The 288,358-nt window shown below is 42.0% G+C and overlaps 1 protein-coding gene and 1 long non-coding RNA gene across 4 annotated transcripts; one reads left to right on the plus strand and one right to left on the minus strand.

Moving 5' to 3' along the window:
- Positions 1 to 2,139: 2,139 nt before the first annotated feature.
- Positions 2,140 to 216,683, minus strand: fstl4 (follistatin-like 4). Of its 3 annotated transcripts, none has more exons than XM_037119954.1 (16): positions 216,341 to 216,683; positions 198,125 to 198,284; positions 186,665 to 186,698; positions 125,933 to 126,175; positions 74,378 to 74,568; positions 70,658 to 70,778; positions 42,826 to 42,992; positions 38,322 to 38,442; positions 33,501 to 33,662; positions 27,539 to 27,673; positions 26,699 to 26,725; positions 25,305 to 25,423; positions 21,910 to 22,059; positions 14,994 to 15,101; positions 7,228 to 7,337; positions 2,140 to 7,042 (listed from the first exon to the last, which is right to left on the minus strand). In XM_037119954.1, exons 2-16 carry the CDS (start codon positions 198,272 to 198,274, stop codon positions 6,340 to 6,342), a joined length of 2,541 nt encoding a protein of 846 aa, XP_036975849.1. In that variant the 5' UTR covers positions 198,275 to 198,284; positions 216,341 to 216,683; the 3' UTR covers positions 2,140 to 6,339. The 3 variants fall into 3 exon arrangements, with proteins under 3 accessions (XP_036975849.1, XP_036975851.1, XP_036975850.1); XM_037119956.1 differs by lacking the exon at positions 216,341 to 216,683 and adding an exon at positions 200,568 to 201,311 and having other exon boundaries at positions 198,125 to 198,280; XM_037119955.1 differs by lacking the exon at positions 216,341 to 216,683 and adding an exon at positions 200,568 to 201,311.
- On the plus strand, positions 26,770 to 33,614 carry LOC119031459. The gene is made up of 3 exons (XR_005078611.1): positions 26,770 to 26,819; positions 27,507 to 27,687; positions 33,483 to 33,614. It is a non-coding gene; the product is annotated as an uncharacterized LOC119031459 (long non-coding RNA).
- Positions 216,684 to 288,358: the final 71,675 nt, after the last annotated feature.

The following is a 288,358-nucleotide window of genomic DNA, read 5'->3' on the forward strand; positions in this document are numbered from 1 at the left end:
AGGTATTTCAGACAGGATGAAGTCTTCCTCTGTTGTGACTCACAGGAAACTGCGGCAGGCGTGAACAGGATGTTAATTGTCTGTCTGATCGGATTCTCCTGCCTCACCGATGTTCGGCTTCAGGAAGTCTTTTATTCTCTTGTTCTGCCGCTCTGACACTGAGGGAGGGAGTATTGACAGCGTCCCCTCGGCGGAGCGCTGTTGTAAGTGATGGTCATGGATTGTTGGGAGCGTGTTGAGCACACATAGACAATAGATTACATTAACTTTTACAGGAGTGAAGGCCAGCTCGATGCCAGCTCATCAGAGGACCGAGCCCATAAATGACAGCGGCTTGCGAGGAGGGCAGCGACGGGAGGGGGGGATGAATGTCACATCGCAGACGGGGATATCTAGTAATTTTCCAGGAGCTGAAATTGTCGCTCTGTCTAACCTTGTCAGCTGTAACACCTCCAAGGTGCTGAAAGGTAGCTTGTGTGTATTCGGAGGCCTTGTTTGAAGAATGTGATTAAATACCATGAACCCTGGCTTATTGAACGTTTCAGCAGGGCTGCAGATGACAGTTATTTCCTCGATTAATCTACAAGTATTTTCAGTCTTGAAAATGTCAGAAAATTATGAGAAACTCACGTTCTCTCAAAGGTCAAGGTGACATCTTGAAATGTCTTATTTTGTCCCAAGTCTGTCAATGTGGGATTCGTCCTCTAATGGTACTTTTCATGTACAATTATAACAGAAGAGGAATATTGTGGTGTACTGTACTGTACTGTACTGTACTGTATGTGGCGATGATTAATCACCTCCACCCAAACAGGTTTTGTTGTCGCCCCCGCCCCAGTTTGTTGGTTGGTTTGTTTGAGAGCAGGATTACACAAAAATTGCCAAATGAATTTTCAGGAAACGTTGGCAGAGCCTCAGCCCAGATCAGACCTCACCAACAGGTTTTTTTAACCTTGTTTTGACCAACCAAGAGTCCAAAACCCAAAGCTTGTCCATGTTCCATCATTTCAGGTATAGAATAGCAGCAATCTCACAATTTAGCAGCTTGATCTAGTGAATGTCTGGAAAAAAATTGTTGTTAACAGGATTACACAAAACCTACTGGATGAATTTTCACGAAACTTGAATTACGGGTGAGTCTCGGCCCAGAGCAGAACTTGTTAACTTTTGGCGCAAATCTGGATAAAACGGACGGGTGCAAGACTTCTTGCCAGAACAAGAATCCAAAGCTTGTTCATTTTCTGTCATTTTTGGTATAAAACAGCAGCAAGCTCACAACCTGGCAGCTTGATCAAGTAAATGTTTGGGGGAAAAAAAATCACTTCATTGATTATCAGAATTGTTGCCGATGAATTTTCTGGTGAGCAGTAAATCATTTCATCAAGTGAAGATGATCAAGGTAAAAATGCTTCTGACAGTATTTTTAGTAAGAAGGTTTACACGTCTTTAATCTCTTCATTTTCTTTGTGTGTGTGTGTAATTATAGCAAAAGCAGAAACGGTCTTCAATCGGCGCTTTTTTCATTTAACGTTTTGCGAAGAATAAAGTTTCCAATTATGAATAAATGAGTCACGAATGAACGATTACTTTGGGGGGTTTAAACGGAGCATTTCTTTCACCGTTATTGGCACCGAATTACACAGTTCTTTTGAGGAAATTATTAGGAGATTACAGAGCTGTGAAATTAAGTGTTTACAACTGCAGCTAGCGATTGTTATTAGTAAATATCCGTGTCAGTGCAAGGACAGAGACGTGGGGACAAAACTGGAATTTCCTTGTTTTGTCTCACAAACAATCAAAACCAGAAAAAAGGGCCAAATCATTTTGACTCCAACGCGTCGGCTTCACACCAGAGAATTATTTGACATACTGTTTCATGATATATTTTCATGCCATGACACTTTAAATTCTCTATATGAATAATTTTCCAGTTTTCACTCCCAGCTTCTCCGATGTGAGGACCTGCTGCTTTTCTTTGAGCTTTATGAAGCAGAGAGAGTAATTTGCCTTTTTCTCTGTGTTTTGACATTTAATTCCAAACTATTAGTCCGAGTGCTTCTCGGACTAATTGCTATCGAGAAGCAGTCTTGACTCCCGATCAATAACGCTCGAAGACACAGCGAAAAAAAAAAACACAACTTGATTTTTACAATATATTTAATTCGATTTTTTCTTACAAAACAATTCCCTCATAAACCAGAACACACAAAATGCATAAAGAAAACTGTACAGTCAGTTTTTGTCATGTCCGAACGTGTTCTAAACATGAACAATGTTATCTACAACAGTGGTTTGCTATCAATGTCTATCACACCAAAGCAGTTCAGCTTCTGCAGCCCACCCCCCCTCCCCCGTTACTCTGAGGGTTAAAGGAGAGGTACGGGAAATAAGTCATGTGACACTGAGGGCGACCCGAAACGGAACGACGTGAGCTAGCCAATAATGTAGTTATATCAGCAGGCGCAGGTGCAGTCTCTTTGTTCTTGCTCTCCTTGGCTCTAGTAGCGATGTCATAACTGCTGAATCGACCTCAAGAGATAAGCTGACAGACGTGACGATGAGAGGGCAGAAAAAGTGACTTCTTCACAAGCAACTGTAAACCGTGTGTGACCGTGAGAGACCGCCGAGAGAGGCCTATGATAATCATGTCGAGGATCTATTTCATTACATGCATGTCTTGGGTTGGAATACTCGTTTGGAGCCATCGGGGTGGGGGTGGGGGGGAAGGAGTGACTTTGGATGGGGTAGTGACTTTGAAGAAGCATCAGAGCCGGAATACTTTAACAGGGTATTTTTCTTTTCATCCATTGACACGGTGAGAAAAAACTGGGCTACCAATCAGACAAACGTCCATCCAATCAACATAAATATATGTCAGGGATTATATTTCTCTCCTCAGTGCAACAGTGGTCTAAGAAATCGGTATCCTGTAAGTCAAACAGCCTGCGATCGGTTTCATCCAACAGGCTCTCACGCCAGAATGGAGTTTCATGGCAGATTAGCAGCAAATACCTAAAAATCACAAACGAGAACGACGAGTCTGCTTCACTCTTGTGTTTACTTTTTTCTTTTCTTACACAGCTTGTTTTTTTTTTCCTACCCTACACATGGCAATCGCATTGGGGAGTTACAGGCACAACTACGTATTAGGAGAAGATGGTTAATATTTAATTCTGGGCTGCTGTTTGTTTCTGGGGGAAGAAACAAAACAGAGAAAAAAACGAAAAAACCCAACACATGAGCAGATAGATTTCCAGTCACGACACATGTTGTACATCCAAGGCTGGACTTTGACATCTTAGTTTTGTGGGTGGGCCGGGCTTTGTTCGGTCAGCAACTACAAGATCCTGAAGGCTGTGAGTATTTGTGCCGTGATTACATACAGTTTTTGAGCGAGGGAGCTGCCAATCACATTTCAACATGAGGAAAATGTTGCTCTGTCCCCGCAGGGTCTGAGCCTGAGAGCCACTGTTCTGTAGCCCACTAGCTGATTTAACAGAAAGTTGACATAGTTTTTGTTCTTGATAATGTCTTCTATGTACGTTTTGTTTGTATTTTTATGTTTTTATATGATGAGCATACTTAAAAATGAAAATTCAGTCATGATCTACTGGACTTCATGCTGGAAAGTTGGATGATTATTCATAGTCAACCAAACATTTCTGGTGCTTTGCTGAAGTAGATGGGGACTCCTTGCAGCTCATCTCTGGAAATGAAATTGATTTGAAAAGATGTTATTTGCACCCTCGACATGCAGCCCAGCAAACACTTCCACTTCAGGATGCTAACGGTTTTAGTTAACAGCTATACTAGCCCTGTCTACATGGATAATATTTCTTCATTGCCACTGAAGATCTCAGAGCAACTGTTTTCTCCTGTCATGCGTTCCTCTTCCTCGTTGGATATTTCATCTCTTTTGGTGATTTTCATCAGTTCTGTCTGAAAAAAAGATGGATATCTATCATCTACTATGTTAAGATCTCTACCAGTTTGTATTAAAAGCAAACTTTCAACAGTAGACCACTGAAGCCGCCATTTTTGGTAAGTGGACACATGTACTTCACTGAGCATTTACATCAAGTGGGCATGTGCGGAATGAATGGAGCCAGAAGATAATCAGGTTAAATTGTTGGAAAAGTGTTCAAACTGTCCCTCTGCAGCCGATCAAAACTCATTTCTGTGTATTCTCATTGAGGGTTTATATGGAGCACTGCTTTTCAAGCTTTTAGGAAGATTATAATTGAAATATAAGGCTCCGTGTTAATGCAGCTTGTGAAATGTTTGGCATGGAATTGGGTGAAATAGTGTCTTTTCAAATCATTTTGGGATCTGTGGACTTGCAGCGACTTGGATCAGCTGTATGGAGCCATTTTGTGTCTCTCTTCAAAACTTCACCTAACTTTCTCTTGGCATGGGGGTGAAAAGATAAGGACTGAAATGTAATACTTTATTTGTAAAACTTTGTCTTTTCTTTGGAGAACCCATTTTTCAAATTTAGTAATTATTAGTTATTCTAAGTATCAAATTCATTAGGTCTCATCCATGTAATGTCAAGCAGCTTCGACAAATACAAAGGATTTAAATGCTCACTGAGGGAGAACTTATATTTTTGGCTGCTTGTCAAAAAATACCATCTGATTTACTTTATAATGTGTAGGGAGAGAATATTTATGATAACTGAATTACAGGGGTTATCCATTTTATTAGCCGTAGTTTTGAGGCTGGGAGGCACAGAGAAAAGACTACGCAGTGTAAGGAGAAAATAGGAAGCAAGAACACTCTGTTTTCAGACACGCAGTGTGTCGTCAGAGAAAGAACATCCCAGCGCCACTGTCAAGAGGCAGGGATGCTTCAGAGACACTATGGTTACTGTGATTTCTGGTGCCGAGAAGCTTTCTTGATGCTGACAGATCATTGTTGCGATGATTAGCACGGATGGCAAAAAGTAAATCATGCAGAAGGTGATGCAGCTCGACCACAGAGAGGAAACGTCGGCTGGTTTTGGATTGATGGATTGTGAGTTGCTGGTGTTCGTTCGGTTGCTGCCTCCAGACAGATAATACCGGGGTCTTTTTCAAAAGTAGGTACACATTGTTATCAATAAGAGTTATGATAAAGAAACCTGTACAAACGTTGTTCAATCAATAAGTGGATGTTGCTTAAAATCGTGTATTGCTAATGTTTGTTCAAATGTGTCCCTACTTTTGAAACGGGCTGCTAGGTGTTGATATGCAGCCTTGTTTTTTTCTCCCGGTGTGTATGTTACAGTTTTAAAGTGAAAGCTAAATAGTTGCCACCTCTACCTGCCTTTGGAGTTTGATCTTGATGCACGGCTCTCTGGGAGGAAGAACAAATGCTCACAGCCGGTCGGATAGCGGAGTTGACGCCACTTTCGGCGCAGCCTTGGCATGTGGGTCAGCGTAAAGCGGAGTCATTACCCTGAGGGAATCTGCTAAGTGGCATTTTCAGGCTCCACAGCACCGAGTTGTGCTGCAGGTACAGAATAAATGTGAGAGACAGCTGGGGACAGATTATACCACTGCAAGAGACCACTGGATGTACCGCTCATTTCTGGTCGGGGCTCCCTCCACGAGCGAAAACATCCATTGTCGACGGCTAATGGACCAATCGGGCTCTTTGGATAGACAATGTAAATAGAGGGTATTACACGAGTGCATAAAGCCAACCTCTGCCGGCATGAGGAGAATGAAAGCTCTCAGAGGGAGGATACAGTACAATACCATGACGAAGGCGAGTAAACAGATGGGTTGGTAGCTTTTTAAAAGGACTCAGAACACACATACACTAAAGGCAGACGGGACAGACGGACAGTTTGTGGTGATTATATGCAGCACTGGTGAAAACGACAAACATCGTTGAGATAAACAAAAATCGGAAAGCTTTTTACTCTAAAAAAAGTGAGCATTGTGCATAGTTCATAGTTTGTTAATAACCCCTCGTCAGGTACCTATTTGCTGTGATAACATGGAAGGAAGTGCAATAATGTACAATTCTGTATAGTTAAGTGCACATAGATCACTGTTGCACTGAACGGCATTGACACTTTCTCCCAATAGAAATATCACAACAGGGTTTCTTAATGTTTTTTTTTTTTCTCAATTACTCTATTTTTTTTTAAGTGTACTTTTGTTACAATAAACCCAGGCGTGTATCCTTCTTGCTCAGTCCCAGGGTTGAGTCCACAACTTACGTTCACATAAATCTTTATTATAGGTAATTTGGCCTGATCTTTCCTTTTTTTCCCCTTTTACGTCTCTCCTCATCCTACATCCCCTGCTTTCTTTTTCTTCCCTTTTTTTTTGATCTTTTTTTTTTTACTCATACCTCACCAACCCACACAATTGTGTTCCCTCTCTTGATGTCTGACACCTCGCAGTGCGGCGTTCTCTGTTTGCCGTTCAGGACAAAGAGGGACTCGGCTGCCGGCGTCACCAGGTACTGTCCGAACAACCCGCTGGAGACCACCACTCTGTTGGGGCCTCCCCAGGGCCAGGCTTGTGGGGCTAGAGGCTCCTTGAGGCTCCGGAGAACCTCGGTGTGGCCCGAGGACAGATCGGCAAATAGCAGGTCCGTGCCTGAGCCTGAGGTGGCTACGACCAAGTGCTGGTTGGACTCAGTGAAGGATGGCTGGAAAGCCAGATCAGAGACAGCGACGGACTCGTCCAGTTCTTGGTTCAGACCCAGCTCCCCCTGGAATGAAACTGTCTGTACGATCAGCTTTGAGCTCTGCGGGTCGGGCGTCACGATGTATCGACCGTCAGGCGACACGAAAGGCTGCCCGGTGAGGTTCAGGTTTGGACCGATCACCGCGTCAGTCACGCTGTCGATGAGTAGCTGGGGCGGGGCCTGCAGGCGGCTCTTGCTCTGGCACTGGACGAAATAGAAGCCGCTCAGATGTGTGTAGGCCATGCTGACAGGTATACAGCTGTAGTTCTTCAAGCTGATGGTCTTGACTCGGTGGAAGGTCTCCAGGTCGATCTTGTGCACCGCAGGTTCATTTTTGAGGAAGACGAAGGCGAACCTGAATCGACAAAGTTCAAAGAAAAGGTTAATAGCCTCTCTAGATTAACACACATCGAGATTCTCATTAGAATTCTCATTTGCTCTTTTCCCCTTTACTTCAGAAGGTCGGCTGTGATGAGCGAGCAATGAGGTCGCCTGTGTTTGAAGTCAGAGATGGTCGAATGTTTGTGCGTGCCATTTTACCTCACGTGAGTGATGATGAGGTTGGTCGGGGGGATGAAGAAGTCGTTGACTCTCTGGAAATTTGTGCGGATGGCGTGATGCACCTCTCCCACGCTGGCTTGAGGAATTACCTGTAGACAAACGACACAGGACAGCATGGATATTAAACCCCGACACAGAGATATAAAACGATTAGAGCCATGATATAGAAAATCAAGTTTTGTTGGCAGACGTTCAAAAACTCAATCCTCCAGGTGTGTCCAATTTTTGCCCTATACATACCTGATGTGTGTTTGTGTCCCTGATGTTTACCCTTGTAACCCTTACATTTGTGTTTTCAGCTACCTGCTCTAATTTGCACAGCACTTTGGTGAACACGACCTGAATTTAAATCTACTTCATGAATACATTTGTCCCAACTTTTGCACATGAATATGGAAAAATGTACTAAAATTTGGGCCTATTTGGATATTATGCAGCTTTCAATGAATGCTCAACGTCATAACCTGTGATATAAATTAGTGTCGTCAAGAGTTGCAGCTAACAATTATTTTCGTGAACAATTGATCAGACAATTATTTGCGTGGTAGATCTGTTTGTTTAGTTGATAAAATGTCAGAAACGTTGCTTTTGCTTTTAAAACTCAAAAACTCTTCATCAGCTGTCATAAAGGACAAAGGAAAGCAGCAAATCCTTATATTTAAATAAGATGGAAAGAGACATTTTTGCTTGAAAAAAATTGTTTAAATGATTAATCGATTATCAAAACACAAATCAACCAACCATTGCAGCTGTAATTTGCACAGAAACTGCAGCCGGACTGATACAAAAAAGATAAATAATCATTCTTTGATAATGACACACAAAACTCAACAAACAACAAATTCAACAACAGATACAATGGAGTAGTATGTAGCATGTTCGACCCATGACCATTTAGGACCACTGTAGATAACACTGTAATGAGAAATATTCATGTTTCTCTGACAAACAATTTCACAATGATTATAGAATCATATAGAAGTTATAACTCAACACAACTGTGACCAAGTTATGCACAGAACCAGACATTTTCCATTCAGAAAATCAGCTTGTCAGTACTTTCCGGTTGAAAAACCTCTTTTGAATCTTAAGTCGTCGGCGTCTGCTTACTATTCAACCGCCACACGGGCTGATCGGATATTTCTGGGATATAATGCATAAGCACATAACCGCATATCTGTGTGTTCAATAGGAAAATACGAAGGGAGGATATGTGCTTTAGCTGCACTGCCTCCAGACATAACACGCTGGATGAATGAGACCTCAGCTCTGTACATTGTGAGAACCACTTCAAAGACTGAGGTTTAGCGTAGAACTCGACCAATTAGTCAGACAGGCTGACATTTATCTCAGATGAGTCGGTATCGGTGAATATGCCAATACGTTGCAAGACATCGCAGCGCACAAATGTTAATTACATGTTTTTCGAACGGCGGCTGAATTACATGGCATGTCCAACAGACACTGACAAGTTTCAAGTGTAACAAATAATAAGGTTCTTATGCAACATTGTTGTGTTAATGTAAAAAAAGTCTTTAAATATCCAGCCTCAGTCGAGTGTCGCTCAGAGATGCTCATGAAGAATGAAATACGAGTGTTTTTGATCGAACCCGTGACCTTTCAGCTTCATCACCACGCTGCTGGTTTCTGTAAATGAACTAAAGGCTCATATATCTCCGGTCTTAACAGCCTGAGCTTGTCCAGGTGACATGCCCATATATCCGGGAGCAGATAAACATCTACGCTTTATGACTCGAGCTGATGAAACGTGGGGGGCCCACCTCAGTTGTCTGATAAAGCGTCTTATTCAGCGATGGTTGCTTTTGAAGCACGCGCCACAATAACGGCCCCCATCGCTCACGTCCCACTCCTTGGCACTGAATCAGCATGTTTGCAAAGTGCGTACGCCTCTGATGGGCTCCCGATGCACCGCCTTGTCTGTGACACGCGCTTCATCATGCATGCCTCCTTCATCACCGGGTCACAGTCAAGGACGACTGAAGTGGTTTATGGGATCTACACACGTGTGAGACTGTGCATTTATTAAAAGCAAGCAGTCAACTTCTGCTCTGTGAGCCCTCTGCCAGAGCAAAGTAAGTTTACACTGTCAGAGAAACTTGGCTCGCTGATGCGGCTCTAGGTTTAGACGCCAAGGCAAACGTTGCTAGAGAGCAGGTAGGAGATTGTTTTAGAAAAAGGAAAGAACTGAGTGTGAAATCTATTTTGATGTCTACGCTTACGCTGCTGCAGCTGAACATCTACCTGATGCCCAGTGGGGGGCCAGACGCCACACTCCCCCCCCCCTCAGAACTATCAAATGCCAGGAAGTAAAAATAGCAGTTTAAGTTGCCAAGTTGTTATTTTTCCTGCAACACTCCTCAAAAGCACTCTCTACTCCTCCATCCTTCCCGCCGTCTCATCCATTTTTAACAAAATAGATCTGCCGCTTTCCTCGCTGCTTGTGAGACATGAGAAGAATCCCTCATTAAAAAGAAGTCATTACAACAGTTGCCGAATACAATAACGGGAGTTAATGAGGTTCAAGGTAGTATCGCTCATGTATTATTAGGCAGCCGCTGTGGTCTCCGGGGCTGCAGGTGCTCTCAACTTAATGCCACTAGCTTCCCTTTGTCATCACTCATCCTTGGGATTTCATATCCACACACTCAGCAACAAGGCCCAGTGGACTTTTACTCCGGCCCCGCCTCACTGGCTGCCCTAACACCGGGGGGGGATAGCTTTTGCTTTTGCTTTTCAACAACATTCACTCTCCAGAAGCCTTGAGTAGCTTGCATTTCTTAAATGTCTTATCTAACTCCTGTACATCCGAATGAGTTGGATTTCCTGCAACTCTCCAGTGTATTTGTGTCATTCATTGAATTCAATGAATCTCACAAGGCACTTTCATGTATCCCTCCAGCCATGTGACATGGTTACAGAAAATGTCCCTTTTATATATACTGTCAGAATTACTCATCTTGTTGCTCGGGGGGGTTGACACCTGAAAGGTGTGAGAGGTCTGACAAAGACAGGGCGTCGGCGCCGCTTAGTAGTTGTATGTGAGTGGAAACACGTTGAGCAGATACAAGCGAGGCAAAAATACCTGCCTAAAAATATGAAAGTCTTATTGTCTGTCTTGGTATTTTTTGTTGCTTATTTCCAATTCACTGAACGTGTACTGAACCATGACCTCTATGTACCGTGACACTCCAAGATGTCTGGCTGCTTTTGTCTGTGTAAAACATGGTGAATTACCTCAAAGTATAGGAATTTAAAAAAATAACTGCTTCAGTTAAAGTCCTGATATTCAGATATTGTAGCACCAACTCATTTCAAATGACCCAGCCCGACCTGCAACAAGTATTTTCTGGGTTGATTAACGAAAAATTGATGGTAATCATACGATGCTCATCCAGGGTGTGGCATTAGTCGTAGTTCTGTTATTTAAGGCCATCATATGTTGCGAAATTACAATAGGGCATTTGTTCAGGCAGAAAAACCTTCTCACTGTCCTTGTTACCTTTAATAATAGTGATAATTGCGATGTGAATACTGAGGAGGGACGAGACAGATGAGCAAAAAAAAAAAAAAAGATAGAGCAGGCAGAACAAAACGTGACAAAACTGGGCCATGCCGAGTAAATAAAACCCTAACTTAAAAAGAGATTTTATGAGGTTTACAAGATTAAAGATCATTGTTGCCAGCCCGAATCATCGTATTAATGATTAAATTTATAATGATAATCAGTCCAAAACATATATTTGGCAAACTTCGTAGAAGATAAATGGGGAGAGAACAGATGGGGAATCCTGTGTGTGCGTGTGTGTGTGCAGAGAGAAAAACAAAGTGCCTATGAGTTAAATGTCTTCTTGGCACGTAGGCTCAGGCCGGACTGACAGTCTGAAAGGCCACATCTCTCTCTGCCCGGCAGAGATTCCTCCATTTGTCTTCTCTAATGAATAGACAATCACACTCCCTCTGATGTTTACACAGAGATATTGAGCCATCCTGAAACTTGGCCGCTTGAAAAGTACCACACGCGCCGAGCTGAACGCGCGGCTACACACACACACACCGCGAGCGGCACGCATTAACATGCACAGACACAGGCACACACTCATGCACATGTATGATCCTCTGAAGCGAGGCGGCTCTGTGACAGGCTGCTGCCCAACAGGTCAATTACTTTCCGTCCAAATGATAACGACATTATCAGACCATTTATTTGTGGTGTGATCCACGTGGACTCAAATCCATTATGCGGTTTCCCTGCAATTGCATTTTTGAGTGATTCATGCCCTGCTCTCTAATTATTCATTACTCCTCAACGACTGCAAAGAGAGAGGAAATGAATAAATGTGGAGGAAAAAAACAAAACAAAACAAAGCCAGAAACGTGTTTTCTGCTGTTTACGCAGCAACCACAGAAAAAAAAAAGAAAATGTTATGCAGAGCTGCTGTCTGCGCTGTGATTGTTTCAAATTATGTGAGGGGAAAATTGTCTTTGCCTGTGATGAAAAACATCTTTTCAAAGAATTTTCTGCTTCATTTGAGAGTATGAACTCTGATGTGTGAAAACGACTCCGTCGTAAAAAAAAAAAACACCACAAGAGCACACCTTGACTGAGACGGAAACAAATCTCCAGCCAGTGCACAGAGGCCGGATTTATACGTGTACAGGTTTCCAACCTGGAGAATGTGCTCTGAGAATCCGATACCTCATGCTACCTTCAGACAATGAGCACACACATGTTTCTAGAGACAGCTGTGGGTGAATTGATGAGGTGGGCATCACACATTGTTTAGGTTGTTTGCCAGTTTCATTCTGTGTTATTATCTTATATCTTGCGTTATCATTTTTGGCACGACTTGACAGCTGATTCGAAATGCAGCAGCTAGGCTCTTAATGAGGACTGGTAAAAAAATAAAATAAAATAAAAAATCCCACATTACACAGATTTTAGCCTCTCTGCAGTGGTTCGCCGGCCAAGTTCAGATGTGATGTTAAGATTATTTTAGTCGTGTACAGGGCGCTACATGATTAAGCCCCTGCTTACATTTCTGAGCTAGCCACCCTCTGCATCACTAACAAGCCTCAGCGGTCATCCAACCAGAACATCTCGGTTATTCCTTCAAACCAAAAGCATGCAGTCTCTGGAACAACCTCCCCCCTCCCGTCAGATCAGCTGAGCACACACTTTCTTGGCTGCCTTGGATCACAGATCTCTGCATGCTTTATTGTGTTTGTATGTACTTTTGACAATTGTTTGCATTGTGTACACTATGTGCTTGGCGTTTCTCTCATACATTATTTTTAATCTATATTGTTCTTGTTGTGAAGCACCCTGTAACTCGGTGTTGGAGAAGCGCTATAGAATTAAAGCTTTATTTACAAAAGTCTGTGTCAGTATCAGCTCTGTAGGTTAATCATTATTCATCCGTCTAACCTTTAATAATGATGATTGATGTTTTGCAGGTACATAGGCGGGCACAGTGTTATTAATAGCAGCAGCTGTGTGGAATGACTGCTGTTTTGATGCTGTGGGTGAACCTCGCTGGCGAAACACAGCCCACTTCTTGTTTCCTGTTCTTCTAGATGTAAACATAAAGTACATCTAAACAGGCACATATGTCTAAGGGGGTCTCTAAAGCCACTTACTGTTAATTGTAGGAATGGAAATGGAGCTGGTGCACATGCAAATGTTTCAGGTCTGCACTATTCTGGATTAGTGGGGTAGATACCGATCACATAGAGTAAAACAATTATATACGGATTCATCAGGTGATTATCTTTCTCATATACAGAATATATAGAATACATTCTATTGTTTTGCATTGATCCTTCAAGTGTCGCTAGAAAACACATCTGACAAAGACACGTATCTAATAGAGGCAGGATCATTTTATAGTTTAACAGTAAACTTTACTGGCCCAAATAACTTCAGTTCAATTAAATAATAAGCTTCAGAAAGAATTTAATATTTACAAATTACACACCTGTATCCTTCTCTGTGTCACATCGATACGGAACCAATATCGAACAATGGACAGGGCGATACCAATATACAGTATCCACGATGGGCTAATAATATCAGCCACCTGATATTGGTCAGGCTCTAATTTTCACAATACCTGAGATTTAAAATAAATAAATCAGACATACATACTGTTCTATAAATCTGACAAAAATAATGCTGCATGCATATTTCTGTCTTCCATCTGGGCTCTGAAAGTCTACGAAGAAAGGTACAATACTACACACACGCCGTCCAACTTGGCCACACAGATTGTGAATCAGTAACAAACTGTAAAAAACCCACACACAGGTGGTCGTCTTGTCACTACTCTTTGTTGCCAGACCGTAGTGGCACTTTCAGCTCCAAAACAATCCACCCTCACAGTTAGTTCCTCCTCTAGAAAACACAGCTACAACTTTGTGAAGATGCATTGTTTATTAGGACCTTTTGACAAACGACTGTGGTACCATTAACAGCTCCACAACCACCGATTAACTATTAATAACTTATTTGAAACCACCGGTGTTTAAAGCCAACACTGCGAGTGATTTCCTGAATATTAAATGAGTCATTTCACTCGAAAGATCCTCGGAAGAATCGTAAATTTGAGTGTATCATCCCTCTGCAATCTCCGTAATGAATAGACACAGCCCAGCCCCCCCCCAGCAGTAAAGACCGAGCACAACACCTCACATGATTATAATGGGATCCTTTCGTCCAATGGGACGGAGCAGACCAATAAACATGTTTGTGTCTATTACAGAGATTACAGAGGGATCCCTCGGTGGCTTTACTCATGGCAGCATCCTCCAGTGTTACACTGGAAAACACACACACACACACACACACACACACACACACACACACACACACACACACACACACACGCTAGCCCCATGAAAAAAACAGCATCCCACCTCTCCCACGGGCACCAGCTCTGTTCCCTTTTCTCCTTCCCTCCACCTCCTCGACCCTGCATCCTCCTTTCCCTTCCCTCGCCTCACCCAATCCCCCGAGGTGGATTAAATACAACCGCACCTGTGATCATTTCTCATTTGTGAAGGCTCCAACACCAGCGGTCCAAAGGGACGCCGGGCACGAGGCACACCGCAGCTGCGAAACGCTGTTTTGCTGGCTTGGTAAATGCTCTAAAACATACATAGATTAGATGTTGTCGCGCAAATACTTATCTCGTAAACAGGGACACGGGTACACAACGGAGCTCAATTAGTTACGAGGCGGTGCTTTCCTCTCTTTGTGAAGTTTCTACAGCTTATATAGATTATATTCTCCAAGGAAGATAATCGCTCTTCAAAGTTCACAAGTGCACACAGCAAAAGTAGGTGTTTGTGTGTGTGTGTGTGTGTGTGTGTGTGTGTGTGTGTGTAGGGGGAATAGTTGTAGAAATAATATGGTAATAAAGAGAATATTTTGTTCTTTTAGAGGCTGGATTTTATGTAAATAATCACTGGGCTGATTTCAAAATGAGGCTGATATAAAGATGAACTTCCTGTGCACTTAACCACAGAATAATTATACTGGGATTGTAGCATTGGCACAAACCAACATGGCATCAGCGTGCAGGTGGCGATGAAACCAACACAATCCCTGTTGTCATTCAGCTGTCTAGTGTAGATTCAAGCTAATGGCGCTGGCTGCAAACAGCAAAATGTAACTCTTATGACTGAAAACACTTTTAAGCACAACAAGGACACACACACACCCTTACCTGAAGTGTCGGATGTGATCTGTCCATGTCCCCCCATGTGAGGACCCACACCTGGTCATGTGACTTGTCATAGAGCATCTTCACTGGAAAAGGATCTGTTGCTACTGCCTGGAAGAGACGGAGAGAAGAGAGAGAGATATAGAAGGGGGGGGAGAAGAGTTAAAGCTCTGTCCATGGTGCTGAAAAGTCACCAATGCTAACATTTCTTGCACCAGCCACACTCAAGGGTCGTTCAGATTACAAATTTGAAAGAACAAAACAAACTACATAGTAAAAAAGCATCTAATCTGAAAAAGAATAACTATAAACACAATGATATACAGTGTGTAAGATGCATTTACTCTGCTGATAAACTAAAGGGAAACTCTCCTAATTACAGCAGACCGATCCACCTGCATGTTATCAATCATTAAGTTATCTCAGATGCTGCATGCCGTATTGTTAGTTACCTGCAAATATTTCTACCTGTGACACGAGAAAACGGCAGCACAGAAATGCCAACAGTGAAAGTAGCTTCATCGCACAGTTGTCCACCAGAGGGCAGTTTGTGAATCAACGTTAAAATGTTTAACCCTGAGCAGATCTTGGGTCACAATCAAAGGGATTGTTGTCAGCAGCGCTTTATGTATCAGCTGATTACATTTTCATCTTTCTAAACTGTCTGTGCCAGCCTCAAAAAACCACTGTTACATATATCGTCCTTGTCAGTGTTATGACAGTATGAGATTTTCACATGATATTTCCTGGTTCCCCACATCATGGTATAGGGCCTTATTTTTATGGTCATGATTATCTTAATGATTAGAAATTACAATTTTCCTCAATTGAATGAAAACAGAAGGTTTTTTAATGTTTACCAAATGCTCAAAATATGTCAAAATTCAAAACAATATTGAACGCAGTATAATAACGCCAGGTTTCATACCGCAGTAAACACCACTGAAAACCCAACACACCAAGGCCTGGGAGACCACAGTTGGAGTCCAGATTGGACTACCCCCACCATGAAGAGATCTTTAATTAAATAAATAAGTAATTATGATTTGACTACAGGAAGAACTATTCTACTCTCAGTACACACCTATTCCCTGAAACCAATACGTCCCAATAAAAAGGAAATAAGAGCGAGAACTTAACATGAATTCTGTCTCAATAATATACCAATACACTATACTGAGTAATGCAAATATGCAATAGTCAACATCGGATGTGTCGAAAACAGGATGATCTGAAGCAAACAAGCCGTACCGTGCTGAATTCAGTTAACTAAATAAGAGGCCAGACTGTAATCAGGCTTTATGTAATCGATTTGTGAGCGCTGCTTGTATCCCAAAAGGAGCCAGTGTCCCCAGTTTATTACACGACTCATTTTGCCTGCTCATGCTCGTGTTGCAGGTTTGCTGTTTGTTTTAATCAGTTTAAACGTGTCTCAGCTAATGTGAGAGGAAATAATCTCATGTTGCAAGTGGCACCTTGCAAATTTGTTAAAATGGACCCCCGCGCACTACCCAGCAGCAAATCATTCCCAAGCGTGAGCTGTTATCACGTCTTGTACTGAGCAGGTGTGAACGCCAGAAAGAGCCAGAAAGTGTACAGCGTGTGCACTTTTGCACCGTCACTGCTGGGGAGGTTTTGGGGAGGACATTTGACACACATCAGGGGAAAGTATAGAAAGAATGGAAAATAACTTGCAGAGAGGGAAAGGGAGGAGGGAGAGGAGGGAACAGGCAGCAAGCAGAGGGAGGGGTGTGTGTGTGTGTGTGTGTGTGTGTGTGTGGTAGAGAAGGGGGGCGTGTACTCAACCTCAGGTCTGCTGCAATGTCAACAACAAAGAATAACACAATCCATTACCCTGCTTCTGGCTGGGTGGACAGGGAGCTGCTGACACCCTCACCAGCGGAGCGAGACCACAAGCCCTGTGTTCAGTAATGGGAGGTCCAGCCCTCTGCTCCGCACTGGTCAGCCGAGTGCCAACTCAGCATGTATGATTGTACATGTGAATTTGCCTTTGCGTGCGTTTAGCTTCCTCCATAAATGGTAGCAGAGGTAAAACTGAGGTCAGGCCACAGTGCAGCAGGCTGGCAGGAAATGGACCGGATGTGTCCATCTCTTAAAACACCAACATGCGGGAACTGTTGGGCGTGAATTGAGGACGTTATTATACAAATAAATGTTGGTGTTATAAATACATATGAGCATCGTTTAAGTGCAGAAAAGTTTGGACTGCTGTTTCAGGAATGTTTGTCCAACGGAGGGGTCACATTTTCATTTCAGCTGCAGATTATAATCAGCTGTGGCTGACTGATGCTGTAAAGGCTTAAAGGGACAGCGTGCACCTGCTCAAGGACAAGAGGTCTGTGACAGCGCAGGATGTGGGGCCACCCAAACGTGCCAATTCATTCATTGTCTTCTGATCCTCATGGCGATGGAAAGTGATGTGAATTTATGTCATCAAAAAAAAAAAAAAAAAAATTTCTGGAGCTTCACAGCAAAACAACTGAAGTAGATGTGGACTAAACATTCCTAGTCTCCGGAAGACCTGATATCCCCAACTTATTTAGCATGAGCCTCATCTGAAGAAGTTGCATGAGCTTGACAGCCCATCAAGGGTGAAAATAATGTCTTTTCAAGCCCAATTTTGGATCTCAGAGCTTCCCCTGGGCCTTTGACAAGCTGTATAGAGCCATTTCATGTTGTTTCTCTGTTGTTTTTATACACTACTCAAAATGAGTTAGGGTTATTGGGAAATGGGTGCATATATGTGTGTGCATGGATATGCAATAAGAGTCATATGAAATGCGTTGCATTAATTTGGGGAAACCAGAAACATTCACCACACACAAAATAAAACATCAGAAATGTCACAATGTATAACAACATACAAAAAAAGTCAGTTGTTTAGGAGACTGCTGCAATACTACTTTGCAGTGAAACTTTCGATCAGCATAGAGGTGAGTAAATAATGATTTATTGTAATCTTTGGCTAAACTCATCCTTGAATAAATAGTCCTTGGCTGAGGTGCAGCACTAGCTCCCATCAAGTTGCATTGTATATAATAAACTGGTGGTGTCTACTCAACCAAAGACCATTTGTACAGGAACAAGACCATATTTCTGTAACACCACTCTGAACACCACAGGTGCACTGTGTGTTTTTTTGTCCCTCTGAGGCAGAATGACTCAATCCTTTGCAAATAAATTCTGAAAGGAAAAAGACTTTCCTTATAACTACGGAAGTGCGAGTAACTGCCTCGGCTTCTGATTTGCTAAAAACGTGAACAAAGCTAAGATAAAAAAAAAAAAAAAAATACATAAAAAAACAGCAGTAAGCCACTGCATCTATGCTGATGTTATAACTCGCACGCCCCTAAAGCATAATGGGAAATGTAGGAACATAAGTAAAAAGTAAGACAAATAAGGGCATTAATAAAAGGTATTTCAGAAACGTAAGTCATTTTTTACTTTAAAGAACACATTTAGAAAGCAAGATGCTCAATGGGGCACAGAGAAAAGAATAAAAAACACAAAAGAAACCTGGGTGAGCTGTGTGCCACCTCTCTGATTGACTGCGCCCCAAAAGAAGCCGGGATAGTCTGACTATCGTGACTTCGTAACCAGAGGTCTTTGCCATCTGGCTTCCTTTTTAATTAGCGGATGTACCGTGTTTTTTTTTGTTTTTTCTCCATGCCCATTGGGAGGTTCGCTGGCTCAGGTCTGACACATCAGTGTGAAGGTTAGAGCCCTTTGTGTTGAAAAAAGAAAAATGACAGAGGTGAAATTTCCCTGCATGCAACAGCAAGAAAAACCACGCAAGCCTTTATTAGTGCACATGTTTCCAGCCTTCATCTAGCATCTGCTGGAAATTACGGCTGAAAAATATGAAGCATTGAAAAAAAAAAAAAAAGAAGACAGAAATCTGTGCTTCTCTAGGATCTACTTTTCTGATTTAACCTTTCGACATTTTAGCATTTCTCGAGATGGAGCTACTATTTAGGAGATTTGTTACTGTATGATGTACTCTAAAAGTATTACATGATGGAAGCATTGCCAACAGCAACTAAATACTGGATCGCACTTTAGTCTTTGTCCAAGCTTTTGCCCAACGACCAGAAGTTGGGTGTGTTTTATAAAAATCTTTTTGCTTTAATTTATATTTATTATTTGAATCTTTGCCTGCCGTCTTAAAATATGATAATGCAGAGTTCGGACCCGGTCACCTCTGTGAGGATAATAAATGCAGCATTCTGACTTTACCGATAAAACAATTAAAAGCTATTGTTTTGTTCATGCATTCTTTCTGTCGGCGGATAAAGTGCATCCATTGTTGTCTGTCGTATTCTCTCTTCTTCCAAAGGCCATTGTTGAGAGAGAACGCTACAGACATGCTTTGTGGGGGAAAAAAAAAACAGAGCTTTGAGACAAGAGTAAAAAGCAGAAAAGAAGAAAAAAAAGGAGGGATGCATTAACCTGCTGCACCCAGAGGGCAGGAGAGGTCTTGCAGAAAGAGAGAAGGGGAGAGGTGAGAGAGGAGTGGTGTGATCAAGGGAAGGGAAGCAAGCTTTTTTTTTACAGGGTTGGATGGAGAGAGAGAAAAAAAGAGGAGGATGGTTGGACGCAGTACACCAAAGGTCATGACCTTCACTGTAAATGTTGTACTAGGAGACGCCTCGCTTTCTCCCCCCAAGAAAATAATCCTCATTCTCTTCTTTTCTTTTGACAAATCATTATTTCTACTGCACATGAGAACAATTAACACTTTTCTCAGAACAAAGACATATTCAGAGCTAAATAAGGGATACATGGAGTGGAAAAAGAATTCACACACCAGTGTGTATAAATACCTAACCTTTAGTTTCCTGTTACTTATAACTAATAACATGGTCAGGTTTCGGGTTTCTGAAAACATCTCTCCTCTGTTATCTCTCATTCTTTCTACTCAGACTTTCACTTATCTCCCTTCTCCTCTCCCGCCTCCTTCTCCTTGAGTCGGGCCCATTTCCTCTCAGCCTCTACCTCGGTATAAATGATGTTGACCCTGGGAAGAACCCCCGAGGGATTCAGTCTCTAAACAGCCATTACAGGCAAGACGAATGGCGAGGCAGCCAGCACCCACCTGGGCACCATATTGTTTCAAGCGCTTGAGGTGCATTTGATTTATTTTACCTTGCATGTGGTCTTCCTACATTGGTGGCAGTTCGATAGTGTGGCAGGTTGAATCGAATGCTCCTCGCGTCGGTCGTGCTGTTTGACGTGTAGCTGAACATCGGCTGCACTGATACGTATGGTTTAAACTTGAAGTTTAAAAGATATCTCTTTTATCATCTTCAATCAGTGAGTGGAACTGCGGCGGATAAAAGCATTTCGCCCAGACTCCTGGCTGTGCCTGTCAAGCTTTCCATTTCTATCTGGCGACCGTGAAATGACAACTGTCAGTAGCAGATTTTTACCAGCAAAGTTCACTCGGCAATGTAATCTCTGACTACACTCATGTTATCATGGTATACTATAGCTTCATGTTTCATCCTAAACAGCTGAAGACATAAGAATCAAGGACGTTGTATGCTCTTATATTGCAGTGTAGCGCTTGTTAGCCTTAGTATTACAAGATGACAGTGGAACATCAGGCTGTTGTGGAGCCTGTTTGGATGCCTGCTATAGGAAAACAAACTCGCAGCAGTAACACAGAAGTTAGATTCATGCTTCACTGTTAAACAATATGTTTCACCTTTACCAGAAAAAGCCTTTAAGACTGAGGACGGACAAATGTGCGAACATTATGCTATCTTGGATAAAGAGCGTAGCCGGGGTAGCAAAACGGAAACTTCTCAAAATCCATTAAAGAGCAGAACAGAGCGATTTACACCAGCCTTAACTCTGACATAGCAGCATCCAGGACCTGCCTCCACACAGTGAGGTTATAATACACACTGGATGCACCAGTTGTTAGTAGTGCGCTGTTTAATGTAGCCTGTAATCTCAGTTACAGTGTTAACATGTTGATTCACTTTGTATCTGAAACAGCGGTAGACTACATGAACTTATTTTCATTAATCTGCTTGATCCAAATACTGTTTTCAGTTCAACTTCAGTTCAAGTTCAAGGTCTCAGCATGCCGCTCTGTGAGTGGTGGTTCTTCACTCACAAATGAGTGTGTCGATGAAATCAATCAGTTAACTCAAAAGCTGATCTGTTATCATGTTTATTGATGGATATTTAGCATGGATTACCGGCAGCTGATATGTCCTGCCTCTGGCGATGCTTATAATTTTTAATACTTGTGCTGTGGAGCTCAAACGTTGTAAAAACAGCGCAGTCTACCTCATCACTGTCCCGAATGTTCACATTATCATTATTGTTGTTGCTTTTTCTTTTTTCTTCTTTTTCACATGTGCCTTGTAAAATTCCTTTACTTTGTGTGTCGTTGTTGTATACATATTTAATTTTACATTGTTGGCATTCTGTGGACGGCAAAGGAAGAATTTCATTGTACAGAGAAACATGTAACTTACTGTGCATATGACAATAGACACTTTGAATCTTGAACTGAATCTTGAAACAAACCACAGCACAGAGAAGCACTGATCGGATTTAGCAGGCTTTTTTTTAACTGATCTGGATCCATGATAATCTGCCTGGATTTGCCCTGATACTGATCTGATTGAACAGATTTGGAGATTGATTCATCTAAAAAGACTGTATGGTCAACAGAGGTATCTGTGCACTTTATCCAGAGAAACTTAACCTCAAATTCTTTTTTTGAGTTTACTTTTCTTCGACACTCAACTTTGCCAACATGCAAAGTTTTCCACGGAGGCCTTACAACGTTAGTCTCTTCCTCGTAGATAAATAATTCCTGAGATGTTTCTGAGACTTCGCTTCTGTGTGCTGCGACAGGCCTGATACCTGCTCCACCCACCTGCACCACCTTCTGTGCTTGAATATCGACAACCAGCAGTCGGCTCAGGAGGGGCTGCGTCACGTAGATGTACTTATCCCTGATGTTGACTGCCGAGGACCACACGCAGTGCTGAGGTGACACCCCCTCACCTTTAGGGCACATCTCCTCCTGGGAAGAAACCAACAGAGAACAAAGAGGATGATGGGAGGAGGAAGAGAAGGAGGAGGAGGAGGTCGGCAGGATTTCCTGATGTATCAGAGATCAGCAGGATGGTGAGTTTTATAAATCATCTCTCACATGAGGTTTGGGCGATAATTCAAAATTTTGGGTTATTTAATTTCATTGGAGTCGACGTGATCACCACATGGTATCAGTTTACATGACCCTTGTTAAACATGTGTACAGAATTGCGTCCGGTTTAATCATTTCCTTTTTTGCTGCATTTCTGTTTAACTCCGTACAAAGTCGAGAGGCACAAATACAAAAAACATGGAGAGAGCGAGAGAGCGAGAGAGCGAGAGTGATGGCATGCAGCAAAGGTCCCTGAGTGATTTTGAATTGAGGGGGGTTGCAGTTTACACTGCGCTCGTCTCAGCTCCGAGACCATCTTGACGCTCTGTTTGATGTATTAATAACCAGTGGAACACAGATCATTCTATGGAACAGCTACTTCATAATTTACCTTTTTATTTATTTATTTTTATTTTTTTTTTTGCCATTTTGAGGTTAGAGCTGCAACTATCATTTCTTTTCAGAATTGGTTTGAGTCACTTCATTATTTTGTTAGATAATGATGATGAGTTAAATCTCAGAAAACAGTGAAAAATGGCAGAGTGACACATGACAGCATCTACTTTTTTTACTCAAAGCAGCAAAGTGTTAAGTTCTCTTTAAAATAAGTGACTAACTATAACTATATATATATATATCAAACAGTGATCATTGTTATGGTGAGTGACCTATGTCTCTCCTCCCGTCCTTCATGCAGTAGATAGAAAATACATTTTCTGGTATCCCTGCCTCCTTTACCCAATCAGGACGGAGTACCCCATGAAAGAGGCGGTCCTGTCTGTTTGGGGGAACAGGCAGAGAGCCAGATCCTCCAGGGGAAAGCTACTAATTCAAGTGCTCCTGGTGACAGATTACAAGACCGAAACAGGCCAAGCGAAGAAAAATTCTTGAAGAAAAGAATCAGGCAAAGAGAGTCACCTCAAAAAAAAGAAGAAGAAAAAAAAAGAAAGGAGTCGTGTAAGAGCGGTGATGTGGAGAGGAGAGAGAGGATCACTAACTGCAGGATGGACAGGGAGTTAGCTAAAATGATGACAATGCTCACGGCATTAGAGCAATTCTTCATTATCTGTCGACTGACTTGCTTTTTTTAAAAACAGCACTTACTGTGATATATTCACACATGTTTTTTGTATAGCACCTTCCAACAACAAGGCAATTTGGAGGGATGTAGAGAAGACATTAAAGGCACAAGACACGTATGAAGGATTTAAAAAAGAGCAAAGTTGAATCAATAGACATAAACTCAAATAGAAAAAGACTAAACAGGAGATTAAAAGATTAAACGGGGGAATAAAAATGACAAAACAGAAAGGTGTAAAGAATTGATTGAAACAGACTGAATTAGATTTCCAGCAGACAGCTCTGCCCCAACAAAGGTACGTACTGATGTCTCTACGCCTGCGTGCTTCGTTCCAATAATTGATTTATTATTAGAGCTACTAATAATAGTCATCATGAGTTTCTCCCTCATATAACTTGTCACTCTTAATGTTAGAAATACAATTTGAAAACAACACATTTATACGGAATACCTGAACTGACTCCAGTTACATACCACTTTCACACAGCCTGCAGCCTGCTGTTTTTGCTGACAAGACATTTACACACACACTACCTTACACATACACTCACACACACACACACACACACGCACACACACACACACACACACACACACACACACACACACAGACTATGTTTACTGGTATGTTAGCACTAATATACACACACAGACGCACACACACACACACAAAGGCTGTGTTTCAAGATTTTCCACCTCGTCTCCACCTCGCCAAAGTGGAGAAACTGCTGTTTACAGCAGGAACTGAGTAACACATGGCTTATTGAGTTTGTATTGATCTCTAATACAATTACAGGCTCCTGTAAAACCCAAATCCCTCAGAGGAACAAGCAACTTCTACCATCTAAAGCCCATTGCTCTGGGAGAGGGATGTTCTCCAGTGGATTAAAGGCCTTGGGGTCTGCACTATAGACTCTATAGTCGAGTGGTGCGAGCTGTTGACTAATGGACACAAGTAATCCCATTACATTTAGTGAGGTGAGGTGCCCAGGCTAACAACAGGAACAAGGAGAAGAGGAAGGGTGGCCTTCATTTTGGTGGCAAGCTACCCCACACTGAACAACAAACAGATATGACTCAGATTTACACTGTGTTGTTTAAGAACAAAACTATTAGTACCTTGCAGTGATCCTACGGCACAACGACTAAATTAAGCTTCATTACTGACGGTAAGTAAGATGCTCTCAGCTGTTCACCTGATGTGTCATAATTGTATGAGTGCAGGCCTTTTCTAATGTAAAAAACACACTGACATCCTTCTGCCCGGCACGTAATTTGATTCAGCACTTACAGACACTGCCGTCCTGAAATCTATTTAATGTAACAGGGCAAAAACCTGACATTGCCATTTTTTTTAATGCACTTGCATGTTATTTCATATAGTAATCTTGATGACAAAAAATGACTGCTAAGCACCAATGCTGTCAAAAATATAGACTTTTTTTCAATACAGATCGCTCCTGAATTTTTCAAACTGTTTCAGCTCTGCACATTATTTTAAAGGCCCTGTTAACATGACAGCAGCTAATAAAAAAATAATCCTGGTGCATATCCACTAAATTGATTCTAAACGCCATAGTGTGTATGCTAGCAGGTTTGCAGTAGCACTTGCAATTTAGCACCACGTGCCATCGCTTCATAATAATGGTGCAACAAATCTACACTTTGCTGGAGGAGCTTTAATTTACTCAGGAGAGTCAACAGCTCAAAATAATGACAACAAAGTTGAGAATGTAATACACGTATGCCCAAAAGTGGTGCTGTGCTGTTGACAGTTTTCACAGGAACATAGCATAGTGCCAGCTAATGCGATGATGAGTGATGATGCACTGTGATTAATGGGCAAAATGCAAGAAAAGTATAGCGTTTTATGCAAAAATAAAACCTTGTCGTGTGAACGACCCCTAATGTTTTAAAAGTTGGGATATTTAATGTTTGCTACAGTCATTCTGCCCTTTATATTTTTCTCATGGTATCTAATACTGGTATTTTTCAAGGCACTGCATCAAAGTTAGAGGTTCCAGTCCTAATATACACTCACATATGTAGCAACGATCCTCTCTGTCCGCTTCATGTGTCGACGTATCTCACATTCGCTCGGCTGCAGAACAGTGATGCCCTCATCTGAAAACACGTAGAACATATTCCCCACACTCAGCCCTGGAAGAGAAGACAGAAAACTGTTGACAAATGTGCTTCTGCAAAAAAAAAAAAAAAAGAAAAGAAAAAAAGCAACAAATACAAATTAAGCACAGCAGAAATATCCTGCCCCTGTCATCTTCGACATTTGTGATGGGCATTTCAATTTCCCTGCTGGAGGAGACGCAGCCAGACTCCAGTTAGCATGGCTCTGTGTGAGCGGGGATGGGCAGTGTGTGGCTGCCAGCTTTTCCTGACAATGCCTACAAAAGGGCCTTGTCAGCAACATGACCACAGCACGCAGCGAGAGGCGTGGAATTAAAGGCAGTGCCTCTTAGAGGAAACATTTCACATCTCGTCTGCTCTGAGTAAAACAGCTGCTGATGAGCTGGCGAGGCTCGGGCTGATGTTGAGGTGTTCAGATGAGCAACAAGCTACAACGGCTGACAGGGGTACGTACATCATATGAGCAGAGATGAGAACCATCAGCACATGTAAACACTTGCAGCATGCATAAACATGAAGATGCAAAAAAAAACAAAACTGATGATCATCCATCAGGCTGTTAAGAGATTATTTTGCACGCTAACGCTGTGAGATAAAACACAAGAGAATGGGCACGCCTCAACAGTCTGAAACATACTGTCGGAAAAATGCAAAAATACACAGCGACACATGACAAATTACATAATAACAAGCAGTTTGTTCACAGATGAGTCACGCGCCGTGTTAATGAGGCAAAATCAGCTGTGAGTGCTAATACAGTCTCACATATATTCCAAATGCTTACACTGCACTCTAAACCACACCGGCTTCTGTAGTAAACTTGACGTGGCGCTGATGTATAGGAGGCAGATTTTATTTGTGTTGTACTCTAAACCGCAGTGGGTTTTCCATTGGAAGAGTAACACTGTACTTATGCATTCAATGTTATAAAGACAGGGTGGATTTGTCTACTGAAAACCACAAAGTTGTTTTTCTCATAGCCGCCGCACCGGCTCTGTGGCATTATTTGCAAAATGCAGAAAATCCCCCACTTGTGTGTAAATGTTTCCTCCGCGGGTGATCTGAAAAACAGATAGGAAAGCACCCCAACAAAGGAATGGAAAAACCTCGGACGAGCGAGAAGAAAAATCAACATTTAGAGAAAAGTTTTGGGGAGGAAAACAACTTTGTGATTCTCTTGGCAAACATCATGAAAAGAGCAGATATCCAGCTGCAGGCCCCGAAGAGCCGTCCGCTGGATGTTCTTGTTCACATGAATACAAAAGCATGTTGAGAGGCTGTAAGTGTTACCTTCTTCTCTCCACAGAATGTTTGCAACTGCAGAGTCAGCCGCCAAGCAACAGAGGGGGGAGAAAAGCAGAAAAAAACTTTAAATCACTTTTAGGAAAAAAAAGAGACATCAGAGTTGCAGGTGATTTTTCTCTTGACATGCCAAGACAAAACATATTTGACAGCTACAAAATGTTCCTCACTGGTGTTGACAGTATCATATTTCCTCCTAAATCAAGAGATCGCTCCTGCCTTGAGAGGAGACAGGTCATTGATTATTCGGTGTAATTCCAACTAGCCTGAAAAGCTCTCTCTAGGCAGGGGATGGTGAGCTCATCAAAATGACGCAAGCTGGAGAAATACCGAATATCAAAGTTAACATAATATATGTGAATTGATTGTTTGAAATGTCGAGTTTCGATGACGCCACTACAGAAGCCCCCTCAGCCGTTAGGTCGAGGCATCACCGAGCTGATACTGTGCAGTCTGATCTCAGCGTTTTTATAAAAGATGCCAAGCTGATATTAGCAGCTGCAGCAGAGGTTCAGCTGCCTACTACACATCTGCAGCAGCTGCCTGCAGTTTCTTCACCTCATCTAAGGGCACAAGGAATCATCAGACGTTCAGACATAAAGCAGTTTTTGTGCTTATTAGCTGATGTGTTGACTCCAATAATAACGCGGATAAGAGATTAATGGGGCATTTGTAAAGCAGCAACAGCTGCCAACTGAACACCACAAACAACATTTACAGCAGAATACTAAACTAGAGGTGCCTTTTCTTTGTACATGAATTTACTGTAACTTTTTTTTTTCTCATCTTTCAACAGTGAAACATAAAATGCGACACCGTGTGACTTACGGGTCTTCTTGGCCGAGTCTTCAACAAACAGCGAGGAGATGTCCTCGTCCACCCCCACCTCGTTCTTGGCGATGCAGGTATAGGCTCCGGTGTCCTCGTACCGGACGCTGCCGATGAAGAGCTCACTACCATTTGCTGCAAGAAAGGAGGTAAGAACGAAAAAGGAAAATAAACAGCTGTTACTGCAACAGTTCAGTCTTTCTCGAGCTCCTCACATATAGATTTGAGTGTTAAAAAGTTGCTGAACCCTGAATGTGTGGGAGTCATCCGACAGAAACCAGAGAAATAAAGCTATAAAGCTATAATGTGATTAAAAAATAATCTATGGACGCTGTGACCCGATATCCAGCAGTCATTCAGTGTAATGTTTTATGTAAAAGTATAAAAAGCAACATGAACAAAGGGCAAGTAACGATGGATCAGACACGCTCCCCAAATGTCTGAAGACTAAATTAGCCATATTCGTCTGAGAGCATGAATAACTGGAAGGGCTCATAAGTATATTAGACTTAAATTCATGCACAGACCTCATTTGTTTTGGGCCAACAAAAACACAAAGATATCGTTAATCTCGTGTCATTTAAGTAACATCATGTAACTTTTTTTTAACCTTAAAATCACAGCTTCAGAATCATTGTGATTGTGCTGTGTCTTGTAACAAAGTGCATGATGTCTCAGCATCTCTGCGCCTCCATCACTTGTTTCTATTTGTTTCCAGAAGGTGGGATCACAGCGTTACATACATGTTTACTTCAGCATGCAAGTTTTGAACACATAACACAATGTTAGCATATACAGTACTGCTGACTAACTGTTATGGACCTGGGATTTGCATTTATGACAGTGGTGGTGCACTCAGAAACTGCGGGCGGTGCAAAATCCTTCAAAATGCCGACCCAGCACCATAACAAGCCCTCAGATCATTTGGGGGAGAGCTGTCATTAACGGGCACGGCTGGTGGTCGTATCTGACTCAAGGGCTATTCAAGTCAGATCTATATAACGGAGAGCTAGTCCAGTAACTCCTGGCCATGGGTATAGTTGTGATTTAAAGCCTGAAACACACCAGGCCAACCGTTGGCCATCTGAAGAGTTTGGGGAGACTCGGACGAGTTCGGGAACAAATCTGTTCGGTGTGTTCAGCTGCGTTGGAAGCTTTTGGGACCACGTGGACAGTGTCTGCTCCGATTCAACCTGGCTGTTGGCCGTCTGAGCCATTGGATACTCTGACTGGTTGTGTGCTAGCTGTATGACCATTCTGATTGCTGGTGTGCTAGTGAATCAATGAACTCAATGGTGTGCACTTTAATTTTCTAATCACTCCGTTCCGTCATTTCCTGTTTTCATGTAGTCTCAGTAGCGAAAGTACACGCTACTGTGTAATTGGCAGCCGTCGAGGCGGTATGTTTCAATGCAACTTTTCTGCCATATGGGTCAGACCAGAGGCAACGGAGTGGTCAGATAACGGCAGCTGGCCATTGGTTTAAGTCTGGGCGGTGTGTGGGGGCTTAACACTATATAATATTGTAAGTATCAACATCTCCTTTACAACAGAAAAAAACTTGGAAAAAGTAGTCACCGTGAGCACTATAGTGTCTCAGACTCTGTGAATGTGTCATCATCAGATTATGAGCAGTTAATAGTAGTTGTTGTTTGTTGAATATATTCTGAGTGTCGCAGAAAAAGTCTGAGGCACTCCAACAGGTAACAAATAAAAGCCTTTAATTAATCATGGCTGTTGGATCACAGCAACAGTGAAAACATGCCCATATGCTTCAGCTGTCAAGAACTTCGTCAGGCCGTTTGAGGACTTGGAATAATAAACTACCCCAGATACTTTTTCAACCTTCGGATGCTGCTGAACACTTTGCTCTGCGGTAAAGCATTGACAGCATAGAATAAAATTGAATAGTCCTTTTACTGTCACTATACACATGTACACATATGAATGGCTATCTCCTCAGGTCAAGTAGAAATAAACAGTGCAAAGTAAGAAAGGGAAAATATACCCGATAAAATCTATAGTAAAAATTATAAGCATATATACATATGTACAAAAAAGAGAAACGGTATAAAATATATATGAGGTTGCAATTTTTACTCTGTGAATGTGCAGAACAGTGAATACTTTATATTCTACTCTGACACCAGTTAAGACTAGAGCAGTTTCACATGTATCCCCCCTCCAACACACTGTACAGCTCTGCATTGTTCACTTCAAGATGTAGCGGTGATGTCAGACGGAGATGACAGGCGATGACCGCCGTGTCAAGACACAGAGGTCATCATCAGAGGCGGATCCTCTGATGTTTGCCGCAGCATCAGTCTCTGAGATGCACAGCTGAACTCTGAGCATTTCTGTACTGTACGTAGCACCACGGTTGAACACATCACCACATACTTCACAGCACAGAGGGGGTGAGTGATGTGCATGTGTCACACTGATGCTCTTACAGGCCACGTTGTGTGCACACATGAAAGAAAGTTTCAGTTCTCATCCCTGTCTGTGCATCTCTCAAAGTATCCTCTCTCCGTCTCTCTCACCAGTTCTTTTATTCATTTTTTTTATTTTGTTCTCACATCTACTTTCTACCTGCCAAAACTTTTAGCATATGTCTCCCAGCAGAGCCAAACATACGGCGGACAGCGATAAAACACATCCTTGCAACAAACAAGATGTTCCCGTTTTCTTTTTTCGAAACTTGTCTCTATCTTCTACTTCGTGTCTGCTGGGTTGTAAAATAACGAGACATTACAGAAGTTGACGCAAAGCTTTTCACATTAGTGAAATGTCTCTGGGATTCTGATAGTAATTCCCTTTTATCGGGGGAAAAGTGTTTCAGGCTTTGAAGTTAAAACTGCCTTGAAGCAGGCCTCCACTGAACGAGACACCGCTAATTACTCCTAAATCATTATTATGTTCTGATCAATTGTTATTGAAAACCATTTAATCAGCCGCTCATTAAATTAGCCTTGATATCCTTATTTGCAAGCTCGTAGCAGTTCGTGATGACAGAGATTTTGAGTGGCTGTCTTTTAAATTATTACTTTAAAGCAACGTAATATTTTTTTGGTCTTGTAATAGGGTGAGGGGAGCTACAAATTGCACAAAATGCCAAATGCTACATAATAATAAACGTTAATATTTTACTTTAAGTTCTTCCCAAGGGGTATGTTAATGCAGGGGTGAATGGGGCATGTGAGTCAATGATAGATGCTGGCCTTAAAGCAGCAGTAAATCGATATTCTAACATGATAACATGACTAACATGGCCGCTATCCAAGTATCATATTAGGGTCTTAGGTTGGCTGGCATCGAACTGTTTCGTCATGTCTTACTTCAAACAGAGACGACTTTTTCTTTTTTGTGATAAACACTGTTTGTTGATCCAAAAGTGGACTTTGATTTTATTACTGTAACCCAAATCATGATGTTTTTCTCAACCTAACCAGGTGGTTTTGTTGCCTCAACCTCACCTAATTGCAACTGCAAACTCTAAATATGTTGTACACCAAGTCTGAAAATTAAAAAAAAAAAAAGGTAATGGAAAAGTATGAACACATACAGCCATGAGCTCACAACATTTGTGAGTACTTAGCCTTTGTCCATCTTTATACAACACTAGACCAGACATCCTCAAAGCCTCCTGACTCATTTGTGGGCTCTTTGAAGTCTCAACTTTTGCAACTTGGCCCTTGTCATCTTGGTTTTCGGTCTTGACTGTATTTGAACAACAGCTGGAGAGGACACTGTTTCAATCTCAGCGAGACCCCTAGGACACTTCCTAGAAGCAACTTGTCAATTACAAGGTAGCTACACCCCAAAGCAAACCCTGATTTATCGCCTAATTTAATCTAATTGGACCATCATTTACAAACGAACATCACATTGATTGGAGAAGCCTTGAAACTAGCGATTAAGACCATAAACTCTTTGGCAGAACGTTTACTGAGCATACAGATCCATTCGCTCATAAGCTTGCACTTCGTTTTGAAACCGATGGAGTAACCCCTGCTGGCCATTAGAAAGAAAGTTTTAAGATTCCATATTGGCTTTTGCTTTTCTGACTCAGCGTCCATATGTTATACTTTAAATGGTATTTAGCAGCAAAATGGTGATACGTTTCCCTGAGGAGTCGGGTGGTAAGAAAACAACTCAACAACAAATCAATGCAAATGTTCCTGCTCAGTGTGTATTAATAGGCTACTTACTGCTAGGAGGGCTGCCACATAAACCTATGTCAGCGTTATGTTTACAGCTTACCTGAGGCCCCCCCCCCCCCGCCGACATGACAAACAATCTGTTCAACTAGTCGTTTCAAGTCTGTGGAAACTTTCACCAGTTAAATCCATTGGACATAAAGTAACAGTCAAGTGTCGACCACCACTTCACGAAATCCGACATCCTTCCAGCAGGTCAGCAAAGTGTTAAATAGAATAGAAAAAACGGGTTTCATGCAAACAGACAGGGTCATAAATTGATGTGACATTTTTTCCTCTGCCAGCTCTACATAAAGATCAAATTCCCAACATTAAACATGGTGTGTGATGGCTGGCTATATGATCCTTTCCTGGGAGAGACTCTGCGTGGTCATTATAATCCGTCCATGCTGCTACATGATGTGTGATTTCCTCTGTGGCCTTATAATTACTACTAAGAGATTCAACGGCATTTAGCTTACAGTAATCCATTACCCTTGATTAACAACGGGTGGGATTATAGGGGAAAATGATCTTATTTATTTGAAACTGGTGCACGGTGGAACATGAAGTAGCCTTAGTCAGAAAATGATCTGTAATGTCACGCGTCAGCGTTGTCTGTGTAGCTGTTTTAAGAGGTTTGCTCGACATCAAACTGAACAACAGGCCGACAAGCGGCTCGAGCGGTTGCAGCGCTGCGGACGGCGTCGAGCTCAGTTTCATTCAGTCAGCAAACACAAAGCAGTTTCTCGCTTTACTGTTCAACTGTGGCTTATAATCGATACTCCTTACTGCCAACTGTCAGTGTGTGGTTCAGGTTTTTCACAGAAGCCAAATATGAGGATAGAGGCAACACTTTTATAGCGTCTTTATTACACTCCTGACATTATGTGTGATGTGTGGAAAATGAAAAAAACAAATGGCACCTCCTCTGCATGTCCTCTGATCTCTCTTTTTAAGCACAGCAGGATGAAAAAAATGTTAATCTGCACCACTTAATCTACTTTTCCCACTCTATTCTCTTCACTTTCCTAAATGTTTTTAACGAGGAAAAGCACAAATTATCTCTGTAAGTAGGCCTCCTACCCCCTCTGCCACTGCCAACATAAGTTAAATCTGAAGCCGTAACCTCTGCAGTGTTTATGTGTCGGTGAACCTTGCAGAACCTCCCATGTTTGAGTGTCTGAGGGTTGATAACAGGCTATTACCACAGGTAATGACCCACACGCAGCCAATAAACTCTCCCTTAATGAGAACTAGGCCATAAAAAGAAGGAGTCGTTCCCCATTCTGCTCTCCTTCCCTCCAATATCGAGAGTGTGTCTTTAAAAAGCTGGCTGGATAAGTAGCTGCCATCTCCTGACACACAGTATATTTCATTTTATCTGCCCTCTCTCCCTTTTCATTCACTTGAGAAGACTACGTGTGTTTATTTTGTCTGAGGTGCAAAAGAATGAAGGTAGCTGAGGAGGGTGACCGCAATCTCAGTTTCATCATCTTCATATGGAATACAAATAAATGGAAAGCATGACAAAATAATACTGCCGGCAAGCGTTTTTCAATAAAAAGAAGAAAAAAAAAGGAGCTAACACGAGTTTGAATTTCAAGCTTTTGTTGTTCCTGCATTGTCTAGGTTTTAAAAAAAAAACCCTGCAGTGTTGGCGTGCTGCAGTGCTGTTGGTTTGTAACACTGCACCAATGAGATGTGACAAACAGTACCTGCTAAAGCGCTTTCTCTGCTGACAGCACTTAAACACTCCTCACCTATGAGAGAGAGCTGTTTGGAGGATCTGGGCTGCAGGTCCATGCCGTTCTTCAGCCAGAGGAGTTTGGGATTCGGGATGCCGTCGGCGTGGCAGTGGAGGCTGGCAGACACCCCGGGCTCCTGGGCCTGCGTCTCTGGATAGACCAGGATCACTGGAGGGACTGATCGCGCGAACACAAACAAAAACCAAAAGAGACAAACAGGGAGAGCGGTGAGGGGCGAGTGAAAACATAATTACACACTGTTTCATGGTAGAGCGTAACTCCTGGGGGAATATAGCACAAACACCCACACACGCAGTGGGCAGAGAGGAATTTGTTTCACCCCAGCATGGAATATATTCACACATAACAAGAATCCAAGAGCTCTGGGGCCGCTTTATTACAGCTCGAGTCCTCCATGAAATAGATGTTGGACGTATCTAGCGCTTACCTCCTCCTCCGGGGGAGAAGACTGCAAATGAATGTGGAGGGATCGAGGAGGGGGAAATGAAATATGAGGTAATAGTTTACATGAACAGGTAAGATGTCGTTTTTCTGGTTGGGATGCTGGGTGCCGTCTCACCTCGCTGTCAGATCCTCACCTCTCCCGTTCAGCTCACAACCTTCCCCCTTAACCCCTGATGCAATATTAATGTCGCATCTGTTGCTTACTTGCGTTTTATCTTGTCTTTCCGAAAGCCCCTTCACCCTATTGGTATGATTTTAATTATTCATTATTTTTAGTAGTGCAGTTTAACTATGTATATATTCTCGCTTGAATACAATTTTGAGGTAGTTCGCCAGTGTAATTCCGTTACATCTGCTCCACTTTTAAACAGGGACAAAAAACTTTTTCACTCCACTGCATTTATCTCACAGCTATAATTATGTGTCGCCTTTCAGATTTTACATAAAAAAATATGAGAGGCATTTGGAATATAATGCATAATTGGAGCCAACAGCTTCCAACCTGCCTATAGCCCCGTTCACGCTGCACCCTTACATTTGATTTTTGCCTTCAGTGGGAGAGGGAACAATCAGCATTCATACCTAGGTGAACTAACTCTGCAGTAGTCACGGATGTTTACCGGCTCCAGCACGAATCAGCATTGATGGAAACATGACACCCAGGTGGACGCGCTCATTTTTGCCCCCTTTTCCAGCATGATGCTATGATGCATGTCAAGGTTTCAGACGCCAGCACAGAAATAGTTTTCAAGCTGCACTCAACCATCAGGCAGTCGTCACTGAGTTTGAAAGAGAGACTGAAGTAAAAGATATATCAAAAAGGAACCTAGGCAACATTGTCACTTGCCTCCATGCTGCTTTCTACTGTCTGCTATTTATCCGGCGTTCTTGTGATGGCAAATGTGATGCACCAGATGTAAATTACAGAGGAGCTAACTTCCCTGCTAGGAATGAGAAAGAGTCAGTCGCCTTATTTTTAGTGGGTTTTAAAAAACCTGCATATATGGGCAGTAAATCTTGGTGTAAAAATGGTCTGTGTGTATCTAGCCATTCCACCAGACACATTTTCCAGATGGCTGCATGACTGTTTGAGGCTGAGGGAGGTAAAAATTATGCATTATTTTCTCACAAAAAAGTCCACAATATGAAAACAAATGTGTGTATCACAGCTGCTCTTCTCATTTCTTGACCCATTAATCATCTCACGAGCCCAGATTTGTCAGATTTGTCTTGGAAGGAGCCTGACCGCTAGTTTGGAAAACCACGAGACTGAACTCCCCAACGGCAATGTGCTGCTTCCAAATCAATTTATCAGTATTAACTTTATAATTAATTATTACTTTAAAATGCAGGACTTTAACTTATAGTGGAGTATTACTACATTGTGATCTTGGTACTTTGTCCTCCCTCTGTTATCATTTTGTCTTATTTTCTTCCAGATTTACGGATGCTTACTAGATCTATGCCCACGCAAGCACTCCCACATACACCTCAACTGAAAACTGAAAGTCTCGTTTTTGGCGCATTTCTTCCTTTCTTTGTTTTTTTAATAACACATATGAACTTGACTTTGCAGAAACCTTCTTCAGCAGCACTGACACCAAATTCTGTGTCGCTGTAATACAACAGAAAGAGTACCAGACTTCCACTATGTGTACTTCATTGATGCTAAAGAAGCAGCACTGTCATTCCTCTCATCACAGTAAAAAAAAAAAAAAAAATAGAGAAAAAGGAAGCATTGCTGTTATTGCTTTAAAAAAAAAAAAACAACAACAAGATGCAAACTGTCCACTTAGTTTAATGTGGCGCTTGGCTCTTTTCCATTCCACCTCATCTCACCTCCTCCTGTCTGGTTTGAAATACCTCCAGTCCCTAATGCAAACATTTGGTAATTGCCGCCGCCTGATAACTCGCCCTTCAGGACCCCAGTCTGTCTCCATGACTCCCCCCCGTCTCCCTCTTCCCTAGTTCAAGGTCTGAAACTCCCTGCCTTTCTTTTCAATTAGCAGCTCAGAAAAAAAAAACAAAAACAAAATGATCACACCTATTGTCTCCTGTAATCGAAAGAGACTTAATAAATTTCCCCTGTCTTCTGCCACCCTGAGACAAAAGAAAAAAGAAGAAAGGGACTGTAATCTTTGATTTGTTATGGTACAGGTAGGGGGCCTTTTAAAATTCTTCCTCCCTGGATTTTCTTTGGAGAGATGCCTGGTAATAACTCTCTAGTCTAAAGGTAGCGGGGGAGGGAGACCTTTATGGAGATGATTAATATGAGCAAGACAGTGTTCCTCTTGCCAGAATCAGTGTGAGCGTGGTGCATCTGCTGGATTTTCGTATCATTTCTAGCTTAAGTAGCTTTTATCCACTGCTTTGGATCAAGCGATTATGCTGCACACAATTAGTGTTCGGCAGCACAAATGCAATGATGTCGTTTCTCATGGCAAGAGAGTCACTTTGATGCGAAGCTTTGATAATCCTGTGAGCAGCGCCTATGAACAACACAGCTTTATGGACACGTTTTATCTGGAGGGGAAACTAATCGTTCAGATTAGCACTTCAGCTGCTGAAATGATTAATTGATTAGTTAATTTAACTGCAACATTTTGATGATCTGATGTCGTTTCAGTGATTGTGCGGGCAAAAACAACACTAAACTTTCACAGTTCCAGCTTAGAATTGGCTGCTTTTACTTATCGTGTAAGATGGCAGACTTAATGTCTTTGAGTTTTTTGAGAGCTGGTCAAACAAAACGAGACTTAGAGGGAAATATAAAGGCAGCTCTTAACACTCATTCCAGGCTTTCTGCAGGCAATTATTCGGGAATGATATCAGGAGGATTAATCAAAATAGTAATTGTTTGTAGCAGACCTTAATAATGGACATCATATAAGCACAAGCCATCTTTGCAACTGTAACTTATTGTAAAAAAGCATTTTGTTTATTCAGTCACTGCATTTAAGGCTGCAAATAGTCAAATCTGTCCAAATCCATTACTCAGTCTCCCAGTATTCTCAGAGAAGCAAAGTTTCAACTATGTTTCTAGATGTTATGACCCTATATTTTGTAGTTCGTCTTGTTTTTCTCCCTTCTGTGAGCCACTTTGTAACTGTGTTTAACATAGCTCCATAAAACAAATTCAGGTGCTCGGTTTTCTATTTACTTACTCTTCTCATGTGACTGGTGGTTCCCAAACAAGGCTCAGTGTACCAGTTTACTTACATATTCTCCAATTTGTGTGCATGCATGTCAGTTAACAGTTAGCGGTCTCAGAGTAGCTTGGAATCGTTAATAAGTCGCACATTGTTTTCTGTCTGCCTCTGAGTCACCTGACAAAATGTGGAGCTGGAGTTTCAGGAAGCCTTTTGTGCTGAAAAGCAGGAAGTGGAAGGAGCCAGCTCCCATTGCTTAGCAGGGGAACTCTAAACTAACCAACTTGGCAGCATGTGGACATTTTGTTGGGTTTGTTTGTGGTATTAATATTTTCAATATATCTATTTTCTTTTGTTTATCACTTTAATGTTGTTGGTTGGTGGGTTTATTCAGGGTTAGGGTTAAATATATGACCCTGATATATGACCCCCCTTTCTGAGTTCAGGTTTGTAAAGTTCTGTAACATTATTGTTTTGTTTAAGTCAAAGTGTGTTTTAGACATTTTCCAATTCTGTTTTGAATGTTTGTCTGGCTTAATGAAGCCGTAACATTACAAGATTAACCTTTTCGTCCCAGCCTTTGCTGCGCGGGCCCCAAAAGTGCCCCTAAAGGATACTTGTGCAGTTACACTATTGGGGGATATGTGGAGAGACTGAGGACTAGATTTGCAATCTTTATTTTTTAAATCCACAGGGGGAAAACAAAGACACAAATAGGATTGCAAACTTGTGCGAGGCTGATCCTTAGTTTACTTTCTTAATAACCAGTAGCATGAAAGGTAGTCAGCACACTCAACACAATAATGTGGTGGTACTATATATGCAAAATTATCTACTGAAAAGACACAGAGCTATATAAACATTGCCAGTTGCAGGGTCATTATGGCTTGTATGTGTCAGGAAGCCACACAGGCAGTGTGTTTTCACTGCAAAAAGCCACTTGAATCCATCTATAGATAGAGCACTATGAGGAGTACTTGAGGCTCTGGGACAACGCTGCCCTTAATGTAAATATGGTATCTGTTGTTTCCAGACATTTCAGTCAGCTGCGTGTTGGCTTAATTGCCTTCCAGACTGTTCTTTAACTGTCCCCCACCATACAGACGGAAGGCAATAAGAAAATCTTCCACACTGGGGAACCACAGAGTAGCACAAACTAAACAAAAAGCACTTTTGCCCAGACTTCTCCAACACTGTAAGTAAGAAATGAGCCACTACTGACCATTCACCTGCAGCACATGTGTCTGATAGAGGTCTTCATAGCCGTAGGCATGGCAACTGTAGTTCCCCATGTGGATGGTAGTCACCTTGGTGATGTACAGGGAGCCATCGTCCCCAAAGTCCTGTAACACAGGGAAAAGATGGAGGGGGAAAATTAAGTAAAGCAAGAGGAGGCGGGGCTGGCAGAGCGCAATATGGGGGGAAGAAGAGGAAATAAGGGAGAGGAAGACCAGGAGGTGTGAGAGAGGGAATAGTGGTGAGGAATGGGGGGCAGGAAAGAGCCACAGGGAGAGAGGAAGAAATGAAGGTAGCTTGATAGAATACATAAGGGTGCTTGGAGAGAGCAGGGAGAGGAGGCACGCAGCAGCAGGGAGTGATGGGAAAAGACAAGAGAGAAAGAGAGTGATGTGAAAAGGAAGAGAGACCATGAATCAAAGGTTTCCCTGTTGAGCCGAAGCAGGCGCTGGGGAATTTGATCCTCCTCTCTCCCCTCATCACGCTGCCTCAGCCTGATAAATGGCAAGGGTTAAAAATATAAAGCCCATTAGGTTGATGAATGGAGCTGGTTGTTGTTGGTGCAGCACTCGGCAGTCACCAGGGGGTTCCAGCCACAGCTTAGGGCGGATTAAGGCATTAAATAGTTTGCTGTCCCACCAAGTGGCAGAGCAGATGCCCTGATGCGGCTCTTGTCGTGACATGGAAACCACAAACGGCTGCTTTTCATTCTCGGGGCCCAAGAAACAAATGTGACCTGAAAGAGGGGTCTCTCTGTGACATGAAAAAGTGAAATGGGGAAGTACAGACAACTTTTAAAGTTCTGAATTCACAATTGAGGTTAGAGAGACAACTACTCCAGCGAGGGCAATTAAAATTAAATAGACCATTTGGGCTAAAAAGACTGACTGTCTGGCAGGTCATGCCAAATATGTTTAGTTCAAATCTTTGTGGGTAATGTGGGGAAAAAAAAAAGTTATCTGTCTCGGCTGGTCAGCCTGTCTCCTGAATGCTGGTTTTTCAACTCATCAATCAGGGTGTCCTCAATTCTGACCTCAATTGTCACTTTCTGGTAGGCTATAAACTTTCAACTAAACTTTGTGGTATCACTGCATATAAGCCATGAATAATATAGTATAGCTCATAATTCTAAGTATGGCCTGTCCTAATCAGAAAAATTAAATCATATACTATATGGTTGACTGTGAAAGCATGCATTACAACCCATATTTCAGGGTGGGGGGGTGTCTTCATCTCCCTGCATGTCCATAACTTAGCTTGAAATGAAGAACTGAGGAATCTAAGAAATAATGACATTACTGACCAAACACACCAATGCCAGTAATATAACCAAGTGTCCTGGGTTAACCAAGGACACTTGGTTAAATAGGAGAATAGTAATGAGGACATGGAGACTTCACTTTAAAAATCACACATTTTTTTCACTAGGTGATGACTGTCAACCCTCGGTGATGGACGATGGCATCGCCTTTGGGTCCAGCCCTAGTCAGTATTAATCAAGGAACATAAGTAATAATGATCTGTATTTTTCTTAAACTGACACTCTTGAGAAAACTCTGATTCGGCTACGCACAAAAACAACATAATCTTTCCCACCGATCACGGAGCCTCGTATATGTGTCTTACTGGCCACTGGTGACTCAGAAGACATGAATGTAAATGGACCTGCACTGCTCTGTATAACACAGGGAAAATGGAACTTCATGAAATGTCCTGATGGTACACACAAAAACAGACTCAGAGGAACTGTTAGGAGAAAATTACAGGCTTTTATTTCTCTTCAAGTTTAAATTATATGCTTTGTAATGGAAGGAGCAGCAGAGAAATTATACATGAAGACTAAATGGCTAGTGGCTCAAATTGTTAGAATTTTAGTCCCTCGCCAAAAAAAATCCTGCTTTTCAGATGCAAAACCGAATCAGTGACTGTTTTTGTCCTATTTTCCAATAGTAATCATCATTACATATCACACAGAACAGCACTGATGCCAAACTATCAGCCTGCATATATTTAAGACACAACATTCATTTTCTGTTTACCAAGTTGCAGCAGCAGTGTATGTGCACAGTAGTAGTTTAGTAAGTGTTTTAAATAGTATAAATATAAATTATTAGTTAAATTACTGAGGAAAAAGGGTTCCAGTCTTACTGTTAAAGTTTATAAAAACTATAATCTCAGTCTATCAAAACTTGTTGGATGATGGACAGCAGTAGCTACAGTAGAAGAGCGTGGAACAGATTACATTGCTGCTTGTGTCTGTGTGTCTGTGCCTCTTCAACGGAAATCAAACCTGGTGAAACCGGTCCGAACCATCCAATCACACAGCGCAGAACACAGCCTTCAGTATGTTAATACCCAGTTTTGACTGAGCGTAAAAAAAAACAAAGACACTGAACAAAAACAGTGAAGTGGAGTAGAAGGTTGGCAGGAGGGGAACAAAAGAGAAGTTTCTGAGAGAGCAGACGAATGAGAGTGATTGTAATAATGAAGATTCGGCTCTCAGGTTGAGGCAGAAAGATTTAAATCGCTGGTGGAGTGAAACTTCTGAAAGCAGGCCCGTTTTCCATTCAACACAGCTGGACCAAGGAAAAACAAGCGGCTGGGAGCAAAGTGATGTGACTGAGTAGTGACCGATGGATGGATGGAGGAGAGTGAGTTTCTCTCCTCCCTCTCACTAGTTAAAAGTTTCTAAACTGGACTGTGGATAATTTGCTCAAGCTCATTACTTAATGGAATATTTATCTTTTATTTAGCTAGCTAGTCTTTTGAAACTCAAAATGTTTTTTTTACTGTAGAAAGTGGTCCAGACTGAGTTAATTGAGCGACTGGCCACAAAAACTTCACATACACTTTTACAAATGGTCTCCCTCGTCGCCTTCCCAGCACAGAGATCCAGCGTACACAGACTTTAATCAAATTATAAAGCGATTCCACACATAACAAAGAACTGAGGTCATATCTCCCTGATTAATTTAGGGAGAGGCTGGGGGACCTCTGTTGCCACCACCTCTCCTCCAGTCTCCACCTCAACACTTGACATTGTTTATCGGCTCATCATCGCAGCGGACCAACAAGGCCGCTCATTAACATGCAATTAGCAGATCGGTGTGATCCGGTGGCGGGGAAAGCGAGGCCAGCGCTGCGCTGTCACCGGAGCAGATGTGTCTAAACAGGAGCAGGGCCACATAGTTCATTAAGCACTGAGCAAGCTTTTAATTCTGCTGCTTTTTTTTGTAATTCTGCTGAGGGCAGGGGAGTACAACTGGGGGCGCAAAACTTTTCCTTTAGTTGGATATTTGTTTTTTGCTTTGCTCCTGTCACCCCTTATCCTCCCTTGCCGATTCAAAGTTTTGGCATCCGCGCAGCCACGAGGGTCCACGATACGTACATTTTGTCATCTTCTGAAGTCAACATGGACCCCTGTGCATGGTTGATTATGAGGCTGTGAATATACGAGGTTTTTCTTTTAAATTAGGGAGGCAGGGTTCTCTGCACACCTCCACCCTCCCTTCCAGTGGCATTTTATGATCAAAGTGAAGAGCCCCTCAATTGTGCCCCCATCCTGCTGAAGTTAATAACTATTGATGATAAATATTAATCAGCAGTCCGATTTTTTTTTTTTTTTTTAATAAATAAACAAACACACCCTCGTACACACCACTTGAAGCCGTGGGCTTGCACATTTTAGGGGAGGGAAGGGTTCAACTCAGGATCAGAGCATAAATCTACATTAATAAATATAGATTTTGTATTGTAATACTAACTAAATGTTTTTGTTGTAATGTTTAAGGGGTCACTTGGGATGCCAATCTGAGAACTTTCGCCAGCTACATGTAGCTCACTGTAATCCTCTTTTTAGCAGCAAACAAACCCAAACACTTCCTGCCAAGCAGCAAACAGCAGACAGGAAGTTAGCAGGAAGCAGGTGAAGGGCGCTGAACATCTTGATTCATGCAATATTTTAAAAAAACTCTATGCTCACATGCAAGCAACAACACACCAGTATGAGTTATTCATTTGGCATGCCACACACGTTTTGTGCGATATGGAACAAACAATCAACAATTCAGTTTTAAATGTTACGTTGAGGCAACACTGTGCCTATGCTCTGGTTAGCTCCAGGCACAAAATCACTTGGTCAGGGTTCAGAAAATATCATGTTCTGGCTTAAAATAACCAATAAGGTTGCCACAAATATGGCTGGAAATAACACTGGCGCCACACTTAAAATTGTTGAAACAGTTTTGAACTAAGGCTCCACTTCCTGTTATGGAAGTCAGATCTTAAATATTCAATGTGAATGAGATATCTCAGGTTTTGGAGGAATGTCAATATGCTACGCAGCTTTGACACACAGACATTTGAACGAATCAGTGGTTTGCAGGAACATTATCTGCAAACATGTTGTCCTCGTGACTGGGCTGCCTCACTAACAGCACCAGACTACAGCACCAACAAGAAAGGGAAGAAAAACAGCAACATGCACTCACATTGATATCCTCCAGGTCCAAAAAGTTTAGTACGATGCCGTTTCTCTTCCAGATGATCGGCGGGCGCAGCGTCCCCTGGATAGCACAGGTAAGGACAGCACTGAGGCCCACGGTCACAGTGGAGACGCTGATCTGCTGGTCCTCCGCCAGGCTCAGCTGCACAACCTCTGTTGGAATAAGAGTAAGAAGGGAGATGACTGGTGTTGTAGAGACAGAACAGATGCCAGAGAGGCAAATACAAGACGGGAATGAGAAAAAAAAAGTTTTAGAAAAAATTAGTAGACAGAGGAAGAAGGACAGAAAAACCATGGCAGAGAAAATCACAAATCAGAATGAGTGTGCTGATGTAGTGGAACAGTAGCCAAGCTTAATACATTCCTTAGCGTCCATCTCATTACTAGTGGACCAGGGGAGGATAAACAGCTGTCCAGAAGTGAAGGATATCCAGAATGAAAAAGGAGCACGTGTCAGAGGACACATGGCTAGCCAAATATCATTCCTCTCATTAAGGCAAATTTATGTTCATTGAAATGGCCATCCAATTCAATTCACCTTTACGGCAAATTAAGAATTATTCTTCCCCGGTTCCCCTTGGCGCCATAAATAGTATCTGTCGCCGAAGCTGCGAGGCCAGGCATGAAAATCTACAGTCACAGTTACAGTCCGGAAACTTTGTCATCTGCTGAAGCTTTTTTTCTTCTTTAAACCTGCAGCGAGCCCAGTGTTTTAACTAGACATAAAAACAGTGTGTGAGCTTTAAAAGACATGCGGTATGTGCCATGTATTCTCACTATTAAATATCATTACTGCACTGCAGTACGACGCCACCTTAATCATTCATTTACCTTTACACACTAAAAAAACCTATGAGAAAGTGTGCTTACAGATAAGGGCTGGTTTTTTTTTGTTTTAATCACAAATGGGTATAAAAACTGTAAAAGGAGCACCAGGATGCTGCTGATGGTGAGATACTGGAGTGTCAATATGGAGTTCAGGCACGCAGGCACTGACACGATATATGTCGGTGTGTGACCCCGGGTCAGTATCGACTGGGGACCGGATATACTTGGTTCACTAAATAAAGAGACACAGACACCTGATATAAATCTAAACGGAGCCACCCTGGCGAAACACTGAGCCAATCACGTACACACACACTGGGGGCATTTACTGGAATGATACTTATAAACTGCCCTTGCTGCGTGACTTTTCAGCACTAAAATATTTAAAGAGATGATACACCATTAGGATTAAGGATCTCATTAGAGCAGAAAAGATGAGAGGGAAAACGAGCAGTGAAAATTAAATCTGTCGATAAGTTTGGAAATTGAACATCCGGCGATAATTAAGAAAAAGCTGTGATTAACAAAGTGAGTGCCAACACATTCAGCACAGCGACAGAATCACCAGCCCTGCCAAAGAGTGAAGCAAACGTATGTGTTCAAGACGGCGAGCCTCTCACTGAGAAAAACCTAAGGAACGCCTAAACACACAGTACAATGGAGGAATTATATAAATCATACCTAATCAATAATATACCCCTTTTTGTTTAAGCATCACTACAATAAACACTCTGATGTATGTATCGCTACTTCTTGTTAGTAATTTCAGTCAGAAGATAATTTGCTTTGTCTTAGAATATAAAATCTGCTTGTATTATTTTTTATTATCATTTTACTTAGGTTTTATTTAGATGTTGTAAGGAAAAAGAGCTGAATACAAATGAGTTAAATATGAGTGTGCTGTTAAATCAAGCAGCTCATTTTCAAAAGACATTTGTGGTTTGCCACAAACTGCGGCATGTTAACGAATCATCTCGTTACTGTCAGACATGAAAAGGTCCCCTCCACCGCGGGTGTTGTTTATTTCTTTTCTATAATTAGCAAAGCGGTGTAAACTTGAAAGCATGTGCCAAGCATGACATCTCGTCAAACACGGAGCTGCTCTAAGATCACAGACGAAGTTGCAGAGCTGTTTCTGCAATAAATACACTGATATATATTTTTTAATGTAGCTTATATGAATCCATTATTACCTGCAGCATCACCGGCATGTTCGTGCAGAGAAACTTTTGAGTTTTCCTGACTTCAGCTTCCACTCTAGGCACTACAACTATATTAAATTGAACACAAGCTGTAATGGTGCGAACAATAACACGCAGTTGATGAGCGAATTAAAGTCATAATGCCAGCCTCGCTGCAAACTTTCCTTTCAACACCCACATGGGACAATATCTCATTGTCAAAACAGACCTCAAGTAGACGGCGAACAGACTTTGAAATGTTTGTGGGTAACTTCCTGTGACAAACGCTGTTGTAAAAGACCCCTGGATATTAGCTGTCTGTTTCACACAGCTCTCCAGGTGATAGATGGATCTGGGCTGACAGCTCGGTCTGTCAGTGATATTTCAGAATGCCTTGGGTACAGTACACTGCCAGATTCCACAAAGTTATAATTCAGCTGAGCAGTAATTTGGGTGGCAGAACAGGCTTTGAGTGCCATGTGGACAGATGAAGGATGAAGTGCATTGATCTGACATGGCTTGGAGGGGTTGGTTTCAGGGTGGCACTGTGAATTTCAACCAGACCACTGTTCATGTTAAAATTTAATGCAGTGCACGCCAGTAAAAAAAAAAGAAAAAAGAAAAAAAAAGGAACCTGTGTGGAGTCTTCCTGCAGCAGTCGACTGTTCAGATAGACATCCATTGTGACTTAACACGGACTCCCCAGAGGCAGATAAGTTGGGATACGGCTTTAAAAGTCCTCTGGCGAGGACTAACTCTTTAAAATTCAGTCAGTGCAGGAGTTCAAACTGTTATTAATAGACTATGGCAGATAAAACACTGGCTACTGTGAAGGACAGGTTGCTTTCAGCAGCTACACTGAGTACAAACAACCAAGCGCCGGTGCAAATTAGGTTTGGATGTTTGATTTTGACATCATTGATTTGACACCTGCAACAAAAGGCACCTGGAGGTTTTGTTATTTTGTTTCCAGGGTCCATTAACTGCACAAAAAGAGAAAACAGGTCACTGTTGAAGTTATGATTCAACTTGAGATTTTTCTGGCCTCAACAGTTGTGTTTTTGAGGACAGACTCACGAATGATTTTGAAAAACTGACTGTGAGTTTCTGATTGCAGCTGTGAAAAGATAACCTTCGGCTAGAAGTCCCAAAAATGCTGGGCTGTAACACTGCAGTGTACAAACCAAATCAGGGGAGAAATGGGGACAGATAAATGTCCGGTGTGTTTGGGTGTTGTATTTTAGGTTGTGGGTGGATATCGTCAGAAAAAATGTGATTTTGCCATTATGCTTAAAAAATAGCTCCAAAATGTGAAATTAAAGTTGTGCCGAAGTCTGGGACGTTACCTGGCCGTCATTCCTGGCCGTCCTAGCAACATTGAAATACGAAGCTACCAGTAGTGAAGTTATCCAACTTTTCTGCTAAACTTTATGTAACCTTAGCAGCTCTGCACAGCCTAAATAACAAAAACAACAAATCAACATTGACTCACATGGGACACCAGCCCCAGTCTCCTAGGTGACAGCACTGTACATGAACAATTCATACACCACGACCTCCTCATTACAGGAATTTGTAGCTCTTTATACAACATCACCTGCTTGCGTAAAGGCTTTTGGATCTTGCAACCACCACAATGATGAGCCAACATATAATTGACATGTACGTAATAAGCATATATTTAAATCATATATTAAAAAATGTATGATATCTTTGTAAGAGAGTGATTTCAGTGTGGACTTCCAATCTGAACCATGTCACAACTCGATTGACTAATAGTCAATCTAATGTTGTTGCATTAGCCTGATTTTTTCAGGATCTATGAGAAATTAACAAAACATCGAACTATGCCACCATCAACATCTTTCACTGTTGAAGAAAGTAGAAACACTCCTTGATCAAAGGTTACTGAGGTCTTTTCTATGCTGATACTGATCCTCGATCACCTCCCTGCCGTGATGACAAGCTGTCCGCTACAAAACCGCAGAGTAATTATTACCATCCATCCAGAACCAATATTTGGCCACTAGGGAAAAACATGTCACCCTCTGACCAATGTTTACTGGGAAATCTCTGAAAAAATCATTTAATGCCAGCTCTTGGTACCATTTGGGATGATTCTCAAAACGTATTGACGTTGATCCCAGCCTTAAGAGCCACAGCTGAGTTTATCCCCACCACAGTTTGAGAGCATCTTTGTAAAAATCTGTTAAAACAATCCTCCCACGTTCTGTCCCATTCTCAGGTGATACAGACAAATTGCATATCCACAAGCAGCGCCTGCTCTGCCCCGGCTTGCTGGGGAAACCTGTCACGACATTATCTAACTAATGATTCCTACAGCTTCCCCCCTTTCCCCCAAAATAGCTCCAATGTGTAAGTTAGTAATTGACTTCCAGGGGAATTCAGGGGCTCCTCTGATCGATCAGCCCTGCTAGCTGAGCTATGGACGGGCTGACAGGGCCAGCGGGGGTGGGGGGGGGTTGGGGTTCTGTATCCAGCTCTGGACTGGATGTACAGTACAGCACAGTATTAGTAGAGAAAGGTATAAAAGAATTAAAGACAAGGACAAGGCTTAACAAAAGCAAAATAGGGTGGATTAAAAATGGTTTAAGGAGAAAGAAAAGGAATGCAGGAGAAAAGAAGCGGATGAGTAAGGCAATCGGAAAAGATGGACGGAGACAACAAAGGCTCGTAAGAGAAGGAGTAAAAATGTGTGTGCGTGCGAGGCAGGAGGAGAGACAAATCTGATGCCGAGCACGTAGAAAATCTCCCAGGGAATAACTAATGTGGCGAGCTCAAGACTGCAGCTCAGAGAGTTGTCCCTTTCCACACTTATGAGTCCAGCCTCTCGTGAGGTGGAGTAAGACATCAAACCACAAAGGCGGAGGAGCAGAGCACTGTGACTTTTTTTTTTTTTTTTTAAAGAGTGTATAGATAACATCCTGACTGTAGACTGGGAGAGCAAAGGGAGAGAGGTGGTGAGGTGCAGAGAGCAGGAGAATGACAGATGGAGAGAGCGTTACAGGTGAAGTAGTGGGAAGTGTGGAGTCGTGTGAGCGGGGGCCGGGAAAAAAAGCCAACAGGCACCCAGGAGGCGCAGATCTGCTGATCTGTGGGTAAAACATCCGAGTATCTAGTTTAAAAAACTGAGCTGAATTGGGGTGTTGTACATGCCTACGTTAAACAGAAAGACTTGAATGTAGAAATGTTGAATGCAGGAATGAGTAAACTGGCTGCTTCTCAATTGGCAGCAGGCTCTTTTTTTCCTCAATTAAATGTCTTTTCATCAGTAAATGACCAAACCCGTGCAGTTGGACTGACCCAAATGGTGCCAAATCTTCCCAAAAATTAGCAAAAAGCTACATTTAATTTTAAATTATGATATTAAAGTGAATAATATAATAGCTCGCCAAACCTACTGCGGGTTGAAAGGAGGTCATACAATCTATTACAGCCCTGATATGAGACATGATAATGGGATACTGGTGTTCGAGCTGTCCAAAGCAACCTTCTACCGCTGTGCAAAGAAACTGGTCAGACTTATTTCTTTATGAATCAAATAGCGTTTCCTTCACTGAGAGAAAAGATGTCTTCAGACAGAAAATCTCTTAATTTGAGCAGAAAGACATTTGAATATTAAATCTGATGGAACGTTTTATTTTCAAACTTCTCTGTTTCATAATTCACAAAAAGTAGTTTGTAGAAGAGGTATTCAACTGAATATTTCAGCGCTCTTCTTAGATGAATGTCTCTGTCATAAACTTTTCAGTCAGCCACGTTATGAAATACGACAAATGTGCCCGGAGCGATAGACCCCGCAGCAACAGGAATCTCCTTATGAACCAGTCCCAGAGGGCAAAACAGCACTTTGCATGTCAGGAATTATCAAGCCTGATTTCTCCTCATTTAACCCCCTCTCTGTAGACTCCACCAGCTGATTTGGGACATAAGCCATGGGAGAAAAGTACTAACGTGTAATGTAGCGACTCATTAGATTTTAGGCCTAACATAAATTACGGTGAATCAACAAGCAGACACAGAATAACACGTACAATATAGAAAGCCTGCATTGTGCCTCAGAAACCTGTGCAGGTAATGGATTTAGACCATACGTGAGAATTCTGATTTTGCATCCCTGATTTTGATTTTGCCAATAGTTGGAGCAGATATTTTCAAAATGACCCCTGGAAGCATTTTGGTGATTTTCAGGTAAAAAAAAAAAAAAAAAGAAGAAAAGAAAGAAAATGTCTTACATGTTTGGGTCTTTTTGGGATGTTACTCGTACTTACAGCTGTTTCAACAATGTTTCAGCAGCATTTTTGGTGACTTGACGTCATCATTCAACAGGTTCTATAGGAACGCCTGGTCATGATTTTCAAAATGTGTACTAAAGTACTGAGAAAGCAAAATGCACACGTTTCCAAGTGTCCACCTCCTTCTCTTGGTAACTCACAGTAGTTTGGTCAGTACAGTAGGTGGCTGTTTGATTCTGTATGAAGCCTCTGAGAGGACAAACAACCAGCATACATACCTTGCCGAGTGCTCTTCAACCCCCCCCTTTCTATCTGAACATGAGTCTCAGCGGGGGGTAGTGTGTTACACATTCGACAAGTAGGCTTACATCCTCCTCTCTTCATGTGTCATGTATGCAAATATATGCACAGCACACTCGATTATTCATATTTGACCCTCGTGGAAAAAAAAAATCTCATTTGGTAAATTAAGACTCAGGCATTAATCATTAATCTCATCACTAAGTGAAAAGCAGCTGCTACAGTATGTGGGCTTGATTCGCCAGCCCTCACACTTCCTACATGTTCCTGCAAAGCTGCCAAACTACGCAGCAATGGAGACGTGCAGGATTTTCAAAGGAACCTCACACTGGTCTCTGATGTACTTGGGTTAGCCCTCAACTAAAGTCCCGTTTTTCTTAACAAGCATGAAAAATGGATTTTCCCATTGATCGTTGCTATGCAACCACCCCAAAATCATGACAACCAGCAATCTTGGACCACCTGTCAATGCTGCACAATAGCACTGTGTGTCAAGCTGTGGTTAAGTTCCTCACAGTGCTCCTCCAATCACAGGGGCACATGCTGGCACCTGTCATCTTTCACTGTGCTGAGACATCAGGTAAAATTCTTGTGAAGCAGTGAACGCAACAAAGTAGCGTGCAGTGATTCACGGTTTAAGATGCATCATGATGTGCTAATATATACGATCAAGTACACAAACATTCCACGCTTGCAGTATATAGAGACAGACGAGGTATAGAGATGTATGTGTTACACTTTTCAACACAAATGTGTTATATGTGTTTTAGTAGCTTCAGGGAAATCTTTACGTCCAATATGGCCTATATAGTATGTTCCTGAGTTAATTTATTATAAATCCTTATAAATAGTATTCACTGGTAAATGCTTGTGTGTTTAAACAAACAAGATATATAGTAAGCAGATTGCAACATCAATGTAAAATATAATGAGATATATGCAATGGTAATCTTTTACTCATTTGAACAGCTGTATAGGTGAAATGAGTCGAGGTATGTCAGCTTCTTACTAATCCAATGGATTAAATATATGTCCATCAAATTGGGCAATAATCAGTAAATGGTAGAACACACACACAGAAGGTGTAGTTTGAAGAATATGGCCAGAATTTAAAGGTAACTCCAAAATATCAGCGAGCAGCATATCAACCAGGTCAACGACAACTGTGTCTCTTTGCAAGCTGTCCACACCTGTAGCAGGTTATGGCTAGCTTGGATCACAGGGGGAGTCACTGTGGGTGGCGGGGCTAAGCTAAACTGGATTTGGCATACATTATGCTCACTTTTTTTTCATCTTCCTGGTGCAGCTGTAGTTCGGTTTAGGCAACAAGAATACTTGGTTAGGTTTAGCACGAGAAGGTTCAACTGAAAATTGCATCCTTTCAGAACATCACCCATACGTTAGAGGATGAAAGATGGCTTCTCCCATGCAAGTATGGGACCGACAGAGTAATATGAATTCCTGCATCTCATGTCTGTATCTTCATGCCATCAATCTCAGGTTGTGACTAATGCGATCTGTGGGTGCTCACATGACACATTGTTTTAATTTTGATGCACCTGATTAATGCTGAGAAAATAATCTCTCTGAAACCATAGAAACATAAGAGCAGGTACCACGACATGACTGCATGTGATCATGATCCCTGTGGACGCGTTAACACTGGAGGGTGTTGTACCGTACATGTAGGGAGACAGGACTCCCACTGGGAGCCCACAGTGAGTGCAAATGATCTCGGCGTGTCACTGTGCATCCAGTGTGAGGGCTGCTCTCTGCAGGTGGGCTGCAGCCATTAGCAAACATATCAGCCATGTTTCAAGCACAGTGACACACTGAATTAATGCCGTGTTGTATCTCACTTTGCATTTCACACCCATTCTCTCAATCAATCAATAACTATGCACACGCAGACAGTTAATACCGTGCATTCACTGTATATCACACCACTCTCATGTACTGTACATGTATACTGTTCATTTTCTATCTCTCATACACACTCTTATCTCGTATGGACACACAAGTAGTAATTCAGTGCAGACACACACACACACACACACACACACACACACACACACACACACACACACACACACACACACACACACACACACACCTCTCTCTCTTCCAGAGTGCTGGGCTGGTGATTATTCATGGGCGGGAGATGGGGATGAGCAATCAGTGGCTAGCTCATTAATCATACTGGATGCAGACCCTTAATCTCCTCTACAGGTACAGAGAAATCCTCTGCTGCCGCTTCTCATTGCTCGTATAATGTCCCCCCCCCCCCCTCTCCCACCCACATTTTCTCCCGGATGCTTTGTTTTGCAGCCCTGCTTATTTCTCTCAGTCTTGATATCTCTGTCACTCTCCGAATGCCTGTCAGTCTTCCTCTCTGTCTTGCTCTTTCCTTTTCTTTCTCTCCGGTCTCAACCTGCCTCTCTTTCTTCCCTGTCGATCTATGTGAAGTGCCTCCTTGCGTGGCAAAGTCTTGCAAAGTCATCGTGGTGCCTCTTATCCAGCAGGTCTCCTGAACTGGGCAAGCCAAGAAGCCATGTTAGGACCACAGGGTAAAGACTGAGCCGGTGGAGGAAATATATAGTAGGGGTATTTTAAAAACAACCCCCTCCGTGCTGTATTAATAGGTCAGTGTCAGCAATTTGGCATGCAGTCTGGACCTCCATGATCTTCTTCAGCAGCTGCATGAGCATTTGAGAAACAAGGCTGAGGAACTACACCTCACAGCACCCTGACCCTCACTTCATGAACCGATAGCTGTTTTGTTCTGGTCAGGAAATCGAGAGGGATGAGCAACACCCGTTCTTCTGCCGCTAAATTAAGATGAAATAATGAGAGGTTAGTTTTATGGTGAGTGCATGAAAATTTGACAAAATTGCTACCTCCTGCTTCATGAAAAAAACAACCTCTGGCATTTCAGCAGATAAATAACACTCTGTCCTTTGTGCAATCTCGGTTTAAAAAGCTGACAAAAATTAAAAGAGCTTTCCTGGAACATAATAAGACACTTCTCCAGTACGGTAACTGATGCGAGAGTCACTGGGGGAGTTTGTGCTTACAAAAGCACTAAAAATAACCTCATGTTGTCAACTATATATATTACCCAAGATGTCTACTACAGTCCTCCTGGAACTGCACACATCCCAGGCCATTTAAAGGGAACAATTGTCTCCCCCGCATTACTTAATGACCAATTTTGCAGGAACGGGCTGCTAACAATGGAGCCTCTTTCTGAGGTGGGTGTTGCTGCTAAGCATGAATGGAAGGCGGCAGTGGATTTACAGAGGATGAGGCTTAATAATGAACCGGCATCAGTCGGGTAATGACGGGGCAGAACTCTCTTTACTGTGTCATTCAATCCCTAAGGGCGAGAGTAACCTGTCGTGTAAGTGGACAGATTAATTGCCTGCGTGGAGGGCAGACCCCTGAACTCCACATACGTTCGCTGTATTACTATACATTCCTGAGTTATTTTGCTCCTTAAAGCTGGGTCCATCATTTGAAACAGAATCCCTGCTGCTGCAAAGCTGCCTGTAAACTGCTAATACAGTAAAAAGGAAAGCTACATCAATATCAGCTTTACGCTGCGAGTCATGTCTCCACAGCTTTTTCAATATTTCTTGTGTTAAGACTCCTGAAGGTCAAAGATACTGTGACCCTCTGGCATTATCAAATTGCATTGACTGAAATGAAAGGGAGCTCGTAGGTCATCATGTTTTCTATGACATTTTTCATTTAATAGAGTTGCAGAATGAGTCTGTGCATTCCTTTCAGTCTCTTTCAGAGAAGAAAACCTTTATATTTCCAAATTCTTTCCCATGGCCTCGTATATTAAACTGACTTATTTTTTGCCTTATTCCTGTGCAGAAATGATCTTCCTGCTGCTTTTGTCCAAGTATTGAAATTTGTGATGGATATGTGTCCAAGCCTGTGGTGAACTTTTGCATGAGCTTCATGAACAACTTGCAGTGGTGACATTTTTATTTCTAATCCTCATCTGTGCTGGCATTATTAATGAGGAAATTGCGAGGCAGTTTCAGTTAATTTGACATTTATAATTCACAGGTGCTGAAGTTACTGCTGGGATTCTTAGAAATCTGGCTTAACATTTTTTTAAAAATTTTTTTTTATGCTCAGCAGCTTTTTAAATTGAATGTACGAATAACTTGAAAATGACCTCAAGCAGAGGAAGACGGGGTGGAAGAAGGAGAAGAAGGAGGAGGAGAAAAAGCAGACGAAGAAGAAGAAGAAGTAGAAGAAGAAGAAGAAGAAGGGGAAAAAGAAGAATAAGAGGAAGGAGAAGAAGAAGAAGAAGACATACAGCATTTTGTATAAAGTGTAAAGTTGAGGATGCAGCCTGGGTGAAATGTTATCTTCACACCCTTTGGTTTGATGAAACTGACATTTTAAGTCTCAAAAGGCCAAAAAAAGTCACCATGCTCTGAGAGGCTTAATGGAAACAAGCTGACAGTCTGGAGCTAATCTCCCATACTTCATTTGGCCGGATGAGACCAAATTCATTAAAGCGATACTCTCATCTGATAGTGGCATAAGATCTCTGACAATCTGGATAATCTTTCATCTGTATGGAAACAAAGACCCCTCGCCCTCTCCCCTCTCCCTCCCCACAGCTTTGCCTCCTGTGGTAAACTGTGAAGGCATTTCCTGACAGGGTGGGCTAAGTGGTCCTCCTCATTTTAAAGCCCTTTCAGCCTTGGGGAGGAGGAGGGTGAGAGAGATTAGTGGCCTGCAGCAGAACTCTGCACTGCAGGAGCCGCAGCTTGACCTGACCCGAGAGTTTGCCTCGAAGGAGACAGAATGCACAGTGAGATGTACTGAGAACGTATGGCTGGGTCTGGGAGGATGCATCTGGAGAAGATGCTGAGATTTTAAATGTGCAGCCATGAATCTCCACTGTCCACTAGACTGGGAATCATCAGATTTATGCACATTTTCAACAATAGCCTGATTACTGTTACAGGAAAAAAAACAGGGAGTAGAAATAGCTTCTTTCATGTAGCTCTCATGAGGGCTTTTTATCACAGAGAAACCACTCACAAGGTTAAAGAGGTCAATGGACTCTTGAGTTTAAATTGGTAAAGTGGTGAGAGCACAACACTAGGTATTGTATTCTGGATTTGATTTGTTACAGTAAGTTTAAGAGGGGCTGTGTTTTATTCTTAAGAGAAGAAGAGAGAGGTCAACGTTTGACAGGGCTAAACGAGAGGAGAAACAAGGGAAAAGGAAAGACAACCATTTCTCTTTGATTTTGCCTCAAATGGAGTGCTGGAATGAAGTTCTGCGCTCTGTTTTTGCATCGATATAACTCCATAGTATTCTGTCAGAGCCAAGAAGTACTGTTTTCAGTTTAAATTGATACACATGCCTAGCATCACGCCCGTGAGCAGAGATTGTCAGCGTGAAGTAGAGATCAACCGAGCCTTGCCGTTTCTGGGGCTCTGCCTTTACCGACATGGATACATGGATACATGTTAAAAAGATATGTGGTGGAGCCGCAATTTTTCAGTTTAACAAGAAACTTTACCATCTCAAATGACATCAGTGGACTAGTGGAATGGAAGGCGAGTCTAGATAACAAAGTCAATGTAAAGTTTGTGTCCATTCGCGGGGGGCGGGGCTTCGCTGTGTAAGTGTAAGTCGGCGGGAGTGGCAGCCGCCATTAAGCCATGAAGATCTGTAGGGATTCAGGTGACAGGCCGAGTGTTCAGGGGAAACATCGGATTCTGCTCTGATCTGGAGCCATTTACCGATGAGAAGCGAGATCACTTTTTGAAAAACTTTTGGGATTAAAGGTGGATTTATCTTCACTTGTGTCCTGCGCTCTGCGGAGGTGACCTTCATTTAAGGGTGCTTGTGTACTGTGGCGAATGCAGCAGACTGGAGCTGGAGGGGAAATGTACTGTAGTTTATGAAAAAGGAGAGGGACACGAGAAGATAGACAAGCAGAGTTGATGGTGAACATTGTATTCAGCAGGGAGGGTAAACTGAATTTAAAAAAAACATACACACTCTTGATAAGGCTGGGAAAGGCCAGTGTCACCCTACTAATATATCCACAGGCTGATATCATCGGGCTCTAATGTTGAGCTAATATATATTCAAACAATGAGCTTCACACACAAAGCCGAGGCCAGTGCCCTAAAAACGCTGCTCATCGATCTTGCTTTGGTACTGCAACAAGATCAGTGCTGAAACGTACGAGAGGACTTTAGATATTAGATTGATAAATAGCATCTGTACTATCAGTTAACTATGTTTTAAGAAGAGTTACGCATATGAATTATAAGTGGGTAGTTGTGTGTATGAGGCTATCATGCGTAATATTGGAATATTAAGATTTATTATGATTATTTTTATTTAGACCCTCCTGGCCTGGTAAACACACTGGTGTCTTTCCAGCTCCTCACTCCAAGATTTAAACAGGCTCTCCGTCTCATTTTATTTTCCAAGCCCAAGTAATTAACTCAGAGTTCACCAATCTGCTCTACTGATTTGAGAGGCTTCATGTAGAATCAATGATGTGCTCCTTCATAAGCAGGGATTTAATTCAAAGCTGTAATGTATACAAGTTGATACAAACCAAACCTTTGACTAATAATACAGAATAAGAGCCCTTGGGGGAAAAAGAAAAAAAAAAAACTCCAAGGGGAGCAGTTTTTTTTTGCCCTTCAGAGCGTGTCTCTGATATAATAACTAATGGGAGAAAGAAACTCATCTGCTTGGCTCGGCTTTCCAGATTCTTTATCATCTAATGCCAAGGGCTCGACTTTGTAGAATAATGAATGGACATTTGGTAGATTAATATACTTGAGTGTTGGCTGATTTATCTGATTTACCATCAAGACGATATTCCTGCATATTTTCTGTGAGTTCCGGGAAGTCCGGCGCTCATGTTGTTTTACGGGAAAGACGATTATGAAATCAGTAACTTTTTAATCACCTTTGATTAAATGAGTACATCTGACTCGTGGAAATCTTGGCCTTCCATACAGTACTCTCATTTAACCCGGTGACCAATGTAAAATACATTATCTTCCCTCTTTCACACCTTGCTAAAATGTGAGCTGATTAATTAGCAGAGAAGTGAACTAAACAGGCTTGGTAACATGGCATCATTATAAGCACTAACGGGGTTTTTAAAAAGCTGCTGATGAGCTGATGAAGTTGATTAATTGCTCCATATTTTCCCCTGGAGTACTCTCCCTCTGCTGTGCAATGAATTATGGGAGAATAAAGTTTGTCTGCGCCACACTACTAAATTATTATGGATCCTCCAAGCATGACAGGAGTTTTGAAAATAATTATGAAAAGTTTGGGGGTAAATTCCTGCACGCCTAATGATTAAACTGTAAGTGAGCAGCACAGAGGCTGGAGGGGAGAACTGTTGGCTCGAAGTGAGGAGGAAGCCGGCTTCATACCAGGCTGGACTCTTTCCATGTGAGTCTGACCTCGAGTAACAAGTGACCTGTGTGTTTATGGGAGATAGAATATGCTAACGTGTGTCAAACACTGGATGTCACATGGATGACGCAGGTGGGAGGGAATCGGACCGAAGGCATATTCTCTGTCCGACAGCTCTGCAGCAACAGAGAACCTCAGCAATGGCCGATTCAAACCCCCTTAAACTCGCAGTCCATTATGAGAAGTAAAGAGGTATTTGAGAGTTAATGGCACCTCTGAATTTCTCACAGGTTTACTTCTCAGTTACATCACAGATCTGGACAATCATCTCAGGGGATTCCACCGTTAATACATTTCATTATCCTACAGAATGAGAGGTCTGGCTCCTGCCCGTATCTACGATTTGCTAACTCCTCATGAGCCCGATTGCTGTTTGAGATCCTCTGGCGGCACTGAATTCTCGACTCGTGACCAAAGGTGACCAGGCTTTCACTGCCATGTGGCAAAACCCAGTAAAACCCTTTAAATCTCTTTTTCTAAACTCGCTTTTTATGTATGGCTTTTTCTTAACTGATGCTGTCTATTGTTCTTCTGTTGCATTTACAACAACGTCATTAGTCAGTTGCATTGTTTGATCCGACACACTCGGTCCAATTATCACAGAGTGGCAGGAAAAACATCAACATGGCAATATCAGGGAGACGTTAGCTGTCAAACAGCGATGCAATCGCAATCAGACATGCTGTTTTCGGTTCAGTGATGGACCGGCAGCTGGTCCGGGACATCTCTCCCTCTGCCTCCTAATCAGTGCAGTCCACCAGTCAACAAGCCACCGCCGTCCTGACTGTCGGAAGCCGGTTTCACGACATTAGAGCGTCAAACTTGAGTTGTTTTCCGGATTTTCTGTTGCGTTAGCACACCCATCACTTCAAGGCTTCACATGTGCGCTGCTTGTAACTGGGATTACGCCTGGCAAGGAAAAAAAAAAAGCGCTGCGTCACCCTGGTACAGAAAAAAGCCTCTGAGCTTTTACCCCTCGAGCCAGCTCAGCGCATGTTGTTTTAGGAGACGTGGTTGAACGGGAGCTTGTTGCCACAGGAGATGTGTGTGCTAACAATCTGCTGGGAGCGTGCAGCGCTGAGCTGAGCTGAGCTGAGCTGCAGAAGCCGACCACACTCCTGAGAATAAAGACTTTGGAGATTTGGGATTACCTGCGCCTCAATCATCACCTTCCCTCTCTCTCGCACACACTGGTGCTTCAAAATGTTTGACTATTTCAGGACTTTTTCCGAAGCTGGCAAAGCTCCATTGTCAGGGTCTACGGAGTAAAAAAAACCCAAAAAAAAACCAAAAAACAAACTTGTACTGTGGAGATCTTTTTGAAATCCACTAAATGATATTGGTGAGTGTTTATACAGGAGTAATATAATTCTGACAGAGCAGGATGACTCAGGCTCACAGTATGAAAAAACAAATTGAAACTTAGCTCTTCACTCAGATACAGAGGCTCGAGCACACAATGTCTTGTCAACTGATCTCATCAGTGACAAAGACGGCGAGTGTAATTACGGTGAGAAATACTATCTGTACAACTTTTTCTTCCTGCGTTTTTTGTCATGTCTGGTGGTATTTGTCCCGCTCTGTTATGTCTGTGTAATTACAAATGAAGCAGTTGTGCCGATAAAGTTACAACCGGCTGCTGTTGTGCACACCCTGACGTACACATCTACTAATAGACCGAGAGTTTTACACGGATGGCAATCAGGATAGAGTCAGCACTTCAGGACGATGCAGCGATTCGACATCAGTATCTGTGCTTCAGGCTTTTTTCTTGTTTTTATGAATGCTCACGATTTGTTGCCTGCAGTTGTGGGATATAACTATGTATCACAGTCTCGTCTCGGTTTCGGTGCCCTCCGGTGCACCGGGAGAACAACAACCTCACACTGAACTCTTTCATGTTTGACCTGCAAGAATTCGAATGCCTTTGTTTATCATCCCTGACATGAATATGTCTTATTTCCAAACACACAAGAATACAAAAAAAAAGTGTGCATCCTGGTCGTGGTTCAGTAATAAAATCGCAGCACTCTCTAACCTGGCTGAGGAGTAAATCACACAGGAGGCTGTACTTTGCTCTGTGTCGCCCTCCCATTAGGTTTGTAGTCGGGTCATTTTGAGACTTGATTTGTAAAAGTTTATGGCCTTAAAAAAAATTGGATTGACAAAATCCAGGGGACTTCTGACGTGATTATTCTAAAAATCAATATTGAAGTCCTACCTCTAAATATGCTTTATTATAGAGCAGGGCTGTCCAAAGTGGCCGATGTCAATCTGTAGGTTCAATTTTGGCCTGCCAGACGTTTTTATTGTAATATAAATGACTATTCATGCTGTTATATTTAATTTAGTTGAATTTCAAACTATTAATTCTTTTTCATATTCTGAGCACAGAACGTCAGTCAACTAAGGGAACAATTGATCCTAATACAGTTTGGCATTTAACAAAACAAAACAATACAGTACAACACTTTGCAACTGGTGTTTTCTTTTGGCCGCCGGTAAAATCACGGATACAAATATCAATCATTGTGTTGCTGTGAAACTCTTCTGCTATTCAAGGAAGTTGAGAGGGAATACAACTCCCTCCCTTTCATCTCCATTGCCCAGTGTGAGTGGAAGAAAAGGTGTGTGTGTGTGATCTTCTCTGTCTATCCCATCTGCCCGTCATCCCCCCCTCGTCCCTCCCGGTGCCAGCTCTGTGTCTGCCTCACCCTCCTACTCTCTTCATCCTCACCTGCCTTCCTCTGTTCTCCTCCTCCTGTCCTCAGCTTGTCATCTTTAATCCCCCCGCACCCTCCACATCCTCCCTCTCACTCTTCACCACTGCCTCTTGTAAACATGTAATTGTGCGTTAACAACTCTTGTTCGCTCCTCTGTCTTTGCGCCATCCTCCTTCTCCACACAGTCCCTGATTACTCCTCATCCTGCCGCTTCAACCCACCTCTGTACTCCTCGAGACCTTGATAAACACGGGGAACCTGTAATTAAGCATCACCTGCTCTTCTTAATCCTCTCTTTCTCTCTCTTTCTGTCCTTCTCCTCTCCCGATACTTTTGGCCTCCTCCCAAATCCCAATCTCTCCTTCCCCACCTGTTAAACAAGGCAGCATTACCAGGTTAACGCTGGCATCTTTCTCTCGGCTCCTCCGCATCCGCAGCTCTTACGCTGATCAAGACAGAGTTTCATCCTTTTGAATATGGAGGAATTCAAATGAATGGCTCCCATCGGGGTTGTTTGAGCGAGTGGTTTAGCTGTTTTGAAAGAAAATAAGCACCGGAACTGAAAGCCGCCACATCCCCTCCCTCGTCGCTCGGCTTGTTCGGCAGAGTGACGTCAGCGCCGGTCTCTGTTCAGTGCCACCGTACGCACACAGGAGGAGAGAACGGCTTTTGCTAAAACATAACCTTATCACCATAACCAAGCCATCTGGACCAACTCGCTGATGATTTACACAGAACAGATGTTTGCCTGAAGAAAACAGCGCTCCCTTTGAGTGCGTCCATGGGAAACATTTCTTACTTTCTCACACGGAAATATTGTAACAGCGGAGCACCCAAAAGGGTTTCCAGCCATGACGGATTATGTGGTTGTACTTTAACCCTGTCGAGTTGTTTTGTGTTCTGTGAATCCGCTTCTTTATTCTTTTTTTTTTCTGTTTTGTTTTTTCTCCCAGCATAAAGCACTCTTACTTTATTTCTCTCTCTCTCTCCTCGCTGCTGTGTTTATCTCCTTTTGTTCTGAGAGAACATTTTCAAAGCTGATGAAGGTGGACGCTTGAGGGGATTTTCGTTGAGGAGATGAGAGGAGAAAGAGGGGGGAAGAGTTCCACTCCCATGCAGGCGCGCACAAACGGGGAGGCAAACACACATCCACACGGAGACACTTGTTTGAAATTGCAGAGGGGTGTTAAAAGGAGAAAAAAAAAAGAGAGAGAGCGAGGGAGAAAGGGGGGGATTGTTCCTGCAAAGAGGCAAGAGAAAGAGCAAATCAGTGGAGGCATGATAATGAATTATTTCCTCGCCAGAGAGGGAGTTAGAGGAGAAAGATAAAAGCAGACCACATGCTGTGCCACTAACAGCCCGGGGGCTGCTGCCTGTGAATTATGGCGCATTGGAACACACTTGCTGCCCTCGGGACCCGCTGGCTGCAAAGGAAAGGGAAAGGGGAGGCAAAAAAAAAAAAAAGAGAGAGAAATAAGAAAACCGCAAAGAGATGGTGGGACAGGAAAAGAAATGTCGGGAAGGGTAATAGGTCAAAGCAAAGCCCCTCGAGTCCCCGCAAAGCATGGATTTACATCTCTACGGCTAATTAGAGACGTAAAGATGAAATTAAAGTGGTGGAAATGAAAGAAGGATAGATAGATGAGGGAGACGGAGGAGCGAGGGTGGGGGCTGCAGTGTTGGATGGGATTATTCAGCGTGTGTAATTATGAGAGATATTAGACGTCTGGTAGAACAGTGAGCGTGTCACCGTTGAGAGGCCATGTCTTAATGATCCTTAGATGATGTTCCAGACGTACTCGGAGATTCAGACAAGTGTGTTTTTCCCCGGCATCACGATGTCAGGCGCACTCAGATGGCCCACGACCGACTCTTTTGAGTTTCATGAAATTTGTACTTCTCAGCAAAGGCACCGCACTGAGATGATCCTAATTTTGGTGCTTGATTTAGATTCAGGCCTAAAAGACACTTGTGGAAATAAATAAATCAATATATACATGACAAACTCAAATGTCCCATTGGTTGAAGGATAACCTCACTACAAAAGTGTCACCATCTTAACCTCAACTGAACTTAATTCATTAACACACTTTCTAAAAGAGTTCGCCTGCAACTCTTACAGTTTAATACATCATCCATCTGATGTTTAACAGTTTTTTTTTTTCCTCTTTTAATCGCTGTTGTAATTTAGATTTCGCGAGGACTGACTTTCATTCAACTTGCCTCATCTCCTTCATTTATTAATTTACTACGTTTTAAAAAATTAGCTTTAACACCCCTCGGAGTCTGAATCCTGAATTCGATACATCCAGCTGTTGTTTTTAAGTCTAGGTGGAGAGAGCAAACGCAATAGTGCGCAAGAGCAGCGGAGCGAGTTTGTTCAGCTAAATCCGCCTCCTCAAAATGTGACATCTTGCATTCTGTTCTTTTTTTTTTTGGGCTGGTAAAGTTTGATTTTCTACCATGAAACTACAGTATGTAAGCCTAAAGAACTTACAGTGTTGATGTGTAATGACTTTATGAATGTTCAGCGACACAACCACAGTGATTAAAATAAAGAAAAAAGAAGAGAGAAATTACAATCAGTCCATCACCAAAAGCTGTTTACTTCTAAGAAGGGATTAAGCGTTTAGAGCGTGTTTTCATTTTAATCAGCACCTTTGATTTCTGCCTAATCGTCTGCTGGGTACAAGAGCTCCTCTCTCTCTGTATTTTGGGATAATTTATAGATTCCGCATTAGACTCTGCATCAACAAGTGTGTGTACTGTAGTAGCAGGGTGGCGGTGTGGTTTGAGTTGCTGTCCGCTTGCAGGTTTGTCTGATGTGTCTTTCAGCAGCTGTTTGTCCGCTCATAGTGCACCTAACTTTTACAGCACATAGGTGACGGGAAATGAGAAATTACACAGATAGCCCTCAGCTGGACGCCGTAATGACATGGCAAATGTCTTCAAGCCATAGGCCTGCAGGGAGACCTATAATCTAGGGTTTCTTTTTCGGAGCGGTGTGATATTCATTTTCTATCTGGCGGGTCTGTTGGAGCACTAGAGAGGGTGAGATGTGGCGCAGAGGACAGACAACTCCACCGTGCTTCACTAACACTTCAGAACATGGATCCAATTTGTTTTCCATGCTAACAAGTTTCCAATAATGGCTCTCAACCATTCCACTGAGGTTTGTGTGATTCCACCCTGAGGCACTACACTTTGTTTTTCTATACAATCATTACACACACGGTACATATGTCTACTCTGGCAGATGTTTGTAGAGTGCTTCATATCTCCTCTGATGCTGTGCACATTAACTGTTGCTTTATTATCATAAAATTCATTGATGTTGCCCACTGTCTCCTGATATCCTATGAATACAGCACTCTTTTAAAAGTAAATGACGTCTGCTTTTTGTACCGAATGCCTCAAAAGACTGTCCAGATGTCCTTTGCTTTCCCCTCTGCTCTCCTTTCAAGCCCCCCCATCCATTGTAATATCCTAAATATTTCCACCTGACTGCAGTGTGTACATACAGAGATAATGCAGTCCAGGCTTTACTTCACAGCACACATCTCACACCCTTAATTGTTGATCATGCACAGGATTCATATCACTTACTTTACTGTGCCTCCTCTTTTCTAACCCTGTTCTGTACTTCCTCCGCTCGCTTCTTCCCTCTCCTCTGGGGAATTAGCTGCATTGGCTAAGTGCTGGACTAAATAAATGATTTGGACATTAAACAGCCACAGTTGCCATGACAACTCACCGGGCATCTCTCACTGTTGTATTCAGAGCAGACTGCCGGGTGACTGCTGGCTGGGAGGTGTAACGCAAGTGCTGTATACGTGTGTGAAATGGATGTGTATCAGCGATGGATGATACCGTTGATTCCCATTCTGACACTGATTCTGATAACCAGACTTTTTTGCTGTAGGCTTCTAACTCTGTGTGTGTTTTTTTTATTTTATGGATGAGTTAGACATAACACAGGTCACTTGCTGTATATTGGTACTAACTGTTTGTGGAGTAAACAGGTGTAACAGACGCAATCGAAGGTGTGTTTAAAATAAATAACAAGTGGTGTTGGATTGTGCACAGACTCATTTCAGGCAGGAACTGAGACATTTCTGATACCAAATCGCCTGTTTATGGTCAGCTTTGTTCCTTTGCTTAGCCGGCCTCGTTTGCAAGGGTGGGGTTGAGATGCACACACCAAATAAAGGTCAACGTTTCTGGTCGGAGGGAGGTCAACACCGACCTTTCCAAGAAGGTGGCTGAATGAATTAAATAGTGAGGCTGTTTTCTATAAAGTGAATATGGACTGCTACATGTAGGAATACCCGCAGGAATACTCATAGGAAATGGATGCAAGATACAGTTAATATGCTCTATTATTAAAGTTTGAATAAACCAACCCTGCATGCCGACCACAGATCACATAAAACATAGGTTTAAAAAAAAACAAAAAAAAAAAGAAGAAAGAACTCTTTCTGCCTAAGTAGAATGGGAGAAAACCAAAGCCCCCAAAGCCCCTTACCTGTTACTGCAGCTACCTGACACTGGGTAATTACCCAGGAATAGAGGCGATTCTCAGAAGGTGCCAGAAAGCCCCTTATACACACACCGGCAATTAGCTGCAAAGGTCTATTGAGCGGTAATGAGCCATCAGGCAGTAGCTAAGGGAGAGTGGCCAGAGGGGAGGAAAGGAAAGGAACGAAGAGGAAAGGAAAGGAAAGGAAAGGAAGGGGAAAGAACAAGAAGAAAGAAAATAGAAACAGGAAAAACCCTAAATGCAAAAAGATGGGAGAACAATGGAAAAAATAGGAGATGAAGAGGAGAGAAGGCTATGTGTTAAAGAAAAAAAAAGAAAAAACAATAGAGAGCAGCAGAAAGGAGAAGATAGAGAGAATGTTGTTGCGTGGGTGCTGAGGGAACCACCAAGACCTCCAGTTCAAAGTCTCTTTGTTGTTAAGAGCTTAGCTGGAGGTCTTTCACCCACTTGGCTGTCAGAGAACAACAAGCTCCTGTGGTAAAAGTGATATCTGATCTCAGCAAGATCATTTGTGCAGATTAAGGGCAAACTTGAGAAACATGAAAGATCAAACCTTGACAGGAGCTACCAGGCAGCAACAAAAAGATTAGATCTCGCTGCAGAGGCATCAGGGCTCTCTAAGAGCTTCATTGGCTGGGCGCAGGATGGAGAACGGCAGGAGAGCCCAGGAGAAACATTTTATCCCATTGCACCAGCTGCACTTCTGCACTGATGTAGCCCGCGCTGTTATATAATTCACAAGAAATATTTCAAGTTCAGTTTATGTACGAGTGGATTCTGCTGAACTCACAACCCTTTCTCCTGGAACAGTGTTTCTCAAACGTCTTTACATTGTGTACCATCTCAGAAAATATGAGGCTCGTCGGGTACCACCACACCGACCGACATTAAAATACAGCGTCAGTGTGATCTGTTCAGCTCTGTACCGTTTGCTGCTCTGTCATAAACTTTAGTTTCAATAAGACTGTTGGAAATATTCCACCTTCAGCTCCGCACTTCAGTTGGCATTTGGAAAGCGGTCCATGCTAAACTTTTTGTTATATTAAAGCAGAATCTGTGTGTGTTTAATATAGAAAATATCTGCAGTGAAATAAAGCATGAGACATGTTAACTTAATTCGTTTTATAACCTTTTCTTAACCTTACCCAAAGTGTTGCTCTAGCCTGACCAGGTACGGCATTCAGAATGTGAACCCAGCTATTATACGCCCACCTCTTGACGAGCTGAAACAGAGCTTTCGGTTTGTTTACAGTAACCCAATGCCACTTTGGGCTCTGAAACCTGTTTAATGCACCCAATTTATTGAAGACCAATCATTTATGCTGTTGGCCTCAAATGCTTTGCTGATTCAGACATGCCCAGACGTGTTTGGTTTTAATTAAAACCTTAGAGGCTTGAGTGCTTCATGGCCACAGGTCAGATCTGAACATATTGTATTGCATATGTCAACATGATGACTGATTGACAAATAGACAACTTTGGTATGCAGTATCAGTCGAGCTCTGTCAGCAAGACTGAGCGAATGTTTCTTCGGACTTGTCACCACTGATGATTAGGATGCAGATGTCAGACTATCTGGGCTGCTGCAGTGAGGGCGGGGCTTCTGTACATGGGTCACACGCTCTATCCACCGAGCTACTGGGGCGCCGCCATGTTGGATTTTCCACATATATGTGGCTTTAAAGTCACAAATTGCTCATATTTCTCACATGTCCAACACACTTATCCATAGCTGTACACATCCCTTTCCTTCAACCTGCAAACTTCAACCAAAGCTGCCTGTCACCAGCTGCCACCATCTCATTTTCTCTCCTCTATTTCCATTTTCTTTAATTTGTCCTGTCGGCCATCCCCCTCCAGAGAGCCTCGCCTTCCTTCTCCTGCCATTGTCTCTAATCTTCCCACCGTCACGCTTCTCAGAATCCCTTCTTCTCCACATGATACTCTCACTTTCCGACCATTCTCCCCTTCCCTCCTCATCGCTGCCACTCCACTCTCTTGATTAATTAGTCAGACCCGCCGAGTGGCCCCGCCAGTGCAGCCCGGCTTCTCCATATAATTCTACTATTAACAGGAGTCATGGAAAACAAATCGACTTGCGGCGGAGGAAGTTTGTTGGGAGAATACAAAGAGAACAATTGTGGAGTGGAATGACTGCATGTGGTAAAAAGATGGAGAAACAACAAGGAACAAGAGAAAAAAGGAAAACAGCCTGGTTCTAATTAAAAGCTCACAAGCTGAGTGTTTTTGTAAATAAATTAACAGCTGGACCACTGGCTCATTGTGCTGACTACACGCCTGTTATCATTAACATACTAACACGTCCTTAACTGTATTATGTGAACATGGAAATCTATATTAGCCAGATAAACAGAGTTTAACTGCACAAATCATTCTGGCATGGAAAGTGGTAACCTCAACATCAACTGAAGCTGATAAAATATTGGATCTTATAATAAAACTAAGAGCCTCAAACTGGTCATTGATGTCTACTCTAAAATCCTGCCGGGCAGGAGAAGATGCTCAGCAAAGAGAGCGCTGAAGTGTTGGGCCGCTGTCTTTCTGCTGCGGGCCCCGCTGCTTCCTCCTCATACGTCCCCATTTTCCAACTTGTGTTTCCTCTGTCGCTCTCTCCCAATGTGCTGGCTTGATGACCCTGAGTCGATCACGAAGATTTAGCGAAGTAAACAAGCCGGTGCGCTGACATCGGTTTCGGGAGCGTTGGTTTGAATTCACGGCCGCTGTTGTTTGCCTTTGTTCTGATGCTTTCATGCTGCTCTCTGCGGGAGCTGGAGGGTCTCCAACAGTTTCAAAAGTTTCTGCATCAAAGACAACTTTTGAAGTTGTTGACCACAACACACTCAGGCCTCTAGTTTCTGTTCGACACACTGAAGGCTAACAGGCGATAGCGCTGGGGCTGGGTGTTAATCCTGACACGGGTTTGTCAAGCTTCTCTAGTTCAACTGCACATGTTGACTTGCACATACAAATAGTTAGTTACATAGTGTATACGATAGGATACAGTAAGAACGCTGAATCTGTGTCACTGTGGCACACACCCTTTTTAATGCTAATCTATAATGAATTTATGTTAAATACAAATCAACACTGTGTTAGAACAGGATACAGTTAACTGAACTTCAGTGCTTCATTTATTATAAATGATTATTTTCTATCTGAATTCATCACTTTATTGTAACAGCCTGTCATATGACCCGGCTGGTGGAGAGCACTTCCCTTAAACATTCTCGTCTTCACTTTCTCCATCAGGCTCTGATTCACTTCTGTCATTTTCTCTCTTGTTTTTTTTTTCTCTATGTTCGGTGAACACAAGTAAAATTGTGATTTTTTTTTTTTTTCTCTTCACATTACCACACGGCACTTTGAACGCATGCGGCACATGCCAGGCATGTTCTCCAGCCTTCGTCTCAAAGACATCGAGGGAAATTCCTTCACTACTTCCTTTACTATCTTCCATACACCCTGCGCATCCATCCATGTACTGTATCTGTGCAGTGCAGCTTTATATACTACACATGTATCCACAGAGGAGCTCTGACCTTGTGTGATGGTATATATCACATTTGCGGGCTTTAGATTATCTCCTAACAAGCCTGCTCACCTATCGGCTTCACTCCTAATACCGTGCTGTTGTCTTTCACCGCCCAGTTCACCACGAGGCCAGCCGCTGTGTGTTTATTATTATTTTAATTACAGCGGTTCTAATTCAAAGACATTAAGCATGTGTACAGGCCATCCGCCCACGACAATGTACAGTGTTGACACTGTAATAAATGTTAGGAAATGGAACCCTGTGAAACCAGACACCATTAGGAAACTACAGAGCTAAAGCCATTATACTGTTATCTCTGTCCTGCAATATGCTCCATGGCCAAGAGAAGGTTGATTATTCACTCTTGCTGTAGCAGAGAACAAGAAGTCCTTGTTTCTCTGGCTTTAATGATCTTAAACTCAGAAGCACTGGTGTGACTGAAAATAAAAATCTTTGTCTCCAAGTTGAGAATAACCAGTGTTGGTAGGCTGTTACTCATGATATCAGAGGATATCAGTGTTGTGGACACTGAGTCCACAGAGTGGTGACCACTAACAGATAAGCTGCAGCAGAGCCAAAGTACTGAACTTTTCAAGGTTTTCATATTATCGGCAATCAGACACAAAGAACTCTGATACAGATAACTGTAAAAATGATCATTATCAGCCCTGATAACTGGTAATCATTGGTCTAACCTTACACTTCTATACTAACATGAGCTACTGTTGCTCTCTCTTAGCGGAGCGGAGAGATGCTGAGACTCGAGACAAGCCACAGGCTTATATAGGCGACGTAAAGAGATGGAATGGTCTTATGTTATCATCTCACAAGTGGCCAATAAAAAAAAATCATTAATACACGTGTATTGCTACAAAAAGAACTTGTCCCTGTCGTTCAGATTATGAAACGTATTCTCTGGATCTCTTCATTATTTTGCAACTGAAAGCATACATCACTTACAGATTACTTATAAAACTAATAATCAAGGACCTAAAGGTTGTTCTGTGGTTGCACTGATTGGACCACACTTAATGTCTGAGTCACAAATGTAAATGTGATTGCCATCTCCCAGTAACCACCACTGAATGCGACATCAGTAACATTTAACAAGTCATTAATCTTTGATTGTAATTATAAATCCATACTCTCATAGACAGAAAGTGGTGTTTAAGTAGAATCTACTTAACAGACATGCCAAGGAGCCAGTTGAGAAAGGTCATAATAAAAAGTACATCATAACAACCTGCTGGGCTTATAAAAGGGAGAATAAGGGGGGGAATCAATAACAATGCAATCATCTCAGGAGTATTCTCCTCTCTCCTATATTCCCCTTCTATTCAATTTGTGGTAAAAATAAAAAATAGATTTGGGTGAAAAGAGAGCTGTGTAGAGCGCTGTGTCTGTCAAGGTTCATATATTAAACAGAGCAAAGACAACAAAAGGGTCAAAACAACACAATTAGTGTTCCTTAAAAGCACTTATTCAGTGACTGAGGGAGTAACAATGAAGCTGGGGTTGTCTTTTTTGGGAAATTGCCACAGGGCTTTTATTCTTATATGAAGACGTAACTTATCAACAGAGGAAAAGCATTAAACCTGAAGAGGGACTGCTGAATACATTTTTCTACCTCTGTGCTTTGAGTCATTGGCTAAATCGAACAGACAATGCGCTTGTCAACCGGGGCAGAACACCTCCTCACCTCATTGAGGTCTATTGTTGGTAGCCTATTTTCCAAACTTGTGACCATATTGTAAATTTCCATCTCGCTAAACACACCTGTGACTCCTGGCTGCTTTGCTTCCCCCAGACCACTCACCGGGGACGGCACTGACTGCATCCCAGGAAAACACACACACACACACACACACACACACCTACAGTCACTCACACACAGATGCACACTTGCCCGGAAACTTGTGCAATTCAACACCATCGACATTATCCAGAACACCAGATGCGCCACTCAAAAATAAGCACTCCCCCTTGGTGTTGCCTTTCTGCAGCCCAACAGTTAACCTTGAGCATCATTCGATCATTTGCTTGTTTTATTGGTCCCAGCCCATTCTTTCAACCGCTTGTCAGACATAAAATGCATTGATAAACACGGCCAAAACCACGCAGGCAGATAACCTGCAGGTTGACAAATACCATGCAGTGTATCTTCCCACTGCCCATCTGGAAGGTGAGCAGAGGCTAACAGAATAATAGCATGCTGGTGCCCACTAAAACCAGTCATTAGGAGGCTAAATTAGTGGTGTTGCTTAATGGACCTCCACGAGCTGAGGTAGAGCCCCAGAAATGGTCACCTGCCACGGCTAACTGTTGGATTCATCAACTTTATCAGATTTTATCGCCACTTTGGATTCACGTTTAAGTTTCCTGCCGTCTGAGGTGAGATTTGGAGGAGTGAGTTTGAAAACAGGAGGTTGCCATGACATCCAGCAAGCTGATGCTACAGCAGCATTAGCAGCGTAATTGTGGTTATTGGTCTTAATATGGTGGAACCTGCCTCTCAGCTGCTGCTCGGCCAAAACCCCCAAAGGCTATTATGGCTGTTCCAGATGCTATAATCATGGTTTGGTCCGGGCACATGGGCCAGTCTGCAATTATCAATTTATCTGTGGCTGAAACACTTTTGTCCCGATGGCTGCTGTGGAGAGGGGAGGCTGAATGGATGGGAGGTCGCCAGGTGACTCTGAATTGTGGTGACGGTAAACCGTGTGTGTTTTAGTTTTAAAAAGCACAGGAAATGTGTGCTTTGCATGGCTTTTCAGCTAAAGAAACGTATTAATCAACAGGTATACACGTGCATACTTGGCATGGTAGTGTCAGAAGGGAACACAAATATGCAGACAGGGTTTCAGCACTTTGGATCTTTGTTTTATGATGTGAGGAAATGAGGATGAGGGGGAAATATGCACAGATGGAATAAAGACTCACGGAAAGCCGTGTAGAACTCATGCAGGCTGAGGTGTCCATCATTGTTGTAGTCGTCATAACGCAGCAGGTCCTGCATGGTGCACTCAAGCAGGTTGTCCTCCAAGTGTTCCTTCATGGAGATCTAATACACACAGACACACAGACACACACACACACACACACACACACACACAGACACACACACACACACACACACACACACACACACACACACACACATCATGAATCCGCCTAGAGAAAGGCTGATGATTAAGACAGCCATTGTTCACAGCTACAAAATGATGAGACCTTATCGTAGCCCTTACTTTACAGCCCTCATCTTTTTTTAATCTGAGCTATACGCTGGGAGAGAGAAGCGCATTAAGCACATTCAGTGTAGATGTAAATCTGACATTTTCAAAGGGGAGGTACCACACGCATTTCATATTTCAGCAGTCTTTTCATAGGGCAGCCTTTGAGGAGTATGAACACCTACGCTCGGCCTGTCTTTTAAAAACACTGATGTGAAGAATCACAGAATCCTCCTCATTACTGCATCCATACATTTGCTTGCATTCTATATTTTACATAACGAAGCTCCTGTATGTTATCTAAATGAAACTCTTGACAGTCTAATAAAATTAAACAACACAATAGTGATCAAATGCACATTACAGCCACCTTGTGACAGCCATCACATTTTTGCTGTCCCAAGTGCTCCAAGAAGTGATTATTTGGGCTTCCAGTGGAAGGAGCCGGGATTTGAAATTAACTGCCAACCTGAAAACAGTTGCCATTACGAGCAGTGTTCGGAATGAGCTTCTTTTTTTCGCTCAACCAATAATTACAATAAGATTTCCATCAGAGGGAAAAAGCCTCACACACGTACGCACCGGAATCACAGGAGCCGGCTCATTCTGAGAGTAATTTCCTTCCATTAGAAAAAGAGGCGGGTTAAACATGTCGGCTCTCATGTAAGCGCTGTTTGTGATTGCTTGTCATTTTTTAGGAGTAGCTCTGCGCTTACCTCTTACTCACTGCACCCAAGTTCATTCTAGGATGTTCCCCTGGGAGGACGCACGACGCTCTCTTCCATTGTTTGTCATTTATGAGTCGTCTCTTTCACCTTAGCGGTGCTTATTTCTCAGGGGAACCATCTTTGAATAGGTGACGTTAAGGAGTTTTTAGGGAGATAAACACAAGACTCAGCTTGTGCTCGATAACTCCGGTTGCACTATTCTGTTAAAGCTGTTGCCTCTGTATGAAAGTGTAACTGATAAAAGTGCCACGGTGTCAAGCTTTGTTAAAGTACTGCTCGTGCTGGAGAAGATGGATCCTGTGTTCAAGCACTTATGGAGCATGTAGAGATGATGCTTTACTTAGACTGTATGCTTTTTTTTGTTACTGTCAGTTAATAAGTTCCTAGGGGAAACAGATAAAGATGTATGTACATGTATAGCAAATAAACACACTACAGTTACCGCAGAGAAAGAAAAAAACACTTCATTTGAGTGGCCTTCGAGGGAAAATTGGGGAAAACTATCAGTTAAAAATAATTTAAGGATTAAAGACCTTAAGTCACCTTAAGTCAAAAGTGAGTTTCATTTGTTTACAATGTTTTTTCAAGCTAAGGAAGCCCTGAACAACTCACTAAAATATAACTTTTCACTTTTCAACCACACTTGTCAACACAGGGTTGTAGCATCATTGGCAAAATGTTGTCATATTGTGTATATTTACAAAGAGAGTAGAAATGCCGTAATGGGGGGAAACAAAAAAAAACCCAACAGTGTTGAAAATGTTTCAATAATAATAACTTCATCCTCAGGGATTCTGTGAAGTTACGGCCCAGTTCCTGCGTGCAACAAAAAAAAAAAAAGAGTGAAACAAAGCTAATGAAAGAGTGAGGAAACTGTTTGCTTTCACACGTCTGAGCTGTTAATACATAGATATTAAGATTCTTTATCTTCTAAGGAAGACATTTGGATTATTTTCGGTTAACATGAAGTGTGCTTTCAGGCCAAACTATGCCATGCTTAAATCCCTCGGCTATGATTTCCAACCTCGAAGTGTTGCCCCTGTGCTTGTTCATCTCCTCCAATTGATTCTATATGGTGCTGCACATGTGACACGGCAGATTCGGGGACGCAACAGACTTTTTTTCTCTCGCCGCCTCCAGCAGCCACTGCTGTGCGCTCGCTGACACAGGCTGATCTGTCCTTGGGCAGTTCAGTGAAGTATTTCAAAACCAAACTACAGGACTTTACCCTCAAAGACCATCTGTGACAATAGATAGATCCCAAATTAAAGAGAGAGTCCGGATTGGCCCAAAAAATAGTCTTTCAAAAATTCTTTTGATCATTCAAAGCATTTTCTCTATGAAACTGAATTTATGAATTTCTACAGGCTCGGAATACCATATCTAAAGATTTCCTGGCAACATGTTAGCGTTTGTAATTGTCAGCTGTGACTGATAAAGAAAAAAAAAATCTTTTGTTGGATCTTTTATTGCATCATTTTATTTCTGCTGCGAGAGCTGGGCCAAGAATCAGTCTGTCTTTTTCATTTGAGAGGCTGACAAAGTGAGCTGTCATTTCCAACCATGGTGAGAACACAGAGGATGAATCACTGTGACGTTTCTGAGACTGTATTTATTTGCAATTATTATTCATTTTCAAACTTGTTTTTCTTTGGTATCATTCAGCCAAAGAGCTGCAGCACATTAATACCGTAAAGCTTCTGATAATCGAGTCTTCCTGCAGACTGTAGTGACTCTAACATGCTTCACTGCATTCTGGCAGAAGTCGGCGAGATCGCAGCGTCGGTTGGGAGGAGTCTAATTAACACCCATCCCTGATGCCCATTTCCTGATACCAGATGATGCCCAGCAATAATTTCATTTCCTTGCCCTGCATGTGTCAGTGTCAATCCTTTCTACAGTCTGCCTGTTTCCAATCAGACTCTGGTGGGAAGATAACCTCAGTAAACAATTTTCATTGTTAAACAAGGTGATTAAATTTTCCAGCCACATGTCACTCACCCGGTAATATTTCTGGTGAGGAGACCTGACCGAGTGAGAAACCTGATAGAAATAAATTAAGTGTAAAGGAGCTCATTAAAACATTGAATTTGTTGTATAATTTAATGGTTCTTTTCCCCTAAATTATATATATTAAACTCTTTTCCTAAAACTGCTAAAAGTCTTGGACACACACAGTCTCTTCAAAACTCCCACAAAATCAAACCATCTTACTGCAATAAACACTCTTAAAGATCAACCAAAAGTCACAATTCAGTTATTAAAGTTTCGTACTGTACGTCCAAGTGCTGTCAGAATTATCGGAAACAACGCTTTTCGGACTGGGAATGCCCTCTCAAGTCAGAACAACAACTCAGCTGTCACTGTGTGTTTTTCAAACACTTTGAGTGATAAAATGCAAAAAAAAAAAAAAATCTGGACTCGGGACTATCCAAGGGGCTGACGGGGAAAAAAAAGAAAAAATGAAAAAAAAAACCACACACACACTTATCATGGGAATCCCAAATGAATTTGGAAAAGACAAAATTTGGATGCTTGCTGACATCTGCTTGGTAGCTACAGTGGAGATTTTTTAGACAGGGAGTAAATAATGTCTTTTCAAGTCAATTTGGAATCTCAGGGTTTTGGGAGACTTGGGTTTTGTGTATGGAGTCAGTTTTATGGCTTTTTTTCTTTCTCACTACCGACAACTGGACACCCACCTTCTCCAGCTCATCACTGACCAGCCGGCCGTCCTGGTCCACATCCAGATATTTGAACATGGTGTCCACCAGCGCTCTCTTCTCCTCCATGTCCCTCTGCTGGCTCTTTTCGTCTGTCTTCAGCACTTTCGGTTGCATATCCAGCAGCATGCTCTTCAGCTTGTTGTACTCCGACATGGTGCACGCATTACCTAGAATAGCAAACACACGCAAGTGGAAGAGAAAACATTTGATTAACCTCAATTACACAAGCCGAAGCCTTTTTATTGTAGCTGTAAATTGGATTTAGTGTGTTTGTGTGTTTTACAGAGCGAGGGGAGGCAAGGGGGTCAAGAGGGATAGATACTATGTATATTTGTGCATGCATGTGTGTATCCTTGAGTGTTTACTCATTTAAAAAAAACAAACTTTTTTTTGTTTGCATAATTTGTCTGACAGTTTTTTTCTGTGCTGGAGGTCCAATTAATTACGAGTAATCCTTGAATCCACATGGAAACAAAAAAAGGTACACCACGTCCTCATTTGGAGCTTCTCAAGCTTCTCGCCCTGCTCTGCTATGGGATTAGAGCTCATGCTTCAAAACCACGTCGGGTCTCCAGTTCCCGATTCTCTGACAAAGCTCTGCCTGATGAGGATGTGCAGGGGAAAATTAGAGACCGCAAATTAATCATGGGCAGCACTCAGCATTTTTCTTCACACTTGAGATCAATAATTATGCGAAACACGTCCGCCTCGTGCTGTGAGGGAATGGAGAGTGGGCAAATGAGTGCCAGACACACACGGGGAGAGAAGACGAAGGTTTTGCTTTTTCTTTTTTTCTCGTGTCCCTCCTTTGCTTTAATATCACCTGAGCCTGACGACAGCATGGGAGACGGCGACTGGAGGGAGCGAGGCCCGTGTGTGTGTGTCAGAAGCTCGGTGATGAGAGAACAAAATATGGAAAAAAATCTCCCTCATATGAATAAACCATTAGGTGACGTCCGTGCCCGATCACCGCAGAGCAGGGGCCCCCCTCTGAGAGTACACGGGAATGGATCTCATTGCCTAATCTCCTTTAACAGCTCAGCAACTATCAAAGCCAACAACTGCAAAATTAGGGGACATGATGGATACTCTAAGACTCTAGAAGTTTGGTGCCCGCATCTACTTTCGGTTCTTTTTGGTTTGTAGCAGCGGGGAGCGCTGCCAGAGCGTAACTACAGTTGTTCGTCTGACTGCAGCGAAGTGAACAAGGGCTCAGCTTGGCAACAGGATGCAGGCAGCGTCTCCTGCTGGGGTCCTCCATGTTAAAGTGCATACTAAAGAGGCACATATTTTCATGCTTATGCATATGTACACACCCGCAGACTAACAGAGGGCTTCCTGGTGTGCAAAAATGCCGTCTCATCTCAGAGAAAAGCTCAGGGTGACCCACGATTAAGTCCTAAGCAACCTTTAAGACTGCATGCACTCCACTCAAGTGGAACACCCAACACTGTGCCAGAGAGCAGGGCATGAGCAAAGAAAAGATAGATTTCTTTTCATTACATGCACTCATCACTCTGTCTAAAGTCTATGCAAAATGGGGATCATCATGAGACACATAAAGAGAGTGGTGGTTTGTTCAATCAGCCGGAGACCCTTGGGGGGATGTTACATCACCACAGTCCACCAGCTTTAATGAACCTTACCACGGCTGTGACGCAGCCTGGGCAATACGTCAATATTCTACCTTCATCATGATATGAGACTGTAACATGTCTCATCGTGATATGATGAAAGTCTTTCCCTGTCTGTGAAGGTTGCATAACATAGAAGTGATGTGATTTTCTTAACATACCAGTTTCTTTACCCAGCACTTCGTCATTATATCCACAGTATTGATGTCTATTTACAGAAACAATCTCATTGTGTCAGTATTTTGTGAAAGCACCAACAGTCAGCCCCACAATCGTAATGACAATATTGAGGTATTTGGTCAAAATTAGAGTAATATTTGATTTTGTGATCCCTTTCCTAGCATTTATGAAGTGCTTTTGATATATTTATCATTGTTCTTTTGTCACAGACACCAACTGGGTGAGCAGACAGCTGCCTATGAACAAATATTAGCCAATAAACACATTTTCTGCAGATCAAACGATCAACATTTTAGTTATTTTTTTTTTAATGTTTTTATTTGTATTTCACCCCAATAAAATATTTAATGCTAATTTATTCATTTGAATTTATCAAACACTTTCAACACTGGCATTTTGTGACTACATCTTTTGAACAGTTAGTGTTATCGCAATTCCTTCTTGTATGTGCTTTCATTTAGATAAAGGAAAAAAAAAACATTTCTCTGCACCTTAAATAATGTGTTTAGAAAATAAATAAAGTGTATTATCAGGTACTGGTTGGTTTCACTTAGGTGTGCCAGTGCAAACAGTGCAAAAAGTTGGTATGGAGCCATGATAAAGTGCACCGAGATGCAGTCTGAATATACTGTGATATTATTTAAAGGCTGTACCGCCCAGCCCTAGATGTGAATGTTCCACAAATGTACTAAACGTCATCAGTCACACATGCTTCATGTAGGGTGTGAGTGGTTGTTAAGCTGTCTGGGGAGGGAACTCAGCGCAGCACTGTAGGTGGCTGATGAGTGCTGTACTGTCATAGGCCACCGCCTCCGTTCAAAGATGGCCCTTCCAGCGTGACGCAGATGGATTCTTTTACTCCAAGATGTGTGCATCGATGTAGACTGTTGTTCTTGGCTAGAGAGGACAGATGGTTTGAAAGCATCAATGCTTTTACGCCTTTGTGTGGAGGATGGATCCATCAACTAGCAAGTCCAGTTCCCTACGGTGAAGCACTTAGAGTTGCCATGACCTGGATGACGGAGACCCTTCATCAACTGTAAATACCATGAAAAAAACAATCCCAATAAAAGTGCATCCTGTAGTATTCACTTCTCTACAGACAGTGAAAAATCATCCCTGAGTCCACGACTACCAAATGGGACATAAACATGTAATTACATTTTTTTTAATGCACGCAAAAAGGTTGACAAACAGCTGGGTGCTGCAATGTTTAGGGAATGACACACGACCAGCAGTACTAAATGACTTTATTGGGGACTACTTTGAGCTGCGGATGAATACACACGTGGTGCTCTGGCATACAGCAGCTGTCTATTGCTTCATAAAGGGTCAACAGACAATTTTAAGGCTGTCGGAACAATACTGTTTGGGCCACACCAGCTTTGCTGAATCTCAGTAATCTCCTGTTCGTTTCTGGGAGGATTTCGCGTGACGTGTGACAGCTCTCACCGTTACGCATGAATAGACAAAACCAAAGGGAACACACACAGTGGTATATACACACACACACACGCCTCCATGCTGGCGACCCTTCTACTTATTACAGCCCACACAACAAAGACAATGTGCACTCCCCTCTACAAGCAGGCAGTTAAGTCAAGGTCTCGGCTAAATCCCCGCTCAATGTTATTCCTGCGAGGGGAATGAGGCGTGAGATGGATCAGACATGAGGGATCATCACCTAGCAGTCATCCCTGTCCGTGTTCAGGAAGGACAGAAACAAATTAACACCCCCACGCTGATTTACATCTTGTCATATACGGACAGACCAATCCTCTTTTTGCTCAGACTCACCCTGCCCCCGCGAGTATCTATAGAGAAAGAGAGAGATATCTGAAAGGAAATTCTTCACTTTCACATATAAAGCAAATGGACATTTTAAAGCCTTGCGTCGGAGACACATCTTCTAACAGTGTTGCTGCGCTGACACAGGTTGATTAAGGTCGTAAATTACTTTAAAGCCCTCATGACCTCCTTTTTTTCTCTCTCCGGGCACACCCTCCATCCTCTGACCATGGCGAGAAAGTGGATGTTACACCTGGATGCCACTGTGAATCACGCTTCTTTTTCTTCGCTGGGGTGAACGTCCTTTGATTCAGTCTCTCTCATTCTGCTGAGCACAGCAGCTGCAGCAGTGGCAGAGAAATATCTGTCTGTATTACAGTGCATCCACCCCTGACTCTAACACTGTTTTATTGTTCTAGAGGGACCAGGACTCCCTTTATTGCCCGTTTGAAATGTTAGCTGCTTAAGTGAGTGATCCGAAGCTGCTCGCACCATGGACGCCCAATGTCCCGGAGACGGAGCTCCTCTCCACCGCTCAGAGCGTCCTCCAAGCTCACACTTTGTAAATGTCAGGCAGGGGAGAGGAAACAAACAGAGAGAGGAAGAACTGGAAAAGTTCCCGCCATGCTTAAGGGAATTGTATGAATTGGAGGAGAAAAAGTCATGGACATTTAAAGGAGTGAAATCTCTCAAAGGTTTAAAAAAAACACACACACACACACACACACACAGACACACACACACACACACACACACACACACACACACACACACACACACACACACACACACACACACACACACACAGACACACACACACACACACACACACTGACACACACAGACACACACACACACACAGACACACACACACAGACACACACACACACACACACACATACACACACACACACTGACACACACACACACACACACACACACACACAGACACACACACACAACAAGAACGGTGTTTGAGTGTTGAACCGAAAAATGTCAATGTGACTTTTTCTTCCTCCAATGTATAATTTCTTCTTCAGGAAATAAGTCACTTTAACTTAACTTAACACTTAATTGTGTGCAGGATCAGTGTAAAAATGCAGCCGTGTGACATTCTGTAGTTTGATATCATAATGATTTATTCATAGTGCACTTTTTAAGCAAGAAGCAGAGTTAGAAACATTAAAAACTTTTCTTTTTTTTTGGTTACCATTTCTGTTTCCAAGACCAGATGTATTTTACAGCTGTGCAATGCATCATGATCTATTTTTTTACACTATATATTGCAAGCAGGAAAAACAAAACAATAAAACCAGATGAATAACAGTTTATGTCAATCTGCTTCTCTAAAACAACATCTGCTTTTCTTTCTTTTTTTCTTTCTTCTTTTTTTTTTTTTTTTTACTATAGTACAAACCTTAAAAAAACTAAAAGATTTAGAACCTCAGTCTAAAAAAAAAAAAACAAAAAAAAAACACACACAATAAGTGACGTTTGGAAAATGGTGTCCATCTGCTGAACCGACACAATACGTAGGGATCCTACGTTAAAGGCTTTTCAGTCCTTACATCCTGTCTAAAGGGGAGGGAGAGCACATCACCTCAAAAGGTCAGTTTTGTAGGATGTAGACGGATCTACTGGGGGGAATTAAATATAATAGTCATAATTATCTGTTCATTAGTGTGTAATCACCTAAAACTAAGAATTGTTGAGTTTTCTTTACCTTAAAACATACAGAGGGAGCGGGTCCAAACACAATTTTGAGAGAAGGCCTTTTATATTTTTCACACCTCTGGCTGTTGATTGCTGTCGGGGAGGCTGAGGAGAGGGGTGTTCACTGATTCCACTAAATCCTACACTCCATAAAAAACAGTGTGAAATATTTTCCCTCAGTGTAAATCATACGGGCCTGTCCTGACAAAAAAGGCATTCATTAATAGCAGAGTGTGACCCGGTGCTAGTGAGGCGCCGAGACTGATTAGTTGCTGGTTTCCTGTCAGGTTTGCACAGAAAAGCCAGTGGAGAAATTCAAAAAGGTAAAGAGCAGTCATTCATCCCCTGCAATCCAGATGCGTATGAATCAAAACAGCTCAAACTTTCTCCTGTACTTACTGGATGAGCTCTTGGCTCTGGCTAAAAGTCGGGGGGAGGGAAAGGAAATCCAAAGCATCAATCCTTCAGATGATGAAACCTCCCTACAATGCCCTCCAGGATGTAAAAGTGCTCTGTGTTAAATTTATGTCTGCCTGACCTCCCCTGGCTGGAATGATGGGATTATTTACTGCCATACCGTCTGTGTGCTGCTAATATGCGATGGTGATGGACCTCCCTTCCAGATAATTATGAATATGATGGACACTCTTTGCTCCTGAGGGCAGCGAGGTCTAAGCGAGCTGAGCCAATCTTGGAGGGGGTGACACGAGTCACAGGAGAGCCTCATATTGTATAATCGCCGCTGGCAGCTGTTTAAGTCGGCTTACTGTGAGCTTCATAGTCTGTCCAGCATATCTTCTGTGACGTGCTGTGACCGAAAACACTTAAACCGTTAACTTCCTCCATTTTTTAATATTCATCCTCCTATATTTTCAGGATGTTTAACAGCATTTTTTGAGTTTGTATGACTAAGGCTGAAACAGACAAGTCACTGTGCACTTGGCCGAATGAATCATAATCACCTTCCTGTATTTTCGGGATATGCTGAATGCTGAAGCAACTGATTTGATTGACATTTAAGTCTGATACTGATTTTGTATAGTTTTTTGGTGGTTTCATATTGCACAGTAGTTGAGTGATCAAACGTAACGTAGTCAAGAAAATGACTTTGGCTTTGTTTTGTAGATGCATGTTGTGATCACTGGCTTCAGCGCTAGCCTCTGTTAGATTGTGTTTCCTGTTTCGGCTCAAAAATAAAGCTGGTTCGACTGTTGAAGTTATGAGGCAGCAAGAGAAAATGTTTGGTTTGCATTGGCAGGAAGTTAGTTAATTCCTGCCTGTAGGCTTCTCCAAACAAGATGAAAATTCAAATTATACTACTGAAAGTACATAAACACACAATTTCCTGCGGGTCCCTTTTTGGATGCGTGTGTTGTCTGCAAAGGCGGTTTTGTCACGAGAAAAAAAAAACATGCTTAAGGACTATAACCTAAAAGAAAATCTTAAAATCACGTTAAAGAATGGTGATGCATTTATTACAACAACTTATTCTTGATTTACACTCAACAGAGAGTATTCTACTTGTGAGGAATGGTGCGTGGATCGAACAACTCCAAACATTACAGTTGTTGGGTCAGTTTTGAAATTGAAAGAAAGATATCCAGACTCAGCAATTTGGGGTAAATTTGTGCTTCATCTCTATCGTAAGTCAGTGCACTATAGACAACATACGGTTCAAATAATACCCATCTTACAGGAACTACTTCTCCTTCCGCCTGTCACACTCACATGCAAGCTACTGTTCTATGTGCAAGGTGCCACTTACAGGAAATTGATAATCATGATGGCTCATGTGTGGAGCTTTTATTAGTTCTAACAACAACAACAACAAAGCTGGATGTGATATGTGCAGGAGGAGAGCGAGGCGCCTTGTTAAGAATCTGAGATTTAATCACAATACAGAACATGATGAGGTTTTGCAGCTGAGTTTTAAAGAAGAGGAGGAGAAAGGTGCTGCGAGGACGAAACAGACTTCAATCACTGAGTCCTTTGGCACTCACAGGCATCATCCAAGTATAGAGAGAGAGAGAGAGAGAGAGAGAGAGAGAGAGAGAAAGAGAGAGAGTGGAGCCACTGGCAATGTTCATTACCATCACTGGCCGTGGGAAATTGATTCACATCCATCTAGGCTTCAGTCTGAATGTTGGTGTTCAGACAAAGGGAGTTCTGCACTCTGAGAATTACAGAATGCCATTTTATTAAGCTTCTGTACGCAGTGTGAGTATCGTGTGGTATCAGCAATACCAGCCTGGGTTTAACTCCGTATCGGTTCAGAAAGAGTCAGCGGTATCGCACACCACACTCACCAGATGAAGCCAAGTAGCATGAGAGACATGCTGCGGGAAGAGCAATAACCCACAGACATATATTTCCATAAATATGAAACCGAAGCGCAAAACAAGCCAGCGTTCAGAAACAGCTTGCACAGCATCCGTCTACAAACAGCAGCAGGAGGAGGCTGAGGAATGCGCAGCAACCTCGGTCAACAGCAGCAGCAGCAGCATGAGTGAGAGTCTGAGCTGTCAGTTATCAACACGGGCTGTTTGACTGTGATTGGAGGAGTCAGCTGATTAGCAGCGAGCTGTCACAACTGACCATGAGTGAGATATCATGGGGCGGAGCGGTGGATTAAACATTCATGCCCTCTAAATTATTATTCCACATGAGACTGTGGTCGGGAACTTAAGCGTGAGCCATAATCCCGTATCAAAAGCAGGAAAAAGTGATGATTCATAGTTTGAGAGACTCCCACGTTTCTCAGCTAATACACGACTCCCACTGATTTAAAAATGACGCCTCTAGATTTCCTGAGTACGGGCGAGCTGTCTGCCAGTTTGCCTCACCATACATTCTGCAGAGTGGATCAGTGTGTGCTCGGGAAGTCTTATCAGAGTCTGTGCAGCTTGGCACTGACTAAATGAGAAAACCCATTGCAACACCAAAGTTATTGGCAAAGCAGTGAAGGAGAAATAGTACAGTAACATTCACTCCCCGGCTGCCTGTCTGTCTGCGAGACCCTATCGCCCAGAACTGGCTTCTCAAACTGCACATCAGCACTATACACAACAGCCTGATATCTCTTCCTCTCCCTCCTCCTGATCCGACTCTTACTTCCTCACTCTCATGGAGACACCCATCAGTCTGAGGAGGAGTATAACTTGCAGGGACATGTGGAGTGAAGCAGCTGTACACCGCTCTCCTCTGGCCCCAAATAAACACTTACCATCCTAAAACTGACTAGTATTATTTGTATTATCAACACTGCCGCTGCCGTAGAGCCACCATCTCATAGGAAATGACAGCATCTACAGCGTCAGTGCCGTGTATGTAAGTGCTCCTCACTCTACAGCAGCTTGACTCAGCAGGTACAGATGTTTTTTTTGAGAATGTTGCCTGAAAATAAGGTTGAAAGAGCTGTTTTTATGCTCATTAGTTCTAATTAATCAGTTAATTATCATAAAGTGCACTGCATGAAGGCTGTAATGGCTTTGGTTACATGTTAAGTGAGTTTTGGCTGTTATGTTTTCAAGAAATTTGAGTGATTATTAGAATAGAGATTCTTAATTGCTTGTTTCAAACCGTTGCATTAGATATCTTGGAGCTCTTACATGAGGCTTCACACTGTTCACAGTGACAGAGAAGAGACAGAGGCAGCGACAGGAAGAGCCGAGGGAGCTTAGAACTGAAACATCAGCAGCTTTATCTAGTAGAACTATTTTCATCTTCTATTGCTTCTATTAAGATTTGAGAATGTACACATCGTCTGGTGTTTCAGTAGTGTCATGGGCATGTGAATCTATGTGTGTGTTGATTAAATTTTCTGGGATTTTTTTTTAAATGAGCCTGAACAAAAAAAGACCAAAGGGTGGCATTAAAGGTTTTTCTCGATGGAATAGATGTTTGATTTACTAACTGGCGTTGCTGGCGGTAGCGCTCTTCTACAGTTGATCTGATTGGTCGAAGTTAGCCCGTGACAGACAGATGGCTCATCCATCACCTGCCAAGTATTTATTGAAAGTGCCTGCCCTTTTCCAAACAGTTTCTAGCGTCTTCCTTCCAGATGGTTCTGTGTAACAAACCATCTGGTGCGTCAGTTTAACATCCTCTATTGTACGACCCCCCCCTTAAAAAAAAAAAGAAACAAAACAGATTTTCTCTCACTTCTAACAGGCGCTCTGGCAGTAGGGCAGCAACATGATTACATTCATTATTACATAATCTCCTGATTATCTTAATGATAAATACATTTGTATTCTTTTGTCCAACCGACATCCTAAACCCAGAGACTGTTCATTTACTACATCATAACAAGGAAAAAGAACAAATGCTTATATCTGAGAAGGTGGAACCAGAAAACGATTGACAATTATAAAGATGAATGGGTTATTATAACTGTTCTTAAAATAGTTGGCAATTTAGAAGGACTGGAGAATGGACATAACATATGCTGCTTTCCAACAGCCTCCATCACCTTGATTCTTCATAGACATGTTAAAAACAAAGTCCTGCTGATGTACTTTACCACAATCATAATAAATGTTTGTACTATTTTCCTCTCTGTCTTTGTTAATCTAACACAACGTGTGGCTGAGCACAAATTGCAGCCCAGTCACATGACACACGGCCTCTGCACAGTACCTCGGTTCTAACTAATGGAGTCTGAAGTAGCTCTCACAGTCATGAACTGCACTGTGGCCCGTGGGGCACCGTGCTGTATTTCATATATGGTGTTTGTTCAGTGCAGGGTCACCAACAACAATACAAAGAATAGCCAGATCCCAGATGCCACGATCAGAATATAAATACAGTTGCACTTGCACACTCAGCCCTGGCGAAAAGGATTTAGCGAGAGAAAATAATTACCAAGCCCCTGCTCCCGCTAATAGATTGAGACTGGGAACAAGCTCAGGCGCTGATTACATTTTTAGCATCCATCCTCCTTTTTCCCCTACACCTGCAGTGTAAGTTATCGTAATCTGAAGACCTTTCACAGCCCTTTGCTGATGCCTGCAAGCTGCTGCTGCCTTATGATCCCACGAGTATACAGCTTTTAAATTGCCTGGACGTGGGGACTGGAGGAGACGACCGCCTCGGGCTGTATGTGGCCTAACAGAACTCCACTGACGACACAGAACCCGGGACCAACATCCAACGTCAGCCAGCCCAAACACTGCAGTGACCTTGCAAGGACAGTTTCAGACACACAACAAGAGAGGGGGATTTTAAGCAACTCAAAGCGGCAGGTTGTGTGGTGAGGTTTTATTTTTTAGAGGAGAAACTGTGAATATGCGACCACACGGAGCACCACTCACGATTTTCAGGGGGTGTTAAGCTACTCCTTAAGTTGGACTCATCAGGGCCTTGTGTGTTTTCAAGTTGCCCTCGAGTCATCTGTGTTTTTAGTTGAGTTCTCCAAATACATCAGTTGTTTTTTTCCTTCCAAATGGTGCAAATCAAATTGATAGTACTTCATGTTTTTTTTCATGATCAACAAAATATTTCCTATAGTGAAATGATTTCTTACAACAGTTACAACCATACATTGTATAAAGTACAGTGAGCAGTGCAGGAGGAGGAAAAGTTTTAACTTCCACCGAAATCTGACAAAACCGCAAAGTAGAAACTCTCCAGATGACATCACCGCCGGTAAAATTATGACAATGCGGAGGAGTTGATGAGGAGTTGACAGGTACGTGTAGTTTCTTTCTCCATACGTACGTGCAGATCAATACAGCAGAGAGCACTGACACTCGAAAAACAGAGAAATTACAAGAGGAAGACAGGGATGTGCGCTGAAGAGAACACGGCTTTTATTATTTTCTTCTCCGTCAAAGGGAAAGAGGTTCATCCCTTTTATCTGAGGTTTATCTTTCATCTTAACAACGTATGCCTTTAGCAGACTCTTCATCTTTCATTCTTCATTTTTTTCTTTTTTTTTTTCCACAGGTCACAGCTTCAGCGGCAGCGGCTGAAGTACTTATGCGTGGGAGCCTTTTATTTCACACGAGTATAGAAAAAAAGAAAAAAAAAACATTACACATCATCTTATTCATCTATTTTACCAGAGAAGAAAGACACGCGTAAACACTTTTTGGCTGCTTAAAATCATCCTTTGAATTAAAACGGGATTAAAGAACAGTTGCAAAAAAATAAATAAATAAATTAAAAAATGTACTAAATCTTATCTGCAAGGGTTTGAGTCTCTACAGTCGTGCAACAGCAATGGTGTTTTCATTACAACAAAATGAAGCAAACGCAGGGAGCTAATTTCACCTCTGATGACAGCCCTAAATTATAACGAGCATGTTTCCCCCCCTGAGCTAATGAGAGACAATGCAATCAGATGATAATGTGGTCATTTATTTCCTTCCCAATAATTACAGGAGTCGTTTGCTTGTTGGTATATAAAGGTTAAGATATTTCGCCTCCTCTTTTCATTCTTTACTTTCATTAGTGGGTCATTGGGGAGGGCTGATTGCACCTTCAGTTAAGGAGCAAATGTTGGAGGTTAGACAGTATGCGGCTTTTATGTGCCAGTGTTGCAATACAAAGGCACTTATGACCGTGTTGGGGTGTTGCATTTTATGTTTATGTTTAATGTGGTATCATATTGCACTTTGTCAAATCTTAATGCCTTAACTAATGACATTATTTTTGCCAATTAAGAAGGTCTGCCTCTGCAAATCTGTTTCCTTACAACCAGGTTCACTTGCATCTAACTTACATTATCAGGACATTTTTATGACGGTGCTGAGTAGCTCAAAGCACTTGGTGAAGCCAAGGGAGAAATCCTGGTCTTGCTTAAGACTGAAAAAGTCATACAGACTGTGATTTTACCCCGACTTTACCTTTAGTGTAAACAACACGTGGTCCCTTGTTTTTTAGTTTGCCTGCCAATCAAACCACCAACTCCCTCACTATGACATCTGTGCAGTGCCAGTTGACATTGACATTCCATAAAAAAAAACCTTAGTAAATCAGTAGCAGATATACATATTAGTAAATGACACAAACGATTTGTGATATTGCTACCTTGAAAAAGGTATGAATTTTGGAACTTAGATCTTAGTCTTAGATTTTTCATATAGTTATATCATGAAATGTCATGACTGGACTTGGTCAGAAGATTTTAACATATGAAAACTTATGTTGTATTTCCTGTTATGGCCTAAAACGTCACACTGCACGACCCTAAAAAAAGTAATGAAGTAATGGAGATTTTACTCTCTTATGATGATCATTTCACTTCCTATTCCTGCATAAATGTGTCTTTTGGTAGGATCGAGAGGAGCTGTAGCAAAACTTTTTCATTCCTTGTATTTCACTGTATAGGGATGAAAAGTTGCTGATTTGTAGCTCTAAACACAATTGTTAGCGTGATCACATCACAAATTAAATTTCATTCAGCTTGACATTTTGTTTCAACCAAATTGTGTTCCATGTTCTATTTTTCAGGAAAAAGAAAAAGAAAAAAAAAAAACTCAAACAATAAATCACTCAATGAGAAGTCAGAGAGCATTTGACTGCACGGCATAGCAAATTGTTTCCCCTGAAGCTACACTGGCAGCAGTGGACTGATATTGACTCATTAGAGGTTTACAACTGGAGCCCTTCTCTCTGCCAGCAGGTAGAAATAGTAGCAGAGCAGACCATTAAGCAGAAAACAGAACTAATGAAGGGGGAAATTAACAAAATGCAAACAAATAACACATGTTTCTGACATTCCCTGCCTGGCTTCTGTTGATATGGCTTTCCTGTTTGCAAGCTGCCTCCTCAGATCGTTTTGTGAAGCTATCTGGGTCACACACACCCGCCACTGTCGGGGAAGTCGTCAAACGAAAAAAGGAAAAAAAGGGAAATACAAGAAGCGTGTTTTGTCAGAGTTGTAGTTTTCCATTAATAATGAGGTGACCTGGATGGACTATGAGTTATTCAGACCTTCCTTCCTCCAGACTATTTAAAGGAATGACCACAGTGCAAACACAGAGCAGGTAAATTTATCATTGGGGCTGGGCAGTTGAAAAAAAAAAACAAAAAAAAACGGTGACTTTAAGCCCGGTTCTTTTTATCCCTATTCAACCCTTTCCTATTCGCGCTCTTCATGAATTCCCAACATGATAATTTCATAACAGTAGTAGCCGGTCCTTCAGTCGGCAGCTTGTCAGCTGGAATGACATGTTTCAAAGCCGGGGATCTACAGCTATTTAGATACCCATTGGCTTTCTGGCCCCTCAGGATCCTGAGCCAAGCCTCTATATCCCTCCCCTCATGCCAAAGACTGTCACTCACCCACACGCAAATCCAAGAAGACCTGTCTCTGAGCGCCGATGTGTTGATTCATTTCATGCCGTGCCACGCAGCTCTCATATTAATTACTACTCCAGTCCAGACATGCAGCGTTTTTTTTTTTTTGTTTTTTTTTTCTGCTTGCATGAATGTATGAGATATAAGACAAAGGAATATGAAAGAGAGAAAAAAAAGAGTGTGGGTTGAGCTTTGTTCATAATATAGGTATTTATGTTCACTGCTGACTGACGGCAAAATGTAATCTATTGTATGTGCAAGTTTTTGCCTTTCATACCGGTGAGAACAGATTTGTCTGAGGAACAATGACAATTTAATAGTCACCTAGGAACTTGACTGGTGCGGTGGTGAATGATATGCTATGAATGGCTACTATACTGCAGACAACTCAAGCTTTACTGAGTGAATGTATGGAGGGCTGAAACTGCCAGAATAATAATGAAAAAAAAGAAAAAGGGGATCAAAAAATCAGTAAATATATCAATAAATACGCCAAATTTCTAAAAACACTACATTTACATTTCTCACTTTCATTTGCTTCTGTTCAGTTATTTTTTGTCAATAAATGTATTCATTTCTAAATGATTTAATGTGTTTATTTATTTTATTGCAAAGTGAAAAGAATAAAAAAAAAGAAAATACAGAAACAAATACATAAACAAATCAACCTAAAAATTGATAAATGAATTGATAATGGAATGAAAACAAATGATATAGATAGCAGGATTAATACAAAGGTAAATACAAAAATAAACATGTCACATTTCATGAATTGATAAATGTCTATGTGCACTTTTATCATAACTTTTGGTGCATTAAATAGCATAACATCTATCCAGTGAGTCATTTATTTATCTCTTTATCTCTATCTATTTTTAATTGGGAAGTTTAGGTCGTCATTATGGATGAATGAATCGATATTGTTCTCAGAATCTGTTCCTCATGTGTAAATTACAATTGCGTGCTAAAAAAAACCTGGCAGAGTGCATTAAAATATGCCAGAGCAGCAGAGCAGATTTAGGCCAGTCGGTCACATGTACAGTACAGATTGGTGTACCACAGCGTACCCTGGAGTACTCCTGCTTGTAGCAGTGACTAATTTGAGAGCATTAGGGAAACACAGTTCATCACTGCACTTTCTTTAATTACCAAAGCCACCGTGCATGAGTTATGATGGCTAAGCTCAGTTTCTCTGGAATAATGTCAGTGGAAAGCGGTGTCGCACAGACCAATTCACTCACACGAATAAAACGTTCTCTTGATGTGTTCAACCAGAGATCTTAAAGCATTTTGATTAGAAAAGTCGGCAACATTAGAAATGGTGGTTGCACGACACATTACCTGCCCCTTCCCCTAAAAGCTGATAGTCCTTTTAATCACAGCCTAACTGGCCAATCATGTTGTTGCACTACCACTGCTGAGCTATTATCTGTGGGACAATGGGTTTATTTTATTTATTTATTTTGAATCAGGTTTGACCGGTGATTGAATATGTGCAGTTCCAGTGACCATTGAAATTGAAGTCACAGCTCGCTCCAGGACATTTATATAGGGACCTGATCTGGTTGGGCCAAAACAACTGCCCAGAGGTCGTTACCTCTTTCTTTCCTTGCGCCCCTTTGTTCCTTACTACCTCTTTTTCCGTCCTTCTTTCCTCCAACTCATCTGAAAGCACTTAAAGACTACCACTCAACACTTCTCTTTTACTTTGAACAGCTACCTACATTTTGCTATTTGATTTTAACTTCATATAAACTTTGAATGGAGTGTTTTTACGTCGGGGTATTTATCCCGCAGTAAAAGATCTGACTACTTCCTCTACAGCTGTGTGTGGGATTCAGGGATCCAGGTATATGTGTTCTTGCTTCAGACACACTAAGAGTAATAATACCTTGAATTCAACTCCCCCTGAACCAACGGTGCGACTACAGGTACAGAGAAACTATCAAAAGTGCTCTCATTAAAATTGGTTAGTGGCATTCTGGCACTCACTGCAGCTCACACTGAAGCAGCAGCGGGGAGTCGTCTTTGTTTTTTTGGCGCTGCTTTGGTGTCAGCATTCAGAGGCGTGGTGCGTGTTTACAGCAAGCAGCATTTATACAGTGTCTCTGGAGTCTTTTCATCATGTGAAATAATTACTGGACGGGGAGCAATTAATGAAAGACGAAGAAGAAAATCAGAGCAATTACCATCCCTAACAGTGGATTAACAGCCACCCTCTCTGGGGGTGAAAGGAGGGAGTGCAAATCCATATTTGTCTGCTCAGAAGCATCAATAAGGCGGGTCTGATCAGCCATTTTAAGGCTCCGCACTTTTGGCAAAGTTATGCTCAGAGCGCTTAACGTGTGAGCGGTGCTGAACCGTCTCCTGCATCTACGGCATGAGTGAGTGGCAGCAGGTACAAGGGATCAACATCTTCACTGTCACAGGTGATTTATCACAGCGATGACTCCTGTCTACATTCTGTTTCTCCTCTAATTAATGCAAATGTAAGGTCTGTGTCATCGTCGCCTTCTCAGTGGCATCCATCTCGAAATCGCTTTAATTAAGTACCCCGAATTGCATTAAAGCGCCGTTTCAAATTTGATCTAATTTCCACCGTTTCCCACGCAGACAGATATCTATAGATTATGTTAATCCAACACTCACCGCCGATACTTGGGTGTTCCTGCCGGCTCTAATCAAATTAGAGTCTTAATCAGACGAGCGTTGGTCGCAGGTGTCAATACATATTAAAAGTCTACTTATCTCCGCTTAGTGCTTATGACATTCATGCTCAAAATAAATGCTTTTCACTTATTGACGCACTGAATTGAAAGAAACTGATGATCTCAATGATACTGTAAAGACATAAGGTATCATTCTACTCTGTGTCCACTCTGTTTAATCACATTAGTGCGGCGCGATGTTTGGAAAATTTTCCTCCATTAGACTTTAAAAAATGCAGCAGAAGACGAGCGTCGGGTGTTTTACAATGCTGGATAAATCAAGAAAGGAGAAGTTCGGAGTTTGAGAGACTTAATATTTTAAGATTAAGAGTAAAAGATGAGGCAAACGATGGTGTTAGATGAGGCAAAAGAAGTGAGAAAAAAAAGTTGTTAAGTTCAACAAAGTGAGAAAATCTTATTTCCAGGGATCACAAAAAATCTTGCTGACACCAGTTAAAACCTAATTGGCAGCACTCTGCCTGCTGGACCATATTTTACATGAGATGTGAAGTCAGATGTGTAATTTACTTGCATATCAATTTAGCTTACTGCAGAGAAGTGTCTCTTCTTACTAAATGAGTGGATCTGCTCACCGTAATAGCTCAGGGAAAGCACAGTACAAAACGCAGCACAGGATGTACTGTAGTCTAACCTCATTAGAAATGACAGACACGAGTGTATTATACACACACACACACACACACACACACACACACACACACACAGATACACTGCCAGGGCTGAGATCAAGAGGAGGCAATATTGTCAGCGGCAGGAAACAGGTGTTGCAGAACGGGGAAGGTTAGAACAGGACAACTGAGTCCACCAACAGGTGACCACATGAGACTAACGCACAAACAGGATGTCTTAAAATGACTGCCTGCATGATTTTCACGTCAGAAAACATCTCCGGAGTGTCAGAGAGAAGTGCAGTAAATGTTAGCTCCACCAGTTATTCAGCTGTCACACGTTTCACAGTTGTTTCTGCAGCATCCCTTACAAACGATCGCCTGTCACAGAAGGTGATGCATTTCGCTGCATTTCCTGCAGCATTTTGTTCGGCATGAACACGAGAACAGGCCGCAAAGGAGCAGAGTGAGTCATCACGGCTGAGATGAAAGAGATTGACAGTTATGAGCTCCACCAGCAGGAAAATTCAGCGTCGTTGTGCGACATGCCCAAAAGATCTGACAAACAGGTACTCAGGGGAGTTTAGTGCAACAGTGCAGAGGTAACTGTGTTCAGCATCACTCCAATCCTCTGCTAATGACTCACTGTAAAATGTGCTACATAACATTTTAGAATTCATCTCTTTGATGCCATCGGATGTTTGAGCTACGAAAATCAGTTTACTCATGCAATGCTATCAGAATTGCAAAATAAGCCTTCTGTATCTACTGAATTGAACTGCTTTGTTCCATATGAAGATTACAGACATAAGGCTTCACTGAGAACAGATTGAAAAAGATTGGAAAGATCTTTGGCTTTATGAAACATGAGCAGCTCTGATCCCAAAAAACAAACAAACATACCCTTCAAAAGTCACATTGGATGAACATCGCTGATGGAAGTTCATTGAGCCCCACTCCATTAACATCTTTTTCCTAAGTGGCGTTAGACAAGTTTTTCTTTTTTTTGCTTCGACTTACTGTTAATTAAATGTTGACTGCAATGGTTTTCAAATAATGACACCATCAGCACTTTCAGTCCTGTCTGCCGCTGGACAGAACACCTCTGAGGAAAATAAAGGCTGACTGATGATCCAGTCTGGCACCATGTCCGCTCTGACGTCTCCGTTCTTGGCTCAGTGAACGAATAGTCCCACCGCGTTGTTGCTATTTGTTTCTCTGATGGCAACAGAAGCATCACCAGTTGGAAAGTTGACTGTTTCAACTGTAATATCGTACCGTACAACTCCAGAGTCAACAAGCTGGCAGATGTTATTATAGTATCTGCACTGACCAGCTGGCATCACGTGTTTGAGAGTGTACTTCTTCCTGAGTCCACCGAAACCTGGAACAATTTTTCTTTTTTTTACTGATTAAAACTGTAACCAAACCAAAATGACATGTCTATCTTTGTTAACTCCTCCAAAGCTCCTCATTTTGGTTTGCAACGTTTGTCATTACCTCCACTTGATTTTTAAAGAACACAAGTGGGTCTTATACTGACTTCCCTCATCACACACATCTATTGTTTCAGTTAATTCAACTAACTAGCAGGAAAAGAAAACACTGTTGCAATGTATTTTTCCCCAAACAAAAACACAATTATTTTCTCAGAATTTAGCAGAAAGCAGGGACTGACACAAACACTGCTGATGCATTCAAGGACACAGAGAAACTCACAAAGAGACAAACACACATTTGCTCTTGCAGCACGCTCCTAAAGTCTCTGGGTCCAAAACGTCCTTGGTTGCAACCAAAAGGAAGCTTTGTTTACGGCAGGATCACGGACTGGACCTTCAAACACCTGTTGCATCTTCAGTCTCTCGTAAAATGCACAGCTCCCTCCCACACACCGTATGTCTGGTTAATGTGTGTTACAAATGGCCATATGATACACGGCAGTGAGTCAGACTGAAAACCTTCTCGGTTTTCATACACGTACCGACCTAACATGTGTCATCTGAGGTTATAGAAATAAGGCTGCTGGAGCGACTCCCCAACCGACCAAGAAACAAGATTGTGACGAGCCGTTTAGATTCCCTGGACAGAGAAGGGAAAATTGGTTGGTTGTAGGACATAATGAGTAATATTCACCTCCTTTTCTTCAACGGGAGCTGTCAAGGTGTCCTTGTGCAAGGCGCTTAACCAGCCACCTGTTCCTCTTGAGCCGTTCAGTGAGATTTAACTGAGGTTGTCCCGTGCACTTCCCGAGGGGGGGGGGTGTGTAAATGATAAATAAAGGTTAACATGAAAAATTGTCCACATTTATGAGGCCAGGAAGTCCAGAAACGCGAGCGATTAAAGACGCAGACATAACATTAACCGTGCATCCTCAAAATCCATTTCTGCTGTGCCAGTTTCGGTTGTTAAATGTTCAATCTGTCAAACACATTATTCAGGATCCCTCTGAATAATACAATAGATAAACAATCTTTTTTTTTTTTTTTTTAACCACATCGAGATTCAATTATAATCAAAGGAAGTAAAAGTGTCCTTCAACGGAGGACAAAATAAGAAATCTAAAATTGACTTTTAATAAATTTGTATTCAAAATGGAAATGAGACCCTGTTTACAGGTTTTGGGAACGTGTGTGAGATGAGATAGATATTAAATCAGCTTGTGTTTGTTTGCTTTTTTATGGAGTGCCACTTTAACAGATGAGAGAGACTGAAGATGTTAGAAATCAGACCTGTGAAAACACACACACACACACACACACACACACACAACTCCTTTCACAGCATCTCTCTATTTATCTGTCTCCCTCCCACCTCTAATTTCCATTGCCGAATTGTGTGTGATTTCTTTCTCCTCGGAGAGATGCAGCGCTCGTCTGTGATTGGACATATGCCTTCGACTGCTGCCGCTACTGCAGCCACTTCATAATTTAATCAGGATGAGACACGCTTTGACTTTTCCAGTGTGTCTCGGTGTGGTTCTCTCCTGCTGCTTTCCTTCCTGTACCTCACTCCCTCTGCTATTTCTTCATCCTGTTGCCCCCTTCCCCAAATTCCATCTGTGATCTTTAGTAACGAGGCTGCTGGCAGAGCCGCTCTCTGTCGCTTCTTGTGAATAATGCAAGTCAGTCACGTACACGCCACTGTGCACCAGCACAAACAGAGACACGCATACAGACTTTTATGTATGCACACCATGCACTAATGCACACGAGCACACCCGCGCACACTGCTCTAGCCCTCAAGGGAATCACACAGATGTCTGGGCACCTGGTGATCCATTCTAAATGCTGCCAGTTGTCATGCCCGGGATCTAATTTACAGCCCAGGTAAACAGTTTCAGTCCCACTTTGTTGGGGGGAAACTGACATCAATCTTGGCTTAATTGTTTGCGCCCAGCGTCATGTTTAGTGACCGTCTGTGTTCTCGGCTAAAAAAAAAACCAACAACAACAACAGTACGACTCTGAAAGCCTGAAAAGGCACCGAGCTTACGACGCTAACGACCCAGACGAGGACTGTGACATAATCTAAGATACTTTTCTTCTCTAAGCACGGGGTGGGTTGTTTCACTTGGACCGCCATTCCTACACTGTTTGCTGCTCTGGTAGCAACCGTCATTAGCGTATTCACTTAGAATGATCTGCTATATAAGTACAAAGCCTCAGCAGATGATGTCATATCGCCCTGGCTGATTATCAGGGTCAATCTTTAGCATTTTTCCGATTATTGGGATCTTCGTTTTGCATGTCCAGTGGCATTAAAAAATAGATTATCTGTACATCATAAAGTTAAAGCCTATATTAATCTGTTCTGAATTAGCAAATTAAATAACTACTTAAGTCTTTTTTTTGTTTGTTTGTTTTTGAATTCAGCTGTTTTAAAGGGATATTCCGGTGTAAATTTAATCCACGTTCTAACACACCTTGAACCCGAGTACGACCGGAATATCCCTTTAAGTACATCAAGTATCAAGATTAAAAAAGAAGCTTATTATTTGAGTCATCCTATCCTTCAGAGTTACCACAGCTATCGACATTTCTTCAATTAAGTGCTTGTGTTTGCTACCATGATGAACTTTTTACCTTTTTTCTTTTTTATGGTGATGACAGCAATTTTGTGTTTTGAATATATGTTAAAAGAAAAGACTGCTGAAATGGCACCCACTCTCTGAAGAAACTTCAAACATGCTCCCATCACGTTACTCAGCCATTGAGCCAAGTTCAGACACTTCACATACAACATACATTAATCACCAAGTCCTGAATGGTAAGAGGAACTATAGAGCAGGCGACGAGTTGAAGAAATGTGTGTTGTTAATTATTTGGGTAAACTCTGTGCACCTGGGTTTAATCCGTGTATGTGTGGATAGCCGTGCAGGCTGTAAGTAGGCCAAATTCATCGCATGTTCTTCTACAGAGCAAGAATCTGAATTTCAAATGTGGCATTGTGATTGATGAGCAGTATTCATGAATGCAAGGCTTCCCTCTTAAATTACCATATAATTGCAATGAATACATGTATATGCAGATTGATCTGTCCGAGGATCACAGATCTGACGTCCTCCACCGAAACATTAATGCTAGATGTCATCAAACGGTGCTTTCAAGCTCATTTTCCGTGCACAATTCAGGATCAAGATCGTCAGCTACTAAAGGAAGAAAGGGGCACCTTTTGGCCCGGGAGGAACTTGGAGATTGCGGTCACTCTGAAAAGACGGCTATGATAATGAGAGTCATGAAATACTTTAGAATAATTCCTCTGACGGGTTGATGCTTGTTGTTTTTGTCTGTAAACAATCATTGTCCGCTCCTGGTCACAGTCACAAGTGATTGTGGGAAAGTTAGCCTCCAGAAGCCTAGACATTATTCATTGATCAAATGAAAAGCTGAACAGTTAACGCTACTTAATCATTTTATGTCGTGGGCACGCTGCATGAAATGTTCCCATTTTCAATGTTTTACAACATTTCCAATACGCAGCCGGAAGAGAAGACGAGAAAGCAACAGTCTTCTGCAACAGTCACCTCATTCTTATAACCGCACAGTAATACATTAAGAGGCAAAAGGTGCAGTGAGAAAGGTGCAGATTAATAAGAGAGCAATTCAGAGTTTGAAAGGGAGATATGAGGTAGCCGATGTTGATAGGAGTTGCAGCGATGGGATGGGGTGTGACTGTGCAGTTTTACTGGAGTTGGAAGGTCATTTCACCGTTGGGGACCGTGTGGCGTGACAGCAGGCTTTTGTACTGATGGGAACGCTGAGCTGCCAGTGGTGACAGAACTAAAATTAGAGGGTGGCAACACATCACCAATAACCATTGGCAAGCGAGGCTATTTACTTTTACAGACTGACTTAAAAGGCACATTTCATGAGCCAGTTTGAACCCTTTTGTGTTAACTCCTTTGTGTTCTGCTTCATGTAAAGACACGGTAGAAGATGTGGAACATTTCTGCATTCAAATCTACGTCTAAGTCTTGTTGTTGAGTGCTTCCATTATTGTATATGTTTCCAACAATATCAAAACGCAGAACAATCTATATATTTATCAATGTGAATGTGTGTTTCAGTTAGTTGCCTGATGCTTTAAAGGGATAGTTCGTGTTTTTTGAAGTGGGGTCATATAAAGTACATATCTATAGTCGGTCTGTTCCGTACCATAACCACTGATCAGCGCAGCCTCAGTCTGGACAAGTAGAGAGCCAGTCCTGCCCAGACGCTCAGCTTTGTACTGCAGTGAACAGGGTCCAGAGAAAAAGTGAAATAAACCACCTAAATCAAGGCTAACCTTGCTGCGCTGATCGGAGATTACAGTAGGGAACAGATCGACAGAGCGTCAGGAGGGAACATGACAAAAAACAGGATGTGATTAAAATTCTTTGAAAAACGACCTTGCCTGCGAACATTTCCACCTGGTTCTCACTTAGATTTACATCAGCATTGGTGGTTATTTACTTAACAATGGAGAAAACACTTCCCACGATACTTTCATCCGTTCTTTTGTTTTGATAGAGTGACCCCTAGTGGCAGAAATGTCACACTGTGCCTTTTAATCAGGCAAAAACAATACTGTGAATGTAATGAATCAAAATGCAAATTCTGGTCTTGAATCAGCTGTTCTGTGTCAGCCATTGCAGCGGAGCCCATGCTAGTCCATAAAGCTCGGCTCTTTCAAAGTTAAAGTTTACCTATACTTTTGTCCCTGCAACTGCTTAAAAAAAAAAAAAAAAGAAAAAACAGCATGTACTTTGAGAAGGACAAAGTGAAGTGGACCTGTCACAGCTGCCATCCTTCTTTAAATTCAGCCAGCATTAGATGAGTAAGAATAAATTTGCCAAAGTAGCTTTGCTTTTAAAATATCACTCTCTGGAAGAAATATGACTCTAAAAGTAACATTAAACTAATACTTTCACCGTACCCTCTCACTGCATAATGACTTTCCTCAAACAGTAATTATAATGGAAGTCTTTCAAATGTCACATTGGCTATGCCCTGAGAATCAAAAAAAAAAAAAAAAAAAAACTGCAGAGAGTGAGGCTGGGAGGAACACAAGCACTGCTCAACTTTGAAAGAAATGTCTCTGATATAAAAGCGAGTCATTTTCATTAATGAACAACAGCGTGAGCCCAGGAAAACACAGGCACAACAGCAATGAAATAGGACAAGATGATTTTAATGCCTCGTGAACACACGAACACACGCCTACACACACCTGAAATGCACAAAAGGCTTAGCACATCAAAGTCAAGTCTCTGTGTTTTCATCATGTGGAGAGCCAGCTGCTATCCTATAACACCACCACTGCTCTTTGTTCACGGAAAGCGCCGAGTTGAGATGGGAAGGAGGATTATTAGGACAACCGCATCCTTCCACAAAGAAATATCCATCTAAACAAGTCACTTTTGATGTAACACGCAGAGGGAGTGGAGTGGTTAAGACCCCCTTGCTTGGAAAAAAAAAAATGTTGCTGTGATGACCTGAGAATTAATCCTCCCACTGCTTTTCATGATGCTGCTTCCCCACCGACTTCATAAATAACACCCAGCAGAAACAGAGAGGGGATCTGCCTCGACAGTAAAACAAAGCCACACAAACGCACAAACAATCGCTCCGAAAATTCAAGTGAAGGCTGAGGAAAATCTGCCGTCTCTGGGTGACCTTCAAATGTGTTTTTCAAGAAACGTGAGGATCGAATATTGAAATGAGTGACTTGTTCTGATAGACATGTCTCACAGTTTACAGAACGATGATCTTATGAGACACCCTGATGCATAAAGAGCAGCTTCTTTGCCCACACTGACATAAAGCCATTGTTCACCTGAATACGAACCTATAAAGCAAAAGAACAAAAAAAATGGTTGTTTCACATGAGAAATTTGGTCTAAAACACAAACATTCATCTTTTTTTCAAAATAGTAGAGTACAGTAGAGTGGTAGGGGGACCAATGCAAAAAGACTGGGACATCTACAGTGCATCTCATCTTCATACATCTGGTGTTTCCATCATACTGTAAATGAGTGTTCATAAAAGCCCAGAGTTGTAGTGCCACTGACATCGTAATCGGGTACAGCTGCATCTGCTCCACCGAGGAAGAGCTATCGACCATCAGCAACACAGATTACACCAATGTATACAGCAGCTCTAGGAAAACACACACACACGGACACACACACATAAAGCACTTGAAAATAGAAGCCCCTTGGAAAACATGCATAACAAACAAGCACTCACACACACACACACTCACACACACACACACGCTCACACATATATAAAAGCACTGACTATCCAGAATAACGCTGTCCAAATATTGTCCCAGCGCTCTATCGGCTTGCCAGCGGGTGTATCATGATGAACAGTGTTTGCCTAGTTGGAGGCCATCATTGGCTACCTGGGGAGGTGTTCGGAGCTCTGAGAGGCAGTGTCCCGGCGTCCCACCTGCTCTTCGGGAAGGAACGTCCTCGGGCGGTTACACCACCACTGCCTCCTCTTCCACCCAAGTGGAAATCTATTCATCAGCTACTGTAACGAGCTCACAGCACTTCTGTACACGCAGTACACACCAATGCACGTAGACATACACAGGTGTGGGGAAGGTGTGCATACACACCAACAAGCACCTGGGAGACAATGAGGTGCAGGACATGGCTAAATCCACACTGTTAGCCTGAATTCAATACAGATCCATTCATTTTCTACACAGCAGAGCAACTGGGGAAGCAGCTGGCTACAGCTGGCCTTGTTGCAGTCAGCAGCCATGCTATCTTGTTCCCTTACAAGGTATTCCTGTGTGGCGAGGGGAAATTGAATGAGAAGCTTTCCAGGTCTGGACAAGCATGTGTTTTTTGGGACTAAAAGTTGTCTTTCTTTCTTTCTCTCTCTCTCTTTTATTGTCTTTTGAATGGCTTTACTTGAAGGACAGGACAGGAAAAGAGTGTCAGGAAACAGGGAGAGAGGGGAGGGACGACATGCAGCAAAAGACTACAGGCTGAAACTGATCCCAGGCCGCCGTGGTGAGGACACACCGCCTCTGTACGCGGGAGGTATGCTCAGCCAACTGAGCTACCGGGGTGCCACGCAGCTTTTATTTCTGGTGCGATGATCTTCATCACGAAAGCGGTGGGTGATCAGATGACAGAGAACCCGACTGCAGGTTCATCTAAAAGCACATTAGGAGCTGGTTTTGATCCTGCACAGAGGCTTGCAGAGAATTTCTTCTTTTGAATCAACAAACTAAAAAAAAAATACAAAACATGTAGACGCCAGCACTCTCTTTCACATAGAGCCTCATAACACTTGACAGACAGCTGTGTGTGTTTCTGCACTAGTGAAACTGGATGAGCCCTTAACAACACGATAAAAAAGAGACTGCGGCAATGAAAGATCACAGGAATGTCACAAGAAATACTGCGTTCAAATACTACGTTGTGACCACGGCTGTCTCATGAACCCTTTCTCACCCTGGATCTTGTTTGCAGTAGCACTCAAGGCGAAAGACGAAGCAGCTTATTTTGCAACAGAAACTTGAATTAGGAAAAGAAGAATCATTTTTAACGGTGATGCTGATGCTCCCACAGGTTGTGGGAGGACAGATTAAGAAAAGCAGATTAAAAAGATGGAATCAATGGATGGTAAGATGTAAAGAAAGAAAGATGAGTGAGCTCAGGTAAAGAGGAGCAGAGTAGCCTCACAAAGGCCGATAAGGAAAGAAAACCATAAAGACGATAATAATCATCTAGAGACTTCACATTATTCAGTCCAGACACTGGTCTTCAGAAAGTGTCCCTTCATGCTGTGAGACCTCGGGTCACCATTCCCTCACAGGTTTCTTGTGTCAAGTGGGGCTTCACATGTGGTGCCGAGGGCCTTTGTGGAGTAGGTCACATCCCACTCTGCAATGGGACTCCTTCAGTCCCGTCCCCAGGCGGGGGACAGACAGACACAGTAGCCCTGCGTGGATGATGGTGAGAGGTTATTCTCAGTACGGAGCGGGCACTGAACCTCTGGGGCTCTAACATTTTTGCGAGAAAATGCTGTCAGTAGTATTGGATCTTTAAATGTTGGAGGGGTGGTTGTGCTATATTTTGTGAGCCGAGTTCTGTCTTCGAAGAATTTTCCTAGAGCTAAAGATGCTAAAAAAAATGATGGGATTACAACGAGTAGAAAGATTTTTTTTTTTCCGTATTTGGCACTTACTGCCACCCTCAATAGGGATCTTGAAGACAGGCGACGTACAGATAAACCCCCTTATCTCGGGACTAGTGCAGAGATATACTGAACAAGATTACACCGCTGCCACATATGAAGTTGTCTCAGCCTAATTTAAGACCCATAGAGTTGGATGAAAAAATAAGCGCTGCAAAGTGCATAGAAGTCACGATAATGTGATCAATTCTTGATTTCTCTTTCACCCGCCGGCAATTTGAGTCTTTTCTATTTCTAATTTTCAGTGCCTCTAGAAATTCCTTACGTTGCAGAGCTTAAATGCAATCTATTTGATCTGCACCACAGAAATGGGTTAGACTTCTTTGGCACGTCTTTAAATGGTCTGCACACTTATTTTTTGCTCTCTTCTCTATTCCCTCCATCTTTTTTCTTCCTCTTGCCGCCTTGATAAATCGGCATTTTAAATGCAATGTTTCATACAATAATTTGCCATTTCAGAGGGGAAATTAACATTTCTTACATAATGACAAGCTTGGCCTTTTGCAGTAATTGAGGCTTTAGGGAGGGTAATGGAGGAGTAAAGACATGTGAGAAAGTCCCTGTAGACTTTCAGTTAGAGCATTGCAATCCAGCTCATCTATAAAAAAAAAAAAAAAACGTAGAAAAGTAAATACATACTGGTGAGAATATAGAGAATTGAACATTATTAGAAGGTTTTTCACTGTACATGCTGATGAATATGCTCCTAGACCTGGAAATAATGGACTTACATCTGTAATTAGGTGATGTTACAGCTCAAGTATAATGTGAAAAGGGGGCAGTGACATATAGTGTAATATTCCAGCAGGACAGCCAGAGATTGCACTCATTATATCCAGGGTTTTATTGATTACCACTCAATGATGTTACGTAATAGCTGTAAGTAAATATGCATTATGTTGACCTCTAAACAGGAATCCACTTCTGTTTCCCTCTAGAAAACAACCAATCAATGAATTACACGGAAGATTTGATGGATGCTCGGCATTTTTGGTCTTGATTAACTGCGCAGTCCTTTAGAAAGTCTTTTTTCATGTAAAGGGAGGCTGTCAACTGTCAACAAAACACTTTCCTACGATACCATTTCAACGTCACTTGCTATTTCTACATAGTACAGCCAGTTACATATAAAGTCAATGCCAGAACACTGTAAACTGGATATATCTGCATGTTTCTGTGAATGATAAGACAACCCAAAATACCTTACTTAATGTTTTCCCACAAGGATGAATGCGGTACATTCTGTGTGCTGCTATGCTCTCTGTATTCGCTTCTCCCATACACCGGTTGTTTTTTTTTTTTTTTCTTTTTTTTTTTTCTATTGAATAGGAAACAGTATTTGTGGAGTGCTTTAATGAAAATGCAAGGTGTCCCTTCCTTTTTGTCATTTGCATCTGTTCCCATGGCAACAAAACCATAGTGGCAAAGGAGCGTGTTGGCTGTTTGATATCTTCCCCGGCACAGAAACCATTTTATCATTGCCCTTAAACTCTGCGTCTACATATAGCAGAAGCACTAATTCTACATAATTACTGTCATGACAGCCGTGACTCTGGGTTAATGAGCGGTGAAGTAGAATGCAGAGTGTGTGATGGTTTGAAGGGTGCAGATGGTTTTTCCTGAGTGGCTGGTTTGTTGTTTTTGTTGACAGTATGCACCACATGCAGGCTTTTTTTTTTTTTTTTTGCTCGCAAGTTGACAGGGTGGAAGTCTTCCAAAGACCTTTCCAACTGTCCCACTCAGCTCTTTAGAGGGGTTTCTAAGGCGTTCACTTATGTTTTACAGTGCACATACATTATGTCTGTCATTATATCCCCCTGTTCAACATATTTTGGAGGAAGCTTTTTTTTTTTTTCATCCAAATAAAGGATTTAAGGGCAAAGTAGGTCACTCCACAGACTGTAACTTGTAATTTGTGATTCTGGGCTTTACAGATAAAATTGGCATGACTTTCCAGACCACATACGATATACATCAGTCAGTCACAATTGTGCAGGTTCCCCTTGTGCAACCAAAAACAGCTTGGTGTTTGGCACCAGGACTTTTGTAGTGGATCCTTTGGGTCCTGTATGTTGGGGTGGTGGTGCCTCCATAGATCAGACTTGTTTTGACACATCCCACTGATGCTCGACCAGCGGCACAACACCTTGAGATCTTTGTTGGGCTTCTCAAGCCATTCCTAAGCATTTTTCGTCGTGTATCAGGGGAAATTGTCCTGCTTGTGGAGAGCACTGCCATTGGGGAGTACCGTTGCCACAAGAGCACCCTCTCATGGCAACTGTACTTCATCCGTACTTTACACTTGATCCTCAACAGACTTTGGATGGGTGTTTTGATGTCAAGTGGCATCCACATGAATGCCAAGACCCAAGGTTTCCCAGCAGAACACTGAGCTGTAACAAGATAATCTATGTTAATCACATCACTGTGATTTTGTTGTTGTTCTGTCTGTACATGCGGCATCTATTGCATGTTTGTTCGTCCTGGGAGAGGGGTCCCTCCTCTGTGCCTCTTCCTGAGGTTTCTTCCATCTTTTTTCACCTGTTTTTTTTTTTTTTAAATTAATATTGCATGTTTTTCCTCACCCGAATTGAGAGTTTAAGGGCAGAGGATGTTGTTCACTGTACAGATTGTTAAACCCACTGAGGCAATGTGATTATATAAGTACAAATGAATTTAGTCGATACCTTGTCCGTGGTTGTAATGTTGTGGCTGATGGTTGTATAATCCCACCTGCCTGTTCTTGGTTTTCCACGGGACCCCTCACATTTGAATACACCAGAACACCTCCACAAGAACAGATCTGGGGTCTATCCAGAACCACCTCAACTGGCTGCTCTCAACACAATAAAGCTGTGCTTCTAAAACTGTCCCTGAGGGTGAGCCCTGACACGCAGGGAAGAACGCTTATTTTAGCAGCTTGCATCAACAATCTCGTGCTTTTAGTCGATACTTGGAGGTCATGACCGGCGGTGATGGATGGAACATAGATCAACTGGTAAATGATCAGGCCTTCAGGCACACTTCTTTAACAGTCTAGTTGAATATCTGCATCACTGCAGTCAGCAATCTTTGCTGTGATGCTTTGTTGGCATTTACAAATTATTATAATTATGTATCATTAGAACTTCATTTCAGTAATTACCTAGCGATCATTTTCCTCAGCAGAAGAAATACTTTTTGATCTTTTCTTTTTTTACTGGACCTCCCATCTGCCTGTTTTTGTTTTTTATTCCCTTATTATTTTGTTGTGTTTCGGCATCAACAAATCTGGAGAAAGAAATCTGACAGTTGGGTCTCATTTCTGGGCTGTCAATCACGCTTTAGGTTAGTCAACAAAAGCATTTTGATAAAAGACTCAACAATGAACTTTCTCCACTGTTGAATGGTGACAAATCTAGCACACATCTAGCATAGTGTTCCTTTTGAAGAATGCCATCCCTTTGTTATACATGTTAGACAGAGTTGTCAGTGAAGCTCCTCTTTGACAGTCCTTTCCATGAAATTACATCTGTGTCTCAATCAAAGGTCAAATATCTGCTTAAAGGGCACAAGCACACACTAATAGTCCCATCCACTGATGGTATTTATAAAAAATAGGTAAAGGAAGACATACGGTGACATTTAAAAAAAACAAAAACCTATGAGACCCATGTGTCAAGAAAGACATTTACGTTAATATCCATGTGTTATTCTATGAGGTGAGAGCTCTCCATCTGCCGGCCTGCACATCTGTGGTTCACACCAGCGGGGGAGCCGCACCATGAGGCAAGACTTCACCACAACCGGGTTCTACGGCAGTCAAAGGCGAGGCTTTAGGATGCTCTCAGTTTGGCTGATCAAAGATCTGGAGCTAAAGGAGCTCCACAGGACCTCTGCAGGGGTGGTGAGGGCTAAGCAGATTGAATTTTTGGGATGGGTTCAAGGTCTCAATCAGTGGTGAATCAGAGCGTCTTTAAATCTCAGTTGCTGGTAAAGGCTATTTTTTACTTCTTTTTCCTTTTCAGTAAATTAAGTACATTTTCTTATTTTCTTTGATTTGGGGCATCTTAATACCATGATTTAATTGTTTTGTTTTGTTTTTGTGAGAGTAGATGTTTGCTATCTTGGTTATCGCTTGAAATGACCCCTTAATGTCATACCATTATGTTATATGCTAATGCGTACACCATATACCATGAAAGCTTTTGAATTATATTACAACACTAACACCACCAAGTGATCTAGTGTCAATCCTGGCAACATTAATGTCTATGGCCTGTGGGAGGAACCCTGACAGAGCCCCAGAGAGAAAACTGAGCACCTGCAAAGAATCCAAGAGAAGACCAACTGCTCTGAGGCAAGAGTTATCCAAGAACAGCTCAATCCACTGATCCACCCTATCGTCCCACAGTGTCTCATGGTGAACAGTTACTGATTCAGAGACGGGAGAGAACAGCTTTACCTCCATTAGTTGCTTAGCCTAAGAAAGACTGACTGCAGGCTGTCAGGGAGAGCTGCACTTCCCACACACATAACCTGACAAATGTCAGCAGCAGTTTATTGCAACCTTGCTGCCATGTGGTTAAGCTTACCAGGAGCCTTAGATATCTGGGTTTAATTTTGGTTGGAGATTTCATGGAGAAAAAAAGGTTGTTCAAAGGTTGTTATTTTATCTCCCTCCAGTGTAATTGGTTTAGAAAATCAGTTTGTCCACAGTCCAGGTTTAATTGGAATTAAACACAAATATATGGAATGGTGCGCCGCGCCTGCTGTTAGATTAACTGGGTCTATAAATGTCTGCCGAGGTAATCGCATTAGAAAAATGTGTGTATCTGTGTGAGTGTGCGCAAGCATTGATATGCAGATGTGCATGCAAGCCTGTCTCTGCTTGCTGTGGGATCCCATGTGTGCGCATCAGCTCCAGTTAACCCATTCCACACAAGGTCAGTGGAAACACATAATTAGCTTTAGGACAGAGGACATCATCACCCCATTTTTCTTCGTAGCTGCTAATGTCTGGTCATGTCTATCATGTGTGCGCTCTCTCAAGAGAGCCATGAGATATATTACCTGTTAATGTGATATGAATTGCTCATTTAAGCCTCAGCCACGGACCAGGAAGTCAGTAACAGCTTACAGAGTCGTTGTTGGGAGAGTACGTGATAAATTAATCAGACCAGATGCCCCTATCTCTGTGTAAATCTCTAATTAACACTGTTGATCCTTGTGTGTTGCGAAATTAAATCAGAGAAGATCTAAGGGATGATTCATGGCCTGTTATTGACAATGGGCTTCAATTAATTGAGTGCTCTTGAAGCATCAATCCTGCCTCTGTGGCAAGCACCTGTTTGAGTAATTAAGCATCTTGTGCATTCAGTCAATGGCACAGCTCCCCTCCTGACTGCATCCAAGATGAGGTACTGTGCACAGTACAGGTCAGGCTGCTGCCTTTGAAAAAAAAACAAAAAAAAAACAAAAAACTACTAAGGAGATAAATCTTTGACACAGTCAAAAAAGTTGAGAGTAGTCTGAGAGTTTAGTCTGAATACTGGGATGTGTAGATTACATAAAGCAGAAACAACAGTCGAGGTTACAGCCACAGATCAGAACCAAAGCTGATGTGCAACTCCTGCCAGGGATTTTGTCTGATTGGCTCTCTCTTATCAGCTAACTACAAACAACATGGTGACCCTACATTGTTGCTGACGCTGCTGTATAGCAGATTAACAGTTATAACATACAATGATAGATAGGTAAATCTACAGCTAGAGAGGAAACCAAAAGGTGCCATGTGGATCAGCACTCAGCAGCAGAGACTTTTTTCTACAAAAAGTCTACATTTTAAATTTGATTTTCCCTGGAAATTCACATGTTTCATTGCTCTTCCCCAGTTTCTAAATTCTCCTGTATTAATTATACTTATAACAACCTGTTTCTGGCAATGTAGAGTAGCATGCAATCTACAGTACTGTTGTACTGCCTACTCCCCCTCAGTGAGTGAGAGATGGAGAAGAGAAAGACATATTCAAATGTAAGATGTCCTTAGAGGAAGAATTTATGTTTCATTGAATAAAAGCGGAATGTATTTTGTATTTTTCCATCAATCAGGGGGTCTGAACTGATGTCGACCGCCATCGAGAGGCTGAGAAACATAGGGCAGCATCGTGCATATGACATATGTCCATAAAAGGCAAATATTAAGTTGCTGTTGCAGTTTCTTCTTTTTTTTCCTTACAAATCCAATGAAATTGTGTTCTGGGGGGAAGATCCTGCTTTGGTTTCAAAACCTTCCCTATTTTTGAAGTCTCAGTGATGGTAGAGTCAGTATGAATAAAACTGTCAACACGGCTTCGAAATGCGGCATTTTGTATCATTACAAATCCGTTTCGGTAGTTCTAAAGGAGCTGCTCGCAGGTGTAGTCGTGTTGAGAATGATAACTTAATACACGACTTGAAGAGCATTATTCGAGGTTAATGCTGATACTCTGTTCTCTGCAGCTGTGAGCCTTTCGGTGGAGCAGCGCAGTGGCCTGAATCACCGCCACAAAGCTTGAGAGACGGAGAGTGTCTCTTTGTGTTGGACGGATTATTGCAGGCTCATTGGAGGACAGATCGGGATGCAGCAGGGGGGCAGTCATATCAGGCTGGGTTGTAACATGAGTGAAGGGGGGGGGCACTGCAGAGGGCTCGCCTTCAGGGTGTCAAATAAGAAGTAAAAAGGGAGGTGAGAGAAAGTGAAAGGTATTATAAGCATGAAAGTAAGAAAAAAAAAGAGGAAATATTGAGATTTGAGAGTGGATGCAAAAAGAGGAGGGGAGGAAAATCAAAGAAAGAGATTTCTTGAGGCTGATTGAAGTTTTAGTATTACCAACATTTTCTTGAAGGCAGAGCCGCTCTGAGGGCTGGAACAGTCTCAAAGGGTACGGTGTGAAAATCAGTTTATTTTAGGTTTGTTAGGCTGAAGCCTGATTATAATGGCACAGGAGGAACAACAAGCCCGGAATTAATGAGGGAAGAAGTTGCTGATGCCTGACCAGAGTTTCCACTTAACCATTCAGGTTAGACTGTCAGCTGCCCCATCATCCGAAACACGGCCGAGCAAAGGCTTAAAACTCTGTGACTCATGAAACAAAAAAGCGCTGAGAGGTGGAGGGATTGAGGCAGGATGGCTGGTTAGAGAGGAGAGAAGATGAAAAAAAAAAAAAAAAAGAGGACATGGACAAGCAGGGTGATGCCTCAGGGATGGACAGTGAAGTGGATGAGTGAATAACCAGCGAGGACAAAAAAGGAGGGAGGAGCAGGGAAGAGAGGAGGATGAAGGGAAAGGAGCAGAGGGGGAAAGGAGAGGAAAGGCTTGGAGAGCTCGGTTGGGGCTCCGGGGACAACACGAGTGTAGAGGGCTGAGAGAGAGACACGGTTGTAGCTGCAGGGATGGTTGCTCCATTGCTCAGTTTGCACTAGAAAGAAGGCAGAGATGGAAGTCACTGTATGAGCTCAAGGGCCTGCACTCCAGTGTGTGTGTGTGTGTGTGTGAGTGTGTGTGTGTGTGTGTGTGTCAGTCACGGGAGAAAGAGTGTATTTGCCCTGTCATTGAAGCTCCCAGGCCAACCACTAGTGCAGCGTTCCATGGCAAATGACCCCGCAGGAAAGAGCTGCGTTCTGTTCTTTTTTGTTTTTTTTCCCTCCTTCTTTCTCTTGTGTGTTTAGTGCCTCCGCGAGTGTGTTTGCATTTTGCTGTAGCCGCTCTTCAAAAGCAATTACTGAAGCTAAAGTACGCAGTGTTTGTTTACTATGAAAGTGACCTGCCACTCAGGATTTCAATTACCGTCCTCCTCCTGCCTGTGAACCTGCGCTTACACACAAGGCGCAAGACAGACGCAGGAGGAGAATAACATCCAGCGTCTCACACAGATAAAGCGGCAGGTGCGGTAGCTCCGGCCACGGCGAAGACGACTGCATCTAACTAGATAACAGGGCCATTAAAACATTTCAGGGGTTCACGTAGGGTTGCCGTTATCACCTGCCAGGGGAGTTGTCATCATTTTTTCTGATGTAACAGCAGGCAACGGAAAATACTAAATACAAACAAAGAGACGGGATGAGGCAAAGAAGTCGAGTATGATGTTGTTATTAAATTCCAGTACTGTGATGTGTCCAATTTTTTTTATTTTTTTTTAATGCTGATACTAATATAATCTGACATCTTCACTGAGCTGCGATTTGAAACGTTGGGCCAAAATTCAGAACAGCCACCATTTTGAGCACTAAAATATTGCTTCTGCTACTAAAATACTTTCAGATGCAACTTGGTGGTCATTTTCTATAGTCAGGCAGCTCTGCTCAGGAAGTTTACACACAAATTAGACACACTGCTACACATATGGGATATACTCACATAAGCATGATCATGAAACATAAACTGTTATATCCTCAGATCCAGATCTTATTTAGCAGCACACTGATTGTGGTTTAGCGACAGGATAGACTGATGTATTTAAAAAAAAAAAAAAACTCTTCAGCCAAGTTGTGTTTACTTGGAGGGACTCTGAATTGCCTGTTGGAGGACAGCAGTTGGTACTCTCTGTTTAGAACATGCCTGTGGAGCTGGTTATATAACTTAGTTTGAAGTTTCACAGATAGGCTGCTGAGCCAGGCTTTACGACGGTGCAGCATGACACTCTGAGTCACTGAATATAAACAGATAATCTGGCTGCTGCCCTCAAAAGATCTGAGTCTGCAAGGAACATAGGTGCGCTGCTGCATCTCCCTACAACAAGCGCTGGTGGTAATAACACATTATCAATGTAGAAAATCAGAGCACTGTGCAAACCTATCACACTCTGTCTGAAATGTATTGTATGTGTTATAACTTCCATTAGCTCATACATTATGAGCTTTGTTACCTCCACCAAGTACGTCATGTGCTTACCCATGTCTGTTGGTTGGTTTGTTGGCCGGTTTAAACAAAATCTACAGAACGGATTTTCACAAAACTCTCGGCGCATAATAGACACCACTAACTTCTGGTGCTGATCCAGATAAAGGGACACATCCAGGACATTTTTCTCACTTTATTTAGCATAGCACACATTTGTTAATGTCTCAGGGAATAATGCATGGATGTTGATGAAAAACTATAGTCTATAGAGTGCTTTACCTTCCTGCAAGAGAAACCCATCTCTGTTGTGTATACTTTTTTATTTTTTTCCCCAGCTGATTTTTTTATCCTTAACTTTCCTCATTCAAAACAATAATCTACACGCATTAACACACACATTAACACACACCGATGACAGATGCAGACGGATTAAAAAGTTAATGTGACCAAATGAGAAAAGCTGTCAGTGTCTCACTTTGAATCAGTCGCACGTTCAATAACACATCCTGATGACCAGCCACCACTAATCATGCTCAATTAAGTAACAAAAACAGAATTTCATTGCTTACCTTGATATTCCGTCTCGAGGGCAAAACACAAGTTTGCCTGACATGGTTCGTGAACATTACAAGCATTGCTCATTACAGCCGGGGATTATAACTAGCTGCCTTCTTACACTAGAAGTAGGCCACGTTTTCAAGAGATAGTAATGATGCTAATTAGCAGTTCAGCTACTAATTACACGCACGCATGGACGCACACACAAACGTGCAAACACACACAGGATAGACTCGGTGTTAACTAAGAGCTGCCCGCTGCAAACAAATTGTTTTGCGGCGGATCGTGTTGAGCGGCGGTGGTCGTTCAGTGATCAGAGAGTCATCTGTCACAGTAAGGTCACGGGTTTGACCGCCTGAGCAGACAAATGCTCCGTAAAGTGGCCTTTAGTAAGACACGGAGCCTCTAATCACTCGCTCAAACAAATGCTTAAAATGCAGAAAATGAACACAGATGAGTGAGAGGCAAACAAACTGCAGCATTAGCATCATGAGTAATAAGCAACCCTCGCCTTCCACCCAGCTGTAAGTAATTCACTTGAAGTGCAGCGCCTAATTTATATGAAATAGTATCCATCACTGAAAAAGATCTCCCGTCGCCACGCAGTCCGCTTGAATAATGGAGCTGTTTTGCATGATAATGAGCGAGGCCAAGGGATCACACTTCAGTCCCCCGCAAACTAAATATCTAATGTTACATACAGAACGTACACGACGCCGACTGTACGGGGTGAAATGTAATTACAGCAGCCGAGTCAAGTCTCGAAATGGCCTCTCAACGAAATAACATGTTTCTAATCCACCCACCTTAAATGCAGTATACATATCATTATCTTATTCAAGAATGCATCTGGTTCACTTGCCACTATTGATTCAATTAAATGATAAATACAGTCTCCTTCACTAACACTTAAGCTAAAGGGCTGCCGTCTTTCTGGATGTGTTGCTGAAACAGACAATTTAAACTGTTCCAAATGTATGGCACTCGATTGGTTTGAGCATCAAAGAAAAGCGGTAATAATGTAGTGGCAGTTCATATAAAGATAACCTAAAATCAAAATAGAGAAAACACATTATCTTCAAGAAACATTACTTAAACTTGCAACTTTTTGGTTCTACATATCATACTGAAGTAAATACTGACTGCACAGTGTAATAGCTGTACAAAAATGATCTGCGTATAGATTGTTCCCTTTAAATCTTGCTTTTAGGACGCTAAAATTGAAGGTCACCCAGGAAGCATGTTTAAAATAGGAAGAGGCATCATTTTACCTGGTTACCACATGACGGCGGTGCAATTGAGATAACTCCACACTGCAAATGCAAAAGAACCCCGCTGATGGAGGAGGCGAATAAGGTGAAGAGGGAGAGTGATAGAAACAAGAGATAAAACAAGAGCGAACCGCTGGGCGCTCAATCGATGGAGAGTGCCGGTGTGGTGTCAAAGTCTGCTCCCCCGTTGATATGTGTTCCTGCTCACCATCAGAACATGTCAGAGCTGCCGTACTTCCTACCAGATCCACAAACAGCAGCTTTTATGGGTTTTATGATGTACAGATCAAGAAAAAAATGGTTAAAAAAAAAAGTTTGCCAGAGGGAAAAAAAAGTACGAGTCCACTGGGAGGAACTTAATTGTGTTATTGCCAATCTCCATAAGCATAAAATGCTGCATGGTGCCAGAAGAGAACAAGCATTGTTATTTAAAAAAAAAAAAAAAAAAAGAATGTTGTGATTTTTCATCATAACAAGACACACGAAAGATATATAGTATCAGTGAAGTACTGAATTAAAAAACATCAGACAATTAAAGTCAGCCCTCAGGTGTAAACACTCAATCTAATTAAAGAATAAATCGTAAATTACAGTCACTGAATTGGCAGCATTGTTGTGTCTCGTGCCAGCAGGCACTGGATCAGCAGTGGGACTGTGACCAGATGGAGCTTCACCCCAAGAGGAAGCCACCGGTCCCTGCTAGCTTCAGTGACACCTGTAACATAGGCGCGAAAACAGAAAGGTCAGCACCATCCATCCATACTGCTCTGGTTCTCCGAGGAGACCATGTGGGATGAGCTTGAAAATAATAACACGGACTGATAACTTCCCCGAGGCAGCTGTTGGGGTTTGCTACTCCCTTTGGGTCTTAGAATTACAGCACTCTCCATAGTCAGCGACTTATGGTAGAATGGTGACTCGATGATGCAAATAGGGCCCGTTGTACTGAGATGCTGCACTTGCTAATAATGAGCACCAAGGGCACGGTGTCACTCAATATAATGGAGCTATAGTCGCTTTGCGAGTTGATGGTATGAAATGACTGTGGAAAAAAAAAAGAAAAAAAGGACAGGAAAGGAGCCCATTCCTCCCACTGGAGAATATCACGTGAATGGCATTCTGCTTTTCTAAAGAGTGTGCATATTTTTCTTCACCATTGCCGTAAAACGCAGCTAAGTGTAATATACACAAACGGCGTGTCAGCGATTCAGGACTTGCTGTTTATTGGGCACAGCTAAAGCCACATAAAGACTCTCTCATTACAGATGGAGTCTGATGTTGCCCCACCGTAGTGTGTGCCGTTGGCCATTAAACCAACCATTCATATCAGGAGACTGACCTTTGTCAAATGGAAAAGAGACATTATCCGGAGCAATTTTATGTGAACAACCCAATAAATAAATCACATTAAATCCAGACCTACACAAGCCAGAGGTATGAAAACATGCTGACATTGGATTGAGAGGAATTATATTTGAAAAGATACACCACAAATTCACGGTCTGTTCCTGAAGTAAAGACAATTAGCGTCCCTATAATTGGCATCAATATCGCTATTTAGGCAACATGAGTGAGTTTGGTGCACTTTTATGTCCATTAGATATGAATATAATAAGGTTGCAACTAACAATTAGATACATATCAAATAATCTGTAGATTTTCTTCTCGATTAATCGAGTAGTTATTGGTTGATAAGAAGAAGAAATGTTGAAGGTGAAATCAGAGAATATTGACATTTGACTCAACACAGTTCATCGATTTACTGCCTCATCGTTCCAGCTCTAACTGGAAATAAGTATATCAGCAATATGTGCAGATTTTATTGCAAGGATTCATGATTGGCAAAGTGTAAAATATGTGTGAAATATCTTTTTTTACAGTGAAGAAACTAAGAAATGTGTTTTCTAACAGCTAGCGGCTTGAACCTTTTCAAAATGTCCTTTACCCATATTTTGGAACTTCATATTCTTGGTAAAAAATAGGGGTTTAGGTGCCAGTAACTCAAGCACCTTGGTTTTATGGCAGCTGTTGAACTGATCGTTCAGTCAGTCAGAGAGTCTGCAAATCAGGTGCTACAGCACACTGGGCTACGCCGGTTGTCAATCTGGGCTCGTTCTTTGCCCTCTAGTCAAACTGTTCAGCTGGCAGAGTGGAAATATATAATCTGACAGCTCGCATTACACAGGACAGTGGAGGGACCGTACAGCTTCAAGATCCGGAGGAAAATGAGAGGCAGGGACGGAAGAGCAGGAAAAAAAAAAAAAAATGTGTGAGCTGAGCATCGGGACATTAGATGGTACCCAGAAAGGAAAATCTAACAGAGTGCGTATTCTTTCAGTCAACTCACTTCGGTGTATCCCTCACCCACGGACAAACCCAGGGAAGCCAATGACTCAGGCTGTGCAGTTAAAGTGCCAACTGTGATTTTCCGTTATTACAACACACATTTTCGAATGATTAGTAAGTGCATAAATGGCTGCGAGGCTGGCTGAAATTGTATCTTTGAATAGTTCTGATTATAAAATTGATACGCTGATTAAATGGTGCTCTTATTAGTATTATTATAATCTTCTTGGGCTCCCTTTCCTTTTCTCTGGAAATACCCCATAATTTAAAATCGTTGGATCAGTTTGGATCAGTCATTGCTATTCAAAATATAATGTATTCAAGTGTGGAACATAATTTCACTGAATTTTCGATCTTTAATAGGAGACATTCTTGGTTTGGGCCCCCACACTGGTACCTATCATTGTTGATGATGTCAGAAGTCCACCGCTATCATTTTTGTCTTTTCCGCCTCCTCTCTTGCTGTGCACATGTTGTGTTGTATCATATCTATAATGCAGTATAGCAATGTCAAGATCCAAGTTGGCTAAAGAATACATTCTCTATGCTCAAGGCGGAAAGAACAGGCTGCACAAAAAGCAACACGTCGACAATCATAAATGTTTTGCTGGAGTGAAAAAGCACGATGCATGTGTAGCCGGTGCACATACTCTGATGTGACAGCGGGGATCTTTTAGAGAAGCTACGACGGATCAGGCAGGAACACAGGTATGAATTTTAGACTCAGAACCTGCGTGTGTGTGTGTTTGTGAGGTACTTATGGTATTTTTTTATTTTTTTTGTGTGTGTGTTTTTTTTTCAGGGTCACTTTGCCTCGAGGTGATGCTTGTATTTTTTTATTTCTTATTTTTCCAGGCTCACACTCTACTTAAGCTCTGAACCAATTTAACACAGGCCGGGGGAATGTAGAGGGGAAGCTTGACAGAGTCACTCAAATCCCCGTCTGTGCCATATTGGGAGCATAGTGAGAGAAAAATGAGGGCGAAAGATAGAGGAGAGGAAAGTGGTCTATAAGGGGAGACTGGACGGGAAAGAAATAGATCTATATGGAGACAGAGAGCGCAATGTGTGTCCATCGTGCAGCAAAGGCTGTTTACAACCATGCTAAAGTTGCCTAGTAAATAGTGAATACATCACTTGATCGCCGTCGAAAATGGTGCTGCAGTGAAAGACGCACTTGACGGTACTTGGAGTCCCGACTTTGACAAAAAACACATCTGATGAGCAAAGTTTTCAAAGTTGAGTCCAGAGGCACTGGCGGCCATATGCATTTCCCTTTTTATGCAGCCATTAAACTGATGAAAGAAGTGTGAAATGAAGGGGACGGGCCAAATGTATTCATTTGTCACTTTCTAATTTCTCAGTTGTTCAGAGGCGTTTGCCAACAGCCTGTAAAAAAACGGTGTTATGAACGGCAATAAAAGCAGACCATGTAGATGAAGAGCTCCACAATGGCGCCGTACCACCTGTTAATTCAACGAGAGACGTGACTGAATGCCAAAATGTCTCCCCCCCAAAACCGAGTTAACATTAGGAATCTGTTAATTACCTCAACAACAGAAAAAGAGGGTAGAAGTGTGTGTGTGTGTGTGTGTGTGTGTTAGACACATAAAAAGAGAAATGAAAAAGTGAAAATTTAAAAAGCAAGGCATTTATCAATTTATTCACTCGCATCTCAGGTTTCACCTCTCAATAAAGCCGTGTGTGCCAGGCTGGGCGACGAGCATCAAACGCAGAAGCCCTGCAGCCGATCCAAGGGGACCATTGTGGTATCACAGAGTACAGCTCACCACTGAAAAGGCAAAGTGATAGGCAATGCCAGTGTTGTGACAAGCATGTCAAAATCTCTTAGGCATGAATAAACATTTCCTTTCAGAGGAGATTATTTTGTTTTTGGCGTGACAGAAGTGGCGTGTCTTCATCCCTGTGACTGTGTATGTCTGTTTGTGTAATTTGTTGCATCCATGAGTTTTGTGTTTGTGTGCGTGTGTGTTCGCACAGACCTGGGAAAAGGACGAGCAAGAACTAAAAGCAGAGAGTGCAGTTAGAGAGGAAAGCAGCCGGGATGCGAATGAGAAGCAGGACAAGTGCCTCCAGCTCCTGAAATTCCTATCAAATGCTACACTCAAGATGCAGCTCATCAAATCTTAAATGCCTTCAAAAAAGGTCTCTGTGAACCGAGAGGGATTTACAAACAAAGCTCCTCCAAAAACACTGTTATTATAGACACTTGCAAAAATCTGTCTTCAAAATCTGCTGCATTGGTTAGAAAAGAGAGGAATCCACAACGCTTTGGCTTTGTCATCACTCTGCTAGAGCTTTCTGACTAATTGCAGTCATCAGCTTGTGTAGCCAAATATGATTCGAGTGTGTTTTCTTTCTTCTGTTGACATTTGGGTTCATTCATATTATGTCACGATGAAGTCAGAGTGAAAAATAAGATGTGAGCGATGGAAGCTGTTTTTCAAATGTTGAAAAGCTGGTTACTGGCCTGGCAACCTTCTCACCTGCTGAGATTGAAGATTTTACCCAGGCGACTGGGCTGCGTCCGACTGAAATGCTCTCACTGACTCAGATGAAGACACTCTTCTTAGGGCTGAAAAAATTCTGCCGCCTTGTCTGCATGTTTTTCCAGACAGCGCCATTCTCGTAAGACCCAAAAGCTCTCATACTAATGATGCAAAAAATGTCACTTAACAGTGACAACAACCAGCTGTTTATCATGTGAAGATTAATTAAACGGTGGAAATACATGATTCCCAAGTGGGCCTGAAATCCTTCCAAACATGTTCTGTCTGATTAAAAGTGACATTATTCCTCTTGTCTTTGGAGTGGCTGATCAGCATGTGGTGATTTGCTGGTGGTAGAGGAAAAGAAAAGCTGAAACCTGACGACAGTTCCTGAATATGAGCAAGTAAATAAAAAAAAAAAAAAAGGGAAAATTCAGTCAGTTTTCCCTCTCTCACACCACAGTTTAAAGAAAGTTGCAGGAGAAGAAGCTTCACTTTTAAATATATCTTACTCGCCCATGAGCTCCATTAAAAAAAAAAAGTGTGTCCCATCACACCTTCATGGAGACTGGACTGAAGAGACGGTTCTACTAATGGTACAGCAGTTTACGATGCAGGAAATCCTAAATGTACTCTTCATTTTACTGAAGTAGCACATCAGGTGGAGTCTGTTTTAACACCGGGGCTATTGTCTCAAGCGCAGCCGATAGAAAACACTGTTCGTTTTGGTGCAGTATCCTTGATGGTGTCCCACACCAGCAGGGGACACCGGTGACCAAAGAGATCTTTCTATTTTCATAGGGGAGACTGATGTTTACGAGGCAAGGGACCGGGGCGGGACCAGGGGACATCTCTATCTGGGACAGGGCATTCATTTCATATAGCAAATACGTCCACGGTAATGAATCTGTGGGGAGCAAATCAACTTAATGAGTTGAGACCCACGTGACTGTTGAGGGGAGAAAATGAGGAGGAAAAAGGTGTTGTGGAAAAGAAAGATGGGGACGGGTGGACCGCTCGTTAATAAGCCCACTGTAACAAATAAAGGCCTGTCAGGGGAGGCCTGGAGGGCGCAAGGTGTGTGTTTGTGTGTGTGGACCAGTCACACCTGGTAGCCCAGCCCAGCTTTAATCCTTATTAATGGAGGGTTGGACTGCAACTTCTGATACGACCATTTTGTGAATGTGACCTGGGCAAATTAACACCCCCCTGGAAACAGTTTTGGTACATTTGGAGCATTTTATAAATGTTGTCATGTGATTTGGTTCTGTCATTTAATAAACTGCAGCAGAATGAAGGACAGCAGGGTTGTGTCACATGTTTAAATCAATGATTTTGTGATTATTTATTGCATATATACCAATTGTAGTATAACTTAGGATTTGTGGAAATTATTGTTTTTACAACACAGTTTTCATTTTGCAGAAATACCTACTAAAATCATGATGTGATGTGATTTGTTGTTCTGTCACACATTTTACTCTTATCAAAACATTGGAGAATTCCAAGATGTGTTATTGCACTTGGCCATACTTTAACTTTGATTTAGATTAATTATGTGGCCCTAAATGAGGGTACAACCACTTGAACTGAAGACGCTGCACGACTCACAAGCAGGTTGTGCTTGAATCCTGTGAACCAAGGTATAAAACACGAACAAGAAGTACCTTGGAGAGTTTGATGAAGGAATCACCGCTTTTCCCCTTTCAAGGGGGGGAAAAAAGTCAGTAATGTACATCTTGATTTTCATTTCAAACAAACTCTATTTCAAGTTTTTCTCTTTTTTTTGTTTCATTTTCTTAAAAACAATTATTTCTAATACTTGTTAACAAACTAGTGGGTTTAAGATAGACGATAGCCAAAGAAAATTGTTTTTCTACTTAACTGAGATAGATGGCAGAATTGAGTCCTTTAAATCCTATGGAGAATTGGCACAGAGGAGAATGAACTGAACGAACAACAACAAAAAAATCCTGAACAACCTGCAAGCAACCACACACAGTTGGTACAAGCATCTCGCCGTGACCTTACCCAGCCTCTGTGTACATAACTAAAGCTGCAGGGTAAGAGCTTCCGCCAAAGTTGGAGCTCCTTATGAGAGCTGTGTGTTTGTGTGACCGAGTTAATGGTCTCAGTCACAGGAGGGGGCAGAGGGTTAGCGAGCAAGAAGATGGACGGCGGATGGCGGAGCGCTGCCACGGGCTGCGGAGAGGGCGAGGAGAGAACGATGAGGGGGAAGCTTTGATGGCAAATGCTATGACCACAGCTGCCGCCGAACAGGGCGGGATGATAAGGAACATTCAGAATGGTTGAGGCAACTCTTAAAGCGAGGAACAAGGCGAACCATGAGGGATGATGGATGGTTACAGGGAGGGAGATAAAGGGAGGAAAAGGTTAATGGATTGATAATCTACAGAACACTGTACCCGTCATGTCTGGAGTGTTTTAGCTACATTTCTTTGGATCGGATAAAGACCAATGACGACTTCAACGTCACTGAATCTGGATCCTGATAAAAAAACTATTTTCATTATCTTTTCTATTCTATTCTATTCTATTCTATTCTATTCTATTCTATTCTAGTCTAGTCTATTCTATTCTATTCTATTCTATTCTATATTTATATCCTGATTAATTGAAAGATTAAAAAATTATTCTTTGGTCTATAAAGGTAAAACACTGAGAAATGCCTTTCAGTAGGTCACATTCCAAGGTGACAAAAACCCCAAAAATAAAGAAGTATTATTGTAAGTACTATCATAAAGTTATACAGTAGTTCCCAAACTTTTGACATCGCAAGTTACTGAATCAAACATCAGAGTCTTTTACTGGGTAGTAGTAGTTTAGTGAAGCAACTCTGTTGTGCAGTTTAGCATTTTTTTTTCTCAAAGCTTCTCTTTATGGCCAGGATGTATAGCCTCCAAGCAGCCTCTTAGCTGTCAGAAGCGAATATTTTGAGATACACGACAAAGTGCGGTCTCTCTTCACTACCAACCATTGCACTGTTAAAGCTGAGGGCGAGATACCCCTTGTCACATTATTCTTCTCCTTGCTTGGGCTTTGTCCAGTAACCTTGCTGCCCACTTTGGGAACTACTATAGTGACACAAATGATATGTTTTTGAAATACCGTTCAAGGATAGCAAAATATTCCCTTTCAAAAAGCTTTAAAAGGAGCTGTTTTAATTCTTATTCTTCCATGTTGTATTCTAGAGCCAGTGACAGGACATGTCCTTTATATGCTAGCATACTTGGCCAATGAAACAGATTCTGAGGTTCTCAAAAGATTACACATAGATTATTAAATTGCAAACGTCTGGAAATAAAAAATCACTTACCAGTACCGTATGCGACAGAAGACAAGAGGCTGCCGGTAAACATTGTATTGCGAGGCAAGTCTGTTAGTAATCATGGGCTCAATGGAAGCATGGCCAGATGGATGGGTGAATGGATGAGTGCCCTGTCCTGACTGAAGCACTGCTCGCTGTGAGCCTGGGGAGACTCATGACTAATTTCTGTCTGACGGACGGTAACACATCATCCATCTGATCTGAGAACCAACAGCATCATGAGTAGTATCACCAGTGCGACTCCCTAATGAAGTGGTCATAGCGGGATACATTAAAGACCCCCCGCTGAGCGCCGTACGTGGCCCAATGGAAACAGATGTCTCTTTGGTCTGCCCTCGCCGGAGCTTCCTACTCATCAGGAAGATGAAAGCGATCAATAAACTGCGTTACTTCTTTTTCAAACGGTTTCAAAGGGATGGGCCGGTTATCAAAGCCATGGTCAGAAGTGGGTCGAGAGGGTGGAGAAAGCATTCGTGCTTGTGATGCTAATTTTACGATATAGCTGATGATATAGCTGATGATTGTCTGGGACTGGGTCATGGACTGAAATTAACTTGTCAGTTCATCAACTGTTTCCACAATGCCGCAACCTCGGAGTTTGCATTTTAGACACGGTTTTACTCTACTCGAATTCAGACAACTGCTCTGCTTCATGTAGAGTGACCAGACATGAAGATATGAAATGAAGTGAACCAATGAAAATGAATATCTGTATATGTTTTGATGAAGGTTTCAGAGTCGTTAGGGCCACTTGTGGTTAGTCAAACCGGCCTTCATCATCCGTATATGTAATGTATTAATTTGAAAACACTTTCCAAATGCGACCCAACATACCAAGTTATCACACTAAGAGAAAGAGATTTGTGTGTGTCTTCCACTCTGCCAACTTTGTAGCTGGGATATGATCAAGTTTAGGCAACTTAAACTACTTGGTTAAGGTCATGGAAAGATGGCTGTCATTGCTTAAGCAAGGGTCAACACTGATGGGCAGTAAAAGCTGAAGCATGGAACACAATATCTAAATCAAGAACTCCAGACGCAGCCCATCCACCACCTCAACCTTCACACCTGTTTATGGCTTTGACACTTAACATAATAATCAGTTGTTGTTTTTTTACGATGTTCAGACAGAAGCCCAACGCTGTCAAGAAGTCAGTCTCATCTTAAAACATGTCAGCTCATACAATCACAGGTTTCAATATGTCTCTGTTGGCAAGTAACCTTCTCTGTCCTGATAATTCTTGGAAAATACAAAAAGGGAAAAAATATGATACACAGATTATAATGCATGGTTGAATCTGAAAAGTCAAGGGGTGGCACTGTCTCTCTATTAAAAGGTATTATCATTTTTATGGCATCAATTATTCCTCGGTGAGGGGAGGGAGGTGTCATTTTTCACATGGTGAAAAAAAACCTGACGACATCCTCAAGGAAAACCCTTTTTATGACTTTGTGCAATTACAATGTAAATGGGTTATTAGGTTTGAGTGCAGCTGGCATATCAGTCTTTTTTATTGACAATGTGCCCCTTTTGAAGCCATTCGGGGTCAAATAACTTTTAACTTTGAAACTGTTTATCAATTTGCCATTCTTTCGCGAGACATGGTGACTTTCACTTTTGGGAGTCAGACACGTGCAGTTTCGGCGCTAATGCTTCAGTAGCGTCTTTGTTATGTGGAAAGCTTAAGCTAGCAGCTCAGAGTAATCTTAAAAGTGCCTCGAAGAAAACTGAATTGAACTTATTGAAAAGGTGGAATAATAAAAAAATCCCTTTATCCTGTTTTGGGTCCCAACGCTGATTCATCCCTTTATATGGCACTTTATAAGTCTCTCCTTCTTATTCCATTGTTATTCTAATATAATATTCTAATATGGGCACTTATTGTTAAATGAATATGTATTAAAGTACCAGCTAAACAGACTTTGTGTAAATACAAAGAAGCCAGTGACAGGGCAGAACAAAGAGGCCCATCCAGAGGTTTATAGTCATCCTTAACACCTACATGCAGTCAACTCTCCTGCCTGCCACAAACCACAGATCCATTTCCACCAGCGCTACAAGGTCCTTTTAGCTCTACAAAGAGAATATCTGCGTACCCACAAGGATAAATTCCTGCAGCCCGACGACAATGTTTGTCTCCCTTGTTTCTCTCCACTGAAGAGGAAAAAGTCAAATAAAAAAAGTTAATTAGAAACATAAAACTAGTAGAGGCCCGTCCTTTCCTTGAAATAGCGATCAACTTTTTCAGTAAAGCTTATATGAAAACATCTGACGTTAAATACTAAGCAAGAAACGGAAGTAAACTAAGTAAACAAAGTTGAGAATAACAAACACAGCCAAGTACAATGCATGCCTTAATCCCCTGAGCTTAGTTTTATCTTCAAGATTTTAGCCTGGCAATGATGATGTCGAGTCAGTCTTATCCATACAGATGAAATTCATGAAACCTTTTATGATGATGATGATGATGGTGGTATACTATATGAAACCAGAATCAGCGCCGCGAGGTTGTATGCCTCTGCGCACAAGTAATGTCGCTGAGTTAAGGTGATATATTTTGGCCAGACAAGTGTTTTGAATGTGACAGCGATGTTGACCGTTGACCTAAAATTATGACTTCATCATTTTCTCTTATTAGACACGTGTGTCAAAATGGGTTGTAATTACCATATGAATTGTTGAGTAATAGCCAAAGATGAGTTTTGTGGCATAAATGACAAAGTCTCTGGAATTCGCTCGGCTCAACAGCCACCGCGTGCAGTTAATATTTCAGATTAAAAGTATGCATGATGGACGTTGGACAGCAAGGTGTCCTTAGTCAGTTGTCCTAATGACGTGGAGGTCGCGATTACGTGCCCTCACAAAAGCTTCATGAAAAAAACAAATCTTAAATGAATTGTAAGTGGGAGCCAGTGAAGGGAGGTCAGCACAGTCATAAAATTGTTCCTCTTTCTTTGCCAAATTTGGAGAGTTTGGCTCTTGTTGGGCAAACTGAATCAGAATAATCCAGAAAGCCTGCATTGCCAAATTCAAAACTGTGACCTTGACCGTAGCCATGAGCTGAAGGAAAATCGGCTTTCACAGCAGAGCTTTTAGGTTTTATCAAATTTGAGAGCAAAATCACACAGAAAAAAAAAGAAAAAAAAAAGAAAAAAACAGCCAAAAAGAGTTTTGCCATGTGGCTAAATGCATAGCTGCAGGGACCCAAAGAGATCAATTTTCATCCGTGAGGGTCTGTAATAACATTTCTTGCCATCTAGCATTTAATACGCTCTAGGCTTTCAAAAATGGGCCTTGAAATATATATAAACAAAGAAACAGAGAAAGAAACACAGAAAAAAAAAACTATTTTGTTGAAAAGGAGGGAGAAAATGTAGTTGAACCAACACTTTACTCAATTTGTCTCAGTGAGAAATACCAGTCTGTCTACAAAATATTGTCTGTGCGATTACTGCGGGAGATACATCTTCTAGTCTTTTTACGTTGACTTATTTGATAATTACACACCTAAGTGCTGGAGCAGCTGCTAAATGAAACACTGACACAAACTCCATTCGTAGGGCAACGGGGAAAAAGTGTCAAGGTGGCTTTTCCGCAGCGCTTTACAGATGACTGGATGAGTTACACAGGCTTTAAACCAGGATGTGTTGTTTTCAGTGAGGCAATAAGTCTGCAGTCGGGAAAACAAAAGCCGAGTAAGTCCACTAACAGGCCTGCAGGGATGCTCGCAGTCCCAGAGACAACTGCTGCACCTCCTCTGTAGTTCATCTGCTATTCATATATTAAAAAGAAAACAATAATTATGAGTAATGACTTTGGCACAGCACTGTGAGAAATGCTTCCCAATGATGTCTTTGTACGTCAGGTGCAATAATTACTTCCCAATTACACAGACATACACACACACACACACACACACACACACACACACACACACAAACGCGCGCGATTCCCGTGACGTCTGACTGATTTCCAATATTTTCTATCTCCTGCTGGTTTGCATTCAGACAACTTGAGTTTAAGCCTAATGTGCCGACTGAACATCCCTAATGTGGATTAGTTATGCATGGTGGTATCTGCCAGGAAGCCTCCCCCCTCCCTCCCTAATGTGATACGACTAAAAGTGCTGCCATGTCTGTGTGCGCGAGTGTGTGTGTGTGTGTGTGTGTGTGTCTGCACTGACATGAAACCATGCACTCTAAATAACTATAGCCTTACTTTCTATTTTAACATCCACACTCTGATGGATTATAAAGGATGTCCTGGAAAAGTACATTTAAAGAGGGGGAGGGGGCACCAACATGTAAAACGTACATATACTTGCATGCTTGCAGTATTTGAAAGTTGTTCATACTTGAAATGAGTCAAAGCCCTCTGTAGCCCTGTTATCTTTAAAATCGAAGATGACGAAGCAGCCAAGCTGTTTCTTGGGTAATAATGCTGACTGTTCATGCTGAGGGCGCACTTCTGCTAATGAGCGATAGTCAAGGAGTGAAGATTCTAAAGATTTACTATAGAGAACTGGTGATCCACAGTAACCTGGTGGTGATTTGTTTGTGCCAGGGTATTGATATTAGTGGTAGTAAAGGCGGGACTGACTCAGAAGAGTACGTGGACATACAGCGTGAACTCATATGCACAAACATTTCCTCAGGCCCTGACGACAGATCTGCTCTATGAAACAAGAAGTTTGTATTATCGGATTAAAATCCTGTTAGCCACATCTCAACAGCGCTCTGACATTGTTTAGCTTCTCAATGAAAACTCAAATTTAGATTTAGGTCGATAATTGAATAAACTTGAACCGCTATAAAAGATTTGGATGCCAGTATTTGTGATTGCAAAGTAAGTGTGCTGACTTGAACCGAGTTGAGGAACGTGATTACAGCAGCGGGGCGTGCAGAGGAGAGGAATACAGCGCGAGGTGCTTGCTGTCTGAGTGCTTCGCTGTCGTTTCCCAGACAAACTCGACCCTGAGCCGTGGCCCCTCGCTGCCAAACTTCCAATGATTTCACTCTTTCATTCATCTCGATTGAAAAGGTGGCTGACAGTAACAGCGTGATTTCCAGAGTGATTGATGCCTGTGACAAGAGCTTGACAGCAGCACTGCACAACAAAATAATTGTGTTTGTCGGTACGTCTCCGTTTCTGTTTAGTGTTTCGACATCAGACTAAAAGTCAGAACATCACTGCAGACTTCAAATTGCTTGTAAGTATGCCTCACAGGCACCAGATCATCATTTCAGGGCAATTCTCACTTACAGAAGGCATCAAAGCCACCTGTACTGTACTCAGTGATGCAATCAGACATGAAGACAAACAGCCCCGCTGCGGTGTCGCTGTGTACCGGGGGTAGAGCAGCAAATAAAAATTTCAGTTTCGCTTGATATCTCTCATTCAATTGTTTTCTAAAATCAAATGCAGTATTTCTGTTCATCAAACAGTGGGAGTCGTTTAATTTCAAATAAATATGCAAATATGAACAATATGAATTTATATATCTTGCAACTACTAGGGCCGATTACCCCATCAGTACTTTGAGACAGTGGCAGAGCAAACATCATCAGCACTAATTCTGCCTTTTCACCAAGTCAGCTTAAAAAAAAAAATGTGCTAATTGGGATAAATGCCCCTCAAAAGCAACCAGAATTCAATGCTTGCAGCGGTTTTCAGCATCATCACGTGGTGGGATGAGTGATTGACAGATTAGTAAAATGTTTTACCTCATCAGCAAAAAGCAAACTGAGATTTCAACCACACCTGATGCAACGCAACGGAGGGCTAAATGGCGAAACTGTGGAGAACCACCTGCACTAATCACATCAGGGGCGTGACATACAGACGTCCTTTGTGTTATTTATTAATCCCAATTATGACAAAGTGCCGCAGTTAATTGGACTGTGCTGCTGCTGGTACCTTGGAATGACCTGTGAACTAAGTCTGTTTTACAGTGTCGCTGTATCAGTGCTCCAGTGGTACCTTTAAAGAAGCAGTCCTTGCTGTGCACCACGTAGATCCGTCTCCTCTCCAGGCAGGCGGTGCGGTAGACCTCGCAGTGGTTCTCGTAGAACCTGCCGTCCGAGCCACACACTGGCACGAAGGAGGGCCGGCATTTCTCCTGGCAGACACACTCGGCGCGGCCGGTTTCTGCCATCAGCACACACTGTCGACCCCTCCCACAGTAAGTCCTCCGGCAGGGATCTCCGTCTGGGTCAGAGAGGGCTGGAGGAGCGAGAGAGGAAAAAGGATTTAGTCAGGGAAGGGTTGAAAAGTAAACAAGAATGTTCATAAGAAACTTTCCAAATCCACAATTTAACTTTCAACTTTTTTTTTTTTTTTTTTTTAAACGCTCTGGATCTGAGCCAAAAAGGCAGGTGGGCCTACAAGATAGAGATCCGCTGTGAAATGAACATGCACCAGTCTTGATGGATTTCCAGTAGATTCACCCTATGAAAATAAAAATAATGGTGTCTGGAACTGTGTATATATACAGTTGTATTTCAACAGATGCTGCATGAAACTTAAAAAAAAAAAAGGAAAATTATTACAACAGAGCAACAGGATGAATAATACATTATGCACCCGAAATAGCAGAGGCGGAAACTCATGCCAAACACCTCCAGTGTAGATCTCAGTGATAACACAGTGCTAACAAGGAGAATCTTTTTTTTTTTCAACAAAATTTAACATACAAATCAAACAGCCAGGTGTCCTCATTATCACCTCTCAGCACTGATTCACACATACATGTGCACATCAGTATATAAACGCACAGATATGCATACCTGAGCATGTGTAGGTGCACTCAAAACTCAAGTAGAGCTCATAGACAGGCTGCCTCATCGACTCCGGCCCCCATCAACACACTCACACTCACGCAGTCCACCAGCTTCATAACAGCCACTGCTTGTGCCAACTCCGGCCCCGCGTGCATGCACACACACACGCACATGCAGGCACAAATGCACAAGCTAAGCATTCCCCATCATCACCACTCACTGCGTAGGACACCTCACTTCTTCCCCCTGATTTAATCTATTTGCACTTAAAGCAAGTCAAAAAGCTGCTGATCCAGCCAGACGCTCCACCTTGGATTGATCTTTTCCCCCGACTCCTTGAGCTTGACCGGGACCCCCCTCTCTCGCTGTGATCCGAGAGTTGGATTTATGGACCCGTGTGCCTTTGGGGTTATCGCAAGGAAAAAAGAAAAAAAAAGGTACAAGTTGGTGACTGTAAAGCCCATCTGGCTAAAGTCAACGGTAATGAAGTCAATATGAAAATGATTCATATGATCATGAGAGAGCTCAATCAGTGCTGGCAAACGTGAACGACTCCTCCGCAGGCACCCACGTAGAGCTGAACTCACCAGCAGAGGAGCAACTCCAGTTCAGATCTGAATAAACTAAAGATAGCTGTGTTACACAAAAGAAAACATTCTTACGTGCAAATAAATTAAGTCAGATATTAAGAGTATATTAAATCGCTTTCTTCCTATGTTTTCTTTGTTGGCGCTGTTGGGAGACCCTTCTCAACCCCTGAGCTCCCACACAATACTGCACATACTGCTGCAGAATATACAAATGATGATGTTTGAAATGTAGCCGTCACAGGCCTGTGGCTGGCTGTTTATGCTTCACTATCTGCCATACTGAGATCAAAAAAAAAAAACCAAAACCCTCACGATTTGCTATAAAAGCAAAGCTTCACCTGTGATTGACTCTGGTGAGCTTAAGATCTGTTTCTTCTTTTTCAACATCTCGAGCACTTTGACTATGTTTTATCAGCTTTGATGTTAACAAGCTGCATTATTTGCTATAGAAATATAAAGCAAAGTGAGCAGCAAACCGGCCCACGTGAATAAACACCACGTCGAGGCAGAAAGAAAACAAGATTATAAAATGGTCAAAGTGATGTCATAATTCCTGACAGCCAAAGAAATGAGCATGTACAACAAAGTCTAAAGCTGCTGCTCATAACGTTACATTTCAGTTATTGGACACAGTTTAGGCTGGTTTATCATTACACGGAGAGGAATATTCATCCCAGAGGGACTTTGTGGACTTTGTTTCAAAGCTGTTTTTGAGGCTGAGTCATTTATGATGCCAAGAGAGGGGTCACTTGTATTATCCCTCGGCAGAATAACGCTAAAAACCACACTGGCTTAACTTAAAAGAGCCCAGTCCAGGCTTTTATAATCAAACTGCTGAAAACAGAAATTGAATTTGCCTGGAGTATAATCATATCTCAACTCTCAGCATATTCAATAATAGAGGTAATGCGCTGTTGTCGGAGGACAAAAGTCCCTTAATTACATAAAGGCGATTCCGGGGCCGACGTGCAGAGGCACACAAACCCGCTCACACACACACACACACAGAAAAAAAAACACATTGATACACGAGCACCCTCCTACTCACTTCAAGGCGTCAGTATGCAGGCGAGCACACACTCAAGTGTTCAGTCACTTTCTGATACACAACATCTGTGCTAGCAAACACCCAAACAACACACATACAGAGCCCGATGAAACACTTAGTGCATCTGTCAATTAGTGAAGATTTATATGGATTTACTTTCCTAATGAGCTTAACTCAGATATTAACATGCTTGGGGTCCACCTTCATACATTTCCTTGTCACATCAGTGTAAATTAAAGATGAAAATATTACAATTTTTCTATACCTATTATTTAAAGATTTTTTTTTTCAACTATGACCAGTCAACTCCTGACTCGCCTGATTCCCTTTTTCTTTCTTTCTTTGAACTATAATTACCAGCATACACTATATTTGTAAATTTTTGTTCAAAGGGAAAATGAATGAATGAATGAATGAATTAATTAAAAGAGAGTACGAAAAGCATTGATTAATACATTGCTGATAACAATAAGCTATTTTAATGGTGAATTCCAGCTCCCTCTTATAAGCATTTACACAGTGCGTACTGGTACAGCACATCTGGGAATTTTTATTGTAAGTAGTCTGCCTGTAATACTCTGAGATTGATATGCGAGTTGGAATAAAAAGTTAGCTGCTCTGGTTTAGACAATGGTATCCTCATCTTCGCATATGTAAACACACAACTCATAACCCTCAGCTACAGTACCCCCATTCACACAGAAAAGCCACATTAACGCCGCTGCGGTGGTTCGCCAGTCCTGACCCATTTCATTCACACAGAGTGAAGCATCTCCGCCTTAAACACCAACTGCTGTGTAATTCACACAGCAAGTCAGTGCTGTGGCTCCTGCAGAGGCGTGATGGTAAACATCATGATGACGACGTCTGTGTGTCTTCAAGGTGTTTCCCAGGTGTCCCCCCGTCAATCTAAAAATATGGACAGTTTATAATCATATGGATGCTGTTATAATGTGTAGTGATTGAGATCCTGACCCACCGCAAATCCTGGAAAGTGACAAAGTTACGTGTTTTGTGCTAAATTACATAATCTCCATCAGTAAACTGAGGCTGTTTTCTGGAGGAAAGTTCACTGAAGTCTTGGTCGGGAGGGCTGACAGTCACAGTGTTTTATTTTCATCATAAACACTCGGTGAGTTAAAACATTTTTGCTGGTGAAGAGTCAGAGGGACAGACAGGAGGACAGACAGGAGGACAGACGCTTCTCTAAGTATTACTGCGGAATTTATTTCTTCAAAAAAGCTGCGGAAGAGAGTTTGGTCATGTAACGTTGCCTTGTGGGACATTTATCTTTATGTAGTTAAGTGAACGACCTTTGTACCTGTATCAGACTATCAGATCGACGTGCCCTCGATACACGCAGCCGGCTTATCCACTCGGTGCCACTAACTACCTCTTCCTCCTGATTAAGTATTCGGAATCTGCTCGACGAAGCTGAGGGGTTGGGGTTGTGCCAGGTAACTACCCCGAGGGAGGCGCGGGGAGGGAGGGGGGAAGTAAGACAGACTCAATTCCTTTTTATCCAGTTTACTAATTGTTCTGCATGTCTCGGCAAAGCATCTGTGGGAAATGCAAAGTAGCCCGGCTCCCTGGCGACCTTGCTGTTCATGTCAAGGTCGGGGACGATTACAAGATCGTTTGTATTCTCCAAGCGTGGGAGATTAAACGCTTAGCAACAACCGTCCGGCGGCAGTTACCCACCGGTGGCTGTTTTCCCTTCTCCCCCGCTCCTTGTGTTTGCTCCCTCCCTGCCTCTCCTCTCAATCCGTCAGCCCCTGCGCCCTTTCACATTTTGCACGGAGAAAGGAGTACATGAACGGCGACCGCTCGAACAACAGAAACAATAGGGGCGTAAAAAGTTACATCTACAATGTGCGAGCCGTCTGACATTTAGCTAAGTCCTGGTGCGCACGCTCATCCTCGCTGTAAGCCCTTTGTCTCGCATTCTCTCGGACCATGTTGGCTGCAATTGTGGTTTGCTTAAGAGGCTAAAAGTGTCATTTGATAATCCTCCCTGTCTAAGCTGCAGGCGCGGTGCTTATGAATGGCTCTTACAAGTTCAGACGCTCCGTGGCGCCAAGACAATGCCTGGCTGACCATCCGGTGTCAAGCCTCAGATCCAGTCACTCCGGTCCTTCCTCTTTTATTCTTCACTGGGGTCCTCTGTCTTTTTTCCTTGTATTTTTCTGTGCATGTGTACACTTTGTATCTTTCTCCACTGCGGACTGGCGGCACTTCAGGGAAATTGAGACCGGGCATTGTCAACTACAATCAGAGATTTCCAGGACGCGTCGTGCGAGGGACGCTGTCGATAATTGCGGGGGCACATGAGGGATTTGTACAAAGTGTTAAGACTATTTCGCTTTATCTTTCTGACATTTTTCGACAGACAAAGATAAGTTTCCCCTTTTATTTCCTTTTATGCGGAGCCTAAGTGGATGAGAGCATAACTGGAGGCACAGCACGGCACAGCTGTCTGCCTGACTGACTGCCTTTTCATTTGTCTGGAGAAGCTACAATCTTGCCGGTCTCAGCCCCTCGCTGCATCATTGTGATGAAGCCGTTGGTAATTTGAATCTGGAGCGAGGCGTACACTCTGTATGCACGCAATCACAAATGCACTGTAGAAAACACAGCTAACACACAGGCAGAGAAAAAGGAGAGTCAATATGTCACTTCACTCTGGAAGCAAAGCACTTGTCTAAACCCTCGCTCTGTTTAGCAAGTAAAATATGCCTCGATATATTTATACCTGAGGCTAGACTCTCAAGCTTTTTAAATCTTTTTAACATTTAAAGGCAATCATGCCAAACTTTATTTATTTTGTGTTTAATCCAGCTCCGCAGAGGGAGAGTTTGTTTTGTTTGATTTTTGATACGCTCTCCTCGGAGAGACAGAGGGCCACTGCCGAGCGTCTTACTAATTAGACTGGAAGAACATTTGCCCTGCTGATGTGGGACTCGCCGCCTGCAGCGCCAACATGTTATAAACCGCCCTGATCCATCGAAACGCACACAAGCTGCAATCACAAACCCTTCAGGACACCAGTGTGCGACATTTACAGAAACAGAGCGTGGACACATTTTTTTTTGCCCCGCAGAAGACAACTTTAGTTAGATGTAGTTCAGCCCCATGAGTGTGATCGGTTGTCTTTTCTTTATAATTGTGCGAGTACAGTTGTGTAGCAAGCGTGTAAAACACTTGCGCTTATGTCTATGCGTTCCTCAGCCCAAAAAAAAAAAAAGAAAAAAAAAGGCTCTGTCACATCTGCTGATCCTACAGATCATTCTGTTTGCTCTGAAGCAGCTGTAGATAATTAAATTCAGAGACGCGCCGTCAAACACTGTCTCCCCTGTGCCGCGCAGTCGGACAAAGCGCTTCTGACATGCACGCTGCGCCGGAATATCAATGGACAACAGGAGCCCTTGGTGCTACTGTAGGTGAGACACTCTGTGGTACAGACACCTGAACATTTGAGAACACACTGTCCATTTTGCTGCATTGTGCCAAAATGACGGCACATTTTTCTGAGCAAACTAGCTACTTTACAAATAACCAGAGACAGAATGTACTGTAGAGTTTATATTTCATTTTCTTCGATTTTTTTCTAGCCTGATACACATTTTTGCGTGTTTTTCCAAGAACTGACGCTAAGAACTGAGAATGTACTCTAATCATTCTCCCGTGACTTTTTCCAGATCAACTTTTAGTTGAAGTAGAAGTATGCACATCCTTCGACCCTGCATTATGGATATATTCACTAACATGAGTGGACAGATGCCAACATTACTGACCGATATTTTCAAACGGAAATCCAAAGAATAACTTGTCTTGTTTCTTTGCCTCAGTTCATCTTTTAGGACGTGCTTGAACACATTCCCTTTATCAGTGCACTGCAACGGGAGCATTACTGAAATATACAAAGACTAGAAACTTCACACATAATAACTATTTCCTTCAGCAGCATGATATATTAGCCTCGACTATCAGAATAGACTGGGGACGACAGGTGATTTAACTCCACCAGGACAAGTCCCCAACCCGAATGATAAAGGGAGAAGGCATCAACCAGAGAACTTGGTTGGAGAAAAGTCTGTGTAAGCTTCATCGCCACCAGAACAGCGCCGAGCGAAGACAAAAAGAGGCCGACCACGCAACACATCGCGACGGGATCTCCAGGCAGATGTGACTGAAATACACGTGGCTAATGAACTCAAGAGGTACTTTGATGGCAGCGTATACAAGAGGGGTGACATTGCAATGATATAAAGTAAGTAATAGGGGGAGGAAATACTGCAACAGAGTCCATCTTCCATCTTTCAGCCACTGTTGAGACACTTCACTCATAACCACAAATGTCTTTCTCAGGTGACACTAGAGCAAAAGGTCAGGACATCTGTTTCCGGGCATCAGAGAGTGATGTTCTAACCTTTTCATGGCAATCCATAGTTCTTGAGACATATAAGTCTGGACAGAATTTACGGACTAGTAGACCGAGAGCAGAACTGCCCAGACAGAGAGTAAACCTGACTTTGAAACATCCCGTCTCCTCCTGACTCGCTCAGGACACTAGAGACGACCGCAGGGACATGACCACATGGGTTAACTCGAGAGGATAATTATATTTAACATAAACTTTGTCCCAGAGCCATCTTTCTCCATTAAGTGCTGCAAATTACCCATTACCTCCATGACCTCTTTTTAATGGCAGGTTAGCCTGAACCTTGGCGCTCCCCACATGTGATTGGATTGATGGACACTGAAAGAATTTCAGTAGTCAAAACGCGGAACAGATCTTCCAGTATGTTAAGTTTGAAAATACTGAAGACATGAATGATGGCTTGAAAGAACAACACACTGTTGAGGAAGACTTGAACAAGTGACTGAAAACACAAACTCATCACAAAACTGTCCGCTGAGGTCACTAATGAAGTCAGAAGAAAGGTCATTTTTTCATAATCTTACACGCTGTCAGATCTCTTTTGGAAATTCTGTAGATTCGCCACCTGCCGTCAGTTAGAAAGAACGTAGGTGTTTCAACATTACCTTCAGCTATTAGCACCCAGAGGCTCCGTCCACTATGTAAACAGTCAGTCAGTGATTGTTTTTTTTTAAATAGTGCCAGAAAACAATCCCCATCAGTCGCGTTCTGCTCATTATTCGCACCATGTGAAGGAAATGCACACATCGCTGAGCCTCACTGATATCTGTAGAGGTATGGCTCATGGTGAGACTAAAGGAAGTAATCATAGCTGATTGGGTGTACATGTAAAGTCCTTTATTAAGACATGCTGACTGTTCTCCTCCTACGTCTTGGTGTTTCTCCTGCTCCCCCTCTCCTCCCCTCCTGTGTGTGTGTGAGTGTGTGTGCGCGCGCACGCGCAATCTGAGGACACTGCAGAGTTCAAATCTAGCAAGTCATTACAAAGCTTTTCGACGTAAAATGTCATCTTGAGCCAAAACGTGTTCAGATGAATTAAAGCAAGCAGAGAACGACAAATTGAGTCTAATAAGGGACAAACACATACAATGGTATCTTAATCAAAGTAATGGAGGAAAGCAGAAAAAGCAGAGGCTAATAAGCAGAGATGGACAGAGAGAGAGAGAGAGAGAGAGAGAGAGAGAGAGAGAGAGAGAGAGGGAGGGAGGGAGGGTCGAGAGGTACGAGGCGGCAAACTGAAAGACAAAAGCACAAGTGAATGGACAGCATGTCCGCTGACAGAAAATGTGAAAATTCTTTGAAAAAGACTTCTTTGAGAGGCGGTAATGGAGCGGGGCAGACAGAAAGGCTGACTCAACCTCTATATTCGGTGTGTGCCTCAGACAAAATGCCACTGGGCTCATCTGGCTGCTTTCAGCTGATAGGCCTGTATTGATCTCCTGATCCCCGTATATCTGCAGCCGCTCCACCGAGGGGCTCAGCTCTCTTCAAAGAGAGCCGGGCCCCCCCTGCTCTTACTGCTACCTGTGGGCTCCCACATGATCCACCACATAGCAGGTAGTTGGGGGTTCCTTTAGGGGGTTCAGGGGGTAATGGTTTGTTTGTGATTGGGCAACAGCTGAGGTCACAGTCCGAGCAGGCCCAGAAGATCAAACATGATAATACACTGCCTATTGCTTTTTTGGAATCTGTCTGATTCACTGAACCAGGACCGATGCTTCTATTCTCAGCACATATTGCACTGCTCTGTTTTTAAAAAAACCTTGTCGCTCAATTAGGTGACCTCACTCCAGCTTGTCTTAGAAAACTTTTTTTTTCTGTCGCATCAACTCTGAAACTCAAGGCTGTTGTCCTTTATTCCTGGCAGGTTGACATTTTGTAACTACAAGCTTCACACCCGACCATTGTGAAGTGGCAGATGTGCAGCTCAGATGAGTCATGTTGGCCGTGAGCTATTCCCAGATATTATACAAATATTCAGTCATTTATTTCCATCCACGGTCTTTTTCAGGGTTACTCATGGAGCTGGAGTCGATCCAAGAACTTGCTGAGCAGCGTGTACAAAAAAAAAGTTTAAACATGATGTCAGCTATAAACCAAACATACAGCTCAAATCATATTCATGAAATGTTAGAACCAAAAAGGGTGTTACAGCATTTTTGACATTGACATGAGGAAACATGTTTTCTCCAGGCAACTTAGAGAGCGACTGCCCACAGGGTACGAAAATGAGAGCGGGAAAATAAAGGCAAAGTACAATGGAGGGAGGAATGAATGCAAAGAGAAGCTGTCGGGGAAAAAAACCCTCTGGGAGTACAAGACTCTGAGAGCACGGGGGGAAAACTACTGTGAGACTGGAGCGAGCGAGAATTCGCACTAGGCAGCCGTCAGTCACGTGGTCACCTGGTTATGGTGCGACGGGTATCTGCTTCTCACACCGTGGGCCGCCCTCCCCAGGAGACTGAAGATGATTGGCGAGGTTGGCAAGGCTTCCTCTTGTGAAATAATGATTTTTTTGGATGCAGCCTCTGGGCTTCCCCCACTAATTAAGTATGAAGAAAACATGGCAATAATCATCGCCTGGGTATAACAGTCTGACAAACCGGGGGAGCTCGAGTCAGGGGGGGCTCGCGAGTTTGAGAATTTGCAATTATTTTAATCCCGACATTGGAGGCCACAAGGGAACTTATGTGCTTTTGTTTTTCCAGTGGGTGGAATTCAGTATTACCACTACAGCTCTGCAGACTGGGTGAAAATACATTCAATTAAGTATCTTCATTGAAATCAAGCTAATTTCTTTTATATGTTATGAGACACTGTGGTGGAAATTTCTGTCAATAAAAGAGTAAAGTCAGATCTGTCTTTTCGGTAAGTTTAATCCAACCATCTGCAGATGGACTCACCACACAGTCAAATTCATGAGCTGAGTGAATGAGCCCCGAGTAAAGGAGTGTTCACAATTTATACACAGATATCAACAAGGTCAGGGGAAGAGACAAGCACTCTCAGTGCCAGCAGTGATTAAGCTACACACATACGTACATACAGCTATCCCAATCAGACAGGCTTCTCATCGACACAAGACATAAAGTTAAAACTTCATGACGCATGACCTGGGACTCTGTGTGAAGCATAAAATTATCAGACATAAAACATGAGACAAGAAGGCGACTTTCTATCTGAGTTTTGGCTGGTTCGTGACTCTATTACAATCATATAGGGCAGAGGTTAGGTGTTCATACATTTGATTCAACAAAATAGTTCAAAATTCATCAACCCATAATGAAAAGGAATTTTTCCATCACAACACGCTTCTTATTCTATACAGATCTCTGTTCTGGATCAAAGGACTTAATTTGATTCAGAACCTAATGAAATAACATGCTGATATGTATGTAAGAAGATGTTTTCGCATCCATATTCATAGATCCAAACATTCCTACAACAGTAGTCCACACTCAGGTTGAATACAAACTAACCTGAATGTCATGTTTTGTTCAGGAAAGCAAATTCCACACAGGTGTTTGCTGCACACCATCTGCTTCAACTCCAGATCGATCAAAGTTCCAGAGTTTACTTCTCCATGTTTCTTTGTCTTTAACCCAACGCTGTTTAGGGGCCTATGAAAGGCTTCCCAAGTGTTTTCATGTCTGCACGTGCCTGTAGTAGAACAGTCCACTTAAAACCAAGGCTCCGTATGACTCGGAGAAGCTGGGTCACACCGTCTGCTATATTATTTACTACAATGTTACCGCTGCTGCAGCTACAACTAAAGCAACAGCAATATAGCGAGCCTGAGCATCAGTCCTCTTCAGCCGCCACACTCATATTTTCATATTAATGCCAGCATGGCCGAGGATGAAATAAGCTCTCCAACGTATTCCTCTGCAGTAGCTTTGAGCGAGCATGTGAGTGTGGGGAATATAATCTCCCCTGGAAATAAATAAATAAATAAATAAATAAATAAACAAACAAACAAACAAACAAACAAACAAACAAATAAATAACCCTTCACATCTAAGGAGTCTGTAGTGTACAAATGAAAAGTGTTTGAAACGAAGAAATGTCCCTCCGGTGTCCTGTAAACAAGGCTTTGGAGCCATATGATCTCAATCTTCAAGGCCTTAATTAAACTGTCATTCCTGTTTGTGTGTCTGCTAACGTGCACATTTGTGTGTGACGAAGAGAAAGAGGAGTGGTGCTTCAGTTTGTTTCCCCCTTATTAAAAAATGTTTTTTTTTTGTTGTTTTTTGTTGTTGTTTTTTTCCAGAGCTGTACAACCTTCCCGTGTTATGGTCCCACATCCCTGTTTATTATCAGCAGCATCTTAATCCCTTCGATCCATCTTCAGCCTCGCTGTGTATCCCTCTATTTATACATCTCTCTACAGTATGCGCTGTATTTCTGCTGACACCGCACCTGCACCTCCCTCCCTGCACCGGGCGCCCCCGACGGCCTCGCTCCCACAGCCGAGATGACTAATAGCCCCCGCAGGGCGAGAGGCCGCGGAGGTGAGGTGCAAAGGGGAGGGAGGGAAGATCAAGGGCTAGGTGGTCTCACACGGCTTGTGAAAGCTTCTCTCTGTTGGGTGGGCTTTGGCTGCTTAACGCTCAAACAGAGATGGTGATGTGAATGAAATCCTCTGTGTCCATTTAGAGGGGCGGAATATGACTGGCCACACCAGGCTTCTTATCGAAGAGCACAGGGTCATCAGATAAAACAAGGTTCTCCATACACGTGTTCTCTTATGGATTAGATGTGCACTGATTGGACTGGTCATTTATCAGATTATTTGACAGTGATAATACATCAAAGTATCTCAAAGTGCATCCGATACTGCTTCTTCTAGCCGCTGCTAATTGGCAGTCTTTGTCTGCCCTATAGATTTTGTATTTTGACCTAGCTTCCCAGGACAAACAAAATTGCAGAGCAACAATGAATAGTAAATTCTAACACAGGACTTTGTCAAATGGATAAGGCTGCTATTATTCTGTTTGTTTCTAACGTCGATGAATCCAACTTCCCTGCAGGAATCATCAGCAGTCTTAAAGAAAGAATATTTTGAATCAAAAATGGGAACCGTCCAAAGAAATTGCATTTGGTGCATCTCTAGTATCCTTCAATAAAACACTGCAGTTGAATGATTGTGTGGGTTTGATCAGCTAAATATATTTATATACTCATAACGGACTCCAGAAACTTCAAATATATTGCTGGATGTTGGCAACAGGTGGGCACTCTCCAAGAACGCTGCCTTCTTACAATTGACTTCTTGAGTACTTCTTGTTTTATGGAAATAACAAAAGAAAGGGATGATGAAATTTGGGCTATCACTGGCATGGAGGCATTCAAATAAATAAATAAAATGAAGAGGACTGCGGTGTGTCCATCAACTTGTAATATCACAAATGTCACCACTGACAAGCTGCTAGCTTAGACAGGACACACTAAGGGATGATGAGTACACTGCTGGTGTATTTTATTATATTCTCAGTTGCATAAATATCATACTATCCCCTGCTTTGGCATGATTATTGGTACTGGAAATAAATAATAAATAACAGAGCAGCAATTTGAATATATTTCCCAGGGACACTGGGCTGAGAGTTTGCCCCGGACATGTTTTCAAAAGCTTCCTATGAAAGGAAAAAAATAATGAACTTCACATCTGCAAGATAAAAAAGATTTAGAAACTGCAGCTGAAAAATAGATCGTGTTTGAGACCACCATTTGCATACGATTAGTATTATCGAGGGGACTTCTGTCTTGGCAGACGTGGAAAGATTCACACGAGATTAAAATCCCAGATGATCTGCGCTATTATTACAAATCACCGGGCGTCCCCCAGGTGGTATTAGTCCTGTGTGAATGGAGCTTTTCACTTCACCTCATCTCAAGATCTGAGCTTACACAGGCTGTTGAAGGGGATGGGGATGTGTGCATGCTGAATGACTGTGTGAAAAACTTGTGCAGATATAGATGCAGTACACACCCCGCTGATTTTTTTATGCCGTTGTTTTCACAGTTAATATACCTACTGCTGCAACTGCCAGCTACCTGCTGTTACCTACCTATTATTTATTTTCCAGCAAATAATGCTGCAGTGCAAACAAGCAGAATGGATGTTTAACTAGACATTGGTGTTTTGTCGTTGAGGTTTGAGATACATTGCAGTATGCGGCGCAGCATGATTGCAACACAGCACTGAAGGCGTTTCAATTTGCAGCCACACTGTCAGTCGTGAGTAGCTGCAGCTGTGGTGCTAACTGCTCACACTGGTCTACATGAATGGACATTAATATAATAAAAACTACTCCAGATGGGGCAGCTGAGGAGACCTTTGTACATGGTTACTGAGGGGGCATTAATGGTGATGACAATGGCGTTAGACTGCTGTCACAATGCACCTGACAGTATTTGAAAAGTGGGACTTGCTGCTTGCTTGAGTGTACATTGACTGAGCCGTGACGCAGGTCATTCAACTATATTCTGCACTCTTAAGGACTCAAGGTCTCTTATGCAGCTTGTGTTGTATAATTCTTCAATAGCATTGATGTTGTAATTTGTCTCTATAGAAAAAGCGTGGGTTTCATAGTAGACGATTACATTTATTATTTAACTGTAAAATCTCCTCCATTATAGTTATTTGGCCACATTCGAGGAATCATTGCAAAAAACATGTGATTATCTATGGACCAATATATCAATATCAGAATTGTTTTACTCCCTAATATCATTATTGGCATCAGCCCCCAAAATCAAGCATCAGCTGGGCTGTACTTAATGAATATAACTGGTTTTGCTGAAGTCATAGAGATTGTTCCACATCTGTCTACTTCTTAAGCCTGTTTTAATGCCACCTGTAGAGAAAACAGAAAAAAGAAGTACAGCGATGGCAAGTCAGACCTAACACTACAAGGAGAGTTAATCAGATCCCTTTAAGCAGAGATGAATTGGGCTCCGTCAAACTACGGTTAGGATTCTGTATAATGATTGAGCAGGATCCAAAAAATCTGCTATACGATTGCCAGAAAGCTGTTGAATTCAGTCGGGTTTCCTTTAGAAACAAATGATGTGAAATGTGCTGTTATGGTCTCTGTGACACTGGAGACGGTACACAGACCATTTCAAATGTGAGGAACGAGGGGAAGATGCCACAGCCGACACAGATGGAGAGATACAGTGAGGAGACAGATGATAAAGACAAAAACAGCAGGATGAAATGGAGACAAATGATTCAACTTGGAACAGAAAGCCCCTCAGAAGGCTGAGGAATCCAGAAGGCTGCATGTATATAGACTTTCTCTATGAAACATGAAGAGACAAAAAGCTGGACCAAGTTTTGCCACATAGGTTCCCTGTGGTTTCCCAACTCTGTGGGCCAGGAAGGGCACTGGCTTCTGCCCACTGATTCATGTTTTTTGTCATGGAACATATCATCACTTTATGGAACCAAGAGTATTGCCAGACCGGTAAACTAAGGCCACAGTAGCTGAGACAAAAAAGCATGTCAAAGGACCATTTACATAAAATCCATTTCACGACTGGTCTCTAGGGACTTCCAAAAACAATTGACATGTCAGCCCTTAAAAAAAAAAAATCTATCAATGAAATGACCTAGAAAAATGATACGAAAACACATTTGGATTCAAGGATAGAACACAGTGCAGGGAGGCACAGTGGGCATGGAAATGATGTGACTCATATACTGTGGCATTCACAGTCACCAAGGCTCCCAGCTGAACACGGGTTCAGTTCACTGAGAAACATTCTAGACGGTGATTTCCATCACCACCAACTGATGGAGAATCTTTTTGGAAAAGAATGTTGTTCATAGCTTGAGCAGATGTTAGAAACCCAAAAGTTTTAGCAGTTTTCTCATTTTCTGAACCTTTGCGAGTACTAGTAAACAGAGCTGTAACATTCTGTTGATTAGTCGGATGAAAGAAAAATAATAAGAAGAAGAGGACAAAGAAGAAGGCGTCTTTGCTCACTACAACTTACCCTTGTTTAGCCTCAGATAAACTACACATTTTTGAACTAAATAAAATGGGAAATTATCCATTATCTCACCAGTTTTTGGTATTGACATTGAGGAAAACATATCATGCATCACTATCCATTCGAGGATGAAAATATTTGTTAGCTGATTAGTTAGATTTGTGATGCTTTTCAGGTCAACAGTCAAATTTGTGACCAGAGCTAACCCCAGCAGTCACGTGATGGAGACAATGCCACACCTGACAGGTAAAGACAGAGCCACAAACGGATCGGCCCAGAATTAGAAGTACTGAATAATACATCAACACTTTTACCGTCTTATACAACTGACAGGTCTTATGTTTAAATGATGATTTGCCTCAAGGTACCCAGGAGACATAATGGAGAAAAATAGTCGGATATATGATTCTTTCCCTTTTTGGATTAAAATCATCAGTAGAGAAGAAACAAAAAAAAACAAAAAAAAACAAAGCAGAGAGTCACACACTCAAAAACACAAAATAAACACGCACAAAGAAAACAACCAGACACAACCACAAGCAAAAAAAGGAAGCTAATGAATAAATAAAACAAAACAAAAAAAAAACTACCATCTAAAATAGCTCTGACCGAGCCCGGCCCGGGGAGAGGCGCTCGGTGAGCGATCTCATCAGTGCTGCTGTCGGGTCCGCTCAGTGGTCGGGAGAGCCGCTGCGGTGTTGACAGCTGGCTGTCATTACTCCAGAAGTGAGGGGTGACAGCAGGACAGGAAGAAGAAAGAGACAGCAGACAAAGGGAGGGAGGTGGGAGGGGAGCGACGAGATGAGAGGCCAGAGGAAGCAAAGAAAACAAAGGAAGAAAGGAGGTGGAAGGGGAGGTGAGGGTGGACAGGAGTGAAGAGTGATCTCTTGACCCTGATGGATTTGGGCCAGTAGTCCATTCCCTGGTGCTTGAATCCGGTTGGGTTCCTTCTTTGTCAGCGCAGCATTTTATAAGCAGCTGACATATGCCTTGTCTATTACTGTGTCAACTGTCTCTTATCACTGTATTTATGTTGATGTAGATCCATAGTGAAATTAAGAACAATACATTGTTTATTTTTATATTATGCAGATTTCGTGACCACAGCGGAGATGTAAACTCTCACGTTTTTTTTTTGTTTTTTTTCTCGTCAACACCTTTCATGTACACCTTTGCATCCCATTTTATAAATGTTACATTTTGCACTCCGCCTGCCAGCCCTCACACCTTTGCGCCCGCCTGTTTTCATCTCACAAAAGCCCATTTGCATTCAAATGAATTTTAATGACTTCGGAATAAAGTGTTTACTTTTTTGGCCCTGCATCTAAATGATTACTGAAATTGCTGAAATACTTGCAGCACAAACGATACTCAATATACTGTAATCTACAAACAGCGGTAGGCAAATAGCAGCCCCTGGGCTGATCCCTGATCACTAGAAAAAGAAAAATTGTATTCATTCTTACAGCTTACATCAAAATCATGTTTTGTGTCTGTGGATAACACTGTAATGAGGATGAGGCTCGTGTGGAGGTTATTTTCCACATATGACCTTGTACCATCTAATAACAGATCAAGTAATGAAGTCATGAAATGTTAGATAAACAAAATATGAATTAGGGATAATATCTTCAACAGCTATCATCAGGATCTCTCACCTCAAGGTGGCATACTGTAACCTCAACCTGACTTCCAAATACAACACAACCATGCTGACACTTGCATGCTGCCATATTACAAGCTGGGGTGTAAGGGCCATGACACACCCGGTTGGTGCCCTGGGGTGAGCTTCTGTGGCCCTGGTTGTTCTGGTGTGTCCCGCACTGTTGGCACTAGGTGGCCCTTGTTGGCAGCTCTTAGGCTGACGGAGCAGGTAGAATTGGCGGCGAGCCCGTCGGTGAGAGAAATCACTCTGACTGCTGCTCAGCTAAGCGAGTCAGCGACCGACGGAGAAAGGTCGGAGACAGTAATATCCACAAATTCAGCCATTCTGTGTCGTTTCTCATTATTCTTCGCCGGTGATAGGGAGTGGCTATACAGTGGGAAAAACAACCTCTGTATCATAGCAACAATTTCTACACCTGTAGTTCTGAGTCTCCCAGGTCCTCTGTTTGAATGCAGTTATATACTAGCGCCACCTCGCAATATGGAGGGTTATTACCTCTCAGTTAGTGGGAGGACTGGCTGTAGTCTAATGTTTAGGTGCAGCTTTTTTGTCCGAGACACCATCAATGTGAGGCGACGCAACACTCAGCTTTCATTACCGCTAGTTCTTTGATGTGTGTCTGGTGTAACCCAGGCCCCCGAGAGGAGCGACACAGGTGAGAGGTGGGAGAAAAGGGGAATGAAAATCTGAGCCGGTGGGGAGGACGTGATGGATTTCAAAACAGCGGGGGGGAGCGCAAGATGAGGAGTTCGCGACGGAGGGAGAAAAATGGGAAGAAGTGAGGGGTGAGAGGAACAGCGAGGAAGACAGAGGACTGAGAGAGAGAGAGAGAGAGAGAGAGAGAGAGAGAGAGAGAGAGAGAGAGAGAGAGGCTGGGGAGAAAGTGGAAAGGGGGCTGGGGTGACTGGAGGGCAGCTGGTGAAATGAATGGAGGCCAAGCAGGCAAGGGACCACCACTGAGCGGTCAATGTGCGTGTGTGTGTGTCCCTTTGTGTGAGTGTTTTGACCATGTTTGTGAGTATGAGGCATTATGCAGTGACACACAGAGACAGTGAGTGGAGACTTGAGAGCTTGGAAGCAAAAACAGAATTTTTAAAAAGAGAGCGAGAGAGAGAGGTGAACAGAGACAGAGGGAGAGGTGGATCGGGCCCAATGTGTCGAGGATTAGGGATTTAGGGCTTGTTGGAACAGCCAGTGTGTTTTTTTCTTTTTTTTTGTTAACATGAGGCCAGAAATATGCCTCTTGATGTGGGTATTCTGTGAATCCAAGTTGGATTTAGATTCAGCAGTTCAATTTGAATATGGTTAATGCACGCAACAAACAACACGTGTGTGTGCTGAATGAAGACTGCGCACACACGAGTGTGACTGAGCTCTCACGCTTTGCAACATAAAAATAGAGAATACAAAAGTTGCTTCGTTGCCAAGTTCTACAGACGTTTACCCAGATTCACCATTGGAGAGAATGCGGCGAACGCAAGGAAGCACATGTACAAGATGAGAAGCTTTAAAAAGAAAATACGAAACAACTCGGCCTCTGCTCGGTGCTCAGGTTGGCTCCAGAGTCCAAAAATGAGGCCGAATCAGGTTTTCTTTAAAACCCGACGCTCGTGTGGTGAGTTCACAGAGGGGGCATGATGGGAACACTCAGCTTCAATCAGATCACAATCCATAATAGATGGCCATGTAAATATCTTATGAGGGAGAGCCATGGAGAAAATGACTCTGTACTCAGGAACACACACATAGACAAAGACACACACATGCACGCACAAAGAAACACAAGCATAGACTGCAAAGCCCCAAAGAGCAGACATCCTTCACTGTCATGCAAGACGGAAAAAAAGTGTAATAGAGTGTGTTTATCTAATATTCATGCAGCATCTTAATGGATCTTTAGTGTGAATGCTTTCTTGTTTTCGCTGTTGTCAGTGTGCGTGCTCGGGAAAAAGCAGCACTACTTGAAAAAAAGACCTCAGTTCGCGTCTGAATGTGATTTTCCTGTTAAAATGAAAAATACATAAAAAAACAAATGTTAGATGGATCTTACTTTTATCAGCTTTGGCAACAAAGAAACAAGACATACTTGTGTGAACTCAGCAAACTGCTAACGCTTTGTTGGATACCGCAAATGGGAGAACACATGAATGCACGCCTACACAAATAGTCTTTAAGAAGTTTGCCTGCACTCTTCATTTCAAAGCAATTACAAATTTGTCCTAACTATCTGGCGAAACAATCATCTAAAACTTTAAAGTCTTAATGAAAATCTTGCAGGGATTTCAACATATGAAAAAACGGCTTAAAAAAAAAACAGAAAACAACCCTGACATCTCCCAATTCGAATTCAAGGACCCAACACGCAATCGTTTGAGACATAGATCAAGGTTGACGTTACAACGCTGGCAGGTTTTTACGATGAGGACTCGCAGGCTTTACAGGAGCTCACAGACAACATTCGACAGAACTTCCGTTTCTGTTCCTCTGACAAACACTTCAATTTTTTGTTGTTGTTGTTTTTTTTCTAATCCGCCTGGTGTGAGTTTGACAGAGCTGTGACATCATGTGCTCCAGTTTAGATCCATGCTGAAACCGCACATCATGCGCATGAGTCGGATTCTGACGAACATTTGGATGACATTTAGACAAATTTAGACAAAAACACTCATTACAAAATGTGAGTTGTGACTCGGTCCAGCTTCAGTGAATGAATGAGTCCAAACAATTTGTAGCAGATAAACACTGAAATGATTGCAGACACGTCACAGTGAAAGATAAAAACAGTGAAGCACCTGCACCAAAACCACAGTCTTTACAGGCACACACCTTAATATCAAGGCTTAAGCTATCTGACAGCTCATGGGATAGAGGTTAAAGCTATTTTCACCTTGGCACAATGTAGTGAAAATAAGAGGGCAGAGGGAGGATCTCATCACTGGAGTGGATGGTCACAGTCATAAAGAACAGTTCCAGCCTTTAACACTGCACTGACAGACATATTGTTACTGCCACACTCCTGAGGTTTTACTAGCAGAGTCATTAACGGAGATCAAGATATCCCCCTGTTTGATATTGAAGTTGTAAATGAGGAAGACTCATTCATAAAAGACTTAAAATGCAGTGGAAGTTTCTTTCCCAATACTGAACCAAAGGTCAGCTTTGATATGAAATAGAGCTCCTTTGTGCGCATACACAGGGATTGTAAACCTGTTCTTCATCAAGCAAACACCTCAGAAATGATTCGTTTTTTGGCCAATTAGAAACAGCCGTCTAATTCTACCACTGTCCTCTTGACAATGGGAGACGCCATTGTCATTCATTGTTGATATACATTAGGGGGAAGGAGGAAAAGCATAAAGAAGGAGCTTCATTGAATTACAAAGTAAGCTGATTGGTTCGACTTCATGCTCAGACATCAGTTCATTTCCAATCTATTGTTTCCCACTGATATGCCTGTATTTCCTGTCTTTCCGATAACGTCTTTATTTTTTAATTATTATTTAAAAAACAAAAAAAAAACAAAACACTTGGAGCTCTGATTGAAACGCACTGTCCAAGATGAGGTCTAAACCTGCAGAACCCTAACTATAGAGACACTTGCAGTGCGCAAGTGTCTCTATCTCACGCACCGACCACCCATTCACTCAACCAGGCCATTACCTCACAACATGTACGTTTGTGAGTCTGTCCTGTGCTGTCTGGGTGGTGATGATATTATGAATGCACATGCAGCGCAGAGCCCTGCAACGTCCCACAGGGGAGCACTAAAAGCAAACCCTGACCCTGTTGATCATCAATAATTCAGCATAAATCAGGGTTAGAATAAGTGCAGCGCCGAACGACACATTTTCTGCAGCGCGCGGAAGAGACGATGGTCTCCGCCGTCATTAAGTTTGCATAAGGCCCAAGCCTCCCTGTTAGCTGTCCACAAGGCTGAACATTAGCTCCATTACGTTGAAAGAAAGGAAGGCTGACGCACGGAGGATGGGGGGGTGGGGAAAGTGGCGGTGCATCATCAGCCACTCTGGGTCTCTTCTGAAAACCACCTGGCATGAAGAAAATGGAGCTGGACGCCACCATTGTGGGTACAGGAGACCATCAGATATCAGGACGGCAGCCCAGCTGGCTGGCTGACCTGTTGGGAACGGGCAGCCGTGCCAGCGTTGAGCCAAACGTTGACAAAGGAGGATTCATGTACAGATGAGTCTGAGAATGATGGAAGGATGAAAACGGTTTTCACTCTTTTTCACTCATGGCTATCAAAACAGTGGCACGGAAACAAAAGCCAGGACATGAAAGATTAACCGCTAACTGTGATTGCAGGGAAAACACTACGTTTGTAAAGGATTATCCTACTGGTCAACTTAAGTTTGTGCACCAAAATCATCCAGTCTGAGGATTTCTATATTTATACCTGTGCTCTACTTTCATATTTCAGTAAACACCATCATAAGAAGAAAGGATCTGGGCTAAGGTCCCAGTGAGACTGAATGCAGTTTTTGCAGTGAGAGGTGTTTTTCTCCAGTTGTCTTCTATAAGGCAGTGCTTATACACCCAGAGCACCTCACATGTTAGATGCCTGGAGCGCTTCACATTTTTTGCTGGAGCACTCTCAACACCTCAAGTTGTTAAACTTCAGCTAGGAGGAGGGAAGCACCTGGCATCATAATCTGTCCACGATTCAACTTACTCAAATAAGGATAATGACAGGCCTTAAACTGAGCATCATCACAGTGAGGAGCTGGTTGTTCTCCCTGTGATTTTACCACTTTCTGAGGGTCTAATGTACCCACACACACCTCCTGTCCCCTGTGCCCAGAGTGCCATTTGGGAACAACCTCTCAGCTCCAACTGGAATCAGAGCAAATGCTCTTCACCTGCTCAATCTCTCCAGTGGTTAACTTCCTCTTGCCAAAATAATTTTAAAAAAAAGGTGCAGATCTGGGATTTTACATTATAGCAAAATCAATGTTGATTCTGTTCTTGCCTTAGAACAATATAAAAGTAGTTGCATTGTTGTTGTAGGCTTCAAATTGGGCCCCAAGAGTGGAGGACGCTTCAGCCCGGTCTCTTTAAGATTAATGTTGATATTGTTTTCAAGAACAAACATTACAGCTGTCACAAAAAGTCAAGATCAAACGAACAAGGACTAACACACAAATCAATCTAAACATAACACACATGGCTTAATCCAAATCCATGCTGAGGAATTGACATTTCTGCCATTCTCAGTGACTCTGGGGTCTCATTTCAGAGACATCACTCAAATACTGTTGCAGTCTAGCACACTTTTACACCTTACTTCACTTCGGTGTAATGATTATCTGCTTTACACAGCTGACTAGTTCAGCTCATTCTGCTTTGCAGAAGAGAAAAACAATAGTCTGACAGATATAACAGATCAGAGTGACAGCGCACTTTCCCAACACCCCCATGGAGTTTAAGGAACAGCCTGTTGCTTTCATATGCTGGGAACTGTGAGCAGAGAGATAATTTTTGACTGAGTTAGTACGAACACCTTTCAGTTTTATCAGGCATACAGACTCTTTATAAATTTGAACAGATCGTTACAAAAGGTCGTAGAATGTCATGTAAAAATGATCATGATCAGATAAGAAATGAACAATATCACATAGAAGTACCTGACTGTGTAGCTGTAGAGCTCCTCCAAAGTATTGGCGTTATGCATACGGAGAAAATGCTAACATGTGAGCATTGGGCAGTCAAGCAAACAATCAACAGAGGACAAAGACCTCTCATATGAGATATTTAAACACTGTGACCCTTTGACTTTCTGGGTTTGTCAGCTATTACAGTATTTCTCCTTAAAAAGACAAACCATAGTGAGTAAAATAAAAAAATAGCTGATTGTGTATGAGTAAGTTTAAATCAGACTGGATTTAGGCTGACCTCTGCAGTGATTTGCATTAAACAGGTGACTTAGATTTGCATTTTTATGGAGTTCCCATGGCCTTCTTTTGCCCTTAACTCTCTTTGAACAGGCGAGGCAGTAGATAGGGATGTTAATTATGGACCACAAGGACCACAATGGGAATGATCTCAATGGCTTCATTGTGTTATTCTAGATAGGTTGTAATTGAATTACGGCCACAGTAGTGGAGACCAATGTGGCGGCCTGCCGAACACGGTGCTCCCGTATTTTGAACAATGAAATTAATCCGGTCCATTATGATAGCACAACTCTTTTTTTTTTTTTTTTAAATGCAATTTCTGACAGTGTTGAAATGTTTGCGAGGCGAGATGAAGACAATGGAGGTCGTGATTCAAGGTCAGGGGTGTTTGTCAGCATCATAATACAAAGACTGATGTTGGATAAATGTGCAATTATTTTTTGATAAGTTCATAAAGGTGCATTTCAAAGGTGCAGCTGTGTCTAAAAAAACACACATTAACATGAAACCAACATATACATTTAAAGAAAATAATATTTGCACACAATGTTGTTGGAAGTTGGCCATCGTTCCTCGTGCAATCATGTGAGAAAACTAACTTAACCACATACTAAAGCACCTATCCAGAGCTGCAAATTGGTCAGCTATCTAGCTACATTATTACTGAAAATATTTTGGCCAGTTATCTTATTATTACACCAAGTGTACACACATTCTTGTGAGCCACAATGCATTGTTTTGTAACTTATCAAGCAAGACATTCTGATATACCCTGCCTTCAAGAAATCACAGACTTAGCAGAAGGTGACGCTAACGCACATAGCAACAGCCATTCTGCAACTGCTGATGACTTTTTTTATACATGGCAGTGTGAGCTGCTCCACACATTTTTATAAGGCAAGTTTAATAGTTTACAATACATACTGAATGTATTGTGGGTCCCAGCCCATCTGAGTGTCAGCAAAGGTTCCTCAATGTGATAAAAGTCTCCTAAATTATAAATACCTTGCTTTATGAAATAAACCAGAGTAAAGGCTTTACAAGTGTGAAACAATTTAATTCTATTGCCGTGTTGGCTCTTTGAATAATAACTAACTTTAAACTTTGTTACAGTTCAATCAAACAGAAAAGTTTTTAGCAGATTTGAGTCATCTTAAGTGTTTGGTTATATCATATTTTGCTGACAAATTTGTTCCAATAGCTGTTATTAATATTCATTAGTGCAGCTTTGTGGCTAGCGAGGCTTCAAAACTGACAGCGGCAAACAGATCCATTACTGCGCTTCAGTTTTTTGTTCAGTGCTTTCATCCAATATCGCTTGTCATTTTTGTAGGTTGGTGTTGTTTTTTTTTGTTTTTTTTTACTGCTGTTCGGGGGGATAAAAAGAGTCCTCAAAGGAAATCTTGGATAACAATGCAAATGAGTTAGTGAGGATAGTCTGGAGGCACCAAATTAGAAAAGCGTTTAATTTTCCACAATGCTGTCAGATGATCATTTCTGTATTCTCCTGCAACTCAAATATTTAAAAAAAGGGAATGCGGGGGAATTGTTTGCAGTTGCTCTGCTGTGGCTGCACTATATGTGCAGGGTACAGGTACACATATCCACACACCGCTGTACGCGTATGCATAGAAAAACACAAAAATACTTCAGCATAGCGTGCATAAGCAAAATAATAACATAGTAAAACAACAGAACACATACACATATAAACACTGGAGCACACAGTGTCCCTGGGCCCCTGGCAGACATAGAGACGGGGGTCCCAGAGGACCGTGGTGGGAGGAAACAAAGAAGATTACAGTAGTAAACAATACGATCACATTACACTTTTAATAACATCCCTTTTCTCTCTCCTCCTCTTCCTCCTCCACGAGAATCTTCTTTGTCTCATTCTCAAATCAAACTGTGTCCCTTCCCCCACTCACTATGTGTCTTTTGGCCTCACAAGAAGACGCCGTTGTTGCAAAAAAAAAAAAAAAAAAAAGGACAACAGCAGAATAAACTGGAATATACTCGCGCCTGTTTGAAGACATCAACTGTTTCATCTGTCTTTGTCGTCAGTTAACACTAGCAGCGTGAGGAGGGGGATCGCTCACAGAGTTGAGAAATAACTTGGTACTTTTAGTGAGACCAAAGTGATTTGACACCACCAAGGAATCAAGAGGTAAAAGAGTGATAGCTGTTAACTCTCTCGGAGGCAGTACAAACGATGATAAAAGTTTTGGCATGACGAAGAATGAAAATTTACACACAGTAGGGCCTTGTCCGGTTTGTGTTTTCCACTAGGTCAATAAAATCAGAAAAGTCCCCAGACGGGGGGCTGTTTAGCTCAGTTGGTAGAGCAGGCGTCCCATGTACAGAGACTTTGTCCTCACTGCAGCCGTCCAGGGTTCGAGTCCCGGCCCTTTGCCACATGTCACTCACTCTCGTAATCTTTACAGCTGCACTTGTACACAAAATATACTTTGATAAAGAAAGAAAAGTCCCCAGATGTTCACTTTCTTCATCTTTTCCCGCAACAATTCAAAAGGTACAGTAATCTTTGATAGAGATTTAATGTTAACCAGCAACATTGCAACGTAACTTTACAATTTCATTGAGCACCCAAGGTCGGAAAAGCAACGCTCAACACCGGTTGGCTAACATGAGTGTGTTCTGTCATTGCATACGCATATTAGAATCAAGAAGTGTTCTCGCCTCTATAAGGGATGCGGTCATGGAGTCCATTTAGTGTTAAGAAGACAGCAGACAGAATCAGAATCAGAATCAGAATCAGAAAAGCTTTATTGCCAAGTACGATTTTACACATACGAGGAATTTGTTGTGGTGATGTTGGTGCATGCATCAAATAACTATTAAGCATTATGTTTGTGGTGTGTTTTCCTGCAATTGTGTCCTGTGAAAATATCACACATTTCATTGAAGGGAACTCGGGAATAAAAAGATATGGCAAAGCAAACAACTGCAACTGAAGAAATCACTTCCTATGCACACAAAGTAAATGACAGTTTGTTAGGGAAAGTTTCAGTCCAGGCCTTTTAAAACCACAAGAACTTCAAAGTGCAGTCTTGTTTTTGAAGTTCTCTTCCTGATAGATATAAAAAAAAATGTTTTTTCCAAATACATAAACACGTCTTCATCTTCACAATGTTTCAGCCTGGGCCAAGGCATTAAGATCAAGACCAGTGAGCCAAACTTATTATTTAGTGTTTGCAAGGTGGTCAAATCTTTTGTCACCAATTTAGTGGCTTTGGCAAAGGAAAATGACCTGGAAAGTGTCCATAACACCAGACCTACTGCAACTGGAGATGTCGTCTGGAAACAGACAAATAGTCTCCACAAAACAGAGGACTATAACAACTGTCTTCATTTATTTAGCTCAACTAGCTTTGGCAAATGAGAGACAAGAGACACATATAACAGAGATAACATATATTATCCCTCTGAGTTGAACAGCATGATTCTCTGAAATTTATAAGATTAAGTTTTCTTACACATTTTACATAATATATGTGCATTTGTTACATAAAGAACTATAGCTGGATGTGTGTTGTGGGGTTCATATTAATCTGATATGCAGTGTAGCAGATTGGATCTGAAGCTGACTGGCAGGCTTCCTCTGGGGCACTCATAATGTGGTATGCATCTGAAGCTCACCGAGTCTGATTCGTGAGGGAACAATTACCAAGGACGAGTGCTTTTTCAGACAGCGAAAAACAGCACGAATGTAGCCGAAAAGATGGAAAGATTTCTGACTGGGGAGAAAAGAAAAAACAGATGATGCTCACTGAGCAAAGCTCTCAAGTACGGATAGATCGCTGACTGGCCTGGCCAATTATCATGGTGATATTCAGCACTTTCATGATTATCAGAGGAAGTCTTTTTTTTTTTTTTTTTTTGTCCGATTGCAGAAAGAAAATGCAACATTTTGGCTTTGATGCAGCGAGACCAGAGTGGGGACTGCAAACAGAGACAGTCCCTGTTAATAGGCTGGTCATGTGCAATGTCCTGCCCACAACACTATCATAGATTTCACAAGTCATAGCCCATCAATTCTGAATCTGCACAGTGACTAGTAACTATATAGTAGCAGAACATGGAAATACTGAAGAAACATACTTAGAAATTTTACTTTGGTACTAGGTCAACCCTTAGATTTAAACTCCTACTGCAAACATATCAGGTTTCCAATTATCCTTTATTGGTCTCTCTGATTACTAATAATTGGAATTAGTCCTTAAAAAAAAAACAAAAAAAAACCAAAACATTAGCAGTTTGGACCTATAGTAGTTCAACTTGCATTTTCATGTGTATAGCAGTTTTTTTTAAAAAGTTTCAGTTACAGTTGCACAACAAGTAGAGCACCTGTAGAAACAATTCAACAAAGTTGGACATTAATTAATCCAGTGTCAGTGTTACTTGCGTCTCCACACTGACAGAATGCATCACCTCTTCTCTTGATCTGTGTTGTACCAGTGGCCATATCACAAAAGATCAAACTTGTCTTTAAATATACTTTTATCATCCGTTTTTATGGGGGAACCACATGTGGGGGTGGAGACATTCGTTTCAATTCTCACATTTAACAAATCAAGGAGATGAAGCTGTGTCAACTACAGCGGCTGGCGCTTTAGAATAACCTTGACTCACTCCTGATTCCCGCCACAGGAAATGAAGCATACACACATTAAAACGTCATCATCAAAAAAGGCACATATAAAGATGGACTTATCCTGCTCGGCAAACCTGCACCATTTACACTTTGGGGATTAAGTGACGCTGTTATTCAGACTGACTTACAACAAGTGAGTGAGTCAGGTTCATTGTCGTGCTCAAGGACACGTCTGCTGATCGATGCTTTTTCAGCTATCGTGGGGACAAGACCTGTAACCCCTCAGTTAATTTCTGCACAATGCCGCGCTCATGAATCAAAAGGGGTGCACAGAGAGGGACAGAGACGTATGTAAGCCTGACCCTGAAACCACACACACATGCCATTTGAATGATCAATGTGAGAAGTGCACTTCAAAACAACTCACATATTCACACGCGTCAATACTTAGTGCGTCTGCTCGTGCTCCGAAACCCCGACACACATAAACAGTGCCATGTACATCATTGGAATACAAAACTCACTTTTAACATTGCTGATAAATAATAGACATTATACATTAAACTTGTATAGTTACAACTTTCTTCCCTTTGAATATTGTATAAGTCTTTGCTTTGTGAATACGAGTTCACAAAATTTCATTAGATAATTGCATCAAGACACCCACACATACATCGTTCTCCGCAATTACCTCCAGATCAACCTGCAAAGCCACTTTAGTTACAGAATACACACACACACACACACACACAGCGTTCATAACTTCTCCCCTCACCAGTATCACCACTTTCTGCTGGGTGTCTTGTAGTCCATGATACAATGGCCCAGACATCCACTGAGAGTAATTAAGTGACTCCCAGCACTTTTGCTCCTCATAATGGCTAATCTAAAGATCATCAGTAACAGTATGCGCTTGACTTGTGTTATTTATTATGCTGTTCTGCTTCCTATTAAAAAACCCTAGCCGGATCGTGATTGATACCGGGGTGCCTCCATGCGTGCCTGTGTCCACGCAGGCTCGGTGTTAACAGCCGGCGTGTGTGATTTCAGCCAGTCAAGGATCTCACCCAGCGGAGGAAATTGCTTTCAGGTCGTGGTTACCAATCATCAGTGGCACATTATGAAACCTCAAGGTTGAGTCTCAGCAAAGGGGAGGACAACAACTTCTATTCTCACAAGAACTAAGGTTGAAGGGATATATCATTTTCAAGGTATAGAGTGGTACTGTATGTACTGTCTACATTTGCTCATGTTTGAAGGATTTACCCCCCCCAAAAAACAAAAAAAACAAAATTAAAACAAAAATCTGTGTTTTGGGAAAGGATAACATGTCAATATTGTGATATTTGATACATCTCTGGCTAGATTTTCTCTTTACTGTATGAAAGCCAACGGAGATGGATGAGTGCGATCGTCCCCGAACAATAACGAATATAGTCAACCATACAGCTAGTGATAAAAGCCAATGTTATCACCTTCCAGGCGTCTCCCCTGGGTGAAGCTTCACCGTGCGGCCTTCTCTTTCACATCAAAGACCACCTCGGTCTGCTTTTAATATACTCCACCTTAAAAAAAACCTCCACGCTTCTTCCCAGCAAATGTTGTCTCAAGTGATGATGACACAGGCAACATGTCAAAAGGGCATGCCACACACACTAGTCACTTTAAACTATGGTCAGAAATAAATCATGTAGCACATGCCTCAACTCATTTCACTCATCTCTAGACTTCACACAGGTGAAAACCTCAATCAAGACTATCTATGGTCTCAGCATGAGGTCTTTGAAAATCTGACCTTTTCTGTGTCAAACGAAAGAAGTCTGGTGATGGACCAAACTATCATTTCTTGCTTCTCTATTGGGAGTTCTTTGTAGTTTCCTTATGTAAATGTACTGTCACTTGGGAACAAAATAGTCATTGCCAATTTCACAACACAGTTTTTTTTTTGTTTTTTTTTTTTGATACCCAGATACTTAGCCCACTGGATATCTGCTTGTGCGGACACTGGCAGATGAGTCAGGCCATTGGCCACTGGCCATGTATTGTTTATGGTATTGAAACTATGTACCTTGGTTCCTTTGTGGCTTGACTGGATGAAACTTCGCTGCTTCACCGCGTCCTACCGCCGGAGTCTCCACTATTCGTTTGTTCCATGACCAGCAGCCTGATCTCTCTCCATGCTCTCCAATGCGTTACCCACGGCCTCTGTCCATGGCTCTGCCGTCCGTCCACTGCTCCTTGTTGGCCGCGCCCAATGTGCCCGCGGTGCACCAGCTGCCATTCCGACGACCTTGGTCACTCCGCTGCGGTTTCTTCCCCGGTCACCTGCTGGAATCTCCCCTGTGGCCTGCGATGTTTCTGCATTCCACTGCTGCGGCGTCTTCAGATCCCTCGCACTCCTTTGCTTTGCGACACTTTCTTGTGCATAACTCACAGAGAAGTGTTTTTGACTTGTGTGTTCGCGGCCTCGGCATGATTTTTCAACTCACCACTCAGGTGAACTAGGAGAATGGCTCCACCACACTCCTTGATAAGCCAAAACACAGATAGTGCTTGCTAGCCTACACTGCTTGCCACACTGAAAGGTCAGCACAAACGGCATGTTTCATATCTTGGGGAATAAATTCAAATGTTGTGAAACCACCAGCGCCATTTCCCTCCTGACCCTGACCTGTGTTGAACTAGGCGAAGAGAACCAGTTTCATGTGTTCAGTTGGTCTAACTGTACTACGTATTTGTTGTCCTTCCACCCTAACACAGTGTGCCCGCAGTGGCTTTCAAGGCTACTCTCAAGTTTTTGTACTGTTTATTCTGATTTGAAAATTAGTGTAGCTCAGCATATGACATCTGAAATGCGGAACCTGTGCTTCGACACACAGGCTGTGCTGTTTGAACTGGAGGAAACAAAGTATGTCGGATTTGCCACTGAGCAGACATTCTGGTGCTAAATGTGAGACAAACTCTCTGAATTCAAAGACTTGATCGGAATACAGATGAAATCACACAAGAGCATCTGTATTGTGCGCAAATATGCCATATTACACTACATTACACACTACAGGATTAAGTGTTTTTTGGCCATTTGGGAAGGTTACATTCACTTATGTTGCCCGAGGGATAAAAGAACTGAAGGCGCCCAGGAGCGGTAAGCCTGAGGCAGGTGTGTTGCTCAAGGACACCTTTAGGAGGGATGAAAACGAAACTGGATATATATTTTTTATAGTCTATCTTCCTTCACATATAACAAGAAGTTATAAGTGGATATAAGCCAACAAAAAAAAAATATTGAAAGACAGAATTTTAGAGTTAAGATTGATTCATTTTTTATACAAATTTGTGACCTTTACCATCGTTTCCACTGTACATAGAATAATGCAAACATGATTTCTTACACAGTGTGATGCTCTCCTGCTACAGAAACTGCCATCTTATCTGAACAAGATACTGTATACATCTGCAAGGTTCTATTGTTTTATTACATTAAACACACTGTTATAGTATGGAAAGACTTCCACCATTCTATCCAAGCTATCCAGTGTAATGGTTGTAGTGTCTCTTGTGCACCGACTTCAAAAGCCTAGGCCCGTTTTGGCTCCCTGGGGTGAAATCGTAACTTTCCATACAGTATCCACTGATGTGGCCAATTAAAATGCACAGCACAGCAGGTGGTACACGTTTGCTATATTGACCGTCTGAGCCCCGCAGCTTTATCCCTCACACTAATAGATCTTAATTGGAGGTCATATAATGAAAAATGTAAGCTTGCTCGACAATTGTATTCATCTTCTAGACAAGTGGTGTCCTTAACTATGACAGAAATGGCGGGTCATCCAATTGATCATTAGGTATCAGGCTTCTGATTATAGCATGAAAGCAGTAAATAGCATGTACTGAGTGTTTCAGCTTTACATGATCTCACTGTTCAAATATCATTCTCTTTTTATCGTTTCCCTGCCATACCATAAAATATATAAAAACAAGTGTTTCAAGTGTTCATTTCAAGTGTCTGCTTTAGCCGAGCCTTCTCTCCTCATTCCCCGCCATGGCTAACTGCACACCTGATAATGAAACCCAGCAATAAGTAATGCTGTGTAAGCAGATAGAGAAGAGCTGGAAATACAAATAGGATCAGCAGTGAAATTGATTATAAATGGGAAACGGGCCACTCTCAGGCACCAGTGAAGCCAGACATTGCCAACATTATTAGGCTAAATTATTGACGGAGTTAGAAACTGTGACAGGGTAAAAAAAAAAAAGAAAAAAGAAAAAAGATCTTGGTAGTGTAGAGTACAGGATAATATTGTCTGTGCAAAGGAGAAAATGATGATGAACAACGGCTTACAGCAAAGATTTGAACAATGTAATACTATACATTTAGAGCAAAATGTAAGGATGTACTGATTCATCGATCAAACATCCGAATCAGACCATTTTCTTCTTTGCTGACTTCATCAGCCTATCGGCAACTAAGATGTCTGTCACCAATAGCAGTTACTGATGTAAATCATGAGCTATGGGCTCGTGACACTCCCGCCAGATCAGTTTGTAGCTCTAAGTTAGAAAGTTAAAAAAACTTTTCCATGTGAAAGAACGGTTATATTAATGTTGTTTCCTTTTTTGTTTGTATGATGAATTTGTGATCTTTCAAACAAAGTGCAATGAAGGACTGAAGGAATAAAACAGTCTGATTACAACAGAGAGATTTATTTGTTTGCTTGGCACGAAAGAAAGGAATAAATGACAAAACAAATAAACAATAAAAAAATATTAATTTTCCAATTGGTGCATCCCTATTAAAATGTACAGTATCCTAGTAATTCAATATAATGAGATGCATGTTTAAATATTTAAAACTTCCAAGTAGGTTACTATTTGATTTTTTTTTTTTTTTTTTTTTAATTATTAAATAAAAAATAAGGGCAGATTCACGTCAGCCAGCAACATACATGGATTCAGTTGTTGGCTCTTTCATTTTTCCCAATGAAATGATTTCCATCACATTTCCCTCTGACCCTGGCACAACATACAGTTCTCTTTGGCTTCCAGTTCAACCTACTGCACTGTAACAAGTAAAAACATTTACAGCCGTTCGGTGCCTTCGGTTATTTCAGGTGATCAAAGGTGAGCCGACAGCGCCGCAGAACCACAGGAGCCCCAGCCATTATCATTATTAGACCCTCTTTCATCAGGATTTGACCATAACAGGTGATCTATCATCATCAATCAAGTCTTGTGATTGCCGCTGATTAGAGGTGGTGTTAGCCAATCAGTTGCTCTCAGAAATCAAGGTAGCCAGACGGCTTCCGCCTCCTTCGACCTTAAAAACATTCACCCTCTTAACTCCAAGAGAAGATGGCAGCCTGATAGTGGAAGAAACAGACTTTTCAACTAATATTTTCCAGGGACTGGATGAGAAGAAAAGCGATAACAGCACTCATCCACATATTTGTCCTTCAAGCCAGAACTGAGGAGAGCAGTTCTGTATAAGAGCAAGACGGAAGCAGAGAGAGTGAGAATGAGACAGTGACGCCGAAACCAATTAATGAAAACAAAGCCCCAATTCCCCAGATGCCTTTGAATTGTCCACTCTCCTGATATGTCCCTGCCTTGCTATGCTGTGCATGCTCTCCCCAGCTGCCATCACGGCTATAAATATCACTTATCACACTAACTGACTCCTCTCTGGAGAGGGAGGGAGAGAGAAAGAGAGAGAATAAACGGGACCAAAAATACTGGCGCAGGTATGATTGCTTGCCAAGACAAATGGCATCCATCAACTTAAGCCGGGCTCCATATTCATCCGCGATTGGAATCCAGCCATGCATGTAAAGGGGGAGAAGGGAAAGTAGATGATGGCTGGTCATGTGTGTGCTGCAAAGCCACCGACCACCATCTCTGGTCCTATAGAGTCGTCTGTTTTCCACTATTAGCAAGTGTTGATTTTAATGCCACAATCACTTCTGCCTGACCGGAGTCACGGCTCTGAGGTTTGTTTTTTTTTTACGTTGAATTTCAGAAACATTAAACAGCTCTGACAGATGTGGAATGATATAAGCACTGGCAGGGTGTTGATTTTAACACTCTCAAAAGTTAAATTAACATTGATGATTCTGCTGTGTGGCGGAGGCCTTGCTGTGCCGATCAATCCGAACGGAGTGTGTGTGTGTGTGTGTGTGTGTGTGTGTGTGTGTGTGTGTGTGTGTGTGTGTGTGTGTGTGTTATTGCAGGTGTGTTTATGTGCGTGACTGGAAGCACACACTCCGAGGTGGCGTGAGCGTGCCACCGCAAAACATTCAGCAGGAGCTGTGCATCTCTTTTTGCTCTGCTGTGTGTCACTCCATTAACTGTAGCTACAGAGCAGCGCCTGGCTCATCTCCCAGTGTGAGCAAAGTCCGTCTGCACAGACAGCTACCCTGCCCTGCCCAGCATGGTTCAGCATGGCACAGCGGGACCTGGCAGTGCTGCTGGGCCCTAAAGGTAAGCATGCCTCTGCACGAGTCTGGCGCTAAACCCAGCTGTAAGCCGGGCTTCTATCTCTGCATCACAGGTAGCCCTCAGCGGGGGCTTGAGGTCCACCTGTGGATCTGCCTATCCCCTCCTGTAGCCGTCAATCGTGTCCATCTCACGTTTGCTCACAAATGCCCAGAACTGCTGTTTGCTCTTGTAGCAGGAAGCAAAGTAAAAAAAAAAAAGAAAGAAATATTCATGCAAACATGGTGTCCTGCTGTCTTGTCAACTAACTTTGTGCCTTATCCTTGACAAAAAATCAGGACAGCAAGCGGGGACTGAAATGAAAAGACTGACTTTGTTCGGCTCGTAGCGGGGGTCGTATGAATGTTATAACTAAACCTCGAGAAAAGTTTGCAGTAGAAGATAGAGAGGCTTTGGCAGATATAATCTCACAAGCTGGGTGCGAATGATATGTCAGAATTAGACAAACACACACACTAGAGCTCAAACCATATAAGATCTCAGAGTCCAATACCAACGTAAATTTGAAAGCTATGTGTCAAAAAATTCTTATATGACACAACCACAGTGTTTCCTGTGGTGGACAGCAGAGTAAGGAAATAACCGCCACAGCTAGATACAGTGGGGAAACTACAGCAGATGAAACAATGACATAGACAAGCATAAGGCAAAGTGCATAGAATGAGCCCTTACATCACGATTAAGTAAACAAATGTGAGTAATATCCAGTAAGTGCTGCAGCCACATGCAGCGCTGCGGCGGACAGGAATGGGCGTGGAACAAATACCAGAAAACATCACATAGGAAACACTGAGCCGTACGTATTTTAGGTCCAGATTCCTCAATTGTGAACAATTTATAACACTGCGACAGGGATATGCACTGAGCACCCTGTAGATTTTAGACCCTGCAGATCCAAAATGTTAATGCGCGTGACTCAGAGTGAAGCAGCCAATCATGGAGTCAGAAAGCATCACAGTTACAGTAATGTTATTCTCTCCTTATTGCTTTGTTTTGATTGCTGTTTCTCAAACTTGGATAATTGCATTTCCCCGCAATATCTCTGTTTTTCCCATGGGTTTTATTACCTCTAAACCCCTCCGTAGGAGAAGTCTCATGAAGAGGGATGGAAAGAAATGGGGGTCAGTACTTTGGAAGTGCTGCGCTGTGATTTAGCCAGGCTGAGGCTTCCTTTCGGGCACTGAATACACTGCCGTGCCTCATTCATTCTCCTTGCCTGGTAGAGTCACTATGAACTTCAGAGAGTCTTTAACGTGCCTTTGGGGGGTTAACCTCCGAGTTAGGTGAGAGTATGTTGTGGACCGAATCCAATAGAGATCAATACAGCTTGGCAATAGAGCTGAAGCCAGCAGTGCAGCTTGCCTCTGTTCGTATCTGTGGCCAGGCTGCCACAATCATCACTGAAAGACCCAATCATGTAATCAAGAAAAAAAACAAAAAAAAAAAAAACATGTTCAAGGCTAGCTCTTTATGTGCCTGATGCTTACCAGTTCTTCAGTTACAAGTATTTTGTTCTCCTTTGAGAATCACTGCCAAGAAGAGCCCCTGTTACCCAAATCTACATGTGTAAGCCTGTCTGGATGTGCTGTTGGTGGTCATCATAGAGTGATGTTTCAGACAGTATGGCCTTTATTGTGTTTTATAGTGTGCTTCCATCTTTTTTTGGCAAAAATTTAGGGAGGTCCTTTCATGTTAACATGACTGTGAACCTCTGCAGAAAGCCAGAAATAGCTCAGTTTGATATGGAGGAACAGAAACTGGTCCCGGCACCTTGGGGAGGAGCTGGAATACAGAATGTGAGCCGGGCCTTTTCACCAAACATGTGCCTGACTCTTGTGGTTGCACTGGAGAAAATTCCCATATTCTGTAATGGAAATAACTTCAAGAACGACTTTTGGAGGCAGGATTTATGAAGTGTTCAACAGATGTGAGCTGTGCATCCTCGTAGTCATGTTGGGCACAGCGGAAGCTACTTGGTTAGTTAAAGTGGAAATATTTATGAAAGTTTCTGACGAGCGTGCACGAACAAAAGTTCACATGGAGCTGAAAAACAAGCATCAAAAAGGCTGGAACAAAACATGCAGGCGTGCATGATAGGTGAGCAGCACACTCCATGTTCAGTGCTCTTCGTTTTGTTAATCCCCAGGCAGCAATAAGAAGCTTTTAAAACTGTTTTCAGTTTTGCAAGCAAGAAGCGTCCAATCGTCTTTTTTGTTGTCTCCCTTGAGCCTGTTTGGAAGCCCACTTTCACCCAACTCTATTTGATGTGTATAACACAGAACATGAATCATGCTGGTATACATAGTTTACACCTTTACAAATGAAACAGCCAGTGAATGCTAAGCTGGCGTTACGTTTCAAGTAAGACTCCTGCTCAGTGTGAAAACAGATGTGCTGTTTAGCTCTATATGACAACAGGGTTTCTCATTAATTATTGAACGTGGATATTCCTTAAGAATGTCCCATCTTTGAAATGTATTTGAGCACAAAGAGAAAGAAATCGGATTATTTTACAAGGAGCTTGTTCGTGGGCATTCCATGGAAAAGGAAAAAAAAAAAATAAGCCACAAGAGAGACAGCGGACACATTTCAGACAAACTCTCCCCATACTAACGATCATAGGCTACTGCTTGCATAGTGATTTGTAAATCTATGAAAAACTGATACTGCCCAAAAAGCCTTATGAATACTAAGCATGAAGTCAGCCTAGATCTGAATGCGGACATATCCCATAATCCTTGATAAGAATTGCTTTTCCGGAATGAAATAAGTTTTTCTTTTTCTTAAATGCAAATAAGGGAGGATGACAAATGTTATTCCATTATCTTCCACAGCTCATGACATCACTATCTTTCTCCTCTAGGCAAATATTTAAAGTATTTATAACTTTATTGAAAGATTATGTGTGTAAGTCATGTGCAATCTATCGGCAAAACACGCAGTGGGGCACGGGGTCCATACTTCTCTGTTCCTCATCTCAATAACACTGAGATATGCTATTAATGATACATGAATGTAATTACATTTCTCGGAGCATTTTTGCCTAATATGCCAAATGAATGGGGAAGGAGACTGATGAGAGCGCAGCGGGCGTTAATTAGCCTCATCCATGCCCAGAAAAGCTCCTATTTTGCAGAGAGGCAATGTTATTGCTTCAAGTCGATACAAGTTCAGACTGGTGAAAATAAATTACTTCAAATGCATTTTGGCTCCCTGATTTAATAGAGGTCAGAATTTAATGTGTCTTCTCAATGCATGAAAAGGGAGGGGATCATTAAGTTATTTAGCTCTGTCACACTCTGTCTGAGTGGAGAGGAGCTCGCAGAAACTAGCGCTTCCTCTGAACTGAAGGGATTTTCATGAGTCTGAAATGGCGGCGTGGGATGATTATTGAACGTCTAATACCTGCCGAGCACGCCGCGGTTGGCTTGCTGCAGGGGTGTTACCGCTCTTGTGTTTTTTGTTCAAAGCGACAATGGTAACAGAGGCAGGCAGGGCAACACAAAATTACTAAGCTGGAAGTCCATGAAAAAAACAAGCTAAGTCCAATGAAACGCAATTCAACGGAGAGCTTCCAACAAAACAACAAAAGATATCCAGAAGCCAACCAACGTACACAAAGCAGGAACACCAGGAGAAACACAGAGACAAGCAGGAATCAATGCAGACAACCTGACAACTAAAACATGCACTGCATCTAAACACACAGGGACTGATTAAATGATAACAGGTGGACACGTAAAAAAAAAAAAAACAAAGACAGGAAGTGTAACATGACGCGTGAGGAGAGTCTGTTTCGACATAGAACAGGAAATAACTAAACTAAAACCCAGAACCATGACAATAGATTACTGCTGCAGTGGCTAGACAAGAGCAGGAAAGCTACACTCTGCACTAACAGTCATGTCTGTGGACAAACCGTCACTGCCAGAGTGCCCCGGAGCAAGATACTGACATTCAAACTGCTGTGACCAAATTAAGATCTACATGAGATTATGGTTATCCACAGGGATACAACAGTTCTAACGTTTTCTTTTTCTTTCCTACCTGTAATGAAGAATTAAATCACAATGACCAGTAAAGTGGAACCTCATTACCTAGTTTTAAAAGACCTTAATTGAATGGGCATAATGAATCAAACAGGCTAAAATGTAATAATGAAGAACTGTAATAGAGCGCCGTGATATCAATGATTTTCTTGCACCTGCGCCTGAAACACTCTGCACCAGTCTCCTATCTGAGATCCAGTTCACATGCTGGTCCACACAAAGGACATGTCCAACAGTAATAATCACAATACACTGATGTGTATACTGCACATGTGAGACGTTTGTCCAGCAGATGTAAGTAAAATCCTTGAAACAGCAAACAATTACGATGAGTTGAATGTAGGATCTGTAAAGTGGTGCAGTTTGTGTTGGTATCTCGCTCATTTGCTAATGCAGGAGTTTGGTGCTCCACCTCACTAATGTCCCTGGTTGATTTGCATAAGTCATAAATTAGCGGAGCTACTTAAGAAAAAAGCTAAGGCAGAAACTGGAGCGATGTCAACCTTCCTGACAAAGTTCTGCCTTTTCCATTCTGGCAAAACTGCACAGAGAAACAATAGTTTTAACAACATGCAAATATCAAGTGTTCGAATCTGTTAGCTGACTCAGTCGCAAAAAAACATGACAGCTCACACAAGAATATATTTCAAACTTGAAGGAAAAAATCCTGAAAAGAAAAATAAAGTCTTCTTTAACTTTTAAAAAAAAAAAAAGTTTTAAAGGGTAAGTGGACTCCAGTGTACTCACATTTACCCAATTACACACATTCATACAGTGATGGCAGAGGCAGCCATGCAGAGTGCCAGCTGCTCATCAGGAGAATTTCGGGGTCCAGCGTCTTGCTCAAGGATGCTTGCAGCCTCTGACACGCAGCCAGGGGGAAGCTGGGGATTCGGGCCAGCAACCTTGAGGTCTCACACGATTGATCAGCTGTTTCTACTCCGACAGGTGTGAGCTGTATGTTATCGCCGTCTTCCTTGAACTTTTTCCTCTTCTACTTCCACTGTTTATTACAGCCATATCGAGTTTGATTTGCCAACTGACTGGGCTGGTAGCTGGTAGCACTCTCCGACTGCATCATATGGTTCTGTGTAACAAACCATCTGGTGGGTCAGGTTGGGTGATGATCTGACTCCGAGAAACCCGGTAAGGCAGCACGAGTTACAGTATAAGTGGGCGTATTTGGACTAATGCACATTAAGGAGGAAAAAAAGAAGAAAACAGTGTGCGAGGTAATAAAATATTGATCAGACACTGTGTGGTCACGTCCGAATCTTCACTTCATCAGAAGTCTGTTGACATCACTCTTGGTAGAGCCTGGCATGTCTCAGGGGAGGACTTAAGAAAGATTCATTCATTTTTCAGCAGTTTAACAGCCTGTCTGCATACATGTGCACTCGCCAACACCCCAGCACACACAGAGAAACACTCAAGCCCATACTGAGAAATATATATACACACACACACACACACACACACACACACACACACACACACACACACACACACACACACACACACACACAAAGAAAGTAATATTTCCATGCATGAACAATTGCACCTTCCACAAAGAAGGAGATTGGAAGACTGCAACTATAAACCTATTCGGACAAGAGTATAAATATTTAATATTTACCTAAAGTCTCTTTATTGGCATCAGACTAAATAATGTAGCTGTATACAGATTAGCTCCTCTCTCAACAGCCATGGAAGACAGACAAAAAGGAAGGAAAGCGTTCGAGAAAAAAAGGGACGAAAAATACAACAAAACGTGGCTCAGTACTGTTTGATGTGCCTCACAATGATGTTTTTGTGCGTTCGCTGCATTGTGAACATGTTTTTTGGGCTTTGGCATGTTTCTCACTGTGAGGATGGACAATGGGTTTCTTGGACTTTCCTCAGTCTGGTTACTGCTGAAGTCTTTCTTTTAAACACTGTGTATTCATAATTCATATTTGTTCATGTCAGTCAAAGGATACCACCCATTTTTCACAAGACACTATTGTCATTTGCTTATTTCTGAAGCGAGCACTGATCCACAGATGAAAGGCAAATCCACTTCAACCATAACAGCTAGTTCGAGGGGCAAAGAAACCTTTGATTGGTGTTTTAATACCACAAATTCGCAAGGAATAAGATGGACATTATCAGTGGACTGTGACCTCGGTGCAACAATTTAATTCTCTAACAAACATTACACCATTTTGGATCCAAGTTTGATGGTTTCGGGGAACTGTTAAACTCCTCAGTCCATTTAAAGCATCCCTGAACCCTTTTTATCGGTACATCTTCCACTGAGCCCGAAGAAACATTCAGCAACAGTCTTTTGTGCGATGGAACTCTGAATGGGCGAGAGGACTGTGGGTTGTCTGTGTATTCAACAATATACTTGAGAGACATTCTGTGAAGAATTAAGTGGATTGAGGTGATTATGATTCTGATTCAATGATTATTATCTGAAGCAGAAATAACAGAAGCATTCAGAGTTGTTAGCATGAATTTACATACTGTATTGTGAATGCAGATACACCTTGATTACATGATTGTGTCAAAAGTGTTTTTTATGCAGATGGCTGCATAATGATGCAACATCAGTACTGGAAATTCTGGTTTGAGGTGCTCAGTCTGAATCTGTATCCACCCGTATATGAGAGGATAATGTTTTTACTTGCTCCCTCTGGGTTAATGCATGTACAAATGACAACAAAAAATAAAATAATTAAAATATGGACATTAAAAACAGTAAGAGGTACAGAATGATCACAAAGGAATGTAACAGAGAGCAGAAAAAAGAGACAGCAGTGGCAGACTGGGAGAGTGGGTGAGACCGAGTCGAGCAACAGAAAACAAAGCAAGGGGCTGATTGTCTACAGTTTCCGTTGCTACTCTGAATGCATATGCCATCATCAAAGCCATCTGAAAATGATGGTAAACTGTGATTAAGGTCATGACTGTGGAACACCTACTCCGAATAACAAATGCCTGTGTAATGAGTTCTTCTTCTTTTTTTTTCTTTTCTTTTTTTACTGTACTGCAAAGTGGGTTGCCTGGTGTAGGTACAAACCCTTAGTAGATTACTTCCATTCCTACGGCTGGTCATTATCCTTCCCATTTATAATAGATGCAAATGAGATCTGCCAGTACCAAAGCACTGCTTGTCATTAAATTATTGAGGTTACATACAGGAGATGAATTGCACAGTGACCAGAAGAAGATAGAAAAAACGAACAAAGTACATTTTGCACTAGTGCATAATTTAGAAATGCAAATAATTAACTTCTTTGCTAATAGATGTTGTTTAAAGACTAGTGGAGTGTTATTTGCTTCAACAGTCACACTAAATGTTTCTTATGAAAACAGGCTTAGCTGCCTGTTTTCATAAGAGGGCTTGTCTGAAATATATGCTGGTGTTTACTGTAGCCAAATGCAAAACACATGTTAGCCAGTCACCCACCATGGAGTGAGCGGTCAGCCAACACTACCCGGACTGGCAGCTCCCAGTGGACACGACCAGACCAGGACCGAACACATACCCCAAAAGATGGAAGCCAGTTTGACCAGAGGGAATATGGTGGTTACCTTGCTCTGTTTGGTTCCTGGCACACCAGAGCTAAGTCAGCAAATAGAACAGCTAACTAGCTAACAGCAGCTTCATCTGGCAGCAGTAAGTGAACACTTTAGCATCAAAGCCAGTGGCATGAGTCCATCAGGAAACTCTGATGCAGTTTTATCCGAATCAGCGAATAAAGTTCTAAAGTTGTGTTTTCCAAAATGTTTTAAAATATATATATATATATATATATATATATATATATATATATATATATATATATATATATATATATATATATTTTTTTTTTTTTTTTTTTTTTTTTTTAAGCTATTGAGTTGTACTCTTTCAAGAGCATGTGGATCAGGTTCGCCACAGGAGCGATTTTCGGAGAATTCAACAAAACTTTCCGAATCAAAAAACCCAAAAATCCTGAAACTTTCAGGGTATTAAACTCAACAAAGTAAACTGCAGTATTCCACACACAGTATTGAAGAGAGTTATGTTATGCAATATAATTTTAATGGTCTGCCTAACTGATTGACTTTTCCTATAAAGACTTTAGACTCGACTTGGTTTTGCCACAGCAGATCAAAAGAAGTTACAGGAGTGAGGCGTCTTGGTAAGGAAATATAAAACTCAACACTGGCTGTAAAGTGAAGAGCTTGGTGAAGACTGTTTGAAGACATTTTGCCTTCATCAACATGTTCTCCATCTGATTCCTGTCAAAATCTCAGACAGAATTTGAATGAGACAGCAACGCTTTGAGGAACAACAAAACCATGCGGAGTGCCGCTCGCAGGTGTACGTCTGACGTTAATTTGTCTTTAATTAGTGTTATCAGAAAGCAAGGTTGAGGTTGATTACTCTGATCCCTGCCCTCTTTCAACCATCTGAGAAATGTGTTATTTATCGCCTCTTCCTCAGAATGACAGCTGAATCATCACTCGGCTCACTGAGAGACAGCTCATTCCGACACGTCAAAATAACCACGCTAGCCACAGCCAGCTCGATCTGATTTCACACTGTACTCGCTGCTCCTGCTTAGTATGGCAAGTAGCAATTTCATTACAGATCTCCCTCCGTCTCTCTCTCTCTCTGTCTCTCGATCTCTCTCTCGTCACTGATGTCCTTAACCAATGACACCCTAATTCATTCACTGCCCTATTTCCGTGGGCTTGGGGTTTCGTTGCTGATGCATTTGGGGTGAAGAGCCTCTCCTCCAGGGCCCGGCCGTCGCTCATGCACCTGGGAGTCGGCACTATTACGCATGCTATTTGCACAAATTGCTCCATTTGTGTTTGAATATGAAATGCATTTCCTGAATATGACTGGAGACCATATCTATCCCCTAAGAGAGCGGTTGAGATGTGAGGGATTTTTTATCCTTCACTGAGATTGTCTCTTCATCTCCTCTTTGTCATGAGCTGTTAGGAAAGTTTTTGGATTTTTTAAAGTGTGAAATTGTATGGAAAACCAAAAATCCAATTGCTGCTGATAATTTGCTATTCAGTGAATTGCAATTGTGCAAGATAGAGAACTCCTCAGATACAAGGAAACGTCACATTATTGGCCCTTAAGTGAATGACAGTCCTGATTTACTACTGGCATTGCTCCTCTTCTTTAAATTAAGATAAAGGTAAATCTGCTTCTTTAAAATTTCCTCTTTTCATCCTATATGTTCAGACAGTGTCTCTTAATTTGTTTTGTTTATATAACTATTCATTCTCTGGCAAAGAGGTTCGACTATCACAAATTAAAAACATTAGGACCAATTCCTAATTACACGAAGCTACACAAACCAAGACAAATAGAGAAACTGTCACTAAAATCTGATATGATATGGTGATTTTCATTGATTAAATGTTTTTGTTTGTATTGATTTGATCTGACGATGTCCAAAAATGAAATACTCCAAATAAATAAAAGGTATCCAAACAAAGTCTTTTTGGAGTCTAGGAGGTGTCGAAAAATAAAAACAAGTCTTGTGCATGGAATGCTTAATTGATATATGATTTTATATTGCACCTGGAATCCAGCTTTGTCTTTGCTTTGGCCACCAAAACAAAATCACATACAGATTAATGTATGTAATGTATTAAAATTTGGTGTTCAGCTTTGGGTGCAATCTGGACGTGTCCCAATATCTGATGATATCAGGGGCAATAACCGCAATCAGTAACGTCATGCCGGTCGAGTTACATTATCAAGATTCATTTGTTTTATAACTTTAATCAAAATTGTGTGTGTCTGCCTCAACAAATGTTTTTCCAACCAGCTGCAGCACTTACAGGGTGCAGATTGGACTGTGACTGTGGATTTACATAAAAGTATCAGTCGGATCAGCAGGCATCACAAGCCTGGCACTTTCCCACAAGAACAATATTGGAGGGTTTTTAATGTTTTCGAGACTGGCATGTGGAGATGGAATGGAATGAGATGATTTCATATCGTTTGGAGAGCCAGTTATTTTCCGAGACAGTATCGACCAGCTTATCTTCATTGTGTTTTTATTTACAACCAAGTTTATGGGACTTTCCTGTCTCAGGGTTTTGGATTAGAGCTCTACAATGAGCTGAAAAACTTAAAGACCATCGGTAGATCAGTACTCAATAGCAGTCAGGTGCTTAACATTATGTATTTTTGCACTAATAGAACGGACAAAAAATTACTGAGGGAAGTTAAGAAAGAATGAGGAACAGAGACATAAGTCTTTATCAGTCCATCCTCCTGTCCTCTGTACTGTTCCCTCTGCTGCTGACGTGATTCACGGCCTGCACACTATCCATCCTCTGGTCCAGAGAGGAGGGGCTGGTTTAAATGGAGGCTGCCATCTCAGCTGGGAGCTCAGTATACAACAACTGGCTGCATTTGAAGATAGACAGTACGCAGACACAAACATGCAGACAGCTTTAATTTTAGCTTCTTTGTGATGGTTCACAATTAGCTTTACAAACACACTGTGGTTGTGTGAAACAATAAACAGGTGAAAATGTTGCTTTTTAGGCCATCCGTAACCTGCCCAAGCACGTTTGTTCAAGTACGGTACACTTCCTAGGCCCTGGCAAGGTTTGACAAGATCCTAAATGGCTTTCAGAGATGGGACCATGGCTGCACTTAACAATCTTTTTTTTTTTTTTTATCGCTAAATCTATTGATTATTTTTTTTTTATTTGTCCGACTATTTGTTTAACTACTCGATTGATATAACAATGAATTAACCCAAAACAAAATTTTCTTCAATCAATTTCTGTCTTCAGCAAACAAATAAGACCAAGTATGCACTGCAGGGCATCATTCCCCCACAAAAAATAACCCAGTTTTAAGTGTAATCCTAATATATTTATATAACTTCTGGGTAGGGACAAAATGTAAACAGGACTTAGTTTTGGAGAAGCAAAGCGCAACATCACCTCGCGGTTGCAAATCACATAAGCTGGCGATCAGGACTTATGTTATTTAGCATGGATAAATACTACACATTTATCGGAGTAGAGTAGCGTTAAGTTTCACTTTCATTTTGCTTCGGTCCTGTCCCCCTGCCTAAAACACAGTAATGATCCGCCTCATCCCCTCCCTGTTATTTTTAATCTGTCGCTGTAGACAAACAAGCACAAGTAGGACCAGCATGCCAGTAGCATAACAACATAGCAGATTCGTCTTTCGGCAAACTGATCCCAACACGTCACACACACGGACCATGGACTGACGCTCCCACACCGCCCCACCAATGTGAATCCAGCCCCCTGGGATGCTTCTGCTTCAAGTGTGTGTCGGCCCAGGCCTAGTTATAACTGTTAACACTGGGATGCTGTGCTCAATGTATCTATCTTTAAAAACATGATCAGAATATCAAGAATTATTTGTAATTATTGACCTTTTGCATCATGACCTAATCTTACAAGAGGTTTTTTTTTTTTTTTTCCACTTCACCCCTAACAACTGAGGCTGGATTAAAGTAAAAGTAATAATGTGTATTATTGTTAAGAGTAGGCTCTGCCCTGTAATAGCCCAGCCTTTGCTCTCTACATTTACTTGAGCACCATGGGCGCACCCTCAGAAGTGTGGATAGTGAATTTAAGTGTTCAGCGTTGTTGATTTAAATGTTAGGACAGAGGCTCCCATCAGCAGACATCTTTTACGACCACTTTTTAAAAGCAGGGATTAAGGGGAGGAAAAGAGACCGGCTCAGATATAGGTCAGAGGTTCCAGAGAAGCATATAGGAAATGTCTGAATGCAGTAGTGTACGAATGTGTCTGAGTGTGACCAGCCTATAACTAAATGTCCGTTTATACAGTTTATGAATGAATGCTTGCTTTTTAGAGGTGCAGCCAGAAACAGGCGAATACACATCAATCTAAGCACTACTAAACCAGCCTCAAGTCAAAATGTTTACCCTGCTCCTTTAGACAAGGCGGACCTCTGTGTAAAAAAAAACTGCATCGCTACAAAAAACAAGCAAAATTCAAGATGATTAATAATCCCTCAGTGACGACAGGGTCACAACAAGCCGCTGTCAAAACGACGGCAGGAAAAAAATAGAAGGTGGAGACAATGAAGGATAAAGAGGAGGGCATGAGGAGCAGAACTAAAAATACTTAAAATACGAAAATACTTAAATCCAATCAGCATATTATACAAAAATGATACGTTTGTGCAAAACGATATGATCCAGCACTGAGATATGTTGACATTTGTTTTTGAGTATGAAGTCAGCGCTATAGCTGTGAACAGAGCAGTGCAATGTGTGTGCAGTTTAAGCTGTTTATGCTGATTGTAGCAAACTTGGGTGGAATGACCTTTAAGGTGGACAAGGTAGCGTGTTCTCGACACTGTCATTTCTAACTTTGATAGAACACCTTGAAAAATATCGATATTCAGTGTCATGGTTGATAAACCTGGTCAGATTGATGTATTTTTTTTTTTTTCATTCAGATATGAATATAACAAGGCTCGAGCGACGAGCTGCTCCAGAACCTGCACCAGGAAAGTCTTAATTACCTGCTTAATAATGTATTTCTCATAACAATACCCATTGGCAAATCAGGTGAACTTAAACCTAAGAAGTTTTTGACCTCTCCAGCCTGATGGGACTTTTAATCATGAGGGAAAACTTGATAATATAAGACAATTTAACAGTCTGACATCATATTAATCTGTGAGTGCTCGCAATATAACATAAATGACCTGTGGCCCGTGACCTGCCTTCCATTCCATCAGACCCCGCGACCTTACCGCATTACATATGCATGATTCTCTTCACTGTTGTGGACACCGACCCAGTCCTCGGCTCCACTTTGAAAAAAAAAAAAAAAACGAACTGGAAAGAGATCCTGCTTGTTATATTTGCTATTAGTGCAGCTGCTGTGCTGCTCTCTCCCTCGGTAGCTGGCTGCCCGAGCCATTTTACATTTAAATTTGTTGAATAATAAATTATTCAGTGATTTAATTCCAAAGAAAGTGGCAAATATTTCTGAGAACAAGCAACCCACCTGCCTAGCCACGGGTGCCATTCCCTTACTGACTTGTTTTCAAATTGCATCCACGATGGGATTCTCATTAATCTTCATGCATTTCTAAAGGCTTCAGGGATCATAACAATTTTTTTAAATAGATTCCTGTATGTAAGTTATGACAATGATCACACACAATCCTTCGAGTCTATGAGGTTATTTCTGGAGACTCTTACTCTGCGGGATATGGGTATACAGTAGTTTGCTGAGATCACATTGTCTTGTCACAGCAGCTGCAGTGCTTTTATGTGCCGTCTTGTCACTGACAAAAAAGGAGTAGATGTGGACAAAGAGCTTCTGAGAAAAATCTCAAATTGCATATTGAATTCTAAAAGCACACCTTCAAAGGCAGAATCCTGGCAGCGCCCGCTCGCTCAGGCTGCCAAAACCCGGACAATGGTAATTGCTTGTCATATTTAGGGAAAATTATGTAGGAAATACAAATGCCACATTAAAACCTTTTTTAAATTCAACTCAAAGCACATTTGATTCATTTTCATATCACTCCATCCTGTCAAGGTGCACTAGGGTGACCGCCGTCTGGGTTCTTCACTGACTCACTGCCCTTAATGTTGTCTCGTTTATTTCATCTAAGCCCCGAGCTCTCCGCCCCACATCTGAATATCTCAAACTCAATTTTTTGTCATTTGAAAAACTCTCTTCAGAATTGGCAAATCATGACTTTCAAAAACAGTGATACCCAAAGTGTGAAAATACACCTCACTGGTGGCCTCCGGCTTACAGACTGCAGGGAAGAGCAACATAGCGCTGTTTAGGGTCCTCCAGGAAATCTGCCAATATTTTCACTGCTGCTTGTTGCGTTCGTGTTGTTCACGCAATCTCTCCACACAATACAGTGTGTCAGGAGGTCCATTTACCCTGTGATTCCCAAGCTGTCAGCCACATCTTGCTGCCTTCCCCAGCAGATGGACTTGTCATGTCATTAAACACCTTGAGGTCTGTACTGGTGCACCCTTAACTCGGTGAGCACCGTGCCGAATAGGAAGGAGGCAGAGAAGTGACTTTGCTGCAAGAAATTCTATCAATTTTCCATGAGTACATGGAAATTAAATAAAGCTGACCATGGGGAGGAAAAAAAAAAAAAACTATTTAGTTGTAGCAGCCAACTTTCAACCTCCAAGAGGTGTATTTTGACAGCAAGGACATGGGTGGAGCATCACTTGAAAAGATACATAGGACCAACTAGAGTCAAGAACAGAGCCCATCATTGCACTTGGGTCACAATTAAGTCACTACTACTGACACTGAACAGTTTCCAAGACGGTCAAAGCGGAGGAAACCAGAGACAGAGGCTGCAGAGGTAACACCTGAACAGATAAAGGCTGCAAGGAAACAAAGACAGGGGCAGGACCGGGAGCACAGAAACAAGCCAAAGAGAGGATACACACAGAAGCAAATGTCCGTGGGACTGACTTCAGTGACCCTGCTCGAAAGGTCAGAAAACAAATGTGTTTTATTTGAGGCTGTGTGCTGTATGCAAAATTATTCACCTGTTGGGAGGAGGAAAGGGCAGTGTAAATAAAAGCTGAGGCTGGAGAGAGAGAGGTGTGATGCAGCTGAAATGCTAAATATCTCGAGTAATTAAAGATCAAAAATAATAACAGTTTATAATATCAGTCTGTACTTTGCAGTGCTCATTTCAGGGCACATTTAAAGACACATTAACGAGAGTAAATAAAATCCATACATGCTCACAAGAGGCCTGCCAGGAAATCAGACACCCTGACCTGCACTGTTGTTACCTGACTGTTATAAACACACATATGCATGCAGCAGGTCTGTAATCACATTTCTTGGCATTGATGGAAGCTTTACTAACTTATTTCATCTGCAGCACAGATACTTTTCTGGCTTGCGTGTGGAGGGCTGGCGGCACTATGAGCTCCATAGTAAGAGAACAGCTCCTTGTTACAGTGCGAGTGTGCCTACATTTAGAAACAAGTCGAACGCTCAACAGTAGAAAACACTTTTTAAGGCTTCTTTGAGTTTTATCCAGACCTCAGATCGAATCACTTTGAATATGATTGTGCATCGGCGCGTGTAATTATCTCTAAATCCGCAGAAAGCTGACTGTAATCTGGTTACCAAAGTGTATATATAGAGCACTGAGTGGTGAATAGTGTATTTGTAGTTACTGTTGCCCTCCCCCTGAGCATCCTCGTGGAACAATCAATCACCCATTTGCTTTCTGCCTCGTGGCAACTGTCTCCTCAGATGACCTGCTGCCTGCTAATACAGTCCACCACTGTCCACCACGCACTACACCGGCAATGACATGGAGTCCTTGCAGGAGCTACCATACCAGGGTCTTAAATCAACTTCATGGTCTATCTGCCCATGGCTGGTAACCTGAAAAAAAAAAAAAACTGTACAAGCCAATACATTTTTCAACCATCTCTTAAACTGCAGCCGGGCAAATGTGAGGATATGCTGCTTTCCCTTTTTTCATTGCTTATTTCTTTCATAATATTTATTTACTCTTAATCGTTCTGAGGTTTTTACTACTGTATGGCCTTCTGGAAATTTTCACAAACCCAACAATCAATCATTTGATGAAGAGGATAATCAGCAGATGAATCCTTAATGAAGTAGCCATTAGTTGCTTGCAGTCCTTTACAAATGAGCTCCATATCTACCAACAACAGTTGAATCCCGTCCATGATTAATTAAAGTACTTTCTATTTTAAGAAATTCAAGTACATATTTCAGATGATAGTTATGAAGTGCAGAACACTTGTATTGGGTTTGCATCTCTTTTGGTGGTCAACCCTACTCTGCCTCTGATTGGCTTTCCCTGATATTCTTACACTTCTCATGCTGAAACCTGACAAACCCAAGCGAAGAGCGCAACACATACCAGACAATCAGGGGCAGAGTAGGGTCATGACCTTGTCACCCTAGGGGGAAAGAAAAACTGACAGATAACCATTGGAAGGGTGGAATTGTAATATGTTGCAATGGCTGATGTGTAGACTTTAACTGTCATTTGGAAAGTGACAGATGATCATTTTGGACCTGTACCAATACAACGTATTAATCATTCAGTGCTGCAGCGGAGGAGCAGAAGTGTTCCTTTGTCTACTGGGGGACGTATGCCAATAATGTGTTGAAGAGAAAACACATTCACAGATAAATAGCCTCTCAATCTCTAAATGCGCGGGCACGTGGGATACTTCAGCTGTGAGACTAATTCATCAGGGTGGGCACCTTTGTATCTTTCATAATTGTAATCTGTCTCCGATCCAATTTGAGATTCGAGGGCCGAGGGGCCATCATTCCAGCCTGCCCAAGTTTCTGGCAATAATAATGCCGCTGTCTGGCAGCAACGATACCAGTTTATGCCACCTTTGAAAAATCATTTCGGGTTAGTTACAATTGGACAGAATCCTAGTTTGTATGGTCCTCATGAGAAAATACCAAATCTAACTACAATTGTCTTTTTTCCTTAACGTGTCAAAACATCTGAGCCAGTCAGCAGAGATAACAGAATCCATCTACAACAAGGACGAATTAAAACACTTAAACGCACCGCACTCTCTCATGAACTAATGTTTGTGATTGATAAACCAGTATGAACTCAATGACATCCAGGGTATGTGAAAGTATGTGAGGTTGAATGTGTTTACTGAGTCACAGAAATGTGACCTGACAGCGGCTTATTAATATTTCCACATCCCCGGGGATATGCAAATACACCTTGTCCTCTGCAAAGTGCTACTGAAGACCTTGCTGGTTGAGATCCAAATCATAATAACTTATCCTCAAACTCCAGCAGGCATATAAAGTATGAATTGTGTATAAATGCGAATGCGTGGCCGTGTGTGCAGCCCAGCGTGTTTGTGTGTGTGTGTGTGTGTGTGTGTGTGTGTGTGTGTGTGTGTGTGTGTGTGTGTGTGTGTGTGCGTGCGTGTGTGTGTGTGTGTTGGAAGCGTGGAAGAGGGGAGGAGCAGAGAGAGACGGAGCAGCGGGAAAAAGAAAGGGCTGAGCGCGGAGGCATATAATCTGAATTCAAAAGCAATCATTTTTGTTCTCAGCTCATAAAGCCGTCTGCTGTTGATGGGTAAGGCAGTAAAAATCAGGGGGATGAAGGTAAAGAATGGATCCGAAGGGTTTCGCAGCAATGCTTGCACTCGCACAGCAGCAAGCTGGTATCATGCAGGAGTTGACCTCTGGTGACTTAAACATTAAGCATAGGCAGAATTACAGACAGTTTCAGTGATTTGATCATAGATAAAGTCATATACTGTACCGCCATTTAGTCCTCCTATTAAGCAAAACCTCTAATCAGAAAAATTAATATTTAATTTGCTTGAGATTTTAAACATAATTTGTAGCACTCAAAAGAGTAGTTGATTAACTGATAAACAGAACATTGGGAAAAACAAGTAATTATGGCTGTCACCCTTTTGCCAGCATCAGTTACTGATGCTACTGGCCTTGTTCTACATTCCCTACCAACATGATCTTTTAGTATACTAAAACACTAGTTGAGATCAGAGTATGTCCAAATCCAGGTTGAGCAAGGTACAGTTTCTCCAGCTGCTTCCTCCTTTGAAGCCAACAACCTTACCAGACACCTACACATCTCACACTGATGTGGGCGTTCATTACTATTTAAAAGAAAGAAAAACTTCTTATCATCTTATCAGAGCTTTGGAATATTAAATTGCTCATCACTTTGCTTATTGTATATTAGTGCGTCTCACGCTAAGGCACAAACTAAAGGTTATGACCTTCTTTTTCAAGCGCAATGACATTATGAAATTATAGATCATCTTATCGGGATTGGCCATGAGAAGTTGCCAATTAGCAGCAATCGGTCCAAATCGAGCATCCCTAATTCTTTATCAGGACACCAAACAACCAAAATCAACCACTTAAGTTTGAAAGCTTGTAAATGTTTAAAAAATGGGTCAGTTTTTGCTGAAAACAAAAAAAAACAAAACAAAAAAAAAAACATCTACCTATGGAATGTGCCATCATTTATGGTTTCTCTCTGCAGAAGGTATGCAAATACTTGTCACATTAGCAGTGTTTCCTTGTGCTGAACAGGAAAGCGTTATAATGACGCAAAGTGTCTCCGGCTCATTAAAGATCAAAAGAAGCAGTGAGGATGTTCGTATCCCTCTAAATAAAGGTCTACCGTCGCCCTCTGGTTCGTCTTTACTTCATATAACCTCTGTCTGTTTTCAATTTGTCTGCACTCCAGCGTGTGTGTGTGTGTGTGTGTGCTTGTATGTGTGTGCGGGGTTGTGTGTTTGTGTGCGTGTCCAAGTAGGCCCACTGGTGCAGCATGGCCCAGTCACAGTAAAGTGTTATTCAGAGTGCCACTGTCAGTCCCTCTCGGTCCCTGGAGAGGCTGTGTGCCCTCCTTAAGCCCTTCAGCGGTATCTGCAGGCACGCTCAACACAGAGCTTACACCGCCGCTACAATCCCCTTTGTCTTTGACTTTCAGACTTTCTGACAAAAAATGATCACAGTGTGAAACTTTGGCCGCCTGCGAATTAAATCAGAAAAGAAATGAGCCATAATTCCTGGCCCGATCAAATTTAGGTTCATGACGATGTGGAAATTGTGAGATTTATGGTGCAAATCATCAACTTTACTTGAAGATATTCTAATTTTGTAACCACATCTATAAAAGGTGGGTCTGATTTTTAGAGAAGCCTGTTTCATTTTACTATTTTGATTAAGTCCTCAATGAACTTTTCGCTTGGTAATCTTTATTGCGCTGCAGCTTAATGAAATCACATTTCACAGAGATTTACGATGTGACTGAGATTGTGACTTACAACTTTCGGCTCCTTTGGCACGTTCTAATTATGCATTATGTCTCTGGGGGAAGTAATCTACATGTGACAGATTCTTACATACGAGAGCTCGTATGAAGTGTGAATAGACAGTAGAGAGCACGCATAAAAACAAAGCTCCTTGATATGCGTCTGTTAAACACACTCAAACTGATGAAGAATTTCAGGAAAATAGGAAAACAACACCTAAGAGATGAAGCATTGAGACCTACAGCAGAGTGAAATGCATTGCTTCTCAATACAGCTTTTGTTCTTGTAATTTAAGTTGCTTCTGTAAGTGAGAGATTCATAACTGAGAAAATGTAAATGTGGGTGGGTTTTGCTTCTCGCAGAGCAATTTAACGATTTCCTTCTCAACCTCGAATAGAGTTTGAGGTGATAGCATTCCACCTCCCACGAAAATTATACAGCATTGTAGCTGGATCTCTGTCACATCTCCAGCTATACATCTGATCTGTAATCTTCTTTCCTCATCACATCTTCCCCGGCACATTCTAAAACCTGCAAACCTTGTAAAAAATAATGAAGTACCACCTTGAGAGACAGTGGTATGCAAGTCATTTTTTTCATCTCATACATACTGAGTATGGTATGCAGGGCATTTACAGTATATGCCAAAGGTCGACTGTTAGCATGTTGTTTGAATATAAATAAACACGTACACTACCTGGAGAAGTTTAATGAATTCCTTAAAGAGGTCATGTTATGCTTTTTGGGTTTTTTCCTTTCCTTTATTGTGTCATGGAGCATTTTTGTGCATAAGAAAAGGTTTGCAAAGTAAAATAGCCCAAAGTCTGCACCAAAGGGAGTTATTCTCTCCCACAGGAAACGCTGCTCCTGCACCATCTGAAACACCTGTTTTGGAGTCGAGCCTTTACTTCTGTAACTTATGTGTGTCGCTATGTTACAGGTGATATATTAATATATATTTTAATATACTTATTAAAACATATGAACATTCCTGTCATTCAGTCAGCAGACATACTGCTGCTGTACCAGCGTTATTTTAGATCGCACTACCTTGCTTGGCATGACCCGCCCACTGCCTCTGATTGGCATACATCATGTCCGTTAAGTTACACGCATGTGCAACTCTCACTAAAGATTGAACAGAGGCGAGATGTCTCACTCTGCAGCTAAAACAGACACAGCGAAAACGGATAATGCAACAATGAACCACATGAGAAAAATGACGTGTTTTTTGTAAACCTATTCTCCAAGGACTCCCAAATAAAAAGCATGAACCTGAAAATAAGCCTTGTATGAACCTCTTTAAACAAAGTAAATACATTTTTCAAAGCCATATTTAGTTTACAATTTGTAATATTACTCTGTGAAATAATCTGGATTATTGCTTGGCATATACAAACAGTTTTTTGATTTGTTGAGTTGTTTTTTGATTTACGGACAGGCACTCCATTCAGTGGCATGAAGACGGGTTCAACTCATTCAATTCCAATGTATTTTGTTGTGATTGTAGTAGTTAAAACTGAGGAAACAACAAAAAACATTAATGACATTACGTGTTTTACACTATATCATACAAATTTATGATAAAAGTTTGGGATTACTCATTCACACTTTGCACTGCACTAACTTTTACTCATCTCTTGAATCAATATTAAATGTTTTCCTCACGAGAGCATTTATCCACATCACCAGCTGTATTTATCAGCCAGAAATTTCCTCCAACTGACTTGACAGGACGTTGGCAGGTAAAAATCTGCAGAGAGGCACCAGGGGAAACTTTTAGCACTAAGGAGGAAGAAAAGAAAAACACAACAAGCCTTTTTTGGCACCTCATACTGTGTGCTCTCTCACTTCCTGGTTTAATGCTGTCTACCATACAAGTACCACTTGTTGGCTATGCGGTGTCACAAACCCCATTTTCCCTTTTCGCTCTTCTTCTGTTTTATCATGTGACACGTCAGCTATCAGGAAGCAGGTTGACTGTGAACGTCCAACAATTCTAGGATGTTGCTAGTCAGTGTGCCTGCACAGTTAGGAACAAATCTTTACCGATTGGTGAAGGATGTTATAGACACTGTATACAGCAAAATCTGAATACAATTGGTCCAGGTCAAGATGACTTCAGGGAGATATCCCCAAAGACAATTTTGGAAGTCTTATCAATCTTAAATATCAGAGGGAATTATCTGATTTGTGCAGCAAGAATAAGATTACCTTGTCTTCCTTCCAAAGTTTTCACAACCTGTCCTGCTTTTTTTTCTGCTCTTGCATTTTTATCATGTGGTGTGATATTTCTCTCACCTCCTTCTTTTCTCATTGTGTAAAGTGTCTTTCTTCTGCTTTCTCTTCCTCCAAGACTCTCCATAATCTCATATTTTCAAGCCTCAACACAAACACACCATCTGACAGCTTTTAGAATGCAACAACAGAAAAGAGATGTCACGACCATCTGTTGACTTCAGTTAGCATTATTAGGCTAGAAATATTGAGATATTCTTTGTATTGACAGGGAGGCAGACGGGCAAAATATGTTGAAGTCAATGTGGCAACTTCTTTGATTGAGTAATTACGCCCAGAGATGACTTTCAAGCTAATCTATTTCTCACTGCCCCACCCTTACTGTTTTCTCTCGGCTTCCTCCACGATCTTCTCTCCTCGCCCCTTCCCCTCTCCCAGCTTCCTCCTCAGTCATTTGCTGCTTATTAGAGAGTCTCTCTGTCAACCTTGTCCCATCTAATTCTCAACCAATTACAATCTAAATGAACCACAGGACTGCTTAACTTGCTTTGCCTCTTCCCATTGTTTAATTTGTGACGGTAACAAACTCTGATTAGGCCTCGGCAAAGGATCATAAATTAAGCCCTCGAGGCCGAATTAATCACAATTCCCTAGGAAGATAAATGGGCAATATTCAATTTTTCCATATGGATCCCACTGACAGCAATAATGCACTGTGAAAAGAGGGACACCCAGTGACAACGACTGAATATATTCTAAGCTGACATTGTGACTTGGGATGGCTGTGCATCGCGAGCCAGTGAAACGTCACCTACAGAGAACTTCTGTCTGAACTAGCTGAAAGCCTCCATATGCAATGTCTGCATTGATGCAAATTTCACTGCCAGCATCTGCGTTCCAGAGGCAAAACTAGGCCAATTTGATTAATGTCATTGTCTCAACATGAGGAGCCACGGAGACGCCACAATGCAAGGTTTTCCAAAGAGAGAGAGGATGAGTGAAAATAAGAGAATAATGGAGAGCGAACTGAGGTACAAACATAACAACAGAGAGAAAAGGAGGAAAGAGAAAAGAGAGCTCAACTGAATTAATGAAAAATGGAAATGGAGAAAACGCGACCAGCCAGTGGCAGTGAAAAACAGACAATCCCAAAGAGCTACACTGATCATCATCCAGCGGAAAGGAGAGCAAAACATGACAATAAAATGCAACCGTCTGAATGTGACGGTGGATCTAGTTTAGCATACAAACAGTCGGCGGGTAATTAGTCTCAAGAGGTAAATCAGCACATGCTAATAGGGGAAAAAAAGCTTAAAAAAGCTCATGATATTAAAGTGGCTGTCCTCAAATGATAAGGCAGAAGTATTACAGGCCAAAGTGTCAGCTGGTCACCTTTTTCTACTAACCATCTTGTAAATGCATTAACAAAAACACAAATTATCATCTTTGAGGTGCTTGCATCATTTTGCTGCAGATGTAAATCCAAGTCACAATGCCCTGTACCTCTCATGTAAATAAATGCCACGTAAAACATTTAATTTTGTAAATATAGCTCTGATATATGTTACAGACATGGAGCACACATAATCATGTAGATTTAATATTTCCTTATGTTGCTGACTCGTGAAGTTGCACACAGAAAGCTCACCAAAAATCATTAAACCATTTAACGCCGTACAAAGAAAGAGGCATCAGTGCTTAGCAAAATCCCTCTACCAAAATATCAGGATTAAAAATAGCCTCCACGAGAGCCTATCAGACCATACACTGATCCCCTCACCATGAGAAATTCCAAAAACCTGTGAAACCCGGGCAAAAAGCAGCCGCCTCCTTTATCCTTTATCGCAACCTGGAGACAACATCGTGATTTGTGTTGCTAGTTGGTAAAATCTGATCCGGTTATGTGGCGAGAAAGACTTCAGTCTAATGCTATCAAATGCATAAATTTGATGTAGCATTATATATGTCTGATTCCAAGCTGTGGCTATTTTGGGTCAATAAAAATACATTCTGTGAGCGGTGCTGCAGGGCCTTTCACTAAGCACTACTCCCTATCTTGCCAGTGATGCTACCATCCACACATGTAGGAAAGGAGGAAAACGCGAATATGTTCAGGACATGGACGCATGCAGTAAATGACAACACATGGCACAATTAATACTACCCATGCATAAACATTAGCACATGCCATAGGAAGTACTCTACATATACGGCTCACATAACAGACAAAACAGCCTATAAACATCTGCTCACACAAACGCAGAATGATCATGAATTGGACCAAACACAGAGGAAAACATGGGGTATTTTTATTCCCTCAGATGTTTTAATATAATAAATCCTGACCTTCACAGTGAGAAAACATAGCGCTCTGATGGGGATATTGGCGGCTAATTGGTCTGTGGTCTGCTATGTGACCATGGTGCGTGAAAATAGATACTACATAACAGCTGTAACCGTTTAAACTTTCATCGTGCTGGTTTACACGTTCTGCAGGGAAACTTTTAGTGGCACGCCGTCAGCAACATGTGCTGGAGTTAGCACAGCGAGCTGACTGGGGTGTGAGTCAGTCACACTGTTGATGACACATCTGCAAAGGAAGACCGACAAGCGTCCTTTCAATCAAAAATAACATTGTTTGGGTTGACTTCTGTGTGCTGCTGCTGCTAGGTAAAGCTGTTGTAAAAGTACAGAATTTATCTTCTAAACCTGACAAAGGGCGACTGTACACTAATCATATTCCAGCTCATAAAATTACAAGTCTGTCATCCATTCTGCAAGTGTTTCTGAATTGATTCATTTGACGCCGCATTTTTAACTTATCTCAAAGTCACAGTACGGCTAAAAGCATCGGTTGCTGCTCCGCGCTGACGTCTCTGACACATCTATCATACACGTCATTAACACAGTCAAACACGCCGCCGACGTGGAGAAGTTACTGTCAGCCAAAATCAGGTCCCATTATCACCTTGTCCATTGTAGTGACACACTGTGAGAACCGACTCGCGTCATTGTGAAGCATATGAGGAGTCCTAACAGAGATGACAGATCCAGGAAGTTGCTGGTTTGAATGCCGCAACAGAAAGTGAGACACCCTCCACCCTCGACGGCAACTGAAGGGCGAGAGAGAGAGAGAGAGAGAGAGAGAGAGAGAGAGAGAGAGAAAGGCACCTGAGCCCTAATTATTGTTGTTCATCTCACGTCAGTAGAAGTACAAAGTGGCTTCCACATTTAGACAAACGCTCTCATTTGCAGCACAAGAATAAACCCACGCAGCAAAACTGAAGGTAAGAAAGACCCAGTCCAGCACGGGGTGTCGCAACTGTGCACGAATCCAGGACAAAATGACTTTGTCACTTGGACCTTAAGCTCCTGAGACAAATATTAAAATTACATGAGCCCGGTGAATGTAAATCCAAAACCATGACCTTCACTCCATTGTTTTCCTCCTGCGTTGTTCCCATCAGCTTCCTGCGACTGCATACTGAATATGCTTCCTGCCAACGCAAGTTTATTTGCTTCTGTGCAGCGAAAATGGCGGCAAACTGCAGCAAAATGCTTACATGTGCTCTTTTTTTTTTCTTGCTTATAAGTTACCTTGAAAAATACTGACATCTGATGCCATTTTTGCGATACCACAGCGAACAGTTGACACAACGCAGGGGGGCATAAAAGTCAGGAATTTTAAGATTTGTAACTATGACAAGTTATATAAATATATACAACTCATACAACTCTTCTCTCTTGGTTCGCAGAGAACAGCAGGAAAACGGGACAAAGCTTTAAGGATCACGCATTTTCTAGAAACATTTGTTTTTTAGGCATTTTAAATAATGTGTGTGTGTGTGTGTGTGTGTGTGTGTGTGTGTGTGTGTCTCAAAAGACACAAGAGCGAGTTGAACTGCGCAGATGGTTCTGGTGTATCGATGCTGCATATGTATCGATATACGACACATACTTTAATATGCACGCATCAACATCTGTGAGTTCACCTAGTGTGTAACAGAAGCCACCTCTGACAGAAACACCTCGCAGTGCGTCTCCACGTCAGGATGTGTGTTACTGCAGCGGCACTGTAAGAAGAAGGTGAGAAAGTTCACATAGCTGGAGAAGCAAGAAATAGAGAAAAAAGTATCTCTTGGAAAGCTACAGCTCTCCACTTTAACAACATTCAAGTCAGAAATCAGCTAACAAACATCCAGAGGTGAAGCAACACTCGATGCTGAATAATAAACATGAACAAAAGGAATCCTCTCGGTCACGTCGGGAGTCGAGTAGAGGCGGGCACAAAGAGCTCGGCGCTGCGAGCGGGGGAGCGGTGGTGTACAGTGGAGATGAAGACGACACATTATAATGGGCCTAATGCTCACAGAGGAAGTCATTTGTCAAATAGGAAGCAGTCAGCCCTGAAAATATTGATGTTACAGTACTTTACACACAAACAGCTCAATCTCCCTGTCTCGCATGACAATACAGCAAAATACACGGCCGAGAAAAAACTCACGCGAATGCGACACGACGCCGTACGCAACGCGGAGTGAAGAAAGACACGAGACTTCAGTTTCATGAGCGATGCCAATGAAGTTACACGACAACACCTTTCACAGAACTCAGCCTCCCAGCTCATCTGGAACGAGGGCGATCGCACAATGGAAGGCCCCCCGGGACAGGAAACAAACAGCTGAGACCATCTTATCTGCGACCAGGGACGGAACCCCCTCTCCTGACACCTCGAACCTCCGACTGCATTGAAAACAATCACTGCAGGATTGCTGTGATACATAACATATAACACTGAGGCGAATTCCATCATCACCTGTGCTGGACATTTGCAAACCTGGCACATAAAAATACAGTGATGAAAAAGACCAGCTCTTAGAGGCTGACTGCAGCAGAGCAAAAAATATGCATCATTACATGTGGTGTTAAAATCAATAGCTGAGAGAGATAAAAATAAACACACAGCAAAGCGTGTCAAACGGACAAACACAAAGTTGTGAACTTTATTCCCAGCTTTGGCAAACTTCAGCGAGAAAACAAACACGTGCACTTTGACATCGCTGGGCTCAAATCACTACAAGAAGGTCAAGTGCATACGCACAGTGGGTTGAGCTGATACGATAGCTTGGTAGTACAAAAACCATTGACTTATTGAACTTTGATTTGGTATTGAGAGCTGTAGCTCAGATGGTAGAGTGGGTCTAACCGCTGACTGTAAGCTCTGCTCCCCTCCCCCCACCAGCGTCTCTCCAGCCAGACTGAGGTGGGAGTCCAGAGAGTCGAGGAATGTGAATGATGTTCTTTACAGGGCATCAACTGTCTGAGCAGTCGCTGCAGCGTAAAACAGCCCATGAGGCCCGGGCCAAACAAACATTGCTTAATCATCTCTGACAGGGGACTGAAGATGGCTGACAGCTGAATAATTATTCACCTGATAAATATATTTTTCAGCTGAGAAGGGTTGTCACTTGGAATGAGTGATTTCTCTCCTGCTCCTGCTTTTTTGTCATCGAGTTGAGACATGGAAGGGGCGAGTTTCACGCTATTGATAAAATTTTTTTTAAAAAACTACATTTTTCCCCCCAGATGGTGTCAAATGCAGCTGAATAAACAAACTGATGGCTGCCAGTCACACAACTGGCTGCTGGATTACATCTCGACACGCACTGACAACTGAAATGCTTTCAAACATCAGAAATGCTTCCTCTAAAGACACTGGAGCAATAAATGTGATGCAGTAATAAGTGGCTTTTTTTTCCCAGATCGTCACAGTTATATCATCATCGGAGGTCCTTCTCCATAACGGGCTGCATTGTCCGCTTTTATGGGAGCCATCTAAATTCGAATTACTTCCCAGCAGTGTTTCTCCGCAATCACAAAACCAAAGTGCATGCCAGAACAGAACCGCCGTAGTGAAAAAAAAAAAAACCACACACACACAAAAACATACTGTCATAGATGGCATGGCATATTTTGAAAAATGCTGTTTGCTTTGAACACAGTAAGTGTACTCACATTGATCGATGTTCCCGTCTGCTTTCCCCTTCTCCTGCAAACACAGAAGCACACACAAGAGTGGTTATTATCGGCTTGGAGGAGTGAGACAAAAACAGACCCTTTCTGCTGTTTTTTTTTTTTTTTTTGCCCATGCACCATTCGTTACTTTGCCTTTTTCCCCTTTTTTTCCGGTTCAGAGAACGCAGCGGCTGAAAAACGGAGGTGAAAAGACGAAAAAAAGAGGGCATGACAATGAAAAGAGAGGGACGAGACAGAGTGAGAGGGAGAGAGAATACATGGTGGGTGACAGCAGAGGAATGAGAGGACTTTCACAGAGGCCGATCCCAAAAATCAATTCAATCACCCTAATTGGAAATACACTTGCCAAGAGAGTGCATGATACATAGAAGGTGTCACCGTATTGTGCTGGAATGTTTATCAGGATGTGAAACAACTAAAACCACAAGGATGAACTATGATTCATTTTCAGGTCGTTAAGTGTGGGCATGATATCGACATGTAGTTTAATCAGTCCGAAACAAAGCTTTTGGCCTGATTGGTGGCAGTCCACGTGTACCGAGTGATTCCATGTCCTAACAAATGCGAGAAATTCTGGGCAATTATTATCTGTTACTGAGCTTAACGGGATTTGTTCACCACAGTAGCGCTGATGCAAACGTTTTGGAGAACACGAGAGCATCTCAGCAAAACAGCGCTGCCGCATTTTTCAAAATAAATGCAAGGAGTTTGTCTGAAGAAACAAAAATCAACCAAAAGAAAACACACAAAAAAGGCCTTGTGCAGCTCATCCAGCACAATGAAATCCTCCAGAAGCCACCATGATCCCAATTTGATTTGAAAATACATTACTCACATCATTCCAGACGCTGCATGAGCTAACCTTTTTAGCTTAGCAGCTGCAGTGATGGTTTAAGCCTAAAAACTGCGCCTAAATAAAGTCCTCTCAAATCAATTTGGGATCTCAGGGATTCAGGAGACTTGGGTTGTACTGGACGAGCTATATGGAGCCATTTTATGTCCTACTACTACAGTTGTTAGGAGAATTGTACAATTTTTTTTTTTTTTTCTTTTGCTGTGAATCTCCAAAGGTGAAAACTTCACCCGGTATGATATTGACTGAATTTTCATTTTCAGGTGAACTTTAAAAATGGTTCATGGGGACCAAAAGCATCCAAAAAGGTGATTGGGACTGAGTCCCAATCCAGATGTCAAATAGCTCTTGGTTTGTAGCTGGAACTCAGCCAGAGTTGGGACCAGACACATCAATCAGCTATTATCCAGACTCGCTTACTCCACACTGATACAATTTAAATTGTGCATAAAGGCAATTATTTTCACCAGACAAAGATTCCAATATGTCACGTGTCAAAAATGTACCTGGTAATGAATAACAGCAACTACCAAACAACTGAAACTAAAGTTTTCCGCAGGGTCTCTGTAGCATTCATTAAAAATGGAGAGAGGGTCTGGTACTAATTAGTTGACATACAGTATTTAAAACAAATCTGCTCAATGTGGGACAGTAACGCTGTGTTCTTTGTTTTAGGGATGCTGAAGACTGTGCTGTATTAAATAAATATATATTGATCGTCCTTCTCACAATTGTGAATTAATAGTTATCATCTTTTGCCTCGATTTCAGCCGTAACAAAAATTCTCATTTTTCGTAATGAGTCCTGAAATTCTGTATCGGTACATCACTAAAAAAAATAATTAAAAAATAATGCCAGGCAGAACTGATGATAAAGCCAAGCAACATTTTTTTACAAGGGACACCGAGAAAGTGCTGATGATGTCAGAAGAGAGGGCACCGAGCAGTGACAGGGGCCAGATAAGAAAATGTGAGGCGATATTCTGAATACAAAGGTATCTGATGGACTCACTACGCAGCAGACAGCAACAGGAGTGCGGAGGTGAAAGTGACCCAACATGTAAATGGACTTTTTAAAAGGAAACGCAGGTAATAAAGGCATGAAGTCTAATGCTATGAATAAATAATGATGCAAATGGAAAAAATGGTTTGTTTGGGTTGGAACCAACAGCGGGATTCACTGCAGCTCACCGGAAGTCTAGTTTTATCTTCGTTCTTGCCTTTAGTGCACAGACTACAAGCATTCAGGTGTGTATTATGTGCTTGTTAGCCGCTGATCACTCGCGCCTGCTGCACTTATCGCTCTGCATAAATGTATCTTAACGTTCACTCACGCGGCCGGAAAAACAAAGTATCGGCACGCCGTTTAAAAATAGAACAAAAGCAGGTCTTTTGAAGAAGCCAATATGTGGCAGCGCTTGAAGTGCTGTGGCATTTTGCATCCTTGTCCCTCAGCGTAGATGTCAGCGGTAATGAGGCTCAGTGATAAAAACGTGTGTGTGTGTGTCTGCGGGGCCCTCTCGGCTTCCCGGGGGACCGAGAGCCTCGCGAAAAACACAGCAGTTTTAGTGCCTCCTGTCATTTCCTCCTTCTTTGTCTCTACATCTACATCCCTCTCTTACTCTGCCATCTGTCCATCTTAATTGCAGACGTGCTTCCTCATGATGGCGGGATAAAATTGAGTGTGCTCATCAGCACCGCCTTCCATCATCTCGAGTGCCGCTGTTTGATCAATTGATTAGTGAATCAAACCAAGCATAGGGGTGAAAGAGAGGCTGTGTGCTCCGTTCTAAAAATACTGTACTCACTTAACCAAGACTCTCCAGGGTTCTTTTTTTCACTTTATTCTATACATTCAGCTTCAGGGCACCTTTATGGCATAAAATATCAGTTTAGTAGCAGTGAGGGCCTTCTGCCCCGTGATCACTCGAGGCAAAGTAGATCCACACACAGATTATTAGGAGGCAGTCTGTATTTTTCTCTTGCAACGCGAGATAATTCCTGCTATATACGTTACCCGGTGCAGTTAGGATTGCACGATACGATCGTGAGAACAGGAGGGATTCTGAGATCTATGCAGAAATAGGAGATTGAATAACTTCTACCCTCTTGAGTCTGAGATTCTTTCTGTTTGATTTACGCTCTCTTTATTTTCCGCACTTGTGGCAGAGTAACCAGGGATGGGAGGATAAAAGATATTATGGCGGACAGCAAAAAAAAAAGGTCAAGGTCCTCTAGAGTCCTCTAGAATTTAGATGGGAGGGAACCAGTGTCGGACTAGCTGCTTCTGATATTTTAGGCTATGCTGTTATGTTTGCATTTCATTCTTTGCACTAAAGCTCTATTTTAAAATCTCTTATTCGATATTGTTTTGTGGCGTTGTGGCAGAAGTAAAGAAGTGAGCAGCCAGTCAACATCTGAGTGCCGTATTTATTCACGCTACTCATACTACTAATTAACATAACATAACATTTTGTTTTATTTTATATTTGGAGCAGGACAGCATCACGATAGAAAATGTTGTATATTGCCCGAGCCTGCACTCATTCCTCGGCAGACTGCCACAGTAACACAAGGCAGAGTGCTGAAACCCTGATCCACTTTTCCAAGTGTCTGTTTACTGCTGACTTAACTTGTGAGTGAGTCGGTACCTGGTGATCAGGCGGCAGCGCTGCTGCTGAGGTTATAAAGCTCGATCTGGACCTCTGCTATGGTTTCACATACTAAAGAAGCAATCATGTCACTGTGCGCCGAATGATAATGAAAACACCTGGCAAGTGTCACGGCAGAGTAGCATTGTTGATAAGTCTGTCTGTGTTCGCTTTATTAGGGTTTTCTAGTGGCAACCGGAGTTGAAGTGTTCAAACTCAATACGACTGCTATAGCCTCTCAAAAAAAAACAAACAAAAAAAACAACTAGTACAACAAACAAATCTCTGAGAGCTACATGCCTCCATTTTGGATGCCATTTAAACACCCACACAAAGCGAGAATCTGACATCGCTGCCACGGAGACTGACATTTTGTGGGAATGCAATTTTGAACAGCAGGGCAATCCAAGCCGAGCTGTGTCTTTCACGAAGCCTGGTTGAATATGCCTCATCCTCCCTCTCTTATGAGCGGTGCAATGAAGGCACTCTTCATTCAAGGGCCCATATGTTTATATGTGCCCACTTACTCTCCCTCCATCTCTCTCTGGCTCTTAATCCCAGTCAACAACAAAACTCTCTGTTGGAAATAGCTGCCTTCGTGCCAACACTTAGCTTTGCATTTTCATTCTATTTGTTAAGCAGCAGCTTCAGCTATTGTCTGATGTGGAGCAAACTGACACCTTGACATTTTTGTAAGAAATTGCCTGATTAGGATAAGAGGCAGCCGGAGGAGAGCCGAATCTATCAGTGCACTGCGGTTCCAGAGTTCATCTGTCTGCATTGAATAGTTATTCCCTGATGTGAGTTGCTTAAGAAGGAGGAACCCGTCTTATAAGTGTAATTCGTCAGTGCGCCAACAAGCTACTTAATGAGCTAAATGAAAAGGAGCCAAACAAGAAGAAACGCACTGGCAGCGTCTAAGTAGCAATATACCTTCACAGGCATAACTTTGATGGATCCTGCTTTTTTTTGTCGTTTCTTTTGTACTTACTGTACTGCAGTGTTAGCTGGAGAGGTTTTATGCTTCCGGTGGAGCTCACTGACAGTCTGACAGACATTTTGATTTTATTCAAATGTTCCCTGGCCGCTAAAGACAGAGTGATAAAAAACAGCATTTTTTAATACACTACCGGACAATAACTCATTTCCAATGCAGATGTTGATTGATTAAATGTATAACAGGTAGATGTAACTATATTTGTTCTGATTTGAACTTCGTGGTGGCCTGTTTGTGGTCTGTGTTCTGTGCTTTTGTTTCAGAGGCGCTTGGTGAGGCTGGGCGAGGCGTTGTTGCTGGTCGGAGCTGTTTATACCCACACCTTCTTCTCGCTACGCTGCCAGATTAATGTCAGCCAGCTACTTGATCACTCTCAGTACTTGAGTTTATGTATTTAGAGATTTATTGTGTTTCAATAAAGTGATTAAGTGATTTGAGCGTGGTGTACCGGAAGGTTAAGCGGTGTACCGGAGCCACATTGTGAGATGTTTGTGAAGTTGATGAACAGTCCAGACTGAAGGGTTAGGTGTGAGGGTTCTGGGTTGTTACTGAGATGATTCAGTCATCAGGTGACCAATCAAATCTTCGCGGTCAAGAAGATCATTCACGCCCAAACTCAGAGGCAGGAGTTTGTGATCTCAGTAGTTGCTGGCTTCTTTGAACCTCACAGAGTTTTTCTAGTTGCGAAGGACAAAATCTGCTTTTATTCATCAGGCCTGCTCCCTGCATATCAAGTTCAGACAGCTTGAGCGTCTCAATATGGATGTATGGAGGGGAACTTTATTCATCTCCGTGTCCATCGTCTTTACTTTCACTCACTGTGGCCCACTTTTGCCTTTTCTTCTCTCTCCAGAAGTTGCCCAATAATATGTCCTCTCTGGATCTCTCTGGCCTTGCTATTCTTTTTCACTGTCATGACGTTTCTGTTAGCTTCACTACATGGACACAACATGTTCTTGTTGTTGCTTTAGGGCATGCTAGTTCATCTTGGTGTCAAGTTTAATGCATGCAATGAACATCACCCATCTTACACCTTACTGTACTTCTTGCTTTTTGGTTTTGTTTTGTGGTTATAGCACACATATTTAAAATCTGGATTTTACAAAGGCTAAAGGTCATGAACGAAGCATCTTACAATGTGCTGTTTAATATACAACTTATAAAGGCTTCATTCAGTAAACCTTACTTTGTGTGTTCACTTTGGACATCATGGACCAAAAGACCGATGCTCCTCAGTGTGTTCATAACAAAGTAGATGCCGCAGTACAAGAACACAGATACTGAAAATGTACAAGAGGGTGTTGCTGAGCCCAGAATGCATCACCTACCATAATAATTATAGTAGTGAAGGGTATTATTGCTTCGTATAATCGTAACCGTTCTGCACTCGTTCTGTCTGCCTGAAAGGGTTTCTTCAGCTTTGAATATAAATTCTCAGGAGACAGTCAGAAAAATTGTGGAGTAACCCTCTGGGACTGCAACGAAGAAGAAACTAAAGCTTTTATGAGGACAAGTCATAATCAAAATGTAAATGTAGTGGGGGGGGGGGGCATCGCTGAAAGTTAAAATATAACAGAATAACCTGCCCTCGTGGAGAGAGGCTATTTTCATTTATTTTCATTCTCATTGTTCCTGCAGTTATTCCCTGTTCACTCAGTGCTTAACCCTTTGACCCCTCAAATGTTCATCCAGTGAACACAAAGCCCAAAATCACTCTGGTCCATTGGCTCTTCACAGAGGCCACTATCAAACCAAATAACGACCTCCTACAAAACCCCATGTGCTCATCAGTGTTAGCTGTCAGCATGCTGAAGACTTCTCAACACAACAACCCTGGAACAAGACAGCCACAGTACAACATCCCAGCCACACCCATCTATCAATCACTGAAGTCCCACTAAAGCTACATCTGCTCCCGAAAAAAATGTGGTTATGTTGCTAATATTTTTGAGCATTATCGCATTATTAGCACATTATTGTCAGACTGGATTTCCGCAGTCTGACTAAAGTTTATTAAAAACTACGGGATCTTTCCATCTGTAACAGTCCTTTTCACTTACCTGAAAAAGTTCAGGAATAAATAACATCATTAACGGTGGCAGCATTCAATTTTGGGGTTCTTGCTGATGGGCACGCTCTTCAGTGGTATGACTAACTGTACTACTTAAACTGAATGAAGCCACTGTTCCATAGTTCAAAGTCTGGGAGCAACGATGCAACGTAACTTTGTTTTCCAGCGGAGGCCGGACAACATGAGCTGTAGACTCTAGATTTTGTTGTCTCTCGATCGACGTTGAATCTTCCATGTCCACACCATCATGCATCTTACAAACATGAAGTCTGAAGAAAACCTGTGCTCTTTCTGCTATGGAAAGTGTGACTGTAAAGCTCTTTTTGAGCGGGTGCTGGTGCGAGTGATCCCGGGTTCATATACCTGAATACACTGATGCATATTGATGCAGATTCGCTGAGCTCCAACACAAACGTATGTGTTATCAAATCTCCTCTCGCTCGTCTCTCTCGCTCATTAGCAAGAAGCAATGCAGAAAACTTGCCAGCTAGCAGCTTCTAATTTTTGCCGGAGCTGACAAACGTCAAAGTCAGCAGGTCATGTCAGCTTTTGCCAATTAACGTTGATTCTGTGAATAACTTGATAAAAAAAAAAAAAAAAAAGAAAGAAATTCAACTTGGCTGTTGTTCGGTCTGTGTGTTCTCTGCAGACTGTCTCTGCTCTGATGAAGATTGCTTATGAGATAAAGAGGCATCACTCTGTAATACTGCTGTACAACTGCTAGTTGCCTGAGTTTATTTTGGGTTTCACAACATAAACAGAGTTGTGTGTGAAGTCTCATATCAGTATCTTAAGTTATAGTATTAACCCTAATATAACCCTAACCCTAACCCTCCAATAAAAGCTGGAAAAAGTTGCTTGTGAAAAACATAGTCAGTAGGATACTGTTGTTTCGATGTGCCATGTGCATATTTCATCAACATTTCATATCCCAATTATGAACATTTATGTTTCTGAAGCAAAACTGTCTTGCACAAAAATGGATTCAGTGATTTAATCAAGTTCTACTTTTTTTCAAGTATCAGTAAGAACAATCAGTACATCTTATATTACAGAATTATTCAGAATAATTCAGGAATCAACGCGCCCCTGCATCTTTAATGTCAACATGAAATGAATTGTTCTTTTATAAAAACTAATACGCCCTTACGTTTTTGTCTGTACCCCTAAAAATACACGTATTAGCTCTGTATACCACTGTTGTACCAGAGCTGCCGGCAACTCAGTGGTGGAAAATGACAAGAACTACAAATCAAAAGGCTTTCATCCAGACGTTTTCTTCTTTTCTTTTATTCCATCTGTTGTACCCCTCAGTCCCTATTGTTCCTCTGTTTACATGTTTTGCATTATTTTGGGGGAATTTTAGTCAGAGAAAAAAGAAAATCTGGCATTACTTATTCATTACCAAAGACTTTGAAAATGCATCTTACATATGTCATGTGAATTCACATATTTGCGTGATTTCGCCTTGGGTGAACTTCTGTCGCCAAATGACATATATATATATATATATATATATATATATATATATATATATATATATATATATGTGTGTTTTTTTTTTTTTAATTGCGGGATTTCAAAGGACCAAACAAGCGAGGCAGAAACGCATTCCACAACCAGCTGCCACATTTGGAAAAGCCCAAAGTGAGACAGACTTAAAACAGACCGAGCGGTGAACATGCTTCATTTCACAAAGAATTACGACGACTGTGGGGCCGTGTGGTTTGTGTCGGTCCGTCTGTGCAAATGTCTTTTAGACAGCCTGCTGAGGCTTTATCCTTTTGTTGTGCAGAGAACATTAGTTAAAGTGGTCATAGACCTGTTCGCTTACAGGGATGGTCTCTTTATTTCCTCCCTCTGGCCCAGGAATCTCTCTCGTGTGCCATGATGATAGATAAGTGAGCTCATTCAATAACACAAATTTTTGAACAGTTATCTTTTGACTGTCGGTTGCAAGTGGATGAACAAAGACAAACTTGGATTAAAAATAAAGTCTAGGGAAAACAGGCAGATTTAAGGCCAACTGCGGCTCGGTTTGTAGTCATAAAAATCAAGACGAAGTGCAATAAAGACTATAAATTAAACAGAACACGGTTTGATGTAATGTACAGCGTATTGTACACCTCTCTCTGTGCATTCATCCACCAATGTACTTAATTAAAGGTCCAAACTACATAAACTATACTTGTTGGGTCAAACACCCAAAAGTTTTCTGAACAGCAAACTTCTTTTTATTCCTGGTCACAAAGAGTGAAACAAGAACATTTTTTCCTAAGTTGCATGTGCAGATATGTCCATGCACACAAAGACGAATGAGGCCTGGTGATCATGAGCTGACCTGGTTTTTTAGAGTTGATTTGCCACTTACTGCCAAGTGCTTTTATAACTGCTGTTATTTTTTGCCATGATTACCAGTTTTTAAAGCCTAATCTTATGATGTTTCATATTTTTCTGATCACAAGTTTCGTTACTTTTGTTCTCAGACTTAAAAAATGTAAGCTATTGCTAAAATGGATCAGTTATATATGACTTGAGTGGAGTCTAGTAGCAGTAATGGTACAGTGCAGGTTACAGTTTGCCCATGAATACCGAAGAAGACCTTGTTTTGGAGTGACCGTTATCCCTCTCCATGCTGATACACATGCTTTTGCTATTCATGCTACCACTCTATCCATGCTAATGATGTTGATCTTGCCAGAACGGCAATCGGGTTGCAGCTGCCGGTGGATTATGTCCGACTATTGGCCACGCTCCCATTTTCTATTTTAAAAATAAGTACACTGATTGTTAAAAAACAGAGAGAAACAGTGGCTGGAGTGAGGGTTTAAGTGACTGTTCTGAAACATGCTTAAGAGACCTCTTGTTTCAAAGCTAATTTCGCCTGGCACAGAGCGGTACAGGAGCTGATAATGGAGACAAGCTTTCACAGACAACCAGCAGGGAGATGCCCCAAACACGAGGTGGAACTTCACTCCCCTTCTGCTGTTTCACGCAACACATAACGATGTATCCCGAGCGTCACTGGTGAACAGTAATATTTCTCTACGGCATGTTTGCAACTAATGTGCTGGCATTCCCACACGCATTACTCCTGTAATGTTACAAAACAAAGACTCTTAGAGCTCATCAGTGGCGTCCCCAAGTATTTTCATCAGCCATCCCTGCCTTTTTTTAAATCATTTAAGTGAAGAAAAAAAAGTGAATGCCTATTTTTGAGTTCAATCTGGCATTCTACTGAGAGATATTCAACTTTTATATTCATAACAGGGCTCCCTGGCCTTAACCATTACCTTAAAAATCAGAATCACAATAATACATTGGAGGAGACAATACAGACAGACAATGTATTCATATGAACACCAAAGAAAAACACACAGGTTAAAGCCAAAGTCACTCCCAGCAGAAGTACGAAGCCAGAAATCGGGTTGCACCACATCACATCCACAGCTGGCGCCAGTGCCAAAGTCACAGCGAAGGCAGGGAGTGTTGAATCCCATGTACTTACAGATTCTGTGTTTCAGCTGGCCAAACAATCAGATGGCCAAACAATTTCCTTGTGAGTCTCACGGCGTAATTGTTAACCTCTCTCATCCTCACAGTCCACCCGTTTCTCCCTTGCCTGTCAATTTCCTCTTCTCTTCAAAAGTAAAAACATTTCAGCATCACACTGCGAGGTAACTAGGCAACTGTGTGCGCCCCTCTTCTCTCAACCGCCTCACAGATTAGACAAAAGCCCTTTGTCATGTATAAAAAAGGTGCACGCCTGATTTTCCACAAACAAGTTTTGGATAGGGTCAAAGCATGTCGGGACCTCTGACCTGTGTACAGTACTTGATCACATGATTCAGTGATCCCTGTGGTAGCTGCCTGGACCTCTTGGGAAAAAGCTGATGATCGCGCTGTGTTTCTAAACACAGCCATGTCTGAACAGAATTGAACAGAGATGGTTAAGATCATTAGCTGATTATGTGGTCACACACCGTGTTGCATCTTTTGATACATTTTGCATTTAAATATGATCATCTTAATTAAGCTCACCAACACCATCCTGTATGTGTTTAATATCTAATTGCTATATTGTAAACCCAGGCACAGCACACATTGGTCATGTCATGTCATGTCATTGACCGTAACCGCTTATCCCTTTCCATGGGGTCACGGGGTGTTGCTGCTGGAGCCAATCCCAGCCTTGTCTCAGGGCGAGGGCAGGGTACTCCCTGGATAAGTAGCACACATTGGTAAGTTGCTAAAGTATTTTTGAATGGAGGTGGCTTAAACTAGTTTTCGTCATCATATGTGATGCTAAATTTAGAAGAAAAATACTGCAGGAGGACATTTCTGACTAAAAGCTAAAAATTAAGGTTCTGCTCATGATGCAATCCATCAGAATAAATATATACTTGTGCACAAAAACAATTCAATTTTGTTTTTTGACTTTCAACCTGGTTCTTGCAGCAAGGGGCCACAGACTGGAACCCAACCCAGGTCGCTGCTGAGGACTCGGCCTCTTGTACGGGGCACAAACACTACCAGGTTAGCTATTGGGGTGCCCCAGTATAATAAACAATTATAAATGGGTGTACCAATTCACAGGCTGACTGCTCAGTCATAACATCGGAATCACCAAGACAGGAGCGCACTGTTTCAGAAACAATAAAAGGTGCCATATTTGACAACAAATGTGTGTTTTGTCACACTGTTTTTCATTCACTTCAGTTTTGTTTGCGACCCTGATTTGATTTACGGCCGATGTGACTGATTTACACCCCTGTGAGGGTTTTCTCCAGTTTGAATTATGAAGGTAATGGCCTCCGTGGGAAGCTGTGTGTGTGGGTATGTGTGGGGAATGGGCACATGATATTTACCATGGAGCGTGGTTCCTGCGAGGAGCTGTGTGACACGCCGGCTGTATCCACGCTGCCTCGCCTGCTGCTCTTGTGCCCTTCAGCGAGCCAGCACCCTGAGGATCCCAGCAGAGCGGCCACAGCCACAGCCCAAACACCCAGGCTGCCCATGAGTGTCTACCTGAGAGGAAAAGCGAAAACACAATGCAGACAAGGTGATTAGACTTACTTTGTTGGCCCACCGCGGTTTGGCAAATAAAACAGCTCTACAATCTAGAGAGGAGTCAAACAGTTTACTGGTCCATACTGTGTCTGAGCCAAAAGACTGAGACTTTAATTGTTCTCATATCAATATGATTAAATGAACCATGTCAAAGCTGTTTTGTTAAATATCATTATGCAACTTTATCTGTAAATCTTCAAGCCTTTTTTGCGATTATAATCTCCTGTAATCCGATTTGTGCAGAAATGCATTTCATCGACTTTTTAAAAACCTGTAATTTATTTTTTTCAAAGGCTAAAACATCACATTGATAACCCGCACATCTCTGGACTGATAGCGATCCATACGTTCAAACACCTGAAATGATGTTCATGCACGCACACAGCTGCACACAACAAATACTGTACACCAATGTACACTCGCGGAACACTCAACACTATACAGCTGTGTTAACATCAAAGCCCGCACTGATGGGGATAATTATGAGCGTTACAAAGGACAGAGAAAGTCTTTTGATGTCAACAAAGAGACAACTCTCTGAAGTCGCGAGCGGCGGAGCACGGCACAGGAGCTTCAAATATTAACGCCGAGGATCAATTTGGCTGCTGTGCCGCAGACACGCACACAAACCTACACGAAAGTCATACACACATCATCCCACCTGGTGTTTCTCAAATAATGACTGTTTCCTTCGGTGAAATATTAAATAAAGGTGTTTTAAAGGGCAACTCCACCAATTTTAAAGGTTAAAGTGTGTTCCCAGGTCTTGGACAGTACTCCTGCATATGTGAAAAAAGTAGCATAAAGATTTTTGGAGGCTCCACAAGAAGCTGAATTTAGTGTAATAAACTGCCTCCAGTGATGACGCTCAGTAGTTAAGTTGCAATGCGGGTAATGTAGGCGCGGGGCTTTCAAAAAGGAAAATGAGCGTGTGTAATAAACTGCGTTTTTAGTTTTTTAATCTGTCAATAATAATTCCCACAGTGTTTTATACTGCAATGCTAGTGGACTGCTTTACAAACCTTGCACCTACATTACCCACAATGCAGATAAGCCACCGACTGACATCACTCGAGGATAATTATCAGATTACGTGAAGCTTCATCTGGAGCCACTGAAGTGTTGCCACTTCCCACTTCTGGGGCCTACTAATCCCCAAGATCTACAATCACAATTTGATGTGTAAAATTGGTGCAATTACCCTTTAAATGGTACTGCTTTGGAGGACCTGAGCCCAAGGGTGATTGAAACAGGCAGCTTTTGATGGCAACTGAAATAAGTCAAATCGAAATATGTTCATGGGGGAAATACTGTTACAATAGGAACACATTAAACCACAAAGTGTTGCATTATCAGCTCTCTGAAACAGTCACATGAGAAAAATACTTTCAACAATACAAAAGTAGTATTTGCTGTAGTTTGTATCATATTGAAATGGTGTTTCTGATATTGTGTCCAGCCCCTTTTATTTCTAATGTCCTCCAGACAACCTTGACAGTTTGTATGGATGGGAAACATTCACTGGTCTCCATCAACACACTGACTCCTCGTCTGGTCTTATCAGCTGACGTGGGTGTTTATGGTCGTACGCTGTGACACGCCACCTTGTAATGTGTGTTCCTCCACTTTCAGGTAATGTGTTTACTGTTTTTTACTGTCCTCTTACACTTTATTATGCTACTTTACTGTGTGTTTTACTGCAGAGCCAATCTTAAAACAAATTTCCCTTAGGGGCCCATAAAGTTTGCAACTGAACTGACACAAGGGCACAAACACACACGATGCATCTCAAACAGTGTAGGTGTTTATGGTGTACAATGTCTGCAGCTGCTCTACCCGACAATACTGAAAATTACAAGGGTACTGTGATCCACCTTGACCCATAATGCCCCGTCCCTGCAGGCTGAAAACGTGTTCTTTGCTTTAGATATATATATTTGCTTTTTTTTTTAAACATAAATGAATACATCTTTTTTTTTTTAAAGAAAAATATCAGTTAATGTTTCATTCACTTTCTATGTGCAGTACAGAAGTAGCTGTTAAAAAATAAATAAATAAATAAAATAACCCTGCTCTTGTTCTGACCTGCCCATGAATTATCTTTGCATTGCAGGAACAGTCAAAAACACATTATTTTTCCTAATTTCGTATCCACATTATTTTTGTTTTAGTTTACTGGTATACGTATTAATCCCGCACCTCTATTAAAACTCGCAGCGAGCGGTTCAGAGCAATACTCACAGCATTTCATGTGTACAGAGATGGTTTGGTCTCCACTCACTCCTCAAAGAAACATCTGGAACTTTAATGCTAAATGCTCCGCTACATACACAGCTGGTTACATACTTTTACATACTATTAACTTGGGACTGGTATTACTTGGGGGATTTAAGTAAGGGATAATGCCCGACGAGGTGTCCATAAACAGGAGTTAATGGACGACGCGGAGGTCTAAGAACCGTCGGACGCGCAGCAGAGGACGGCTGCCTCCGCGAAGTCCATTAACTCCTATTTATGGACACCTCGAAGGGCATTATCCCGCTTATACCATGGTTACTTGCCAAAGAAAATAAATTAAGACCATTAATTTATATTTCCGTGCGTTTTACAATCAAAATATAAAGTTTTTCACAAGCCCTAACTAAGTTTCCCTGGTAATGCCTGAGGGTTTGACTAAAACCTGGAACAATCATTTCCCTCCCATAAGGTTGTTATGCAACGGAAGCGGTGTTCACTCCTCCAGTAAATAGGACGGACCATAGGCCTTAGCAACGGGAGATATTCTAGTCCGCTGAGCGATGAGCCAGAAAGCTAACGCTATGCTAACAAGATTCAAAGTCAATAACATTGCGTACGGTTGACAAACAGTAAATATAATTTGACAGCATGCTAGCTAACGAGACCAGCGAGCTAACCAGTCATGTCATTGTCCCCAAATCAATATTAAGATTTTCACGAACAAATGATCGGCTGTATGTAACGTTACTGTGGCCGTAGCCTTAAGCAGAGAGCTGAACAGCGAACGGGATGCGAGATTATTCGTTTATCAGTAAATTTAGAGGGGAAGTGTACTTTCTGCAGCTTGTGTGTTACAGTCGCCACCCTGTGGTGTTCAGAGGATACTGAAGGACTGACGGACTGCACTCAGTGCTGGAAATAAAATATTCAGATTTGATATGCCAGCCAGCGCATTGATTTACAGCGGTGAACAGTCAATTTGACTGGAACTGCTTAGTAGGTGTCCATATATCAGGGGCTAATGGACACCCTGCAGCCAATCAGAATCGAGTATTCCCCCAGACCATGGTATAAAGTCATTTATAGTAATTGCAGAGATCGTCTGTGATATTAATCCATGCTTATTCTGTAAAGTAAAAGTTCCACTTCCAAATTACAGCACCTCCCATATTTCACCAAACACAGGGGTCCTGGTTTGATATTAGTCCCGTGCGAATCGGCATCTCCGTGATTTGGAAAACGTGTGAAATACGATTAAGGCATATAACACATTAAACAGTAGCCAACAGTTGTGGACTGAGATCGGTGATGGTGGTGTTTAAAGAAGAGTTACAGCGAAGGTTAGGAGCAACGAAAAGGTTGTCACATAAAAGTACAGTCATAAAGCATCTGTTACTACCTCCAAATGAGCTGCTTACGTGTATTTATGCTCACTGCACTTGTTGAAAGTGGGTAAAACAATTTCAGACTAATTTATTCACGTGGCTGCTGAAGAACAGACCTTCTGCTTCTGAAACAAGCTTCTGCTTCATATATGGGGGATAATGTCAGTAAATTAAAGTGAATTACAGACTTTGCTTGCCCTGTACAAATGCACCACACGACACGTAGATGTGGCTGGTCGTTTCCAAATCACTCGTGGTCCCCTGGTGAAGCTAGTCCTGTGTGTAAAGGGCTCTTGTCTGAATGCTAACTAGCAGATTTATCCAAAACACATTAAAATGCTTCATGTCATTGAGAGGAACTGTAGAGTTAGCTGATAATTACTTCAGGGTTCTTAACTATGAGTGACCCCTTTTTACACTGCACTGTAATTTGATCCATGCTGATTTCCAAATATATAATACTTTAGGTAATAAGTATTCACAAAATGTCCAAGTATCAAAAAATAACAGAGTAGGAAGAGTTGCCACTGTCAGTGTTGGAGTATGATCCCATATTTGATTTACTGTAGAACAGTACCTCATGTTTCACATTCTCATGATGAGAAAGTCTTGAGATATAGGAACAGGTCTTCATGAGGTCCTGGGAAAAGCTCGGAAAAAAGGCAAGTAAGGAGGTTTTTGAGTTGAGATTACTGTCACAACGGTTGGTCAAGAACGCCAATGTCCTTCACACAGGTTTTCAAAATCACTATCTGCAAAGTAACTGGTAACAATAAAACTCAAATAAATGTAGTGGTGCAGAAAGTACACCTCTGAAATGTAAATGAAGGCATAAAACCCAAAAACTTAAAACACCCCAGAAATACACTTAATCAAACTATTCGAGTAAATGTACTTAGTTATTGTTCATACAGAGAATCACATAAGGACTCTCAGTGTAAACACCACTCGACGACGAACCTGCGGCATCCTACAGCTAGCCAGCCCGAGGCTAATGGGCCCTCACAGATGAGAGCTCACCCTCATGAAATTAAACACCAAATGAGATCTGCCAGTCACTGTCTTAATGTGCTGCCTGCCCCCTGCCACTGGCCCACACACACACACACACACACACACACACACACACACAAACAGAGTCCTGGTGGTGTGGAATGAATGGTCCATTTTGAAATTCATCAGGAGCGAGAACGTCTATGAGGAAGCTATTATTTGACCAGCATATTAAAAAGCTTAAAGAGACAGATTCTTTAAAACCAGTGCAGCCCTTGGCAGCTTTGCTCAGATCAGACTTGTTCAGCGTGGGACCTGAATTACAAACAGACTCAGTGCACTGAAATGCTATCTACCCACATCCTGGCTACCTGCGCTCCATATCTCTCCCATTTTTCGTGTTCTCTCTACAAGAACTTTCAATTTTCAGGACACAAAAGTATTGTCATGGGCCCCGAAGCGTCCTGCGGAGCTGCCTGCAGTCGGCCCGTCTCCTGTTTCCGCAGCACACTTTCCATAAAACCATTTTCATCCTCACTTTCTTCATGTATGCTGCAGAGAAAGTGGTTTGAAGACTTTTTTTTAAAAAAATAAACTGAATGAGCCAGTCGGAGCTTTGTAATAATAGATAAAAATAAAAAGCTAAAACATGAAAAAAAAGGACTACTCATCTGCTACTCACTTCTCATCCCTTTAAGCACTGTAATCCATTTTTGCATAGAGCAAGGATCCTTTTTTCTTTTCTTTCTTTTTTTTTTTTTTGCTGCTTCGTACTGGAGTCATATTTGGAAGGTACTTTTATAAAGCAGCATGTTTGTTGTTTTCACATTAAATGCATGAAATAACAAGTGCACTTCATAATTAGCAGCCTGTAACCTTCACTTAAACCCTCCCTTCTTTTCCCTCTCTGACCCTTTTTACTTGTAACTGCAAAAATCAGAAGATTAAACATATCTGTGCGTAAAAACATAAATGTTTGGGATGCTTTCTATTGCCACCATAACAGCATAGGAAACACTCAGCTAAATGCCTATAATGTGCTGTGCTCGGGTACAGTAAAGAGCCATCTGCTCACCGTCACATCTTAACTTAACGCTTTAAGAAGACGGCGACATTTCAGGTGCCTTTGAGACGCATCAGCCTCATTAAGGCGAGAGCTGCTTTTTTCTAGGTTGGGGTAAAATATTCATTTTCACCCACAGATTTTGAATGGCAGCAGAGTTTTCTTAATGAATGCACGGACGCACGGACAGAAAAAAAAACAAAAAAACAAAAAAAAACACACATGAGGAGATCATTTCTCACTGCAAGGAGCAGCGTCTGGTCCCATGAAGCCAATATGGGATCGTTACAGCTGCCATATGTTTTTGGACTGCACGGGAACATATGAACATCTGAAGTTTGAAATAAGGTTCATCATGACAGAGTGCGCCTTCAGTATTTCACAGTGATGCATCAGTGGCGTTTTAATTCGTGTTTTACGTGCCTCAGAGTAATTTTTCCCAATCAAGACTTTTGCTTTCAATTATATGCCAGTAAAAAAACGTTAAAACACATTTGAGTTTATATTAGCCGGCCTCATCCGGCATCCAGCGGTTTACATAATGGAAAAAAATCTATCTTTAAATTCTGATCATCGACGCGTTTCAATTTGCAGTTCCTCTTGAGAAAATATGAACACTCACACCACACATCAAGAAACCAATTTAAATTAAATTGGAGCAAAACACTGACCTTGACGAAGGGAAGCTAAGACTTCCCATGCAAAATGAGAATGGCATGATTTTGGGCCCTTTTTTGAGTCTTGTAAACATACGACACAAAGAAAAACAATCCTTCTCTTCTCCCTCAGTGTGAGAAACCACAACACATCTGAGGCTCACGCACAAACTGTCAGGCAGCAGCTAATGGTGATATGTGTCAGCAATATCATGTATGGATCCCCGAGAGCATGTGCTCCACAGCGCTGATGTTGAGTAATGTTCATTTCTTGCTTCTTATTATAGCGAGATTTTTTTTTTCTCATTTGCAATTTTCAATGTATTTCTTGGGTGAAGATCAAATCATCTATTGATTAGACTGATCCTAATCGATGGCAAGAGTCTTCGAAGCCAGCCATTACAAGAACGCAGGGATTTGGCCCTTACAACACAGTCACTACCTTTAGCTACTGTGTATCAAGTCCTAAATCCCTCTGCTATGACTGAAGAGTATTAAGAACATAGAATTCTGTTTTTCATAGCCAGTATGACTGTAGTTTGTGTCCTTATACTGTTTAATATGATCAAGAAATTGCTAAATGTGTGTCACTGTTCATTTCCATGGTACTGTATGGCCTGCTTGTCACTCAAATCTGGCAAACAGGAGTGAACCGCCCAAGGGCCATCATTCCACGTGGCCTCTGGGGGGCTGGATGAACGTGTCTGGTAAAGTTTTGCCATCTGGGTTTTGTTAGGACAAAGTTGTAGAAACAAAACTATGATTTTCACAACACTAAACTGATATGACCCAGATAAAATCAAACCAAATAAGCCTGAATAAAAGGATGTTCTCTGTCAAAAAGACAAATTCTACAAAAACGAAAACAAAAAAACCTGGCATGTAAATGAAGCGCATGCAGCCCCAGAAGCCTCTCTGTTTCCCTCTTTAATGGCAGCATGGGAAGGCTTCTAGCTGAGCTCTGAGACAAATTCAAGCGATCAGGCTGAGCTCTCCTCTCCTGCTCCCTCTCCCAGCGCCGCGCTCCAGGTAGGTTTGCTGTCACTGTTACAAATGACACATGCAGTTCCAGTACGACAATCAGTCCCCACTCAGCAGGCTTCCTCCCTGCAAGTTGCTGAGTGTTTAAAAAAGATTACAAAGGAGGGCGGGAGGTACAGAAAAAAAAAAAAAAAAAAACCATCTGCGGATGCTGAACACCATATGCTAAAACCAGAAGGTTTCACCGCCCCCAAGTACTGTACAATCGTACGCATTAGACGCATTGTACTGAACTATTTTTGCAAACCATGCGGCAAACACTCTTAATTATGAAACCCTATTCGGCATGCCCTCGCCTCCTTCTCCATTCCCTGGTGGCAGAGAAGTAGCAGGGACAGAGGGTTTGTTTAGCTGAATATGTTAAGTCTAGTCTGTCTGACTCATTGACCCTTTATTTGACGGACGTCTGTGCAAGTTAGAATCTATGGCCCCAATCATGGCTCTGACAAATCAGCAGCGGTGTGCATTGATAAATCCTTGGTGCTGTCAGCGGTGCTGGGGTAGCGCACAGATTTGTAATCTCTTCGTCCCACCCCCTCATGTCTTAGATCTATAATATCTGAAGAGCAAGAGGATCATAGAGACACACTGCTGCCCTTATTAGTCCTGTCATTTTCCTGTAATAGTTCCATGATTGTTCAGTATTGTCTGTGCTGCTGAGGAAACATAACCAGACGAGTAGTTTAGTAATGTGTAGTCACACAGAAAACCTTGAGGGTCATAAAGAGACAAGTACTTTAGAAATGTGCAGACAAGGAAGAGTGAGAGGATCATAGAGACACACTGCTGCCTGTAGTGTTCCTATAATGTCCCTATGATATTTCTCTGAACATTCAGTGGTGTTCCGTGTTGCTGGAAAACCATCCGCGGACATATTGTACTCTTTAGCAATGTACAGTCAAAGAAGAGCCATAAGATCACAGAGACACACTGCTGCCTGTAGTATTCCTCTAATATTTGGCTCCCAACAATCCAACCGTTGATTTAGAAATCATTGCCCAATTAATGACAAGAACACTGTATTTGGAAAGAGTTATGTATTTTGTCACCTAGGTTAACCTGCTATCCTTTAAAAAGAGGAAGTCAATATTTTCTGCTGTCAATCATTTCGTGAAAGTAGGTGTCATTTCCCCCCTCCCCCCCTTCGACACCCCCAAATGGTGCACGGCCCATTTTGGAACAAACCTCTCTTACATGCTGTTACTCTGAGTGCTGCCTCAAACTGTTGCTCCCGCTTTCAGTAAAATCTCTGCTATCATCCTGCGTCTGCCAGCCTATCTGCCTGCACTCAGGATTCAAACAGCCCCCTTCCTCAGACAGATGTCTATGTAGCATGAAATAGAGCCACCGAGGGGATCGCCTTTGCCCAAAATGTTTTTCCGCGGCTCTTGGATGCGGCAGCGGCTCATTCGTCTGCATTTGATTCCCGCTCCTGTGTGGTTGGGGAAGATACTGAAGAGACCAGGGGTGTCAATCTGGCTGTCTGTCAGCCATGCATCAGGATCACACGTTGTAACCCTAGTTATCTTCCAGGCACTCTAGGTGAACAGGATACGCATCCTTTCAGGGCTGGGCTTTTTTTTTTTTCTCCACTTTTATTTATTTATTTATTTCATGACAAGCAACGTGATAAATCTCAGGATGCTCCGGAGTGGTGTTTCCCAAAGAGGATTTATACAGCACAGTAGCCCGGAAAGATAAGGTTATGAACTGTCATTCACTGTAATGTAAAAGGTTCATAAGCAGTGCCCCTTGGAAAGGAGACAGGGGGCTGACAGCGCACCAGTTAAAAGCTGACAGGCCTTATCAGCTCAGGAATCCAGACAGCTCACGGTTAAAAAAGATTTTACTCTGACATGGAGGAATTCATTGTGAGAGAACAGATCTAATTAATGATGACTGTAAGCAGTCGGGACAAAAAATAAAAAATCCAGACATTTTATTTTAGCTTTTATCGTTGTGGCAATATGTATTCCACTTCCTGAAACTGAACCAGTTTCAGCGAGTGAACGGGAAGATGGTTCAGACCAGTGGCTCTGTCACAGGCTCACTTTGTTGAGGTTGCATTCTCAAATCTAGTTTCTTGTAGGATCATGTCAGTGCTTGGGCAAATTCAAGAAATGTTCATATTAACAATGAATCAAAAAGTGTTTCCAGTTGCAGTTCCCCGCAGCTCCACAGAGCCAGCTGAAGTCTCTCCACGCATCTTTTTTTTTCTTACAGCCCATATCTTTGTCGTGTTTGGCACCTCATCATCCTCCTTTTCAGCAATAATCAGCACATTTTACATTACTTTATCTTTCTTGCAACAAAGCACCAACCAGGTAGTTACTAACTGGTTGATACATTTGAGCATTTGGTGGATAAAAACCCTCCAGATGTTGTTCTTGGGAGTTGCAGGGACATTGACAAAGCAACAGGAGAGTAAAATTTTGATTAGAGCTAATGTTTCCTCATGTCTGCAGGAAATGTAAAAATAGGCAAATATTCACTTGCTTAAAGGATAATTCAGATTTTTATACATCAGAATCTGTTGTACAGGCCTCGGGGAATACTTGAATGTATAAAGCCCTGTGTGGCTCCAGAGGAAGCTGCATGTAATCTGACAAATTGCCTCCAGTGAGGTCACTCAGTGGATAAATTGCATTGTGGGCTTGGAGGCGCCGGGTTATAAGAAGCAGTCCACTGGTCTAACACTACTATACTCCTGTACTCCTATAAAACTATTGGACTCATTATGGAGAGTTGAAAAAGAAGTGATCATAATTTAAAAAGCAGAACCCAAGATATCCCATATTTATTCTCTTTCAAAGCCTGGTGCCTACATTACCCACAATGAGGCATTTTATCAGATTAGATGCATCTTCCTCTGAAGCCACAAAAGGCTTTATGCTACTTTTTTCACATATGTAGTAATACTCCCCAAGACCTGTAAACACACATTAATGTTGGAGATTGGTGGAGTTAACCTTTACAGGAGTAAATGGGGCATTTGTTGCAAACTATTTACTCCCACTAATTTTGCATGCTAGCAGGAATTTCAGTACACGGGACTGACTCTCAACTCGTTCCCATGTTAATAGTGATGAAGAATCACGTTACTCCTCCTGGCTCGTTGATCATTGGTTCATTGTTTTTAATTGTTTTTGGACAACAACGCAATCTGCAGCATACAGCAAAACCACATATCAGGATTTGGATTCACAGACACTGGTTAGTGAATCTGTGCATGTTGATTTTTGGCTTTTCATAGGATTTGTTGACAGAGAATCATTGAATGAGTGAAGTTAATCTTTAGGAAAGTTTCATTAGACTTGTTATTGCACATTTTTCATATGACACTGAAATTAATGTAAACAAACAGCTGCCTGGAATGGCAGGAGATAATCATCTTAAAAGCACTGTGGTTTGCAAAAATGGCTCGGCATGATGTAAATCATTTCTGATTTAGTAGCAATTGTGCTGAAAAATGAGAAACAACTCGCACAGTGCTTAAATGAAAGGGGAGAAAAGTCGGGCAATTTGCGGAAGAAAAGCAGACACAATGAGACTCTGACGTGGGGCACGAGCCGGGCCGACGCGCACAGATGCTGGGAAACAGCAGAGCAAATAATGTGAGCAACAACAAGGACGCCATTAAAGCAATTAAAACATGACAAAAAAACCCATATGGCAACAGTGATAGAAAAGTTAATGTATTCGTTTTGCAGAGACACAAGTGCACATGGGCCTTTTCAGATTGTGGTGAAACGTTCCCCGTGGAGAGAGGAAGAATGTGTCTGCCTCCCAGAAAAGGCTCAGGGATCCCGGAAGGAACACAATGTAGGACGTGGCGCTTTAGCGAGAGCAGAGATTCTTATCGGCTCGGCTTCGTCTGCATTACCTTGGTATTAATTATTGTCTGACACTCTCTCTTTGCCACTTTCTGTCTGTGTAGAAGAGGCAGAGCTTCAGGCTGTTAGGTAGTAATAAGACCGCATCTCAAAACTGAAGAGAGGAAGGATAAGAAACTCCTTCCTTCTGTGTCACACTCCATTCTCTTCCTCCCCCTCTTTACCTTTCTAACTCAACACTGATATCGACTTTTGGCTTTCTCTCTGACAAGTTTCTGTGACCGGCTCGGCAGCCCCTGGGTGTTAAAGCCCACATCCTACTTTGTCAGGTGTGACCGAAAGACACACAAGCGGCACCTTGACTTGTTAAATCCAGAAATCGCCCCCCGCAGGCTGTGCGACACGGCTGCAAGAAATCAGGAGGATCTGAAGTGCCACGACAGGGTGGTCAATATGGCTAACGAGACCATGTTTGCTTATTATAGAGCGGCGTTAAAGTGTGGCAAAGAAAATGAAAGAGGTCTGCGTTGGTAGCGAAGAGAAAAACACCTTTGAAAGCATAAATGGTTCTTCAGAGGCACTTTGTGGAGGAAAAATGAGGTTTCTACATGTAATCACCACCGACTGGAGCACCACTAGAAGCCCCATTCATGGCTGCAGCAGCCAGCAATCAATGCATGTCAGGGGGTCACCTCCTAAATTGCAATCTGAAAGATCAACACACTTCAACACAGCATTGTAACGTTCACGCTTTCCTTTGTCCTTTGCTTTAAAGGCTTGAATAAATGCATATTATCTTCCAAAAGCCCACAAATTATCTCCACAGGCTCAAAGTTAATGCATTAACTTGCACTTTCAGCAGGTAGCTATTAAGGTATTAATGTCACAGTGGGGTTTATAATGTAAATGTTGCGGTGTTCGCTTTGTCGACGGGCTCTCTCTCGCTCAGCCCCGTTTGCTGTGTTTGCCTGACAACAATTCTAAAGCGGGATTTTGTTGTTCAAAGTAGAAGCGAAGACTCTTGCGAGGTGCAAACTCAAATAACTGAAGGCAAAGTGAACTTTTAAACCCTGCTTTAAAAACTTTACTTGTTTCCTTTCCCTCATTTTGCTCTGAAAGCACAGGACTGACTGTCAGACTCGTGTGCTGTAGGACTTGGTTAGATATTGCTTTACATATCGAGTTTAACGTCTTGAGCACGGAAGTTGTACATGTGACAAAATAATCACATCTCAGGGGTCCACACAGAAGCATTCTCAGAGCTTTTGACTGCTTTTAAAGTCTGTAAACGTCGAGTTTTAACAGACTGTAGTTTATTCTTGTAGATTCACAGTCTCGCTGCTCATTTTCTTCTTTCTTAGCAACACTTCACGACGAAAGAAGTTGATACATGAATGTCTACTGCTTAAAGGTCCAATTTGTAAGAAAGCTAATGTTAAATTTTTATATTTCCAACCAAATCTAATACTGCCGACAGTATTATAAGGTCTGGTCAGCCAGCATCAGAGAACTTAGGTATTTGAGTTGGGAGTAAGACTCGATAATCAACTTACTTACATAGTGCACCTTTAACTACAGACTTTCTCCAGTTGACGTTGCCAGCCCAGTCTCCAGCTTGAAATGTTGGCAGTTAACGTTTCTGCAAATCACTCACACATTCACCTTTGTAACTGCCATTGGCTACTGTGTGTACTATATCGACATTCCTACGGAACAACATTTTGTAAGCTTGAAACCGCTGGACAGTTTGGATAAGGGACGTGGTATTTTAACACGTGTGATGATTTCCAGCCGTGTTCATGGCCACCATAACAGGTATTTTCGGCCAAAACATGATCATTTCCTGACCCTAACCAAGTGTTTTTGTGCCTCAGTCCTCTGACATCGTCAACATTTGCATACGTGCACAGGTTGCCGCGGTGGGAGAGGTAACATTTCAACACAACTTTGAGTCATGCCACCTTTCCAAATGTGATACGTCAAAACAGCTCTAAGCACGAGAGCCAACATTTGGCAGCTTTAAGCAGAGGAGGGAGGAGTGACTAGATAAAGGGGACAGGCAGATGGCTGACTGAATTCACTGCAGAAAACAGATATGCCGGGCGACCTTTCCGTAACCTCCCGATGCATTTCTCCGTCTCTGCTGACTCTTTCGTCAGTTTCCTCCATTCAGGCAGAGGAGGGCGGCGAGCGCTGTTTGCTCAGAGTGGCGCTATTGATGCTCAGAGCTCAGCTGCTGTGTTCATATGGGATGCTACGGTAAAGGTCATTTCTAGAAGTTCAACATCAGTGATCGGAATTTCAAGTGAACCGTGTTGCCCACATTTTGTGGCCCCGCGCTCTGCTGGGAGAACAGAGGAGTCATCGGGCGAGCTGACGCCACAGTGACACGTATCTGGAACAGAGAGGATACAGAATCTGACGGTATGAGTAACTGGTCTTAGTTTCAGTGTCATTCATATTGGGTGCCTCCCATTGTCAGAAGACTCATGTTAATCACAATATATGCCTCTGGGTGTGAGCATCAGAGTGCCCTCGCTGAAACCCACCAGAAAGGGTTTCATCAGTTCAATTTCAAACTAATCCCGTCAGCCCCGCTCGACTGGCACGTGTGGCCACAGAGCCAGCCCTCGCCGTATGTAATGCATTTTTACCTTTGTTTCGGAGTCTGGCTCATTATATTTCTTTTGAAAATTTGCAAAGCCAAACAAATCAAAGTCAACGGGCGTGAAAAAAAATTGAAGGCACGGATGTGGGTTTGGTTTACCCGAGGGTGAAGCTTTGTTGTGTGGAAATAAATCCTGCTGCTGATTAGACAAGCTCTGCATGGGGTTCAGGCGATGTGATGCCAAGGATTTAAACCGTTCACGAGAGGGGCATCCTAATTGATATGAAGAAGAGATTTTTTTTTCTGCAGAAGCATTACACAGGCATTGTCATCCAGGGCTCTTTATGACTCGATTGTTTGGAGCCTGCGGGCCTACCTGGAATTTATTTAAAAAAACACAACAGGGGCATGTCTGCTCTGTGTGTAGGGGGGATAAAAGGACCATTGTTGCACCTAAGTTTTACCATTTTCAGTGTAAACTCCACCGGAATCGCCATATATCTATGAGAGTAATGAGCATTTATATGACCCTTGTTGACATCTGGGCCATTTTTGCAAAGCACATTCAGCATTTCCCAGTCACAGCTTGCTATGAAGCGCTCGCGCTGACAGAGCAGCTGGAACCATCAAAATCTAAACTTTACAAATGCATAAAACTTTGAAATAGTCCTTTTCATTTGGTCCAACATGACAGCAGGAGAGAGCAGCGACATGTAGGATATCTGTGACCGTGACATGTGTGTCCTTCGCTCTTGTCTCGTATTAAAGGAGGAAAGCAGACAGTGATCTTTTTCTTCATCTTTCTCCGGCGCTCCGACTTCTGCGAGCAGCAGGGAAGTCAAGTGGGCAGACAGACTGTGCTTTAACCAGAACAACCTGTTTTCAGCCCCTTGTGTCAGCAGGCATTCGCTCAGCTGAAATGTCCCGGAGAAAAACACTGAACTCCCGTCGCCGAGTCTGACCTCTGATCTTTCAAAAGCGGAGGAAAGGGAATTTCTCTGCGACGATCAATAAAGTTTCACGTCCATCGGGATGTTAAACTGATCTTCAAACTGAGCTGGGGATTATTTTCTGCATCTACGCTCAAGCATCAACGAGGAAAACTACAAGAAACTGAACATCCAATCATCCCGTGTGAAGTAAAAACAGCTACAAGGAACCGTCTTTACCCAGCCTAGTCAACAGGATACAATTTTGGCTTCAAAGCGATGATACATTCACGTTGAACGCATCATATCCTGTTCACATTAAGTGTTTATGATGAGAACTATTATGCTCATTTTCAGTTAGATGATTTCATTTTGTGTTACTACTAAAAGGTTTAGATGCCTCAATGATCAAAAACCCATCCATTTTCTCACACTGTCCACTGATTGGTCAGCTCACACACGCCTGATCCAGCACCACTAACAACAACTGAGCAGCCATGCTAAATCAATCGTCATGTGCCAGACTGGCCGCTAGGCATAAATTATGCACTTGTTTTGACATGGTGATATAGTGTGATGTCACAAAGTCACAGGAGTAAAGGTGGGACTCCTGACGAGGCGTTTCAGGAGCAGAGTTTTCTGGCGGGCATTAAAGATCCAGTTTGTAAGAGAAGGTGATTGTACAGTCTCACTCCCATCTCGTCAGATACCGACACTATGTGGCGGCTGACCAGCCTGACCTTCCATTACAAGCCGTCAGTATCTGACGAGTTGGAAATGAGACTCAACAACCAACGGTGCTACAAATTGGACCTTTCAGGACGACCATAACATCCAGTCTTCTCGAGGATAGTCTCATTTAGTGGATTAGAGGTATCACTACATTGACACTGATTCATGAAGGGCTAAAAGCGCCTCGTAGTGCTTTTAACTGCAACGAAACAGCAGCAGCACTGACACTGTTTGACTATAGCTTCAACGTTGCCAGTGTCCCTCAAAAAGTCAATACCACGCTTTTGCCGATGCGTCTAAATCCAGTCTGGAGTCTCAGTTAAGTCACACTTGGTCATGAAAGCACCTGTGGAAGTGTGAAAACCATTCGCGTGCCTGGTTACACAACACAAGATAAGACCTTTACCCGCCCCCCGAAATCTTGCGCTTTATCCATCTAACATGCATGACACCCCCGTGCACTCATGCTCTGGTGCACCCATGCATCCATGCACAGACGCTGCTTCGAGCTGGCTCTGGCTTTTGCAGGATTTAACTGCTTAGTGGGGGGAGAGAGAGAGAGAGAGAGAGAGCTCCAAAAGCCTTATTCAACTCTAATGACTGGGATAATACAGTGAAGGTTTCTTTGTGTGTGTGTGTGTGTGTGTCTGTAGGTGTGTGTGTGTCTGTAGGTGTGTGAGTCATCCCACTATCAGGGCTGCCTCTGAAGCACAACAAGCAGCCATAATCTGCTGGACACCACACCGTGATGGCTCTCTCCACAAGACAGCTAATAAGTTACACAGTGAATTGCCAACTGCAACAAGCCCGACTGAGTCACTGCTCCGGGCCGCATCATTATTTCACCAACCCGTTGACTCTTCGGGCTGAGGGTGGGCTGCACAACTGCTCAGACCCCCTGCAAATCCGCAGGAGTCATTCAGGAAAGCTGTGGTTTCAGAGTCACTATGAGTCCTGTCTACGTATAAATGTGTTACTGTGCTGATGTAATCCTTCTGTTTCAGACTGCAGCGAAGTCAACGGTGTGGTGATTAGAAAGCTTTTCTTTTCTTGCACAGCTTCGCCGAGTCAGCCATGAAACACACAACATCCAACTGTTGACTGCAAGGCACCATGAGACACAGAATGTCACTATATGAGCGAGCCATCTCCTCACATGTGATGTCTAGGTGCTCCTGGTTTATTCAGAGAATGATGCAGGTCCTGTTTTAAAGGTTCTGTGTTGCTGTGGGGCAAACCAGCCGAGAACCACGCTCTCAGGGCGAGATGTTGATCATCTCCGCATGTGCTTCCATGTATGTGTGTGTGTGTGTGTGTGTGTGTGTTGAGTTGAGAGTTGGAGAGGTGCTGCTGGACGCGTGAGGCTGAAAAAAAACCGGGGGGGGGGGCTACGATTTACAAGCAGTGTCTCGCAGATAGCCCGGTGATGGATGGCCGTACTTCAGCCGCTGGACCTCGGCTCCATATGTGCTTCCAGGTAGATAGTGACGTCCAGCAGGAGCCCAGAAAGAGGCTGGAGCGCGATGAGTGGAGAGGCTGGAGCGTTTTCAGCACCGCGGAGAGCTCCGGCGCAATGTGCGCTACGACACGGCGGCGGTGCGCGCCGACCAATCCTCATTTCCCACTCCGCTGGCCGTCACGGAGGCTTTGCTGCCGCTGTGCCAGCTCTCTGGTGACACTGATAGGATATACCCATGAGGGAGCGCTGAGGCAGCTCATTTAACACAATCAGACAAGAAAATCTCGGTTTGTTTAGGAATTTCTCCCTCCTCCTCCTCCTTTTTTCCCCTTTCTTTTCTTTCTTTCTTTCTTTTCTTTTTTTTTTTTTTTTTCGCATGAGGGGTGGATGTGCTTAATAAGACGCCGGAGCCGTGCCAGATTAATTGGCTGACGGCTGGAGGACCGGGTGAGGAGGGGTATGAGGTGGTTGGCGGTGGTGGTGGTGGGACCGGGAATCCGTGCCAGAGAGCCCCAGAGAGGGATGTGCGTGTCTCACTGTGTTATCATTCCGGTCCCTGTGCTGCCTGAGCAAATCCTGGCGCATCCGGCCAGAGGAGTCCTCCTGGAGCCATTTATCACACACTGCCCCGCTGTTTCAAAGCAGGAAGAGCCGCCGCACGGTTGAATGAGGTTAGGAAAAAAAAAAAAGAAGAAGAAGAAATGCTGGCATCTGGTCATATTGAATGATTAATCGCAGCTCGCGTTGCGCCAGACAATAGGCAGTGTAGTTAAACACAGTCACAGACTGTCATTGACATCGCCCTGCGCTATACGGCTGCACCTCACACACATCTCTCCATTATTCATGCATCTCTCCTCAGCTACTCACAAACTAATTCAAAATTAAAGCACGCCACCGCCGAACCTCCCGCTCAGTTTCCATTCACTCCCCGATGCAAATAGTGACGGATAAAGAAAGCAGCGTCATGCACCCCAAAGAAACAACCCCAAACTTGTGAGGCAAACATTAAATGCTCGTCTGAGCGGCGTCGGGAGCCCCCCCATCCTGCGTTAGTACAGACAGCTTCCAGCTTACCTGTGGTATTCCGGGGCACCCCCAAAAAAACAAAAGGCAGAAAAAAAAGGAGGCAATTCGTGCGAATGTGCCACAGATTCCCTCGCAGCGACGCGTCCAAACTGCGCTCCGTTTTAGTTCCCACTCCTCTGCTCCCCGGCTCCGCAGGGCTTAAAAACGGTTCGGATGGACTGCGGGGCTGGTGTTTCAGTCAGCAGCTGCGTTTCAGTTAGCGGCGGGTAGCGCGTCCCAACTCTTCAGCGGCGGTTTGCCATCCTCCGGCTCCTCCGGCTGGTTTTCCTCTCAGCGCTCCGCTGCTGCTCTGCCCTATTTCAACTCCTCTCGCTGCGCTCGGCTCCTGACGTCAGCCGCTGTACGCCGAATGCGGTGAGGCTGCATCTGCAGATTCATCGCACTGGAGAGCGACACCTGTGTGTGTGTGTGTGTGTGTGTGTGTGTGTGTGTGTGTGTGTGTGTGTGTGTGCGTGCGTGCGTGCGTGCGTGCGTGCGCTCAGACGTTAGGACTAGATGCACCGGTGGGACACGAGTGGAGGGTCAAAAATATGAAGGTTGTCTGCAGTTGTTTGACTTTTGGTGACCGATTTGAATTTAGAATAATTCTGGCATTTGGATTAAGGAATACATTTAGGTTATGGTTTAAGTTATGCATGAAGTTAAGACATTCTTTCTTTAAAGGTGCTGTTTGTAAGAAAAGAAGAAAAGTTGATTTTTGAGCATCACTCCCAACCCGAATAATGACGATCTGGGATGGCGCATTATTATTTGACGAGCTCTGACAAATGACACCTTTAAGTTTAAGTTTATGTAAAATAAATGTTGTATTTCTGGAAGGACTTGCAAAAAAGAAAACAAGAAAATATAATACATATATATATTTTTTTAAATGTTAAAAAATAAAATAAAAGAATGTTTGAAGATAAAAATCAGCTGGTTGCAAACAGTTCAACCATACTGTGTTACTGACACTTTTAGTGTGTTGCGCGCTCATAAAAGCAAAGATAAAGATAAAAAATAAAGGTGGAGATGAGAGAGAACATGGGGACAGATGACAGGGATGTTACTGTTTTCTTGGTTCGTCCAAGAAGACGTCAAACAGTCAAATATAGCAAGAAATATCATTTGAATCTTTCATTCTTTGCCGTTTTCCTCTCAGACCCTGCAGAGCTGCTGCTTAAAGGAGCACTTTGTGATTTTGGACAGGAGATTCAAACTCAGACTTTTAATATTTACAATGTAAATTAGGTAATAATACAAACTCGGAAGTATCTATTGTTTAAGTGAATAAACAAGCTGTTCTCAGAGAAAAATCAGGTCCCCAAAACACTGTTTGAAGCTAGAAAGTTGGCAGGGTCCGCCACATATAAATACAATAAAACAGTAAGAAACCGTGTTGTCCTTTCAGGTCAGTTTGTTTATTCAGTTTGTTCAGGCTTTAAAAAATTAGTCCATGTAGATCTTTCTCTTCTGAATGTCTCCCCCAAAACGCAGTAATGATGCTCAGTGGCGGGCAGGTAAAGGTTTAAACACACATGTAGGTGTAGTAACACCAGCTCCTTGAAGTTGTATCAGTATCACAGTCACAGGGAGTTTTAAACACTTCCCAGTGACTCCAGCCTGAACAGATTCACTCTCTTGCTGTCTCCTCCTCTTTGTACTAAACCGGTAACAGAGATAACTGTGCATGGCACAATTAGGCCTACTGTATCCCAAAAAGACACAGCAACAGCGGCGCCTCCATCAAAATTGCATGTGGCACTAAAACATTTATGATCAATGTAACATTCATCGAGACAATAGAGGGGGAAAAAAAGAAGCTTGGAAAAAATAAGAAGAGGCAAAGAAAAAGAAAAAGAAAGGAAAAGGAGGAGGGGGAGGAGGAAAGTAGTTTAAGTTTAAGTAAAGAAACTTTAGTCATGAAGCTGCAATACTTACAGTGCTGTAGGCTTCAAGGAAGGAAGGAGAGAAAGAAAGAAAGAAAGAAAGAAAGAAAGAAAGAAAGAAAGAAAGAAAGAAAGAAAGAAAGAAAGAAAGAAAGAGCATATACCAGAACATTCATGTATGAGTAGCAGAACAAGCTGCAGTGACAGGTGATGTATTCTGAGCATTAACATTCAAAGACAGGCCTGTCAATGGTAATCTGGTACAAAATATTAAATAAAATATTTATATATATAAATTGATACATTTCAGGCTGACTGGTGTAACTCCTCTCTATTAATGTTTAACAATTGTTATATATGAATATAAATGTATTAATATTCTAGTAACAACTATTTAGTGGGTTGTTTATGGGCCCTACTGTGGTGTATAGTGAGAATCAGGGTGGAGTAGTGCTGGAGGAGGTGGTGGTGGTTCAGCTGTCTTCTTTTCGAGCTGTGTCTCCTGTCTGATCTCCTGCAGCTCACTTAACAGTCGATCAAATTCAGGACTCAAACTCACCGCTGAGTGAGCTGCGTAGATATACAAATCTATGTGAGAATTGGGATTCGAAGAGCTGAGAGGGAGTGAATGTCTGGATGTTTCAGCAGAGATAAAGTGAGTTCAAGTATTTTTACACAATAGTCGCAGCACAGTGAAGCCACTGTGCTTGTCTGTTTCACTCTTCTGAAATGAACCGGTGAAAATGACAACTGAGATGTTTCCTTTGTGTTCATTTGGGTATTCCTGGTATTTGTGGGTATTTGGTACTGATCTTTGTGTATTTTGTTCATTTTAAGATGCATAAAGTGTGGAGTTTTGAACAATACTCCTTCCAAACTTCCTAACGCATATTATTCTTCATTAGCCTCAAAATTTGGAAAAAACCTTTCTATCACTGCTGGGTGTCATTAAGTCATAACAGATTTTTAGTAATGGTAATAGACCCGCCTAACCTCCAGAGGTCAGCGTGTGAGGGTGACGGTTTGACTTGCCTTCAAATGGATGAGAGTGCGACGCCAGGAGGGGGTGATGATGATGGGAAAAAATGGACAAACAAAATTCAATGAGACAAAAAGTCTGGGTTCGAGTACATTGAATTCAATGTCAATGCAAGCCACTGTGCAATGCATTCTGGTCGCAGAGAATCGCATTTTGAGAGACCAGGCACAGATCCTAAATTGCATAAAGATTAATCCCGGCTACTCAATGCATCCAACATGTCTCATCACCTCTGGAAACTTTTCAAAACACACGAAACTGAGCAGTTTCCGTCTCCAAACTATCCGCCATGTTGGACCTGGAGCATCCTGAAGCACACAGCAAGTGGTGCAGCAGTTTTAGTGCCATTATTTTGGAAATATTACTGCACCTAGCATGTTTGGTATTGGTAATTTGACTATGGAAGAGACCGTACATAGTCAAGTCCAAACACAACAGTGAGTGGCAGGTTAATTACTTTGTCTGATGTACAAAAAAAAGTTTAATGGGGGTCGAATAATGATGATGACTAAGCATGATAGAATTTCAAAGCAGGCACACCATCTAGCGAGTCCAAAACATCAATATATTCTGATTCTGACAGTAGAAAAAGAATACATTTAGTTGTGTTCTCATTATTTTCACGTATCCATCCTAAGCTTATTAAAACATGTGACTAACTATAGATTATGGTAAAGGTGAGGTTATGATCGCACCTTAACTGTTGTGTGAACAACAACATAACCTGCTCCTCCACAGCAATCTGTCATATTTCACACACGTGTTCTTTAACAACATCGACTCGTCTTCAAAACACCACATTTATATGACCTTTCAGAACAATCTTTTTCAGAACTACCATCTATGTTTTCTTTTTGCAACATTTTCTGTCTCCTAAATGCTTTTCAGCGCAGATGTATGTTTTTCAACCACTGTCTGTTTGACTCTTTCAGTTGGAGCACTCAGCCTCTTTGTGCAGCCTTCATCTCTGAGGGCTGAGTTAAGTTATAGTCCTACTGACTTTTCAGAGACTTTTTCATCACTTGCAATATCTGAAAAGGACAGAAACAAATTACCCTACTGTATACAATTTCATCTGTGCAGCTTAAATTCAATTTCTTTTCTTTGGTGTTATAATTCTGGCTCCACAATCACTCAGCTCACATCAGCGCATTTTCTTTTCTTTTCTTTTTTTTTTTTCCCAAGATGCCAAGCGCACCGAAGCAGGAAATCACCTAGTTATTCATGACATGATGCTTTGTTCTCTACATGTCTTCACTGTGTTGTGGAGTACTATACATATAGTAGACACAGCATGCAGATATTAAAGGTGTGGTCTGTAGGAATCAGTGGCTTCTATAGCTTGGGGATGAATATTTCAATAAACTGAATACCCCTCGGTATAAAGATGGAAATTGTCCCAAAGTTTCCATTACAATATCCAGTGGTTTCAGGTTTACAGATGTTGAAACGCTGTGTTCCTTCATTGGAAATATGTAGGAGTTTCTCACCTGCAAGTGTTGAAACACAGTCTCAAGATGCAGTCATTTTACCTGCCAAAAAAAAAAAAAAAAAAGAACCAGTGTCTAGAGCCAGTGTTTGGTTAGTTCATTCTGGACCACTGCAGTATGGTGGTACAACATACTGGACTCCAGGGAGGGAGACCTGTTCCCTCTGGAGGTATGAATGGTTCATTCTAATACAACAAAAACACAACATCTTTTAGTTTCACCTGGTTAAACACAAATAAAATCATAATTTTGAATATTAAATTACATTTCTCCCAATAAATTCCACCTAAATCCCAATCAATTCTACACACTGCATCTTTGATCCATAATCTCTTTGAATTATTCTACCTGTTTCATTTACCTAGTTAAAGAACAACTTTAGCATAACATTACTGACTCATAGTACCTAATGTGTGTTTATAATGTGTACAACTTTTAACATTTCCACAAGGTCAACCTGAGAACACACAAATACAGGCACACACATTGCGCGCACACACACACACACACACACACACACACACACACACACACACACACACACACACACACACCTCAACCTGTCTCTCGGCTGCTGCAGTGGAAATGTTCACATCCACATTATTGACAAATGCATATCAGATCTATTCATAAAACCAACAGCTCTCTGGGAAATGCGGAGACGATCTCAGACTGCTGTAGGCGTACCCTGAGTGGCAAATCAATCACACCTAAATGGTGCAAATATGAATCGACCCCTGAGGGGCTCATAAAGACGACAGCCCGTGCATGGCATTGAAAGAGGAGCATCGTGTGCATTTCACCCGCAGCTTCAGCCATGGCTGCACAAACTGAGTTTCCGTCTAGCATGTGGGGATGGAGCAGATACAGCAGTCATCATTATCTCCGCCATCATTTGCTCAGGAGTGTTTGTACTCGCAGTCATACTTCAGAAACATAACGTCTTCTCCTCTCAACCTTAAAGGCACTCAGGCATGTGTCAGCACTAAAAGGTCTCTCTTATGTCGCTGCGCCCTCGGAGACAGAAACACCACGAGATAGAGTCATAACTCTTCTTTATGTCCTTTTTCCTGCAGCTCCCCACTGCAAGTATTGATGTGATTCACACATACACACACAAACACACACACACACTACATCATACTACATCACTTACAGTAGAAGGGAAGTCTTGTTCTATACCTGCTCTGAACTGAAGTATGAAGAAGTACTGATCTGGCAACCCTATAGCTATAATACATGTTGGAATTGTGCATTTTAGCAAGGGACCAACCGACCTTTCTTTTTATGATGTGACAATGCTGTGCTCATGGTCCCGTTAGGTTTAGTAATAGATCACGTTTTGGCTTAAAACACAAATGAACAACACCTGGCTTTGTTGACAAGAGCACGGATGAATTTATGTCAAATATGTATTTTTTTTGTTGCTACAAATATAGTTGGAATCGTCCCAATGTCTGCTTAAAATTTGTGGTTTCAGGTTTACAAATTATGAATCCTTCCTCAAACATACCCAGTGGTTTCACACTTTCAAATTTTGAAACACCGGCTTGAACCGTGGTCACTGGCTTGCCAAACCTTCTCGCCTGTAACTCCACCAACATCCCCTCCAATTCCTGACGTGAAGGTCATGTCATTGACATGTAATGTGAACGTGATCTGAAAGGTTTTGTAAACATGTTAATATGACGGCACGTCAGCCTATGATACATCCCACAGTTAAGCCTGGGGACTGGCCTGCAAATCTTCGAATGATCTGGAGAATCAGAAACGCACAAAATTAACTTTCCACTTTACCACTCACACATTAAAGTTGTACCTGCCACAGCTTCGACCTGCTGCAAAGACCTGAATCCCACTGGAAGCTCCTTATGGAGGTCGGCACATTCGGGGTCAAAAGGTCAAGGTCATGCCTCACAACTTGGCGACGGATCAGTGCAGTGCCTGCTGTGGTGGCTCATGCAGCTGCAGGAGAGAGGCCCAGCAGCTCCCTGCTTTTGGAAATGAAGGCCTTGTCTCAAGCACCAGCTATTAAAGAAGAAAGCAATCTCTTTTTCAAAATGTCAAACTGGAAATATTTTTTTTAGCATCACACAAACACCAGAGTGCCAAACCACCTTTGTGCACACACAAACCATTCTCCACCTACAAAGTGGGACACATAAACACACGAGCCATTACACAAACACACAAAGTCATACAGTAAGTAACAGCTACTTCATCCTGTTCTTTACTGAATAGAGGAGCATGTATTGTATCAGCTGCAGCACCGCTGTTCACCCAATCGACCTGCCACCGGAGAGAGAGAGAGAGGCCACGCAGACAAAGTGTTAGCTTCTCTTTGTAGCCTCCAGCCACGAGGCGTCTTATGGACAAACCAGGGCTTTTGATTTGTTATGCAGCTTCTCTCGCTCTCTCTTGTAATCCACACACAGAGGGACACACACACACACACACACACACAAATGCATGCCTGCACCCACAAAGGCCGAAACACACTCAGCCGCTTGCACAGAAAAACATTTCTCATTTTTGGTCCTGCAAACGTGCCCCTGCCTAACACACACACACACACACACACACACACACACACAGACACACATGCACACACACACACACACACACACACATACACAGACAGGCACACACACCCACACCTTGTATAATGATCTTTGTTTCCTGCTCCTGCCCAGCTCCAATTTGATGGCAGCGCGGCGGCCAGGTTCCCCAGATGACCATTGAGATAGAGCTAACAGATGAAAGCAGCAGTAAGACGCTGCTGGTAATGGTGCTACAGCTCCGGCTTACAGCCCATATTTCTCCCTGATGGCTGTGCTGCCCTGCCTCCGTCTGACACCTGCAGGAGTGAGCTGCTTGGAGGAGTTGTTAGTATCACAAAGGCAGGGACACATATAGAGTAACAGGGGCTCGTTTGCAACACGGACACGTGTGTTCAAAGTCATAAACAGGTTTATAAGTCGAGTCACAGTTTTTTTCTTTGGAATATCTGTGCGACGAAAACAAGCAACCATGCATGCACCACACCACAAGATGTGGGTATGTGCTTTTAACAAATATGAAAAAGGAAATTATGCTAAAGCCAGACTAAGTGCATTTGAAATTATTTTTTTCCTAATGGGACTGTACAAAAAATAGTAGGATTAAAGGGGGTCAGGGGAGGGGGAGGCTTATGGAGGGGGTCCTTACCTTTTTATCATCCTAGATTTATGTTTCATATCATTCAGCCCTGGGGAATTTAATGTGAAAAGAGAAAAATAATCAAATTATTTCATCAAAAAAAAGAAAAAAAAGAATGCTTTTGACCATATGCTGAGGAAAACAATCCTGTCTGGGTGCCAGGGCGACGTCACATCGTCACAGTTGGAAATAGATTGGTCAGGCCAGTGACTGCAGTTCATGACTATGTCTCATCATGCTGGGACAATTCCAGCTGAAGTTGAGGCAACAAAAAATGGTAATTTTAACCCAAAATGTGATGTTTTCTGAACCCGAGCCAACTGGTTTTCATTGGGTAATGTGTGTAAAACCACATCAGCTGTTCACAAAAACCAAAGATGCCTCTCATGGACAACCCCTGTCACTTCAGCATATGCTAAAGAGGACATGTTTACCTTCAGGTGTCAAAGTCCTCTACTAGCTGTGAGGATTATAATTCCTTTGCATCTGCGACACAAAGAATGAGTAGGACACCGTTTTAGGGTGACAAAGAGACGTCAGGCTTCAACATGGGAGAATGCTGTCACTGTCTTTCCTGCTGTCAATCAGCGTTGGCCTCTTTGACCACAACAATGACCAATCTCTTACTCCCCTGCCAGAATGTTTCCCCGACCCTGACCGAGCATTTTGTGCCTAAACAAAATCAAACCTTGACCGCAGCAGCGTCAGATCAGAATGTTTTATTTTTTTACAATCACTATTGCAAGACACGGACAAATCACACTGGCCAAAGGTAATCAGATCAAAAGACTCCTGTAGAAGTTATTTGGGAGAGTCATTTTAATGTGTTGCGTTGTTGCCGTGCGAGCAGTAGACTTCATCAGTCACTGAATCTGACGCACCTACCTTTTGATTTTACGTATGCACTGTTTGCCACAGCTGTCTTGAGGAAACTGTCCCCGCTCTTTTCTTCGCCATTTACATATTGAGGCCTTGGACGGAGTGGACCATCTTGAATTCTTTATACACTCTCCGTTTAATGGGAAAAGTGATTTGTATGAACTCAGTACTGTTAAGGGGAGAGTCTCCTCTGCTTCACAAAAGAAAAAAATTAATAACGCTCAGGAGGCTTTCACCATTTTAAAAAGTGGAACAGTGAAAAAGGTTCAGCCCCTTTCCAATCCCAATAACATAATCCCTAAAACAGCTTACACTGCTCTGACAGGCTCTCAGAGTAATGTGAGCCTGCAAGTCTGAATATACACCACTAACACATTCATGCTCAGATCATGTGGGCAGCTTCTGCAGTGACAAATCTCAAACACACTTCTCATCAGAGGTGGGCTACAATTTCTCTGTCACTATGCAGCATCGTGTGTTCGTTCCTTCGTTTTATAGGCATTTATTTCGATTATCAACTATTTCTGTTTGTCTGCTGATGACCACCTCGGCCCTTTTCGTGGCATAAATATGTGTGGGAGTCACTCAGATGTATCCTGAAACTAGATCGTATGGCATCATTAAATTCTGAGACATATTGTAAGTAATAAGTCAGGTCATTTTCTCATAAGCTTACAAATAATTAGTCTTCCTTGTAAGTCCATTGGAGGCCATTAAAAAGAATGCTGGTTGCAGTTCATCCAAAAATGTAAATCTTATCTACTTGCCCGCATGCCACAGGGAAGTCGGATGAAGTTTTATAATCCAAAAAACATTTTTGAAGCTTTTTTCTCGCACCGCTTTCCATAACAAACAAGTTTCCGGGGACTTGTTTTAAAACATAGACAAACAACTGAAAAAAAAGAAAATGTCTCCATTTAAATTGTCTGCAGAAGCCTGTGGATCCCATATTGATTTGAAAAGACTTTTTTTACATCCTCAACATGCAGCTGAGCTTGTGCACTTACTTGAGACAGGGTCAGCGTTAACGCTTTTAATGATCAGAGACCAGAGAAAACGTGTTTTTCATAATATGGGACCTTTAATTTATGTCATTTGTGTGCATGTGTGCTAACACAAGAGCTTTAAATGCTTCCATCTTTATCTGGAAAAACAGGAACAATTCATTCCATCTTTCAAATCAACGTCTAGATGTGGAGCACAGTCCATCTCTCCTTTCATCCCACAGCAACACACTCTTACATCACATTTTACGCACATCACCCTGTTTTGACATTTGGGTGTGAACAGCCCCCATTAACCCAGAAAAGCTCTAAATCCTCACATATAATCTTCCCTTGCTTTGTTGTTGTTGTTGTTTTTCTTTTTAGGTTGCTTTCTGTCTATCTAAAGCCAGAAATCATGAAATCTCCTCCAGATGTTGCGACCAGTTAAATCAAAAGAAATGGTTTTCTATAAGTTTTAGAATTGGGTACAAATTTGGAATCCTTGTATTTTATACTACCCATTAATTGCCTCCAATCAGACAGACTGAGTGAAAATACCCAGGCGCCCAGACATCATCATCATCATCACACAAATCAGTTTCACTCTTTTTCTTTGTTGCTTTGTTTCAGATTGGTTATTGGATATAATTTTAAAAATGTTTGACTCATTGCACCATTTTTTTTGGGTGCAAAAAGCAGTGACTGATGACTAAAATGGATTTCCCATTGAAATATACTTATAAAATGAGTGCCACAGTTCTCGTGGGACAGATGCTATAACAGGGTCACAGTCAAGATTATGAGTCCCAGTGGCGTCTGACTGCATTCCCGTCATTTAGCTGCGTAATTCCCAGACAGTGACGGTTTACCCGAGGGGAATTTGGCACATGAAAAAAAGTTAGATCATAATCCCAGACAGCGAGGGTGAGAGGGTGGCAGATGATGAAAACACAAATAAAGACATACAGTGTGATGGTGAGGAAGTTCAGGAGGAATCAAATCGCAGTGTCAGTGTGTGTGATGAAATGCATGTGTGTTTTCTGTCTTTCTTAGATTTTAAACAGTAGATATATCAAAACTTTAGCGGCAGCAGAATGGTGATAAAAGCAAAGGAGGAAGTCAGGGGAAGCTAGTTTTATAGAGCAGCAGTGTCCATGTATTGAGCAGGTTGTTGTGGACAGGATCACCAAAATATCAGTTTACGATGCTGCAAGGTTAAAAAACCAAGAAGTACACAGGACACATGTGGGCAGAACTTCAAAATAAAACAGGAAATGACAAAACTAAAACCATGACAGACAGTTAAGCTGTTTACCTGTAGAATGTCCCAAACAGGTGCTTTTGGAGCATTCAGCAACTCTCCCAGTCTCACGCTGCCCCTCTCCCAGCTGCTGTGAAACATGTTGCTAAAACCAAATTCAGAATGGGCATATATTTACAAAAAGGTGAATACATTGTCGGTGTACATTTTCAGTTGAATACATTTCATAAAGTATGAGCCAATTATCACATCATGTTTTAGTTTTACATATCATTGCGACTTTCGGAGTCAGGGTTGTATGTGTCAAACAACATGCGTGATTTCACCTGGAGGACTTACTGTGCGATATGACTGAAAGCTGAAGAACAGCTGTATATATACAGTTAAGTGACCTGATGGATTTTCAGATGCTGTCTAAAAGGAATGTTCACAGGTAATAAATCATTAAAAAGATGCTCATGTGATGCTTGGACACCTCACATGTCGGAATTGATGCATCACTCGGACCATACGCGTTTATATATGTGGTTGGGATTCAAGACTTGTGGTTGTTGGTTTGTAACAGTGTGTGTTCAGCTACACATTTCTTGAATGCATCTGCTGGAGTGAAATAAAGCACTCAGAATGTATGAGCACACCTGCATGAGGTCTGTAGATGTCATTATACTTTCAAGCGTTCTCAGTTTTCACTTCCATCGGAGAAGAGCACTTTGTATCGCTTCATATTCTCACTGATAGGAGCCCATGTATCACTGGATATGACTTTTTTTTTTTAATTCACTGAAACAGCATGACATGTAAACCCACAGCCAGAGAGCTTCTTGCTCTTTAGAGCAGCAGATGAAAAGCTGACTGTCACTGTGGCCTCGCAGTCTGTCAGTCGGTGACTTCTTTTGGTTTGTGTCAGATCAAGAACGGTTCTAATGAGGTCTGACCAGAACATACGGCCCACTGCTGACTAGTTCAGAAAAACAAAATGCTCACCACGTCTGACTTTTCCATGTTGCCGACTGTGAGCTATGATCTCTTAATTATTTCACTTATTAAATGTGCTGCTTTCATAATGGCAACATGTAATGACGGAGGAGAGAGGCCATGGGAGGGTTTTTAAGCCTTAAGATAAGCAATTTGTGCATTGCATAGAGACTTGTGCAAAGGAGTCAGTGGGGAAAATAAAATTGAGCTAATGATCGATGCAGCAAGGAGTTATGGAAAAGTGAATGAATAATGTTTGCCACAGGCTAAAACAAACAGAATAAAGAGGCAACAGTGCAACAAGGATTGAAATTAAGGCCAAGAGGCAGCCGGGCCCAGGAGGCTCATGAAGGATCAAAAGTTCAGACAGATAACCAGAGGCCGGCCCAGACAGAGCCTCGAAAGAAATCAACGAAATGCTAAAATGAATCCTCAAACCGACAGGCGACCAGTTTAGAGTCGTTCTGTCGCCTATTTTTTTGTCTCAATTCCAATTTTAGGTCCTTATTTGAATAATGATGAATGGTACCATGAGATGAGCCTCCATTTGTAAAATAATGATGTTTGATATAATGTTAATATAATACCTTATTCACTGTACTGCCGGAGCTGCCAGAGATCAGGGTCAGCTCAAAGCCAGAACATTGGTGCCAACATCAGGCTGAAAGCCAGGTGCTCCAGCTGCAGCGTATACAGGCCTCAGCATTGGCAAGCTTTAGAGAACTGAAACCCGGTTCATGATAAATCCCTTGGATGTTACAAATGTTAACACATTAAAACCCTGAACTTTCCCTTCAAAGGCTACAAATAAAAGACTGAACTGATGATTCACCCACAGTGGCAGACTGCAGCAACAGCTGTGGTTTAATCCTTCATTACTTCTGACTTGTGAGACACAAATATGAATTTTGAAAGACATTGGCTTTAAATGATTGTGGCTTTGCAGCCCAGTTGCCAGGATATGGTTAGCAAACCACAGATACATCAAAGGGTGACTTTTGGACCAAACATGGCATATCATGTTCACATTGAACTGCTTATTAGCCACCTTTCACATCAGGAGGTGGAGGAGATGGTGTTGGCGTTATTACAAGCAAAGGTGCCAAATGACCGAGCACATTTGAGTCACACCACTGACACCTGGGTACATTTTCTAGCCATTTTCGTGGCGATTGGAACCGGCTATTTTCACGGGAAGGAAGGCCCTCTCCAGCCATATCTGTTGTAAAAGAAGCAGGTATTTAGAAGGAGACCTAGAGGCATTTACAGCCATCTTTGAAGCTACCACAATACGAATTTCAAGCTATATTATGATGTTTTCCTAACCCTGCCCAAGTGCTTTTTGTCCTGAAACTTAACCAGAGCATGAGCAGAACATTGTGACATGAGAGAAATAGAAAATTCAACCTAAACAACTATAAAGTTGTACCGTAAAGAAGCGTCCAGTTTTAACTTTACACTGGTTTTGTATAAATTTGCTCAGCTGATATTTATTTTCGGTGATTGTGTTGGCTTTTGGAAGAACTCAGCCAGAAGAAACATAGAGAGGAATAAACCCAAATATTAACCCATCTAACTGTCTTGCAAGCACTCACAGAAAGACGGTTAATTATGATAAATGATAATAGAGTTCATAAATCATAATGTGAAACATCAACACAGAGCCAAATCACTGAGCAAAAATGTTGGTCTTTGTTCATTTTCTGCTCTCTGATGTGGAGCTGTTAGCTCCCCTGCTTTTCATCAGATTCATACAAGAAGCCTGGTGATAATTAAGGAAGTCTTTGACACAACAAAGACAGATTGGTGTTAGAAACAGTTTGATTCGATGTTTGAATAAAAGCGCCCAGTGTTTTTCCAAAGACTCTGATGCTCAATGCTGTATATTCTGCTCCTCGGAGAAGTTTTTTTTAATTTATTTTTTTTATTGTGTTTTAAAACATGACTTTCCCGAATGTAACTGTCGCTCTGATTTACACAGCAAACTACAGATTGAGAAAAGAATAAAGGATGCGGATGTTTTGCTCTGTCACTCCTACACACAATGAGACTATTTGTTTTTTACTCTCATATATTCCCTCATGATCCACTGAAGAATGGAGCAGTTCTGCTGCTTCATGTTGTCTTTGTTATAAATACGCCAGTAAAACCGTTTAAACTGTGCTGCTATTTACAGTATGACTATTTAATCCTGCTTTCTCTCAGATTGTGCAGAGACACAAATGTATTAGCCAAGAGGAGCGAGGGAGAGGGAGAGGAGGCAGGGAGGGAGGGATTATAAATGGCCGGTGGCCCTGCCAAAGCTGGGGCCCGATCAATACTGCAGATGTAAATCATGGTCATTATGGCTGACTGAGAGCCAGTTTGGCACAGAGGGATTGACTTCAGTCACTCCGTCAGTCTAATTAATATGCTAAAATGAAAAGCGTCCATTCTGCCTTCACTTGTCATTTCTGTATCATTTTCAAGATCCAATGAAAAAGACCAAATGACATCAGATGTCGCCGGTGTGGTGCCACGGTCAAACACCTCTGTTGTGCATAAATGGTGTGTTTTATGGAAGTCAGATCAACAAAATGGATTACACACTCGTCATTCTTGAGAGACGGTTTATTACAGTGGGAGGGACTGGGGATTTTCTGCAAATCATCACAGATATGTTCAGACTTTACATTTCTTTAGGTTTAATTTTCAATTGTATGCTGATGATGATGTTGTACTTCTGATCGGGCTGGTTTTTCAGGCACTTGGTTTGGGTTTGGGAAAGATCATGTTTCGGATGATCATACCTGATTTTATCTGGCTCTTTGCTAGCTGTCCTTGGCTGTAGATAGCAACCATGAGCTAATTAGGTCATGGCTAAGTCAGCTGCAGAGCAACGTGGAGCCATGGTGACCGCTGTGGCAATCTGTTGTACAAATCCACGGCTGACTCGATAGAAGATAACTCATTTATTGACTGAAAACTATTCTCTAATGATCACATCACTGATCACATCACATCACTGGCAAATATAGACAAAGATTAATGATTATTCACATTAAATCTCTAAAATTCTTATTCCTTAACCTCCTGTAGTGATAAACATGTGGAATGAAATGTTCATCTTCGCTTGGTTATAATAATATAAACTGAAAATTAAAGTGAAACAAAAGAAAATTAAAGTGGGACTGAAATGAATCTCTGCTGCTATTAGCTGAGGTGCATCAGAGAAATCATAAGGAGAATTTAACTCATTACCTCTGACATGTATTAGTCATCATTTTAGATAATGACTTAATGAACAGCTCTTCAGTCATCTGAAGAGCTACCCTCTATCCTTAAATGACCTCTCTTTAAACCATGAGAATTCCTTTAATTTCCTAATTTTGCAATAAAGAGCAAAAGTGAAGTATTCTCAATTTCATCTTTCACTTTTGTCCTGAATTTCACTTTCAGCTGTTTGTTAAACCGGGTCCCAGAATTACCAATTAAAATTTTTCATCCTAAAATTAGACCAGTAAACTAGGTTGATGCTGGGAGGATTTTAAACTGGGAATGAAAACTCAGTAGACTAAAAAGAATGATAACACGTTGAGTTGTGTGGGTGGACTTAAAATCCTTAATATAATGTAAGATACAGCTATTTGTCATTAGTTGCAAGGCAATTTTCAAAAGTTATATCTTGAACTAGGCTTTCTGAACAGTTCACCCAAAAATGATAATTTTGTCATTACCTGCTCATCTGCTCAATTTCGTCATTACCTGCTCAATGACGATGGAAAGTCAGGTGAAGTTTCAAAGTCCATTATTTTTGCAAAGATTATTTACGCTAAAACTGCCAGAAGCTCTGTGTTTGTCTGCTGTAGCAGGTTCTAGGGCGGACATAGAAGCTCCTAACTGCTCAAATTAGCTGTCCATCAAATAGCACTTGGTGTAAAATGAGTCATTTTACAGAAAATAGCATGACAAAAACATTTACATTACAACTTGAAACTGTGTTTTGGACCAACTCAGTTACTGAAACAGATCGACTGGACATACGAGAAGAGAGTTTTTGTTGCCGCTTGTTGCTAGTTTGTTAGCTTGTTTGATTGTTGATTGTGCCGTGCTGTTGCGGTTTTAACTTGAAATGGTTTGCATTAACTGAATCAAAAGAATAGAAGCTTTTCCAATAATGTATGGCGTGACTAGAGGAACAGGAGCTGTTTTAAGTGCTTACCAAAGTTTTTTTCAATAAAAACGTCTTAATCTACTACTTGACCTGTTCAGAAGAGAAGGGAATTGTAGACTTCACCTATTTTTCCATCTGCATGGGGTTAAGTAGATAATGACAACATTTTAATTTTTTGGGTGAACTCACCCTTTAATCACTCACTTAAGAATAGCTGGATGCCTTTTGAAATCAGTGTTTCAGCGGTATCATGCTGTTCTGAACAGAATGACATGTCTTTTTTTTTTTTTAATTAATCTCAAACTAGATGCCAGATAAGAAGACCAGCTGTCAGCACTGTTTACTTCTGAGCATAATGTTACCATTAACCCATGTAAATGTCAGATCCATCATTACATGGGAAAATATAAAATATCTAGACGGAATATGCAAATCTAAAACAAGACGCTGAGGCACAATACGGCTCGTCCTGCTCACGGCGGTTTTGTGATGTGTGCAGGTACTGTTTTTTTTTTTTTCCTTTTCAATATTCTGGGTAATGAATAATCTTGTCATGCGTCTCCCTGTTGGAGATAAGGACAGAAAGACGCACATGAACAACTCATTTTGAATATCACCTGAACAGATACACACTTTTATCTGGAATATTCTGTGCAAGTAAACAAGTCCAATGTCATCATCTTTGTCTGTTTCTCGGTTTTCCGTTGCACCAGTTCTCGGTGGCTATTTCAGGAATGAAGACAGACCTCCGTGAGTGGAGAAGAAGAAGAAGAAGAAGAAGAAGAAGAAGAAGAAGAAGAAGAAGAAGAAGAAGAAGGAAGTGAGAGTGACAAAGAAAGAGTGAGAGAGCGTGTGCATATGTACATGGCGCCCTTGTGTCCTGCCTCACACGCATGTACTTGTTTGTGTTCCCCGTCTCGTCTTGAATTTTTGAACAAGGTCACGTGTTAGTCACGGCTCTGCTATCCTTGTGCGCGCGAGCCTCATAAAAGGCCTTCGGCGCTTTCAGCCATCACGTTTGGGTATAATGTCACAATATCCGTCCCCTCTAATCTATCATGCTCGCCGCTCACCGCCATGACACATCCTTAGTAACCACTGAAGAAGAGCCGCGCAGCCCAAAACTGTTTACGATGCTCATTTCGCTCCGACTTCCGATAAGCAGTAATGTCGGGAAACACTTTATGTGCAACATTTTAGGGATCTTTCCCAAAGATTGATGAGCAGTTAAGCAGTTCCTCCCATTAAGTTTATGTTGACACGTTCAGTCCCCGCAGCAATCAGTAAATCTAACCCTCCGTATCCATCAGCAGCGGGGCCTCCTGTCAAAAGTGTCCTTGAGCTTCTGAGCCTCAAACTGAATGTATAAAAAAAGAAAAAAAAAATCCTGCAAATGTGAAAAAAAAGAGTCACAGTCACACCATCTTTTTTTAAAAAAATCCCCTCCCTCTCAGGCGAAGAGTCCCATCTTTAATCGCTCTTCCCTCCGCTTCATTCATATCCCCCCCTTCATTAATGGAGCACATTTAATAGGTTAATTTAATAAAGGATCAGCACTTTCACTCATATTGAAATGGTCAGTCTATTACAGATGGAGCAGGTGTGCAGTCAGTGTGTTATCCACTGTGCTGTAAAATGAAGGATTTCATTGAAGAGCAGTGATTGGTTGTTCTCTGAAAATGACCCGTCCTCCCTACAGGACGGACAGGCAGACCTCTGGACAGGCTCCCATACACACCATGTACAGTACACATCCTGTGCAATGATACCAGCTGTGTTACTTCCCTGTGGGTGGAGGGTCCGCCTCTGCTCCTGAAAGGAGTTCAGACGTACATCACTGCTGCACAGATCGCTTGATCGAAGGACACATACAGTTTTCACACTCAAAACGCTGCAGCACACATACACATTTATGAAACTACCCCGGCTGGACACACAGCACAGGCACGATAGGGCTCAATATTTGTAGTTTTTTTTTTTTTTTTATCTAACACAAAAGTACATTTAGCATTCATAAGCATAAGCACCTTTGAATAAATAGTGATTTAATATAACATTATTTATGCACTGCATCAATTGTTGATAATTTATGAGACCATATATTTTGTAGTTGATATAGAGATACTAGAGACCTGTTCTGTAGCAGGACACCACACCAGCAGTTATCAGTGTTTGGCCAGGTTTTTATATGTCTTTTCTGTCTGTCTTTCTGTCCGTCCTTCAACAGATTTTTGTGAAGCAAGATCCAGTCACAAGCTTCACAGGCGTGAGATAAAAACGAAGGCCGAGTCTGAGGATGGTTAACGTCTGAGCAAGTGGGCCAGAACGAAGGACGTAGGAGGAAAGAAACAGGCAGATAGTCAATGTTTCAAGTTGTGGATCGCTGTAATCCAGTTCTTATCATAAGATATGAACTATCTTATCCAGTTCATATCTTATATGTGCCAGCAGGAGGAGTTATAGTTGTTGAAAAATATGTTGATGAATTCTTACCCCTGCTTATAGTACAATAATATTACAATATTGATACACATCATTATAAATGATAAACTTGATGTTTAAACAGTGTATAGAAATGCTCAGTCAGGGGACTTAGAGTTCAATTTGACCAGTTACTTAAATATCTTTCATTTAAATATAAGTTTTGATATAATAAAAAGGGTGAGTGCAGCAAATAGGACATTTCTAATAGTCATAACTAATAAATAGAAAATAATTAAGTAACTAACTGTTAACAATTAAGCAGCTGATCAGGATTTAAATTTAAATCAGTTGCAACTTTAACAATAAACAATTCCAAATGGTTTATTAATCATTTCATTGTTTGTCAGTAGGGAAATAACTATTAAGTAAAGTATAATTAACTGTAAATGTACAGTTATTAATGATGGTTATTATCAAATGTTACCAATGAATCTTTTTTTTTTGTTTGTTTGTTTTTACCTTTAATTACCATAACAATTTCATAAAACCCTTATCTGTTTTTTATGTTTAAATCATCTCCTGGCCTCTAATAACGTTGGTATTTTCTGTAGAATGTGGTTTCAGTGTTGAAAACGGTGAGACTTAAATCTTTGCAGGCACCCAGACGGACCACCCCTCCGTCCCTGTCTCAAGCAGTATTGGACTGCAGTGTATTCACAGCGGACAGACGCATGAGAAGCCATCCATGCGTCGTGTCTTTCTCCATCATTGGAGGTGAACAATCCCATGAAGAGTGGTGGGGGTGGTGCGGGGTTTATAACACACAGACAGAGCGAGCAGCGCCTGTATTTCAGCTGCATGTCTCACTTCTCTCCCGAGTAAAGAAGAGCAGAGGGCAACAGAGGCGAGACAGGTCTTTAAATCTAACACAGGTAATTCAGGCTTTATTGGAGATTGGACAAAGGCCTGTGTGAGAGGTTTTTCTACCACCCGTCCTGCCCTCAGCTCTGTGCTGTGCTATAGGTTTATTCCATGTGCTGCAGAAGGCTGTGCACTGTGTCATATAAAAAAAGGGCACCGGCCTGAGAGTGTAACAAAATGCAGGGGGAAAACGCTCTTTTGTAACCAGGCCTGGAATCCGGGCTCATTTTGTGGAGGCAGTGATAAAAGTATGTTATTACTCTCACATAGTCCTCAGAGATACAGGGAAGGAAAATGTGAGGGAACATTACTTTTGGAAAAAAAAAAAAAAAAGATAACGTGCACATGCAATCATGTATCCCAGAAGGTGTGGTAGATCGCAATAGGAAACTGAATGCTACCTGGATTCCACTTTTCCTCAACATATCACCAAAATGAGAGAGAATTAAGTGATTTTACCTCGTATCTTTCGGTTAAGGTCATTTGTGCGGCAGCCTCGAGAGCTCAGCTCGCTGCAGCAAGACAAAAAACAAGCACATAAAGAAAACATCTCCACCGATTTGACAAGAGAAAGAGCGAGAGACGCTCTTTCACTCCTCTGCGAGAGACAGATCCAACTACAGAAAGGCAGAAAGGAACATTTCTTAATCTGCGCTGTGTTGAGCTTTCAAGGTCGCCCTTCATTTGAGATCACACTGAACAGTTGTGATGTTTTTTTGTCAACATCTCTCCTGTCAGCTCGAGTAGCTATGAGTGGGGTTGGATAACTGAAGCGACTCTTTTAACTGAACCTCTGCAGCTAAAACGTTCACATCGTGACAGCACTCGCACTTCGTCCTGGATTGACTTCGACCGCTGCCGTTAAACGCGAGCTAAAGTTAGTTGTAAGTCACTCTCCCAACACACACAGAGCAACATAATCAGTCACTTCACTTGGAGTTAATGTTTCTGTTTAACATGTTCGCTCTCGCCAACGCCTGAGAAAAACATCTGACGTTCGAACTCCCACATGTGCTGCAATTTCAAAAGCTGGCTGTTAACTTTGAGCAGGTCTCCCTGTTTTTAACCCTCTCTGCTGCAGTGATTTCAAATTGCAGGTTTGAATAGAAATAACCTGACGGTGAAAACATCCTCAACGTCAGGCACAGGGATATTCTGATGGGGGAAATAAGACAGTTATGGATCAATACGTTCACTAAAAATGTGTTGCTGCACAATCAAAATGTTCTAAACAAACAAATGATGACAACAGATCAAAGGAGGCTCTGTAACTATATATTTTCCTTGGTGTTTTACTACTCTTACACCGTAAACAACACAAAATTTCCTTCCGATGATTAATATAATTAAAAACTTGGCTGATTTTCTGCAAAACATTTTTAAACTTGGCCCATGTGCACTTATTCAAACCTTTAGCTCCAATAAAAGTCCCACTGATGAGCAGAGAATGGATCTAATTGCTGTTTTAGACACTATTTGTTGAAAGAAAAAAAAAAAAAAAGACCACTCACACCAATATCTCTTTAAGACAGCCATGAATCATGATTGCTTTATACAAAATTATATGACAGCAATCAATGTCACTTGCTGATGGATAACCTGAGTGAGAGAGGAAACTCTCATCTCCAGAAGGCAATAACATTAAAACTAAAGTCGTTAACTGGTGATAAATGACGAGACGGCGTAGAGCGCGGGAAGGCGCTCACGTGCCAGCTCTCCTACCTCTTTCACACCGATCAGCCGCCCTCCCTCCCAGTGGTCGGGTTTATTTGCGGAGTAAAGCAGCCAGCTGGCTCTCTCGATACGGCTCTAAACCCGTGTCAGCTGCAGAGTCGACATAAATCTCTGTGGCCGCTCTCTGAGGTAATAGGAACCCGAGACAAGTCCAACAGGTAAAGCATCACCGGTGAGACACTGATCCACAGGGAGCTGCTTTTTTTTTAGCTTGCAGTAAACATTGACACACAGGGGATGAGAGAGAAGAAGATAACAAAACCACCGTTCATGACCTCTGGTATGGGCAGAGAGGAGGGGTGACGGGTGGAGGGAAGGGATACAAAAGAATAAAATTAGAAGAAGGGGATGGCAGAGCAGAAAGAAAGAGAGGAGGTTTGTTTCCCACCTGTTTTCCATGAAAAGTTTAAGGGCTAAATAAAGGAATAAAGAATGAAGAGAGCGTGTGGCAGAGGTCGTCCTTCAGAGAACAGGCGCATTATTGCTTTTCCAGCAAACGGAGAGGATGACAGACAAGAACGGAGGAGAGAAGATGGAGGCTTATGAAACAACTGCTGGAATGCAGGCAACATGCAGGAGGTCAGCCTCACGCTGCCGCGGACCTCATCGTGAAACACTGAATGTGATTACGTGACAGAACGAATCTGGAGATGAAGAGCTCAGAGTTATGAGGAGCATCTTTCCCTGCGTTTACTGAGCAGGCTTATGGACATTTTGTCCTTAAAAATAACATAAAAAAATACATGAGTTGGTGAAATCTGAGCATTTTCAACTTAGAAAAAAAAAAATTGCTTGAGTGTATTGATCGAGTATTAAAATAGCCATCAATTATCCTAATATTTTGCGGGTAATCGATGAATTCATCAGTGTTACGTCTCAAAATGTTTCTCTGCGTATGCTTTGATTAATGCAAGCATCCTAATATCCAACTCATGTGTCTTAGTTTTTGCGTGAGTTGAAGAAGAAAATAAGTTTTGATAGAAACTGCAGCAGTCAGGACCTCGTGGGGGCTGAAGAGTAAAATACCTTAATTGCCTCAATGAGCTGTGACTACTCGACTCGACTCCCGCTGGTCAGATCAATGGGTCAAACTGCAATGATTAACTTCCTGTTGTTTTTTAAAACAACACCGTCGACCCTTTACACAGTATCTCCACCTCACGTCTCCGCCTCTGCACTCACCCTCCGACCCTCCAGCACCCCCTGCAGAGACGCACTCCACAGTCTGGAAACCCCCGGTAGAACTGAGCGATATATGTTATTTTAGTTTACAATGGAGCGATTACATATCATCCGCTTCCTGTTAAAATTCATGGTGGATTCAAGGCGGAAAAAACTGTGAACGGTCTAATGAAATTGTGAAAAAAGTGTCAGAGTTAATAATGTTTCAGAAAAGTCAAACTGGGAGGAGGCTTGTCATGGCTGCATATCGCCCACAGGCCTCCCGGTGCAACAGAGATTTCTTTTTCGGTCACTAAACAAAATTTTGTTGCCAAAAAATGATTCTAGAGATAAAAACAAATGGTGTGACAGTGAAGACTGATGTGGCTACAGAGCGGTAAAGAAAACAGAGGTGCTTTACGGCTTTTTCTGATGTGACAATCCTTTAAGAGGCAAAGGAGTTATAAACAGAGAACAAAAACTGCGACTCTCCACAGCTCGCATTGAAATGCACCTCTGTGTGCGCACTGAGATCTGATTTCTCATTCCCTCGACCGTCATGCACGTTACATCCTCATAATATTTACATCCTTTAAAATTGACAGTAAACAACTCGTCTCGCTTGTTCCCCGTCTGCCGGCAGCCCACTAGCCCAGGCAGCGCGCCGTCTGTTAGAGGTGTGAGATTCCTGTTAGATCCTCAAAGGTAACTCAGTGTTTATGTCGCTCCTATATGTTGATTGGACACGGATCGCTCCGCTCTTTGTTGTTAAATCGGCCAAATGCATCACCGACTGCCTCCCGGGGATTATTTAATGATTGGATCCAGACCGTGTCCTGTGTGTGTCACACTTTGATTTTATGCATTTTTATTTTTTTCTTTAAGTTTTGGATTCAATCAATAATCTGTGACTGCCTTCCCGGTCAGTTTGATGAAATGTGTCTCCAATTGGCTCGTGATTGGTCATAGACAAGATGCAGCATCAGTGTTGAAGGACATGCAGACTTGTAGGATATACTGTATGTTTGGTAGATAATGGCATTTATTCTTTAAAAAAAATTCTAAAACATTGGATAAAATTGGCAAGCATATCTTAAAAACTTCGCAGTCAGCAGAATAAAAACCCTGTATGATTTTTAGGGAAGGTATATGAAGCGGCTGTCATCTTGGAGAGTAAATTGCGATGGCGGTGAAGTTAATCCGTTTTTGGAGAAATTCTAGCCTGCAGGTTTGAACTGAATTAATGGACAGTAGATGAAGGACAGGTCCTGCTTTTAGGCTATGAGCACTTTAGGTGAATTCCAATGAACGCGACTTCTTGACCCTATTGATTGGCTGAAGGAGACATGTAACCGAGGGGAAAGTCTGGCGCATATGCTTTTAAAACAAGGGAGTGTACCTGTAGACAATGATTAAACAACAACACGCTGGTAGACGCACGAGTTCAGGAAGAAAGTTATTTACCTCGAAAGTAATTTCAAATTGCGATGAGTGATTTTCCGGCATCCGAACATATTACCGCTGATGACTTCCTTCAACCACGAAATGATGGAATTACAGCTCCGGAGATGGCCGCCGCTTGGCTCTGAAATCACCCAGCTCTCCGGCTCGCCACAAAGAGGGGCATTTCAGATGCTGGAAGCTGTTTGTGGGAATCACTGTAGCATGGGATGACCTTGGGATGGGAGGCATCGCATCATTTCCTCTTCACCAATGAGACGAGATGGTGCCCACCTAAGCTCAGCTGGTGTCCCTGTAAGCACTCCCTCCTCTTCCATGAGAAACTCCCCCAACCACTTGATATCTGGTGGTCCAAAGTGACCTTACATCCCGTTTGGCAGCACAATATCGTCGCGGTACCAAACACAATCAGTCGGTTCTTTCAGGCTCCAGCTGCCACGATAAAAACTCCCTCACCTGAGTATTTATGGGCTGCTTGTTGGAGCACATCCCACTGAAAGGGCACAGGGGTGACCTCTTGCAGTAGAGGCTGCATCTGGACTATTTAAATCTGCGTTTTGAATCTTTTTTTTTCTAAAAGGGGGGAAAATTCAGGACGCTGCTAATGAACTGATAATATACACCACAATAAAAGGCTGACTGTATATTATCTTGTGGCAAACAATCAGTGCTAAAGATAAAACTAAAAATAATTACCAAACAAATGTTGGGACTGATTCAGGAGCACATACAACCATCGGCAGCTGCAGCTCTCGACGATCACAAGAACGTTTTTTTGATTCACTTCTCTTGACTGCAAGAGCTTTCAAATCACACTTTGTTGTTTCTTTTTGTTGTTAGGATCATGATAGTGTCAGTGTGTTCTTTTAATGCATTGTTAATAGATATGCTTCTTGTTAAAAAGGTAGAGAAAGGAAATATCACACATGCGGGATTAACTGACAGCAGCTGGCGACGTGACACTGCAAAGAACGAGAGAGAAGTAAACAAACTTCCACAGCGAGGCAGGCGTGGATGTTCAGCTCTGATATGAACACACCCGACTGTCACTCCTTCAGTATTTCTTTCATTTCCACGTGAGTGACGAGTATTAACTGAAAATGTTTGGTTTGTTTATTAAACCGGCTGCATAGTTTGTCATTGTGAAGTAAATGTTAATTGCACAATGTAACAGCAATAAAATAATGAAACCATCTGTGTTAAGATTTGTTCCCCATGAACATCTCTTTCACTGTATCATTCTGTTTAGTCTGCATCTCCCAGGAAAAGAAAGGTTGACTGTCTACTTTCTGTCTATTACGGACTCTGTGATTGAATTAACTCAGGTTTTGCTGTTATTTGTGACAAAAACTATCCAGACGTCTACGCCGGCGGTGCAGACAATAACACCAGCTGGAAACACCAGGGGGAAGACTTGTCTGTTGTCCCTTTGACACACGGGTGAGGACTTAAATACATAATAATAATAATATATATTCTTAAATGTAATAACAACAAAAGTAATATAGACTAATGACAAGGTAAAGCAGTCAGCCAAAAGAGGCTGTGGTTTAAACAGATTTTAGAAAAGCTACTGGGTGGTTGTGAAAATACTGTTTCAAGTTCATGTCCAGTTTGATTGAAGAGGGAAATTTGAATTCAGTAAGTATGGTTTGATGTTTCTACTGTTTTGTAAGGAAGATGGGGGTCAAATGTTACCTTTCCTGACATTTTGTGAGTTTTCTTTGTCACCTCCTTCCTGTGAAAGATTTATACTACTCCAGGAATCTTTTAACAGACACCAGGATTGGCTAGAACACTGTCCTGGTCAGTCCCAGGCCCAGCTGAGAAAGGAGGAGGGTTGGGCGTAGGGTTACCATTCCCTGCCAAAGCAAGGGAACAGATGGAGAACTGTCCTGAGAGAAAAGCTCTTCAGCTTGAAGACTGATAAAGTTGGAACAACATACCCTCAAGGGAAGAAGCAAAGAAACGGACCAAAGCCCACCTGGTAATGAGAGCTTCAAGCAGACAAGACATTAAGATACAACAGGAAATGAGAAAGAAGCAGGAGCGGCTACAGTGTTCATGTACCGGTAAAGTGTTGTTATGTACGTGGGCCAACACAACTGCTAAAACAACATTTTTCACTGTAACAGAGAGTCTGGTTCAGCTCCATTTTGCAAATTTTCTTTTAAAGTCAATATCCCGATGTTCTCGGCACATTGGCTCTGAGAAACAGCGAGCGCGCCACATACTCTGTTTAACATTTCTAGCTGCTTTGCTTGACTCTTCCAGCTTCTCAGCATCTTCCTCATTAATTTCAGCTCGTCTCCTCTCTTCTCTTCCTCTCTCTCGATCCTGTCCATCTCTTTGCACCGTTCACCCACGCGTCACCCACACAGTTGATCAAAATAAACAACAGAATCTGACATTTTTAATTTGTTTGGCGCGGTATTACTGATGAAATTCAGTTGCAGGTGCATGTTTTACAATGGCTTTGAGCGCGGCTCAGCAGCCATCTGTTTTTAATGTGAACGATTACAGCATAGGAAGTGGGTTTGCATGAATGCCTTTATACATATTAGCAGGCCCAGTCGGGGGCATATAGGATAAGCACATTTTCTTGGAATGTGTTGAAGTAAACACACTGCATATATTCACAGGATAATACGAATCCTGTGTGCGTAGCATGGCCTGCCGCACACTGATCATGTGCAGCCTTCAGGCAGCACTGAATGGATCTGAATCTTTTTAGCGTGCCGACTTTAAGAGCACACTTCTATCAATTGCACTCCCGGGGGTGAGATAAGATTAAACAACTCACAGGCTGACTTCCTAATGCAGCAACTTCAAACAAAACAGCTACACTTGTATCCCCACCGAAAAGGATCGATACCTGAATCGGATGAAGAATCACACACAGCGGGAAAGCAGGATGGATTTGTCTTTGTAAGATCAGCGCGGGAACGCTTTGTCTCCATTCGAGGGAAGATAAATTCTTGCAGACTAACCAGGTATGAGGGCAGATGCTCATACGGAGCAGAAGAGGGTGCAAAACATGCATATGCATGCAACAACTGTCTGTGGAAACGTATGTTTTATTCAGTATTTCCATGTCGATTCAAGCAGCATGGTGAGATATTGAAAAGGTGGCTGATGTGAAGAAAAGTCCAGCAGTTCTATGGTCTGATTAAAATACAGAGTAAACGTGGAATCACGAGCATCAAACAACACAGTAACAGAGCTTAAAAAGTGTCAAGATGAATGAAGCCCGAGGTCACACAGACTGGCACAGACGTTGAGAGTCTGACTCTTCCCCCGCAGTGAGCTTTCCTATTACTCCGGGCTGGTCTCAGGGCCGCTTAGCTCTAATTACTGCACCCTAATGGCAGGGCCAATCACTAGCAGGTTAATTGTCTGATCTCTGCCATATGTACAGCCTGCCGTGCTGTTAATCCACCCTCATATGTGAGACCACAACGCAGCATCAACACCAACCAGCGAGCAGGAGAAGTGTGTCAAGGTCAGTCTGGATGAGAGGTCAAATCTAGGATGAGGAGTTTAAAAGTATCAAAAAGAATGATAAATGATGGAAAGATGGGAACCTTTTTATAGCCCTTAATTAATACAAGTGTCACGAGAGAAAGTTAGGTAAGTTGATGTGTAAACGTCCCTGAAAACAAAACTTTATATCAATTTAGAGAAACAATAAGTTTTACCGCCTGCCCCCCCCCAAAAAACTATTCTGCAGTTTTTTTTCGACAGTTCTGTTGTAGATCCATTTGATCAGCAGATATGCCTGATGAATGTGGAAAAAAAACATAAAGCTATGTATGAATACAGAGTCTGAGCAACACATCCCAGGCCTTTGTTTAAACCTGCAGTAACTGATTTGTTGGTCACACGGGGGGAACGTGAAAGTTGCAAAATTATATGGTAGCTTTTTAAGGTTGATATGGCAAATTTGTGAAGAGTTGCAAAACTGGCATTTGTGTCAACCTTTCTGACTGCAGCAGATATACAGCTCTTCAGCTGGTGAAATGTTCGCCAGCCGTAGTGCTCAGTGTGTTTGTTTGTCTGGTGCTGGGGAGCTGGTGCACAGTTGTTCTGAGCTTCTTTTTTTTTTTTTTTTTTTCCATTAAAACAGCTGCCTGCAACACCGTGTCTCATCACTGATGAGAGCGCTGAGAGCAAAGCAAAATAGAAAAGATGCAGGCTGTAGCAACCAAAACAGTGAGCTGAAAGAAGCTAAAAGGCTCTTAGATGAACTGCGAAGTCAAGCAATAATCCTCTGTGGATGCATCACTTCTCTTACCTGCGGTGCTTTATGGGTCTAGATTGTTTTGGAGATATCGGCTGCACCGGGCTTGTGGTGCTTGAAGCAAGAAAAAAAAAATACATTTGAAAACCTCAGCAGTTGTGTCTCTTTTCAGGAATCACAATCCGGTTATGGAGTTAATCCACCGACCTTGTTGTGAGCAGTTTCATGCAGGAACAGTGAAGGAAGCAAATATCAATGTCGTCCACATCGACTAAGATGCAACTTAGTTAGTTAGTTAGTTAGCCTAGTTAGTTAGCCTCTTTTTGTCTTGAGATTCCTTGAAGTAGACTTTTCTGTTTTTAAAATAGAGTAGACAAAAGTCAGGTGGAATCTAGTTCTGAGAGATGGCGGACATTTTTGCAACTGATACCTCCAAAACTCGGCCAGCCTTTCAGTCTCGATCTAGATGAATATACAGCGCTATGTAAGGTAAGAGCAAAAGTATGTTTTCTTGATTTTGGGATGAGCTGTCCCTTTTAAAATGATTCATTTTCAACCTTTCACAAAGTAGGAAATACCTTGAGGTTACAGAAAGACTATGTATCCACTTGACTACTTCACCCTTCAGCATTAGAAGAATTCTGTCACTTGAGCTGTCACCACATGTCCACAAAAAAAGTAAAAATGTATTCAAACCTGTGAGGGTTTGTTTCCGCTCTGAGAGAAGTCGTGTCCTTGCTTCCCAAAATTGTGCAGCTGTAAGAAAGGGTCATTCATATCATATGAAAAATAGATCACACACACACATTCCCAGTCTCTCTCCCCCCGACACACACACATATATTACACACTATTCCGAATAGCCTTGCCTTGATGGAAAACAGCACATCCGGGGGGAAAGGACAGATATTACACGGATCATTAGCCTCAAATATAAAAGGGAGCATCACAGCGGCCTAATGATGCTTTGATAAGCTCTGTTCTGGAAGTAAACATAATCTGTTGACTTTCAATTCTTTTGTCACACCACCAATGATAGTTGAAGCAGAATGAAGCATTCTGCTGTGAATGGGCTGCTGTTGTGCGGAGCAAGGCAATGTGGGACCCTCTTGAAGAAAATAGGAGCCGGTGGGAATAATTTCAACATGTAAATACATCTTCTTCTTCTTCTTTTTTTTTTTTTGATATTACATTTTCAAGACAACAAACTAGGCCGAGTGTCGACAGCTGCTTCTCATCTGCCTCGACCTTAGAATGCCTGCTGTCTTCCAGCCTTTGCATTACCGCCGATCACTGTGACTCACAACGCCTTCTTGCAGAAGCAAGAGTGTTTACCAGTCAGAACTGACAGACACCTGCAAGTGAATGCAGCATTACAGAGACAGAAACTCCAATCTTGCCATGAGCAAAAAACTACAGAAAGGCCCATGAAGACTTAAGATGCAATGTCCAAGTCAAAACGCAGTCTGAGGACAGCATCCACCAGCAGTGTTTTTAACCTTCAAAATGGGCTTATCATCTATCATAGGTGGAAGATGAGGCTAAATGTCCTACTTCTTATAACAAACAAAGACATCTTTATTATACACTCATCAAAACACAGCTATTTATTGACATTTATGTGAAGCGCTCATTTTAACCACTCAAAATCAACAGGTGAGGTTTGTAGATGCAGCTGTTAACAGTTGTAGGAAGGCAGGATCTGGCACAGTGTTTTCTTTAATAATGGATTTTAACGAATGTGGAGGTTGCCTTAAGTATTTTAAATGTTCCATATGCTCAGCGATGTCCCTGCAGCAGGTATTCTGGCACGTTAAGGCAGCAGAACTAAAAGCTGCACTTATAATTCTGACATGACAAAAGAAACGCTGCACAGGAAACAGATTTAGTCTTTCAGCTTCTGAATTTTGGAGATAGGAAATGAACAGAACACATGATGTGCACATGGGAACCACATGGGAATCATTAGTATGTCAGCGTCTGTGGTGCGGGGTGCCAACGATCATGGCCTATCACTTTGATTTCATGGCAGTCTGACAGTTTTTGAATGGAGTGTACATAGTAGCTTTTCCCATGAGGAAACCAGAAAGGCAAACAGCGGATTGCAAATCTCTGCCAAGGCCCAACAGTCCACCTTTTGAACTCACACATACCAGCAATCTGAATATACTTGATTTTCTTTTCATCACGATCAATGTGGCTATTATTCCCACAGAAACAAACGTGTCGAAAACGCCACATCTGACAATGTTAGAGAGAAGGAGGGAAAAATAGTTCAGGGGTCCTTCTCTTTATCCAGATCTACACCAAAAGTTGATGGTATCTGTGTTGAAATATGTTCAGCTGGTTACTGCGGGCACTAGAGGGCTTTACCAGCTCACAGCACACATATACAGTTTCTGTGTGTTTGCTGAAACGACTGGTGCTCTTGCTTTTCTCGGGAGGACGGTCTCCTCATTTATTACACTTACATTTTCCATGATGCCTCACTGTATAATGACACAACATTACAAATTGAGGTACATTTGAGTAATGCACATACATAGCTTACCAGCAGCAAAACGCTGCAACCACAGTGCAGCAAACGTGCGGAGCAGAGTATGGCCTGAATAAATACTGGATGAATAAATAAATAAATAAAACGGAGATATGTTATCGGAAAATGACTAGTTTGGTAACAGAGAATTGAGGTCAAAGAAGCAGCAGCCACATTAGTCGTAGGGCAGATAGCTGTCATTATTTATTCCTCTCTGCCATCAGTATGTGAGTCACAAAATTGAAACTTTTGAAGGGGGCTCTCCACACGAGGCTGGACATTAATTGTTGCCTCTCGATTGTGTTACATAGAACTGGATCCCTCTTCACCTCATTACTCAAAATGCAAATCATCCCCCGAATCATTTAAATTCATCGGGAAAGCTGCATTGTGGCGAGAGGATGCTCGCAATAGCAGAGGGGTCACTTAAGGCTCCGGCTAATCTCTGGTTCCTCTATATTCATTTTCTTTATAATCACTCAAATCCTCAACAGCATTTAGAAAGCAATCCTCGCCCAGAGCGCTGTTTACTTTGCACACAATCTGGAAAGTCTGGTGAGGGGAGAGGAGGCGAGAGGGAGACTGTCGGCTCCACTTCATATTCAGCTTCCTCCTCTGCCTCTGTAGGGGTCTTATGAATCCTAATAAAGAAGTGAAAGGCCTATGCACATGGAGAGTCTGGTCAGGGACGTATGTATTGATCCGTGCAACGGCTCATAAAGTCTACATGGTGTTAGCAGCTATATGGAACCAATTGTTGAGGGTTTAGGCTCTCAAGTGTATAATTTAAGGCAATTACATACTGCTGGAATGTAACACTAGAATGTGTTAGGCATGGAGCCACGGCCAACGTGATTCATCTGTGTAACAACACTGAGAAATTCATGGTCATGCTGCTGAATAGTATGTCCCTCCCCTTTTTTCCAGCAGCAGCGGTAACAGCAGATAGGTTTGTCTTCGCTGCTTCAGATGGAAGAAGGGAATGAAAAATGTAGATCATGAGAGGAAAATAGAATGGACAAAAAATTCTCGGTGTATATTGATGCTCAGCTTTTCATAATAATGGATCTCTTGAAAGGGTCACCACTGTTGGAACGTGTTTTTACATGTGTAACACTGTTCAGGAATAAAAGTCAAACTGCGTTGGTGTCATTTCAAGAATCATTTACCAAATCCATTATCAAAAACACTACGCAAAGAAAAACAGCAACTGTAAAAGTTTCATAAAGTCATACGTGGAAATTATTTAAAACATTTAATCTACCCAATATTATATTATGCTTTGAAAACATGTTTTGCCAACGCGGCCACAATCCTGCTACTTAGCGGCTGCTTCTTTTAACACGCTGGTACAACCCTGAAGTTATTTGCCTTTCAATTACCCAGTGTGGTTTAGAAGTAGTAAGCAGCATTTTCTCTATTCATATTAGTACTTTTGGTGCCAACTTTGGTGTTGCTTTTAAGATTTTTCCATGTGTTGTCTCTCCCACCAGCTGTGACATGACATATGCATCCTTGTATAAACTTGATGCAGGTGAAAGAATAGATGTCACTGTGAAGTGAAGGTCTTCACAGGTCAACTTTGCGCTTATATCTCAGATTGGAACATTGTCGAAGTCAGGTTGAGTTCAGCCAGTTTAAATTCAGATATTTCTTATTTTTTTGTGTGTAATTAATGTCCTTGGGTCCTTTATCAATCGAGAAGAGATCAGCAGTATACATCCATCACTGAAAATACATTATAAAGAAGAAATAATTTGGATCCCTCGTTTTAATAGTGACACATTCCACTGAATAGTATTAATGTACTTGCAACCCATACACAAACCAGGGGAGAGCCCAGTAGATCTCACAAATCCACTATTTGTTGTGAGTGTAAGCAGCGCACTTTTGTAAAATGGGCCCCAGAGCTATAAGGAGATTGTTTCAAGAAAAGAATGTTGTCATTTAAAAATGCCTTGAGAATCATTATTAGTTTCTAAAGCATGTTTAAACTACTACAGGTAGAAGAGGTTGAATTTAATTTACCTCCACTGTATCAGATGAGGACAGAAATTTGAGAAAGATGCCTAAAAAAAAAGCAAATACACAAGACTAAAGTAAGAAAGGTGTGTTTTTGTATTATGTAGTGAGCTTTTAAAACATGACTGTCATCAGTAATACGTTCGTTGTATTACAATTTGTGAATTTTCCATGCAAGTTGTCTCGCAAAGTAGGACGCCTTTCATTCCTCGTGTTTCTGTCCAAAGTCAAAGCTGCACCACTGCGCCGCCTCACTGCTCAGTGTATGCCTCACTTAACCTGGACTGTGTTGTACACGCCCTGAGGCATGCTGTCAAAAAACCTTGCCTGATGACAACCTGACAACTCCATCCATCTTATTTACCCGCTGGACAGCGCAGATCTGCCGTGGCAATCAATAACGCTCACAATTAGTTTCCCTCCTGGGTGTGGAGGCAGGGGGAGGTACACGAGGGGGGGTACAGGGGTTGGCCGGCAGTCCCCGACACAGCTGGACCGACTGTTCGTGTGGCCCGGGTCCATGCCAGCCACATGTCCTGACATTAGCGAACATCTCTTGGGAGGCGCTGACATTTCCATATGTCCAGTGGAAAGGAGGGAGAGATGTGTGTGACACAGTTCGTCTGCAGGCATGCATGTGTGCGTGCGCCACTGTCAGTGTGCGTTTTCTCCATTATGTGTGAGCACTCATGTGCATTGTTTTGTTTTTCACCTTGGCTTGGTGACCTGGAAAATCTCCTCCAAAAAGGGCAGCGAGACGCTGAGGAGGACTCTCCGGAGGAAGCTGATGGATCTATATCAAGCCGTAAAAATAGATAACTGTCATTCGTCATCGGGGCGTCCAGAAGTTAACCCTGACCAACAGGGCTTAACCACTCACAGCAGCAACCGAGCATACAAGTCCCAGCATGCTTCAGTGTCATTTGGATGCCCTTAGCAACCTGGCGTAACTGCAGGCGGGTGATTGATACCAAGCTTCCTCTTTACGATTATCTTTTTTATGTGAGAAAATAGATTAGATCAGGAACAATATACGGAGAAAAAATCAAATAAGAGAGACATATTGCCGGGCTTCAAGTGATTTATTAATCTGAGCGGGTGATTCATGCTAAATACGACCTGTCATTCAGGACTGACTGAGATGGAATGACTGAAAAACTATTTTTTTGTCCTTTATTTACCCTTTTGGTCAATGGCATATCTTTTGAGCACTACAACCTTAGTCAAAGGGCATTTACTAAATACCAATTAAACTAAATTAGTTAAGGCTTTTTAAATATTTTAATAGACAACACATTGCAAGTTGCAGCATCCCTGGTTGTCACATTTGATCTTGTTTTATTCTTAGTTTTTAAGAAGAACATGTCATATTACTTTTTACTGACTGCTTGCATTTATTTTTTTTTACATTTCTTAATTGTTTCATAACTCCCATGAATTATCTGTGTTTATTTTAATTTTCTTTACGTATGTCTCATATTTCATCTTTACATTATCCGTATAGGTTTCATGGCTGCCTCTGTTATGGTAGCTCACACTCTGTGCAGCACACTGCAATGCTACCTGGAATGAAAGGCACTGCATAAATAATGCTTGTTGCTAAATGATCTTATTGAATTACAGGGACTTTTCCTTTAATGCCGGAACTGTGCAAGTGAACCCTGAACCATATACATTACACTGCAAAATAAATCTTCAAAAGATGTTTTCAGGAACGGTGGCTTGTTTCACTCTCACCATCCCTGAACATGTATGTAAAAGCTCTGTAAGTGCTTCTGTCAATGATCTATAGTAGTTTTTTTTTCCTCACCTGACTGCCTTAATGCAAAAATAAGCCTACAGATGAACTGTAACTGCCCCTTTTAGCTGGTGAAAAAACACAATGGGTCCACATCACATATCCTTACACGGACCAAGTTCAAATTCAATACCAATATTACCGAAAATGGACACTTAACGCTTGTTTTTCAGAGGAAATATTCAGGTGTCTGACAAAAAAAAAAAAAAAAAAATGCACTTCTGTAACCTCAAAGTACCTGAGTGCCTGAGAGTAACAGAGGCATTACACTTGTTATCGTTCTTTGTGTCCTTTTCTGCACCAACTTTGTGCATTTAAAATAGTCAAAAACAAGAGTTAGAGTGAAGAAACAGCAAATACAAAGAGCAAATTGTGTAAAATGTCATGAACTTGTACAGATTGCGACTGTGAGCGGCTCAGGAGGGAAAAGAAAGAAGAGAGAGCAGGTCTCCTGTCGTCCTGCTCAGTCATTGGCTGTTTCAGGCCACAGGGCGGGCATAGAAGCTCCTAACTGCTCAAATGAGGTGTCAGTCAAGTTGAGTTTTGCTTTCAAAAGAGGAGTTTTTTGGACGGATAAAAGCATCTGCGATGGCAGTTAGTCGACATCACACACTGTCTTTTGGACTAAACATTTTACTGAAATGGATCTACAGGACACTCCACTCCCGGCCCGCAGGCGCGTTAGAACATGTTGAGAAACAGTGCCGTCCCTCAGATTAAAGGCGAAACCTTAAATCTCATTGGCAAAGGGTTAGGGTTAGGGTTTTGATTTATTGGTAATCAGAAATATCTTGTCTAACTTCCCTTCACACTTGTCTCTCTGCTCGGCTTCACACACTTGGCTCAGGAACCCATCGCGATAACTTCAGAACACGTTATCTTTTCTTCAACCTCTTCCACTGAGCACACACACACACACACACACACACACACTTCCCAAATCATCCAAATGCTTATCTGGCAGAAGCACGACACATCAAAAAGCCACATTTCCTCTTTTATGTTTTTAGAAATTATTAATGTTGCTAAACCCTTTTAAAATCCTAAGAGAATGGCAAATACATATTCGATTTCCCTAGAGGGCAGCGAAGAAAGTCTGCACAAGCACGTTGCTCTGAAGGAATAGTGCACCGCGGTGAAAAATGTATTAGCTCAGCATTACGGAAAAACGCTAAACAAATAAGAGATGTACCCTCCTTTTAATAAATGAGGCTTCAGCAATGAGAATCCAGAGGACAATCGTTTCTTAAGGCAAAGGGAGGACTTCAGGCGGGAGCGGGAATGTGCTGTTTTGTCGTATTTGAAGAAGAAGCCTAATTTATCCATGATCTCTACGAAAAAGCGTATCTTGATTGTTATTAAAAAGAACACATTTCCCTTTCCGTGCCCCACTAAAAGACTGCGGGAAAAAGTGGAATAATCGGCGAGCGTAGCTGAAGGACATAACCTAAAAACCGAAGCTGTGTCAGTTCAACTGTACAACTTGCATATCTCATCGACCTGGATGTCCTTGAAGGTTAAAGACGGGGGTCTCGGCAGCCTGTGGCGCCATTAAATCACTCTGTGTCAGCGTTAAACTTTGATCATGACAAATAATGGTGTTTTCATGTGAGCCCACGCATCGGACATCAATAAAGCCTAATGGCGTGTCAGCCCTATTAATGGATTACTGCACAGAGCTCATAAAAACACAATATCCCATCAAGTCTAAAGGCCCTAATGATCCCACAGTGTCTAGTAAAGTCACTGTAGGTCCCATCCCCTGATGGATATCAGCCTCTCAGTCCATTTCATCTTACTGCTGTTTAAGAGAACAGAGCATGTAAAGGGAGGGCGAGTCTGATAACCCGCAGCGGTATGCAAGATAGGAGACTCCCAGTGTCGTCTTAAGGGTAGTAAAAAAAGAAAAAAAGTGGACTGAATATTACGCTGGCAGTAAAGGTGAAGAAAAATGTGTTGGTTTATGTGATATGAAGGGAAAATTAAGGTCCTAATGCCCCTAAATATTCATATCATACAAATAGTGGCTGTAGAGAAACAGTTCAACATTTGGGGGAATACGTTTATTCACTGTCTCGCTGAGTTATGTGAGAAGATTAACATCACTTTCAAGTCTGTATGATTGGAAATAAAGCCACGGAGCCGGCAGGAGATTTGCTTTAGCACAGGTTTAGACTAAACAGAGGGAAACAATTACCCAGGCTCCGTCTGAGGGTGACAACATTTGCCTGCCGACACCTCCAAAGCTCACAAATTAACACATTAGCTTTGTTTCATCTGCACACAAACAGATCTACAGATGACAAGCTGCAGTTTCCTGGAGAAACGACGCCCATTTATTCTGCGGCCAGGATTTAAATATATGTGTGTTGGTCTTCACGTGCAGGCACACACTCACATGCAGCGACACACACACACACGCATGTTTGTATGTGGGGAGGATTAGCCTGTTCAAACCCTCTCAGCCTGCGGAGCTTGATGCTCTCAGAAGTCTGATCTGAAATTAGCTCTCTTATTCCTCAGACAGGGATATCTGTGCTGGTGCTCAGTTTGAAGCTTGTCTCATATATCTGTGTGGTATCCTGTTTGTCCTCATGACTGCATCCTGCAAGTCAGATTCTTGTTTTTATCTGGATCTCTGCATTTTCTTTTAGTATTCTACGCTGTGGGTTATTGAATTATAGCTGCGACATCATCCCTTGTGGTCACAGATGATTCGTTTTTCCTGTTGTATATTTACATATTTACGCTTGTGTCATGGTTTGGATTTATTGGTTTGGTCATTTCACGTTTTTATTTTGCAGATCACATCCACGTGTGTCATGTTTTACTTTCCTTTTTCCTGTCTTTGTCTTTTTTTCCAGCTCCTTTTCCTGCTCATGTGTGTTTTTCCTTTAGTTAATCAGTCCTGTGTATTTAAGCCTGTGTTTTCCCCTCACTCTTTGTTGTTGAGTCCCTGGTGTCTCCTGTGTTTTGTGTTCCTACCTGCCTTCTGTTGCTTGCATTTTGGATTTTGGACTTTGGACATCACCTTATCATTAAAGCTTCTGCCTGCCTCCGTGTGTCTTGCGTTTAAGTCCCTTTTTTTGAATCAATATCAGCATTAAGACGATTAAAATAAAAGTCATCCACTGCACTGCAGATACGCGCAGATCATTATTGGCGAGTGGTCGGCCAGGGAAACCAAAACAGCATTACTCAGTGCTCAGCGTGGCTCGGCATTAGCACGCTCACTCCAAGCTGGTGCACTGGGCAGCCAAAACACTCTCTCTCAGTCTCACTCCATCTCTCTCTCTGCCTCCCCTGCTCCAGGTGGCTAACACTTCTCTCTGACAGAAAGATAAATACCACCGCCACCCCCAAATATTTGCAAGCTCGTGTCCATATCACCGTCTGCCACCTAGGAGAAGTTCAGTTATTACACGTTTTCAATCGTTCGCGCCTCATGACCAAACACTCTGACAGCTTCTTTCCCTTAATGCTGTTGCTTGACTTATACAGTTCAAAGTGATCCCTTGTCTACATTGCTGCAAAGAAAAGCAGACCAGAACACATTTTACTAAATAATATTGTATATCTGTGAAAGAGGGCTCACATACTTACCTGTTTATAACTGATCCACATTTTGTTAAGTTTGTAGGGCATCATTCAATGGTCGTATTTTATTAATGAATACCTGAAAAATACAGGTGGATTAGGAGCATCCCTGGTTGAGGCTCCTTCGAAGATGCTCTATCAGGGAAGAAATGAAAACGTTCTCGTTCGACAGGATTTAAACAGCATTTAGCCCCAAGAGAAAGTTATTATGTTGGTAACATTAGATCTAAACAGTTTTTCAAGCTCTGGTTACCCTCTGAAAGTGGTGTGGATTGAGATATGGACTTTAAACTGAATGAGACTTCCCTTTTTACACCTTGGCAGGAAGGCTGATACCAGTGACCGCTGTCTGAGACTGTGTTTCAACTTTTGTGTCACACAGGTGTGTAAGCATTTTTGGTTTTTTTTTTCCAAGATATGGGGACATTTCCAGCCTTGTTTGTGGTGGTGAAACCAGGTATTTTAGACCAAAACACGATCCTAACAATAACCAAGTGGATTTTGTGACGAAACCCAACCAACCCAACCCAGTCTGTGATCCCAGCATTGACCCAACATAAAATTGGAAATGGAGCCCAAAGAAACATCAGGTAAAAACATTATGAAGTGTAGAGTTCGAAAATATACCCTAGTTTGCAGAATTGTTCAAAGCGAACATTTATTCTGACACAAAACCTTGTTTTAGTGCAACATTTATGTTTGGTGCTGATAAACACATTTAAGCCATCAGCATCTGTATCTGGGCGCATGTACATGGCAGCATGTATCTGGTCATTTTAAAGCACAATTTTAAAACAGTTACTCGCTATAGATCTGAGAGATAGAGCATCAGTGAACTGAAAAATCACAGCAGACCTCTTATTGATAGGTTTGAGAACCCCTAACATGGTGAAGATGGTAAACATTAAATCTATATCTCTGCACTTAGAGCTACAGTCATGCTAGCCCCTCTGTACAGCCTGATGGAGACAATAGTACAGCTGCAGACTACTAGTCTGGTTGGTCTGGACAGTGAATGTCATATAACCTGGTTGCTTTCTCTCCTTTATTCATTTTTTTCTCTTTGTTTTATTCGTGTTGAATAGCTGGGAAGAGGCTTTTGGGGGACCTTTGATAAAATCATAGATAACAGCTTTTTTTCACCACCGCCAGTCTCACTACAAATGTTTTGTTTAATTGGCATTCACAGCTTCAGTCACCAGAGGCCAAATCCTTGTGTGACTCTCGTGATTACGGACTTATCTAATCATTATTAATTTATCCAGAAACACATCGCTGCTCCTCCTCCAACCTCCCGCTCCCTCCGGTCTCACTGCTACCGTTGCTGCTGTTATCCAGCCGCCGCGCCTCGCGTGGAGATCCCCAGCCAGGGATTTGAAGTGATGTTGGTAAACGTTTGCTTAAATGACGATTAGCGTCGTCCTGATGGTTTCTGTGTAGGGGCCTCTAGCCAGAGTGGTAAACATGTGTTACGACAACTTCCCCCGTGCTTGTTTTTTTTCCGGGGCGCCGCAGAGGAGGCCGTTTCATTCAGCCACCAGTGTCAGCTAATTATTTCTGGCCCCCTGTTGTTCAACACGTTCAGGCTCTCCCCATCAGGCCCCCCTGCTGCGCTGCACTCCGAGTCTTCCCCCCCGACTCGTTCTCATTAGAGACGCCGGTTACGCTCCCCGTCTCGTGGATCTCCCCGACTCTCTCTTTCTCCCGGTCTTTCCGTATCTCCCTCTGTTTGTTTCTCTCTCGGCTTTTCGCGGAGTGTCTCTCCAAACACTCTGTTAAATAAAGATTCCACTCCAGGCAGAACAAACCCAAAATTCAATCAGAGGTGTATACACAAGCCAGACTAATGCCCGCACCGCCACACGCTCACACAGAATATGTTTACAAAAACCCCATGCAGGTACGCACACGCACAAAAACACACACTCGAGCAGGACCACATTAACACACACAGAGATGCACACACACACGCATGAAGAAGTTGGTATGCAGCATGAATGACTCTTGCTGTGTTTCACGAGGCATATTCCCCACTGTGGGTTTATTAAGGACAGAGCATGTTTACTGTTGTTTTTGCTAAATATTCCAGTGATGCTTTATGTTATAACATGAATAACGCCCGGCATGCTAATTAAAACGCCTCATTTACATTTTTGCGGCTAAGCTGAAATGCTGCTAATCATTTTCCTCCTCAACACTCATTAGTCAGAAAAAAAACAAACCTTAATATATTAATGAAGATGGCAAATAACCAAGCAATGCACGCTCCGTATGTGAATTGCTGGTGATGTGAGCACTCTTTGTTATACAGAAAGGGAAGCATTATAATCAGACTGATGCTGCCGATGGCTGAGTGCCTGGAGTCCTGTCTGTTTTGCTACAGGCATCATGTTTTTTTTACTGCCATAGCTGAAAGACTGTGGACCTCTATCAGCCCAATAAATGAAGGAGTTATTCAACAGTTTTGTTCCTTTCTTTCCGAGTGTTCTGCACAGGCTACGCTGCTGGAGTCACAGTGTGATTAGGCCGGCTTAGCATGGAGCAGGTGGAAACAGGTAACCTGGTTCAGAATTATGCAACCAAAGCCGCCTCCAAACTGGATATGTGGTGCATTTTGTAACAAAGAAATAAAAAGAAATGTACAGATTACAGTTTGTGATTTTCAGATGAGGTGTCGGATTCCTGTCGAACAACAGCTGGGTGCAGCGGCTCTGTGCGACATCAATAAGTCTTGCTTTCACATTGAGGTTGCCAGGTTTGGCACTGTTGTGTACTGAGACTTAAATTTCTGCTAGGTGATCAAATCTGATTTCAACACACTGAGGCTCGTTTATGCTCCCTTTACGTACAAACAGACGCATCCGTTTCAAAGTCTGCGTATTTAAAGCCGTGACTTCTCTTGAAACCATATGGGAGTTTTCACAGGTCTTTGATGCGCAAATCATGATAACATACATTTACATTTTTTATTTATTTTTGACATAGTCAAAGCTAGCTATTTCCATCTGTTTCCAGTGTTTATGCTAATCCAGGCTAGATTTAGACCACACTGATTTAAGATTTATGTTAGACATCCTGATCTTGAAATAAGTTATAAAAACACAAAATTCCCCAGATAGTCCAGTTAAGTTAAATAAAATAAAAAATTTGGGGTCATCACTAAAATCTCGTATAATGTTTTGATAACATTGTATTTAAGTGGCATCATTTTAGACTACATGTACAATAAAATGTAAACAGCCAGAAAACTTATTCAGAGCCACAGCAGCTCCCGTGGGATGCATCAGCATCTGCCGCCACGTCTTTGAACTCACAAACACTAGTTGTGAGAGATCCTGTCGGCTTTTCCATGGAGATGTTTTAGAGAACATAAAAGCTTCAGGGACAGTCAGACGAACACATATATTCTGAGCCTTTAAAAGGTTTGTTTACATTTGTGTTGCTTTTGTGCATCAGAATTGCATCCTAATGCATCTGCATTAGGAAATGGAAGAATATGTGAATATTAATACATCCCTGGGCACCTGGGCACTATATATATATATATATATATATATATATATATATATATATATATATATATATATATATATATATATATAGAATATATAGATATAGAATATATATAGAATATATATATATATAAGAAAACCTTCACAGAACATCTACTACAGTTGATAAAATGTCCACATGTAGATTTGTGTTAATCAGTGTGTGGTCATTAAACATGTAAACTGGTATGGTATTTCAATGTTCTCCTGATCCAAATGCTACATGTCAGCGTCTGTCTCGGTAATAAGAAGCAAAATGTAATCTGACAGCCGTCATTTTAACCACAAATGTTTGCATTTTTCATGTGGGAGGCTCGTTCACACTGTGACAAGTATGTACGACCTCTGACGTTATAAATCCTCAACTGAATATTTCAGAAACATCTTGATGAACTATAAGCTTGACCCTCTAGAACAGTCAATATTGATTTTTTTTTTTACATGAAGGAATCACTTAATGAGATTGCACTTTTGTGTTTTTTGCTGCGAGGAAGTTTGTAGACTACTTCATCATAAAGAAGATGGCGTGCCTCCTCCTCACACAGAGCTTTCTTCCAATAACCCCTTTTAGCTGTTTAAGACAGAGCCAAACCCTTTGAAAATGACCAACCATGAGAGTTTTAACCTTGAAGGCAACACCACAACTGAAACAGTGCCCTGTATTTATTATGTCTTTTTAATATTTTACATTTCTTCTTGCTTCGGTGGGTAATATCACTGTTGGCCGCTTGCAGCATCTGGAGAGCAACTGGGAGGGAGAAACCGGAGAGATGATCTTTATGTATTATTTGCTTCAAAATCCTGCGTGAAGTCAGGAATATTAACTTATATTCAAGTAAAAACTACTGTCATTATCTATTAAATAAATAATTATATGTTCTTACAGTTTAAATCTGACGGCATTCTCTATGTTTCAAGTTTTCCTTTGCATTAGTCAAAGTCTGGATCCAGGTTGGTGACCGGCCGAGTATTAAAGCTAACATTTTAATTTGGGGCCATTTCTGCATTATGCAACGTTGATTTCTTGTTCATTTTGTGAATTTTCCCCAGACGTCGACCTTGACTACAGAGATTAAATTCATGTATTTAAGGATCCAAAAGAAAGTTTTTTAATGCCTCAAACCACCTAAAGACAATCACAAATCTGTTAAACGCTTGTTGATCGATGTTGTTGACTGATACATTCACACCTCACTGCCCACGCTGTGCTTGGAGCAAAATCTTTTCAAATTATCACCATTTCATTATCACTTATTGGATGAGAACTACAGTAGATCTCAAAGAACATTCAACTGGGACATTTTTGTCTCAAAATGAAAATTAAACATTTAGTTTTGCATTTCCGGTTTTGCTTGTGGATATTTTCTAAGTATTCTGAAATCTGAGTTAATAATGACATCATACCTTGACATTTGCGTTACATCAACGTAAATTAACTGCTGACAATACTTGATCATCCATCCACCCATATGGCCATTGCTCTCTATACTAACAACATTCTGATCTGTGTTGTGATGGCAACGAGTGCATCAGACTTCCCCCATGCCACTCAGAGGCCACCTGGGAGATGTAGTCCCCCCCTGAGCTCTTCTTCCCGTTGGTCATGCATGAGTAGCCGACTTAGTTGGTGCCCTTTACGAGGCTCTCCATCCACCTGAACTGACTCCGCTCTATGCAAAGGTCCATTGCACCCTGCCGAGAAACCTCATTCCAGCTTCTTGTATCCCCAAAGATATACCGTCAGTCACAACCAGGAGCTTGTGGCCTTAGTGCTGATGAGGATGAGACAGACTATGATTGACCTGCTCTGCATGAGCGCTGTGTGTGTGTGTGTGTGTGTGTGTGTGTGTGTGTGTGTGTGTGTGTGTGTGTGTGTGTGTCCTCATGAAGGTGAAGCTGCAGGCACTGCGATGTTTGGTTTGATTAGCTGTGCTTTTGTTCACAGAGATTGCTTCAGGTATACACCACCTGTAATTCACACACAAACACACAACACACACACACACACACACACATTCTTCTCCCTCTATGTGATATGAGAGCCATCAGCATCTCTGCCATAATTCATGTGAATAAATGGAATGGTTAATCGGAGCGATATTTGATTTAGTGTAGATGGAGGCTTCTGCGGCACAGATAAAGCCGTCTGCAGGCATGCTTTCGCTCTCATCATTCATCATTACATGGCTTTTTATGACAGGACATATTCCAGGGGACAAAACAAGATGTGCATTTAAAGATAAGGACGGTGTGTGTGTGCCGTTATCTAGTCAAAAGAAAAATATCCTGATATTGATCTGGAGAATATTATACCTCAGCAGCCGCCAAATTCCTTTGAAGCAGTCAGACCTCAAACAGCAGACAGACTGTAATACATGATTAGCATAAAAAAGTCCTTCTGTGATGAACAAAGAGGTTGACGTGGTTTCTTGTTCAAAACCAGATTTCGGAGGTTTGTGAAAATATTTCGCCTTTCAGGATAACGAGCCAAAGGTGGCGCCACTGTTTGCAAAAATGTGAGGACTCAAATGCAGACACAGTGAGGCATTATTCAAACAGACAAACTGACAAAGAGTACAAGTCCACAGGATCAGTTGTTTTCAGACTTCCCAGTCTTTACGAGAGATGGGGCATTGCATCGCCTATTCTTCGTGCGATGCCAAACCTTGTTGAGTTAGACAGATCCAGCAGTTGCAGGGCTTATTTCTCATGTGGAATGTTCTTCAGGAAACACATCTTGCTGAGCTGTTTTTGTAGCATTAAAAGAACATTTACAAATGAGCCGGCATGTCGGTCCAAGGGGAAATCACAGACCAGCAACCCACGGGTGGCGTTCAGCCAATCGGGTGCAGCCAGTGGGTGTTTCTTGGACTGTGTAGCCCCTGTGGAACTGGATCATAAGAGAAAAACACAGTGACTAATTAACAGATGAAGCACAGGTGAACAGAATTAAGGCGGGAAAAGGACAATGACAGGAAGCGGAAAGTAAAACATGACACATGAGGATGAGTCAATCAAATATACTATAAAATGAAAGCAAAACACCATGACAGGTAGTTCATGAAGAAAGGTCTGGAGCGAGTGTTCACAAAGTAAAATTCATAAGGTAAAAAACAGAAGAGTATTATATTCAGTGATGATTTATTATTGTGATACTGATCAACTATCAGTGATGCTAATTATTAGTCTTTTGTTTTATCTGATAAATGCTGCTAAAAGGCTTTCAAGCCAGTGTGACCCTGTGGCAGTGTTTGTATTTGTAATAAAGTTGCTTATGACTCACTTCTTCATGTCACCTACAAAGCATGTGTTGTGATCTACTGATGCAGCATATGCTTTCAAATGCATGTGCACCATATAAGGCTTCACATTAACCAAGCAGCAGAGAGCCTCCGTAAGCCTTTCCTGCCGTCTCGGGGAAAAAGCAACTGTGCGGCCTTATGTGCACCATGAATCATTGAGGTGGTATGCATTTTCTCATTTGGTTTCCTTCGCTTAGCAGTTGGTGCTAACAGATGAAAAAACACATTCACACCTTACCATCAATAAGCCAACAAGGGCAAAATGCTTAACAAGATGTTTAATCACTGCCACAGACTGAGACGTCACCATGGAGATCCATGATAGTCAACTCTTCATCCTTAACGTCCAGCACAGGTGCTGAAGCTACCACAGAGGACACATTCTGTTTTTTTATTCTCTGGGATTCAGGGTTTTAAAAAACACAAGGCGAGCTTACGTTCTACAATTAACAACTGTTCCACCAGAATTGTATTCCTGGCAGCAAAGTGGAGGTTTTGAAAAATCTCCTAATAATCTCTATTGAAGTTTCCTCGAAGAACAATGACATATATTGAAAAGGAAGATAAGAATACAGAGTTCTGCAACAGTAATCGTTTAGTTTGTTGTTCTACCTCATAAAACGTGCAAAATAATGATACAAATATATAGAGTTGTTTTGTGTGGGACCTCAGAATATTTCAGAAATCCCGACTTTGGCCGTGATCCTGCTTCCACTGCATATCTTTTTTAAAAAACGTCTTGACTGGTCATGCATGGTCAATTAATCTTTTTAAGTCCAACACCTCTTGGCCGAGAAACGTGTATATGGGGAAACCAGGGCTGAAAGTAGTAATATAACACTTCTTCAGTCAACCGAAGAGAGTAAAGTACATTTCTGAACTGTTATGATTTAGTATATAGTAATGGAACAAAACACCACTCGTCAAGCTCCAATGCAGGGAGGGCACACTGTGACTTCAACAATTGAGGAAATCGCCCATCAAATCACAGACGTCGACCAGTGAATTACAAATCTGTACTCAGTCCATCACAGCTCAGCCTACCTTGTGTTTCTCTGAATCAAGCCTTCTATATTGCTAAAAACGTTAATATTATACCTTTACCTAATATGGAGAGGTTTTTTGTATTTCCAAGAAAAGTGCCAAGTGCAGGCTTATTAAAGGGTAGCTCCATCAATTTTACAGACTGAAGTGTGTTCACAAGTTTCGGGTAGTACTACTGCAAACAGTGTGTGAAAAATTAAGTAGAAATCCTTCAGCTGCTTCAGAGAAAGCTGCATGTAATCTGATAACTTGTCTACATTGCATTGTGGGTAATATAGGAAGAACATTTTGAAAAGCCGTCCGCTAGTCTAGCATTGCACTCCCCAAGTGCTGTTGGACTCATTATCAACAGTTAAAAACGATTGTTCAAAATCGATACGGCAGAACAAGAGATAACATTTTCCTTTTCAAAACCTGGTGCTATCACTACCCACAATGCAACTAGCTATTGTGTGACATCAATGGGTACAAATTGTCAGAATACAAGGTTTTATACTACTTGTGCACATATGCGGTCATACTCCTGAAGGCCTGGAAATACAACAGCAAAACAAATTGGTGAAGTTACCCTTAAACAGTGCATCTACAGGAGTTTAAATGGGGTTTTGAATTGACACTTCTTAAGTCCCGCCTGTCCTCACTCCAGTAAACAGTTGGAAACTCAACATCCTGACCTGATGTGGAAAATGAAGAGTTTCTTCCATTTCCAGAACAGAAGATATATTTTCTCTGATGTAAGGAGTGGATTAGGACTGCAGTCGAGCCAGTTACCTCCTGTTTTTATGTCATTAAGCTGACTGCATGTGTGGACGACCTCACCATCAGCTGAACATCCACAACATCTGCAAAAACACCAACTGTATGTTTGATCAAAAAATAAGATTGCAAAGTCTCATTATGTTAGCTAACATTAGCAAAATGCTAGCTAATGCATAGAAATCAGCACCATGGTAAGTAGTCAGGAAAAACTCCATTAAAAGCAGTGCAAGAACAATGCTGACTAATAATCTATTCATCCTCGGCCTCCACTCAAATACTGCTTCTCTTATTCCATTCATACTGGGAATAACTTGGCCTATAATAACTTCCTATTGATCTGTGTATCTACAGTACATGTAAAAGTGAATGCAAGTTCTCTTGGGGATGCTGAACATCACCTGGCAAAGTTCAGCAAATCATGATGCAAATTGTGAGGCGGTTGAAGGGAAGGAAGCTACCGATATTTCACAGAGTAACAAAATAAATCCCACAACCTGCTGAGCATCACAGATTGATGATATAATATTGAACCACAGGGAGGAATTTTTCCCTCACAAGCCCACACTCATATTTTAGAAACTTTGCCCTAAAGTATACCAGAATCTAAAAAGTATATCCCAGGTGCATAATGCATGACAAGGGCACACACACACACCACATTTATTTTCATCTTCACATTGGTTGAGGGCAAAGTCACATAGGGGGAAGACGCTGAGAGTATAGAACATGACGGACAATGTGTGAGAAAGCGCCTAAAAGCCTCTGAGCGTGTGAGGAAAGGCGCATAGTGGCACACATACAGTAAGTGCATTATGGTCGGGGGTGACATGAATCTCTAGCTCCACTCATTTTCTTCCATCAGCGTGTTTGCTGCTAGGATAAAAACACAAACACAGTTAACAGATACAGACAGGCTAAAAGAAATCACACACATGAAAGCACATTAGGACACAAGTGCACACAACAGGGAAGACAGTTCTGATCAGACTGCGCGCACACACATGCACACTCTTGAAGTGCTAACTGACTCAGACAGTCTGCGTAACAGCCTGCCTGCTTCCAGCCAGAGCTCATCTCGCCCGAGCTGCTCGCTCACCTCTAAATGAGGGCTGTCAAGCGGAGCCATAGTGACGCCTGCCACCTCTAATTGGCAGTGCATTAACAATCAAATCAGGCTAATTAGCCAGAGCATGGCGATGAGGAATAATATTCTCACTGTGTGCGATTGTGGCTACTCTGCCATTCACGTCCTATTTGCATATTCCAATTTCCCCCGAACAATAGAAGCAAATTAGACGACTAGAGGAGGAAGAGAAGAGGAGATCTGACAGGGAGAGTGAGATGAGGGGAGAGAAAGCAAGCTTTGCTAAAACCGACTATTACAACTGAGATTGGAGGTTTTTTCTGTTTTCAATTTACTCAATTCCACAATTTTTCTGATAAAAACAGCATGAAAACAATATATTGAAATCAATCTTGCAGTCGAACTAACATATTTAACCCCACCACAGGCATACTGTCACAAGATGCAAATGAAATAACTAGGCTTAAAGGTGATACATCTACTTGTGCTTTCCATGGTGAACCTTTCAAGAACCGAACGCAATGCTCTTTAGGGGAAGAAAATGAGCACACAAGCAAACATGGAGCAATTTTATAATGAATTGAAAAATAAGGCTGCTAAGTAAGAACAATCTATCCCCACAAACTGAAAAATAACACAAAGCTGTAAAATATATAACTTCGACAAAGTAACCTGGCATTAAATGTATACAAGAAACTTCAGGTTCAGCAAACAGGCTCAGACTTTCTTCTCTTAATTCTGGAGATCTACACTGGCTTCAAACATAGTTAAAGGTCCAAATTCCTCCTTCCTACCTTGGCATTTAATGATGCTTTGGGATTGGAGTTCAGTGAAAGTCACTGTTAATGAGTTGGGAATTGGACTCAACTAGAATCACCCTGAGTGTACCTGCCAAGTTGCTGTTCTGGAGACATGGTGTTGAATGACGCATCTAACCTCTGACCTTTGACATTTCGCCACCAAGTTCTAGCCAGTTCATCACTGAGTCATAGTGGACATTTGCACCAAATTTGAAGAAATTTCCTGAATGCGTTCTCATGACACAACCCCGAAAACATAATACCTTCAGCCACAACTGACCGCTCTGAAATAAACATCACCTTTCTCACAAACTGGACCTCCAAAACATAAAAATATAATGCAACAATAAGAATCATAACGTGTAAATGATGGGAGACGTTGAAACACCTCCTACTGCAGCACAATGTAATTCAGACACCTCTCTGTTTCAACAAAACCCATCATGAAGGCAGGTGTTGATGTTGTGGTTTCAGCTTTAAGTGTACCTAATTAACTGGTAGTTGAGCGTATACCCATGCATAGACTTTATAATTTAGCTGGCTCTATCGGTTTGACTTGAACGTCACCTGAATACTAATGTTCTGCCAAAATCACACAATTACTCCATTTAATGAGTTCAAAAATTTAAGCCAATAGTAAAACTGTATTTGAGGTATATCCTGACAAAAAAAAATAAGGCAATGAATCCAGAACTACCAAACAAATATACAAAAAACAAGACCAATTCTAACATGAGGCTACTCGGGTACATGACCCAGAGCTCTTCATTAAGTTCAGCCAGAGTTTTAAAAAAAATGTAAAGAAGCGTCTCAAATTGCCGTTGAGCACAACCAGACAAAATGTGCAAGTTAGTTCAAGAACAACTGTTGTGATTATGGAAAATACTGTCATTTCTCATTACCTTTGTGAAAATGAAATACCGGCCACACTATAAAGAGATTGAGGCCTGTTTTTTCTCTTTCAATTCTGAATCCATTCCACCCGCACACGGAACGGCAGCCAGTTTGGACTGCCTTGCATAACCTATCCTAAATCAATCTTTTCCTAAATGAAAGAAACATCGATTGGCCACACTAGATAAAAAGTCCATCCTTAAACAGGCTCAGGGGAGCTGTGGCATCGGGGTTTGGAACGATGTAGCAGCCCCGAAGACGGTCGAGCAGAGAGCGGAATGAGTAATGAACAGAAGAAATACATTAAAATGAGTAACAGGATACACTACGGTCTCTGCGAGCGAGAGTGTGTGTAATGCAGAGGCATTCACAGAATCTTAAATGCAAGCTCCCATACGCACTCGTGTGTTTTTAATGCATGTGTATCTGTCTCCTCCAGTACTTTCTATCTTTATGAGGACCAGTAAGACCTCTCGACTTGGCCTGTTATCGCTCGGTCTGTTTAAGGCTGTTCCAACTTTAACTTTCATTAAGATTGATAACTGTCACATTGGGGTAGTGATCGGGGCATCAGCATTAAATTTAGACTGTTTCTTAATGACTTTAAAGTTCCTCGGAGTACATTATACAGCTGTTTCAAGGCTAAAAAAAGGGCCATTCGACCAAATTACAACAAAGAATGTCTTACTTACCATTAGTAGGACATTGAGATCAGATGGTTTCCCCTCCATTTGTTTTTATGAGCATATAAGCAGAGAGAGAAAAGCCAGAAAATGAACAAAAAAACAACTTTAAAACTGGGAAGTTGGTTCATCAATAAAAGCAACATGTGGAAACAGACATAATAAATTAATCCTGACGTACACGAAGCGTGTGTCTTCTGATGAAGCTCCAGCTTCTGTGACAACTGAAAACATTACATTTGAGTGGTGCCATTTTTCTTTTTAATCCACGTTTCAGCCCTCTTCTTTTTCCTAAAGATCAGGAACTGAGATTCAGGTGCTGATATGGGATATTGACCACACTCATGTGATAGTGATTAGCTGATCATCCTCCCCACTGGGCTGGGAGCAAACAATCAGGAGGTGCATTCATTGTGTCATAAACACCTTCATCCAATTAACAAAAAGGTACATTACTGTTGAGTAGAGGTCTTATCAAGTCCACCTGGACCCTGGACCATGAGACTCTATGTTTTTAAATGGACTAGCTATTTAAGATTGGGTGCACATTGAAAACATTCACCTTTTATAACTACATTTAATGTATAACCTCTGTCTCTTTTTTATGTTTTTAATGTGTTGTTTTTAGCATTCAGTAAAGAGTACTTTAAATATCGTTATATAGAATAAATGCATTATTATCATTATCAGTGTAGAGTGATAGGGAGACATTAATGTTCTCAAAATGAATACATCAAATGATATGTATTTGCAAAAGAGGCCTACAACAAAAGGACACTGAGGCAGGCAGGTTAGCAAATAAAAAGCCAGAAAGCCACAGTGAACACACACACGCAGACCAATCGACAAGGAGTTAGAGAAAACACTGACTTAAATACACTTGGCTAATTAAGAAATGAAATGCCGGGGAGCAAGAAAACAGGAAGGAAAAAAGAAAAAACATGGAAAGGGAAGTGGAAAACAAGACTTGACATATGAGGACCACACCTACAAAATAAAGCAGGAAACCGTTAAATTCCAAAGGCCATGACATTAAATACATAAATGACATATAGAGCTAGATGATAGCACCCTGATGCCTTTACGTTAAATTGAGGCTACAGGTTGGCACCCAAAGGGAATAGTGTTTTCCAAACCGTCATACTATTCCATTAAGGTTAAGATTGGGGTTGGAGACGAGGGAGTGTACAGCGGCACGTCAGCGAGGGTCCTCATGAATACAGAAATACAAACGTGTGTGTGTGTGTGTGTGTGTGTGTGTGTGTGTGTGTGTGACGCAGAGATGCGTGCATCTTTACAGGGACACTTACAGTGATGTAAATGCTGATGCGGCTTAACACCCCCCCACACACACACATTTATCCTGTGCCAGCACACATTAGTTATACTAGGTGACTCATACACACACACACACACAGACACATACACACAAACACACAAACAAGCACACATTCGGTAAAACATTTAAGATGAGACAGACAAATGGACACACACACTGCACCAGATCTAACACTTACTGTACACAGTCCTACACAGACACACACTCACACTGAAACATATCCACTTTTGCTAATGTACAATATATTGCACACACACACACACACACACACACACACACACACACACACACACACAACACAAACACATTACTTACCAGGCTTCTCGCAGCAGCCAAGATGGATGTGATGTTTGCACTGATGTTATGCGGGACATTTTCTGCCCTCCATTTTATTCGTGTTTGGCCTGTAAACTGTGAGAGGCTGCGCTTTCAAATGAGTAATTAGAGAGCCGTAATGCAGTGCTTTGTTTTATTTGTTTACCCCTAAAGAGTCTAATAAAGAGCTGAAAGATGAAGGGGAAAGGCTGGAAGACAGCGAGAATGGATAGATAGATAGATAGATAGATAGATAGATAGATAGATAGATAGATAGATTTGAGCTTGTGTCACGCTGACTTTTCATCTGCAGCATTGATTGTTTGTGACTCTGGTTCTCCTCATATCCTGTGCCTGGAATGACAGATTAGATTTTCTCTAATATCTAAAAGAGAAACGGTCCTGGCTCCTCAAGTCATTATGGCTGACATGTGGCGCACAGAGCTGACAAATTTGACTTCAGTTTTCATCCACTTTGTTTTGATTCAGCAGCTTTTTGGCTGTTACGTGCCCACATCCCTTCACCGGAGACATGTTGTTTCTCTCATGGTGCGCTGAATTCAGTATAAAACATAACCCTGAAAAAGGGCGCAGTGACACATTAGGTGTCAAAAAAGATTGGTGTGACCCGACAGGGATTAAAAGCACCTGTGATGATATAATTAATGATGGATCTCATCACTACGTATGTGAAAGGAGTTATTGTTACATAACCGCAGAGAATGTTCACCTGATTCTGCCTTTTCATTTTGTAGTATCTGTCAGCTCACAGTTTTGGTGTGCCGGCACCCAACTCTAAAGTTTTGGTTCAATGTCAGTGTGATTTTGGCCAAAGTACGCAGCTGTTTGGAGCTAAAAAGCTCTAAAAGCAAACTGTCTTCACCACCAAACAGCGGAAAGACAAATTAAGACACTAGCTGGTAAACATAGTTTACATTTCCCTCAGAGGTTAAATAGATAGTCAGCTGATTCTGCTGATTTCACTGTCTCTTAGCCAATATAGTGACTGGTCGATGCGAGGGATAAAAAGCTCTGTAAACCAAGTTTAATTTGCAAATTAGTTACTGGAGTGAGTAAAGAGAAGTTTGAGTGGAGCTGTCTGAAGTGGAACGAACAGCTCCCCTCACCGCTCCACTGTGCTCCCATGCTCTGCTGCACACTGATCTGAGCTCCTGTTTTGTGTTTATGGAGGAGATATTAGCTCCATAAACCAACTTCACAGTTTGTGGCTTCTGGTCTTTTAATTTGCTGCCCCCAAGAGGCCAAAAAGTCAGTTATTACAGGTCTGAGTTGGGAGGGTGGATGGGCATTTCAACAGTTTTGTTGGCTACTAGATACGCCCCCTTTGTGGTAATCACCACTGTCATTTTTGATGTGTAGACCATTTGTTCTGTTTGCTTCAACGTGATGAAGTGAAAATATAAAGTAAAATATTCTTTATGTAACCTCATAACATATTCTTCCAGTTCAAAGTCTTAAATAAAACAGATTACTTATCGTCTCTGCAATTAACACACTCAATTTACATCCTAAGGTACTGCTGCAAGAAATATACCATAAATCTCCAACAAAACAGATTAGCATAGTTATAATTGTTGCTGCTGACCTTAACTGAACTGATGTCAAAATACAACAAGTCTGTCTACTGAGGCAGCTCTGACTTGACATGCATGACACACACACAAACACACACACACACACACACACACACACACACACACACACACACACACACACACACACACACAGACACACACACACACACACACAACACAGTCAGGCTACATTCCTGACTCTGCGACTACATTCAGTGACCTCCCTTTATATCACTTCCCCACTTAACTCATATAGAGTATTCAGAATTGACAAAGCATGGCATAAGTGAATAGACTATCATTTGGCTGACTGTCAGCATAAGCCAAGCCTCATTGTGAATACTGTTCTCCAAACCGAGGCCTCCCAGCACCAGCTGAAAGCAGAGAAGATCATAATTGTTTGTGTCATGTTATGCAATCAGCGTGCCATTCTCAGCAATGACGGCATAAATTAAGCTGTCAAAACAGCTTCATGACTGTCCAATCAAGGCAGCCGTGTCTGCTTTGACATGAATTACAATAGAGACTGAATTATGAAGATATAGAGAGGAATTAAATGCAATGTATCCTCGTTTCACTGGGGTAATCATCAAACCTCAGGGTCAAATTTTTCCTCTGACATAAGGTCATTGTCCACACGTTAACACAGTCACTTGATTCCTGTCCATCCATTCTGCTGTTCAGTGGTTTAAACCTCAAGAGCTTCTTGCTGGAACGACACAGTGCTAAATGAGATAAGATTTAAAACAGACTGAACCTCACTGCACAAAACCATTTTAACTAGTAAAACCAAATTCAATATATTCTGCTAAATGATCGTCCTCCCTGTTGTGCAGAGAGCTAGTCTCTCTTTTTCCCACAAACAAAAGATTCCAGAGAGACCCTGCCAATGTAACTTGAAGACCAGGAGGAAGTGACTCTCTGCAGTCAGCATTTCACTTTCACATCACTTGGCCAAATACCAATTAGAAAGTCCAGAGGAGCCATATGATTCAGTTATCTTATGCCATACGAGTCTGCAAAGTAAACTGTAGTAAACCTAACCAATCCCTGACCTCATACCCCTGGCATGACTGTAACTAAGAAAATGCAGGCGGTGCTGAAAAAACAAATTTGAAATCTTAATAAAAGGGTCCGCAGTAGCTTGCATTTTATTAGCCATCCTGTCAGATCTTGCCGGTGCCTCAATTTAGGGGTCACTGTTTTTCATTTTGTTACAGGGAAACTACCTGAACAGAAATACACAATTTTATGATTTTGACGGTAGTTATTTAGGTCATACTGTTATACTCAATTGCAGAGGAAGCATACCAAATGGAACATCCAAACGGTAACAATTTCGTGGACTGTACCAACCCAGTCACCAGAAAAAAATGGAAAAATTAACGTTTGTACATGTCACAGATATGATATGTTCTATCCTTCTATCATTTCTTCTGTATGTCCTGATTGTCATGTTGTGAGGTGTGTGTGAATGTGGTGAAGTTCCAGGCGAGAAGGCTGCCGAGCCACTGACCACAGTCTGAGACTGTGTTTCAAAAAGTGTGACTTGACCAAATGTGTGTGACGGGGGGCCGCGGCTTTTCAACTGACTATTTATAACTGTGCCTGTGGTGACCAAAACTGTTTTTCTAAGCCAAAAACCTTATGTTTCACCAGCTCTGACCAAGGTTTTTTTTTTTTTTTTCTGGAAACCTAACCTGATGAGCTGTGGCTGGCAGAAACATACAACGGCAACATTTATGCTGCTGAGTGGGTTGACCGTTACCTTCCGGCTCCAATGAGGGAAGCTCTTTGTAAAAAAAACAAAAAAAAAAACATGAGCAGATTAGCTCATAAACAACAAACTACCACTGCTTTTAATAGCTTTTCTTTTGTTACCAGTTATTGTGACAAATCTAGATCTCTAGAACACACCGTACGCTGATCTACATACCTTACCCTTTTTAATTTGCATACACTTTACCTTAACACACAAATTGACAAATGTGTTTACCATCACTACCAAAGCTCGCCCGGGCCTCGGTATGCTCGTCAGTATAATTAGCGACATGAGAGTAATCACAGCCACAGCCAGCACAGCTGTGAGCATAGAACACTGAACACAATTAACAAACAACTAAATCCAATTAGCAGGCAATGAAAGGTAACACAACCTGATGTTGCTAGTTAACCACAGAGGAGATCACTGCTGATGGTGTAGGGGGAGTGAGGGGAGGTGGAGGTAAAGACTGGTGAGGGAGGGGTGAGGAAGCAGGGATGTTATTTTTAAATATTTCATGGAGAAATACCTTTTAAAAAATACACATCTTAGTAACCTGCCCTCAGGCACTCTCTATCTTGGCATTTTGGACCACCAATATGTGAATGTATACATCTGTAGTTGTTTTTTTGGGGGGGCGGCTGTACCTCAAAAGGTAGAGCCGGTCATCTAGTAATCAGAAGGGTGCTGGTTCAAATTCTGGCTCCCCCTAGCTGCATGTGAAAGTGTCGCTGAGCAAGATTTGGGCCAGCAGATGTACATAACATTATTATTTTGGGGCTTCATTACAATATACAGGCACGTTTGATGACAGGAAAGACATGACCAAGGTTGTTTTCTTGCCAGGTTTGGCTCCTGGGCTGAGTCAATGAATAGGACAGCTAACCAAGCCAACAAGCCAACCGTACTCACTTTAGCAACAGATCTACCAGTATCTGCAACCAGGAAACGCCATGGATCACCTAGGTACTGTCACTGGCTTCATCACTGTTATCGAAAGCTACATATGGTCCAGGCCCGGAGGTGTTCATTGAGAAGCTGCTGGTTATCAGTACGTTTTCTTAGCAGTACCTCAGCAACAAAGCTATCTGTCTAGAAATGCCCAAGGCAGAGCAGCCTGAGGGCAGAAGAGGGAAAACCGGCAAATACCGTCTCCATAAAACATGAGCCGGTTTCACCCACTTCACTGAGTAACGTTATGAAGTTGTTTTTTGTCCAAGCAACATTCTTCCTCTTTTTATACATCCATTAGCAGTGATGGAGCGTCATAAAAAGTAGAAATTCCACTAAAATCCCTCCCAAGAAACAGGTGTGTCTCATTCAACCAGTATAGAAATACATTTTGGCACTGAGTCAATGGGTAACATGACCTGGAAGCTACTGAAAAAAAACACTGATGTTCCCAGACTTTTCTTCAGTAGGAATTTGAATCAATTTACTTATAACTGTATTTTTACAGTTATGTTGACACTTGTGCTTAAAATAAGAGGATTTTTGAATATTTATGAAGCAGTCTTGTGATTCCACTTATTAGGTGATTATAAATGACCTGTAATATCAAATGAGACTATACCTGTGCTGTTGTCTGATCACAGATTCTGCATGTAAAATCACATACAGATACATTACCTAATCTCGATCCATCCTGCAGTTTTTCTGTCACTCGCCTCTAAGGCAAATGCATGCAATGCCGGCATGCACCAGAAATGAGCTTTACACCAGGTCGGACCTCTTTTGTCGAAACTTTAAGTAAAGGATCTGAATACATAGTATTGTACAAAGCCAAACTTCAAAACGCTTTCAGGTCTAAAAGACATTCAGATTAGACAAAAAGCAAAGATTTAAAAACATCAGAACATATGGATATCAGAGGAGTGTGGTGATTTCCACCTGCGGATAGTGTTTATAGTGTCTCAGTTAAGGTGTTTAGACAGCTAGATTGTGCTGTGGTTTGTCGCATGACCATGTGGCTACTGAGACAGGGAAGAGGGAAAGGGAGGAGATGGGAGGGAAGCTGATAAGATCAGAAAATGCGCAGAAGAGAACGAGGAAGATAACGAAGGACTGGGAGGAGAATAGGAAGTGATTTAGCAGGAAGCAAAGGAGACAGGAGAAAGCGAGTGATAGGCGAGAGAATACAGGAGAATAAGAAAGGAGTGAGCCAGGCACAGGTGGACAGGTAATTAGCGAGGAAGAGCAAAAATTCAGCGATTCAATGTGAGAGGAAGGCAGGGGTAAAGGGGATTGTAAAGGGTTTGGTCTAATGAGCTGCAGTCTGGAGGGCAGCTCCTTTATAATCACCACCTAGTGGAGAGTGATGCCTCTTTTGAATAGTTCAACTTCATCCCTTCAAAGATTTGTTTAGGGAATTCAGCTCAGGTTGCACAGATAGACGATTATATATTCTGCAGTGGGAAAAAATTTAATATTACATAAAAGTACAACAGAAAGGGGTTGAGAGCAGTGCAGCTCTCCCTGATGGGGAAGAACACACTCAAATACACGGCTTTCAAATCCAGCGTGTTTGTAATGAGATTTATTGTATAACAAATGATGCAACCGAATGCTCCCTTCATTACACAACCGCACACCTTACTCTATGCTGCAATATGACAAACATACTACCAAGAGGATAAAGGGAGAATGAACCAGTTTATTTACTCACAGATGCTGTTGAAGCTGCATTAGTGATTCAGTGTTTCAGCCACCTTTAGCCAATGTAGCCCAATATTTACTCTTCAGTTTTGGCTCAGTAGCTGCTATGCACTTTTTTTTTCTTGCTTAGCTTGATGCTAACTTTGCCTTTGCCTTTGGGGTGGGTAGGATCATTTAAGATTTGATTTCAGCTTAAAACAGCAGCCCGCGGCCCCGACACTGGCCAACATCAGCCAGGTGTGTCAGGGCGTTAACACTTTATAATAACAATAAGTCTCCTTAACTTCGGGTGGCGCTAGTCTCGTGCCAGTAATCCAAAACAGGAAAACAGGAAATGACGAAATGGAGTGCATAGAAAAACAAAGCGCACACCATACAGTTCAGTGGCGCACATGGTATTATGCCCCTCCCACACACCACGCTGATTCGCTAGCACACCGATGACTCGAATGGCTCGGACAGCAACAGCCAACGTTCTCAGACTTTGCAAGATGAATCGGAGCAGATGTTGTTCCAAAAGCTTCCAATGCAGCTGAACACACCGAACGGATTTGTTCCCGAACTCCTCCGAGTCTCCCCAAATGCTTCAGATGGCCAACACTTTAAAGATTAAAATCCAAAGAGGGCAGGTCTTTGTTGCACAGCTGATAATGTCCAATCAGAGACTTTGATCAGCTCGTCTTTGTCATGTAGAAGAGGCTCATTGTTCGCAAACACACCACACTGGACAGACGAGTTGCTAACGGCGTAATAGAAAATCCCCACTGATCTAACATTGCAAATTGCAGAGTAGACCGCTGACTTTTAGCCCTTCTGCAGCTCAACCAGCCATGGAGATAATATGAACAGCAGGAGTCATCCCAGAGGAGGCAGCTACTTCCCGGCAGCCTGTGTGTTTATGGTGGTCCAACAGTGTGTGTGTGTGTGTGTGAGCGCTCTCCAGCGCACAGGCAAACCAGCACTTCACCACGCAATAATGATCGCTTTATAAACCCTTAATTAATCCACAGGTTACTCCTGCCAGTTAAGAAAACATCATACAACAAAAAAAAATGCCTTCCTTATGAATGTTAGATGTTGTAAAGGCTGGGTTTTGGTTCAATTTATGTGTCTAGGAGTAGTGATATTTTATTTAATACCTACATATATAGGTTACCAACACATTAACCCCAAATTAACTGAATAATTAGTGGATTGTAATAAATTAAATCATTCTTAAGAGGTGTCTTGCATAGCCTCAGGATTTCCTTTTAACTCAAAAAGACCTAATTCTTTCAATTAAGTGTAAGTTCAACAAAATTTGAGGATAATTAATGGATATTAATGGACTCATGGATTATGACAGCCTATTGAGGTTTTTTCAGTGGATTAACTCGACAGTTTAAGTGGATTCTAAGGGGTGGAGAGCCATCCATGGATCTTTTTTTAAATTTGCGCTCTTTTGGGGTGTTTTTACCTCTCCATTACTTGTAGTTAATAGGCGGAATTGTAATGACTTCAATAAGAAGTCAATTCTAACTCACCATAAGCGTTATTCAATTGAACCGTGCCTCGTCAAAGTCCCTCTCCCCGCCAGACGCACAAATCGTCTCATGCCATGCTGCTTTCTTCATCTTTCCATGCCCTAATAGCATTGTTATGGTTCCTGCTGTGCATACACAGACAGCCTAATCTAATCCCTTTTGTACATTAGATATAGTACTTCTAGTGTCGCGTATCTGTGTAGAGATGCATGCTGTGGCCACCGGAACGTCGACATGTAAACAGACCCATCTCTCCATCCTCAGCCGCGGGGCTCTGCTTTCTAATCACATTTCCAGAGAAAAGAGGCTGGAACGGGAGGCATTCATCTCCAGCAGGTGTCTGATTAATGCCCCAGTCTGTTCCTTGTTGTTCTGAAGGGAAAGGATCAGTGTTTGTGTGGAATTTGACACGTAAGCCAGGCGCAACATGCCGGACTGGGATCTAGACAAGAGCCAAATTGGTTTTCTATGGTACCGTGTGCAATAAATCAAGCTATGAAGTGTCTTATCCCCTTATTGAGGATACAGGCTGTCACTGTGTACAGGAATCTCAGTGGCCACTCCTGGTGCCGCCTCGACCACAGTTAGAAGGTGATGGGTGGTTTCCTTGTTACTGTCATAGATGGATCACTGAGGAGGACGATCAGACACAGACACACGAGGCCCTCTGTGTGAAGCAATGACGAAGAGGAAAGAATTCATATAAAGAGATGCAAAAGAGACATGAAATTACTCAAAAGAGGCTTAATACAGATAAAACGCGACATGAAACAACCACAAAGGCAAATTAATGACAAAGAGACAAAAACAGATAGAGAGACACAAATTGAATACAAAGAAACACAAAACAACCTAAAAAGCGACATGAAATAACTAAAGCTGAAAAACTTGAGATGAAACACAATTAAAAAAGAGATGTAAAGTGAACACAGACACACACAGCGACAAAGAGACAAATAAATGACCACAAAGAGACGCAGCGCTACCAAAATAGAAACCAAACAACCACAAAGGAACACAAACGAATTGTCAGGAGATGTTTTCCATTTCAAAATGGACAAAATCACCGCAAAGAGACACAAAACTAATACACAGAGATGCACAACGATGCCGAACATAAACACAGCCGTCACCGTCGCTCCTCCAGAGGATACGGAGGTGAGGCTGAGAGTTACATTCTCACCAGGGAATGTTGCTAACACATAATTAGCATGACGCTGACTCAGTAATTGTTTCTGTAGCATCAAGGTCATGAAACTAATTATCATGAGAGTGTGTATATATGTGTGTGTGTGTGTGAGAGAGAGAGAGGCAATCACAGCTAGAAAAAAAAAAAACACGTGACGGCAAAAGGGTGCAACGACAAGCTGCAGCACTGGGACTGTTTTTAAAATCACCTGAGGAAGAACAAAAAGAAGATGGGAGGAAAAAAAAACTAATGAAAACATAAAGAGACTGAGAGTATGTGGGGGAAGTTCTTGTCAAAACAGCGCAGCAGCGGGTGTCTAATGTTACTGCATGTCTTCTACGTGATATCATGGGCCAGCTATAGTGGCAGCGGGGGAGACAGGGAGGAGAGTCAGCGAGCAGATGTTAGCTAAATCTCACCCAGATGGGACCAAACACTTTACCTCCTCAGCAAAGCCCAGTGTGAGGCCTGATGGGAGGTAGAGAGAGAGAGATGAAGATAATGAGAGGAATTATTTTGAAAGGAAATAGGCGCAAAAAAAAAAAAACATGGAGGGGAAGGAAAAGGAAGAGAGGAAGAGGAAGAGGGAAAAAGACTGGTAAATGCAATGAGGCAAGAACGAGAGGGAAAGTGAGTCAAGTGGTGCATGTCGCTGTTGTAATGCCAAGAGAAGATTTAGCGGCACCAGGCTCTCAGGCTGCTCAACAGGCTCTCCTCAATCTGCTTTACAGAACCGAGGTCATCCCAGTTTTTCACTTATTCAATACAGCGGCGCTGCTGCGGGAGCTGCAATTGTCCTCTGGAATTGTTTAGTTTGGTTGAGTGGTCGAATTTACCTTTCCTATTCAAGTTCAAGTGTTTTCAGACTGAATACACATCACTTCTGTTGGCGTTCCACCTTCTGGTCACTTTACTGAGTTTGTTTCTTGTTATTTGCCTTTGGTTAAAACCAGAGATCAGTGATGGTTTCTTCACTAAGAACACCTGCCTCACATTTAAAGCAGGAAGTGGTTCGTTGTAGTATACGCCCAACGCTTTATTTCACATTATTAAATGTAGATTTTGTCATATCATGTCCATTCGAACACCGGTCTGTCTCCATGTTTGCCAGAGCAGATGCACTAGGAAGCTTTCTAGATAGGAAGTTAGAAATACCGACTTGGAACTCGACTATCGACTCTCTATTGAATGCGGCAAAAGTCAAAGGCTGTGAAACGCAGTTTTTCATGTGGACGGTGAAACAGATTCAGTTACCAGTGTTCTCTGATCATCAAACTTGCTACGCTGATAGACAGCCTGAGTATAAAACACAAGCTCTAAACACTCTGCCACTTCATTTACTGATACTTTATTTTCTGATAGGTCATCACATTAAGATGTAGGTACATTTATAACCCCGAGCAACATGGTTTAATTAGTTCAGTGCGCGTGAGATTGTACTGGTTAAGTAGGACTGCCATCGCCACTGCTATTTATTTATAGATTAATTATGTATAAACGATCATTATTTATAATGCATGGTGTATAAGGCAGAAAGAGTATACGCTATGATTTATTTATGCGTGCTGTGGCTGTGTCGCGGAATGTGACAGAATGGGAATGAAGCAGTCGCTGATGTCGTCCTTAATCTGAATGAATTTAAGACCCTCCACGGCAAAACCCACTTCAGACTTATTTCTTTATCAACAAATGGTGGTTTTGACACGTGGGTCAGCACCATGCAGTTACTTATAAAGTGTAATATGACTAGGGTTTCTAATAAATACTCGGTGTCATGTCCATAAATACGAGGGAGTGGTAGTACGAGAAGTATTGCTTCTAACTGACCGCGAAGTTTAGGTATGCATTTGTAGGTGTAATGCATCAGATTAAAATTCAGCTCACCATTTTTCTGCCAGCGCCGCAAAAATCTGCACACAATCTATAATTTATAATGCAGACACACGTCTGTGATGCTGTTTTCTTTCCTCACACGTTGTCTTTTGTTGTAACACACAGAAAAAAAATGTTTACTCTCAGAAATCCCTCTCCTATTTCTGTTTTGTTTCTACAGAGTGATACATAACAAAAAAAAAAGATGATGCACGGGGAATATTTTGTCTCTCTTTCTTTGTGGAAAAAGCTGCATTGCAAAGCAGGCAGAGGAACTCTTGGCAGTGGCTGCTGGTTGGCCTTTTGCTATCCCCGATTAAAGTCTCTCTGTCCTCAGGTCAGGCGAAACACATATCGGTCTTTTGTACAGAAATTGGACGATGTTCCCCACGAGCTTCACCGACCACTTCACTCAGTATGTCGGCGAGCACGGGAGAGGACCATCACTGTTCAGTCAGCACAATCAATGAAAACTAGCCTCAGACTGGTGCAACACATTTAATTCACTTTACAGGGGGTTACCTGTGCAGCGCTCAGGTAACCCAGAGTGTTTTTTTCCCCAACAGCAGAATGATGATGTGTGTCAGAGTTGCTAGATTTACGATAAATATCAGATTCATACAATAATTTTATAATCAGTACAATGCATGATTATAGACAGCAACAAATCCGTGCTGTACAATAATTTGACCATTATATTGTCACGTTTTAATTCATTTCCTGACATAAACAGGGTGGCGAAACATGGTTCCGACTCTTATGTAACCCCTTTCCAACCACGTCACGCGTGGCGTAGGCTCGGATGATGAACGCGATCCACAAGCACAGCTGCTGTTCACATGAGCCATCAAACGATTTACTGACAGCATCAACTTCATCAGCAGCGGTTTTGCCAAATGATTAACAATCAAAACCACCCATCATTTTGAGGATCATCTTCTCTAATAAGAGTTGCTCCTTTTCTTTTATAAACTGACTACATTTGGTTTTGACTGTTAAATGAACAAAACAAGACTGAAAAATCCAAAGGCCTCACCTTTCAATCTCTGAAACTGTGATGAGCTTTTTTTCACTATTTGATATTTGATTAAATAGACTTAATGATTAACTGAGATGATAATTATCAGATTAATGGAAATTGTTAGTTTCAGTCATATTATATTCGGGTACCTAATTACGATTTGTCACTGCTTGATTTATCTGAGCAATGCCACAAAGTTCTTATGTGCCAGAGGTCAGTCAGCCCTTAACCAGAAACCCAAGATCTAGTTGCATAGTTAGGTGTGGTGTTCCAATTCATGGCCATCCTTCACTTGATACGTGTATGTCCTTAGTTTTGAAGTGAGAAATCTGCTGAGACGTATCGATTTGCATTACTGTGGAGGCCAATTAAGCCCAAATGACTGTAGCAGAGCTCCTTGGTAGATTCACAACATGTGTGGTTTGTTACTGAGCAGCACTCGATGAAAACGTTGCAAATACAAATATAAAAGAGAGGTCCTGCTTTTTAAACGGTCCATTAAGAATAATAGATATAGTTGTAAATGAGACGACTTTATATCAATATGCTGAACGATGGCATGTTGACTTTAATCAGTCAATACTTAAATTTAGAATTTCAAGTATTTCCTCAGCGGTCAAAGTTCAAAATGATAACCTGCATCATCTATTTGATATCTGCAGACTTTATGTATCACAAGTCTGCAGCTCAGGTGAATGTTTTCGCTCTCTGCCTGTGGAAAAACTGATTTTTCAGCTCCAGACCGGCGCTGCATCTTCCTCACACAATTTCATGGTCAGTGGTTAACCCTCACAAACAGCCCCATGCCCTCTTAATATTTCATATTTTCAATTTTTTGTTTTCTACCTTTAACCTTTTTATTTGAAGTGTCTTTACATACATTGTATTCAAAATATTGATTTATGTGTTTCGACCAAAAGTGGGATTGTGCCCGTTTTGTTTTGGGAAGTGTGTAGGAAGGAAGGATGGAAGGAAGTTGCAGTATATGTCCTGTTGACTTTATCAATCAATCAGAAATTTATTATTTTACTGGAGATTCTGGAAATGTCCACTTTATCATGGACAAAAAATGTGGACTTTTTCTTCTAAGAATGAAACAATGGCCGGACTCTGCAAGAAAAAAAAAAAACAAACTAGGTCATACCTTGATCGTAGTCCAAGTGGAATGAAACGCTTCATGAATCATGTAGACGCCGTGGAGTCGGGGCCCTACAGCACATACACTCAGGGCCAGACTGTAATTGTTTGTATGTGCATTTGTGTCTGGAGGGAGACTCTTTTGTACCTTGGCTCTCCTTGGTTCTGTGTGTGTTTGTGTGTTCACGTGTGGCCAACACTTTCACACAGCCGCCGTGCTCCCTTTTATTCCTGAATTACGGACTTTGTTGCAACCTTACAGCCAAAACCTGAGGAACAGAAATAATTATGCCGCAAAGGCCTTTTTAATTAGATACTTTTTATTTTTAGCATCTCTAAATGATCTAATGAAGTGCGTATGTTCTGTGACAATCTGCGAGACGATCTCCACATTACATCCAGGGCTCCGTTTCTGTCATTTCTTTTTTGGGGGGAAAACGTAATACCAGAAGCATTTATATTCAAATAATTTGCAAAACCCCCCTCAGGCAGGGCTGAATGATTTTTCATTTATCAAATCAAAATTGTAATTTGAGAGTCTTGCGAGTGTGGTATCAATACTTGTCAGACATGTCTCAACAGCATTAAGTCTCAGCTAAATGAAACACCAGTTTTGATGTTACAATTATATCAGAATATGACGGAGTGTTAGTGTTTTGTAAAAAGCATGGTTAAAAATAAGTTGTCTTTGTTAAAGGAGATGACGATCGGTTGCTGTTGAAAACTCGGGCAATTCTCGGTAAATGGACTTGGGTGGTGAGTTGATTAAACAAAGTGACGGCAGGAGTTTGACACCATCAGAACAGCTGAGAAAAATGCAGAACTTAACATTTTTGCGGGTTTGGTTCTACAGGTCAACAAGGACACAAACGTCATCATCTCTGAAACCTCCAGCAGTGGCCCGCCTGCGTGTCTCACCGTAAAGCCTTTGTCCTCATGGCACACTGAAGTCAGCGTCCTAACACGGGGCCGGCGCACTTCAATGCAAACAAGAATTCCTCGACTGTGTGTTTAGAGGTTAAATCCCCTTCAGTCCGTTCTTCCTATTATCTGTCAGACAGTCCTGGACCGAGCCGGCTGGAGCGAGGCTTGAACAGGAGTCTGTGGAGGTGTGACATATCAAAGAGATTACGATTACAATCTCACGACGTCCCCCTGAGTCAGAGAGGGGCAGGAGGAGTCACCGACACGACCGTGTGCAGTGTATGCTGGGAAGTGTGCCACATGAAGACGGGAAACAGTCAACAGAAGAAAAAAACGGTCTAATTTCAGACATCAAGACAAGAATTTAAATGACAAAAAGAAATCCCTCTTTTAAGATTTGCGATGATAAAGATGTACCCGCACGTCTGATTCCTGAAAATCAAGTTCCCCGTCTTATCTCATTATGCCGCGCTGACAAACCGTCCAGCGGTGTAATTAAGTCGCTGCATGTCCACGCTGTGACTGACAGACTGTTGACTGTGTAGCAGCGCGGAGTCACAGGAAATGAGGCAAAATAGCACAAGACAGGAGTTATTGATAACAGTAATTATCCGAGACCCGTGCAAGCTGTTGAAGGTAATTGAAGTAATTTAGAAGCAAGCAACCCGCGATGACTCCTGTTTCAGGTGACTATGTTCAAGTTAGAGATCACGCAGTTTCGTTAAAGTCACGGGCGTGCATTTTTCATAATGACTGGTGGGAGGAAACTTTCTTAGCGCGGCAATGGATGTGTTTTAACCAGTGTAGTACTGTAGTGCTGCAAGTCACCGAAGAATGATGCAGTGGAAAAATTGAATGAACAAATGAGTTTGACAGTGACAAAAGCTCTCATTTCCTCCCTCAGCTTTGCTAAGATCACCACCAGAGATCATTACGCAGATCTTCCGCATTTGGGGGCCAATAGAGACTTTTTGCTAACTTTAGGTTTAGCCCCGGGCCACCTTGAATAGGGATACAATTATTCAATCAGGCAGCTCTTATAGACTTTCCGAAGAAGACTGAACGGATCAAGTTATGACAGTAAAAAGAACTATTTCACAAGGGCTGTGACGCTCCAAACACAGATCCACTGTTTCTGTCACAGTGTAAGCTTTCACTAACAAAGACCATACCATTGTAAAGCATAAAGGTAATTTAATTTGATGAATTGATTGAAGGCTTGATGAGGATAGGGAAAGGGGGTCGAGGTAGGTGGATGAAGGACAGAAGGTTCGAGTGCGTTGGACGAATGGAAAGGGCCTCGTGCTCTTCCTCTGCCATAGTTTGCTGCCCTGGACACTTCCTGGTCCTACAATGTGTAGTTTCATCCTGGAAAACGCCAACGATTCCTCTGGTTCATCAGTTTTGTTCATATGCACACTCAGTGCTCGTGTAGCGGTGGCGTTTCTTTCAACTCATGTTTCCTTAACTCGCAGGGATGCAACATGGATACATGTTAATGAAAATAGACAATTAACACCCCTACTTCAGGAAGTCAGTGAAATAATTTTCCTGGAAACCAGAATATTTGATGTGTTTAGGGGTGGTGGTGCTCTTCTTCCTGTGACAAACTTGCTGTCAAAGTTCTAACAGGAGAAGTCTCTAATTTCTCCGCTGACAGAAGTCCTCATGTATCAAACCAGAGGTCTTTTGTTTTCATTCACTGATCTTGTATGTTGTGTCAACTCGAATAAGAGAATTACTGAAGTCGCTTTGGACAAAAGCTTCTGCTTGATGCCATAAAATGTAAAAATGTAAACAGAAACATGAAAAATACGACTCTAGCAGTATTAAAACTAGCTTAACAGTTGAGGCAGCAGCCTTGTTGGAAATTGGACACTTGAACGCCGATAAACATGCTTTGAGTCCAACCGCTTGTCCTATAGGCAGATTTTTGATCGTTGAGGGGATAAATCAGACTGAACCCCCTCAAACTGCTCATCAAATGACAAAAGATCTAACATAATGTTTGTCTGATTACAATTATCAGGAGCGATCGCTTAGGGGTTAAATTTTAGGCTACATCTGAGCAGTGTCTGGCTTGCTTTAAGGGACGTGAATCTGGCTTTGTCGTGCAAATGCATTTTTGTTTTGAAGAATATAAACATGTTTTCTATGTTTTACCATGTGACGTAAAGAGTGGGAAAACATTAGGGAAGAAAGACGAAGACCTGCTGTTGATGTGAGAAAATTACAGAAGGTCCATTAAGTGAGACATGAAGTCTGGCCGTCCTTTTATAGTGACTGAAAGGTCTCGAAGATGGCTTGTTTTCCTGAGTCTGCACTTCAAACTACTCCTGAATGACCTCTATCTCAGCCATACAGTGTAACAGCGCTCCTTCTCATTCATAATGCATGCGAGGACACAGAGTCTCTCCAGCTCTCCGAAGACACACGAGCTGACTAATAAAAACTGATATTTAAAAAATGAAAGTTCATTTCTGCAATGAGGATTAATGGCCATCCCAGCGGTGGTCACTTAAGAGTACATGATAACTCAACAATGAGTTCTGAACGAGTTTGAAAAGTCTCCCCTGGTAGTTCCGGTGTTTTAGTTGTCCGCTCCGTTTCTTTTTTTTTTTTTTGTTTTGCTGGTATGAATTATTCAGACGATATCTTTTCTTGCCCGTTATCTGACTTGAGATTTAATAAATTTTTCTTAATGAGGCAGAGACGTGAGGATGTGTTTGCCTTCTCTACACCGGCTTTGATAACACATTGTGCTTCTGGTCCAGAAATCCAATCTGCAGACATCAGGAAGAGATTAATTACCTGTGGAGGTCCGCACGCCTCACCTGGTTTCATCTACACACATCCAGTTAATTCTGCAGCGAGTGAGCCTCGGCTGAGCCCAGATCATTATCTAACTATCCATTCAGCTGTGTCACAGTCTTATTTAAAGGAATGGGCCCTTACTGAACCTTTGGCTCTGCTCCAGTTCATCTGTCAAGAGTCAAACCCCTGCAGAGAGACGGCAGCTCAGCAGCTGCGTTCATGGCTGCGGTCCCACGACAAATCTTCTCTATAAATGTCCCTTCAGAACGTCAGAGAAAAGCTCCAATAAAGGAGATCAGCAGGGAACAAAGTGTTTATATTCAGAAACAAGTTATTTGAAAACGACTCACAACACGACAAATTCCCGACTTCAGTACTTGGAAATACTTTTCAGTTTTCAAATCAAAGATTCAAAGAGATTCTGATAAAAAGGGAAACACGTAACAGTAAACACATGCACACGTACTGTCTGCCACACACAAATATACTGTATACTAGCACACCACCCAACCTTCGTATGTGATGACCCCAAGTGGTCGTGGACAGAGAGGGATTTTTTGATAGATTTGAGTTGAGAATAAATATTTTCATGCTGTGATGGTGTTTTTATATTTTTCTTTTTTGCGCAGACTCAGCAAACACAGAATTCAGCCTCTTTAATTCAACTTTTTAATTTAACGGTTTACTTTTTACAACTCATCCACAAGAGTCCAGGCGTTTTAAGCCTCTTTTGGCTTGTTTGCATAAAAAAAACATTATTAGTTTTTTTTGTTGCAATTACGAGGGAAGAGGAGGACCCAAATGCAGAAACACTCAGGAGGTACACAGGATTCAGGACTTAAGGGCGAGCTTTATTAAACAAAAGCTGATCCAGAAAAAACTAAAACAAGTCCCAAGGACAAAATGACAAAGTAGCAACAAATTCAATGAAAACACAAGGAACAAAACCAGAAATACACCACAGGAAGACACTGGTAGACTTGGGAACAGGCTCAGGAAATAACACAGGTGAGCAACATAGGATGGTACTACAGGAGAACAGGGAACAAACTGACGAGGGGGGGAGACTTTATACACACACACCAACCAGGGGATGAGGTACAGGTGGAGTGGGGTGGGAAAAGGAACGGAAAAACACAGGAAGTACAAAAAATCACATAGAGGGAGGAACTTAAAAGGGACACGTGACCATAAGGGCACAACTTCAAAATAAAACTGGAAATACAAGAACCACAAACACCAGAATGATGACATATTGGGTCACATGGTGGACCCATGCTCTGCGAGATGGATACAGATATCTAATAACTCAGTACAGCTAATAATGATAATGGAACCTAAAAAGGAAAAAACAAATACAGTGTTCATTTGTGTACATCTGTTGGACTTTCTTTAATGAATCATTGGATTTCAAATCCAAAATGCTTGTATGGTGTTAACAGTGTGCCTATGAGCAGTGTTGCTAAAGTGGTTTGGTGCATTGCGTTCTAATAATCACTCAAAATCCATCCGCATTGATACAAATATCATCAATGATACACAATAAAAATGAATACATGAACTAATTTTGCTCATGATCCTTTCGTAGTGTTATCCTCCACCCATCGATCTTCTTAGCTGGGGTCAGGTCAGGGTGGCAGCAGGCTAAGCCTGGTGCTGCAGAGGTCACCCTGCTCTGCAAGGTTTTTCCAGCCCCTCCTGAGGCTTTCCGAGGCCAGATGAGAAGAGTAATCCCTCCAGAAGAGTCTATCCCGGGGTCTCCTTCCAGTTTGATGTGCCCAGAAAACCTCGGAAGTATGGCGGCCAGGAGCCATCTGCATATTTCTTTATAGAGAAAGGCAGACTCTCTAGACAGAAGAAGAAAATTGATTATCGCTGCAGGTTCTCTTAAATTACGCATATGTGCCATTTAAGATGCAATCCTTTCTTGCAATTGCTTCTTACATAAGGCCCATGGTGACTAGGGTAAAGGCTGTGACAAATAAGGACCGAAAAGCAAAATCAATAACATCGAAACAATCTTAAATCCCCCTGATCTTGCCGACCTTTCGGCTACCTTGACAGCTTAGGGACCAGTAAATAAAACCCACGATATCAGACCGCTTTTCCCCGATGTCCACTTAATGTGTGTCGGATAATAAAACGCACAACTGTAAAACGTGTTGTTAAAGCAGCCCGAACCTTCACCCCACACACACACACACACACACACACACACACACACACACACACACACACACACACCAAATCCTTATTCACCTCCAAAGTGACTCATTAACTTAGTATTGATTGGGCCCTGCTGGGACAACGGTGGGCCATGTTCTTGCTGTCAGAAATCAGCAAGATAAGAGAGAGATCGAGAGACACAGAGAGAGAGAGAGAGAGAGAGAGAGAGAGAGAGAGAGAGAGAGAGACAGAGTGAGAGGAAATGAAAGTGATACAGCAAATGAGACAGATGGAGAGCAGAAGATGAAGACTGCAAGAAAGAAAGTGGCCTCACATACTTGTATCTGTGAGGGACTGCAGTGTGTCTGTGTGTGTTTGACACTCACTGCATTTATTGGATGATCACATGGTAACAATAGGAAAGGAAATTACGGTGAAGCCCGCAGCTAAAGAAATTACATGTCACTGAGCCAGTGCACGTGTGCGTGGACTGGTTTACAGGTCCCCCAGTAACATCTCTTAGCCTTCTTGTTAACTTGGTTTTTGTTATGAGGAAAACGAGCGCACATGCACATAATGTTAACATTAAATGAGAAAGTTGATCAGGCTACATCCGGTTACTAAGCTTGCTCAGCTGGTATCGGACCACCAGTATTAAAATGGGCAGGGCTTCGGAACAGTCAATTATGAGAATGTTAGCACGGTGAAGGTAGCAATTAGCCAAAAACACAACTGTGCCCATCTAAGCATCAATGTTAGCGGTGCTGCTAGCTTGGTGCAGCTGTTAGCCTTAATAAAAACACAATGAAAGCCAGTTTACATAAAAAGGCTTACCAATGTAAACAAACCTTTTAAAGGTCCAGTGTGTAGGATCTCGTGACATCTACTGATGTGCTGGCAGAATGTAACCAACTGAACTCCCCTCGTCTCACTCTTCCCCCATGGTGGCACAGTGGTGCAACATGGTGAACTCTTCTACAGGCTCATTCTAAGGTAATGACAATGCAATGATTCTTAGTTTCAGGTGATTATACACAAATGAAAACATAATTATTATTATCTTGTTTCATTTGTGCCAATAGGTCCCCCTAAATCCCACATGCTAGACCTTTAGGAGATTTTCTAATACAATCCGAATCTCTTGGGAGTTGGAATATAAAGTGTATGCATTGTTGTGCTTCACTGATGCCACCCTGAGACAAGAACAATCACATCAAGTACTTTGCTAGTCATCTCAAACCTTAATATCTGTGAATGTCTTCAAATTCATTAGACGGACAAACGCTATGAGCGACTATGAATGAATTAATACTCAACACTATTGTAAGCACTCAGTGATTTTTTTTCAGTTTAAATGAAGGCAAAAAGGAAAACAAAAAGATAACTCCATGAATGACATAAGAAGGACAGTAACAGACATAAAGCAAGTTGTTCTTCTTGTAATTTGTGAATGGAATTAAAGCATCAGACCAAGTTGATATTGTGTTGGCTGAAAAACTCAACTAAACTCACTTTTCATGTTAGACTGTAGCCGTCCCCTGGAATGACTTTTGAGAATCAAGCACCTGAAATCCAAGAATAATATTTTCCTCTGCTCTGAAATGTGCTCTAAATGTAAGTTGTTTACTTGGCCCAATTTGCTGCCGTTCATGTTTGTCTGGCACGACTGACTGTGAGATCAATTGAAAGACTCATAGCTTCAGGCGATGCCAGCGCATAAAAACAGCTGCCAGTGAGTAACTCAGTAATGATTTCTCACTATACACAAGTAAGATCACACTAACTGAGGGATTATTGTTCATTGCAACCGATCATAATTGAATAAAATTGTCTT

The sequence above is a fragment of the Acanthopagrus latus genome, chromosome 13 (assembly GCF_904848185.1).
Source record: "Acanthopagrus latus isolate v.2019 chromosome 13, fAcaLat1.1, whole genome shotgun sequence".
Taxonomy (NCBI): Eukaryota; Metazoa; Chordata; class Actinopteri; order Spariformes; family Sparidae; genus Acanthopagrus; species Acanthopagrus latus.

Excerpts from the sequence above, each read along its gene's own strand:
- fstl4 (XM_037119954.1), bottom strand. The coding sequence starts at position 198,274 with ATGGGCAGCCTGGGTGTTTGGGCTGTGGCTGTGGCCGCTCTGCTGGGA. Across the intron at positions 42,993-70,657 it reads TGAGTTCTACACGGCTTTCC|AGGTTGTGCAGCTGAGCCTG; the intron begins GTGAGTCTTTAT and ends TTATTCCAACAG. Across the intron at positions 26,726-27,538 it reads AGACTCGGCCAAGAAGACCC|TTGCAAACATTCTGTGGAGA; the intron begins GTAAGTCACACG and ends CTGACTCTGCAG.